Source organism: Taudactylus pleione, unplaced genomic scaffold (assembly GCF_031769625.1).
Source record: "Taudactylus pleione unplaced genomic scaffold, aTauple2 ptg001494l, whole genome shotgun sequence".
In the NCBI taxonomy this organism is placed as follows: Eukaryota; Metazoa; Chordata; class Amphibia; order Anura; family Myobatrachidae; genus Taudactylus; species Taudactylus pleione.
The window spans coordinates 1,444,852-1,698,044 of record NW_028285892.1 but is presented as its reverse complement, the minus strand read 5'-3'; the positions used below and the strand labels follow the sequence as shown (position 1 = coordinate 1,698,044).

The 253,193-nt window shown below is 48.5% G+C and overlaps 1 protein-coding gene across 1 annotated transcript; it reads right to left on the bottom strand.

Annotated features, from left to right (window-relative positions):
* Positions 1 to 25,858: 25,858 nt before the first annotated feature.
* LOC148442496 (scavenger receptor class A member 5-like) lies at positions 25,859 to 249,448 on the bottom strand (the record flags this gene model as incomplete). Its single annotated transcript, XM_088463890.1, has 6 exons — positions 249,106 to 249,448; positions 216,869 to 216,999; positions 161,817 to 161,945; positions 75,349 to 76,023; positions 44,150 to 44,230; positions 25,859 to 25,957 (listed from the first exon to the last, which is right to left on the bottom strand). Coding segments are annotated over exons 2-6 (1,096 nt in total), but the record flags the coding sequence as incomplete, so codon positions are not given.
* Between the last annotated feature and the right edge of the window lie 3,745 nt (positions 249,449 to 253,193).

Here is a 253,193-nt window from a genome sequence, read left to right as displayed (position 1 = left end):
TGTTATCTTACGCCCAGGGATGGCGTCTCAGCTAGTGTTATCTTACGCCCAGGGATGGCGTCTCAGCTAGTGTTATCATACGCCCAGGGATGGCGTCTCAGCTAGTGTTATCTTACGCCCAGGGATGGCGTCTCAGCTAGTGTTATCTTACGCTCAGGGATGGCGTCTCAGCTAGTGTTATCTTACGCCCAGGGATGGCGTCTCAGCTAGTGTTATCTTACGCCCAGGGATGGCGTCTCAGCTAGTGTTATCTTACGCCCAGGGATGGCGTCTCAGCTAGTGTTATCTTACGCCCAGGGATGGCGTCTCAGCTAGTGTTATCTTACGCCCAGGGATGGCGTCTCAGCTAGTGTTATCTTACGCCCAGGGATGGCGTCTCAGCTAGTGTTATCTTACGCCCAGGGATGGCGTCTCAGCTAGTGTTATCTTACGCCCAGGGATGGCGTCTCAGCTAGTGTTATCTTACGCCCAGGGATGGCGTCTCAGCTAGTGTTATCTTACGCCCAGGGATGGCGTCTCAGCTAGTGTTATCTTACGCCCAGGGATGGCGTCTCAGCTAGTGTTATCTTACGCCCAGGGATGGCGTCTCAGCTAGTGTTATCTTACGCCCAGGGATGGCGTCTCAGCTAGTGTTATCTTACGCCCAGGGATGGCGTCTCAGCTAGTGTTATCTTACGCCCAGGGATGGCGTCTCAGCTAGTGTTATCTTACGCCCAGGGATGGCGTCTCAGCTAGTGTTATCTTACGCCCAGGGATGGCGTCTCAGCTAGTGTTATCTTACGCCCAGGGATGGCGTCTCAGCTAGTGTTATCTTACGCCCAGGGATGGCGTCTCAGCTAGTGTTATCTTACGCCCAGGGATGGCGTCTCAGCTAGTGTTATCTTACGCCCAGGGATGGCGTCTCAGCTAGTGTTATCTTACGCCCAGGGATGGCGTCTCAGCTAGTGTTATCTTACGCCCAGGGATGGCGTCTCAGCTAGTGTTATCTTACGCCCAGGGATGGCGTCTCAGCTAGTGTTATCTTACGCCCAGGGATGGCGTCTCAGCTAGTGTTATCTTACGCCCAGGGATGGCGTCTCAGCTAGTGTTATCTTACGCCAGGGATGGCGTCTCAGCTAGTGTTATCTTACGCCCAGGGATGGCGTCTCAGCTAGTGTTATCTTACGCCCAGGGATGGCGTCTCAGCTAGTGTTATCTTACGCCCAGGGATGGCGTCTCAGCTAGTGTTATCTTACGCCCAGGGATGGCGTCTCAGCTAGTGTTATCTTACGCCCAGGGATGGCGTCTCAGCTAGTGTTATCTTACGCCCAGGGATGGCGTCTCAGCTAGTGTTATCTTACGCCCAGGGATGGCGTCTCAGCTAGTGTTATCTTACGCCCAGGGATGGCGTCTCAGCTAGTGTTATCTTACGCCCAGGGATGGCGTCTCAGCTAGTGTTATCTTACGCCCAGGGATGGCGTCTCAGCTAGTGTTATCTTACGCCCAGGGATGGCGTCTCAGCTAGTGTTATCTTACGCCCAGGGATGGCGTCTCAGCTAGTGTTATCTTACGCCCAGGGATGGCGTCTCAGCTAGTGTTATCTTACGCCCAGGGATGGCGTCTCAGCTAGTGTTATCTTACGCCCAGGGATGGCGTCTCAGCTAGTGTTATCTTACGCCCAGGGATGGCGTCTCAGCTAGTGTTATCTTACGCCCAGGGATGGCGTCTCAGCTAGTGTTATCTTACGCCCAGGGATGGCGTCTCAGCTAGTGTTATCTTACGCCCAGGGATGGCGTCTCAGCTAGTGTTATCTTACGCCCAGGGATGGCGTCTCAGCTAGTGTTATCTTACGCCCAGGGATGGCGTCTCAGCTAGTGTTATCTTACGCCCAGGGATGGCGTCTCAGCTAGTGTTATCTTACGCCCAGGGATGGCGTCTCAGCTAGTGTTATCTTACGCCCAGGGATGGCGTCTCAGCTAGTGTTATCTTACGCCCAGGGATGGCGTCTCAGCTAGTGTTATCTTACGCCCAGGGATGGCGTCTCAGCTAGTGTTATCTTACGCCCAGGGATGGCGTCTCAGCTAGTGTTATCTTACGCCCAGGGATGGCGTCTCAGCTAGTGTTATCTTACGCCCAGGGATGGCGTCTCAGCTAGTGTTATCTTACGCCCAGGGATGGCGTCTCAGCTAGTGTTATCTTACGCCCAGGGATGGCGTCTCAGCTAGTGTTATCTTACGCCCAGGGATGGCGTCTCAGCTAGTGTTATCTTACGCCCAGGGATGGCGTCTCAGCTAGTGTTATCTTACGCCCAGGGATGGCGTCTCAGCTAGTGTTATCTTACGCCCAGGGATGGCGTCTCAGCTAGTGTTATCTTACGCCCAGGGATCGGGGCGTCTCAGCTAGTGTTATCTTACGCCCAGGGATGGCGTCTCAGCTAGTGTTATCTTACGCCCAGGGATGGCGTCTCAGCTAGTGTTATCTTACGCCCAGGGATGGCGTCTCAGCTAGTGTTATCTTACGCCCAGGGATGGCGTCTCAGCTAGTGTTATCTTACGCCCAGGGATGGCGTCTCAGCTAGTGTTATCTTACGCCCAGGGATGGCGTCTCAGCTAGTGTTATCTTACGCCCAGGGATGGCGTCTCAGCTAGTGTTATCTTACGCCCAGGGATGGCGTCTCAGCTAGTGTTATCTTACGCCCAGGGATGGCGTCTCAGCTAGTGTTATCTTACGCCCAGGGATGGCGTCTCAGCTAGTGTTATCTTACGCCCAGGGATGGCGTCTCAGCTAGTGTTATCTTACGCCCAGGGATGGCGTCTCAGCTAGTGTTATCTTACGCCCAGGGATGGCGTCTCAGCTAGTGTTATCTTACGCCCAGGGATGGCGTCTCAGCTAGTGTTATCTTACTCCCAGGGATGGCGTCTCAGCTAGTGTTATCTTACGCCCAGGGATGGCGTCTCAGCTAGTGTTATCATACTCCCAGGGATGGCGTCTCAGCTAGTGTTATCTTACGCCCAGGGATGGCGTCTCAGCTAGTGTTATCTTACGCCCAGGGATGGCGTCTCAGCTAGTGTTATCTTACGCCCAGGGATGGCGTCTCAGCTAGTGTTATCTTACGCCCAGGGATGGCGTCTCAGCTAGTGTTATCTTACGCCCAGGGATGGCGTCTCAGCTAGTGTTATCTTACGCCCAGGGATGGCGTCTCAGCTAGTGTTATCTTACGCCCAGGGATGGCGTCTCAGCTAGTGTTATCTTACGCCCAGGGATGGCGTCTCAGCTAGTGTTATCTTACGCCCAGGGATGGCGTCTCAGCTAGTGTTATCTTACTCCCAGGGATGGCGTCTCAGCTAGTGTTATCTTACGCCCAGGGATGGCGTCTCAGCTAGTGTTATCATACGCCCAGGGATGGCGTCTCAGCTAGTGTTATCTTACGCCCAGGGATGGCGTCTCAGCTAGTGTTATCTTACGCCCAGGGATGGCGTCTCAGCTAGTGTTATCTTACGCCCAGGGATGGCGTCTCAGCTAGTGTTATCTTACGCCCAGGGATGGCGTCTCAGCTAGTGTTATCTTACGCCCAGGGATGGCGTCTCAGCTAGTGTTATCTTACGCCCAGGGATGGCGTCTCAGCTAGTGTTATCTTACGCCCAGGGATGGCGTCTCAGCTAGTGTTATCTTACGCCCAGGGATGGCGTCTCAGCTAGTGTTATCTTACGCCCAGGGATGGCGTCTTAGCTAGTGTTATCATACTCCCAGGGATGGCGTCTCAGCTAGTGTTATCTTACGCCCAGGGATGGCGTCTCAGCTAGTGTTATCTTACGCCCAGGGATGGCGTCTCAGCTAGTGTTATCTTACGCCCAGGGATGGCGTCTCAGCTAGTTTTATCATACTCCCAGGGATGGCGTCTCAGCTAGTGTTATCATACTCCCAGGGATGGCGTCTCAGCTAGTGTTATCTTACGCCCAGGGATGGCGTCTCAGCTAGTGTTATCTTACGCTCAGGGATGGCGTCTCAGCTAGTGTTATCTTACTCCCAGGGATGGCGTCTCAGCTAGTGTTATCTTACGCTCAGGGATGGCGTCTCAGCTAGTGTTATCTTACGCCCAGGGATGGCGTCTCAGCTAGTGTTATCTTACGCCCAGGGATGGCGTCTCAGCTAGTGTTATCTTACGCCCAGGGATGGCGTCTCAGCTAGTGTTATCTTACGCCCAGGGATGGCGTCTCAGCTAGTGTTATCTTACGCCCAGGGATGGCGTCTCAGCTAGTGTTATCTTACGCCCAGGGATGGCGTCTCAGCTAGTGTTATCTTACGCCCAGGGATGGCGTCTCAGCTAGTGTTATCTTACGCCCAGGGATGGCGTCTCAGCTAGTGTTATCTTACGCCCAGGGATGGCGTCTCAGCTAGTGTTATCTTACGCCCAGGGATGGCGTCTCAGCTAGTGTTATCTTACGCCCAGGGATGGCGTCTCAGCTAGTGTTATCTTACGCCCAGGGATGGCGTCTCAGCTAGTGTTATCTTACGCCCAGGGATGGCGTCTCAGCTAGTGTTATCTTACGCCCAGGGATGGCGTCTCAGCTAGTGTTATCTTACGCCCAGGGATGGCGTCTCAGCTAGTGTTATCTTACGCCCAGGGATGGCGTCTCAGCTAGTGTTATCTTACGCCCAGGGATGGCGTCTCAGCTAGTGTTATCTTACGCCCAGGGATGGCGTCTCAGCTAGTGTTATCTTACGCCCAGGGATGGCGTCTCAGCTAGTGTTATCTTACGCCCAGGGATGGCGTCTCAGCTAGTGTTATCTTACGCCCAGGGATGGCGTCTCAGCTAGTGTTATCTTACGCCCAGGGATGGCGTCTCAGCTAGTGTTATCATACGCCCAGGGATGGCGTCTCAGTTAGTGTTATCATACGCCCAGGGATGGCGTCTCAGTTAGTGTTATCATACGCCCAGGGATGGCGTCTCAGCTAGTGTTATCTTACGCCCAGGGATGGCGTCTCAGCTAGTGTTATCTTACGCCCAGGGATGGCGTCTCAGCTAGTGTTATCTTACGCCCAGGGATGGCGTCTCAGTTAGTGTTATCATACGCCCAGGGATGGCGTCTCAGCTAGTGTTATCTTACGCCCAGGGATGGCGTCTCAGCTAGTGTTATCTTACGCCCAGGGATGGCGTCTCAGTTAGTGTTATCATACGCCCAGGGATGGCGTCTCAGCTAGTGTTATCTTACGCCCAGGGATGGCGTCTCAGCTAGTGTTATCTTACGCCCAGGGATGGCGTCTCAGTTAGTGTTATCATACGCCCAGGGATGGCGTCTCAGCTAGTGTTATCTTACGCCCAGGGATGGCGTCTCAGCTAGTGTTATCTTACGCCCAGGGATGGCGTCTCAGCTAGTGTTATCTTACGCCCAGGGATGGCGTCTCAGTTAGTGTTATCTTACGCCCAGGGATGGCGTCTCAGTTAGTGTTATCTTACGCCCAGGGATGGCGTCTCAGCTAGTGTTATCATACGCCCAGGGATGGCGTCTCAGCTAGTGTTATCTTACGCCCAGGGATGGCGTCTCAGCTAGTGTTATCTTACGCCCAGGGATGGCGTCTCAGCTAGTGTTATCTTACTCCCAGGGATGGCGTCTCAGCTAGTGTTATCTTACGCCCAGGGATGGCGTCTCAGCTAGTGTTATCTTACGCCCAGGGATGGCGTCTCAGCTAGTGTTATCTTACGCCCAGGGATGGCGTCTCAGCTAGTGTTATCTTACGCCCAGGGATGGCGTCTCAGCTAGTGTTATCTTACGCCCAGGGATGGCGTCTCAGCTAGTGTTATCTTACGCCCAGGGATGGCGTCTCAGCTAGTGTTATCTTACGCCCAGGGATGGCGTCTCAGCTAGTGTTATCTTACGCCCAGGGATGGCGTCTCAGCTAGTGTTATCTTACGCCCAGGGATGGCGTCTCAGCTAGTGTTATCTTACGCCCAGGGATGGCGTCTCAGTTAGTGTTATCTTACGCCCAGGGATGGCGTCTCAGCTAGTGTTATCTTACGCCCAGGGATGGCGTCTCAGCTAGTGTTATCATACGCCCAGGGATGGCGTCTCAGCTAGTGTTATCTTACGCCCAGGGATGGCGTCTCAGCTAGTGTTATCTTACGCCCAGGGATGGCGTCTCAGCTAGTGTTATCTTACGCCCAGGGATGGCGTCTCAGCTAGTGTTATCTTACGCCCAGGGATGGCGTCTCAGCTAGTGTTATCATACGCCCAGGGATGGCGTCTCAGCTAGTGTTATCTTACGCCCAGGGATGGCGTCTCAGCTAGTGTTATCATACGCCCAGGGATGGCGTCTCAGCTAGTGTTATCTTACGCCCAGGGATGGCGTCTCAGCTAGTGTTATCTTACGCCCAGGGATGGCGTCTCAGCTAGTGTTATCTTACGCCCAGGGATGGCGTCTCAGCTAGTGTTATCTTACGCCCAGGGATGGCGTCTCAGCTAGTGTTATCTTACGCCCAGGGATGGCGTCTCAGCTAGTGTTATCTTACGCCCAGGGATGGCGTCTCAGCTAGTGTTATCTTACGCCCAGGGATGGCGTCTCAGCTAGTGTTATCTTACGCCCAGGGATGGCGTCTCAGCTAGTGTTATCTTACGCCCAGGGATGGCGTCTCAGCTAGTGTTATCATACGCCCAGGGATGGCGTCTCAGCTAGTGTTATCTTACGCCCAGGGATGGCGTCTCAGCTAGTGTTATCTTACGCCCAGGGATGGCGTCTCAGCTAGTGTTATCTTACGCCCAGGGATGGCGTCTCAGCTAGTGTTATCTTACGCCCAGGGATGGCGTCTCAGCTAGTGTTATCATACTCCCAGGGATGGCGTCTCAGCTAGTGTTATCATACTCCCAGGGATGGCGTCTCAGCTAGTGTTATCATACTCCCAGGGATGGCGTCTCAGCTAGTGTTATCATACTCCCAGGGATGGCGTCTCAGCTAGTGTTATCTTACGCCCAGGGATGGCGTCTCAGCTAGTGTTATCTTACGCCCAGGGATGGCGTCTCAGCTAGTGTTATCATACGCCCAGGGATGGCGTCTCAGCTAGTGTTATCTTACGCCCAGGGATGGCGTCTCAGCTAGTGTTATCTTACGCCCAGGGATGGCGTCTCAGCTAGTGTTATCTTACTCCCAGGGATGGCGTCTCAGCTAGTGTTATCTTACGCCCAGGGATGGCGTCTCAGCTAGTGTTATCTTACGCCCAGGGATGGCGTCTCAGCTAGTGTTATCATACTCCCAGGGATGGCGTCTCAGCTAGTGTTATCTTACGCCCAGGGATGGCGTCTCAGCTAGTGTTATCTTACGCCCAGGGATGGCGTCTCAGCTAGTGTTATCTTACGCCCAGGGATGGCGTCTCAGCTAGTGTTATCTTACGCCCAGGGATGGCGTCTCAGCTAGTGTTATCTTACGCCCAGGGATGGCGTCTCAGTTAGTGTTATCTTACTCCCAGGGATGGCGTCTCAGCTAGTGTTATCTTACGCCCAGGGATGGCGTCTCAGCTAGTGTTATCATACTCCCAGGGATGGCTTCTCAGCTAGTGTTATCATACTCCCAGGGATGGCGTCTCAGCTAGTGTTATCATACGCCCAGGGATGGCGTCTCAGCTAGTGTTATCTTACGCCCAGGGATGGCGTCTCAGCTAGTGTTATCTTACGCCCAGGGATGGCGTCTCAGCTAGTGTTATCTTACGCCCAGGGATGGCGTCTCAGCTAGTGTTATCATACGCCCAGGGATGGCGTCTCAGCTAGTGTTATCTTACGCCCAGGGATGGCGTCTCAGCTAGTGTTATCTTACGCTCAGGGATGGCGTCTCAGCTAGTGTTATCCTACGCCCAGGGATGGCGTCTCAGCTAGTGTTATCATACGCCCAGGGATGGCGTCTCAGCTAGTGTTATCATACGCCCAGGGATGGCGTCTCAGCTAGTGTTATCATACGCACCTTGCTCCACCCACTTCAGGGCAATTTTGATAAACCCACTTCTTCTTTTCATACCACCCTGAACATGTCTCTGGCAGAGAAGGGATGTAAACTCCGCCACTTCCCAAAATGGGAAAAAAAATTAAATCAATTGACGAGATTTATGTTCACAAAAACGCTGGTGATAATCCCGGTGTTACACAGATTCCACCGAAGACCATACTGTAAGCAGCGAGGTTTACAGCACAAATGACACCATGCTACACGTAAGCAGCGGCCTCATCCACTGAGAGATATACGGTCACATATAATAAAAGACTCCGTTTACGAGACAGAACTCCATTGATGAGACATAGGGGCCTATTCATCATCGAAGGCCGTATGGCCTCCGATGATGAAGTTTAGAACTCGCTGCAAGGGTTACTTTAGTATCCAACTCGCAGCGGGGGAAGCCTGACCCCGGAGCGATTCATCATTGCTCCGTGAGGGGACAACTGCTCCGAAAAGTAGTTGTCCCCGTAGAAAGTATCGCAGCTACAGAAGTTACTTACCTGCTCCCCGTCGTCCCGGCTATGCATGCGTGATCTCGGGTTACGCATGCGCACAACCACCGGGGAGCTGGTGAGGAGGCGGCGGAGGGATCCTCTCGGATCCCTCTTCGCATCCCCAGAACTCCTTCCCATAGGAAGGAGCGAGCATCCGAGAACAAGTGCCTTCTGAATATGGCGCTTGTTCTCGGCAGCAAACTCTGAAAACTTTCAGTTCTCGGAGTTTGCTGAATACCTGGGGGAGGGGTCCGACAGGACCCCTAATGATGATTGGCCCGGTAACTTAAAAATGCGTTTCCGCATGGATATCGGGCCATTTATCGTTTGATGAATAGGCCCCATAAGCTTACTGCTGTTTGTGACTGTACCGCTTACACCATCTATAAATGGCATTAGCAGTATGGTCCCTATATTCGGCAATGAGGACCCACCAAAAGCCTTTCCAGCCTCATCGAAGTCTTGCAGGCTTTGATTAATCCCATCGAATGAAAGTACAATGCGAATGCACAGTCGGACGTCGCACATGTCGATTAGTTAACTTCCCTGGACCTCGCCGGTGAGTCTTGTTAAATGCCGGTGGAATATTCATTAGTATCACTGTGATACTAAACTAAATATACTGTCTGCATTCATTACCGTTTATTAAATGGAGCCCAAAGACATTTACTGTTTACATATTGTGCAATCAATATTTGTTACTTATGAAGCCAATCTGGGTATATTAATTCCTCCTTATGTTAATAATTATGGACCCCAAAAACAGGTTATAGGACCCTGACCCCATAGGCTGCAAACTTCTACCCTATGACCTATATATACTCTACACCCAAGGAATGACCTTTCATACTGTTATATGGAGATTTTTGGCTTCATAACACCTTTGTAAAGGAGAAGCCACGCTTCTTACAGTCAGAGGCTCAGGAGTCGGAACAAAGAACAACTTGTTAGGGTCACCATGGACGGACATTACAACGCAAAGAACAACAACAGCTAAGAGAGGCCACACTTATTTCATAGTCATAAAACTATCGCACTTCTTTTGGCGGAGAAATAATAAACAATTTCCAGTCAAGATGACCTAAAATTCCTGGCTACCAAATAATCTGGGTTTGGCAAGTTCTATTCATGTCCATTTCACTCATTTCTATAAACACTATGGTTATTCTGAGAAATACACATCATAGAATATTCCCGAAATGGAAACACTAAAGGGCTTTAAACACAAGAAGAAAACACGTTGTAGTTTGGATGGTTTCGTCCATAGAGGTGGTTTTGTTCAGGAGAGGAAAACAGCATTGTTAGCCAATTAGGGTTAGGGTTGGTCAAAAATATGATTTAAATTAGTTTCCGTCACCCATGGTCTGACTGTTTCCATTGCAGAGTGCGCCCGTGCCGTGGGACATGGAGTTATAGGGTAGACGTGACTTTACTGACCACAACGGTCTGGCTGCTCACTGATTTATTACTGCAGTAATCGGATTTGGCAGTCATTCTGTCTATAGCAAATACAGGTGTTCTGCAATCTCCGATCCCGCAGGAAAAGTCTCCTTTCATGTCCTACCATAAACTTGATCCTATTCGTGTTCATATTTTTCTCCTGTGCTGCACCCCATCTATATAGTACTTTACATCAGCCTCTCTCCCGACCTCCAGACTCCCCATCCCTCACAGCACTTCCTGATTAAAGCCTACACTGAGAAACGCGTCAGTCACTCTGGGACCTTTTTATAATCATCTGGTTTTAGACCAGATCATTAACATTTCTTATCGCAGCGCTATATCTACATACCTATCAATGGGTCTCCTTTAGCATCGATAAGCAGTGATAACAATCAGTACTACAATATATCTTGGAGGGGTTTGGGTACGGGATGCTGGTGCTCAGGATCCCGGCGCGGACATCCTGACTGGGTTACAATGCCGACACCTACCGGTAAGTAGCCTAACCCTACGCCTAAATTATTATTATTATTATACTTTATATGGCGCCACAAGTGTTCTGCAGCACCTTACATAGTACATAGAACTAATAGGTGAACAAGAAACATTAACTTACAGTACATTACAGTGAAAGACAAGGACACGACTTATATACATTGCTGCAATAGCGATTAAAGCACTCACAATAAGCTGCCGGGAGTTGGCAGTCCGGTGTTAGGTGCCTTTATGGGGAGTAAGGAGTAGAAGAAAATGTAAAGAGAAGCACATGAGGGAAGAGGTCCCTGCTCATGAGAGCTTACATTCTAAGGGGAGGGGCAGACAGACAGGCATGACACAGAAGGGGAAGATAGGAAGGAAAGAGCATGAGGTGGGTTAGGATGAGTGCTGAAAGGCCTTGATGAAGTAGTGGGTCTTGAGAGCCCGTTTGAAGATTTGTAGAGAGATGGAGAGTCTGATAGGGAGAGGAAGAGCATTCCAAAGGTAGGGAGCAGCACGGGCAAAATCTCGGATGCGGGAGTGGGAGGAAGTAATCAGTTGGTAAGAGAGGCGGCATGCATTAGTTGAGCGAAGTGGGCGGGCGGGAGTGTGAAGGGAGAGAAGGTCAGAAATGTATGCAGGAGAGGATTTGGTGAGGGCTTTGTAGGTGAATGTAAGAACCTTGAATTGGCATCTAAAGGGGAAGGGGAGCCAGTGTAGGGCTTGAAGGAGAGGGGAAGCAGATGTAGAACGTCTGGAAAGGAAGATGAGCCGAGCAGCAGCATTGAGAACTGATTGTAGTGGAGAGAGGTGAGAGACTGGGAGGCCAGCTAGGAGAAGGTTACAGTAGTCCAATCTGGATATGACCAGTGAGTGGATGAGGGTTTTAGTGGCATCCTGGGTGAGGAAGGGTCTAGTCCTGGAGATATTTTTTAGGTGAAAACGGCAGGACTGCGAGAGGTGCTGAATGTGCGGTTTAAAGGAGAGGGAGGAGTCTAGGATAACTCCAAGACAGCGTACTTTGGGGCTAGAGGAGATAGTTGTGCCATCAATGGATAATGAAATTGTGGAAAGTGATGTAGTGGAAGAGGGTGGGAAGATGATCAGCTCAATCTTAGACATGTTAAGTCTAAGAAAGCGCTGTGACATCCAAGAAAAGACAGCAGAGAGACAATTGGAGATACGGGTAAGGAGCGAGGGGGAGAGCGAGGGGGTGGAAAGGTAAATTTGAGTATCATCAGCATAGAGATGATATTGGAGGTCAAAGGAGTTAATGAGTTCACCTAAAGAGGATGTATGTAAGGAGAAAAGGAGAAGTCCAAGAACAGAACCTTGGGGAACTCCTACTGTTAGTGGAAGTGGGGGGGAAGAGGAGTCATGAGAGGACACAGCAAAGGAACGATCAGAGAGGTAGGAGGAAAGCCAGGAGAGGGCAGTGCCATGTAAACCGAGAGAGTAAAGGATTTGCAGGAGGAGAGGGTGGTCTACAGTGTCAAATGCAGCAGAGAGGTCAAGGAGAATGAGCAGAGAGTAGTGGCCCTTGGATTTGGCAGCAAGGAGGTCGTTGCTGACTTTCGTGAGGGCAGTTTCAGTGGAGTGGAGAGATCGGAAGCCAGATTGAAATGAGTCAAGGAGGGAGTGAGAGGAAAGAAAGGTGGTAAGGCGGTTGTAGACAATACGCTCAAGGAGTTTGGAAGCAAAAGGGAGAAGAGAGATGGGTCGATAGTTGGAAAGTATGTTAGGATCAAGGGTAGGTTTTTTAAGAATGTGGGAGACAAGAGCATGTTTGAATGCAGAAGGGACAGTGCCAGATGATAGGGAGAGATTAAGGAGGTGAGCCAGATGGGAACAGGCAGAAGGAGACAGGTGGGAGAGGAGACGGGAAGGGATAGGGTCAAGAGGGGAGGTGGAAGGAGGGGAGGACTGGATAAGGGCCATGACTTCCTCTCCAGAAGCAGGGGAGAAGGATGTCAGAGTTGGTAAGACAGAAGGGGAGGGGTGGTAAGGGCAGGGAGGGGGAGGAGTGCTGAGGGTCTGATGGGATATGATGTCCTCACGTATGGAGTAAATGTTAGATGTAAAGTAGGTGGCAAAGTCGAGGGCAGAGAGCGAGGAGGGGAAGGGCAGAGGAGGGAGTTGAAAGTGGCAAAGAGACGCCGGGGGTTTGAGGACTGGGAGGAGATGAGGTTCTTGAAATATGTTTGTTTGGAGAGAGACAGGGCAGCACTGTAGGAAGAGAGAATAAATTTAAAATGGAGGAAGTCAGCCTTAGAGCATGACTTTCTCCACTGACGCTCTGCAATTCTTGAACACTTTTGTAGGTATCTGGTGCATTTGGAATGCCAGGGTTGTGGTGTGGATCTGCGAGGGTGAGTATTTATTGCCGGAGCAACAGAATCAAGAGCAGAAGTAAGGGAGGAATTGTACAGGGAAATAGCTTGTTCAGGACAGGAGAGAGAAATGATAGGGGAGAGAAGAGAGTCCAGCAGGGAGGAAAAAGCAACAGTGTGAATAGCCTCAATGTCACGCTTCTTACAGTCAGAGGCTCAGGAGTCGGAACAAAGAACAACTTGTTAGGGTCACCATGGACGGACATTACAACGCAAAGAACAACAACAGCTAAGAGAGGCCACACTTATTTCATAGTCATAAAACTATCGCACTTCTTTTGGCGGAGAAATAATAAACAATTTCCAGTCAAGATGACCTAAAATTCCTGGCTACCAAATAATCTGGGTTTGGCAAGTTCTATTCATGTCCATTTCACTCATTTCTATAAACACTATGGTTATTCTGAGAAATACACATCATAGAATATTCCCGAAATGGAAACACTAAAGGGCTTTAAACACAAGAAGAAAACACGTTGTAGTTTGGATGGTTTCGTCCATAGAGGTGGTTTTGTTCAGGAGAGGAAAACAGCATTGTTAGCCAATTAGGGTTAGGGTTGGTCAAAAATATGATTTAAATTAGTTTCCGTCACCCATGGTCTGACTGTTTCCATTGCAGAGTGCGCCCGTGCCGTGGGACATGGAGTTATAGGGTAGACGTGACTTTACTGACCACAACGGTCTGGCTGCTCACTGATTTATTACTGCAGTAATCGGATTTGGCAGTCATTCTGTCTATAGCAAATACAGGTGTTCTGCAATCTCCGATCCCGCAGGAAAAGTCTCCTTTCATGTCCTACCATAAACTTGTTCCTATTCGTGTTCATATTTTTCTCCTGTGCTGCACCCCATCTATATAGTACTTTACATCAGCCTCTCTCCCGACCTCCAGACTCCCCATCCCTCACAGCACTTCCTGATTAAAGCCTACACTGAGAAACGCGTCAGTCACTCTGGGACCTTTTTATAATCATCTGGTTTTAGACCAGATCATTAACATTTCTTATCGCAGCGCTATATCTACATACCTATCAATGGGTCTCCTTTAGCATCGATAAGCAGTGATAACAATCAGTACTACAATATATCTTGGAGGGGTTTGGGTACGGGATGCTGGTGCTCAGGATCCCGGCGCGGACATCCTGACTGGGTTACAATGCCGACACCTACCGGTAAGTAGCCTAACCCTACGCCTAAATTATTATTATTATTATACTTTATATGGCGCCACAAGTGTTCTGCAGCACCTTACATAGTACATAGAACTAATAGGTGAACAAGAAACATTAACTTACAGTACATTACAGTGAAAGACAAGGACACGACTTATATACATTGCTGCAATAGCGATTAAAGCACTCACAATAAGCTGCCGGGAGTTGGCAGTCCGGTGTTAGGTGCCTTTATGGGGAGTAAGGAGTAGAAGAAAATGTAAAGAGAAGCACATGAGGGAAGAGGTCCCTGCTCATGAGAGCTTACATTCTAAGGGGAGGGGCAGACAGACAGGCATGACACAGAAGGGGAAGATAGGAAGGAAAGAGCATGAGGTGGGTTAGGATGAGTGCTGAAAGGCCTTGATGAAGTAGTGGGTCTTGAGAGCCCGTTTGAAGATTTGTAGAGAGATGGAGAGTCTGATAGGGAGAGGGAGAGCATTCCAAAGGTAGGGAGCAGCACGGGCAAAATCTCGGATGCGGGAGTGGGAGGAAGTAATCAGTTGGTAAGAGAGGCGGCATGCATTAGTTGAGCGAAGTGGGCGGGCGGGAGTGTGAAGGGAGAGAAGGTCAGAAATGTATGCAGGAGAGGATTTGGTGAGGGCTTTGTAGGTGAATGTAAGAACCTTGAATTGGCATCTAAAGGGGAAGGGGAGCCAGTGTAGGGCTTGAAGGAGAGGGGAAGCAGATGTAGAACGTCTGGAAAGGAAGATGAGCCGAGCAGCAGCATTGAGAACTGATTGTAGTGGAGAGAGGTGAGAGACTGGGAGGCCAGCTAGGAGAAGGTTACAGTAGTCCAATCTGGATATGACCAGTGAGTGGATGAGGGTTTTAGTGGCATCCTGGGTGAGGAAGGGTCTAGTCCTGGAGATATTTTTTAGGTGAAAACGGCAGGACTGCGAGAGGTGCTGAATGTGCGGTTTAAAGGAGAGGGAGGAGTCTAGGATAACTCCAAGACAGCGTACTTTGGGGCTAGAGGAGATAGTTGTGCCATCAATGGATAATGAAATTGTGGAAAGTGATGTAGTGGAAGAGGGTGGGAAGATGATCAGCTCAATCTTAGACATGTTAAGTCTAAGAAAGCGCTGTGACATCCAAGAAAAGACAGCAGAGAGACAATTGGAGATACGGGTAAGGAGCGAGGGGGAGAGCGAGGGGGTGGAAAGGTAAATTTGAGTATCATCAGCATAGAGATGATATTGGAGGTCAAAGGAGTTAATGAGTTCACCTAAAGAGGATGTATGTAAGGAGAAAAGGAGAGGTCCAAGAACAGAACCTTGGGGAACTCCTACTGTTAGTGGAAGTGGGGGGGAAGAGGAGTCATGAGAGGACACAGCAAAGGAACGATCAGAGAGGTAGGAGGAAAGCCAGGAGAGGGCAGTGCCATGTAAACCGAGAGAGTAAAGGATTTGCAGGAGGAGAGGGTGGTCTACAGTGTCAAATGCAGCAGAGAGGTCAAGGAGAATGAGCAGAGAGTAGTGGCCCTTGGATTTGGCAGCAAGGAGGTCGTTGCTGACTTTCGTGAGGGCAGTTTCAGTGGAGTGGAGAGATCGGAAGCCAGATTGAAATGAGTCAAGGAGGGAGTGAGAGGAAAGAAAGGTGGTAAGGCGGTTGTAGACAATACGCTCAAGGAGTTTGGAAGCAAAAGGGAGAAGAGAGATGGGTCGATAGTTGGAAAGTATGTTAGGATCAAGGGTAGGTTTTTTAAGAATGTGGGAGACAAGAGCATGTTTGAATGCAGAAGGGACAGTGCCAGATGATAGGGAGAGATTAAGGAGGTGAGCCAGATGGGAACAGGCAGAAGGAGACAGGTGGGAGAGGAGACGGGAAGGGATAGGGTCAAGAGGGGAGGTGGAAGGAGGGGAGGACTGGATAAGGGCCATGACTTCCTCTCCAGAAGCAGGGGAGAAGGATGTCAGAGTTGGTAAGACAGAAGGGGAGGGGTGGTAAGGGCAGGGAGGGGGAGGAGTGCTGAGGGTCTGATGGGATATGATATCCTCACGTATGGAGTAAATGTTAGATGTAAAGTAGGTGGCAAAGTCGAGGGCAGAGAGCGAGGAGGGGAAGGGCAGAGGAGGGAGTTGAAAGTGGCAAAGAGACGCCGGGGGTTTGAGGACTGGGAGGAGATGAGGTTCTTGAAATATGTTTGTTTGGAGAGAGACAGGGCAGCACTGTAGGAAGAGAGAATAAATTTAAAATGGAGGAAGTCAGCCTTAGAGCATGACTTTCTCCACTGACGCTCTGCAATTCTTGAACACTTTTGTAGGTATCTGGTGCATTTGGAATGCCAGGGTTGTGGTGTGGATCTGCGAGGGTGAGTATTTATTGCCGGAGCAACAGAATCAAGAGCAGAAGTAAGGGAGGAATTGTACAGGGAAATAGCTTGTTCAGGACAGGAGAGAGAAATGATAGGGGAGAGAAGAGAGTCCAGCAGGGAGGAAAAAGCAACAGTGTGAATAGCCTCAATGTCACGCTTCTTACAGTCAGAGGCTCAGGAGTCGGAACAAAGAACAACTTGTTAGGGTCACCATGGACGGACATTACAACGCAAAGAACAACAACAGCTAAGAGAGGCCACACTTATTTCATAGTCATAAAACTATCGCACTTCTTTTGGCGGAGAAATAATAAACAATTTCCAGTCAAGATGACCTAAAATTCCTGGCTACCAAATAATCTGGGTTTGGCAAGTTCTATTCATGTCCATTTCACTCATTTCTATAAACACTATGGTTATTCTGAGAAATACACATCATAGAATATTCCCGAAATGGAAACACTAAAGGGCTTTAAACACAAGAAGAAAACACGTTGTAGTTTGGATGGTTTCGTCCATAGAGGTGGTTTTGTTCAGGAGAGGAAAACAGCATTGTTAGCCAATTAGGGTTAGGGTTGGTCAAAAATATGATTTAAATTAGTTTCCGTCACCCATGGTCTGACTGTTTCCATTGCAGAGTGCGCCCGTGCCGTGGGACATGGAGTTATAGGGTAGACGTGACTTTACTGACCACAACGGTCTGGCTGCTCACTGATTTATTACTGCAGTAATCGGATTTGGCAGTCATTCTGTCTATAGCAAATACAGGTGTTCTGCAATCTCCGATCCCGCAGGAAAAGTCTCCTTTCATGTCCTACCATAAACTTGTTCCTATTCGTGTTCATATTTTTCTCCTGTGCTGCACCCCATCTATATAGTACTTTACATCAGCCTCTCTCCCGACCTCCAGACTCCCCATCCCTCACAGCACTTCCTGATTAAAGCCTACACTGAGAAACGCGTCAGTCACTCTGGGACCTTTTTATAATCATCTGGTTTTAGACCAGATCATTAACATTTCTTATCGCAGCGCTATATCTACATACCTATCAATGGGTCTCCTTTAGCATCGATAAGCAGTGATAACAATCAGTACTACAATATATCTTGGAGGGGTTTGGGTACGGGATGCTGGTGCTCAGGATCCCGGCGCGGACATCCTGACTGGGTTACAATGCCGACACCTACCGGTAAGTAGCCTAACCCTACGCCTAAATTATTATTATTATTATACTTTATATGGCGCCACAAGTGTTCTGCAGCACCTTACATAGTACATAGAACTAATAGGTGAACAAGAAACATTAACTTACAGTACATTACAGTGAAAGACAAGGACACGACTTATATACATTGCTGCAATAGCGATTAAAGCACTCACAATAAGCTGCCGGGAGTTGGCAGTCCGGTGTTAGGTGCCTTTATGGGGAGTAAGGAGTAGAAGAAAATGTAAAGAGAAGCACATGAGGGAAGAGGTCCCTGCTCATGAGAGCTTACATTCTAAGGGGAGGGGCAGACAGACAGGCATGACACAGAAGGGGAAGATAGGAAGGAAAGAGCATGAGGTGGGTTAGGATGAGTGCTGAAAGGCCTTGATGAAGTAGTGGGTCTTGAGAGCCCGTTTGAAGATTTGTAGAGAGATGGAGAGTTTGATAGGGAGAGGGAGAGCATTCCAAAGGTAGGGAGCAGCACGGGCAAAATCTCGGATGCGGGAGTGGGAGGAAGTAATCAGTTGGTAAGAGAGGCGGCATGCATTAGTTGAGTGAAGTGGGCGGGCGGGAGTGTGAAGGGAGAGAAGGTCAGAAATGTATGCAGGAGAGGATTTGGTGAGGGCTTTGTAGGTGAATGTAAGAACCTTGAATTGGCATCTAAAGGGGAAGGGGAGCCAGTGTAGGGCTTGAAGGAGAGGGGAAGCAGATGTAGAACGTCTGGAAAGGAAGATGAGCCGAGCAGCAGCATTGAGAACTGATTGTAGTGGAGAGAGGTGAGAGACTGGGAGGCCAGCTAGGAGAAGGTTACAGTAGTCCAATCTGGATATGACCAGTGAGTGGATGAGGGTTTTAGTGGCATCCTGGGTGAGGAAGGGTCTAGTCCTGGAGATATTTTTTAGGTGAAAACGGCAGGACTGCGAGAGGTGCTGAATGTGCGGTTTAAAGGAGAGGGAGGAGTCTAGGATAACTCCAAGACAGCGTACTTTGGGGCTAGAGGAGATAGTTGTGCCATCAATGGATAATGAAATTGTGGAAAGTGATGTAGTGGAAGAGGGTGGGAAGATGATCAGCTCAATCTTAGACATGTTAAGTCTAAGAAAGCGCTGTGACATCCAAGAAAAGACAGCAGAGAGACAATTGGAGATACGGGTAAGGAGCGAGGGGGAGAGCGAGGGGGTGGAAAGGTAAATTTGAGTATCATCAGCATAGAGATGATATTGGAGGTCAAAGGAGTTAATGAGTTCACCTAAAGAGGATGTATGTAAGGAGAAAAGGAGAGGTCCAAGAACAGAACCTTGGGGAACTCCTACTGTTAGTGGAAGTGGGGGGGAAGAGGAGTCATGAGAGGACACAGCAAAGGAACGATCAGAGAGGTAGGAGGAAAGCCAGGAGAGGGCAGTGCCATGTAAACCGAGAGAGTAAAGGATTTGCAGGAGGAGAGGGTGGTCTACAGTGTCAAATGCAGCAGAGAGGTCAAGGAGAATGAGCAGAGAGTAGTGGCCCTTGGATTTGGCAGCAAGGAGGTCGTTGCTGACTTTCGTGAGGGCAGTTTCAGTGGAGTGGAGAGATCGGAAGCCAGATTGAAATGAGTCAAGGAGGGAGTGAGAGGAAAGAAAGGTGGTAAGGCGGTTGTAGACAATACGCTCAAGGAGTTTGGAAGCAAAAGGGAGAAGAGAGATGGGTCGATAGTTGGAAAGTATGTTAGGATCAAGGGTAGGTTTTTTAAGAATGTGGGAGACAAGAGCATGTTTGAATGCAGAAGGGACAGTGCCAGATGATAGGGAGAGATTAAGGAGGTGAGCCAGATGGGAACAGGCAGAAGGAGACAGGTGGGAGAGGAGACGGGAAGGGATAGGGTCAAGAGGGGAGGTGGAAGGAGGGGAGGACTGGATAAGGGCCATGACTTCCTCTCCAGAAGCAGGGGAGAAGGATGTCAGAGTTGGTAAGACAGAAGGGGAGGGGTGGTAAGGGCAGGGAGGGGGAGGAGTGCTGAGGGTCTGATGGGATATGATGTCCTCACGTATGGAGTAAATGTTAGATGTAAAGTAGGTGGCAAAGTCGAGGGCAGAGAGCGAGGAGGGGAAGGGCAGAGGAGGGAGTTGAAAGTGGCAAAGAGACGCCGGGGGTTTGAGGACTGGGAGGAGATGAGGTTCTTGAAATATGTTTGTTTGGAGAGAGACAGGGCAGCACTGTAGGAAGAGAGAATAAATTTAAAATGGAGGAAGTCAGCCTTAGAGCATGACTTTCTCCACTGACGCTCTGCAATTCTTGAACACTTTTGTAGGTATCTGGTGCATTTGGAATGCCAGGGTTGTGGTGTGGATCTGCGAGGGTGAGTATTTATTGCCGGAGCAACAGAATCAAGAGCAGAAGTAAGGGAGGAATTGTACAGGGAAATAGCTTGTTCAGGACAGGAGAGAGAAATGATAGGGGAGAGAAGAGAGTCCAGCAGGGAGGAAAAAGCAACAGTGTGAATAGCCTCAATGTTACGCTTAGTAATGGAAGCCTTAGGAGTTATAGGAGGGGAAGGAGAGAGGGATAAATTAAAAGAGAGAAGGTGATGGTCAAAGAGGGGGAATGGGCAATTGGAGTAATCAGAAATATCACAACGGTGAGTAAAGACCAGGTCAAGTGAGTGCCCACTCACATGGGAGGGTGATGAGGTCCATTGGGCGAGACCAAATGAAGAGGTGAGGGTAAGGAGTTTAGCTGCAGAGGATTCTGTGGGAATGTCTATAGGAATATTAAAATCACCTAGGATAATGGAGGGAAGATCTGAGGAGAGAAAGCCTAAAGTTAACCCTCCCTCCCAGCAGCGTAAACCTAACCCTACTCCGCAGCCTAACTGTAACCCCCCCACCGCAGCCTAACCCTATCTCCCCCCCGCACAGCCGGACCCTAACCACAACAATACTTTACCGTTGGGATGTCAGCGGTTGGGATGCTAGTGCCGAGATTCTGTCTGGTGTCAGGATTCCAACCACTGGGATCAGAACTACATCCCCTCTGAGGGAATTGAGCGAATTTGGCATGGAGTGGAAAGGATTAATTTACCGCTTGGCTGGGCCAGTCTTTGGGTATATATTCATGTGCAGGCCCGGCTACTCTGCTTGGGCAGTGGAAGTATTTCCAGGGTACCGCCGCTATACTTGTTCTATATACTTGCCCATGGAAAGGGCTGGGGAAGCCATTGTCAGCTATAAGCCTTTCATCTATAGTGCAATGAAAGAAAGAAAATGAATTACCACTGAGGAAAACACCCATTTTTCGATGACAATAGGGCTTTTTGCTCGTTAATAAATTGGCCAGGTAAGCCCTTCCATAAAGCTTTTAAAGTCACTGTCTCGATACTGTACCCATGCTGCGTTATTTTTCATCTCGCCCACGGGCGTACCAGACCAGGCAGCCATCTTGGGCGCACTACGAAGGTTGTTTGATATAAGCCATACAAGTACCAAAAGAGGGATTACTGCATATATAAGCCCCCCCCCCCCCAAGAGCAGAGGGCAGGACCGGAGTGGGGGGGTCAGAGATTGAGGTGACTTGGTGACCCAGATCCAATATATGTAAGGTTAGTACATAAGCCTTAAAGAGTCTGCCTCGTTATTGCATTGACAATCCAGCAGCGGGGATACTGCTATAACAACGGCAGCGTTACGTGTCTCCAGCAGAGGCCCCCCGTATGCTTATGTATGGTGGAGCCTGATGGCACTTACTGTATAATGCTGTAACACCTGATCAGGTAGGCTGGCACATGTTTGCTGACTTTTGGGTTAAAACCTCCAATGCTCACAGTGGGGTGCAGGACACAGTGGTCTGCTGAGAATAGAGTCATTGCCCCCCGCCCCCTATTTCACGAGGTAATGAGCAGGGGTTGGGTACGGGTTTCCGGCTGTCAAAATTCCAACGCCGGCAACTCGACATGGTTAGGATAACGACACCTATCAGTCAGTATCCTAACCCTCTCCCTACCCCTAACTCTACCTCTACCTCCCAAGTACTTAAACTTAACCTCCCCCCCTCTTAGTGCCTAAACATAAAAAAATAATTATCCCCACAAAGGAAAAAAACAGCCTGGTGATGAAATCACTGTGTCCTCTCACAACATCTCTAGATTTCTGGGTAATAATAATGCATTAAATAGTAAAATAATAGCATATTTCTGTGTGGTACTACTAATCCCAGCAAGCCCTGGCAGCCACATACTGTACGAGTAGAAAACATACTTACTGATATTAGGGGACTCATCTCCAAGAGGGAGAGAGCCCCAGCAACATTTTTGCTGCAAATTGTGGCATTACGTCGTGGGGGGTGGAGCTAATGTGACAGGATTAATTGCACATGGCGTCACCACAAGTTCTGCCCACCTTACTCAAGCAGATGGCAGCATGTGGGAGGGCTGCCACTCCCATGATTCGGGAACCCTCCCCCAATTTCGGGAGCCTCCTGAGAGAGTGGGCACGTATGCTATAGAACTATAAGGCATACTTGCCTACCCTCAGGGGCGTTTCTAGAGTGGAGGGGGTCCATGTGCAGTCTCCGACACGGGCCCCCTCCTCTCCGCTCGGCGGCCGGCAGCGCACTGAGCAGTGTGCGGCCAGCGCCGGAGTTATAGACTCTGGGCACTAGAGTGTGCCCAGAGTCTATAGTGTACGCACAGGTCACCAGACAAATGGCCGTGGCGGCCATTTTCCCTGTACTGCGCATGCGCAAACGACGGGAACATTTTCCTGTCGTTTTACAGCGCCGGACCCCCACGCCGGCCTGGGACTTCGGAAAGTTAAATAATATTATGGGTACACCTTGCACCCATTATAGATACGCCCCTGCCTACCCTCCCGGGACCCGAGGGAGGCTCCCCAGTACTTTCATGTAACCCCCCGCACACCCGGAAAGAGTAGACACTTCTCCCGCATTCTACCCACTTCCTAGTGACGTGGGCGTGGCCTAATGATGCAATTCTATGATAATCGTGACATTTAGCGGGTCTAAATGATGCGCATAGTCTGTCGCCGCCCACCTGCATCTCCTCTCCATGCAGGAAAATCTGAAAGACGGTAAGTATGCTATAAGACCAGCATAAAAATGGCTGCTAGGGCATGCTGACACTTGTAGCACTACAAGTCTCAGCATGCCCTGGCATTTAGGGCCTGTAGTGCCACAAAAAAAAAATATATATATATATTAACCAATCATAGCGACTTTCTCAAGCTGTGGTCAGTTACTGACTGGCCTCACATAGACGATGATAACTACCGAGGTGGCTGTAGTCTGCGGCTGAAGCGTGATGCGGGCGCAACTAACACGCTACGCAATTCAGAATGAACATGAAATAGCAATTTTTGTTTTTAGCTTCGCGCATTTTATATTTGCATTTTCAATGCGGAAGCATACAGCATACAAGCGCACCCTATATGTGTGTTTCTGTATGTTTATGTTCTTTGTAATACGCTTTCGCTAGCATTATATACATTTTCAGTGCATTCCACGCTTGTGACATCTACTGTAAAGCCGCCCATACACGGTGCGATGTAGCAGCCGATCCGACGGATTGGTACGATATCGCTGCTATATCGTACCGCGTGTGGGCATGATATCGGCCGGTGCGCCCGTGGCATCGTACATCGCGCCTCCAGATCTTACATGCTGCACATAGGATCTGAGGATGCGATGTATGATCTCATGCAGCGCTATGCGGGTGGGGGAGGGGGGTGCCGGTATATCGGCCACCCGATCGCACCGTGTGTGAGGACCGCCCGATATGTCGGCCATCGCATCCCAAGGTGCATATCGGGTGGTCCCCACACACGGTGCGATCGGGTGGCCTTAAATCTCCTTCATGTGGACAGTGACTAGATCCTGGCACCTTCCTTGTAAAGAGGTCACATATGATATAACATGGTTACTATAGGCTCTTGTCACGCTCAGATAACGGACGTTCACTGCGCAGTTCCCCTTATACACTGTGAGGCTGCCTCAGTCTGTGTAACGGAATCAGATCAGGACTGTGCTGGGGGGAAAGCATTGCTCCAATGCTCCAAGCCAGGAAACTCACTGTTTGTTTAATTCTCTCTCAAGACTGTCTGTATTAATTGTATTTGTTTTTCTATTGTCCCGGAACACTGTCAGACCCTCCAGCGTGCGCCTCTGACCCGACCTCTAATCTCATCGTGTCATCTGTGCTTAGTGATGTTTTACTGGGTCATAAACTTTATTGGGGAAAGTTAATTTAGGTGCAAGTTAAGGACACTGTTTTGCAACATAACCGTCTGGCAAGATTAGTAGAATTAAAAACCGGAGAGCATCACCGGCGCTGAGAAGGGCACTTTATATAGATCAGAACTTCATTGTGACAATTGCGCTATGTAAAACTACTGTAGTCTTTTACTGTCCACAAATGGGAGCCGGGTAATATAGGACTGTTACAGGTAGTAATCCGCACTTTAGACATAAACGGTCAAACACCCTCTTACCCAAACATGAAATAGGGGCTGCAATACGCAAATAAGGGATGACCTAACAAAAATTGATAATCAACAATCAAATTATTTATTAGTTAGATTATACCCCTTTCAGACATCTTGAGATTCCCGGAAATTTGGCCTTCCCGGGTAGCCGCCCCTGCAATCGACCAGGGTTTTTTTACCCCGCTTCTGTCTGAATGGTGCTACCCGGGAAGGCTTTTACATATAGTTCACAGCGCAGAGTGTCCAGCGCTGCTGCTTTGAGTGGCAGCGCAGAGCGTCCTATAGGACGCTCAGCACTGCTGCTCACCAGCGCCGGCCGGCTGTGCCACAGCGGGCCGCCCGCACTCCAGCTGGACCACCAGGGAATTAAAATAAATTTTAAAAATATGATAATAAAAAATAAAAATCTGCATTATGATTGGCCGGCTTCTGGCTGCTGAATGATGACATCATCATCATCAGCCAGAGAGGAGATAGGCTAGGAGGAGCAGACGGAAGAAGAGAGACAGGTAAGTAGAAAAACCCAGCTTAAGTCTGAAAGGGGTCTACCAGGGAATTTCCCGGGTAGACGATATAGTGTGAAAGGGGGGTCTCTACCAAATACCCAGGAATTTGCACAGGAGAAATTCCCGGGTCTGAGCAGGAAATTTCCCGAGTTGTATATCTGAAAGGGGTATTAATTGCATCATAATACAACTCACTATGGTCATGGATAAATGAAACTTTAAAATAACAAAATCGTTTTCACTATTGTAGACAACAATGGTTAGAGGAATAATTAAATATACAAATAATTTTAAAATAATTTAAAACATAGGCCGGGATGTACTAAATGGAAAATGTGGTAAAAACCCAGTTTTCGGGGTTTTACCGCATCCTCCATATGTATCATTGGCTGGCCACCGAGATTCCGATGCGGAGGGTAACGCCAGCCTTTGATGGAGTTACCTTATAGAAGCCTAAGGGCTTCTACCGCATCACGCTGGTATAAGGGATCCGATTGGATCCCTCCCAGCATGCCCTGTGGCCGCCGCGTCAATCTGCGCGTGTGCAGATGGACTTCAGGAGCATAAACGCGGAACTCCACATCGCAGCGCTGATCGCAAAGGACAGCTCTTATCGGAAGAGCTGTCCTTTGCGGTACTGATCGCATATGTTAGTGCATATGCGATCAGTAACAATTCGATATCTGGCGGGATGCACTCCGCAAGGTTAGTACATCCCGCTAACAGTATTACAAGTAAACAATTATGCATTAAAATAAAATATAAAAGAAAAATAAAATTCTGACTTAAAACGGCGACGCATTTCACAGCGCCTGGACGCTTTCTCAGGCAGCGATGAAGGAATGTAGTAATAGCAATGTCTCAATACTCTTATAGGGACTTAGGAGAGGGGATATGCAGATCACAAATCACATCTTTTAGGGGGGGGGGGGAGTTGCACCCAGAACCATTTGTTAATAGCAAAGATATAGCCAGAAATTAAGATTTAGGTACCGGGCACCTTTTTCCTTAAGAAAAAAGCACTGCCCATATATATTTAACCTAGTTCTGCCTTGCTGGAACTTATCAGTGCCAGAAATTGAACCACGGGGGAAATATTTTAAATTTCCAGCCAGGACAAATGGGGGTGTTGCCCCATAGCGACCAATCATATTCTGGCTATCATTTTATTGACCGCACTTGATAAATGCTAGCTAGAAGCTGGTTGGTTACTATGAGCACACACAAGGTATGAAGGGGAGGTTCCCGGGGAGAACTTCCATCGGCCAAATTAACCTTTATAATCAGAGAGATGTGTGATCAAATAAACCAAAAATCCTCTCAATTTTACACCAGTGGGCAAAAGTTTTTGTACAGAACAGGAAGTGTAAATAAATGGAACGTACCTTTAAATCCACGGAGACCCATTAAGCCTGTGGCTCCAATGTCCCCTTGGTCTCCTTTCTGACCGGGCAAACCAGGAAGACCCCTTTCACCAGGCGGTCCTGGAAGAGAATACAAATTATAAATACTAAAATGTTTTACAAGTGACATTTAAAAATAAAAACCCAGTGGCCATATACAGTATAACAGCACACTGCATGGGGGTGCAATGTCATAGTTTTAACAACTACATTTAAACATGGATATTTTGATATGTATGATGTACTAGATGCTGTCCCTGGCACTGCCTGGGTTTTACTTGTTGAAAGAGGAGTGAGCTACTGCGCAGTCTCCAGTCTTCCTGTCCCTCCAGGGACACTTCACGCCCTGTTCCAAGATGGCTGCCGGGCTCACTCCTGAGCATGTGCAGGGGCCATCTTGTCTTTACTCTGTAGAGTGACAGATCCTATAGAGAACCTGGTAATACCTGCTATAAAACTGTTCCAGCATCCCTGCACCGCTACCGGTTTGTAACATATACGCTCACCAGCTCTATAGAGCCCAGCTCCACTTCATCACCAGTGTGCATGTAACAGTGAGTACGGCTGTACCTATTATACTGGTTAAGTAACTGGGCTGTTCTTACAGTAGTTTAAGTCCTCCGCAGGTGTGTGCGTATATCACTCTGCAATATCACCACCTGCACACACATCATATCCAGCATTTCTCTCGCTTTCTCTGTTTCTTTCCTACTCTCTCTCACTAATCGATATGTCGTCCGATCCGGCGATCTGAGCGACATATCGGGGCACATCGGTCAGTGTGAACCCACTATGTCGCTGACGATGCGCGCTCCTGCGTGTTGTCAGCGACATCGCTCGTCGGACCTGCATGCAGGTCCCCCCGGTCATCGTGGTTAGTGAGGGCCATGTTGCTGAATGCAGCATGGCCCCCGCCGTCGCTTTGTCGCTGCCAGCATTGGCGAGTGTGTATGCACTTGGCGATGCTGGCACCCCACCAGCTCATCTAGTGTTTACCGGCCTTAGCTCTCTCCTCCCCTCCAAAGTCTGTTTCTCTAATTAGCATTTGAAGTTACTATATAGGTTACTGTATCTTAGCAGTACATTTATTCTTTTCATTGTTCTCATTGTAGTATTTGGGACATCCCCGCCTGTTCTCCCCTGCAGAGTGCTTTTTGTCTTCTCTGTATGTGACACGTGCACCCCAATGTGCCTTATCCCTTTCCTCTATACTGTTAGACATGTCTGGCTGTGGCTAATGCTGTGATGCTGTTATTGGGTGATTATCAGGAGCGTCTGTGTGCTCATCATGAGAGGGGTATGTGATGAGTAAGTTTGGGAAATAACAGGTGTGTGTGGAGACTGTAGATGCATGCTATGCCAGAACCCTCTGAGTGGTGACATCACTGGCGTGGGTGGGAGGGGTCGAAGTTCAGACAAACTCTCTTTACATTCCGTGATGATATAATTTTTAGCACTACTCAGTTACAATATATATATATATGTGTGTATATGTTGTTAATAAGACAGGATCTCCTTGGTGAGAAAAACAAACTTCTCTGACTGAGCTTCAAAGCTCCATTTGACCAACATTCGCTCGGTTCACCACTTGTTTCTGTCAGTGGCGAGTACTGTAACACCATAATACTGAAACTCCAACGAGGGGATCTTCCAGAGCGCTCTAATAACTTCCACCCAGTACTGTGCGCTAGAGGGGATCTTCCAGAGCACTCTAATGACTTCCACCCAGTACTGTGCACTAGAGGGGACCTTCCAGAGCGTGCTAATAACTTCCACGCAGTACTGTACACTAGAGGGGACCTTCCAGAGCGCGCTAATAACTTCCACCCAGTACTGTGCACTAGAGGGGACCTTCCATAGCGCTCTAATAACTTCCACCCATTACTGTGCACTAGAGGGGACCTTCCAGAGCGCGCTAATAACTTCCACGCAGTACTGTACACTAGAGGGGACCTTCCAGAGCGCGCTAATAACTTCCACCCAGTACTGTGCACTAGAGGGGACCTTCCAGAGCGCGCTAATAACTTCCACGCAGTACTGTGCACTAGAGGGGACCTTCCAGAGCGCTCTAATAACTTCCACCCAGTACTGTGCTCTAGAGGGGACCTTCCAGAGCGCTCTAATAACTTTCACCCAGTACTGTGCACTAGAGGGGACCTTCCAGAGCGCGCTAATAACTTCCACCCAGTACTGTGCACTAGAGGGGACCTTCCAGAGCGCGCTAATAACTTCCACCCAGTACTGTGCACTAGAGGGGACCTTCCATAGCGCTCTAATAACTTCCACCCATTACTGTGCACTAGAGGGGACCTTCCAGAGCGCGCTAATAACTTCCACGCAGTACTGTACACTAGAGGGGACCTTCCAGAGCGCGCTAATAACTTCCACCCAGTACTGTGCACTAGAGGGGACCTTCCAGAGCGCGCTAATAACTTCCATGCAGTACTGTGCACTAGAGGGGACCTTCCAGAGCGCGCTAATAACTTCCACCCAGTACTGTGCACTAGAGGGGACCTTCCAGAGCGCGCTAATAACTTCCACCCAGTACTGTGCACTAGAGGGGACCTTCCATAGCGCTCTAACAACTTCCACCCATTACTGTGCACTAGAGGGGACCTTCCAGAGCGCGCTAATAACTTCCACGCAGTACTGTACACTAGAGGGGACCTTCCAGAGTGCTCTAATAACTTCCACCCAGTACTGTGCACTAGAGGGGACCTTCCAGAGCGCTCTAATAACTTCCACCCAGTACTGTGCACTAGAGGGGACCTTCCAGAGCAATCTAATAACTTCCACTCAGTACTGTGCACTAGAGGGGACCTTCCAGAACAATCTAATAACTTCCACCCAGTACTGTGCACTAGAGGGGACCTTCCAGAGTGCTCTAATAACTTCCACCAAGTACTGTGCACTAGAGGGGACCTTCCAGTGCGCTCTAATAACTTCCACCCAGTACTGTGCACTAGAGGGGACCTTCCAGAGCACTCTAATAACTTCCACCCAGTACTGTGCACTAGAGGGGACCTTCCAGTGCGCTCTAATAACTTCCACCCAGTACTGTGCACTAGAGGGGACCTTCCAGAGCGCTCTAATAACTTCCACCCAGTACTGTGCACTAGGGGGGACCTTCGAGAGCACTCTAATAACTTCCACTCAGTACTGTGCACTAGAGGGGACCTTCCAGAGCGCTCTAATAACTTTGATACAGTACTGTGCACTAGAGGGGACCTTCCAGAGTGCTCTAATAACATCCACTCAGTACTGTACACTAGAGGGGACATTTCAGAGCGCTCTAATAACTTCCACCCAGTACTGTGCACTAGAGGGGACCTTCCAGATTCCAGAGCGCTCTAATAACTTCCACCCAGTACTGTACACTAGAGGGGACCTTCCAGAGCGCGCTAATAACTTCCACGCAGTACTGTACACTAGAGGGGACCTTCCAGAGCGCTCTAATAACTTCCACGCAGTACTGTGCACTAGAGGGGACCTTCCAGAGCGCTCCAATAACACAACATAGATCTGCACAGCATTCTTCCCTGAATACTTCATTCATATACAGTAGCTGCTCTGTGTCGTATCCAATGGAAGCAAATCTCTTCAATGTGTTAGATGACTAAGGTGAAGATGTATTAAGTGGAGAAGTGGACAAATGATGAAGTTGCCCATAGCAACCAATCATCTATTACCTATCATTTTACAGAATGTACCTGCCTACTGCGCTGAACCTTCCTTAAACAGTGAAAACATTTCTAAGTGATTATAAATAATTGTTTTCTTGAGAAGATTGAGCTGCTCTGATTGGGCGCCAGGACTGCCACAAGACGCAATGTTTGCGCAATCCACCACTGGTTTCCTCTCAGTTTCAAACTATGATACGATTATTATTATATACAACTGGAGCCATATTTTGCTCCTTTCTTACAGTCATTTTCCATTTAATTGGACCTTCTGTACTAAAATACCCCCTATTTTCTTATACAGCCCAGACTGAGAGGTCCGGTGCTTTCTATTGATTTGGGGGCCCCACTCAATTTTTTGTTAAATGTAACTCTTTCTTTTCAGTTTGCAGTAATGAAGCCTGCACACATCATGGTGATCTGTGCAGTGCTTCTTCCAAACTCGCCTGCCACAGACAGGCCTATTGTTTGGATGGGTTATATGTTATTTTTGGGTCGGGTTAAGGTCGGTTTACAAACCAACCATTAGTAAATCTGCATTTTCTCACCTTGTCTATGTAAAACTAAATCGATTGTGGGCCCAATCTTCAAAAGTGTTTTAAAGTCAGGTTTTTGGATGTTTTTCCATCTCTTTGATTTACTAAATAGTGAGTTGGCAAAGCCGATGAAAAAACGGCCAAAAACCCAAAACCTACCTTTATTAAATAAGCCCCTCAGGCTCAGTCGCACACATACTGTACAGTATATACAAATGTCGCACATCAAATTGATCAGTGTGCACTAGCAATGTAGTTTTTTCGCTCCTAGTTGATTTATTCCTGTGAATAAGTCGCACATTTTGGGGCGCGAAAGACGCTCGGCGCGGTTGAGTCGCCTGTGATCTGGAGCACCGTGATGGGGCTATTTGCCGCGGCTTGAGCAACAATATATAAGAATACGTCTGTATCTGATGAAATCTTATGCATGCCAAGTACTGTACAGTTACTGTTGGACAAGAGGGAGCTGTAAATATAATTAAGTTGGCATGTGGGGGTTTATTTAGGTTATTCCTTTCAAATTAAATTTAAAATACAAAAGAGGTGATTACGTTTCTCCTGGGCTGCTAACGCCTGTTGGAGAACTTGGAGCAGGACATTGGGGGTCATTCAGAGTCTGTCGCAAGCGCTGAGCGCTCGCAACTGACTCGATGTTACCCCACTGGGCATGCGCACGGCGGAGTCGGATCCGTCATGCGCATGCGCGAGCGATGGACGCTCTGTCGCTAGGGGTCTCGCAGCAGATGGGGTGAGCTGTCGATGGTGAGTGACAACGCGCCCCGTTTGGGAGGCGGGCAGGGGGCGTGCCTGCCCAAACGGAGGCGTTCCCGCCGGAACGCTTGCCGTTTGGGGGCGGCCCCACTGACATCATTGCTGATGTCAGTGGGGAGCTTCCTGCTCAATCAGAGCCGGAAGCTCCCTGGGGCTTACGGGTGCCCAGACCTAACCCTAGAGTCTGGTCGTAAGCCCCGATGGTCGCGACCATCGCGACCATCACCCATGTAGGTCGCTAGAGCTGTGGGTGTTAACCCACAGCTTAGCGATCGACAATGAGGCAGTCGTTCAGGATGCAAGCGGCCGCCCTGATTCAGTGCGACCGCTTGCAACTAACGACCGCCTCTGAATGAGGCCGTTTGTGTCTTTGGGGCAGTTTGTTAAAACAGTCCGGCCACAACAACAAGTATTTCATATATGAAGTAACAAAAAAGTGAAAGTGAGAAAAATCAGGGGCTCATTCTGAGCAAAGTTCCCCTGAAACCATATTAAAAATGTTTTGTTTTTTTTCTATGTAATTTATATTTAATTTCAATATTGTTTTATTAATACTGTATGTTCCTATTATGCTCCATTCGAGAAGGACCAGGAGAAAGGCTGCGCAGCAGGGACGGTGACTCCAATCTCTGTAACGCTGTACGCAAATCCGACGTGTTCACGCGAAGGCCGGATAACTCTTTCGTGTCTTCCATTTCCATCTGAGTGCCGCCGGGATATTGTGAAGTGTTCTCCTACAAAGCCAGCAGCCGCCGACATATTTACAACGTGTTAAATAAACACACTTGGAAATACAATAAATGTCTGAGAATTAGAGGGGCGGCTGGGGCTGATAGGATTTGTGTATTGGCAGAGATGGGGATAGAACCTTATGCTCTGGATTCAATCTGTCTCTGGTTTTGCTGCAGCAGCAAATCTTGTGTGTGCGAAACCAGCGTGGAACGGTTTGGTGATCTTAGTGCAGGTGCCAGCAAACAGGTGCCCACGCTGAGTGGGACTAGGAGCCAGGAGTATAGAGGCAGGGATGACCAGCTGCGCTCAGTGCCTCGGGCAATGGGATGTTTCTAGGCTTCAGTACTCTAGCTGCCTGCTTCTCATTTGATATATATCCAGTGTACCGCACATATTTAGTAAGTTGTCAGAGGTTAAAGCAGTCCAATTAATTTTTTTTCCCAGCTGGTGATTTACAGGCGCGTTCCTAACTAATAAACCGCCTGGGAACTTCCATTCTTGCTGACATCTTCACCAGACTCACCTATGTCTCCCATCATTCCATATCTGCTTCTCCTCGGTGCCCGCCCTTATACCATCCCGAGTCACGTGCTAAGTCATGTCTCTTAGCTACAATGGCAGCACGGACGGTGTAATGGATAGTATTACTGCCTCGCAGCACTGAGGTCTTGGGTACAAGGTCCATCACAACCCTAACTGTGTGGAGTTTGTATACTCTCCCTGTGCTTGCGTGGATTTCCTGCGGGTGCTCCTGTTTCTTCCTACAATCCAAAAATATACTGGTAGGTTAATTGGCTCCTAAGAAAAATTATCCCTAGTGTGTAAGTGCGAGAGCATGTGGCACTGCGGAATATGGGCCTGATTCTGTCCTGGTCGCAAGCACTGTGCGCTCGCAACCGGGTCGATGGTGGGCCAGTGCGCATGCGCGAGACCCGGATAGCGACGGGCACTCCGTCGCTCCGGGTCTCGCAACAAAGGGGGCGAGCTGTCGATGTTGAGTGACAGCTCGCCCCCTTTGGTGGGCGGGCCGGGGGAGTGGCTGCCCAAACGGAGGCGTTCCCATGTGAACACCTCCGTTTGGGGGCGGCCCCACTGACATCACAAGTGATGTCAGTGGGAAAGATTTCGGCTCTGTTAGAGACAAAATCTCTCTGGGGCTTGTGGCAACGAGACCCTACCACAAGGGTCTCGTCGCAAGCCCGATGGTCTTGACCATTGCGATCATCTTCCTGGCCGCTCGCTATAGCTGTGGGTGGTTACCCACAGCTATGCGAGTGGCCAGGAGGCCGTTCCAAAAAAAAATGAAAGCCCAGCCCTGATTCAGAGCGAGTGCTCTGTCAGAGCGTCTGGCTCTGAATCAGGGCCTATGTGTGCACTATATAAATAACTAGTGATGTCAGGAAGGGCGCGGCTAGGCCGCCAATACTAGGAAGAAGATGAGAGCCCAGTATCCTAATGACACTCTGCACATCTCTGTGGTGGCTCACCAGGCTGCAGGGCGCCGTTCCAGGCAACTGCAAAATATAGGTGCCACGGGGCAGGGATGGTGTCGCCCCCTATGCTCTGCGCTGTGGGAGGTGGCACGGCTCATCCAACTGTAGTTACAGCTCTGGGCCTATACAGCCATACACACTCCTGTCACAGCATGCCAATAATGACCTGTACGCCCACTCCTCTTATGCCCAGAGCTACTAGCAGGACCAGATTAACAATGCAGTACATGGAGCTACGGGTCCAGGCCTCCACATAAAAACAGGCCCACCACCATCATTTGAAAATTGTATTTCTAGTTTTCTCACAAACTTATGTCATTTTTCTAGTTTCATGTATTTGGTCAGACAGTGGGGCTGATGGTGTAGGGGGTGTATACACCAATGTGGTTCTGGACACTCCCGTACAGCACTGGTACCAGTTCCTCTCTTTCCCAGTGTAGGCCCCAGGCCCATGTGCTCATTCATCCGGGCCGGGCTTGGCCTCATAGGAAGCCTGGGAGAGAGAACCCATGTACAGTAATGGTCAGAGACATCAGGTGTGCAGAACACCAGCCATCAGAGAGCTAAACGTGTGCGAGCGTTGGGGCCGTTTATATAGTTGTAATGCACTAATCATCACAACCACGATACTGTACATTCTGCCACTTATTGGGTACATACCAGCGATATCGCCAGTAGGGATGCGGTCAGGATGCTGGCGGACGGAATCCCCACACCGACATCCCAAAGAGATCAAGATACCGATGTCGGCATCCCGATGGTAAGTATGCGGTTAGAGTTAGGCTGGGGATGCGGGGGGGGTTAGGTTTAGGGACCTCCCGGGCTGGGTTAGGGTTAGGCCCCGACTGGGGAGGGTTTAGGAGGGGAGGGTTAGATTACTTACCGGCCCCTGTCGGGATTCTGAACTAAGGGATGCCTCTGTCTGTCTTATGACAGCCGGCATCCCGACCGCTGGTAAATCGTATGTATTCCTTGCCAAAAAGTCGCAAAGAATAGCTCTCCCGGTAAGAGCTGTCCGTTGTGATAGAGGGACTTCTGGGTTCATGCGCACGTCGCGGGGGGTGCTAGGCATGATCCAATTGGATCCCTTTCAGGGGGAGTTCCGAATAGAAGCCTATAGGATTATATTGGGTAACACCATCTACAGATACTCTTGTCCAGAGCTTGGTAAACTTCACAGCCAATCGGCCCAATAACTAACGCCATCTTCAGAGGGTGCTAGCCGCTGTAGCTTACGGACTACATTACGCCAAATTTTGCAAGACTGATCGGAAGGATCTCTCCCTGGCAATGCCGTCTTACACACGCACAATCTGATGACGGCGCAGTGGCGAACGCAACACGTTTCATTGAGGGTGTGTAACCAAAGCTCTTATTTATTCTCTTATCATCTACTGCTGCGGCAGCTGCCACCTCACCCTATCTCCCACCCCCCTCACATGGCTTCAGTGAGATTTAGCAAAATGTCAGCAATTGTACTGATGACTACATTATGGCCCACATTCAGTGGCGGTCGCAAGAAGCGATCGCTCTCTCTGAATGAGGGCGGCCGCTTCATTTTTGAAGGGCGGCCTCCTGGTCGTTAGGTAAGCTGTGTGTTACCACCCACAGCTTAACAACCGACCAGGTTGATGGTCGCAATAGTGAACACCATCGCGACCATCGGGGCTTGCGACGAGACCCTAAGGTTGGGTCTCGACAGCCACAAGCCCCAGGGAGCTTCCTGCTCTGATTGAGCAGGAAGCTCCCCACTGACATCACTGATGATGTCAGTGCGGCCTCCACAAAACGGTTTAAGGAACGCCTCCGTTCTTTAAACCACCACCCCCGGCCCACCTACAAAACGGGGTGAGCTGTCGATCAACATCGACAGCCGCCCCTTTTTTAGAGAGCTCTCTCGCTCCGGGGCTTGTGCATGCGCAGGGCTAACCATCGACCCGGTTGCGAGCGCATCGGTGCTTGCGACCGGGTCTGAATGAGACCCTATGTCCACAGAGTACTCTATGTCATTCAGTATGTTGACAATATTTTCAACCCTGACTCCTACCCTAACATTAGTGTTGTCAGCATTAGGACAGTGTATTCAGTCATTGTCGTCCATCATTCTGTTCTAAGTGCAACAGCAAGAATGATCTTCCTCTTCCAGCTGTCAGCATCCGCAGAACCGCTCTGCAATCCCTAAACTGACTCCCATCCCTTCTGCAGAAACTCTCAATGAGAAAGAAAAGTAAAGGCCCCCATACATCAGCAATTGATAGCAGCAATCGTGCAATTTGCAATCGATTGTGTATAAAAATCTTTCCTTTATTCAATCGATTGTGGCAATTCTGCAATCGATTGAAAAAGGGAAAGATTTTTATACACAATTGATTGCAAATTGCACGATTGCTGCAATCAATTGCTGATGTATGGGGGCCTTCAGACTGCATACAGGGTCTCCTAACACTGCTTAGTAAATAGACCCCTAAGTGTGATATGGGGAACCTTTTTTCTGCCGAGGGCCATTTTGATATATATAAAATTATTCGCAGGCCCCAGTCCAGACCACGCCCCATCCATGTGATGTCACATGGGGCGGGGCCACAATCACCGATGACTACAGCAATACTCGGAGCATCCTGAGGATGCTTCAGGGAGCTGTAAGGGCAGAGGTGTGACCGTCTGAAGCATCCTAAGGATGCTCCAGGCGGCACTGCTGCATAGATTCTGGCTGCATTGTGCCATTCTAGGTACCCTGCTAGCCAAATGAGGCAAGCAGAAAAAAGTTCAGAGGGCCAGACCTAATGATTCCGGGGGCCTTATAGGTATGTTATTTCCATTTCCATCCTGCATGATTACTACTTTCAAATCTGCATTCACCCTCATGCAAAATAATCTATGTATTTAAATGTATGTGATTCCATAATGTGCTTGTAATAGGTATTACTTGCTCTGTGGATATTCTTGAGGGTTGTATAGTTTATTGAGTAGCGTTCCTGCTAAGCTGTTTCAGCTGGGCGCCGCGCCCTGCTCTATTTCTGAAGGGCAGGAAGCACCCTGCCCTCCAGCTCAGCTCCCCGCTGAAACAGCCTGCCGGTTCTGTCTCCACCCGCGGCCCACAGTGTCCCACGGGTGGTGAAAACGGCATTGCAGCGGCCACCACCGGTGATTGGGTGTTGGGCGCATGCGCCCGGCATCCATTCACAGTGACCGCAGTGCTTTGGGGCTGCCCGGCATGTTTGTAAGTGTTGAGCACGCCCCCAAGAGTGACGAAAAGGGGACGCGTCATAAAGACACGCCCCCTTTTCGGGCGCACGCATAAGCGCCCTTGTTCTAGGTCCGGCGCCCTGCCTGCCACCGGACCTAGAGTGAACACTATTGAGCATGTGGTTACTTAACACAGTGCAATTTATCTGCTGTGATCAGCTGACCAGTACCGGCTGTAGTTATCCATAATCAGACAAACTAATTCTTTACAATTGGAAGGATCAGCTGTGGCCCTCGGGACAGCTGCACGTGGGAAGTATTATGTGTGATACGCAAAGCAGTTAATCAAACAGCTGAATAAACATTGAACATTATTTGACACCAGATAATATCAACTAAATCTGTCATTGTTTTATGTGTTTGCTGTACATGGTTTGGACTACGAGATGCACTAAGAAAACTCTCAGAGCTATGTACAGTACGTAAATGCTAGGAGCTGTGCAGATAAACTTTTCAGAAATCGGCCCGTATTCAATTTGAGGCGAAAAGTCCAGACCCTGCTGGAACACTTGATGTGCCATATAAATGATGAAGAAGAAGAACCCTGAGCCAAGTTTCTGACAGGATCCGGCTCTCATCGCCGACTGTACCTACCAGGTGAGCAGTAACATCTGCGTGAAGTCGTCCCCTGGGTGTAGCCGCTAACCGCGGGATTGCCACGGTGACTATTAAGCTTGTTATCCCGCAAAACTCAGTGTGTGGAGGCATTAGAGACATTCTGGCTAACCTCGTGTAACCTTACACATACTCACATGGAACGTTTAATACGGAGCGACAGCTTATTAAGAACATAAAGTTATTGGCGTCCCAACAAGGATTAACCACGTTTGGATAAATTTGTTGATACAAATGATGCATGCGTATCCAATATTATCCATACAATTGTGCCATAGAGCGGCATGTTTGGCATACAATTGTACCATAGAGTGGCATGTTTGGCATACAATTGTGCCATAGAGCGGCATGTTTGGCATACAATTGTACCATAGAGCGGCGGCAGCTCTACGGCACAACTGTATGCCAAACACGTTCTATAAATGTTTGATATGATTATATAATATGTGATACCGGACTGAATGGTGAATTGTATGTATAGTGAGCATGAGTAACGTGCATCGCGTTGTCATTACAAAACGAAGTACCGCATGTGTAGCAGGGCTGAGTGAACCAGTGCGGTCACTCACCCTGCTACTAGATATCCTCACCTTCCACGCCTGGAGGGTGGGGATGCCTTGGGTCAGAGGGAGCCCCAGGCATCAGAGTGGGGCGGGATCCGGAGGGATCCCAGCCCCGTTCGAGGGTGCGGCGGGGCCCGGCAGCAGGCCGGGCGGCGGGCCAGGATCAGTCGTGATCCCACCCCCCATCCGGCGCAGCGGGCATGGAGGTAGCGGTGGATTGGCGCCGCTGCTCCACGTACATGATGGCAAGTCTGAATCCTGGTGGATTCAGACTCAGCCAATCAACACGCGCCCCTTTGGCGCCGACTGTGAACCAATAAGGGCTCACAGATCGGCAACCAGCAGGGGATGGCCACGGCAAGCCAATCACAGCTCGCTGCGTCATCGCCCCGCCCTGCCCCCTGGCGCCAGCTTGAATTAGCCGGAGCGAGGAAGAGCTCCCAAAGCAAGAAACACGAGGAAGACGCCAGAAGTCCCGCAGAGCGGCCGCCACTGCAAAAGAGCTCACACAGGCCGCCGCCCGCTGGACGAAGAGCTGCAGACCGGCGCCCACCAGGATTGAGGTTGGAGAAGGCACCGGGAGCCCTGGGACAGCAGTGTGTCACGCAAAAGAGCTACCACCAGCCACTGCTGCCCAGGTGAAGACTGCAGGAAACCTGGAGGTGGCTGGAGGCGTTCCACCTCCGGTGAAGACCACGCGGAGGTCCCAGTTAGGCCAGGCTCGACTGAGCCGAAGGCCCCAGGGGTGGTAAGTCTCCGCATCCCTCCCTAGACCATCAGGTAATTCGGCACTAGGCTGCAGGACATGTTAATTTGGCACTAGGCCGTGGGTCATTGTGATTCGGCGCTAGGCCGTGAGTCATGGTAAAGTCGGCGCTAGGCCGTGGGTCATTGTAATTCGGCGCTATGCCGTGTGTCATGGTAAAGTCGGTGCTAGGCCGTGGGTCATTGTAATTCGGCGCTATGCCGTGTGTCATGGTAAAGTCGGTGCTAGGCCGTGGGTCATTGTAATTCGGCGCTATGCCGTGTGTCATGGTAAAGTCGGTGCTAGGCCGTGGGTCATTGTAATTCGGCGCTATGCCGTGTGTCATGGTAAAGTCGGTGCTAGGCCGTGGGTCATTGTAATTCGGCGCTAGGCCGTATGTCATGGTAAATTCAGCGTTAGGCCGTGGTCACTGTAATTCGGCACTAGGCCATAGGAGTTGTTGCTGTCGACGTTAGGCCGTGATCTTTGTAGCTAGGCCTTGGAGGAGGGCAAGTCAAGCTAGGCCGTAGGAGTTGTTGCTGTCGGTGTTAGGCCGTGATCTTTGTAGCTAGGCCTTGGAGGAGGGCAAGTCAGGCTAGGCCGTAGAAGTTGTTGCTGTCGGCGTTAGGCCGTGATCCCTGTAGTTTGGCGCTAGGCCTTGGACGAGGGTAAGTCAGGCTAGGCCGCAGGTACGTAAGGGCAGAAGGCCCTCGAAGTATCGTGGAAGTTGGTCAGGCGGTCAGACCCTCATTAAAGGTAGACCGGGCTGGGACCAGGACGTAATCTTCCGCAGTCAGGCCCCCATCAAAAGTAGGCTGTGGTAAGGCATCTGTTATGGTGTCGGGCCCTGTGCTGGGCTCTTGCAGTTGTGTTCGTCTACAGGTGCTGAGATCAGGACTCGTCCAGCAAAGGGACAAGATTATTTTCGGTGAGCGTAAGCTGTGTATTGTGTGCTGTTTGTGTCGTGTGTCACCCATTTCCCTTTTCCCTGTCGGGCGTTTTCGTTCGGGGTACACCCTTGTGCTTGGCACATAGGTGTAGCTAGTCTGAGGCCTAAAGTGCCAATGATGACCATCCACTGATCCCAGTGGAGGTCACCCCGCCTTAGCACCTCGTTCTTTTCCAGGGCCAGGAGTGGAAAACCTCGCGACTGTCCGCGTCCGACCTGTGTTCCAGGACCGTCGGCGGGAGCACCCTCGGCGGCCTGAAGGTAAGAGGCTGGGAATCAGGAGGTAAGTGTCCGAGTACACCGGCACCGTAGCCGAGGAACCAGACCCATCCTCTTACACATGCACACGGGGATATTGTGGAGAGTGAAATTAACAATACATACTGTATATACCCACGAACCAACCCGACAGTATTTAGGGAATTCAGTAAATTGTCAACATTGCTAAATAAAGTACCGCATGCACACGGGGATATTGCAGTCAGTAAATTAACATTATATACTGTATATACCCACCAGCTGTAAAAACAACTGTTTGCAGGATATATGACACTGGAGAAAGCCCAAAAGCGTAACACATTTATAACACAGTCTGTTCTAATAATATTACAATTATAATACTGCAACAATAATTGCAGGAAAGATAATACAGGATTCTAGAATGGAATTTTATGTATAATTTTGTGAATACACTGAAGGGGTTGTGATAGACAACAAGAATTGAAAGGAGAATAAATACTCTCCTCTATACAGTACTTAAGGGCTATTAAGACACGGATCTTATTGACAGCACCCGATACCACACATCCCCATCTAATAACAACTACAAATGAATGTAGAAATCTATCATTTAAATATGATGTGAAAATATAAATATTCAGAAAGAAAACTACATTTAACAAATACCGAGTATCAGAATAAAATACGTGGAATAGATCGACGACAGGTGGCATTTTAAAAATCACTTTAATATATTTTCTACTTATGTAGACACTCTTTTCTTTCATTTTCTAATTTTAAACATATATTTCATCTTATTTTTGGACCTAACTAAAACCTTTTAATAATAACCTAATAAAAGTTATAATTTATACTGTAATAACTAATCCAGAGAAGCGATCGGATGTGAAGAAAGCATGACCCTATAAGTGCACCAGACATAAATCTGATCTTTTTCTTCTGTTGTTTTGATTCTCATAAACATGCCCCCCAATATTTTGTAGTTCCCCGAATAGGAGGGTCACTCATGCTGGGTACACACTGGGCGACATATCGGTCGTTTAATTGATCGGCCGATATATCGTGTGTGCGTCGGCCAATATTTACACACGATATGTCTGTGAGGGATGGGTACGGGATGCCGACACTCTGGATCCTTGCGGGTCAAAATGCAGACACCTGTCCCTTCCCCTCCCCCCCTAGTGCTTAAACCTAACCCTCCCCCTAGTACCTAACCCCTAACCCTCCCCCTACTGCCTAACCGGCTACTTACCTTTGGGATGCCGGCGGTCAATATGCCGACACTGGGATTCTGACAGGTGTCGCGATTCCGGAGCCAATATTCTAAGCATCGGCATTCCCTGCGTTGGGATACTGAATGTATCCCGTCTGTGAACAACGTTGTTCACCAACATATCACGGCGGCTGTGCGGCACGGCCGATGCCCAATATATCTGCAGATATATCTGCTCATCGTGTTGTCTGTACTGGTGACCCGCCGACCACTCGTACACTTGCTGCAGAGGCCGCTGGTGACTGACAGCTGGACTGGGCAGGCCCATGTACTGTAAATGCCCAGTTTGACGTCCAAAGGGCGGCCGGATCATCCTAGTTTGTACTGAGCTTTACACTATAATTTTGTTTGAATTATTCTCATTCATTCCTAACAAGAGATGAGTGAGGTTGCAACTAAATGTCGCGATGACCGCGTTGTGCAGTGGAACAGGCTGTTGCACCGAGGCGCAGAATTACGACAGTATGCAGCATTACAGACCAGTTTGGAAAGTCATCCTGACTGTGGCCCACAAGTAGAATGAAAGCTGTCTCCACAATGGGGAATGGGATGATGTATGAACGATGGGAAGACTCCCCCCCTCACATGTGGAAGCACTTTGTGAGTTACTGTAATTGTACAAAGTGCAGATGGACAGATTGTAAATTATAAACAAAGTGAAAAGTTTGTCATAGTGTTCTGAAATCCACGGACTGTAATGTGATCAACGATGGGCGTTAAGGGGGGAGAAGAAAAATCAGAGACTGGAATCGAAGTGAGTTGGGCCACAGTCATTACTGAAGACACGAGGGGAGATGTACCAAGTCTTGGAGGGAGATACAGTGGAGAAGTTGCCCAAACCAGACAATCAGCGTCTAACTGTCATTTATCTGGCATAATCTATAGACAGTTACTGTAGTCGCTACTTTGTTGCTATGGTCAAATGCTCCACTTTATCTCTTTCCAACATTTGATACATCTCCCCATAAGCAGTAAGTAACAGCACGGTGGCATCAGACATGACAGTGCCCCTGGGGCAACTTCTAGACATGGTACCCCTGTCTATCCCCACTTACTGTTACTATGTCCTCAGTCAGCAAACCCCTTTAAAGCACATTAAAACCGTGCTGAGAGGGACAGGAGAGTCCAGCAGGTGCTACAGTGCAGACATAGGCAAACACAGGGGGGATTCCTGTTGCCTGGAACCCTCCCTCCCCAGCCCACACCATGACCACAACAGAAATTAGAATATAATACAATTTTACTAGAGCTGCTTGTTCTCCTCAGTATAACAAATGAAATAATTAGTACCGCCTGTAGATCTTTTAACACATCAGCCAGTAATGAAACCTGTGCACCAACTAGGAGATCTGGAAAACATGCACTGTAAGGGTTGCACTGCTATAGACCATCTATGGGATGAATTATCATTACTGTTATCCAGTGCATAAGGAGACCAATATGTACATATACTGTATGTCCAGAGCAGTGCTAGGCTCTTCTGTTGCTCTCCCAGACTCCTGTTTTGCTTCCATGCTCTGGAATGGTGCCCACATGTGAAATAAAAACATTCAGCTCAGGAAGTATGGCCCTACTGCCGCATATAATGGGTTAGGAGCTGATTCAGAGCCACTCGCAAGCGCTGTGCGCTCGCAAGCGGCCCGATGGTATGCAAACGCGCATGTGCACGCTTCGTTCTGCGCGTGCGCAAACTTCTCTGTGCGATTGCAACCCGCTCGCTCGCCCAGCAAAGACAGCCCAGTGTAATGAGTGACAGGAGAAGCCGTTTGTGGGTGGTAACAGGGGCAGGACAGTGGAGGTGCGAACGCAGGCGTGCCTGGGTGTTTCCACGCCGTTTTGAAGGCGTGCATAATTAAGAGGCAGCGTCAAAGTACACGTCACATGCCGGGTTTTTGAACTGAAGTCCTGACTGTGCTTGCGGTAGGGTAAGGCAACCACAAGCACTGAGATCGCATCCGGTGGTGCTCCATGTACCAATGTTTTAATACACTTCCTGGAGATGACGTGCGCTAGTAGGCGTCTCTACATACGCTAATGGGTGTCTGCATACACAGAGCGATTGCTCGCACCGCCAAAGTGGGTGTGCTTATGAATTGGCGAGCAAGCGCTTCCCATGGCGTCACTTTGACATATTTGCATATGCTGGATGCGAGCGATCGCATATAGCGAGCGGCTCTGAATCAAGTCCTTAGTGTGATCACTGGTCCTGTTGGAATTGACTTAAGCTGCATACACACACAACGATTTTGTTACCAACGATTTTATGAACGATTTTCTGTCAGATTATCTGTCAGATTTTTTAAAGTGTAATGAACGATTTTTATGAACTACAAACGATTTTTGCATATTCCCTTAATGAAAATCATTGAGTTGACAAGTCTGACTGAACTACAAACGACAAACTACAAACGTGAACGCGCATGAACAATAATCGTTCATCGTTTGACTCAGAAAGTGAACGATTTTTTTCAAACGATTATCGTTAAACGATATCGTTTAACGATAATCGTTCAAAAAATCGTTGTGTGTGTATGCACCTATACACCACACTTCACTTTGTATGATGATGTATTTTAAAGCTGGATAAGTGCTAATTATGTACTCTTCATGGACTGGCCACACTGGCTCTAAACTCAAGCATCTAGAAATCCTGCATTTGCCCCTGGCCGCGTTCACGCAGGGTAAAATAGCTTGGAAGGAAAAGTGTGCCTGACGCACACCGCTAAACAAAAGTAATTGCACTACTGCATTTCGGAAGCCTGCCCAGCCGCCATCAAGGTGCACACCTACATCAGCTGTCTCTACAATGTAAAAGAGCGCTCTACCGAGCCAGAACAATCTGCCTGTGCACAACCTGTGTGTAAGGCTTATTTATGTCTTATACTTGCTAGAGGTGGACCAATTGATTCTGCGGACCCCCATCTGTGACCCCAGCATAGGTCCTGAACTCACCGGCCAGGTGCTGTGTACACTACATAAATTAATAGTTTCTAAATGATCAGATCTAACAGACAGGGGTCTATGACCTAAGCCTTGCAGAGAGAGAAAGTGGATGGAGTTAAAGCACCAACCAATCAGCTCCTAGCTGTCATTTTTCAAACACCGCCTGTAAAGTGACAGTTAGGAGCTGATTGGTTGGTACTTTCTCTCTCTCTCCACTTTGACTTAGGTCATAGACCCCATAGGTTTTGCTGAGTGGGGGGGGACAGAGGAATGGAAAATCTGTCTATTATATTGGTAACTGGAACACTAGTGCTTTTCTTAGTAAATGGCCTAAGCTGGAGTAAGGGATTGTCTGGGAGGGGACTGCCCACTGAAATTGAGGGGACAGGTTAGGGTCTATAGGTAAACAACCCCCTTAACCACTGTATATACAGAACTGAAAACTTTTTTTTCCATCCAGGTAAAACATAAAATAAATGTAAGTCACCTAGTAACCCAGGCAGTCCGGGCACGCCAGGTTCTCCTTCCATTCCTTCATGACCCTGCTCTCCCTTCAGCCCAGGTGGACCTAAAAACAGAAAATCATTGTTAAAAATAAACTGAACAATTGCAGGGAAATAGTATTATTATTATTATATAGAGCCATATGTCAGAATATCCAATCTCTGTTAGGCATTACCACACGCGTTTCACTTTTCTTCTCTGCACCCTTTATCAGTATGGCTCAAACTTTGTAACCCAGTTTTTTGTGTCCAGTACTAACGCGCTTCGTTACCTCTTTACACTTATCTCTGCAAAATATATGTATTATTGTTAAAAATAAAATGTTTTGGAAACCACCCCCTCGGCCCGCCTACCAAACGGGGGTAGCTGTCGATCAACATCGACAGCCGCCCCTTTGGTAACGAGCTCCGGAGTGACAGAGTTTCTCTGTCGCTCCGGGTCTTGCGCACGCGCAGTGTGGCCGCTGCGCACGTGCAGGCCAAACTGTCGAGTCGGTTAAGAGCGCATCGGCGCTCGCGACCGACTCTGAATGAGGTCCAGAGATCCATGTGCTAGACATGTAATGACACTCCTGCATCTTTGCTTATTCCCATGAGCACAGGCGCTGGAGCAGGGGGGGCAGGGGGTGGCTTGCCTCCCCCAAATATTTTAGAGGCGCCAGGGGAGCAGCAGCCGCAGACGGTCAGGGGAAGTGCATTAGAGCAATAGGCTGCACAGCCCCTGCACTGCATGGAGGAGGCGTAATGTGCAGTCTTTTAAGTTAAATACCGCTCATTACATCTCTTTCTCCATGCAATGCAGAGGCTGTGCAGCCCAATGCTATAATACACAGCCCCTGCCTCCTGCTCCAGTATGATACCGCTCTCTCCTCCCAGGTGGTCCCTGCCTTCCCTTCTACCATGGTGTCTGCCTCTCCCCGTGCTAGCGACCAGCCTCCACCCAGAAACAGGTAAGTTGGAAGGGGGGAGGGGACACCAAAATGAAATTAAATCTTGCTCTTCCAACATAAACTGTTCTGATGCCCCTGCCCATCAGTCATGTTGTGTCATGTGTTGTGTCATGTGTTCTGTCATGTGTTGTGTCATGTGTTGTGTCATGTGTTGTGTCATGTGTTCTGTCATGTGGTGTGTCATGTGTTCTGTCATGTGTTGTGTCATGTGAGCTCTGATATGAAGCAAATCTGGAGACCCGTTAGACTTTTCTTATTCTCCGCATTTTACCATATGATCCCTGAGCACTGCGGTAGCAACATACTTCCCTGCTCTCCCGGAAGTCGCAGGAGGCTCCCGATTTTTCGGGTAGAGTAGGCGGATCTCCTCTATCATGCCCACCTCCTAGTGAAGTAGGCAAGATGGGGAGGTTATACAGAGAATCTTAGGCCCATAGGGAGGGAGGCTGGGAAATATGAGGCGAAATGCGTCATATTGTCTCACCCCCTCCCAACGGACCTGCGCGTGACAGAGACAGGGAGAGGACCTAATGACATGGAGATCCCAGCCCCGCCCCACCCCCCAAAGCTGTCAGTTGCATCTCTCCGGGCTTCTCCCAGAAAGGAGATAACTAGAGTCGGCAAGTATGGGTAACAAATGTACTGCCAAGGAGAGTCATTTAGCATTGACATTATGGGCCTAATTCAGAGGTGGATGCAGACATGGCTGCGGCTGGGTGTTTTGTCGGTCACCTATCTGACACTTTATTCAAATGTCGCCGCAAGGCCCTTCCCGTGCGTCGATATGAGCAAGGACTGAGACGCCCACTATGAGTGTCCGTTGGCGCTGTAATACCGCCTGGTGAATCTTTATATGCCACCATCGGTCGAAACATGCACCAGCCCTATGACAGGTGCAGATTTTCCATCTGCATACGGCCTCCAATGTAAGCAATGAAGTGTCTGTGTACGCAACCCGTTCAGCGACACTCCAATAACACGCCCATAAGACGGGGCTACCCGCCATCGCTCAGGATCGCCCAGCACTTTTCCAAGACAATTCCAACACCGTGAATCTGAATCTCATCAGCGCCTTCAGGCGTACACTCCGTGTAACACAATGCGGGTTTTTTAGGGATTTTCATGCACTCGCTGTAGCTAACAAATCGTTCAATTCCATGAACAACACTATTGAGTGCAATTGTGAATCAGGCCCTATGGCAGGGGCGGTCTTCCCCCAGCGCGATAAGCTCCGGAACACTGCGCATTCTGCGTTTTATGGAAGCTGCTATTGCGACTAAAGAATTAGGGAATACACTAGATATCTCCGACACTTGCTGCAATCCCCTGTAATACATCCAGGTGGTATCAAAATTTGCGGGCACACCCATTTTTTGGGGAAATCTTATAAATATTTTTTTTATAAATAGGCCCATTAGGGGTCTATTCATGATGTTAACTATCGGGGTCAGAATGGACCCCAATAGTTAACATTCTAACTCACGGCGGAATCGGGAGCAATTCATCATTGCTCGGGCGTGGTGACAGCTAATGCGACATCAGCTGTCCCCGCGAGCGGCTTCACTGCTCCTTTTCGGAACAGTGAATCTTTTCACTGCTCCTTTCGGAGCAGTGACGGGACTGCGCATGTGCGACCTACAGGTCACACATGCACACAAGAGCCCCGACATCCGGAGGAAGGGGCCAAACAGGGGAGTTTCGGATCCCTCTTCGCAACTCGTACCTCTTTCATAGGGAAGGAGTGGGTTGCAATCCACAAGCGGAAGCAATCATCATCTGAAGAGTATATGGGGACATTGGGCCATTCCGGGAGAGGTAGGTAAGCAGGAGATATCTATTATACTAGTGAATGGGGACAGCGGCCATTCCGGGAGAGAAAGGTAAGCAGGAGATATCTATTATACTAGTGAATGGGGACAGCAGGCCATTCCGGGAGAGGAAGGTAAGCAGGAGATATCTGTGATACTAGTGTATGGGGACAGCGGGCCATTCCGGGAAAGGAAGGTAAGCAGGAGATATCTGTGATACTAGTGTATGGGGACAGCGGGCCAGTCCGGGAGAGGAAGGTAAGCAGGAGATATCTGTGATACTAGTGAATGGGGACAGCGGGTCATTCCGGGAGAGAAAGGTAAGCAGGAGATATCTGTGATACTAGTGTATGGGGACAGCGGGACATTCCGGGAGAGAAAGGTAAGCAGGAGATATCTGTGATACTAGTGTATGGGGACAGCGGGACATTCCGGGAGAGGAAGGTAAGCAGGAGATATCTGTGATACTAGTGTATGGGGACAGCGGGACATTCCGGGAGAGGAAGGTAAGCAGGAGATATCTGTGATACTAGTGTATCGGGACAGTGGGCCATTCCGGGAGAGGAAGGTAAGCAGGAGATATCTGTGATACTAGTGTATCGGGACAGCGGCCATTCCGGGAGAGGAAGGTAAGCAGGAGATATCTGTGATACTAGTGTATGGGAATAGCAGGCCATTCCGGGAGAGGAAGGTAAGCAGAAGATATCTGTGATACTAGTGTATGGGGACAGCGGGCCATTCCGGGAGAGGAAGGTAAGCAGGAGATATCTGTGATACTAGTGTATCGGGACAGCGGCCATTCCGGGAGAGGAAGGTAAGCAGAAGATATCTGTGATACTAGTGTATGGGGACAGCGGGCCATTCCGGGAGAGGAAGGTAAGTAGGAGATATCTGTGATACTAGTGTATGGGGACAGCGGGCCATTCCGGGAGAGGAAGGTAAGTAGGAGATATCTGTGATACTAGTGTATGGGGACAGCGGGCCATTCCGGGAGAGGAAGGTAAGCAGAAGATATCTGTGATACTAGTGTATGGGGACAGTGGGCCATTCCGGGAGAGGAAGGTAAGGCTAGTGTATGGGGTGTATATCTGTGATGTCTCCTGCTGTACCTTCGTGATGAATGGCCCGATAACTTAATTTTTACAAAAGCAGGTGAAGATCAATATTTTCACCTGCTTTTGTAAAAATTAAGCGATGATGAATTAGCCCCCTAGTATGAAACCTCTGGGGTGATGAGAATACCGCCTCTGCTGCTGTACGTTGCTCTAGTTGCTATATGTAAATGTAGGGACACAACTGCTTTATCAGTTTATTGTTCCAGATGGGGATCTGGGTTATGTTATCTTGCAGTACGTCTGCGTTCTCTCAGTGCAGAGCAGAGATGCTACACACTGGACTATGCTCTGTCTCGTATTATTCTCTATGTAAGCGGTGCTGCATCACTGTTTATGTCAGTGTGCTCCGCATGTAATATAACCTCTCTCACTTCATACCCGGAAAGAAGATCAGAAGATCTACGATGGCGGCACGTTTGGCACCATGAGATGGAAAATAAGACAAAATATATTTACTTTAACTAGTATCAGTTTTCCCTTTCTTTTATGGCCCATATGGCTTGTGAGAAGCAAACCGTGTGCGCTGGGTGAAGACAGGCCTGCCATAATGTCACTGCTAAACTAATCTCCTTGGCAGAACATTTGTTACCGCAGCGCACAGCGATCATATGGTAAAGTTGCGGAGCAAAAGAAATGTTCAACGTGTCTCTACACCGGCTTCACACCAGAGCTCACATGACACAACACGACTCACGGGAACACGCACAGGCGCAGGGATGTTATTACATGTCTATCACTAGGATCTCCGTCCATCAGGGCTGACTCCAGACAAGGGCTGGTTTGCGGGCCACACAGAGACAGGCCTTATGTAGCCTTTGGTGGACATCATAAACACAGCCTACAGTATTGTTGTGTTAACCTTTAGGTGCTGGTGATATAGGTGTCAGCGCTGTATGATGGCGATCAGTCCGCACGGTGAATAACTTAACCAGATAGAACACAGGATGCACAGGGTTAAAGCAGTACACGGCGCAGGAATACAGGTGCTACATCTCCAGCCAGGAATGTGTGGGGTTAATGCAGGTGGTCTGCTGTACAGTTGAGCACACACCTGAGCTCGTTCCTGCCATGTGTTCGGAGCGAAGTGACCGCTTTAGCGCATTAGCGGTTTCTCCATTCCTCTTTCAGGACTTCTGCGCATGTAATATTTGCAAAATGAAGCCAACAGCCTACACCGGGCTAACGCCATCCTCAGATGGATTTAGCTGCAGGGCCAAACTCCAGAACGTGTCATGGTAAATCGGACAGCTTAGCAGTCCCCTTAGAAACCTGCGGTTGTTATCAGAAATGGAGGGGGCCGTGGTAGATATGGGTATTTATGCTGCGGTCCTTCCATGGTACATTTGGGGGGATACTTAATATTTGTAGGTTTCTTTTGGGGGGGAATATCCCACAAATATTGGGCCTCATTCAGAGATGGACGGTAAATGCTATCGCAGCTGCGATTTCTCACGGAACGCAATTGTGAAAATATGCTAATGACTCACCTGCCGTCCAGTGACACCCACTGACAGCATCTCACATCCGCCACTCACACACAATATCGGAAACATGGAACGCAGATCAGGCGACCATCAGCCTTCTGCGTAAGTCTAAGCTGCCGCAGACACAGCCGGTCTCCAGACACACAGCAGAGGGCTCTGCTGCTGCTGCAAGTAAGAACGCAGGTGGCTGATTTATGTACGCCCAGAAAACAGCGTGTAAACGGTCTAACGTCTGCGTTTTTCTAACTACCCCCCGTTACCTCCCCAAACGCAGACTGCTGTCACTCAGGGACAGATTAACAATGGGGCGGATGGAGCTACAGCTCCAGGCCTCCACATAAAGATAGGCCCATCATCATGACAGTCACCATAACCCATAAGTATTATAATTGTATTTTTATTTTCCTCACAAAATGATGCAATTTTTACACTTTTATATATTTAGGAAGTTCTTCGAGCTGATAGTATAGGGGTGTACACGTCCACATGGCACTGGCCACACCCACATGGCGCTGGCCACACCCACACAGCACTGGTCACACCTCCTCTGCTTCTCACAATAGGCCCTTGATCATTTTCAGCCCCAGGCCCATGTGGCCCTTAATCTGGCCCCGCTGTCACTCACTTTGCAAATGAATCCTCTGTGAGCGTAGTCGCAGTTCAATCATTGCATGTGCGCAGTTTCAGTTTTCACGCATTGGGCAATGGCCAACAATTGTTCAATCTGGGTAGATATTGGCATTTGCTTCTATCTCTGAATGAGACTCATTGTATAATAAATTGGTTCCAGTGTCTCTCCTGTAATATACACAGTCTCCGTGCAGGAGACACTCCGGGATATGTCCTTAAATAAGTGTGCCCTTGCACAAGTGAATGAGGACCTCATTCAGAGTCGGTCGTAGCGGCCGCACGGTCCTAAGGGAAAAGGGGCCGGATATGCAAATGATGCACTCGCAAGTTGCGTCCTTAAGATCGGAACGTTAGCTGGCCGACCAAGGGGAGGATGCGGCCATAAGACAAAAAATACGCCCCCTTCTCGTACGCATTACACGTCATCTTCGGTCATATAAGGATTAATCGAGACCATCGGAACTGGTCGTAGAGCTTAAGGTTGACCATACCCTCTCTTAAACTCTACGATCATGTCAGTGTATAAACCACCCATGTCACATGTGCCATGACACTACTTTGATAATTATGCACTCCCATAAAACGCTGTTCGCATAATTGGGCACGCCTGCGTGCGGATCTCCACTCCCCGTTTTCAAGCACCTTCCCCTGTTAGCACCCACATACGCCTCATTCTGTCACTGAAACTACCGACCAGGCTGTGTTCAAGGAGAGAGAAATTTCTGATCGTAGCAGCTAGTTTGCGCACGCGCATTGCGAACTTTACGCATGCGCAGTTTAGCGAACATCGGTGGCGTACGACCGTGCGGCCGCAACGACCGACTCTGAATGAGGTCCTGAGTTTGTAGCGGTATTTCCATGAAAGAGTAAATTTACTAAAGTGAGAGTTTTTAGAAGTGGAGATTTTGCCCATAGCAACCAAACAGATTCTACTACAATTAACTAGCACCTTCTTGAAGATAATAGCGAGAATCTAATTGGTTGCTATGGGAAACATCTCCACTTCTAAAATCTCTCACTTTAGTAAATAATATACCCCTAAGCATCAGCCTTTAGCAGTGAGCGGTGCTGAAATCTGACATAATCGCCAGATAATACATGTTACACAAGTGGATGACATCCAAGTAGCCGACAGTCTTCTGCTTCGCCCTAAAGCTTTCTGCCTTCGGTTTGGACGCACTCAGCAGAAAATGAGACTTGATCCAAGAAAAGCTAAAATTCAATGAAAACCGGGAAGAAAAGGAAACCATCGCTGAGGGCCAAACGTGTCATTAATACGCTGCTCGGCCACAAATTTCAGCTTAATCATCTTCACAGAGATAAGAAAAAAAAAAAATAGTTCATAATCAGGTTAACACAACACATTTATGAAGCTGCGACATCTTATACATAGGAGGAGGATGTGTACGGCTATAATCAGAACACTAGAGCACCATCTCGTACATGGGGAGGAAGGGGGGGCTGCGTTCCCTACCCCAGCACATTAATGCGCATTATCAACGGTAACGACACATTTTAGAGCCTCATTCTGAGCCGTAAGCATCTGTGGCCGCTTATCCGTGTTATATCAGCTTCCTTACTTCTCTAATCTAATGCAAGAATCCGCCCGTGTATACAGAAAACCCATGCGACTGCTTGTGGAAGCCCATCCCGCCCACTGTTCTTACATCCGCAGTCGCCATCATTAGTATTGGGACCTACACTGGTCCCATGCTGGGTGCGAAAACTCCGTCTGAAACATATGTCCCGTCTCTGAAAACGAGCAGTGAAGTCAGCCATCACGGATCAGTTGCGTGCAATCGCCTAGCCAGCGCCCAGTTACCACAAAGGAACGCCCATTTCATGGAAAGTGTTGTGTGTCAACGGGTGGCACATCCCGCATGCACTAGCGTTCTCTGGGCCTGATTCAGAGCTGGACGCTCTGAACGAGCGCTCGCTCTGAATCAGGGCATTTTTTTTTTTTTTGTGGCCTCCTGGCCGCTCGCATAGCTTTGGGTGACCACCCACAGCTATAGCAAGCGGCCAGGAAGATGGTCGCGATGGTCAAGACCATCGCGACGATCGGGCTTGCGACGAGACACTTGTGGTAGGGTCTCGTGGCCACAAGCCCCAGAGTGCTTTCGGCTCTAACAGAGCCAAAAGCACTCCCACTGACATCACTTGTGATGTCAGTGGGGCCGGCCCCAGACGGTAGGCGTTCCCATGTGAACGCCTCCATCTGAGCAGGCACGCCCCCGGTCCGCCCACCAAAGAGGGCGTGCTGTCACTCAGCATCGACAGCACGCCCCCTTTGGTACGAGACCCGGAGCGACGGTTTGCCCGTCGCTATCCTGGTCTCGCGCATGCACACGACGGAGTTGGCTCTGTCGTGCACATTCGGACTCGGCCACCATCGACCCGCTTGCGAGCGCATAGCGCTCGCGAGCGGGTCTGAATCAGGCCCTGTGTGTGCACATGTCGGATCTGGGGCATATGTGCAGTTGCCCATTTCTTTCTTTGGCGTTAGCGCAGTATGCGGGAGTCTGCGCGATCTGTGCGTATCACGTATTGCGTGTGACTCAGAAACTTTAATAGAAACAAAACTGAATTCTAACTAAAAGAATCACTAAAAGAAACAGATTTAAGCTATTACGCCCCCTGTGTATCGCTCAGGCACTCTATTGCACTGCAATACAAACTGATTTAGATGATAGACACCAAGAGCCTGATTCAGAGGTGCACGCTAACTGCACGCAATGTCGGTATTCACGCAGTCGGCCGATGTTCGATGTACTGCGGGGAGCTCTGAACGAATTAAGGCGCTGGAGCCGTGGATTCCAGTAGGCATTCCTGGGAGGTAATAAGGGGGGGAGGGTTAACGAGACAGTGACGTTTCACAGGAATGACGCTAATAGTAGCGCAGGCACTCAAAAGGAGAAATCGCACCTGCCTAGGCCTGGTGCCAGCTTTGACGGTGCGAACGGTAGCGCAGCAGACGGATTAGCACCGCTGCTAGTGGGCATCTCAGTATGGACAGAATCAGTCGCGGCACGGCGTTAGCATAAAGAAGCCTACGAAGCTTGGGCAACGTGTCCGTGAATCAGGCCCACAGTGGGCGAGGTGAATTGGAGCTGGGATCCGTATAATAGGCCAGAACCAGGGATCCCAGGCAGTATTTATAGATAAAATCTTGTCAGCTCCCTTTCCTGGTGCTCAGAAATATTCAACCGAATCCCCAGGAATTTCTGTACACGGAATTTTAATCTGTTTATTAACATTTATTTTTATGGCGCCTACTTTTTATTGCTCAGCACTTTCCTGAGAATATTTATTAATTCATATTAGACCATGGGGTAAATGTATTGGGCTGCGGCTTTGAGACATCGGCGAGTCCCGTGCGAGACTGCCGAATGTTTCAAAGTAGCAGTAGTAGGAAGGTATGCAGACGGGAAGCCGGGGGACCTAATCCCGACAGCCGGCTTCCCGACTGCTTAATATCGGTGAGGGTTAAATGACAGGCGTCTAAATCTAAACTGACGCCGGGAGACCGGCGCCCGGCATCCCGATGGAAGTGATGCTGGGCGCCGAGAGCGGACAGCCGCGGAGGGGGGAGGAGGGTTAAGCTATACATACTGTACAGCATAAAGTGGCTCCTGGCTCTGTAGTGTATACATACTGCACAGCATTAAGTGGCTCCTGGCTCTGTAGTGTATGCATACTGTACAGCATAAAGCGGATCCTGGCTCTGTAGTGTATACATACTGTACAACATAAAGCGGCTCCTGGCTCTGTAGTGTATACATACTGTACAGCATAAAGCGGCTCCTGGCTCTGTAGTGTATACATACTGTACAGCATAAAGTGGCTTCTGGCTCTGTAGTGTATACATACTGTACAGCATAAAGTGGCTTCTGGCTCTGTAGTGTATACATACTGTACAGCATAAAGCGGCTCCTGGCTCTGTAGTGTATACATACTGTACAGCATAAAGTGGCTCCTGGCTCTGTAGTGTATACATACTTTACAGCATAAAGCGGCTCCTGGCTCTGTAGTGTATACATACTTTACAGCATAAAGCGTCTCCTGGCTCTGTAGTGTATACATACTGTACAGCATAAAGCTGATCCTGGCTCTGTAGTGTATGCATACTGTACAGCATAAAGCGGCTCCTGGCTCTGTAGTGTATACATACTGTACAGCATAAAGCGGATCCTGGCTCTGTAGTGCATGCATACTGTACAGCATAAAGCGGCTCCTGGCTCTGTAGTGTATGCATACTGTACAGCATAATGCGGCTCCTGGCTCTGTAGTGTATACATACTGTACAGCATAAAGTGGCTTCTGGCTCTGTAGTGTATACATACTGTACAGCATAAAGCGGCTCCTGGCTCTGTAGTGTATACATACTGTACAGCATAAAGTGGCTCCTGGCTCTGTAGTCTATGCATACTGTACAGCATAAAGCTGATCCTGGCTCTGTAGTGTATACATACTTTACAGCATAAAGCGGCTCCTGGCTCTGTAGTGTATACATACTGTACAGCATAAAGCGGCTCCTGGTTCTGTAGTGTATACATACTGTACAGCATAAAGCTGATCCTGGCTCTGTAGTGTATGCATACTGTACAGCATAAAGCGGCTCCTGGCTCTGTAGTGTATACATACTGTACAGCATAAAGCGGATCCTGGCTCTGTAGTGTATACATACTGTACAGCATAAAGCGGATCCTGGCTCTGTAGTGCATGCATACTGTACAGCATAAAGCGGCTCCTGGCTCTGTAGTGTATGCATACTGTACAGCATAATGCGGCTCCTGGCTCTGTAGTGTATACATACTGTACAGCATAAAGCGGCTCCTGGCTCTGTAGTGTATACATACTGTACAGCATAAAGTGGCTCCTGGCTCTGTAGTGTATGCATACTGTACAGCATAAAGCTGATCCTGGCTCTGTAGTGTATACATACTATGCAGCATAAAGCGGCTCCTGGCTCTGTAGTGTATACATACTGTACAGCATAAAGTGGCTTCTGGCTCTGTATAAAACAGATTCTCTTTAATTAATGGACAAAGGGGCATATTTATTAATTATCAGGTTTAAATGTGATCCTTTACTTTCTGCTGTGGGAACCCCCGGCACGATTCTGCTCAAGCGTGCATGTGCGAGTGGCCATTAATGTGCAATCTGCCGCCTATAGCCTACAATGGGTAACGTCATCTAAAGGTGGCTTTAGTTACCTGGGCCAAGTTCTATGGGTGCTGTGATTGCAATTGGTAACGGGGGGGAAACTGCAGCAGAAATCTCTGATATCTGATGCAAAGCCCCATCGTATATCCTGTGGATGCTTAAATATTGTGGGAATCCCCCAAAAATTGATATTTCAGGGGATTTTTCCATAAAATTAGTTGAATACTGTAAATATGCCCCAAAATGTATGAAAAGTGATTGGCGGCCATAAACATTTGCTATGGCAGAGAAGCAACATCTCCCTGTGCCCCTATTACTGGAGGACGTTCCTCAGCTGCCCTCACCAGCTACTGTGTATAATGAGTCGCTAACTCTGCTCTTAGGAGAGGGATTAGTGCAGGGGAAAACCCCCGGCTGGCGCGTTACGTCGTCCGGCTGGCAGCGCAGAGCTCACATGTGTATAACTTCCTGGCAATCATTCCATGTTATGAATATGAAAAGTATAACGTTAGGAAAACTCAGCCATGGAAAGAAAAACCTCTCCCCAGCTAGAAAACAAGGAACGTTCCGAGATCCTAAAGCTCAGCGGGAGAACTTAGATATTTCATGCTGGTGGAAATAAAGTGGAAGAGCTCCACGTGATTACAGCCGATGGAGAACGCCAGGAGTTGATCATATTACTCTCCCTGGTTTCCCATAAGCCGGCAGCATATGGTGCTTTATGGTGGGACTGTGTGCAGCTTTGGAAACAGTACATACGTCTTCCAGCCTAGTATCAGGGATCTGTTGTTAAATAAGTAGAACTGAGTGCCAGGGGCCGTTCCCTGCTTTATAACGTGCCTATTGATACACAATAGCAACACAGCGATTGCTTCCAGGATTGTTCACCTTGTGTGAGGCCGAATGGATCCGTACGTCGCCAGATGATGTTTCAGAACCGCGCGGAATGTGACAACTGGTTACGATACCACCATTGGTCTTATTGGGGTCTTCTTGCCCCAAACGGTATTCTGTTACATCTCCTGCTGTCTCCGCACTAGTACATATGTTGCATGTTTCTTCTAGACATGGCGGGCCTGATTCTGAGTCGCACGTAAAATCGCACGCAGCGGCGTCTATTGGCGCTCGCTCATCTGAGGCTTTATACAAATGCCGCTACAAACTCCTTCCCCTGTGTATATCCGTACGACTGAATGTGCGGAGACTGAGACGCCCACTTTTAGCGCCTGTGCACGCTGTAATACCGATTGGTGCGTCCTTATACTGTACGCCACCATCGCTCGCACCATATAATCTTGCACCAGCCATATGGCAGGTGCACATCTCCATCTGACCACGGCCTACTGTGCTTGCGGCTGTGCGTCTGGGACCGCAGCCGCTTACACTGACACGCCCCTCACCAACCCGGACAGTGGGAAGGTACGCAGCATTTGAGAAGACAGCTGGAGCCGGGCTATTACGGAGCGAGGAGCTGCTGGTGAGGGACAGTGAGAGAGGGCAGAACGACAGCAAGTGACGCAGTCAGAAAAACATAAAGAATGGAGAGCTGGAACGTAAGATCAAACAAAGGAGACAAAACATCAGTAAGGGCCCTACTGTATTTATCATTAAATATTCGATGGATGTTCCCAGAAAACAGTGAATACATAGGACCCCCCAGATGTACAGTACTATGGATGGTTCGCAGCAGATATCTCCAATATCAGCCCTGGTCCCTCCAATTCTTGTCTGCAAATGCAGCCCCACACAGGTTTCTATGGGGCTGCTGTGCTGCCGGATTTACCAAGCTCCGGGAATGCTTTGCATGACTCTCTACGGGTGTGGTATGAATGACTGCCGGAAACGTGAGCCCGGCGGTTCAAATCCCAACGCCGGCAGGCCGAAGAGCGCAGATCCCGACGGAGGTAAGTAACCTATCTAACCTTGCCCTCTTCCCCCCTAACCCTCCCTTAGGGGTGCCTAACCCTAATCTCCCCCCTAGTGCCTAAGCCTAACCTCCCCCAGGGGTGCCTAAACCTAACCCCCCTCCCCGCACCCTAACCCTCCCGGGGGGTGCCTAACCCTAACCACCCCCTTCCCCTTGCCTGACCCTAACCCTCTCGGGGGGGTGCCTAACCCGAAGTCCCCCCGGGAGCCCCTAAACTTAACCCTCCCGCCCCCTGCGGCTGTCTGCTCACGACGCCCGGCTTACCTTCATTCGGTATGCCGGGCGGCGGGATTTCGGCAGGTGGATAATGATAGGCATTGGAATTTCGACGCTTATCATTAGCCCCCTGCCGGGATTTCACAGTCAGGAAGCAGGCGGTCGGCATTTGGACCGTCGGCTTCATGATTACATCCCCTCTCGGGGTATAGGGTTTGGCATTGGTACTGTACGTGTACTGTAGTTTTGTTCAGCAATGAATAAAAACAAGATTTAATTTTGCAGAGCTAGAATTTTAAAAGGACGTTTTGGAGATGATGCATTTTTTAAGGGTACGCCTTGATTTGTTTCCCACATCCAGGGCTGGTCCTATCACTAGGCTAGGACCACAATAATCACCAGGCAATAATCACTAAAATAGGGCACTCCCTTCTTTCAAATGTGGTTACCCCCAAGGATCTAGGTGCCAGGATGGGGGTGAGAGAAAACTTTGAGAGGTCTCTACTCCAATTACCTGACTTTTTTACACTTTTCTTTTAGTATATTGGTTGGGAGGATGCCAGGCTTAATTATATCATTCTGCTTCCCTGTACCATGATGCCATCAAGTCCCAAGTCCCCTCTCAGTCTCCGTAGGCAATAACTGCTGGTAGGGTATGGTAAGTATGCTGCACCCACTATGAGAGACTTGCAGTGCTGAGGACAAGTCTCACTTTCCATTAATAAACGGAGTGAGTCCCACTCATTCTTAGCACTGAGGGGGCTAAAGTGGTAAGAGGGAGGATTGTAATGTGACACCTCTTCTGATCTTTTCACAATTCCCCAAAACCTTCCCCTCTTCAAAGACGTCTCGAAAACGCAGAATGGTGTGTGTACGGTGAGGAGCAAGGGATAGGCCCCTTATGGCCTTATTTATAGCAATCTGTACTTTTAATGTCGATGCCATAAATTATTTTCGCCTAAATTTTTCAAAGCATCTGCGACTTAGTAGCTCTTACAGGGGCATTGCAGGGGGAGGGGATGCCCATGTGCTGTCTCTGTGTGTGTGCCCGCTCCCTCCTCTCACCAGATCACCAGTAGACTCTGTAGTGTGCAAGCGCTAGTGACAGCCGGTGCGGTAAACAGCTCTGACGTGAAAAGGGGGGGTGGCCTTGCAGAGACGGGGGCGTGGTCTCATGGGAAGGCCATGTTTCCTTCAATCAGGGGGCGGAGTTTAACCTTTCCTGGAAATGCCGGACTGCCCTTAGAGACTGTGCTTGCACTACCGGATCCTCCCCAGCAGGGCCGTAACTAGGGTGGTGCGACCAGTGCCATGGCACAGGACACCGCTGGGCAGGGGGTGCTGTTTGGGCCTGTCAGTTTTCCTGTTTATTGTCATTCTTACTTGTAGCTTCCTCTTCTTTTGTCCCCAGCATCTCCTGGCCTCCCCTATCTTTTCCCTGGCCCCATCATCTCCTGGCCTCCCCTATCTCTTCCCTGGTCCCAGCATCTCCTGGCCTCCCCTATCTCTTCCCTGGCCCTTCCCCATGAGCACATGGCCCTCTCTCAGGTGCACTATATTATGTCCCTATTTATCCCCAGCATCTCCTGGCCTCTCCTATCTCTTCCCTGGCCCTTCCAGATGAGGCCATGGCCCTCTCTCAGGTGCACTATCTTATGTCCCTATTTAAAAAATGGGGGGGCGCCCATGCTCTCTCTGGCACAGGGCACCAAAAAGCCTAGTTACGGCTCTTCTCCCCAGTGACAGGAGCCGGGTGATGCACGATACTGTCACAGTGCGGCGCGCAGCTACCTGTCACTGCGGAGAAACCGGCATTTTGGCGTCATGGTCCGCACCCCCCTTGTGATGCCTTTGCGCAATCACAGATCGCAGATCTCCAGAAGTACAGCATCCATGCCGTGTTCCCCAAGTATTGTGAATTGGTTCAGCTTGCGCAGTGTGGGCCCCACCTGACCCAGGGGCCCGTGTGCACAGCACACCCTTTACACCCATTGTACACCCCACGTGAGTCCATGGGCTAATAACATTTCAGGTGTTTTCGGAGGATATATCTCTGCAAATATTCTTCGGTAAATAAATAATATATGCCCCTTCATCATATAACTATGGGCCTGATTCAGACCCGTTCACTATCTGCGTACGCTCGCTGGATGCGTATGCAAATTTGTCAAAGTGACGCCACGGGAAGCGAGAACGCTCGCCAAGGCATAAGCACGCCCACCATGTCTTAGCGAGCGGCCACTTTGTGTATGCGTATGCCCAATCGTGCAGGCAGTGCCGCCCACCAGCAACACGTCATCTCCAGGAAGTGTATTAAAACATTGGTACATCGAGCACCATCGGATGTGAACGCAGTGCTTGAGGGAGCTTTACCCTACCGCAAGCATTGCGAGGAAATCAGTCTAAAAAAAAAGGCAAGTGACTTGTACTATGACGCTGCGTGTTAATTATGCACGCCTCTAAAATGGCGTTAAAACACTCAGGCATGCCTGCGTTCGCATCTCCAACCCCCCGTTATTAGTGTCCTGCCCCTGGTACCACCCACAAACGGCCTCTCCTGTCACTCATTACCCTGGGCTGCCTTTGCTGGGCGAGCGAGAGGGTTGCGATCGCAGTGTTTAGTTCGCGCATGCGCAGAACGAAGCGTTCGCATGCGCGTACGCAGAACATCGGGCCGCTTGCGAACGCACAGCGCGAGCGAGCGGCTCTGAATCAGGCCCTATATACATTTGGTCATGTGTTTGTCCATTGCACCAAAACATTATTGTATAAAGCCTGCATGAAGGTGTTTTATTACACGGGTCATAAAATAAGCGATGCCTGACTGCGATTCCCCTCTAATGAGGCATAAGGAAGAGATCATTCGTCTGCGCTCACTGATATTTGCTTATGAATTATAGAAGTGACACCGAGTACTGAGGGGAACACAGACAACATGTGTGAGAGCCCGGGAGCATCTGCTGACCAGCTTGTAATTAAAGTCTTTCTTGTCTCTATCAGTGACCCAAATCTGCTGCTCGTCCTATTGTTGTCATCCACGTTTCCAACAACTTGTTCTTGTGCTTTTTTACCTTAAGTGACCCAACAACAAGTCTCACTGAGCCAGATTCCACCACGCTCCTAATATACATGCGTTTTCTGTCTGCCCCAGACCCTGGAGCATGAGAAGAGAGGGGCGGCTGATTCTGGGACCGGCTCCTGCAGGTGACTGGGCAGGTCGGTGCGGTGTACATGAGAAGAGAGAGGCGGCTGATTCTGGGACCGGCTCCCGCAGGTGACTGGGCAGGTCGGTGCGGTGTATATGAGAAGAGAGAGGCGGCTGATTCTGGGACCGGCTCCCGCAGGTGACTGGGCAGGTCGGTGCGGTGTACATGAGAGAGAGAGGCGGCTGATTCTGGGACCGGCTCCCGCAGGTGACTGGGCAGGTCGGTGCGGTGTACATGAGAAGAAAGGGGCGGCTGATTCTGGGACCAGCTCCCGCAGGTGACTGGGCAGGTCGGTGCGGTGTACATGAGAAGAAAGGGGCGGCTGATTCTGGGACCAGCTCCTGCAGGTGACTGGGCAGGTCGGTGCGGTGTACATGAGAAGAAAGGGGCGGCTGATTCTGGGACCGGCTCCCGCAGGTGACTGGGCAGGTCGGTGCGGTGTACATGAGAAGAAAGGGGCAGCTGATTCTGGGACCGGCTCCTGCAGGTGACTGCGCAGATCGGTGCGGTGTACATGAGAAGAGAGGGGCGGCTGATTCCGGGACCGGCTCCCGCAGGTGACTGCGCAGGTCGGTGCGGTGTACATGAGAAGAGAGGGTCGGCAGATTCTGGGACCGGCTCCCGCAGGTGACTGGGCAGGTCGGTGCGGTGTACATGAGAAGAGAGGGGCGGCTGATTCTGGGACTGGCTCCCGCAGGTGACTGCGCAGGTCGGTGCGGTGTATATGAGAAGAGAGGGGCGGCTGATTCCAGGACCGGCTCCCGCAGGTGACTGGGCAGGTCGGTGCGGTGTACATGAGAAGAGAGGGGCGGCTGATTCCAGGACCGGCTCCCGCAGGTGACTGCGCAGGTCGGTGCGGTGTACATGAGAAGAGAGGGGCGGCTGATTCTGGGACCGGCTCCCGCAGGCGACTGGGCAGGTCGATGCGGTGTATATGAGAAGAGAGGGGCGGCTGATTCTGGGACCGGCTCCCGCAGGCGACTGGGCAGGTCGATGCGGTGTACATGAGAAGAGAGGGTCGGCAGATTCTGGGACCGGCTCCCGCAGGTGACTGGGCAGGTCGGTGCGGTGTACATGAGAAGAGAGGGGCGGCTGATTCTGGGACTGGCTCCCGCAGGTGACTGCGCAGGTCGGTGCGGTGTATATGAGAAGAGAGGGGCGGCTGATTCCAGGACCGGCTCCCGCAGGTGACTGGGCAGGTCGGTGCGGTGTACATGAGAAGAGAGGGGCGGCTGATTCCAGGACCGGCTCCCGCAGGTGACTGGGCAGGTCTGTGCGGTGTACATGAGAAGAGAGGGGCGGCTGATTCTGGGACCGGCTCCCGCAGGTGACTGCGCAGGTCGATGCGGTGTACATGAGAAGAGAGGGTCGGCAGATTCTGGGACCGGCTCCCGCAGGTGACTGGGCAGGTCGGTGCGGTGTACATGAGAAGAGAGGGGCGGCTGATTCTGGGACTGGCTCCCGCAGGTGACTGCGCAGGTCGGTGCGGTGTATATGAGAAGAGAGGGGCGGCTGATTCCAGGACCGGCTCCCGCAGGTGACTGGGCAGGTCGGTGCGGTGTACATGAGAAGAGAGGGGCGGCTGATTCCAGGACCGGCTCCCGCAGGTGACTGGGCAGGTCTGTGCGGTGTACATGAGAAGAGAGGGGCGGCTGATTCTGGGACCGGCTCCCGCAGGTGACTGCGCAGGTCTGTGCGGTGTACATGAGAAGAGAGGGGCGGCTGATTCTGGGACTGGCTCCAGCAGGTGACTGGGCAGGTCGGTGCGGTGTACAAGAGAAGAGAGAGGCGGCTGATTCCGGGACCCGCTCCCGCAGTGGACTGCGCAGGTCGGTGCGGTGTACATGAGAAGAGAGGGGCGGCTGATTCATTTAGGGGGCGAAAAAGTCTAAAGTGGGGGTACAAGCATAAAAACTAGCAAAAAAGAATTTTTAGGGGCCTGCAAGGATGGGTCAGGGGTTTTATTGATTGCAGGTGCGTTTTTCACAATTTTTTTAACTTCACTTTAGAGACTTTAAAGTATGCTTGCACCCATTTTCAAGTACCCCAAATTTGCCAGGACTACATATTTTCACCAAAAAATACTGCTTAATGCCATTTTTCACCACTTGTGCAAAGACGCTAATTAGAAGCTATTGAAACAACTTAAGTACCCCAAATACATTTATTAGGGCTATTCGGGCAAATAAAAACGTTGATCCCCAATGTTACTGCATCTGAAGATGGCGAATGCTCCCGCTATCAAGCTCCGAAAAAACTATATTTTTAGCTGTCCCCATACACTAGTATCACAGATATAGGACAGCGGGTCATTCCGGGAGAGGAAGGTAAGCAGGAGATATCTGTGATACTAGTGTATGGGGACAGCGGGTCATTCCGGGAGAGAAAGGTAAACAGGAAATATCTGTGATACTAGTGTATGGGGACAGCGGGTCTTTCCGGGAGAGAAAGGTAAACAGGAAATATCTGTGATACTAGTGTATGGGGACAGCGGGCCATTCCGGGAGAGGAAGGTAAGTAGGAGATATATGTGATACTAGTGTATGGGGACAGAGGGCCATTCCGGGAGAGGAAGGTAAGTAGGAGATATATGTGATACTAGTGTATGGGGACAGCGGGCCATTCCGGGAGAGGAAGGTAAGTAGGAGATATATGTGATACTAGTGTATGGGGACAGCGGGCCATTCCGAGAGAGGAAGGTAAGCAGGAGATATCTGTGATACTAGTGTATGGGTACAGCGGGCAATTCCGGGAGAGGAAGGTAAGCAGGAGATATCTGTGATACTAGTGTATGGGATCAGCAGGCCATTCCGGGAGAGGAAGGTAAGTAGGAGATACCTGTGATACTAGTCTATGGGGACAGCGGGACATTCCGGGAGAGGAAGGTAAGTAGGAGATATCTGTGATACTAGTGTATGGGTACAGCGGGCCATTCCAGGAGAGGAAGGTAAGCAGGAGATATCTGTGATACTAGTCTATGGGGACAGCGGGCCATTCCGGGAGAGGAAGGTAAGCAGGAGATATCTGTGATACTAGTCTATGGGGACAGCGGGCCATTCCGGGAGAGGAAGGTAAGCAGGAGATATCTGTGATACTAGTCTATGGGGACAGCGGGCCATTCCGGGAGAGGAAGGTAAGCAGGAGATATCTGTGATACTAGTGTATGGGGACAGCGGGTCATTCCGGGAGAGGAAGGTAAGCAGGAGATATCTGTGATACTAGTCTATGGGGACAGCGGCCATTCCGGGAGAGGAAGGTGTCTGTGATACTAGTGTATGGGTACAGCGGGCCATTCCGGGAGAGGAAGGTAAGCAGGAGAAATCTGTGATACTAGTCTATGGGGACAGCGGGCCATTCCGGGAGAGGAAGGTAAGCAGGAGATATCTGTGATACTAGTCTATGGGGACAGCGGGCCATTCCGGGAGAGGAAGGTAAGCAGGAGATATCTGTGATACTAGTGTATGGGGATAGCGGCCATTCCGGGAGAGGAAGGTAAGCAGGAGATATCTGTGATACTAGTCTATGGGGACAGCGGGCCATTCCGGGAGAGGAAGGTAAGCAGGAGATACCTGTGATACTAGGGTATGGGATCAGCAGGCCATTCCGGGAGAGGAAGGTAAGCAGGAGATATCTGTGATACTAGTGTATGGGTACAGCGGGCCATTCCGGGAGAGGAAGGTAAGCAGGAGATATCTGTGATACTAGTGTATGGGGACAGCAGCCATTCCGGGAGAGGAAGGTAAGTAGGAGATATTTGTGATACTAGTCTATGGGGACAGCGGGTCATTCCGGGAGAGGAAGGTAAGCAGGAGATATCAGTAATACTAGTGTATGGGGACAGCGGGCCATTCCGGGAGAGGAAGGTAAGCAGGAGATATCTGTGATACTAGTGTATGGGATCAGCAGGCCATTCCGGGAGAGGAAGGTAAGCAGGAGATATCTGTGATACTAGTCTATGGGGACAGCGGGCCATTTCCGAGAGAGGAAGGTAAGCAGGAGATATCTGTGATACTAGTATATGGGGACAGCAGGCCATTCCGGGAGAGGAAGGTAAGCAGGAGATATCTGTGATACTAGTCTATGGGGACAGCGGGCCATTCCGGGAGAGGAAGGTAAGTCGGAGATATCTGTGATACTAGTGTATGGGTACAGCGGGACATTCCGGGAGAGGAAGGTAAGTAGGAGATATCTGTGATACTAGTGTATGGGATCAGCAGGCCATTCCGGGAGAGGAAGGTAAGCAGGAGATATCTATGATACTAGTCTATGGGGACAGCGGGCCATTCCGGGAGAGGAAGGTAAGCAGGAGATATCTGTGATACTAGTGTATGGGGACAGCGGGTCATTCCGGGAGAGGAAGGTAAGCAGGAGTTATCTGTGAAACTAGTCTATGGGGACAGCGGCCATTCCGGGAGAGGAAGGTGTCTGTGATACTAGTGTATGGGTACAGCGGGCCATTCCGGGAGAGGAAGGTAAGCAGGAGATATCTGTGATACTAGTCTATGGGGACAGCGGGCCATTCCGGGAGAGGAAGGTAAGCAGGAGATATCTGTGATACTAGTCTATGGGGACAGCGGGCCATTCCGGGAGAAGAAGGTAAGCAGGAGATACCTGTGATACTAGTGTATGGGGATAGCGGCCATTCCGGGAGAGGAAGGTAAGCAGGAGATATCTGTGATACTAGTCTATGGGGACAGCGGGCCATTCTGGGAGAGGAAGGTAAGCAGGAAATATCTGTGATACTAGTGTATGGGGACAGCGGGTCATTCCGGGAGAGGAAGGTAAGCAGGAGATATCTGTGATACTAGTCTATGGGGACAGCGGCCATTCCGGGAGAGGAAGGTGTCTGTGATACTAGTGTATGGGTACAGCGGGCCATTCCGGGAGAGGAAGGTAAGCAGGAGATATCTGTGATACTAGTCTATGGGGACAGCGGGCCATTCCGGGAGAGGAAGGTAAGCAGGAGATATCTGTGATACTAGTCTATGGGGACAGCGGGCCATTCCGGGAGAGGAAGGTAAGCAGGAGATAAATGTGATACTAGTGTATGAGGACAGCGGCCATTCAGGGAGAGGAAGGTAAGCAGGAGATATCTGTGATACTAGTGTATGGGGATAGCGGCCATTCCGGGAGAGGATGGTAAGCAGGAGATATCTGTGATACTAGTCTATGGGGACAGCGGGACTTTCCGGGAGAGGAAGGTAAGCAGGAGATATCTGTGATACTAGTGTATGGGGACAGCGGGTCATTCCGGGAGAGGAAGGTAAGCAGGAGATATCTGTGAAACTAGTCTATGGGGACAGCGGCCATTCCGGGAGAGGAAGGTGTCTGTGATACTAGTGTATGGGTACAGCAGGCCATTCCGGGAGAGGAAGGTAAGCAGGAGATATCTGTGATACTAGTGTATGGAATCAGCAGGCCATTCCGGGAGAGGAAGGTAAGCAGGAGATATCTGTGATACTAGTCTATGGGGACAGCGGGCCATTTCCGAGAGAGGAAGGTAAGCAGGAGATATCTGTGATACTAGTATATGGGGACAGCAGGCCATTCCGGGAGAGGAAGGTAAGCAGGAGATATCTGTGATACTAGTCTATGGGGACAGCGGGCCATTCCGAGAGAGGAAGGTAAGTCGGAGATATCTGTGATACTAGTGTATGGGTACAGCGGGACATTCCGGGAGAGGAAGGTAAGTAGGAGATATCTGTGATACTAGTGTATGGGATCAGCAGGCCATTCCGGGAGAGGAAGGTAAGCAGGAGATATCTATGATACTAGTCTATGGGGACAGCGGGCCATTCCGGGAGAGGAAGGTAAGCAGGAGATATCTGTGATACTAGTGTATGGGGACAGCGGGTCATTCCGGGAGAGGAAGGTAAGCAGGAGTTATCTGTGAAACTAGTCTATGGGGACAGCGGCCATTCCGGGAGAGGAAGGTGTCTGTGATACTAGTGTATGGGTACAGCGGGCCATTCCGGGAGAGGAAGGTAAGCAGGAGATATCTGTGATACTAGTCTATGGGGACAGCGGGCCATTCTGGGAGAGGAAGGTAAGCAGGAGATATCTGTGATACTAGTCTATGGGGACAGCGGGCCATTCCGGGAGAAGAAGGTAAGCAGGAGATACCTGTGATACTAGTGTATGGGGATAGCGGCCATTCCGGGAGAGGAAGGTAAGCAGGAGATATCTGTGATACTAGTCTATGGGGACAGCGGGCCATTCTGGGAGAGGAAGGTAAGCAGGAGATATCTGTGATACTAGTGTATGGGGACAGCGGGTCATTCCGGGAGAGGAAGGTAAGCAGGAGATATCTGTGATACTAGTCTATGGGGACAGCGGCCATTCCGGGAGAGGAAGGTGTCTGTGATACTAGTGTATGGGTACAGCGGGCCATTCCGGGAGAGGAAGGTAAGCAGGAGATATCTGTGATACTAGTCTATGGGGACAGCGGGCCATTCCGGGAGAGGAAGGTAAGCAGGAGATATCTGTGATACTAGTCTATGGGGACAGCGGGCCATTCCGGGAGAGGAAGGTAAGCAGGAGATATATGTGATACTAGTGTATGAGGACAACGGCCATTCAGGGAGTGGAAGGTAAGCAGGAGATATCTGTGATACTAGTGTATGGGGATAGCGGCCATTCCGGGAGAGGATGGTAAGCAGGAGATATCTGTGATACTAGTCTATGGGGACAGCGGGACATTCCGGGAGAGGAAGGTAAGCAGGAGATATCTGTGATACTAGTGTATGGGGACAGCGGGTCATTCCGGGAGAGGAAGGTAAGCAGGAGATATCTGTGAAACTAGTCTATGGGGACAGCGGCCATTCCGGGAGAGGAAGGTGTCTGTGATACTAGTGTATGGGTACAGCGGGCCATTCCGGGAGAGGAAGGTAAGCAGGAGATATCTGTGATACTAGTCTATGGGGACAGTGGGCCATTCCGGGAGAGGAAGGTAAGCAGGAGATATCTGTGATACTAGTCTATGGGGACAGCGGGCCATTCCGGGAGAGGAAGGTGTCTGTGATACTAGTGTATGGGTACAGCGGGCCATTCCGGGAGAGGAAGGTAAGCAGGAGATATCTGTGATACTAGTCTATGGGGACAGCGGGCCATTCCGGGAGAGGAAGGTAAGTCGGAGATATCTGTGATACTAGTGTATGGGTACAGCGGGACATTCCGGGAGAGGAAGGTAAGTAGGAGATATCTGTGATACTAGTGTATGGGATCAGCAGGCCATTCCGGGAGAGGAAGGTAAGCAGGAGATATCTATGATACTAGTCTATGGGGACAGCGGGCCATTCCGGGAGAGGAAGGTAAGCAGGAGATATCTGTGATACTAGTGTATGGGGACAGCGGGTCATTCCGGGAGAGGAAGGTAAGCAGGAGTTATCTGTGAAACTAGTCTATGGGGACAGCGGCCATTCCGGGAGAGGAAGGTGTCTGTGATACTAGTGTATGGGTACAGCGGGCCATTCCGGGAGAGGAAGGTAAGCAGGAGATATCTGTGATGCTAGTCTATGGGGACAGCGGGCCATTCCGGGAGAGGAAGGTAAGCAGGAGATATCTGTGATACTAGTCTATGGGGACAGCGGGCCATTCCGGGAGAAGAAGGTAAGCAGGAGATACCTGTGATACTAGTGTATGGGGATAGCGGCCATTCCGGGAGAGGAAGGTAAGCAGGAGATATCTGTGATACTAGTCTATGGGGACAGCGGGCCATTCTGGGAGAGGAAGGTAAGCAGGAAATATCTGTGATACTAGTGTATGGGGACAGCGGGTCATTCCGGGAGAGGAAGGTAAGCAGGAGATATCTGTGATACTAGTCTATGGGGACAGCGGCCATTCCGGGAGAGGAAGGTGTCTGTGATACTAGTGTATGGGTACAGCGGGCCATTCCGGGAGAGGAAGGTAAGCAGGAGATATCTGTGATACTAGTCTATGGGGACAGCGGGCCATTCCGGGAGAGGAAGGTAAGCAGGAGATATCTGTGATACTAGTCTATGGGGACAGCGGGCCATTCCGGGAGAGGAAGGTAAGCAGGAGATAAATGTGATACTAGTGTATGAGGACAGCGGCCATTCAGGGAGAGGAAGGTAAGCAGGAGATATCTGTGATACTAGTGTATGGGGATAGCGGCCATTCCGGGAGAGGATGGTAAGCAGGAGATATCTGTGATACTAGTCTATGGGGACAGCGGGACTTTCCGGGAGAGGAAGGTAAGCAGGAGATATCTGTGATACTAGTGTATGGGGACAGCGGGTCATTCCGGGAGAGGAAGGTAAGCAGGAGATATCTGTGAAACTAGTCTATGGGGACAGCGGCCATTCCGGGAGAGGAAGGTGTCTGTGATACTAGTGTATGGGTACAGCGGGCCATTCCGGGAGAGGAAGGTAAGCAGGAGATATCTGTGATACTAGTGTATGGAATCAGCAGGCCATTCCGGGAGAGGAAGGTAAGCAGGAGATATCTGTGATACTAGTCTATGGGGACAGCGGGCCATTTCCGAGAGAGGAAGGTAAGCAGGAGATATCTGTGATACTAGTATATGGGGACAGCAGGCCATTCCGGGAGAGGAAGGTAAGCAGGAGATATCTGTGATACTAGTCTATGGGGACAGCGGGCCATTCCGAGAGAGGAAGGTAAGTCGGAGATATCTGTGATACTAGTGTATGGGTACAGCGGGACATTCCGGGAGAGGAAGGTAAGTAGGAGATATCTGTGATACTAGTGTATGGGATCAGCAGGCCATTCCGGGAGAGGAAGGTAAGCAGGAGATATCTATGATACTAGTCTATGGGGACAGCGGGCCATTCCGGGAGAGGAAGGTAAGCAGGAGATATCTGTGATACTAGTGTATGGGGACAGCGGGTCATTCCGGGAGAGGAAGGTAAGCAGGAGTTATCTGTGAAACTAGTCTATGGGGACAGCGGCCATTCCGGGAGAGGAAGGTGTCTGTGATACTAGTGTATGGGTACAGCGGGCCATTCCGGGAGAGGAAGGTAAGCAGGAGATATCTGTGATACTAGTCTATGGGGACAGCGGGCCATTCTGGGAGAGGAAGGTAAGCAGGAGATATCTGTGATACTAGTCTATGGGGACAGCGGGCCATTCCGGGAGAAGAAGGTAAGCAGGAGATACCTGTGATACTAGTGTATGGGGATAGCGGCCATTCCGGGAGAGGAAGGTAAGCAGGAGATATCTGTGATACTAGTCTATGGGGACAGCGGGCCATTCTGGGAGAGGAAGGTAAGCAGGAGATATCTGTGATACTAGTGTATGGGGACAGCGGGTCATTCCGGGAGAGGAAGGTAAGCAGGAGATATCTGTGATACTAGTCTATGGGGACAGCGGCCATTCCGGGAGAGGAAGGTGTCTGTGATACTAGTGTATGGGTACAGCGGGCCATTCCGGGAGAGGAAGGTAAGCAGGAGATATCTGTGATACTAGTCTATGGGGACAGCGGGCCATTCCGGGAGAGGAAGGTAAGCAGGAGATATCTGTGATACTAGTCTATGGGGACAGCGGGCCATTCCGGGAGAGGAAGGTAAGCAGGAGATATATGTGATACTAGTGTATGAGGACAACGGCCATTCAGGGAGAGGAAGGTAAGCAGGAGATATCTGTGATACTAGTGTATGGGGATAGCGGCCATTCCGGGAGAGGATGGTAAGCAGGAGATATCTGTGATACTAGTCTATGGGGACAGCGGGACATTCCGGGAGAGGAAGGTAAGCAGGAGATATCTGTGATACTAGTGTATGGGGACAGCGGGTCATTCCGGGAGAGGAAGGTAAGCAGGAGATATCTGTGAAACTAGTCTATGGGGACAGCGGCCATTCCGGGAGAGGAAGGTGTCTGTGATACTAGTGTATGGGTACAGCGGGCCATTCCGGGAGAGGAAGGTAAGCAGGAGATATCTGTGATACTAGTCTATGGGGACAGCGGGCCATTCCGGGAGAGGAAGGTAAGCAGGAGATATCTGTGATACTAGTCTATGGGGACAGTGGGCCATTCCGGGAGAGGAAGGTGTCTGTGATACTAGTGTATGGGTACAGCGGGCCATTCCGGGAGAGGAAGGTAAGCAGGAGATATCTGTGATACTAGTCTATGGGGACAGCGGGCCATTCCGGGAGAGGAAGGTAAGCAGGAGATATCTGTGATACTAGTCTATGGGGACAGCGGGCCATTCCGGGAGAGGAAGGTAAGCAGGAGATATATGTGATACTAGTGTATGAGGACAGCGGCCATTCAGGGAGAGGAAGGTAAGCAGGAGATATCTGTGATACTAGTGTATGGGGATAGCGGCCATTCCGGGAGAGGAAGGTAAGCAGGAGATATCTGTGATACTAGTCTATGGGGACAGCGGGACATTCCGGGAGAGGAAGGTAAGCAGGAGATATCTGTGATACTAGTGTATGGGGACAGCGGGTCATTCCGGGAGAGGAAGGTAAGCAGGAGATATCTGTGATACTAGTCTATGGGGACAGCGGCCATTCCGGGAGAGGAAGGTGTCTGTGATACTAGTGTATGGGGTGTATATCTGTGATATCTCCTGCTTTACCTTCTCGATGAATGGCCCAATAAGTTAATTTTTTACAATTGCAGGTGAAAATGTGAATTTTCACCTGCTTTTGTGAAAAATTAAGTGCTGATGAATAGGCCCCCTAGAGAGAATGCCAGAGCCAACATACGGAATTAGAGCCCATCAGAACGCCTGTATAGAAATAACTGATACAGTATTGGAACCTGACATTACGATGCCAAGATACCCAGTCAGCATTTCAGCTGCCATCCCCTGCCATGTGCAACCAGAAGAGTTTTACAGCTAAACATTCCCATCTGGAATACTGAATCTGCTGTGATAAAATCTAGGTGGCTCACAGAGCGCTAGCTTAGGGCTATGAAATGCCGGCTGTATGCAGCTGGATCTTACGCTGTGCTACATGCACATGAAAGCAACGACAAGAGCTCAGGATATCACTAATGATAGTATCACTGAAACAGCAAAGCTGGGCACAGTTTTATTTGTTGCGGCCCAGCGGGGGGGTGGAGGATGAGGACATAAACGGCTAGGCGGCTGAGAGATTACATGTCCGTTCGACTCGATGGAACAGATAAAGTTTTCAAGTAACATTTAATGGGTCTAATTTAAAAGCTGTGCCTGAAAAGTCACTGAGACAAGTCCATGGCATTATCATACGGTGGCCGGCGATGGGTTTCGGCTTTGATTTCGAGACAGTGCTTGAGATGGTGTTTTCATCTTCTATTCCAGGGAGTTACAGCTAGTAACAGCAGCTACAGTATCATCTCTCCCCTTGTGATGTTATTGCCAAGTAAATCCAGTACCTACAGTAGAGGGCCACGGCAGTTCCACCATTGCATATGCCAACAGTCTCTATACAACAAACGCCAAGCTCTGGCCTCTCACTCAAACTAAGGGCCTCCCAAATATCGGGAGTCTGCGAGTGCGCAGGACCCATCCTGCGAGTGTGCATGCAGACCCATGAAAATGCCTTTGCGTGATTGACAGGCTGAGGCATTTAAGGGGCGGTGCAGGGGCGGGGTGGTCGGCGTTCCGGGAATGTGGCCAGCTCAGTGTCTGCGTTGATCAATGCAGTGTCCTGGGCTCGCAAGCCGGTCAGCCTGAGTAAGCCAAGGCTTAGGGCTATTTCACACGCTTCGATTTTCACAGGCCAGCAAAAAAACATCCAAACCTGGCAACGGCTTTAAGCTGTTTTTGATGTTGTGGTTTTTTTTTTTTAATGTAGTAGGCATGCGCAGAAGATGGCGTTGTTGGCGGGTACAAGCACAGAAAAGCTGGCGTGTGCAAAAGGCAAGATTGCAAACTGTGATTGACTGACTTGCATGGACGGCACGGACACGGCACGGCAGCCAACCTTGTCAGTGGAATTTCTCGGCTGTAACACAGCGAGCGTGCCGTGTGAAAGGACCCATCTGTTTTCATACTTTATTAAAATGACTACACGGCGAAAAAAAAACTGCATGTGTGACATGGCGCTGTCCACCATCGCGACGATCGACCACCGATGGTCGCGATGGTGATCCTAGCCTGCGACCTCCGTCTCAGTGCTGGGATCGCAAATGCCACAGGTGGTGTCATACAGGGGGTGTCATACATTTTCATTATTGCAAGGACAGAATTATACCCCTTTTACACCAGAGCTAAAACCCGGGTTATTGCAGGGTTAACCCGGGTAGCTCCTTGGTGTAAAAGGGGACAGGGTTGGATTGCCGGGTCGAGTTATCCGGCAATCCAACCCAGGTAACTTGCAGTGTTTAACACGGGAACAACCCGTGAAACCCTGCAGTGTAAACGGTACGATCTGGGTCACGATGACCTGGATTGTGCCGTATGCCTGCAGATTGGTCCGGGTTCAGTGGCACTTGGAGAAGACGTCATCTCCAAGTGTCCACTTCAACGCCGGAAAAGCCATGTCTATGCAGACCCGGCTCCGGTGTGAACGGCGCCAACTCAGGAATATCCTGGGTCGGGGCCGGGGAAATTCCGGGTCTGATCCAGATTGGAACCCTGTTCCAACCTCCTGGCCAGACACGGAATTTCAGTATAAAAGCGGTATTACAAAGCTCCCTGCATGCAGCATTGCAATCCTTGCTGGATCAGGCTCATTGTTTCAAGCAGAAGATCGTTATTTTAGTTTTATCCCTCAATGTTACATTTTTTTAATAACAATTTTTGTTTTATCTTCTAGACAGTTTTGTTCACCAGTTGAACTTGCAATCTATATTTGACTTGTCCAACAATTTTATGACTCTTATGTTGCCCATCCACTAGCAGACCATAGAAACGACAGCACGATTCCGACATTGTAATCATGCTGTCGTTTCTATGTCTGTGATGAGCCTGCACTGAACGAGCAGTCGTTCAGTGCAGGCTCTTCAATCATCTGACAACATGCTGAACCTGACGTTATCGTCAGGTTGACCAGCATGTTTGCCCGATGATTGATCTCGGAAACGACCAGCGGGCGCGCGCATCGCTGGTCGTTTCCGACTTTAAAGTGCCCGATTTGCGGACGGTTTGCAAGCGATTGCACGATAACGACATCGCCTGTCAAAATCTTCTAGTGGATGGGCAGCATTATCCTCAAAATAATTTCTCTTCACAATAAACCTAATTGTTTCCATTGGAAGTGACGGAACTGGTCAAGAAAAAAAATGCCCACATCCCAACAAGAAATACTGCTGGTAAATGTTTGAGACCTGGTGGAGATCGGTTCTCCTCCTACACTTTTGACGAGACACATTTGCAACTTCCAGTTGCGCTTCAGCTACAAGGCGCTGTTCAGCCCATATAAATCATATCATTAAACACGAGAGAACCACATGTACTGTAGTAGTAATAGCCCCTCACACACTCACGATTAATGTCGAAAACAAAGTAGGCTAGACCCATCGGTATTCCAGGAGATAGTTCTAAAGTGGTCAGAAGTTGGGCTTTTACTGTATGTGGCATTTAGGGACTGATCAGAGTAGGACACAATGTTAATGTTTGCGCACTTAAGCGATTATTTGCTACTGCACATACGCAAAACAAACACTGGAAACCACTATGGCGCTGTTGCATACGGGATCGCTGGCATTAGGAATGGTGGAGTGGCACTGTCCACAATGATCGAAAATGGGTATCCCAGGGCTTGCACGTTCCGGGGGAGGCTGAAACTACCATCTGCATATTATTATTATCACAGCCACGACTCTGCAAAAAGTAGCAATCACGACTGTAATAGTGTGCAAGGCCCTAAAGGCTTTTGTACAGTGCACCTCTTCTGTTTTTTTTTTTTTTTGCAACCCCACAATCTCGATGCATTTTTAGTCTGTTGACATGTTATTAAATACTGGAATCTATGCGTACACCTTAAAGTGCGCTGGGAGGAACTTATAGGCAAAACAAAAGGCGTAAAACCAAAGTGATCTGTAATGTGCATTCATGCTCTTTGTGATTGAGGCCCATTGTGTTTAAGTAAGAGGTGTTTTGTTATTATGCAAAAACATTATCGCGCCATCACTCACATGAGATATGGGAGCTTATTCAGAGGCGGCCGTACGGTCTACGACCGCACGGCCGCCTCGATGTTTTGCCAGTGCGCATGCGCACGAGGGAGCCGGCTCCCTCGTGCGGATGCGTGAGACCCGCTACGACCGCCAGCGCTGGTCGTAGCGGGTCTCTTTCCAAAGGGGGCGAGCTGTCGATGTTGATTGACAGCTCGCCCCGTTTGGAAGGCGGGCCGGGGGGGTGGCAGCCCAAACGGAGGCGTTCCTATGGGAACGCCTGCCGTTTGGGGGAGGCCCCACTGACATCACTAGTGATGTCAGTGGAGAGCTTCCGGCTCTGACAGAGCCAGAAGCTCTCCGTGGCTTACGACAAGTGAGACCCTACCCTAGAGTCTCGTCGTAAGCCCCGATGGTCGCGATTGTCTCTGACCATCACGACCATCACCCTAGCGGTTGTTAGAGCTGTGGGTGTAAACCCACAGCCTAACAACCGAAACAGAGGCGGGCGGTCAGGATGCAAGCGGCCGCCCAGTTTCTGAACGACCGCTTGCATCCTCTGACCACCTCTGAATGAGGCCCATAGTCCAGGCATAGGACACACCTTTACAGATTGTGTTGAAAATTCCCAATGATATCAGACAATGACCTACCTCTGAGTATTGAGATGTTCTTCAGGGCCACCGAGTGCTCCCAGTCCTTGAGGCGCAGATCTTCCGTGACATTATTTATAAGAGCCATCTCGTGCTTCAGCTGTTGTTCCATGACTATATGAAGGAGTCTCATATGCCTGGCATCAACTGTCACGTTAGTTATGAGAACCTGAAGCTCCTGTATCCTTGCATGGTGAATTCCAATGTCGTAGGAGAATGTCCCATTGATGGCATTCAGGGTTCCAAACATCTCACTTATTTGGTCATTAAGTCCCTCTACTTTTGTCCTGAGCTCCTTCAAGATGGTGTCATGATGGCCCCACATGTATCGGCTGCTGTTGACCTCCGTAGACAACCGATGGATTTCTAAGTTGTGTGAGTCACTTATCTTATTGAGGCTGCTGCCGAGATTTGACACAATGGTGTCAGTGTTGGTGGCCATGCTCTGGACACCATTAAGGTTCTGCTCGAGCTTCTGTAGGGACTCTGTCAGCTGAAACAGGGAATCTGAGTGGTTCTGGAAAAGGTCCTGCAGCTTCCAGACGTGCTCCATGAAATCTCCCTTGAACGTGAGCATCATGAGTTTGGATTGGAGGTCCCTGTAGCTCTCGTTCAAGCGATTGACATTGCTCGTTAGGACCTTCAAATCTTCCGGGGAACTTTGTGGTCTTGAGACTGGAATTCAAAGAGAGAAATATAAAGTAAATGAGGGAAGACAACTGAGAGTGACATATTCTTCTCATGGTTATATCATTTCCACATGCTGACATTCTGCAAGTCAGCATCATATCTGCACTCTTAGGGGTGTATTTACTAAAGTGAGAGTTTTTAGGAATGGAGATGTTCCCAACCAATCAGATACTAGCTATTATCTTCTAGAAGGTGCTAGTTGAATGTTAAGTAGAAACTGATTGGTTGCTTTGGGCAACATCTCCTCTTCTAAAAACTTTCACATTAGTAAATATATACAACTTAGGCCCGTATTCAGTTAGAAGCGAAAAGCTGAGATCTGCGAAAAAGTATGGCCGATTGCGACTTTTTTCCTGTCGGAAAAGTATCGCCGTATTCAATTCCATCCGCTTCTCACGTAAACGAGAAAACGCAATGCAGTGTAATAGGCGAAAAAGATTCGCCTGTGAATAGGTGGACAAAAGAAGTGCAAAATCGCTATTTTGGGGTGCAAAGGTGGGGAAACCACTCTGCACCCTTGGAACAGCCCCCCAAAGGATAACTGTGTAAAAAAAAATAAAAATAAAGTGAGGAACACTCCAAAAAAGCACTTTGAAAAAGGGGGGCGAAAAAGTGTAAAAGTGGGGGTACAAACACTAAAAGTAGCAAAATAGACTTTTGGGGTGTCTGCAAGTATGGGCGAGGTGTTTTTTGGTTTGCAGGTGTTTGCTTCAGGTGCGTTGTTTATGATTTTTAAAACTACTTTTTTCGACTTTAAACCATGCTAGCACCCATTTTCAAGTACCCCAAATTTGACAGGACTACTTTTTTTTAACAAAAACAAACTGCTCTATGCTATTCTTCACCACTTGTACAAAGACGCTAATTAGAAGAAATTTATACACCTTAAGAACCCCAAATAGTTTTATTAGGGCTATTCGGGGGCATGGACATTGATCCCCAATGTTAGTGCATCTTTTATGGGGTGTCAGGTGGTTTTCCCCAATTCTAGCAACACTTTTTGGCGGGTTTGCATTCGCCGGGTTGCGTTTTTCACGTGTTTTGGGATTGAATACAGCGAATAGCGAAAAATCCACTATGCGAAAAAGTATCACGGGTGCGAAACTAATTGCATATGGGCCTTTGTCTACTGTAGGCATGGAAAAAATAAGGCTACAGCTTCCATACATCACAGTTTTCAAGGCGTAGTCTTGTTTTTTGCAATTAGAAACCAGACTTGGATCTCTCACTTTTCTAGTACGCAGACTCTGGGGGCAGATGAATTTTTGCAATTGTAGGAATATGTTTCTGAAACAATACTACTTAATGTGGCACCTAAAGGTGTAGACAAAATACGGTGCTGTGCTACTAGACAGATCAGCCTTTGTAAAATGACAACTGGGTGTCAGCTGGGGTCATGGGATTGTGGTGGACTTGTATCTAGAGTTGCGTCATATTCTGAGCTGTGCGTATCTAGAGGAGGCGCCTTTTTCAGAGGGCTCTTTTCTGCCCAGTAAGGGGTAGGTGTAAGTGCTGACACTAGTGATAAGACCTGCGACTGTGGATGAAAAAGCAATGGGTGTCGCGATGCGTACACATAAAGATGTGCGTTTAGTAGCATTAGGATTCCGTTAGCAAACTATACGTATTCTGAAGGCCTGTGGCTCAGAATAACCAGCAGGGCCGCAACTAGGGGGGGCCTAGAGGTGCACGTGCACCGGGTGCCGGATTGCAAGGGGTGAAAAAAGCTGACTCAAGGTGGCTTGGGGGGCTGCAGATTCAAAAAACGGCCATCCAAAAATGGCCGCCGCCAAAGAGGAGACAAATGCTAGAGGTCCTTACTGGCCCTCCAGTGTCTGGTCCTTACTGTCTGTCTCCTGCTTGGCGGCGGCCATTTTTGGATGGCCGCTTTCAGCAGATTCCATGCGGACTAGACGTCGGCATGGACTCTGCTGAAAACGGCCATCCAAAAATGGCCGCCACCTAGGAGGAGACAGATGCTAGAGGTCCTACTGGACCTCTATTGTCTGTTAGGCCAGCGCAATGCACACAGTGTTCCCGGCACTGGGAACGCTGGCGCTGCCGGGAGAAGATGCTGAAAGCTGCATCTTCTCCCGTGACATCCCCTGGCAACGAGCATGAAACCCCATGGCAACGAGCATGAAACCCCTGGCAACGAGCATGTAACCCCTGGCAACGAGCATAAACCCCCTGGCAACGAGCATGTAACACCTAGCAACGAGCATAAACCCCTTCGCAACAAGCATGAAACCCCATGGCAACGAGCATGTAACCCCTGGCAACGAGCATGGAAATGGTAATGAGCATAAAACCCCTGACAAGGAGCAGGTAATTTTAAAGTAATTAGAAGCCTTACTGTGGGGTATAAAATGGTGTCGGGCAAATATGTAAGTGGCACTTTGGTAATAGGCATTACAGTGTGTGGCATAATGTGTAATGGGCATTATGGTGTGTGGAATAATGTAAGTCACTATACCAGGGACGTCTGAGTAGTGCACTGCCTTAAGGAGGAGCAAGGACAAACTCCAGGTACAGAAGGGAGGGGGCGCAAAATTACTGCCTTGCACCGTGTGGAACCAGGCACAATTTTTATTTTAAATGTATGAGAAACTCAATGTTGCGCCAATCTGTACAAGTTATTACATCTGGGGGTGTCCTATGACCCATAACTTTAAAGAATACAAAAACATATTCCATAAATAGTGTCTCATATACTCTAACAAAAGGCAGATACATTATCATTCATAAGCTGAGGCCGGGCACCTGCTGGAAGTCATATTGTCCTTCATTAATGTTCAGATGCCCAGGCCTAGGGTAAGGAACTCATTATTCTCTAAAGAACATTCAGGGTTGTGTTGGGGAGAACTTTGTTGTGTAGCCAAATGGATTAGGTTATTTAAATTGAGATATAAGAAAAACCCTATAGATCAGAAATAATCCTAAAATTCCTCAGGAGCGTTCCCTGTTATAACGCAGAACAGAAGTCAGAAGTGAGGAGAGCCTGGCCGGACGCCAGACGCAATTAATATATATGTATATGTCCTGTGAATATGGAATGTGGAGAAATGTGTTCTAGAGATGGTCCCAAAACTCGCCTATTGATTGGGAGACATCCGCGCTCTACTCTCCACGTGTGCCCAGGACGCAGCATATTTTATTTTTTTACGTATCACACATCGTATCCTCGTCCTATAATAAATTCCGTTTGCTCTCGTGTAATATAGCAGTTATTATTATTATTGCATTGAGGGATAAAAGCCCTCTGTTTCTCATCAATCTCGTATTTATTTATCTTATATTATGATCGTCTTATCTGAATGCGTTGTACAAAATATCAGGAAACCCGTTCTGGACCTGTCTTCATTTATTATCAGATAAATTTTTTTGCACTTATTTCTAAAATAAATCAGTAATTGATCACAGAGAAACGTAATAATGGTGGTAAATGGCTGATATCTCTGTCATGTTAAACTACAATGTAACACGTCCGTTTGTTGGCTGATCTAGTCTGTGCCAAAATGTATTTATGTTATGAAAATTGGCTCTGTAATATTTATGAAGGGAAAGGGGTTCTAAAGTCGGGTACACGCTGGAGCGATATGGGCCCAATATGTAGTTTCCAGCCAGATCGGAACGACATATCGGGGTGTACAGCCAATCTGTGTGCTCCAGGGGTCGTTGGCGATATCTTCCGGTCGGCCATGCTGCACGGCCAACCAGACGATATAGCATGCGGCGTCGCGCAAGGTAATGGAGGACAGAACGAGGGATCGTTCCATCCTTCATTACATCGTTCTGATGTGTACTGTGGATACGATATGTCAGCCCGTCGGGCGCCATATCTTCCGGGAACACATCGCTCTAGTGTGTACTCAGCTTTAGTTACCATCTTTATAAGTGCACCAAGGGCCTGATTCAGAGGCGCTCGCTGTTTGCGAGTGCTCGCTCTGAATCATGGCGTTCTTTTTTTTTTTTTCCGGCCTCTAGGCCGCTCGCACAGCTGTGAGTGACCACCCACAGCTTGTGCGAGTGGCCTGGCGATGGTCGCGATTATCGCGACCATCGGGCTTGCTGCGAGACCCTGCAGTAAGGTCTCAGCTCTCGCAAGTGATGTCAGTAGGGCCGCCCACAAAAGGCAGGCGTTCCTAAGGGAACGCCTGCGTTTGTGCAGCCACCCCCCCTCCCCGCCTACAAATCGGGGTGAGCTGTCAATCAACATCAACAGCCGCCCCGTCGCTTGCTGGGGCTCGCGCATGCTGAAGGCAGCGCATGCGCAGTGGGGGGGCATCGGCCCGCTTGTGAGCGCTGTGCGTTCGCGATCGGGTCTGAATCAGGCCCCAAACCCACAATGTGGTAAAGGTTTTCTTCTATCACCATAATTATAAGGATATCAGATAAACATGTCTTGGTGTAAGTGTAAATATCACAAAACCATACAAATTGCTTTTAGAATTCGTAATTCTTTTTCAAATTTGCCTTTTTATTTATCAAATTTTTTTTAAATATATTTTTAGAACAATAAGTAATATCTGTTCTAACAATAATAAGGTATTTTACAGTTTTAGTCATTCAAATTTAGTTTAGGATTTAATTTTGCAGTTTAAGATTAGAAAAAGTTAAAATGTAGCCCCCAACACAGGTTCGGTTGCATTCGGTATTGGATCCCGGCTGCGGCAGCCTGACAAAAGAGCAGAGCCCGGCAGCGCTGGAAATCCCGATCGTCCCTAAGGTAAGTATAAACTAACCTAACCAGCCCCCCTAACCCTTCTTAGGGGTGCCTAACCCTAACCTCCCCCCCAAGTGCCTAACCCTAATCCCCCCTATAAGTGCCTAACCCTAACCCCCCCCTTCCCCGCTGCCTAAACCTAAGTCCCTCCCGGGGGTGCCTAACCCTAAGTCCCCCCCAGGGGTGCCTAACCCTCCCTCCCCTTAGCCTAACCCTAACCCTCCTGGGGGGGTGCCTAACCCTAATTCCCCCCCAGGTGCCCTAAACCTAACCCTCCCCCCCCCCCCCCGCGGCTGTCCGCTCGCCGTGCCCAGCATCCCTGGCACCTGTCCCAGGGATGCCGGGCGCCTGTCTCCCAGCATCGGGAAAATGACAGGCGTCTAGATTTTAGACGCCTGTCATTTAACCCTAGGCGGGGTAGAGGATTCAGGAAGCCGGCGGTCGGGATTGCGGCCGCCGGCTTCTTAAACGTATCCCGGTTCAGTTTGCCCATGTGAAAGATGGATCACATAAATAAAGGAGTGAAACTTGCTCAAACTTTTTTTTTTTTTTTTAAACCAATCTAAAGCTGCATATACACGTAAAGATTTTCTGTCCAACCAGCCAACTAGTTGATTGGTTGGAATAAAAATCTGGTAACGTATGGGAGTAACGTATGGGAGTTTGCTCCTAAATGCCAGAAAACAGATGAAAATGGTCGGTCAGACAAGTTTGTTAAATGTTTGATGTAAACAACAGTTTTTGTTCATTTTCTGGCGTATGGGAGAAATTGCTGATTGTCATTTGCCCCCATACATTACCAGGTTTTCATTCCAACCAATCAGCTAGTTGTGTATGCAGCTTAAGAAACGTCAGCAGAATTTTAAATATTTTCTTACCGATTTGAGAAACATTTTGTGGCCAGTTTCTGTGTCTCTACTCTTAGGCAATGACCAATATTCATGAGACCTTTGTTCCTGTTGAATTGAAATACAACCTCATTGGTCATTAGTATTAATTTAGCCATCAAAGTGACTATCGCCACTGTATATACGTGAGGGGGCAGCGCTGACAAGCACACAGTGGGGTCGTGGGGCCTATTTATCAAACCTTTTGACCCCAATAATAATGCGAAAATAGTCAGTTCCACGTGATTATCACTAATTTAAGTAAAAAAATCAATTTATTAAGCCTATAATGCAGGAGACGTCGGAGATGCGTTACTGTCAATATCGGCGCAGACCCCAGCCCTCAATAGAATGGTTGGGAACTTTGCGATTGTTCTATTTATCAAGCTCTGGAACCCAAGTGCTTGTCTCAGAGGTGCACGCTAACTGCACGCAATGCTGATGCTCGCGTACTTCAGCGATTATTTTCTACTGCGCATGCGTGAACTATTCTTGAATCTCCTACGGCACATGCGCTACCCTGAGTCTATGCACAAATGTGCTGCAGCGCTGGCGAGCGAAAACCACGAGCGTTAGGACTGCGCAGTGGAGATGATGACCGGGGTCCTCATTCAGCACGGATCGTAAGGCTGCGATCGCACGCACCCGCTCGCTGCGAAAATATGCTAATGAATGCAATCGCAGCAGTATACCAAGACGCCCATCACTGTATAAAGCTGCCCACTTCCCAAGTCATGAATCCGCAAGTCAGTGAAAACATCGGTAACATCGGAACCATTCGCACAGTTGTGGGTGACCTGACCCTACCGCACAAACTGCCAAGCTTCCTGTCACCATCTAGACCTCTGCCAGCGTATACAATCGCAGGGGCTTAATTATGCACATCCCTGTAACTGCGTTCAAACGCACAGGCACGCCAGCGTTCCACCGACCACCCCCCCTCTCCACCCCCAAATGGTCACTTCATGTCAATCACTGTACGATGGCACTACGTGCTCACTGCGATCGCAGCGGCTGGTTCACTCATGCGCACTGCGATGCACAAACATCGGCCAGCTGTGTGCGAGCGCAGCCTTGCGATCCAACCTGAGTCATGCCCTAAGCTCACAATACACATGCGGTGCAGCCATACACGGGGCCTTATTCAGAGATGTGCGCGAACCCGATGGTTTACATACATCTCCGATGGTTTGAGATCTGCGCTTGTGCAGATCTTGTTCTGCTCGCAGTGCCCGCTAACCCGTAGCATGATTGACATGCTGCGGCCGTTTGGGGGTGTGGACTGGGCGGTGACAAACAGTGTTCTCGAAAACGGGGACATGTCAGCCCTGTTTTTGAGGCCAGTGTCTGTGTCTTCCGACGCAGCTTCATTGGCCCTGGCTGCATGAACACGCTGTCATTCCCGAGCAGCCCGAGAGTCACTCAGACGACCGATGTTCATGCAGAGTGATCTGATGCTGCGTCTTTGAATGCGGCCCTTGGCTCTGCGATATCGGCAGTAGGCTACTCCTGCAGCTTTGGCATTATTCTGCACAGCATACATCTATAAATCAGGCCCATGGTACAGGGGAACACCTACAGTCCCCCAAATGTATTTGTAAAACCTTTTTGCATAAATTTACCCCCCTCCCCCATTAAAACTGTGGAATCCGAACCGCTCCGAACATTGGGTGTTCCCCGCCTGACTCGGATCCCCGTTCGGGGCCGAACGGCGGCTGCCTGATGTCGGATTCTCACTAGAGAATCCGACATCATGGCTCCTATTGTGTAGGGCAGAGCGCAGTGATAGCACTCTGCCCTACACAGATACAAACACACAGCCGCCAGCGGCAGCTGTGTGTTTGTTACAGCAGCCAATGAGAGTCACACAGACTCTCATTGGCTGCTGCACAGAGGGAGCCGGCTGGAGCTCACACATGAGCTCCGTCTTCCGGCTCCCTCCTCAGCGTGTGACAGCAGAGTGGACGGCGCGGGAGCGGGGATACAGGTAAGTTTTTATTTTTTATTTGTGCAAGGGCCGGGGGCGCTACTGGGGGGGGTCTGCTACTGGGGGGGTCTGCTACTGGGGGTGCGGGGGGGCCATACTATTGGGGGGGTCTGCACTACTGGGGGGGTCTGCTACTGGGAGGGGCTATACTACTGGGGGGCCTGCTACTGGGGGAGGCTATACTACTGGGGGGGGCATACTACTGAGGGGCCTGCTACTGGGGGGGCATACTACTGGGGGGGCTTACTACTACTGGGGGGGCCTGCTACTGGGGCAGCCTACTACAGGGGGGCCATACTACAGGGGGGCCCATACTACAGGGGGGGCTACTACTGGGGCAGCCTACAACTGGGGGGGGCCTGCTACTGGGGCAGCCTACTACTGGGGGGGCCTGCTAATGGGAGGCATACTACTGGGGGGGCCTGCTAATGGGGGGCATACTACTTGGGGGCATTCTACTGGGGGCACTGCATAGTGGACCCTACTACTAAGGGGACTGCATAGGGGGCACCACTGCTGGGGGCATTGTGCAAGGGACACTGCTACTGTGGGCATTGTGTAAAAGGGGCACTACTGTGGGCATTGTGTAAAAGGGTCACTACTGTGGGCATTGTGTAAAAGGGGCACTACTGTGTGTCGTAACATAAATAAGAGACACTACTTTATGGTGTAATGTGAATCAGGGGCACTATGTGTGGTGTAATGTGAATAAGATTGTGCACTGGGACTCCTAGGGCCGTAGCCCACTGTGTAAACAAGTACTGTGATTCTGCTGGCCGTACCCCACTGGGTGGGTGCACTACTTTTCATTTCTGCCACTGCTGTGTGGCAATGTGTCATAGATGTGCTTTATACTGTGGTGTCTGTGTCGTTGTGCCGCTGCTTTGTCGCTTAGTAACCAGTCAGCTCACTGCAACCTTTGGCCAATAATGTTGAAAACAATATTATAAGCTGTGATATGGTCTAAATTGACTGGAAATTAATGTTATTGAGGTTAATAATACTCTAGGAAGAAAAAAAAAGACCAATTTATGTGATTTTAGCTTTTTTTGTCAATTTTTGTAAAAAAATCCAAATCCAAATCCAAAGCCAGTCACCGCAGTTTGGCAAATCCAAATCCAAATCCAAAGCCGGACGACGAATTAGAACCAAATCCAAATCCAAAGCCGGACGACGAATTAGAACCAAATCCAAATCCGCCAAAAATGGTCCGGCGCACATCCCTAATTAAAACCTGCCACCTCCAGTGAGCCCCCAGTCCCCTAGTATGTCATTCAGCAGTGGCCGCCCACTAGAAGCGCTATCTAATCGCCTGTCAGACAGCCAGTCCCAGGAGGAGGTCTGTGTCCCGTCCCCCCGGTACTGCCAGTCCAGACTGACATTATCAGAATGCGCTGCAATGGGAAGCCGCTTCTGTTTTTTATGATGGCAGCCGTATTCAGCTTCTGGGGGCTGCAGCAGACGCAGCCCCTAGCCGATGATGTTTTTTTGTGCAAGTTTTTCTTTGTGTTTTTTTCCCATCATTGGACTCAAAGCCGCCACCCCCCCTCGCCCCCACACACCCTCGATATAATAAGGTAGGAGTCGCCCCTGCCAGCCCCTACCATCTGTCACATAATACATTACTGTGAGGAAGCAGCAGGCACCATGACCCGGATCATTTAAAGAAATAAGTGCAATGAGGAAGTCTAAGCTAGCGTTAGTCCTGAGGTTAGGATAGGGCTAAATGCTATGGGTGCAGACAGCGCTGTACCGGGCAATTCTGCTGCCCCTAGTGCAGTGATTCCAGTAAGTGGCAGAAGAGGGCCTCGCTGCCTGAACCCCGTCATCATGCTTTTTACCGGGGGGGTGCAGACTGCCACAGTGTCAGGATCCGAGTGCTGCACTTAATGCTATGGTGTAGCACCCGGCTCTTGTCGCTGAGGGGGAGTCTGCACCTTGGTGTCACCCCTCGGCGGGTAACACCCGGGTGCGGCCCGCAACCCCCCTAGTGACGCCACTGACAAGACCTCTCAGGCGTGTAATGTTCTCTATTTCATTCTAATTTCCCGCCAGGCCAGAACATGTCTCTGGAACACTGCTTCCCCTCACAGCCATTAGACTGCTCCTCATATCAGTTATACTGTCCCCACATCAGGTGCAAGATGGAGGGGCTGGGGCAACCATGGTCACACATTGAGGTGCGTAGTGTGATCAGATTTCTGCGTCTAAAGGGCCCATCAGCAGCTGAAGGTCATCGCCAACTTGCTGAGGTGTCCGGTGGCAATGTCATCTCACGGAAACAGGTTTGGGTTTGGTGCGCTGCCTTTGATAACAGCAGGACAGACTTTCAAGATGAGCAGCGATCCGGCCGGCCAAGCACGTCCAGTACCACAGATGACAATTTGTGCCACATTGAAGGTCTGACTCAGGAGGATTGGAGTTAGTGATATCGCTGAGGAACTGAACATCTCAGTGGGTCCTGTGCACAACATCGTTCATGAGCAGCTGAGGTACAGGAAAAAGTGTCCACGCTGGTACCGAAGCAGCGCACAGAAGTTCACAAACCCAATAGGATGGATTTATCTCTTATTGACTAGGATCAATAAAATAATAATTTTTATAATGATTCAAATCAGTATCAGCAGTTTCCCATTCTCCACTGATGCTGTCTCCCGACGTCAGGGGTGCCTCCTGTATACAGTCCCTTCCCATTATAATGAAAGGGCTTTCTGCCAATTGTCTATTTTGTTAGGATTGATACTGTATGTAAAATGATCCGTAAACAGCTAAAGCAGGGGAACAAACTGCTTCATATATACATTGCTGCTAGCACAGAACATTATTATTAATAGTTATAGGTGCCTCTTAAGGGGGCATTCTCAACAGATTCCTTTTACGAAAAATATGCCAAAACTCTGTCCCTATAATTAAATCTTGTGATGAACTCACTTTTTAAGATAAATACATTTATATATATATATTTTTTTTTTTTGCCTGTTGCATCTTCATAAAGAAAACTGCTGCCAAACAAAAACTCTGGGGGAGAGGGGGTGTAAGTCTCTACTTATGATTTGAGGTATTTATGTTTTTATCTTTTTATCTATTTAAACTATATTATCTTTGTGCTTTTTCCACAGAAGCAAAGGCCCCCTCAATATTCCCAGGTGTGTTTATCAACCTGTGCAAGTTTAACGCCCGACGCATTTCGCTTTATGCATTGTAAAGTTTTAAAGTGCGTATATGTGGATATTACTGTAGCAACCAGTGTCTGTACCAGGCTTGGCCACCGCCGCTCGTGGACGTAGGCAGCAGTCACTACGAAGGTCAGGTAGTAGAGGAAGGAGGTGGTTACACGGATTAGCTGCCTCAACAAGGTAGCAGAGCCGGCGGCATGACATGGCACCGAAAACTATAAAGTCTAAGTGGGATCCAGGACACAGAAGAAAGTGCTAGGTTCTGGAGTTTGGGGGGTGCAGTGCGCTGTCATGAGAGAGCATTGCGCTACAATCCAGAAACAAGAGTATGAGATGCGGTCATGGTTCATGGTTCAATGGAAAATCCAAGAAACAAGAAGGGTAAATAAATCTTATTTCTATTTTCATCTTCTGCAATGATGACCCCACGGGGCCTCTCCACCAGTTATTATGTACTAAGGCCCTCATTCAGAGCCGTACGCTCTGAGCAGAGCGCACGCTCTGCATGAGGGCCGGGCTCCATTTTCATGGAGCGTCCTCCTGGACGCTCGTATAGCTGTGGGTCACCACCCACAGGCTATACGAGCGTGCATTTTGATGGCCGCGATGGTCGTGACCATCGCGACCATCGAAATTGCGAGCCGGAGCCTGCGGTTGAGGTTTTCAACCGCAAGCTCCGGAGTGATTTTGGCTCTACCAGAGCCAAAATCACTCCCACTGACATCACTAGTGATGTCAGTGGGCCGGCTTCTGACGGGAGGCGTTCCCGTGGGAACGCCCCCGTCAGGGAGGCACGCCCCCGGCACGCCCACCAAAGGGGGCGTGCTGTCAATCAACATTGACAGCACGCCCCCTTTGATCGGACACAACGAGCGAAGGAAAGTCCTTCGCTTGTCGTGTCTGGCGCATGCGCACGACGGTGCTCCCTCTGTCGTGCGCATGCTCAGTGCAGACCATCGACCCACTTGCGAGCGGACAGCCGCTCGCGAGTGGGTCTGAATCAGGCCCTAAGTCCCAGAGTATGTAGAGGCCCATCTGATCAAGGACACCGTTCCCATGCCATAACTAGGCGCAGAATAGCCAGGGAGTGTGCCACCTACATCCAGGGTCTATCCCAGCAACGTGGGGCTCACACAGGGAATGGGGCAACTTAGCACTATATGTAGTTATTTTTTATTTTTTTTTAAAGATGTCCAATAACTTACAGCATCACCGAAACAGGTATTTAATGTAATAAAAAAATTTTTTTTACTTATTAAAATTCTGGTCTAACCCATAATAACAGTTTTTCTCCAAACAGAAATCTTTGATGGTAATTAGAATAATATGAGCAGGACCAACATTGCTTTGAATGACGTCTGTATGTAGCTGAGATCCAAGTGTAAATCCAGATGAAACAGTCTCCGCCGCTGGTACAACCATTACCAAAAAAAAAGGGGATTTTTGGGCAAAACAACTTTTATTACAAATATTCTCATTGCGAGAGTCAGATAAAAGGTGTCTTCTTACCAGAGAGAAGAAAGGAAAACAAAGGATGGAATTCCAGCCATCTATGGCCTCGCTGGCAGGTTATACAATAAAACAGGAAAGCAGAGTATTTGCTTCCAATTAGCAGAGCGGAAATGCTGTGTAGAAGTGAGTATGTGCCTGTCTATGGCTTGGCAGTTGGGAAGTCCTCTCCTGCACACTAGGGGGCCCGTACACTCTCCTGGACCACATCCCAGCTTCTCTCCAGATCTTCTCTATCATCACAGACTGGGAGAGCGTGCTGGCTCCTCAGGTCTCTATACACGAATGCTTTCATGACAAAACCCATTAAAAGTGATTTTGTTTTGCCAAAGGCATCCATAAAACCGGTTACCATAACAGCGGGAGACCGGGCTGTGATTGTACCTCCTGCCGCCGTCTGCACTGGATGTTTAAAGCTTTTGTTATTTTAGTGGGCAGCCTATTTCTCTCTGGGGACCCCTGAAAGCACCAACTTCCCAGCTGGCTCAGGAGACAGATCCACGCTGGGTTTAGGGAAATGCTTTGCGTTCGGTCGCGCTTGTAAGTCCGGATTCATATATGTATGGTATTGCGGGAAGCGCCTGCAATACCATACACAAGGGCGTATCTATAATGGGTGCGGGGTGTGCGTTGCACACAGGCCCCTGGGTCCAGGGGGGGGGGCCCACACCACACACTATTCACCCATATTTTGTAATACTTACCTCTCCGTCCCGCATCGGATATCGCAGCCCTGCACAAAATGCATGGAAAATGTCCGCTGTGGCCATTTTCACGGCATTCTGCGCATGCGCAGTGGGGAAATCGCCAGGAAAAATGGCGGTTTGCGCCATTTTCTCAGTGACCTGTGCATGCGCAGTAGTCTCCGGGCACACACTACCTCTGCGCTCAGTCCGCTGCCGGCCTCCAGGGAGAGAGGAGGGGGCCCCGGACGGGGGGGAATGCACACGGGGGCCTCCTCCTCTCTTAATACGCCCCTGACCGTACAACTAATATGCTAATGCCTGTAGGAGGTATCTAAGGGGGAAAAGACGCCTCCAGTCGATATCGCAGATCCGAGAACCGGATCCGAAGACGCAACACCGGATCAACATCGCAACCATCGGTCTCAATGTTTGTAGCACCAGCCATCTCAGTAAGCTGAAGCTTACTCAGACTGGGCGTCTCCTGACGCTCGCGAGACCGGGAAATCTGCGTCCTCTGTCGCAGACCAAGGCTTCGGTACTCCTGGAAAACGGGGGAGGATCGCATATGCAGTCCCTATAGCTGTCTATGGAGACTGCCTAAAAGCTTTTCAGAGCTGTGCTCCGTTATCTTAGCCCCCTGAGGCCCATGAGCTATATTTTCACTACATGGGAAGCAGTGTTCCCCTGACCAACAGGATAACCCCAGCTGTGACTACATACGTACACCAATGTTCTCTCCAGTGCTGACCTGCAACAGGGGAACAATATTTCCCAGTCAGTGCAAAGTCAGACAATCTAAAAAGCCATCAATCGCTTTATATGTCCCATTTAACACTGACCGTGACCGTACTTATACTGCATAACAATGATTTCCAGATAAATCTGAGACTAGTACATCTAGAAATTCCTTTTATGGTTTATATAGACTGTATGAATACAAGCCAGTGAAATGGGTCCTGAATAGCAGAAATACATGTAAAATCAACATTATAAGTGTATGCACATGATAAAATACATTGACATACCCCTTTATACAGAAAATCTATCCTAGGCAACAATGATAAATCTCTGGAATTACAGTTACACTAATACCACGCATACTTTATGCTTTCACTGTTTTACATACACACCACATCGATGTAAGTTGGTGACCATGTGTGTTTTACTACCAGGCTGTAACTGTGTAATAATATTTGTATTGCTATGATGTCTTGTTATCGTTATAGTTTGACGGTTGTTGATGGAACGGTATAACAGGCGCGTCACGTGCTGCGGATTTCACTTGTTTATATACATTTTTTCTTGCCCCTTTTGTAATTTATCGCAGTGTTTACAGTGTTGTTTTACTTCCGTTAAGTCACAGTAATTTTCTTCCCGTCAGTGTCACGAGTAGGCAGCAATAATTATATATATATAAGTTATGTAAAAACTAAAAAAAAGAAAGAAAACAATGAGCTAACTGGGAAAAGTTTTGTGATATTTCTGTCTGGATTTTGGGTGGTCCAAAAAATGTTCTGCTCATAATTAGAGTTTAAATCTCATAAAGATACTGTATAACTTTACTACATCTCCCCGTCCCAGCTAACATAAAAATGTATATTATATTTTTCTCAGTTTACCTCCCATGTGCTTAGATGCTATTTCAAAATGAGGATGGTATTACAGTTACTACGCCAAGGGGAGGACTTCTAATACATTTCTCCCATCCTTCATGTGTCTCCAGCACCATCCCGTCTGTCTCCAGCACCATGCTCCGTCTCTCCAACACCATCCCCCATGTGTCTCCAGCACCATCCCATCTGTCTCCAGCACCATGCTCCGTCTCTCCAACACCATCCCCCCATGTGTCTCCAGCACCATCCCCCATGTGTCTACAGCACCATCCCCCATGTGTCTACAGCACCCTGCCCCCTGTCTCTCCAACACCATCTTCCATGTGTCTACAGCACCATCTTCCATGTGTCTCCAGTACCATCCCCCGTGTCCTCCAGCATCATCCCCCATGTGTTTCTAGCACTATCCCACCTGTGTCTCTAGCAGCATCCACCCTGTGTCACCAGCTCTATCTACCCTGTGTCACCAGCACCATCCTCCATGTATCTCCAACACCATCCTCCATGTATCTCCAGCACCATTACATCTGTGTCCTCCAGCACAATCCTCCATGTGTCTCCAGCACCATCCCACCTCTGTCACCAGCACTATCCCAACTGTGTCTCCAACAAAATCCTCCATGTGTCTCCAGCACTATCCCACCTGTGTCACCAACAAAATCCTCCATGTGTCTCCCGCACTATCCACCCTATGTCTCCAGCACCATACTCCATGTGTCTCCAGCACCATCCCACCTCTGTCCTCCAGCATCATCCCCCCATGTGTTTCTAGCACTATCCCACCTGTGTCACCAGCACCATCCACCCTGTGTCTCCAGCACCATCCTCCATGTGTCTCCAACAAAATCCTCTATGTGTCTCCAGCACCATCCTCCATGTGTCCTCCAGCACAATCCTCCATGTGTCCTCCAGCACAATCCTCCATGTGTCCTCCAGCACAATCCTCCATGTGTCCTCCAGCACAATCCTCCATGTGTCCTCCAGCACAATCCCCCTGTATTTCCAGCACTATCCCCCCTGTGTCCTCCAGCACTATCTCCCCTGTGTTTTTCTGAATCATCCCCCCGGTGTCTCCAGCACTATCCCACCTGTGTCCCCAGCATCATCCCTGTGTCCCCAGTACCATCCCCCCTGTGTCTCCAGCGCTGTTCCACCTGTGTTCCCAGCACCATGCCTCTTGGTCTCTCTTACACCACCCCCCTGTCTCTCCAGCACCATCCCCCCCTGTGTCTCCAGTACCTCCAGCACCATCCCCCCTGTGTCTCCAGCACCATCCCATCTGTGTCTCCAGAACCATCATCCCTGTGTCTCCAGCACCATCCCCCCCTATGTCTTCAGCACCCCCTTCCCCCCTGTGTCTCCAGCACCAACCCCTCTGTGGGAATTTCTGGGTGGTAACGGGGCTGCCTAGCCAGACGTGGGTGTGTCGCGGTCAGCGAGTGCATCAAAAGACACAGTTACACTGACTCTATGGCCAGGTTCAGATGGAGAAATTACACCTCCACAGGGCTGGTGTAATCACCGACGGTGCATCTTAATACACACAGATAGTGGCGGATTAGCGCCGTAGCCAGTGGCAGTCTCACTAGGAAGCCCATTGGCCATGGAATTTAAAGAAAAACACAGTCGCACTTTGTTCACCTCTGAATCAGGCTCTGAATGTGGAGTTAGCAGGCAGTTGAGTAGCACTTGAAGTACAGAACATCTGGAGGGTTCACAAGGTCAAGGAAGCAAAGTCCTAAAATAATCCAAAGGTCAGGGCTGGCGGAGAGCAGACTAGTCAGGTCACAACCCAAGTTCAGGGCAGGCAAAAGATAAAAAAATATCCAGAAAAGAAGCTGAGGTCCGAAGAACATGCATCAACAATATAAAAAAACAGTAATCAGGTAATCAAAAGCACAATAGAACGTGTAAAGCCCCCTTCTGTCGTTTTGCAACCCCCCCCCACCTCAAAGATCTAAGTGTATTGCTCAGCTGTGTGGATTATTTTATGATGTATTGTCCCATAATCTCACATTTTAATATCCAAACAAGTGTACAGTACCTTTGTCAAGGTAAATGGAATGCCACAGAATGCTCCAGCCATCAGAAAAGGTGCACCCACATGGGATCGAAACGTCGGACATAGCCTGAATATTTTGACACTGGTGGTATGTAACAAATAAAAATAACTATTTACCTTCTGAGATGGTGAGTGCCCTCTGAATTAGAATTTTTTTGTATACAAGTGAACCTAATTTTTTTGTGACGGTTACATTGAGCTTGTACCCCAAATGGATGAAAATGTCGCAGTGCGTGCTGGCTCCCTTGGACCCATCGGCAACTCAAAGAAAACATGGAAAATTAAAAGCCGGATCGTGCTCTGTCATTCTCAGTTCACTAAAGTAATGTTCTAGTTAAGAGGAGAAATCCACAGAGGATCAAATTAAAATAGTTAATTCAATGGGGCTGGGTGGAATTCATCCAAGTTAGAAGCAGGGGGCTTTCTAGCTGCATACATTACAGAAGTATTGCACTTAAAAGGCCTCTTGAGGATTATTCCAATTGCCTGGAGAGCTGCAGCGGAAACTCGGAATGGTGTCAAGTAAAAGGTTCTTAAGTCCACCAACCATTATTGTCGTCACATGGGACCAGCTTATTGCAGTACGTTTTAGTGGGTTATTTATTTATATAAAAGGATCATTTACACTTTCACAAATTCCATTTTAAAAATGCCTCTCCGGTATCAGTATAGTGGAGGCCCCTCTCCCGGTATCAGTATAGTAGAGGCCCCTCTCCCGGTATCAGTATAGTGGATGCCCCTCTCTCCGTATCCAGGGCCAGCGCTTCCATTAGGCAGCTGTATAAGGGCGCCGGGACCTGAGGGGGTGGCCCACTGAGGCTGCCTTGGAGAGAGAGCATGGTCATGCCTCTCCCCCTGAAGCCACTCGAAGAGACTGGGTGAAAGCTGCTTACCCCATCTTTGCCCGTCTACACCGGCCCCACAGAGAGGGCAAAAATAAATAAAAACTCACAGCGAGAGTCGAGAGCCGCGGGAGACAAGCTGCAGCACCTGGGTCCAGTGATGGTGACATCACTGTGTCACTGGCCAGCCCACTCTGCCTCTAGTCTGCATATACTCTCTGGCTGCCTGCACTCCCATCCTATGCTGACCCCTGAGCCAAAGACGTTCCAGCCTGATGGCCTCTCCACTGGGGGGCTCACGTGCAGTTCGTGGGACACAGGCTGTTCCTTCAGGACATCACTCAGAGGTAAGTAGGCTGGGGAATATACAAGTGAAGGGGGTGCCACCTGTAACTAGAAGCCTGTGTGTATATATTTTTTTGGGAGGGGATGTTTCTCTATTTGACAGTGGCAGCTCCGGTAATTAGGTAGAACGCCATGCCAGTTCTAAACCTAATTATCTCCAACGATATTTTAGCAATAATGAATAGGCCCCATAGTGACAATGAAATCTCCTATGTAGCTGCTGTTGTCATGACAGTAAATGAATCATGTAAAACAAGTTACTATATGGCGGAGGTCTTTTGCTATATGGAGCCTAAGGGGATTTTCCATGCCCTATATGAATAGAGGGCCCGATTCATTACTGATCGCTATTGCGATTGCAGCTGTGATTACGCACGCAGGTCTGCTGTGAAAATATGGTAATGTCTGCAATCGCAAAGCTATTATAGAGGCGCCCAAAGCCGCCATAGAGACGCCCACTGCCACTTTCCCACATCAGTAATACCTCGTAGTCCTGCGTATACATCGGGAACATCGAGTAACATCGGCCCCTCACGCACAATTACAGCAGCTCTGACCTTACTCAGAGCCCATGCAACGGTGTTTAAATGGACAGGCACGCCCGCCGCATTTTTCCGACCACTCCCCGCCTGAGTTTTTCCAACCACTCTCCCGTCACCACCCCCAAACGCTGACGTCCCGTCCCTCTGTCTGCGATGGTTTTGTATCTGCGTAGGCGAGCGCAGAGGCGATCACAATTCTGACTCACGCGCACTGCGATGCATGCGCAGTACGCACCATCGACCGATCTGCGTGCGCCATTCCAGTTGCGATCAGGCACAGAAGCTTTAGTTAGTCAAGTCCTTTACTTTGACAGGTCCCGTATATACAGTACATTTATTACAAAAACATAAAAACACTATACACTCTTACGTATATAACAAATGTATATTAATACATATTATTATTACTACTAACACTGTGAAGCGGCATGGCCACGCTATTGTTACACTATAAAGGGGCGGTTAGCATGCACACTTACATGCCTAATCTACATGTAACGAGAACATTACTGAGCCTGAGCTGAACACATCACATTGCAGCTACTGTGGGAAAATATGTGCCTATGCTCCAATGGTCAATTCCAGACAGTCACTCAGCATCGGGGCTCAAATTAATTAATAATCAGGAATTATAATTTCTTATCACTGCTTATCGCGGCAATAAGATATGATGGGTTCTATTTATTAACATTTTTTTACTAAAATAAAGTGATAAAGGCTGTTTTGTATTTTCACACCCTTTTCACATTATTTTAGTATCACCTATAGTTATTACAGGGCAATTGGAGTAGAATTCGTAAAATTCTACTCCAACCCCTAAGTATCACTTACTTTTAGTAATCAGATCACATTTCCCATAACTCTAACGGGGAGAGCAGAGCCGGGAGTCAGTCCCAGTAATCAGCTGTGTGGTCTAAACAGACCGCAAGCTGATTACTGTAAAAAAAAAAAAGAAAAAAAAATTGACAAAAATTTTTTTACTTACCTGATTCCAGGGACCGGTGATCGGGCCTCCGGTGATGTCTCCCCTCCGGTCAGCTGGTCTCCCATAGTGCACTACGGCCCGGTCATCAAGTGATCAGATCCCAGTGCAGTATGGGAGACCACCTGATCGGAGGCATCCAGAACATCACCGGAGGACCGGAGCATGCAGGTAAGTGTAATTAAGGGAGAGGGGGGGGAGGGGGGTCCGCAATCTTAGGGGGCTGGGCTTAGCCCCTGGGGGTGTAGCAGCGACGGTCGGTGCATGCGCAGGCACTTTGTCACGGTATTTTTTGTGATTGCGGGGGTGGGGCTTAATGACAGGGGCGGGGCTTAGCACCGGGGGGTAGCAGCGGCGGGGCACTAGTCACGGTGTTTTTTTGCGAAATACCGTGACTAGTGTGCGGAGGGGATTCGCAGGGACAGAACTTTATCGCAAGCTCTGTCCCTGCAAGGTGCGCATGCGCACTGGGCCACCATCTACCCGCTTGCGAGCGCATAGTGCTCACGAGCGGGTCTGAATCAGGCCCAGAGCCCTCTCCTTCTGCCAGCAAGGACGCAGCTCAGATCATTAATGCATGCAGTAAGTCTAAGCTGCCGCAGACACAGCGGTCTCCAGACACACAGAGGGCTCTCCTGCTGCCAGCAAGGACACAGCTCAGATCATTAATGCATGCAGTAAGTCTAAGCTGCCGCAGACGCAGCGATTCTCCAGACACATAGAGCGCTCTCCTGCTGCCAGCAAGGACACAGCTCAGATCATTAATGCATGCAGTAAGTCTAAGCTGCCGCAGACACAGCGGTCTCCAGACACACAGAGGCCTCTCCTGCTGCCAGCAAGGACACAGCTCAGATCAGTAATGCATGCATTAAGTCTAAGCTGCCGCAGACGCAGCGGGTCTCCAGACACACAGAGCGCTCTCCGGCTGCCAGCAAGGGCGCAGCTCAGATCATTAATGTATGCAGTAAGTCTAAGCTGCCGCAGACACAGCGATTCTCCAGACACACAGAGCCCTCTCCTGCCAGCAAGGACACAGCTCAGATCATTAATGCATGCAGTAAATCTAAGCTGCCGCAGACACAGTGGTCTCCAGACACACAGAGGCCTCTCCTGCTGCCAGCAAGGGCGCAGCTCAGATCATTAATGCATGCAGTAACTCTAGGCTGCCGCAGACACAGCGATTCTCCAGACACACAGAGCGCTCTCCTGCTGCCAGCAAGGGCGCAGCTCAGATCATTAATGCATGCAGTAAGTCTAGGCTGCCGCAGACACAGTGGTCTCCAGACACACATAGGGGTCTCCTGCTGCGAGCTAGGGCACAGCTCAGATCATTAATGCATACAGTTAGTCTAAGCAGCCGCAGACACCGCAGTTTCCAGACACACAGAGGGCTCTCCTGCTGCGAGGTAGGGCGCAGCTCAGATCATTAATGCCTGCAGTAAGTCTAAGCTGCTGCAGACACAGCGGGTCTCCAGACACACAGAGGCCTCTCCTGCTGCCAGCAAGGGCGCAGCTCAGATCGTTAATGCATGCAGTAAGTCTAAGCTGCTGCAGACACAGTGATTCTCCAGACACACAGAGCGCTCTCCTGCTGCCAGCAAGGGCACAGCTCAGATCATTAATGCATGCAGTAAGTCTAAGCTGCCGCAGACACCGCAGTTTCCAGACACACAGAGGCCTCTCCTGCTGCCAGCAATGGCGCAGCTCAGATCATTAATGCATGCAGAAAGTCTAAGCTGCCACAGACATAGCAATTCTCCAGACACACAGAGGCCTCTCCTGCTACCAGCAAGGGTGCAGCTCAGATCATTAATGCATGCAGTAAGTCTAAGCTGCCGCAGACACAGCGATTCTCCAGACACACAGAGCGTTCTCCTGCTGCCAGCAAGGACGCAGCTCAGATCATTAATGCATGCAGTAAGCCTAAGCTGCCGCAGACACAGCGATTCTCCAGACACACAGAGGCCTCTCCTGCTGCGAGCTAGTACATAGTGGCTAATTTATGCACCCCCAGAAAACAGTGTGTAAATGGTCAGACGCGCCTGCGTTTCTATAGCCACCCCCGTTACCTCCCCCAAACGCTGACTACCTGTCACTTTGTGAGTGGATCCTCTGTGTGAGTGTTAACACAAATCAATCGCTGCGCGAGTGCAGTGCAGCTTACACGCATGCCCAATGGCTAACAATCGCTCAATCTGGGTAAATATCGCCATTGTGTGCAGACCTGAATCTGGTCCCATGTCCACATTTCATTATTGTGGACACGCTGAATGTCGACATGCTCACTCTCAATCTACTGTATCCGAGCCCATCAGGCTCCCCTGGGGTTCAGCGCACAAATGGGTCTGTTTACAGTATACAAGGATGAAAATCACCTATTTATAGAATCTTGAAGCATTTCCATGTGAACAAAAAAAAAATATTTATTTAAACAATAATACCATTTTTTGATTCATTGTCATCTGTTATCATCACCAGACAGAGATGGCGATAACCGAAGACAGATCCTGGTTAAACAAGCTCCGAGGGAAGCTGTGACCGGCGAGTCTCTGCGAATCTTAGCACCGATGGAGGTTACTGCCAGAGACATCTTAATGTATAGGGCGTACCCCTATCATAGAGGAAGACACAGGACAGGAGACATGGGGGTACGCTGCCTACCCTCCTTCCCTCCCTCCCTCCCCGTCAATCAGAAAACTACCACAACTCCACCATACAGCTATACAGATCACCTCAACACCTTCCCAAGCCATGGCGCAGAGGGGAATCCTGTCACAGTGGGAATATATAGCATAACGTATAGGACTAAGTTATTGTGACCAGAGAATAGGCGGTATATTATTACACCCCTGACGTAGGGCTGGATTCTTATCTTCTATATGTCTTGTCTGCTCTTACAGCACATGGTTCCAATCACAGAGAATGAGGCTCTGTCTCTGGGAATAACAGCACGTGAGGAATGCCGAGGTATCACCAGATTGATGAGATCTTATATTATTCCCAATTCTGCTTCATTACTCTCTGAAAGATTCAAATCAATACAGTAATTATTATACAGCAATGACAAGCAGAAAACAGCTATAACTTGTGGCAGGCCTATATATTGAGACAGGGACGTCTTAAGAGAGGAGGGGGACCGTGTGAACTCCCCGTGCGGGGCCCCCTCCTCTCTCCCCGGTGGCCCGGCAACCGACTGGCGCGGCTGGCCAGCTACCGGTGCATTAGTAGACTCCGGGCACTAGAGTGTGCCCGGAGTCTACTGCGCATGTGCAGAACACTGGAAAAATGGCCGCGGCTGCCATTTTTCGGTGTTCTGAGCAGCGCCGACACCCGACGCGAGACCACGGACAGGTGAGTTTAAACTATTATGGGTGCAGCGTGTGCGGTGCGGGGCCCCCCTAGACCCCGGGGGCCCATTATAGATACGTCACTGTATAGAGAGAAAGCTAAAGTACAGAAACTATACATACAGATGTGTCCTCACCTAGCGTGTCTACGCCGTATAACGCAAGACGCACAGCGTGACTGAGGAGTAGCGTACCGTATTATGCTTTACATTTTGCATCTTATACGCATCTCAGAATCAGTGAAAAGCCGCTCGCAGTGTACTAGAGACGGAACTTGGCATGAGTAATACCCCCGGCCGCTGCGTAGGAGCCCTTTTATTACATATTCAGCCGCACACAGATGCAGAAATGTCGCACATCTAATTGATCAGAGAAATGTAGTTTTCTCGCTCCCAGTTGTATTTATGTGAATAAAGGGCACATTATTAGCGAGAAAGGCACTCGGCGCGGCCCAGACGCCCCGGGACTTGGCACACAGAGAGGGGCTATTTGGCGTGACTCAAGCCACAGTGTAAAAGGACACATCTGTAAGAATAATGAGACATGTGACTGGGATCAGTGCTGGCGTATGGGCGAGGAGGGGCCTGCAGCCACTGCCTATGATCTCTATGTGGTGGCAGTTTCACTACTACTTGCACCCATAGGGGGGAGGTGTGTAATATAGTGAACATTTTCGGCGACTTGTAAGTCCCCAAAAATCACTGCATGATGTAATAATAATAACCCATGATGTGGAGACTGTCGCCAACCAGCCAGTGATGTGCGCTGGGTTATAATAAAGGAACACATTGCGGGCATCTGGCATCTATCCAGCATGTTATTTAAAAATAAACTAATTGAAAAAAAAATGCAAAGGGTCCCCCAACAATCCGCCCCCACCCCCTCCAATTTTACCAGTAACAGCCTAGACACAAACTGGTAACATTATAGCAAAGTGGGACATAGGGTGTGGGGTGCCCCCCGCTAGAGCGCACACGATCCCTAGGCACAGCACCGTAACTGGGGTGTGTGCAAGCCGTTCCGTCACACAAAGCGCTGGGCTCTGTGGGTGCCGCCATCACTACCCAACGGTCCCTGCATCTGGCTAGCAGGGTGCCTGGAACGACATTCGGCAGCCAGTATCGCTGCTGCAGTGCCGTCCTTAGTGTCCTGAGGAAGTGCTGTGTGGTCTCGCCGTAACTTCATAACGTCATACATTCAGGGGGGGCGGGGCCTACAATGGCTACCGTCATCTGGAGACGCGCTAACTGCCGAGGCCAAGCTCCGGAATGCGATGACTCCCAAAAATCAAGAACAGTGTTCTCCCAAAAAATAATTCTAGTCAGGTGGCATCAAGAAGTAGCCGGGTGGGGGCCTTCGCAATAATAAAATGGTTTAAACCCTGACCTTATAATGATTTAAACTTGAAATAAAATTTTATATATTCATTCTCCTCTTATTAGAGGCCCAGTTGTCTGATTATGAAAAGCTGCAAAGTCTGTAGGATCTGGTCCTTTTTATACAGTTCCCAGATACTGTCCCTACTTGCAGGCTCCCAAAGTGCCGGGTGGTGCACTCACAAAAAACAGCCTGGGGAGAACACTGCCCTCCCTTACCATTCCAGCCCGACAGGTCTCAGGCTGCTCCCCCACTGGCTCTCAGTCAAAAGTGCCCATTATGCAGTGGCCCCTGCATTTGTGCCCTTTATACAGTGCCCCCTGTAGTTTTCCCCTTTATGCATTGCCCCCTGTAGTTTTGTTTTGCCCCTATGCAGTGCCTCCAGGCTGGTCCCTTATGCAGTGCCCCCAGACTGGCCCTTTGTGCAGTGCCCCCAGATTGGCCCCTTTTGCAGTGCCCCCAGGCTGGCCCCATATGCAGTGCCCCCAGGCTGGTCCCTTATGCAGTGCCCCCAGACTGGTCCCCTATGCAGTGCCCCCAGACTGGCCCCTTATGCAGTGCCTCCAGGCGGGTCCCTTATGCAGTGCCCCCAGGCAGGCCCCTTATGCAGTGCCTCCAGGCTGGTCTCTTATGCAGTGCCCCCAGGCTGGCCCCATATGCAGTGCCCCAGACTGGCCCCTTATGCAGTGCCCCCAGGCTGGCCCCATAAGCAGTGCCCCCAGACTGGCCCCTTATGCAGTGCCCCCAGGCTGTCCCTTATGCAGTGCCCCCAGACTGGCCCCTTATGCAGTGCCCCACACTGGCCCCTTATGCAGTGCCCCCAGGCTGGTCCCTTATGCAGTACCCCCAGGCTGGCCCCATATGCAGTGCCCCCAGGCTGGTCCCATATGCAGTGCCCCCAGACTGGCCCCTTATGCAGTGCCCCCAGGCTGGTCCCTTATGCAGTACCCCCAGGCTGGCCCCATATGCAGTGCCCCCAGGCTGGTCCCATATGCAGTGCCCCCAGGCTGGTCCCTTATGCAGTGCCCCCAGGCTGGTCCATTATGCAGTGCCCCCAGACTGGCCCCATATGCAGTACCCCCAGGCTGGCCCCATATGCAGTGCCCCAGACTGGCCCCTTATGCAGTGCCCCCAGGCTGGCCCCATATGCAGTGCCCCCAGGCTGCTCCCTTATGCAGTGCCCCCAGGTTGGCCCCATATGCAGTGCCCCCAGGCTGCTCCCTTATGCAGTGCCCCCAGGCTGGTCCCTTATGCAGTGCCCCCAGGCTGGTCCCTTATGCAGTGCCCCCAGGCTGGTCCCTTATGCAGTGCCCCCAGGCTGGTCCCTTATGCAGTGCTCCCAGGCTGCTCCCTTATGCAGTGCCCCCAGGCTGGTCCCTTATGCAGTGCCCCCAGACTGGCCCCAGCCCAGAACTTACCTGAACATGCTCGGCGCTCCCACTCCCGCTGCCTCGCTCTGACTGGATCTAGCAGGTGCGTAGGGAAGGCTCCTCACGTCACGGGTGATGTCATGACATCACCCGCGCAGTGCATCACTGGGAACGCTTGCCTCTGAAGCGATCGGAGACTTTTCTAGCATCCGGAGGCTTCAGAGGCCAGCGTTCCACACCAGGGGATGAAGGTGGAGGGTGACCGGGAATGCGGCGGGGGAAAGTGCCGGCCGGTGGGCTGTTTCTGCCGGGCGATGTGCCCACAGAAAACAGCCAGGGGAGAACACTGAAGAAGCCTCAGATGTAATCAGGGGAGACAGTATGTACGCTGTACATAGGATAGGAGGAATACATTATTGCATTTCTTCGCTTAGACCCTAACATTCACAAATATATATTAACATTTCAAGTGTGTCGAGACAGCAGACTATCAAAGCCACCACCCAGCATTAAATGTGTTTCCACATACGGACCCCAATCAGACCGCACAGGTCTCAGTGTTCTCTATCAGCCGATAATCACAATCACAGCCCAAAGCTGCCATCTGCCAACAGGAGTTTCCAGCAAAATCACAATATAAAATTCTGTCCCATTCAACCTACGTTCTGGGCCAACTTGGCAGAAGATGACCATGTTGGACAATGAGACAGGCCTCACACGGAACCTCCGGCCACCCAAGTGCGTGATTACAATTGGAAAGTGAATGCCTTGCTTAGTACTCAGGACACGGTGCGAGAGTAGCTCAGTAACCCTCATATAGGTCACCACGGGGAACCTCAGGGATACCAGCATTTCTGATGACAGAAGATAATAGCATAAGGTCATATAAAACGGAGGCCTGATTCAGCCTATACACACGCAATCGGTCGATTGTTACGTACTGCGCATTCGTATGCATCGCAGTGTGTGAACTAGCCACTGCGCTCGGGACTGCAATTGCAGAGGATACGCAGACCCATGGCAGAGTGATTGACAGGAAGCGCCGTTTGTGGGTGGTGATGGGGAGCGCGGGAGGGGAGGGTTGGGCGAACGCAGGCGTGCCAGTGCGTTTTAATGGAGTCTGAGGACTCGTAGCGTGCGCTGAAGTAAGCAATTCCTGAGTGAGATCTGGGCTTCATTAACTGTGCGTATGGGTCCGATGTTACCGCTTGCTTCTCTACAGTATGTTGGCCAAGTATACGGATGTGAGTTAGAAGAAGCGGGCGTCCTTACGTCAGGCTGCGATCGCAATCCGAATGCAAACATTTAAACTTCCTGCAGTAAGCGCTACCAATGACATGTAAGCCCCTGGAGCCGGCAGCCGTCGCAGCAGGGACAGTGCTGTCCCCGCTGTGGCGATAGGGCAATGACAGCTGCAGCTGTCGATATCAATATCTGCAGCTGTCGGAATGGTCAGTGCCACTGACCATTCATACATTGGCCAGCTTATCGGCGCTGCTATCTTGTAGATAATGACAGGGGCAATATCATTTACCTACAGGCCCCAGAATAATACATGGGGAAAAAGCGATATCAGCGCACATAGGGCCTGATTTCAGATCTGCTCGAAAGCGGGTCGATGGTGGCCCAGTGCGCTCGCTCCAGGACTCACTACAAAAGGGGCGGCTGTCGATGTTGACCGACAGCTCACACAGTTTTGTAGGCGTGGCCGGGGGGTGGCTTCACAAACGGAGGCGTTCCCAAGCGAACGTCTGCCATTTGTGCCAGAAGCTCTCTGGGGATTGCGGCCACGAGAGCCTACCACAAGGGTCTCATCGCAAGCCCGTTGGTCGCGATGGTCTTGACCATCGCGACCATCATAATGGCCGCTCGCTATAGCTGTGGGTGGTCACCCACAGCTATGCGAGCGGCCAGGAGGCCGCTCCTAAAAAAAACCAGTACCCGCCCTGATTCAGAGCGAGCGCTCGCTTTTTGCGAGCACCTCTGAATCAGGCCCATAACTCCTCCCTCATATCGGCGATAAATACATCTACCCCTCTGTCCGCAGATGCCGGGTCCCTCTGGTACTCCTTATCCTGGGGACAGGGGTACATCACAGACGTGACCTATGAGCCTGACCGACGTGCGCTATCATGTATATGTGGTTCTCAGGGCATCTTCTCTCCTCCGTCCTCCATTACAGAGGACGTGCCCCTGAGCGTCTCCTACGAGGAGGACTATATTACACAATGATGCCAGTATACGCTATACCACCACAGCTGGGTATATTCTATACACTGCTGGCTGTATACACAGGTGTGTGCTACACCGCACGCGCAAACCACCTGCATTAACCCCATATGCTCCTGGCTGGATCTGCTGGACATACTGCATCCCTTCTGATATGTTATATACCTGCAGCACACCAATTACCTTGTGTTACCCGCCCTGCACCTGTTTTCTACAGGCTAATAAACCACTCTGGATCAGTTATCTACCGTCTGGACTGACCTCCATTGCACACTGCTGACATCTATTAACATCATAGGTTCTGTCAGTATTCCGTTTCTGCCAATATACCTTCGGCCAGATTGGAAACAAAGCACAAATAGCAGGTAACTTTGCACCTGAGCAATCAATGCTGCAATACAAGAGGTGCAAATAAATTTATTGTCCTTGGTGCAGGGTAACTACTGGCGGCTTTTACATGCAGCCCACAAACACTGGACCGCTTTATTCTTACAGTGAAATTTCCATCGGCGCTACATAGAACACGCACCCTTTCTTTCCCGACCTAAACCTCTCTGCAGCACATCACAGCTCCCCCACCTGCAGAGCATTTATTGCTTTGCTCCCAATCAGGCCCCTTTTGAGTTCACAAATGGCTCTGTACAGGGCACAGGGCAGTAACAGGGCTTAACAGCTCCCTCTGCCATCCCTGCCCCCTTTGCGCATGACGTCATGATTTTCTTGCTGGCCCCTCAGCTGACTCGCGCGACATTTACATAGATGGGTGGTGCAGGGGAAGGGCGGCACGATGGCGTCATTGTGACCCCGCCCCCTGCTACAATGGCGATATTACAGCACTGTAAAGCAGGGAACAGGACTATGATGAATCGTGTCATCGCCCAGAGGATGTTTGGCTGTTTGCGTTATTGGCTGCAGGGTGTCGTTCCAGGCAGTAAGGGCCGCGGGGCAGCGATGGTGGCACACCCCTAGTTACGTCTCTGACAGGGGACACAACATTACATTTACTTGGGGAACTAGGAAGATAAATGTTGTTCTGTGTATATTATTCTGCCTCCAGTGCAGTTAATTATAGCTTGTCCACTTGTCATGAACACAGCTATACATTAGCTACACATTAGTCTCAGGATAACTCACTATCTAGATATAAAATATTGCTATGATTGGACATCTATAATAATAATTGCCCAGATGTTAATGTATCACATAAATAAGAGAGCAGAAGGGCGGGATAACGAGAAATCAGCACAGACGTTGCCAGAGATGTGTTTTATATCAGAGACAGAACATTCACGTTTTCCCTTACACATGGGCCTGGATAAGTCATGTGTGCCATCTGCTGACTCACCACCTGGGCCCGGATAAGTCATGTGTGCCATCTGCTGACTCACCACCTGGGCCCGGATAAGTCATGTGTGCCATCTGCTGACTCACCACCTGGGATATGTCATGTGTGCCATCTGCTGACTCACCACATGGGCCCGGATAGGTCATGTGTGCCATCTGCTGACTCACCACATGGGCCCGGATATGTCATGTGTGCCATCTGCTGACTCACCACATGGGCCCGGATATGTCATGTGTGCCATCTGCTGACTCACCACATGGGCCCGGACATGTCATGTGTGCCATCTGCTGACTCACCACATGGGTCCGGATATGTCATGTGTGCCATCTGCTGACTCACCACATGGGCCCGGATATGTCATGTGTGCCATCTGCTGACTCACCACATGGGCCCGGATATGTCATGTGTGCCATCTGCTGACTCACCACATGGGCCCGGATATGTCATGTGTGCCATCTGCTGACTCACCACATGGGCCCGGATATGTCATGTGTGCCATCTGCTGACTCACCACATGGGCCCGGATGTGTCATGTGTGCCATCTGCTGACTCACCACATGGGCCCGGATATGTCATGTGTGCCATCTGCTGACTCACCACATGGGCCCGGATATGTCATGTGTGCCATCTGCTGACTCACCACATGGGCCCGGATGTGTCATGTGTGCCATCTGCTGACTCACCACATGGGCCCGGATCTGTCATGTGTGCCATCTGCTGACTCACCACATGGGCCCGGATATGTCATGTGTGCCATCTGCTGACTCACCACATGGGCCTGGATATGTCATGTGTGCCATCTGCTGACTCACCACATGGGCCCGGATGTGTCATGTGTGCCATCTGCTGACTCACCACATGGGCCTGGATATGTCATGTGTTCCATCTGCTGACTCACCACATGGGCCTGGATGTGTCATGTGTGCCATCTGCTGACTCACCACATGGGCCCGGATGTGTCATGTGTGCCATCTGCTGACTCACCACATGGGCCCGGATGTGTCATGTGTTCCATCTGCTGACTCACCACATGGGCCTGGATAGGTCATGTGTGCCATCTGCTGACTCACCACATGGGCCTGGATAGGTCATGTGTGCCATCTGCTGACTGACCACATGGGCCTGGATAGGTCATGTGTGCCATCTGCTGACTCACCACATGGGCCTGGATATGTCATGTGTGCCATCTGCTGACTCACCACATGGGCCTGGATATGTCATGTGTGCCATCTGCTGACTCACCACCTGGGCCTGGATATGTCATGTGTGCCATCTGCTGACTCACCACATGGGGAGCACTGCACAAGTGTAACCGGAGGAGGGGGGTAGATTAGGGTGAGTGGGGACAGAGGAGACAGAGAAGGGTCAGGGAGGGAGGAATTATTAGGGTGAACAGGGACAGGGAAGAGAGAGGAGGGGTAGAGAGGGAGAAATGATCAGGGTAAGGGAGGACAGGGGAGACAGAGGAGGGGTAGAGAGGGAGAAATTATGAGGGTAAGGGAGGACAGGGGAGACAAAGGAGGGGTAGAGAGGGAGAAATGATCAGGGTAAGGGAGGACAGGGGAGACAGAGGAGGGGTAGAGAGGGAGAAATGATGAGGGTAAGGGAGGACAGGGGAGACAGAGGAGGGGTAGAGAGGGAGAAATGATCAGGGTAAGGGAGGACAGGGGAGACAGAGGAGGGGTAGAGGGCGAGAAATTATCAGGGTAAGGAAGGACAGGGGAGGGGTAGAGAGGGAGAAATGATCAGGGTAAGGGAGGACAGGGGAGACAGAGGAGGGGTAGAGAGGGAGAAATGATCAGGGTAAGGGAGGACAGGGGAGACAGAGGAGGGGTAGAGAGGGAGAAATGATCAGGGTAAGGGAGGACAGGGGAGACAGAGGAGGGGTAGAGAAGGAGAAATGATCAGGGTAAGGGAGGACAGGTGAGACAGAGGAGGGGTAGAAAGGGAGAAAAGATCAGGGTAAGGGAGGACAGGAGAGACAGAGGAGGGGCAGAGAGGGAGAAATGATCAGGGTAAGGGAGGACAGGGGAGACAGAGGAGGGGTAGAGGAGAAATGATCAGGGTAAGGGAGGACAGGGGAGACAGAGGAGGGGTAGAGAGGGAGAAATGATCAGGGTAAGGGAGGACAGGGGAGACAGAGGAGGGGTAGAGAAGGAGAAATGATCAGGGTAAGGGAGGACAGGGGAGACAGAGGAGGGGTAGAGAGGGAGAAATGATCAGGATAAGGGAGGACAGGGGAGACAGAGGAGGGGTAGAGAGGGAGAAATAATCAGGGTAAAGGAGGACAGGGGAGACAGAGGAGAGGCAGAGAGGGAGAAATGAGGGAGAAATGATCAGGGTAAGGGAGGACAGGGGAGACAGAGGAGGGGTAGAGGGGGAGAAATGATCAGGGTAAGGTAGGACAGGGGAGACAGAGGAGGTGTAGATGGGGAGAAATGATCAGGGTAAGGGAGGACAGGGGAGACAGAGGAGGGGTAGAGAGGGAGAAATGATCAGGGTAAGGGAGGACAGGGGAGACAGAGGAGGGGTAGAAGGGGAGAAATGATCAGGGTAAGGGAGGACAGGGGAGACAGAGGAGGGGTAGATGGGGAGAAATGATCAGGGTAAGGTAGGACAGGCAGGGCTGTCTTAGCAGTGTGGGCCCTGGGCAAAGCAATGCACTGGGGCCCCTACCCACCCATTCATGGGAAAAAAATGTAAAAAGTAAATAAAATTAAACCCCCTGCATGCCCATCAGACCTCCCACACATGCAGAGAGACTGGTTTGAACCCGGCGGATGAAGTGAAACTGGGACTGAGGTGAGTACTCGTCACGGGTGGGGAGGTTAGATCAGAATACAGTGCACCGGTGGCCGGCATATAAAAATGTCACAAATTTACCATCTGGCCGCAGTTGCATGGGTTGAGGGGCCCCTACAAGCTTCGGACCCTTGGGCAACTGCCGAACAAGCCCAATGGAAGAGATGGCCCTGAGGACAGGGGAGACAGAGGAGGTGTAGATGGGGAGAAATGATCAGGGTAAGGGAGGACAGGGGAGACAGAGGAGGGGTAGATGGGGAGAAATTATCAGGGTAAGGGAGGACAGGGGAGACAGAGGAGGGGTAGACAGGGAGAAATGATCAGGGTAAGGGAGGACAGGGGAGACAGAGGAGGGGTAGACATGGAGAAATGATCAGGGTAAGGGAGGACAGGGGAGACAGAGGAGGGGTAGAGGGGGAGAAATGATCAGGGTAAGGAAGGACAGGGGAGACAGAGGAGGGGTAGAAATGATCAGGGTAAGGGAGGACAGGGGAGACAGAGGAGGGGTAGAGAGGGAGAAATGATCAGGGTAAGGGAGGACAGGGGAGACAAAGGAGGGGTAGATGGGGAGAAATGATCAGGGTAAGGGAGGACAGGGGAGACAGAGGAGGGGTAGATGGGGAGAAATGATCAGGGTAAGGGAGGACAGGGGCGACAGAGGAGGGGTAGAGAGGGAGAAATGATCAGGGTAAGGGAGGACAGGAGACAGAGGAGGGGTAGAGAGGGAGAAATGATCAGGGTAAGGGAGGACAGGGGAGACAGAGGAGGGGTAGAGAGGGAGAAATGATCAGGGTAAGGGAGGACAGGGGAGACAGAGGAGGGGTAGAAATGATCAGGGTAAGGGAGGACGGGAGACAGAGAAGGGGTAGAGAGGGAGAAATGATCAGGGTAAGGGAGGACGGGAGACAGAGCAGGGTAGAGAGGGAGAAATGATCAGGGTAAGGGAGGACAGGGGAGACAGAGGAGGGTAGAGGGGGAGCTGATGCAGCATATAAGAAGAGCCCAGTATTTATAGCAGGGTGTGGCCACACCCCCAAACACTGGTACCTGGAAGATCAGGCGACGCTGGTTATATTGCTTTTCACATCATTCTGAGTGTGTCCCCAGTTTTGGTGCATTGCTACTTACTATATTCACTGTCTATGTTTAGCACCTTATGACATTTAGCGCCAGGGTTGGACTGGCCCACAGGGGTACAGGGGAAAACCCCGGTGGGCCCCACATGCCTACCCCCTCTTCAAGGTGTCAGGATCCAGACCTCAAATTATACATTGTTACTCTATTAGATGGTCAGTTACCTGGTGGAGCAGTACCACTGATCAATATATGGGTGGGTGCTTGGTTCTCTTCTATATAATCTACACCTATTGGTTAGCCTAGCACTTCATGTGACTGGCCACCTCCCCTCTGATGGATAACCACATCCCTTAAGCATGGGCCCCTACCACTGCATTCCCCGGTGGGCCCCTCATGCCTCAGTCCGACACTGTTTAGCACTATATGCTAATGCAATGGTCCATGTGGCTGCAAGCAGAAACCCGCGCCACCTTCGGATTTTGTGCCAGCCGCCGCAACCGCCATCATCAGTGTCGGCACCATGCTAGGTCTAAGAGATCCATCAGAAGCAGGCTTCCCTTTCCCATACGCGCAACTCGGAGCGTTAGATACACGCTAAAGCTCACTATAAGCGTCCGTGCAAAGATCTGTCCAACCCAGCCCCTAAATATATCTGTACGCGCTTTCTCCTTATACTGTATATAAATCTGGGTGCTTGTTTCTTCGTGACAAAGCGCTCGTGCAGCAGTGAAGATGATTTGAGATGGACGTCATGACTTAAACTTTCAAAATAGCCAAAAAACATTAAAGTCTCTCAGCAACATGAAAAGGGCGATGTCCCAGTGCCTGCCAGCAACTACAAATGCCACATTTCTACCCTCTGCTATACACTGCATTATATAAGCCTGTGATGGACCTTCATGTACACAATGTGTGTGTGACAGAGTGCAAGCTCCGCAGGCCGCAGCAGGATACAGATCACATCTGTCATTGTGAGAATACCGATCGCAGGACGCTTGCAGAGAGCTGGTAAAGGCGACACGCGCACAAACTTGGAAGGAGAAGGATTATGACTGCAGGCAACGCGCAATAAAGCAGCTTGTGTTTTCTATCAAATTTTAATGAAAAAAGGACTCTCCTAATTATCTGTGATCGGTAAATAATTCTTACAAGCAAGACGTCATGTTGGAATATGGTAATAATCAGGAGTAAATTAGTATTTAGTAATTGGTGCTAAATATCAAAGACATATAAAGCAAAATTCATCCATGACGCAGACACTTAATACTTTCTGCTAAAACAGGAATTTTACATCAAAGTCATTTTATTAGTAACGTTTGAATGGCAAATGAGCCATGTGCCATATAAATAAAGGATAATAATAATAATAATGTGTGCAGAGGAAATCGCTCCCACTGCTCAACCTTTGTTCATTCTGGATCACATCCTAAGAGTCACAATTGTCCTATATCCACTCCAGGCTGCTGAAATTCTCAATGGATCAAACAGCAATCCCCTCACCCCAAGTGTATTACTATACATGGCAAGTGCAGTACACTACCCAAAATGGCAGCTCTTCAAGTGGGACAGGATGCACGGGAGGATCACTAGGGGGTGTGGCCAAGTCACAATGGGGGCATGACCACATCACGATGGGGGCGTGACCATATCTTGATGGAGGTGTGACCCTGCTACTATGGAGGTGTAGTCACCTCATGATGGGGGTACGTCCACGACGTAACGAGGGCGTGACAAAATTATGTTGTCGGTGTGTACACATCATGAGGTGTGGCCATGTTGGAGGTGTGGCCACGTAAATATGGGAGTGTGACCCTTTGCTCTCTTCCCCTCAAACAACCCATTCCCTGGACACACGGGCAGAGCAGCAGTGGCCGGGCCTGCCTACCTGTCATGATGGAAGGACAATGGCCCTGATTCAGAGCTGGATGCTCTGACAGAGCGCTTGCTCTGAATCAGGGCCTGCCTTCTGGTTTTTTAGAACGGCCTCCTGGCCGCTCGCATAGCTGTGGGTGTCAACACCATCGCGACCATCGGGCTTGCGACGAGACCCTTGTGGTAGGGTCTTGTTGCCGCAAGCCCCAGAGAGATTTCTGCTCTAACAGAGCCGAAATCTCTCCCACTGACAGCACTCGTGATGTCACTCGTGATGTCAGTGGGGCCGCCCCCAAACGGAGGCATTCACATGGGAACTCCTCCGTTTGGGCAGCCACTTCCCCAGCCAGCCCACCAAAGGGGGCGAGCTGTCACTCAACATCGACAGTTCGCCCCCTTTGTGTGCGAGACCCGGAGCGACAGAGTGCCCGTCACTATCCGGGTCTTGCGCATGCGCACTAGCCCACCATCGACCCAGTTGCGAGCGCACAGTGCTTGCGACCGGGTCTGAATCAGGCCCAGAATCCTCAAATCAGAACTGTCCCAGTGTGCACAGCAGCGATGTGAAAATATGCTAATGTCGCAAGAGGCATCTGAGGATGAAAGACGCCCACTGCAGGCATCGCAGATCCGAGGGCTGCATCCGAATATGCAGCGTCGGATCACCATTCCGACCATTGGTTGCGGCGGCAGCTATTTTGGTGAGCCTAAGACTGTGCCATGACTACCCCACCAAGTCCCCGGACATCACGTCCAACCATGGAATTCTCCCCCCCCCCCAAGTTCAAAGCCACCGAAGACTGTCTGCCTCATCACACATGCCGCAGTATAACCTCCACCACATGACGCAGCAAAAAGGCCACATACTGTAGCCACAAACATCTCTAAATCTCTAGAAATGGAAGCCTTCAAATCCAATTATGTCAGAGACACGAAATCATTGCACCCCCCCCAATGAATAACCAATTTCAACAGGAACCCAAACTAACAGACTGAGGAAAAAATAAAATAAATAAAAGAGAATGCCACCACATACCCCTGTCGAAACCGGATAATTGGGTAAGACAGAATCTGTTTGCAATCAGGAAAACCTGCACGACGCCATCTTGTGAATGGCAGCAAGACTCCATTTTGAAAGTAAGAAAAGAAAGCTTACACAAGCGCCATTTTGTCAAAAATACATAGTACACAAACCACAGTGCAAAGTTGCTAAAAGTAGCACGAACAGCTTTTTAACAATCTTCCCCAAACACATACCGACAGTGTTCAGAATACATAAAATAACTTTCCAACACATTAAAATCACCACAGACTTATATTTGAGCAATAGCAAAGCAGTGGTGTTTTCCCCGCATACATACATTTAAAAGCAATGGTCCCGTAACGCAAAAAGGATAATTATTACTTGGTTTAAACGCAATGTCAGTATATAAAGAAATGAATGTTTTCTGTAACTATGGCTTAGTAAATGACAATTGGACTGTGTTTGGAACCGTACCACAGCGTTCCGGTGACATCAATATGAAGATCAGAACATGCGGCTATGAAATATGAATGTTAGAGAGAATAACTATTTGAAATGTTGTAAGCCATAGCAGCTTAGATTTGCATGTGGGGGATGCAAAGGGAGGTTGGAGACCTTTTGTATCCATTTGAAATTGTCCAATAAATGCCCTGTAACAGATTTCTAACCCCTACCAAAGGACAATGACATTGTGTAGGCTTGTTTACATTTTTGTCCAAAGGACTGGTTATTCCAGTCTAATCAATAGAGATAGCTAACTGGGACTAGGATTTAATTAGCAGTATTTCAGGTAACCAAAAGGATACTCCCTTTCTGATGACCTCACAGGTGAAAGGGGGTGGGAACATGGCATGCACATTCTGAGAACACACAGGCCAGCAGACACACTTGCAGAAGGGATTTTTGGAAGAGAGAGGTTCCCTCTCTCACAAGACAACGGAAAATGGGTCTCAGTTCCCCTGGGATATAGCTAAGTATAAATTGTGCAATATTTAGCCTATTTGGGTGTCTGTAGCTATTTTTGGTGTTAATCTGTTATTAGCTTAGCATGGTTTGTGGTTTGTAGTTTGCTAATGATATTCATGAGTCTGTGTTAGCATACAGTGGATGAAATAATGTTTTCTAATCTGTACTTTTCATCTACATTGTAGGGTACAATAGTCTGTTATCAGCATGCAGGAAAGGGATTGATTATGGAGTTTTTGTAATATTTGTAAATGATTGATGCTGGTTGATTGAGATCCTCTGGTGAGCTGTGTTAGGGCCTTCCCATGTGCTTGAACAATATCTCTGCTTGGGAGAGATAGGCTTGGTATGTGTTGTATACTCATGAATCTAATCATAGGGTGGTATCAGTGTTATATTATGGAAGTTGAATTAATAACAGCTTTGAATGGTCATAAGTAATTGCCGTATGGGTCAGATAGGTATATTGTCTGCAATTTATTAGAGATGGCTACCTCCATGTGGGGTGAACAAAGGAAATTATAATTCTACCCAGTTATGGTGTTGTATGGGTCAGATAGGTATATTGTTTTTATTATAATTGTGATCATTGATGGATGTATGATTTACAGAGTTACAACTCAATGTGGGTTTTCTTCATAATGGAGTTTGTTTGTAGACCATGCGGTTTGGACAATAGGGCAGGTAGCTTCATAATGGAGTTTGTCTGTAGACCATGCGGTTTGGACAATAGGGCAGGAAGCATTCCCAACCCCCCCCCCCACACACACACACACACACACACACACCATCACCAGCCATCTTGAACATGTGCTCTCAGCAGACATTGATATCTCTCTCATTGTATTTTGATGTGTCTCTCTTTCTCTCTCTCTCTCTGTTCTCACTGTCCTCTGTCTCTCTGTCTCATATTGCTCATTGTATTTTGATCTTTAATAACCGTTTCATGTATATTAACTGTACCTTATGACCTAATGTTTGTACAATTTATTTGCGCTCATTATTAGATCATAGCATTGTAACATCTGTACTTTTACCTGAATAATAATCTTTAGCGCGTTGGACCGCTATTCAACTGTCTCAGTATTTCATTAATGGTATAATCAAACACAGCGCTAATTAGCGACATCTTGTGGTTTTAGAAGGTATAGGCAGGTTTTGTCTTAGAGGTTCTAGGCAGGTGAATCTTAGAGGTTTATAGGCAGGAATGTATTAAAAGGTTTATTTACAATTCAACACCCCTAATGCCAGATCACCTGAACAGGCGCAAAACCGGAAACAAATCCCAACATTTAGCAAAACATGACAGACTAGCCCAAGAGACAATTAATGACCCACAACCTAAACTGGACAACAATCCCAACGAGCACCTGTAGGAGAACATACAAATAAGTGAGAACCAAATAAGAATAAAAGAGAGAAAACAGGAGAAGCAAGAAATAAAAGGGGGGTGGGGGTGAGGGTGAGGACTGTCATACAACGACCTGAGGCAAAACAATAAAGTCCTTCCGGGGGAGGCCTGAAGCCATAAGGTAAGTAGACCCTAGAAGGCAAAAACAAAATTCCTAGATGACGAGTGGCTAGCCCTCAAGTTACTGTAGGACACAAAACATTAAACTGACAAAATCTAATATACTGCTTGTAAGCATTATATTTCCAGTGTCCGAGGACTTTAATTTGGGAAATTGAAAAACCCGACCCAGCGGCCGACATAGATCCCCCGATAGGAAAGAAATGGGTTTCAAATTCCGCCAGAGGCAAACTGATGACCTGAACACAACATGTCAACACCCAACCAAATTGGTAATGGGCGAGACATCCAAGTGAATCAACCAAGCCCCTTTTACAGAAGGCCAGTGCATGAGATAAAGATTGACAAGGGACACCGGCCAGATGCTGGCATCGGTACAGACTGGCAAGGACACCCAATGACCCCTCCCCAACTGCTCAGCCTTAGACCATTGGATTCTGCACAGCACCGCTGCGTCGTCTACAAGAACCCGGAAAACCAATAAAGAAGGTGATGCCTCCTTAGAAAGGGACACTAACTCCGAAAACACAAAGGCTCCGTGAAAAGCCATAACATAGGCCAAACTAGACAGCAACACCTCGTGTTCTGAGCTACAAACTGAAGGGAAGGCCTGAACCACACGGGGGAGAAGACACAAATAATTTGGACGATGAAAGTCAGGAGGAGCAGGGACCAACCTGGCCCAATTCTTCAAAGCCTTCTGGACTAGAAAGCCTTTCATAAGGTCCTCCTTACCCATTTTAGAATTGGTACTAGTCACTCATTAGCTTTGATACCAGACATGGCTCTGCATTTTAGTATTGGTACTAGGTGTCATTCTGCTCTTTGGCTTGCTGAGTCTTGGAATTTCACAAATGTACTTAAAGTTTTTTAATACTATAAATCATTCGCCTGCCACCTACCGTCTAAGGAATGCTAGTATGAGCCCCAGTGCCAATCAGACCAACTGGTTTACCTGTAGGACCACACACTTTCACGAAGGCCCCATTCCCTTAGAAAATTCTGCCCTCTGCTGTCCAGTCCAGAGATATCAACTTGTTATGATAGAGGGGCCTGGCCTGGCGTGTACAGTACAGTAAAACAAATCGGATATTTGTGGGCCGCAGTTGGACTTGTCTGAATCAGGCCTGTAGCCATCGAGACCTCTGACCGTGGTGCTGAAAAACCTGTTATATATCTGCTGTAAATGATTTAAGATATGGGGGGCCATGATTTGTGCGAAAATAATTGTATACAGTATGTGTGGTAAATTGGAAAGGCAAATATTAATCTCCCGCCAGGGACGGTGCTACCATTAGGCAGCATTACGCAGCCCCCTAAGGGCGCCGGCTACCGGAGGCTGGCGCTGAGTCCACAAAAAAAAAGAAAACAACGAATGGCATAATTTATGGCTGAGTGGCATATAATGAATTTGTGGCACAGCTGTGTGGCATATAATGAATTTCTGGCAGTGTTATGAGGTACATTATGATTTTGGCACTCTGCTGTATGCAATATTCTATATAGTATATTATGAATTTGGCACTCCGCTGTGTGGCATATTATTTAATTGGGGAGACTGATGCCTGGCATATTATGATTTGGAGGGAGCAGAGGCGGTTGGTGAATTATTGCCTAGTGCGCCCGGAAACCTTGCCTTGTATCCCCACATATCCTGTAACGTCTTATACAACGAAGTCTTCCGTTGATCAATAGATGAGCATTAATGGCGAGAGGGTACAACTATGGATATATAGTTACTGATTCTAAATCTTCTGTATACTACGCAATTCTTTCCGACCAATATTATCACCACTGCCAATATTTACAATATTACAGTCATCCTTCAAGGCTTTGTGATACAATTACAACTTATGCACAAACCAGGGGTTAGGTATGATATGTCGGCATGTTCAGAATGTTGACGGTGCTATTTTAACGTAAAACTAACCCTAATTGCTGACTAACCCTAATTGCATGGGTCTGCATTGTGATGGTCAACATTCACAGTGTCAACATTTTGAACATGACCATTATGCCGACATTGTGGATGTCGGCATGTTATATGTTCCTGAATCAGGTATCAACAATTTTATTGTCGACATCCTTAATGTTTGTATGTTGACTGGAACCCTAAGTGGTCTATTCATCATCACTTCATCTTGAAAATTAAGTATTGGGGCCATTCATCAAGAAGGTAAAGCAGGAGATAATCGGATCCCAGCGGCCCTATCCGGCTCCTTCCGCCAGACTTCGGGGCTCTTGTGCGCATGCGTGACTTGTAGGTTGCGCAAGCGCATTCCTGTCACTGCAAGATTCACTGCTCCGAAAAAGGAGCAGTAAAGCCCTGCGCAGGACAGCTGATTTTCACATCAATTGTCACCGCGCTGGAGCAATGATGAATTGCTCCGGTATCCGCGGCGAGTTAGAACGGACCCCGTCATGAACAGGCCCATAAACCAGAGCGGAGCTGGGTCTGCCCACAGGACAGGGAAAATTAAACATGACAGATGACAAAACCGCACAAGTTAGCATCACGCAGCAGTGTGCCTAGTAACCGATAAATAAAAGTTGTATTTATATGGCTGTTTAGGTTGAACAAGACATATGTCCATCAAATAGTATTTCATCCAGAAAAAACCCCACTTGATCCATAACAGTGTAATACAACTCCTTGTCCAATTTGTCCTAATTTAGGGAAAATACTTCCTGAATCAGACATTTGGCCTGGATGAACGCGCTGTATTGTGTTGCTAATGCCGGTAGCCCCGTATATATTCTGTTTAGGTTGGAAGATGTCCAATGTCCTCCTCAATGTATCTACAGTGTCAGCCAGTATCGGCTCTTGTGGGAGAGCGTTCCGTGGCTTCACTGCTCTTACAGTAAATAATCCTCTTCACAGCTGGAGAGTAATCTCCTGTATTCCAGCTGCAAGGGGTGACCTTGTGCCTTCTGTAGTTTCCTAAACCTGAACAGGGTGTCACAGAATTTCTGGTATGTACAATTAATACATTTATGCAATGATACATATCCCCCCCCCTCCCCTTCTTATCTCCTCTAACATAAATAAATCTATCTCCGTCTTTCCTCATAACATTGTTCTTGGGAATTGTTGTTCAGACCTGAACTTTATATTCAAGCGAGGCCTCACCTCTGCCTTACAGAAATGTAATATCATAATTCTCTCTCGTGGGTCCATGGATCTAATTCTGAGTTGCACGCCAGCCCATCACATACAGTATAGTACTAATATTATCAGATTAATTTTTAGATTTATTAACAACAAATTATAAAATCATAACACTATAACGGAGCATTAAAACCTTTTACAGCACATGTATTTGAAGAAGGGAACATGAGCAATTAGATTTTACTGCCTAAAGGTACTCATACAAAAGGTGCCTATACACTAGACGATGTGTTCACTAAGTGATATCGTGAGCAATTTCCCTCACCCCGGCAGCTCCCCGGCACACCAGGGCACAATGTGTCACAAGAGCTATCGTGCCGATCTTTAGATCATGCAGGATAGGAGACAGATGCTGGGACGGACAGGGCTGGCAACAGAAATCACGGGGCCCGACCGTCTTTGGGTCGTGATCTGGGAATCGAGATTTTTGAACATGTTATATAGTCCCGATTCCCCAACCCCGCCGTTGAGGGAACCGGAAATTGCTGCTATAGTGACTAGATGAATGAGCCCCATAAGGGTAGCTCTGTAGGTGTCCCAAGAGTCTCAAAAGTGACAGCTTTCTCCTAACTTTTGGGGATTGTTATCAGTGGTGTAACTAAGGGGGGGTCCAGCAGGGCGCGGGCCCTGGGCGCCATCGTACCAGCGTTGCGGGGAGGATGCCGCCGGCTGCGGTCCAGGACACTAAGGTCGGTGTAGTGCTTAGTTTGGTCAGCACTACACACCGTAACATCCGCCGGCTGTGTGTTTGTTTTAATTAGCAGCAGGACCGGTGCCAGGCTTCCATGCGACCAACGCCGTCCGGTGCTGAATGGCCGCGCCCCTTCCTCCCCCTGTGCGCTTACCCAATAGTGCTAGCGGGAGGGTAGAGGGCAGGCACAGACAGGGAGCAGGGCTGCGCTCCGGGCGACGGACCTCCTAGTCTGTGCTTAGAGCTGGTGCCCGCCACTGATTAACAGTCAATGAGAGTCAGACAGACTCTCATTGGCTGCTGCGCACACTGCCGGAACGGGCTGGAGCTCACTCATGAACTCCATCTTCCGGCTCCTGCAGTGGGTAATGGGAGAGACGTCATGACGTCAAAAATGCTAAAGTACGAAACTAGCTACAGTACTCTGACAGTGAAAGTTGTATTAGTAGAATTAGTATATCCAATTATCTATATATCCCATTCATACTTACCGACTTTGTGTAAATCCTCTCCGGGAGCAGCTGGTGCAGGGCGGTTCGGGGGGTGGTGCTGGACTGTTGGTGTAATTAGGCCCCGCCCCTTTCTTGGAAAGGATAGCGATTCACAGGACTGCAATGAGGGGGCGGGGCCAAAAGACATGATTTGCGTCATTTAGTCCCGCCCCCTCTCTACGGACCCGCAAATTCCCCATCCTGCCCGTTTCACTAGGAATTGGGTAGGATGCTGGAGATCTGCCTACACTTCCAGGGGTGCGGGGGGCTACCAGAAAAATCAGGAGTCTCCTGCAACTTCCGTGTGTGTAGGCAATTATCATCCCACTGTAACGCAATAATTACACTTATTGTCAAACAACATATCTACATATGAGAGAATAGAAATAAAAATAATGATAAATTACTCACAGTTTCCCTTAAAATGTAGTATATACACACACACACATACACATACACACATACTACACACACATACACACACTTACTACACACACATACTACACATACACACATACATACTACACACATACATACTACACACACATACTACACATACTATATACACACACATACATACTACACACACATACTACAAATACACACATACTACACACACACAAGCTAAACACACATACTACATACACACATACTATACACACATACATACTACACATACACACATACATACTACACATACTACACAAACACACATACTACATAACATACACACATACTATACACACATACATACTACACATACATACTATACACACACATACTACACACATACATACTAAACACATACATACTACACACACACATATTACACATACAAACACATACTACACTCACACACATACTATACACACATATACCATACATACACACATACTTACATACTGCACACACACATACTATACACACACACACACACTTACATACTACACACACACATACTACACATACATATATACTTACATACTACACACACACATACTACACATACATACATACTACACATGCACACGTACTACACACACATACATACATACATACATACACCATACTTGCCTACTTTTTTTCTCTCTTCCCTGGAGAAGCCCGGATAATAGAAGCAGGAGAGTGGTGATGGGGGGCGGGGCCTGACTATTTGCGTCATCAAGCCCCGCCCTCTTGTGGTAAATTGCCACAATACTAAACACACACATACATGCTACACATACATACATACTACACACACATACTATACACACACATACATGCTACATATACATACATACTACACACACATACTACACATACATACATACATACATACTACACACACACACATACTACACACACATACATACTACACACACTACACCTACATACATACATACTACACACACATACATACTACACATACACACATACTACACATACATACATACTACACATACACACATACTACACACACATGCATAACATACACATACATACATACTTACACCATACTTGCCTCCTTTTTTTTCTCTTCCCGGGAGAAGCCCGAGGAAGAGAAGCAGGAGGGTGGTGATGGGAGGTGGGGCCTGACTATTCGCATCATCAAGCCCCACCCTCTTGTGGTAAATTGGCGCAATTGGCTCAAATGTAAACAGGAGGTGGGGCCAACTGACGTTTCATGAAGAATCGCATCATTAAGCTCTACCCCCGACACGGAATCTACAGAATCTCATAACAAACGCTTTAGGATAATGTAAATACTCTTCTTCAAGGTTGTCATTTGAAGGATTGGATTTTACCCCACTATATAATCTCAAAAATGCCACAAAAGTACTGCACCCCGTGCATGTTACTACTGCTGCTTAGTGCCAGGATCTCCTGCGCTTGTGTATGTCTCTGGGAAAATGGCGCCCATGTCTTATTCTTGGGGACATATCAACTGTGTATGTGCAAGTCACCGTGAAAATGGCAGCACTCTAGAGACTACACAGAGGCAAGTATAACTACATATGAGTGCAGGGTGTCTAGGGCCAGCGTGCACCGCGCACCCTGCACTCATTATAGATACGCCATTGCAGCAATCCTCGCAAAATACTGGTAATAACAAGGCCCCTAACTGCGTTCATGTGTAATAGATCAATTGTCACATCTTCCCTTCCCATCTGCCGCTGCAGGCACCCCGCCATCCCGTTACCTGCTGTCTGACCTCACACCCAATGTAAACACTCCCCCAGCTTTTATTACATGAAAACCATTATATATGCATTGTATGCAGGAGTTCTACAAATTACTTTTTATGCTGCTTTAACTTTTATTTTAAGTTTAATGGCCACTTAACACAAGAGAAAAAAACAACACACAAGAGGAATAAATGAACCTTACTGTATAACGTTTCAATAATTTCCCTTCCTTTCCAGCGGCAAAACAATATTTACTTTTAGCAATAACCACAAGAGGCTAAATTATAATTACACACTGCAGTCAGTGCAATATGTGTTATACCACAACACCTCATTACATGAATCACAATCTACTCTCCGATATTGCTCAATAATAGCACATTGTACTTACTGCTAAAAGGTCTGTAGAACCCCCCAATAATGTAGGCGGCTGATATGAGTCATATTTCAGTTCTTAAAAGATTAAAACGACTGCAGGGGTGAGCAGAAGTGATTCCGCACCCTGCATCTTGTACAAAATATGTGTGTGTATATCTGGAATACGTTTAATGAACACTTCATAAAGTGCCCAATAACAGGATATAGTAATATAATAATCACTTATAAGACTTGGCGCAGTTTGCACGGCTGTAGGCGGGATGTGCATGCTGAGTATGTGTATACAGTGAGCATATAGTTTACGGACTGATATATGATGTTACATATAATACATGGAATTGGTATGTAATGCCAGCGGCTGTTTATCGAAATCCTGACTGCAGCAGGTAAGTACCCTAACCCTCTCCTCTCCCTACCCTAACCCTCCCTTAGTGGTGCCTAACCCTAACCTCCCCCCCTAGTGCCTAACCCTAACCCCCCCGCCCCGTTAGTGCCTAAACTTAACCCCCCCTCTCCGCACCCTAAACCTAATCCCCCCAGGGGGGTGCCTAACCTTAACCCCCCCCTAACCACCCTTTCCCTACCCTAACCCTCCTGGGGGGTGCCTAACCCTAAGTCCCCCCAGGAGTCCCTAAACCCAACCCAACCGCCCCCCTTCCCGTGCAGCTAAATACTAAAACACCTGCCTTACCTTTTTCGGTATGCCGCGGTGTCAGGATTTTGTAGTGGGGCTACTGATAGGCGTCAGGATTTCAACGCCTATCTTTAGTCTTATGTCGGGATGTCAGGGTCGAGATATCGTCAGGCGGGATAGCGCCCGCCGGTATCCCAACTACATCCCATAATACATTACTGTTATTCTCTTGCTATGTGCAATCAGATAACACAGATGTCTGGGTGTACCTGCTAATGGGGGGTTTTACAGGCATTTTTTTTTCACCCAGATATTGAGGTACTGTAGTGCCCACACCAAATTCTGTATAACAGACTTTAGTGCCCACACCAAATTCTGAATAGCAGACTGTAGTGCCCACACCAGATCCTGTATAACACCCTGATTATATCTTCACTTCTGTTAGATTAAGCTGCAATCTTTAGATTACTCCAATTGTGAATAAGAAACATCTCACTCCTGCAAACATTTCATATACTGAATATAAACAAAAAGATTAAGTTACATCTACAGTATAGTACTTAATCATATACTTAACTAGCGGATCTCTAAACAAAATAGATACACTCTAAACACATCTTAATATAGTCCACACAACACCATAAACCACATAGCAATAACATATGGCAGTGGATACGCTGTATAGTTACAGTGTGCAAGAAATAGGAAGACGAAATCATGTTTCTATTAGCCAGAGAATTATATGATAAGGGCATGGTCGGGCCCTTATATTATTTTCCATAGACAAAAAACCTTACGGTTTCACATGTCCCATTAAGGCTTCTTAGACATGATCTGAAATTTCACAAAACCTACTGAATTTCTGCCACTCAAACCAAAAAAATCAATGAAATTCCGATCATTATGGCTGACGCCGTAATAGACGTGTTCCTTACGCAATAGAGATATGGTATGCCATCACGCCCTGTGGTTAACTGCAGACAGCACTCTCACAGTGTGAGATTGCTGTCACTCGCAAAATGGTGGAGCTGCTAATTCACAGATTTATGTGCGTGTGTTGTTCAGGTTCAGGCATTGTGTTGTACAAAAAAATAACAACGATCATTAGGTGCCAGTGTGCCACCAGTAATAGAAGCTCTGGGCATAAGACCAGAAAAGCCACGTCTTGGTTGTGGAATTATTTTAACCCAAATCCTGACAACAGTTGTGAAGGCATCTGTACCATTTGGGAAGCCAAAGTTAGCAGAGGAAGGGACGTTAACCATCTAGGCACCTCCTCCCTGTTATGTCATTTGCAGCGAGTTCATGCAATTTATTTAACAAAATTATAATAATTTGTAAAATAATAACAAGCAGTCCAGTATCAGCTACCAGCAGTTTGGACCAGTACATGCAATATCCCCCACCAACACTCTCATCATCAACCTCCTCCTTAATGAATGGAGGTAGTCCTTCCAAAAAATTGCTTTGTGGGGGCCCAAACAATGCAAGGACTTCAGCCACAAAAGTGTCAGTCCCTGTCGCTATTTTTAGGAAAAATGGTAGGGAATTGTTCTGGGACCACTGCGGCACCCCTACCCGACCCCCCCCCCCAATTACTAATTAAGCAATTGGAAGTTTCAATTAGATTAATTAGACAGTAGTTACTCAACTTCCATAAGCAGTGTCTTTTTCCTCCAGCATCGGGATCCAGTCTACTGCAGCAGCCGTGTGTGTAAGTAGGTGTGTGACCCTGGGCATGTGTAACCCCCCCCGGAGGCAGCAGCAGGGAGAACATCCCAGCAGCCCCCTCCCCTCCCGGCAGTCCCCTTGCCTCCCTGCAGCCCTTTTCAGTGCAAAGATGGAGGGTAGACGACCGGGAGCCGCGGAGTCCACCGGGCTGGTAGGTATCTTTTTTATTTTCTTCTTGCCCCGTGGGGTTTTCTAAGCAGAAAACCCAGTCTGCATTTTTTTTCTAAATTGGATACTGCAGGTATCGGAAGTGTGCATACCCGCAGTAATCCAAAATTGTGTGCGAGGTCCACAAGGTTTTTTGCAGTGAAAGCCCCGCGTTCAATTGAATACTACCCCAAGCTGTGCTGCTGGAGGTAGAGGAGTGGCCTGCACCCGCTGTAACAAGCTTCTAATGTGTCGCTTGTGTAGGAAGTCCGGGCGAGGGCCCCTTTTCCCCCGAATGCACCAGCGCCACCGGGGAACAGACCCCGCTTCGCCAGGCGTGCCAATGTGGTGTGGCGTGTCATCACTGGGCGTCGTGGCGGACCAATTATTTAAGCCGCCGCGTGCAGCCCATCTGGGTTAGGGTTCAGGCACCGCCGGAAGAGGAGGTCAGGACGCAGACGGATACCGAGGACAGCGGAGGCATCGCGGGGAAGAATGCAGGCGCAACCGGCTGACAAGGTAAGCCCTCAGTGAGGCCCTTTTTGGTGTGGTTTCTCTTTGCCTATTGTGCTCCCATCCACTGTACCACAACCATGCGGTTTTAGGCCGAGGCCCGCAGTGTCACTTGACCCCCATTGTTAGTTAGGCCACAGGGCCTGAGCACACAGGGCACTAGGCCACCACTGTTACTTGACCCCCATTGTTAGGCAGGCCACTGGGCCTGAGTGTATCGGGCACTAGACCCCATTGTTCTGTGTACAGGTCAGCGTTAGGCCGTGGGCATTGTTATTGCTCGGTGCTAGGCCGTAGGCTGTGTATAGGTCGGCGCTAGGCCGTGGGCAATGATATTGCGCTAGACCGTAGGTTAGTGGTAAGTCAGCGCTAGGCTGTGTGCCTGATTCCTCCAGCTAGGTTGGCGTCAGGTCGGAGCGGGGAAGTCCCGGGGGTAGCTTGTCCGACCCGGGTAAGCAGACAGTAGCGGACAGTAGGCCACGTCCAGCCCTGTCCATGGCCCCAGGATCCGGCTAGAACCCCATCCCCCACAGTCAGACACCCATTAAAGGTAGGCTGTGGTGAGGTACCCGTTTAGTGTTAGGTTCTGCAATTGTATTTTGGGTTGTCTAACACTGTTACTGCATTGTTGGAGAATCTGGGTATAACAGGATAAGGGAGTGCGCTACATTCAGACTGCGTTGTCATTCACCGGGTCAGCTAGAGTTGGGGGCCCAGGTGTGCATGGTTAGTCAGGTTATTGCGAGCGGCACACGCTAGGGAAAGAGGTCAGGTTATCGCAGCTGTGGGGTTGGGGTTGTCGTGTGCTCCTTTGCCGAGATCAGGACCATTCGCCCACCAAGAAGACAAGAGTACACTCGGTGAGCGCAATCTGTATTTTGTATTTGTGTTGTGTGTCGTCCCTTCTTCCCTCTTTCGGCGCTTTCGCTCGCGTCGCACCCCTGTCCCTGGCACGTGGGTGTAACCAGTCTGAGGCCAAAAGTGCCATTGAAGGTCTGCTATTATTGCAGCGTCCGGGTCCCTCCCAGAGGCTCAGCATGTCCGCCTTCTCTTGCAGGGTAGACCGTCACCGGCCGCGTCCCGCCCACGGACGCCCCGGCACCCACCTTTCACACTAGCCTGAGAGAATTTGGCTCAATCTGTAAAAATAAGCTCTAATAGTATAAAACACACACGCTCACCAAAATGAATAATTTAAAAACAATATTCTGATCACACAAAACCTTAATGACCTATAAATAAATACTAATAGCGCACTGACCTGGTGCATTTTTCCCATTCCAATTCCTATGTACTTAATGAATATATCACGTCTTCTAATGGTGGGGGAGCTTCGCACGTGGGGGACTAATAAGGTGTCACATAGGGGCAAGCTCATACACTCAGCAAGCTTAAAGTGCAATTTAGGAGCATTTAATTGTGACTTTCATGCCCCGTGGTTTTAAATATATCTTTCTCATCTGGTTCCAGGAGCACTGAGCTCTTAAACCTGTCATCGGCATCGGATAGCGCTATCCAGCTGCAGCTATTTACAGGAACATCTGCTTCGTGTACAAAGCTGACGTCAGACTTCACTTCCAAGCTGATCATACGGCCCTGCCAAAATGCAGAGTCACAGCAGGCTCCACCCTGAGACCTTTTGTATCATCGCGTCCCTCCAAATGATGGATTAACTCTTACCGTCAGGCCTCTTCAATTGAGCACCGCAAAATTTATGGGAATAAAGAGAAGACTTGACCCCAATCCCATTATTGCCGAGGGGAAGGAAGTCAAAGCCAAACCTGCTCAGAACAGCGTCCACCTCTGTTAGTTAGGAATCGGTATGAAATACCGCCGGCCGCAAGGCGGCAGCGGCAGCCCGACAGCGCTGGAAATCCCGATCGTCCCTAGGTAAGTACTAACTAACCTAACCTACCCCCTAACCCTCCCTTAGGGATGTCTAACCCTAACCTCCCCCCCAAGTTCCTAACCCTAATCCCCCCTCTAAGTGCCTAAACCTAACCCCCCCCTTCCCTGCTGCCTAAACCTAAGTCCCCCGGGGGGGTGATTAACCCTAACCCTCCCTCCCCCTAGCCTAACCCTAACCCTCCCGGGGGGGTGCCTAACCCTAAGTCCCCCCCCGGGAACCCTAAACCTAACCCTCCCCCCCGCGGCTGCCCGCTCCCGGCGCCCGGCATCCCTTCAATCGGGATGCCGGGCAAAATGAGCGGCGTCTACATCTAGACGCTGGGCATGTCACCCTCGCCGGGATATGACAGTCGGGAAGCCGGCTGTCGGTAAAATGTCAGCCGGCTTCCCGATTGCATCTCGCTAGTTATTAGGCCCCGTGGAATAAAAACTTGCTTAGTCACCAGTGTTTTCATGGACAGTAATACAGGACCTCATTCAGAGTCGGTCGTTGCGACCGCACGGTCGTACGCCACCAATGTTCGCTAAACTGCGCATGCGTAAAGTTCGCAATGTGCGTGCGCAAACTAGCTCTTATGATCAGAAATTTCTCTCTCCTTGAACACAGCCAGGTCGGTAGTTTGAGTGACAGGATGAGGCGTTTGTGGGTGGTAACAGGGGAAGGTGCTTGAAAACGGGGGGTGTGGAGATCCGAACGCAGGCGTGCCTAATCATGCGAACGGCGTTTAATGGGAGTGCATAATTAACAAAGTAGCGTCATGGCACACGTGACATGGGAGGTTTTTACACTGACATGATCGTTATGCTTAAGAGAGGGTATGGTCAACCTTAAGCTCTACGACCAGCTCCGATGGTTCCCGATGCTCGCGATTAATCCTTATATCCCAGGAGAGTGTTGTGATCGAGAAGGGGGCGTTATTTAGTCTTACGGCCGCTTCTTACCCTCAGTTGTTCAGTTAACGATCTCATCTTAGGACCGCAACTTGAGATCGCTTAATTTGCATATCCGGCCCCTTTCCCCTACGACTGTGCGGCCGCAACGACCGACTCTGAATGAGGTCCTCAGTCCCCAATCGGACAAGGGAATGCTAGAAGATTTTCAAATCTGCAAACTGTTTGCCAGGTTCGGGAATATGAAAATGTTGGCACATTCCCCGCTATAACCTGGTGTCACCCCATCTCTCTCTATAGAGAGACTGTAAATTCAGCAACATTTCCAAACACGATGCTTGATGGCATCCCATGGAGAGGCAAGCTCAAAGACCATACATCCGGGAACATTGCACCTATATGATTCCAACTGCCAGGCCATAGCCGGGGCTTGGCGTGCGCAAGATTCTGCTGATATGGTCATCGCTATGCCAGGCTATTTACTGCTTACACCTGATCAAAGGGACATTAACACAGTCTATGATTTGGCCACCTACTTTACAGATAAAATTGATGCCACTCATAGAGTTACCACCTCACACCAGATCCCGCACGCCTGGCCAACTTCTCCTACATTCTCCAATCGGTCCTCTGCTCTGTCTCCCCAGTGACCAAGGACAAAGTCTGCCATCAGCTCACCCTGCAACCTTTGCTCCCCACCCTATCACCCCACCCGACTTCTCCGCTCCCTCTTCCCAACTGTATTCCTGCCCCTAACTCACCTCTTCAGTGGGTCATTCTCCACTGTCACATTCCCACCCTCCATTAAAGGTTCAACACACGCTTACCTCCCCAATCCTAAAGAAACTATCTCTCGGCCCAGCCTTGCTCCCCAGCTGTCACCCCATTTATATGTTCAAGCGAATTGTGTACAACAGCCTATCGTACAAGGGGGATATTCATCAGATCTTGGAGAGATATCAAGTTGAGAGAGATAAAGTACCAACCACAGCCTGTAACATGGCAGTTAGGAGCTGACTGGCTGGTACTTTCTCTCTCCCCTAGGCTTTATTCGATCTCCCCCACAATTCTTTACAGGATCACTTATGACCTATTGAACCTATCCTTCAGTATATCACCTTTGGCACCCCCTCCACTCACACTATATATTGGGGTCCCACAATACCCTGTCTTTGGTCCTCTGCTTATTCCTCGCATCCAGTCACGTTACTTATCCACCTGTCACATATGTCTAGTAAACACCCTGTCACGCTCAGGCTATGCTTACCCTCTGCTGAGGGATTGGAAGACGTGGACACAAGTTGGGAAAGGAACCGGAGGCGAGGGGTTTGGATAAATTACTTCCTCATCCACTAGTACCGGATGTTGGCTAGACCTGACCAAAGGCGCGGAGTCAAAATTACTGGGAGGTGTTCACCAGTGACCACTCCAAGCAGGATTTGGGTTTAAGCTGTACCCAGCAAGCAGGTCGCGGCCCATTGGTCAGGTATCCAGCACAAGTGGGAAATGGAAGAACACTATCACAGGGAAAGTACAGAAGAATGATACTGGAAGTTTGTACTGGGGTGAGGTATTGAGTACACAGTCTGTTGATCCAGACGCAAGGCTGACACAGGAGAATGGCACTAGGAGATGGTACTTGGATGACGTACTAAGTACATACGCTGTGGCTTCAGACACAGAACTGGCACAGGAGAATGCAATGATTAGATGGTACTTGGATGATGTACTAAGTGCACACACTGTGGCTTCAGATGCAGAACTGGCACAGGAGAATGGCACTAGGAGATGGTACTTGGATGACGTACTAAGTACACACACTGTGGCTTCAGATGCAGAACTGGAACAGGAGAATGGTATGATAAGATGGTACTTGGATGATGTACTAAGTACACACACTGTGGCTTCAGACGCAGAACTGGCACAGGAGAATGCAATGATGAGATGGTATTTGGATGACGTACTAAGTACACACACAGTGGCTTCAGACGCCGAACTGGCACAGGAGAATGGTATGATGAGATGGTACTTGGATGACGTACTAAGAACACACACTGTCACTTCAGACGCAGAACTGGCACAGGAGAATGGTATGATGAGATGGTACTTGGATGATGTACTAAGTACACACACTGTGGCTTCAGACGCAGAACTGGCACAGGAGAATGGCACTAGGAGATGGTACTTGGATGACGTACTAAGTACACACACTGTGGCTTCAGATGCAGAACTGGCACAGGAGAATGGTATGATAAGATGGTACTTGGATGATGTACCAAGTACACACACTGTGGCTTCAGACGCAGAACTGGCACAGGAGAATGCAATGATGAGATGGCATTTGGATGATGTACTAAGTGCACACACTGTGGCTTCAGACGCAGAACTGGCACAGGAGAATGGTATGATGAGATGGTACTTGGATGACGTACTAAGTTCACACACTGTGGCTTCAGATGCAGAACTGGCACAGGAGAATGGTATGATGAGATGGTACTTGTATGACGTACTAAGTACACACACTGTGGCTTCAGACGCAGAACTGGCACAGGAGAATGGTATGATGAGATGGTACTTGTATGACGTACTAAGTACACACACTGTGGCTTCAGACGCAGAACTGGCACAGGAGAATGGTATGATGAGATGGTACTTGGATGACATACTAAGTACACACACTGTGGCTTCAGACGCAGAACTGGCACAGGAGAATGGTATGATGAGATGTACTTGTATGACATACTAAGCACACACACAGTGCTTCAGATGCAGAACTGGCACAGGAGAATGGTATGATGAGATGGTACTTGTATGACGTACTAAGTACACACACTGTGGCTTCAGACGCAGAACTGGCACAGGAGATTACTCTGAGATTGTACTCAGAAGACGTACTGAGCACGCACACTGTGGATAAACACTAGTAGCAATGGACCTGGAACCCTGCAACAGCAAGTATTCACAGGAAGTAACAACGTTGTACAGGCAATATTCTGTTGTCCAGAGCCCGGCTAAATACCCTAAGGTAGCAGTCCATTGGAGGATAGTGTCAGCTGACAGCAAGCAATGCTACCATTGGGTAAAGGGCTAATCAGGATATAGACTGTCATGGCTTCGTCCATGACGGTAATCGCAGAAGCCCATCATCTCCCACCTTGCCTACTGTAACTTCCTCCTATCTGGTAATACCAGTACCCATTTATCCCCATGGCAGTATGCACTAAACGCTGCAGCAAGACTGATCTCCCTCTCTCGCTGCTATACATCCGCACCATGCTGCAAACACTTACAATGGATCCTCAAATATTATTTTCTTAGATCTACCTCTGATTTCTACCTCAGCTTGTCTCTAATAACCACCTCTAGTCCCAGCCTAAAAGACTTCTCCCGTGCTGCACCTTCATGCTGCCAGGCTCCAGTTCCTACACATCCCAGTGTTGCTGTATTGTACAGAGTTCTGGCGAATGTGGAGGGCATTGGGTTACCCAGAGCTTATGGTCATGTATGTGAAACCAGCCTGAGATGACGTGTGCTGTGTGGCGTGGGACGTTATCCTGCTGGACGCCTCAGTGTCTAAGGGGTCTATTTACTAAGCAGTGTTAAGAGACAGAGTGAAAAGTGATAAGGTGCCAGCCAATCAGCTCTCAACTGTCATCTCACAGGCTGTGTTTGAAAAATGACAGTTGGGAGCTGATTGGCTGGCACCTTATCACTTTTCAATCTGTCTTCTAACACTGCTTAGTAAACAGACACCCTCAAGCTGATAAGCGCTGTAAACTGAGATGCCGGCTGGGAGTTGCACAGCATCAGCTGACTGGGGTCACAGGGGCCAGGCGCCGATCCCTGGCTCCAGCAGCGTGCAGGTAAGTTTTAGCTTATTATTTTCTTTTTAACTTATTCTTATTCTCTTCAGTGATCAGTCTGTGGTCCATTTAGACACACATGGCTGATTACAGATCTGAGCTCTGTTCTGGCTGCCTTAGCAGAGCTGGAGTGGGGGATACGGAAGGGAAGCCATAATAACTCCATATGAAGATAGCTTTATTATCATAGGGCTCCTTCCGCTATTTTTTTTTACAATTTTTTGATAAATTTGGACAGACCACATTTTACATTACAAGTATCAGAAATGCGATCTGCTTATTAAAAAAAAAACATATATGCGAATTTAAGGGTTTGGAGGAGAATTATGCAATTTATCTTCAAAAAGCCGTTTCATATATTTAGGTGATACTAAAATAATGTGAAAAGGGTGTGAATGTGAAAAATAATGTCTTCAGAGTCTCCAACTGCGGCAGGTTGCTCTCTCTGTCCGCGCCGGCTCCTGCATAGTGTTAGTGCAGGCGGGTCCGGCGTTCCACGTGCTAAGTCTTTGCAGCCATGTTCTTCCACATCAGCTGACTGCAGTTTAACCAATTGGAATCTTGTTCCTGGTCTTTCTGTGCCCTCAGCCAATCAGCAGCAACCAGCCTCTATGATGGGACTTCCAGTGGAGTTGGCAGATTGCCAGGGCAACAAGTTTCACAGCCCTTAGCGTGAGCTCTGTCTCTGTGCTTCTCAGGGTGACCATACTGCGACTTTGTTGCCCGTATTAGTATCCAGACTCAAATAGCTGTACCAGCCCGGTGTCCATCCAAAGTCTTATCGGGTGTAGGCTATTTTTTTTTTTAAGCCTGCACCCCAAAACCCCAATTCTGCACTTTTTTTTGCCAGCAAAACACTGGAGAATAGTTATACCCGTTTCTTTACAAAGACTTTTCGCACCGGCGAAAAGTCTTTGAAGTTGAATACAGGGATAATGCAAACAGGCAAATATGACGTCATATCGCCGATAATGAGTTTTCGCTTCCAATTGAATACTGCCCTTAGTTCCCTTTGAGTGGCAGTCGCTTCTACAGCCAATAGCTTGTTAGCTAGGGGGAGGGTTACGGTATCTTACTTAAGTGGCTGGATCTACTTCCTCTTCGATTGCAGATTTCCCCGTCCTCCCTTCCCTGTATTTGTTCCCGATACTATTGTGCGCGGTTGGCGTGTTTTGTGTTTGTCGTGTGTTTAAGTTCTAACTTCTGCTTTTCCGATGAGGCACAGCTTAGGTTATTACATAAATAAAAGTTGTGACCTTTTAACTCCATCCTTATTGTCCATGACGTTACTTTATTAGGGATATATTTATTGTTAATTAGCATGATAGGGGTTTATTATTAAAGCTAATATTATTCTCGAGTCTCTCAGATATTAGAAGACTGCTAGATAACTCAAAATAGGGGAACACCCCATAGGGGGTGCGCGTTGTGTCCAGACGCCCATTCTGTGCTGCATTTGCACATTAATGCCCCCAATGTGGCCCCCAAAACACCATCCTGGACACACAAATGACTCTTGCTTCCAATTTACTCCTTGATGCGATATTTTATTCAGTAGGGATCATACATAATAAAACATGTTACAGACCCTCCAACATGACCCGTTCCATTAGGTACACAGTGCTCTGCTCCTGGACTTTCTTATTAATGTATGATAGCAGTCACCTGTGATGAAACACCTGTCTCATCAATTACCTAGTTCAACACAGGTGACTGCAATCATAACATAGGTGGGAAGCCCAGGAGCAGAGCGTTTTGTATCTCATGGAACGGGTCATGTTAGAGGGTAGGATGTTATATAGCTTACATGATATTCCCATGCAATACGACACAAATCTTAATGATTTCATGCCTTTATGTTAGTGGATAAAGTTTCTGTACTGTATTTATCTTAGAGAACATTTGCGTTGAGCTGAGCTGAATGTACAGATAAATTCCCGGGAAAAGCTTTGTACGGCGACGTATAGGAATGTTAGCTTTATGCTAAGCGATATTTTATGAAGCCATAGCTGGAAACATAACATAATGTATTTACTCGGGACCCTCAGGGACGTCTAGTGATGTCTTATCTCTACATGTGGTTTGAGTTATGAGGCCGATGTGACATCTCCTATGATCCATGTGGAAGAGATGGAGAACAAAATGCCTGTTACATGTGATAGATTATTGTAGATCACCACATGAAAATAATATATGTGATATGTCTTTCACAGAAGCATGCTTACGGAGCTTGTTACATACAGTACAGAGGCAATTAGCCATCATCAACATGTAATAGTAAATTCAAGAAAGCTGATGCGCACTGAGGTAATTTCTGTTGTAAATATTTAATACCGGGGGCGGGATGCACTAAATGGAAAATGCGAGATAAACCCCGTTTCCGGGGTTTTACCGCATTTTCCATACGCACTATTGGCTGGCCGCCGTGGCTCTGATGCAGAGGGTAACGCCCTATAGACGCCTATGGGCTTCAACCACATCGTGCTGGTATGATGGATCCAATCGGATCCCTCCCAGCATGTCCCGCGGGCACCGCGTTACTCTGTGCATGCACAGAAGGACTACCGGATCAGAAACCCAGAAGACCAGGGCACATCTCTGATCGCCAAGGACAGCTCTTATCGGAAGAGCTGTCCTTAGCGGCACTGATCACATGTATTAGTACATATTTCCAAGCGCGCAATGTCGCCACATTTTGAGAAAGTCTGAATCAGCTCCTTTGTATTTATTTGCAAATTATGCCCGAAATACTGCAATCAATTAAAAATGAACTTTTATCCATTTAGGGAAAGTTGGACAATGAAAGGAGATGTCTGATTGGCTGCTGTGGTCTAGTGCACATTTTGCATTTTAGAGCCGTATTCAATTAGAGCGGATCCGCGATACTTTTCCGCCTCCCAGACTTTTCGACTACATCATGTATTTTGTAGGCTTAAAAGTATTGCGGCCGTGCCCGCTTTACCCCGTATTCAATATGGAAGTACGCGAAAACGAGACCCGGCGAAACTTGAACAGACGGAAAGTCATGTCAGATTTGGGGAAATCAGCCTGACACCCCCCAAAAGATGCTCTGACATGGGGATTCCCTATGGTACCCCCCGATTTGGCATGCTGAAGGTATTTGGTGTTTTTAACGGGCTCAATAGCTGCTAAATAGCGTTTTTCTATACCTGATGCAGAATAGTATTCAGGAGTATTTTTTCCTGAAAATAACTTATCCCAGCAAATTTGGGGTACTTGAAAATGGGGGTCAGCATATTTTAAAGTTGCAAAAGTTACGTTGAAAAAATCGTGAAAAATCCACCTGCCGCAAGCACCTGCAAAGTAAGAAACACTTGGGGCATACTTGGAGACCCCCTTAGAGTCTAGTGCGCTAGTTTTTATGTTTGTCCCCCAACTTTTTTTTTTTTTTGCCCCCAAATCAAAGTGATTTTTTGGGGTGTCCTTAAGTGTTTTTTTTTATTTCTTAACACAGTTTACCTTTGGGGGACTGTCTGAAGGCTGCACGGGGGTTCCCGCAACGTTGCACCCCAAAACCCCAATTCTGCACTTTTTTCCATCTGCCATTCATAGGCGAAACGTCTTTCAAATTGAATACGGAGTAAAACCAAAACAGGCGAAAGTGATGTCATCGGCGAAAAGTTTTCGCCAAATACATGCGAAAACGGCTTTTCGCTTCCAATTGAATACGGCCCTTAGATGCAATCTTAGTGAATGAGCCCTTGTTGGAACGTTTTATAACGTGTTTTTTTTCTACTTCCGTGCACCTGCCTCATCTTGCAGCACTCTTGCGCTAGGGAACAGATGTCTTCCTCACAGTTTTGGAAACATTAACCCAAGTATCTGGATATCAGACACGGTCAGACCCCTCCTTTACCTCCCACCTGCAACAAGACTGGCATGTACTATGCCACTAATGTGGCACCGGCACAGATTGATTTGTGACTTGACCCCATCAGAAGCTCCTAGATGATGATCAGTTCCCACCACTTATAGGACCTCATTCAGAGGCGGTCGTTAGTTGCAAGCGGTCGCACAGAATCAGGGCGGCCGCTTGCATCCTGAACATCAACATCGACAGCCGCCCCTTTGGTAACGAGCTCCGGAGCGACAGAGTTCCTCTGTCGCTCCGGGGCTTGCGCTCACGCGCAGTGCGGCCGCTGCGCGTGCACAGGCCAAACCATCGAGTCGGTTACGAGCGCATCAGCGCTCGCGACCGACTCTGAATGAGGTCCATAGTCCTAACCGCACATGAGTATAATCCAATACTGCCAAGCATCGAAGCCCTATGTTAGGATCACAGAATCACTCCTGTAGGGGGCGCTGTAATCACCTATCTGTGGGACAGAGCAGACACAGACAGACCCCTAAAGGCGTTCATTGGGTTAATTAAAGCACTGTTACTGCTAGGTCAATACCTGGAACTTCTTATATTTATAAGATAATATATTTACAGTATGATCACTCAGACCCACAACTTCATGGTATATTATAATGGTGCATGTTATTCTTGCCGTCTTTCTACAGCAAAATGTAACATAAATATACAGTAGTATGTAGTTCAGATATTTTATTTTAAAGGACCATCGATTTGCTGGTGAAACACAGATATTCGCACAAACTCCAAAATTCCCAAAACACTTCTCTCGTCTCTAGTATCACGTAACACAGAGGGGGAGAGTGGACCGACAAAGTTTTTGCCATAATTATTTTATTCTATTAATACAGTTAGTATATAGCGGTTTTGTATTTTTGTCTGCCTCAGTGTAATATGTATAAAACGTTTCGTCATATGTGGTAGAGGTCGGTAGGGTTTGTGGGGTGTGATACAAAGGGCAAACTAATAATAACATAAGCCAAGAACGTCCTGTACTGTCATGATTAGTAAAAGAAACAAGCAGGACACGATATTTATGCTATAGATTTACAAAATGTGCTTTCCATCCCCTGTCTGCTGGCCGCCTCGCGCCGAGGATGTGATTTTGTGTTTTTTTTACTTCAGTCGTCGGCCGACTCATTGGACGTTTTACATTGACAGCACTATCGACTTAATATGTTAACACTTTGGGCCCAGTGTTGTGATTGAATCCGTTTGCTTAAAAAGTTCGGAGAACACAATGTGTAATTAGCTGCCCCTCTGTTGGGACTTTATTTAGCTACGCTGGAACAAATTATCGCATTTTGCTGCCTAAAACAAAAAACAATTATATTTTCTGCAAGGGAGACTTTCTGGTGGACTTGGAGCATGTTCCCCCAGTTGTAAATAAGAGCCGCTAACATTGTTATTCGTATTCTTCTGCCGCGGTGAAAAGGCTGCATTAACGCGGCATCCGCTCCGCAGAACTAAGGGCTAAAGGTTAATTTTCAGTTTGGGGTGGGATTCTGTAAGTTCTATATACTGTAGCCACATAATATTACTTAGCTGCGGCTGAGTGTTTTACCTGTCCTGGAGGGGCCCTCAGATGTTGGAAATGAGACAGGGGAGTAAGGAGGACCTTGCTGGACACTCACTGATTTGGTCGATGCTTTGGGTACTCAGGTAAGTAATATTGGGTCTGTTTCCGAGTCGATGCGGAAGTGCATGCAGTAACGTCTATTGTCGGGTGCCCGTCTACGGCAAATGCCACTACAAACTCCTTCCCTTGTGCACATCCGTGCAGCCTAATACGTAAGGACTGAGGGCCTGATTCAGACCCGCTCGCAAGCGGGTCGATGGTTGTGCATTGCGCACGCCACATGTGCACAAGCCCCGGAGCGAGTGAGAACTTCACTCACTCCAGGGCTCGCTACAAACGGGGCGGTTGTCGATGTTGATTGACAGCTCGCCCCCGTTTTGTAGGCGGGTAGGGGGGGTGGCTGGCCAAACGGAGGCGTCCCCAAAGGAATGCCTGCCGTTTGAGGGCGGTCCTACTGACATCACCTGATTCAAAACGAGCGCTCGCTTTTTATGAGCGGCTCTGAATAAGGGCCTGAGACTCTGGGCCTGATTCAGAGCCGCTCACAAAAAGCGAGCGCACGCTCTGAATCAGGGAGGCCACTTTTTCGAAAAAAAATCGGCCTCCTGGCTGCTCGCTAAGCTGTGGGTGACCCGCACTTACCCGCCCGCTGCAGTGCCTCTGGCTCCGGTGTCTGCTGGGACCTGTGTTCTCCCAGCAGACCACAGTACAGTTTAGAAAAAAAATTAAAAAAATTTCTAAACTTTATTGTGTTCTGCTGGGAGAACACAGTGGGCCTGATTCAGAGCCGCTCACAAAAAGCGAGCGCTCGCTCTGAATCAGGGCGGCCGCTTTGTTTTAACAAACCCGGCCTCCTGGCTGCTCGCTAAGCTGTGGGTGACCTCCCACAGCTTTAGTGAGCGGCCAGGTGATGGTCGCGATGGTCGGGCTTGCAACCATCGGGCTTGCGACGAGACCCTTGTGGTAGGGTCTCATCTGCTGCAAGCCCCAGTGAGCTTCCGGCTCTAATAGAGCCGGAAGCTCACTACTGACATCACTTGACAGCTGCCCCATTTGTAGCGAGCCCCGTGGCGAGTGACTTTCTCACTCGCTACGGGGCTTGCGCATGCACGCTGCGCACGCCCATTGCGCATGCTGCTGAATCAGGCCCTCTGACTCTTAGCATCCATGCACGCTTTAATACAGATTTGTGCTTCTTATACATCATTATCGGTCAATGCCGATACCCACACCAATGGTTTTAACTGCGCATGTGTCTAGGATGCTAAAAAGTCACACAACACATATGTCCCACGGTATTTGCGTACAGAGGAGACTGAAATGTATTTGGAAATATATACGGTGACTGGGAGGTGGATAATCAGACGCACGGAGATGCACCGTTATCTGGGCGTGCCGCGGTAGTGTCGCTGAAGTGGTTACGGACTGAGGTGCTTAATCGCTTACATTGGAAGCCATACACAGAAGGAAAGTCTGCACCTAGCGCGGTGCATGTATCGATGTGGCGTCTGGTGGTGCACAGCTGCCGTATAATCCCACTCTCCCTAACACAACCAGGGGTCTCTCTTTGCCCAGGACGGTTGCTTAGTGGCAGAAGCACCTACTGGAGGCACAGTGGAGTCCGGAGCCTGGCTCGTAGGAGATGTCATACCCTTTGGTATCATATCATTGTATATTCTGTACTTGTATTATTATCCCTACAATGTACAGGACGCGTCATATGTTGGCGCTGAATAATGTGTAATAATAATACTATTAGTAATACTGCAACAGTGAGGTTATTCCTCCATCACCCCAAACACTCTAGAAGGACAAGTTGCCCCTCTGCATTACACCTAGGAGTGGAGACTGGTCTCTGTATGTAATTCTCTGGGTTCAGATGAGCAAAGTGGGGAGATGAGGGGGTTATGTCATAGCTACAGGATACATTAATCAGCCTGGAAAATAAACTTCAATGACAGACACTGAGGACCCGATTCAGAGCCGCTCGCTAGATGCGAGCGCTCGCCCCCAGCGCATGCAAATTTGGCAAAAGTGATTGCATGGCAGGCGCTTGCTCGAAAAGGCATAAGCACGCCCACTTTGCCTGGACGAGTGATCACTTTGTGTGTGCAGACGCCCATTAGTGTATGTAGAGACGCCCAGTAGCGCACGTCATCTCCAGGAAGTGTATTAAAACATTGGTACATCGAGGACCATCGGAAGGGGCTCGCAGCGCTTGTGGTTGCCTTACCCTACCGCAAGCACTGCGAGGTCTGCTGTGTAGAAAACAGGCATGTGACGTGTTCTATGACGCTGTCTGATAATTATGCACGCCTTAGAAACGGCGTTGCTACACTCAGGCACGCCTGCGTTCGCACCTCCACTCCCCCATTATTAGTGTCCTGCCACTGTTACCACCCACAAACGGCCTCTCCTGCCACTCATTCCACTAGGCTGTCTTTGCTGGGCGAGCCAGCGGATTGCAATTGCTCCGAGTAGTTCGCGCACGCAATTTGCACTGAATTGCGTCATTGTAGCCACGCACCCCGCTTTACAATGCCGGTAATGTCGGCATTGTAAAGCGGGGGGCGGTGATGATACGATCGCGCCGGCATGCCCCACACCGCCCACTTAAGCCGCTCCCTAGCGTGGCTACGCCTCTTTGAAAAAAATTTAAATACAAAAACCCCTATTTGCAGCGCTGCCTCACGCTGGGGAAGGGGGCGCTGTGAGTCCAGCGTAAAACCAAGGGTGCGCTGGACTGCTAACAGGTAAGTGGGAGGAGGGGCAACATTGGACTCTGGCTCCCGCCGGGCCACTCCAACAAGCCCGGGCCCGGGTTATTAGTACCCTCTCCCCCCCCCCCTCTCGGCACCCATGGCCCAGGACAGCAGATATATGCGTGCAGCAACACACTACTAAGGATAAGCCACCCAGGTGGTTTAGGAGGTGAGTGTCCGCCCGGCACTGAGTAATGCACGGCAGGGGAGGCCAGTAATATTTGTAGTAATGCCCGTTATTATTATTATCATCATAATTATAATAACATCCACTCAGTAATATCCATAAGGCAGGATCAACAAGTTTAAACAATATCCAATTTGTTTATCCAGAGTTACATAATCCCGGCTAACACAGAGTTTCTGGACTGAAGGGAAAGTTTTGAGTGACAGCACAATCCGTACATTATACAGTATATAACAGTAATTAGGAATAACACACTGGGTAGCCAGGGCCTGATTCAGAGCCGGACGCTATTTGCGAACAGTCGTTCCAAAAAAGGGGCCGGCTACTTAAATTGAGCGCTCGCTCATTGCGGTTTGTTGACGCCTCTATGTCTGAGCGAGCGAACGAAAAATGCACTCGCTATTTTGTAAAGACGCCCCTTTGCCGTTTGAAACACACGTCATCTCCGGTATTTATTTGATTAATCGGGTACATCGAAAGGCGCCTGAACTGCTCGCCGTGCTTGTGGTAGGTTTTTCCTACCGCAATCACTGCGAGCAGTTCAGGCTAAAAGACAACCAAGTGACGTGGTCGATGACGCTCCATTACTAATTATGCACTCCCACTAAACGCCCTTTTGACCGTTTGGCACCTTCCCGTTACCACCCACAAACGGTACATCCTGTCAATCAAATTAGCAGCCCCTCGCTGTTTTGCGAGCGCACGATTTCTGACCGCAATGACTGTTTTGCGCATGCGCACTATGACCCATATGCATGCGCAGTTGTGCGAACTTCGCTCACAGCATACGAGCGGCGCTTACGAGCGGCTCTGAATCAGGCCCCCAGTCTGAAAAAACATCATGACTGAGAGGAGGGATAATTACTAGGGCTGCTAATTACATCTTATTCTGAAATCCAATATATTCATGTAAACCTTAGGAAGCCCGTGCTGATGTCATTACGGGAGTGAACAATCCTGTGATATCGGTAGGGACATTACATACAGTAGATCCTGGCGGCTCATGTTCTGGGTATAGCAGAGTAACATGATGACAATCTCGGTATCTCGCTGTAGCTACAGTAAGGCCCGTATCTAATTAGCGGAGATAATATTGCCCGATTATGGCAATTTTTTTTGTGACATTATCGCACCCGTGATAATCAGATGGTGTGAAATAGGCAAAAAGTTTGTCACCCTCTCAGACCAGGTGAAAAAAAAATCCCTATTTGTGCCTAAAAATGTGGGGATTTCTTTTCAGAACCGTTTGGACACCCCCTAATGATAAATAAAATGACCCCAAAAGTTGGTTGTAATGTGCCCAAAAATTACCTGTCAAGTTTTGGGTGCAAAAAAAAATGCGTTTAACGTATTTCGGGGGGCTTTATGGATGCGACAGGTGTTTAAAACATTGCACGTGGCTGCAGCAGGTGTTATTTAACGGTTTTTAAAAGTGCGCTTTTACGACAAAATAAATATACTTTGCACCAATATTTAACGTGCAGCAGTAATTTCCTGGATTAAAAAATAGCTTTCTATCATTTTTCAAAAATGTTTCATATACGAAAATTACAGCCAACCGATGCAATTTAAGTACCCTAAATTCTTTTAATACTGCCAATAATACACTTCTTAGTTGATTTCCTATGTAAGTTAGTCTTTTTTGGGGGGGGGGGTACAGACTCATTTTCCTTAATGTCCTGACGTTTTCGCCTGTTTTGCCATAATAAATTATTGCACCTACCCGTTTGACTTTTTTTTGTGATAATATAATGAAAAAAAAAAACGTCAATAATCAGGCGATATTATCGCCGCTAATTGGATACGGCCCTAAGTGGTAGAAGGTACGAGGACGACCTATGCTGCTGGGTGAGAGGCGACCCGAGAATGGGGTTCCCAAATTTCTAAAACAGTGAAAGGCAGAAAAAATAAACAGCTGCTGAACAGTGAAATAATAACGATGGCATACTGGGAGATGGTAAGCTTTGGGGACGGGCCGCAGTCAGACTGGAATGGTATATTTCCCATGCTGCGTGATAGCTGCTTGATGGAGATATTTGTCCCAAAGAAGTGTCCCTCTGCATGGGGGGCGATGTAGGAAACAACTGCAGGGGGATTATTTACTACAGGGGCTCCGTTATTACCCGGCTCGCAGAAAGGATTCCATGCTTCGGAAACATGATGCTTGTGGGACGCGGTTCCTTGGCTGCCTGCAGTGTGACACCAGTGTGATCTCAGGGGAGTATGGGAACACTCAGGTGAATAGTAATATTTGCTCTGCTTGTGTTACAGTAGGTTTTCCTGATGGGAGGGGTGATCTCCAGGATGAGAATGCCCCCAATCCATAGAGCATGGGTGGTCGGCTATTGGTTGGATGAACAAGACACTGATGCTATCAATATACCGTAATCTTCTCCTATATGTACCTAATCATGCATGGGATATCCTGGAACGAGCCTGCGCTTGCCACCACAATCAACTTGGTGTTACGTGAAGAGTGGCGCTGTGTCTCATCTGCAATCCCAAACATTCCTTAGACTCATTGGTAGACTCAACGCCACATCGCACACACAACGCCATACTGTCCGCCCTTTTAGGTGACCTTATAATCGGTGTTCTCTGTCTCACAGATACAGTTCAAGAATTCAAACGCGTACAGCATTAAATCACAGCTCTCACCACTGACCAATCACAACTTTTACCACTGACCAATCACAGCTCTCACCACTGACCAATCACAGCTCTTACCACTGACCAATCACAGCTCTCACCACTGACCAATCACAGCTCTCACCACTGACCAATCACAGCTTTCACCACTGACCAATCACAGCTCTCACCACTGACCAATCACAGGTCTTACCACTGACTAATCACAACTCTTACCACTGACCAATCACAGCTCTCACCACTGACCAATCACAGCTCTCACCACTGACCAATCACAGCTCTCACCACTGACCAATCACAGCTCTTACCACTGACCAATCACAGCTCTTACCACTGACCAATCACAGGTCTTACCATTGACCAATCACAGCTCTTACCACTGACCAATCACAGCTCTTACCATTGACCAATCACAGCTCTTATCACTGACCAATCACAGCTCTTACCACTGACCAATCACAGCTCTCACCACTGACCAATCACAGCTCTCACCACTGACCAATCACAGCTGTCACCACTGACCAATCACAGGTCTTACCATTGACCAATCACATCTCTTACCACTGACCAATCACAGCTCTTACCACTGACCAATCACAACTCTAACCACTGACCAATCACAGCTCTCACCACTGACCAATCACAGCTCTTACCACTGACCAATCACAGCTCTTACCACTGACCAATCACAGCATGCTTCTTTAAGAGCAAGGATCGTCACATCAGAGCAGGTTCAAGTATCAATGTTTGAGATTAGAAATGTGTCGAAATTGCAGCAATTTACAGGACCATATTCAATTTGAGGCGAAAAATCAGAGGTCGGACATTTCGCCATGATCGCCGTTTTTTGGCAGGGATAAAGTATCGGGCGTGTGCCCGCTTATCCCTGTCTTCCATTAGGATCTGGCGAAAACATGACCCGGCGGAAAGGTAAGTATCAAAAAATTGCTGTCAGTTTTGGGGAAATCATCCTGTCATCCCCCAAAAGATGTGGAGATCACTTTGGGTACCCCCGATTTGGCCTGCTGAAGATAGTCGGGGTTATTCAATAGCTGCGGCAGGTGCATAAATGCAGCTTTAGAAGAAGTGGTGAAGAATAACTAGTCACATGAAATTTGGGGTACATGAAAATGGGTGCAAGCTCATTTTTAAGTCCCTAAAGTAATTTTTTATAATTCTTCAAAAATCCACCAGCCGCTACCACCCACATTCTAGAACACACCTGCCGCATACTTGGGGAACCCCCCCCTGAATCAATTTCGCTGCTTTAGCAGTTTGTCCCCCATTTGTTTTTTATCACCCCCAAAATAAAAGTAAGTTTTTTTGGTGTGACCAGAGGACATTTTTTTAAAAATTTTGACATAGAAAACCTTTGGGGGACATTACATAGGGTGCAGGTTACTTTTTTCTTAAAGTCTGCACCCCAAAACCACAACTTATCCCCGGTTTTTAACAAAGACTTTTCGTATCTGCGAAAAGTCTTTGGAATTGAATATGGGGATAATTGAAACGGGTGAAAAATGACGTAATAACGGACTTTTCACCCCATATCAAATATGGCCCTTAGTGTAGATCAGGTCTCCTGGCAGAAGAGGTCGTTTCAAAGATGCTCAAAATTCCATAGACAACCTTCACACTCACCATAGTAAGCTCTCCACATTCCAGTAATGTTGTGCCAGTTTAGATTGTATCTATGTACTCTTATTGTTCTCAAAAGACATTATTGTTACCATAAAGATTTCATATACAACATATCACAGGGGGAAATTTATCAAATGATGGAGATATAGGGTTCTATCAGGGCCGGCTCCAGCCCGTTACTCTGCGCCCTGCCGAAATTGGGGGCATGGCCTCATTACCATAGGTCTCGCCCCTGTGTGACATTATTTGGAGGCGTGGCTGTCTGGGCTTCCCCCAGCCCTCTCCCGTCTGTGAATGGATGCCGCGCGCAGGTATGAAGGTCGACAGACAGTAGGTCGACACTCATATAGTCAAATGGTTGACACATTTTTTTTTTCTTTTAGGGTTAGTGTCAGGGTTAGACACTTACTCCGACGGGTCGACAGGTATGAAGGTCGACACTTATATAGTGAAGTGGTCGACACTTTTTTTTTTTTTAGGGTCAGTGTCAGGGTTAGGCACTTACCCCAACGGTTAGGGTTAGCCACTTATCCCGACGGCTAGGGTTAGGCACTTATCCCGACGGCTAGGGTTAGGCACTTATCCCGACGGCTAGGGTTAGGCACTTATCCCGACGGCTAGGGTTAGGCACTTACCCCGACGGTTAGGGTTAGGCACTTACCCCGACGGTTAGGGTTAGGCACTTACCCCGACGGTTAGGGTTAGGCACTTACCCCGACGGTTAGGGTTAGGCACTTACCCCGACGGTTAGGGTTAGGCACTTACCCCGACGGTTAGGGATAGGCACTTTGGGTTAGGCACCAAGAGGAGGGTTAAAAATAAAGGTTAGGGCAAAAAAAAAAAAAAAACATGTCGACCATTTCTATATGAGTGTTGACCTGCGCCGGACATTTGTATGTCGATTATATTAGTGTCTACATGTGTCGAATATTCGCATGTCGGCTATATGAGTGTAGACCATTCATATGTCGACTATATGTGTGTCAACCAAATGACCATGTCGATCTTATGCCTGTCGACCTTCATACTTGTCGACCTTGTTACCAGTCGACCTTTAGTGTGTCGACCTTCTGACCGTCGACCTATTGCCTGTCGACCTATTGCCTGTCGACCTCCAGTCCCTGTTGACCTATTGCCTGTCGACCTTCAGTCCCTGTTGACCTTGTTACCAGTCTACCTTTAGTGTGTCGACCTTCAGACCCTGTCGACCTTCAGTCCCTGTCGACCTATTGCCTGTCTATCTTCCATTGTCTACCTAAACACTGTCTATCTAGACAATGTAGACCTAAAGACCGGATACCAGCAGAAGTGTCCCTGGGAACCATTTTAAAGTCTTGGCAAATACAGTATGCCCATGTACAGTATGTACTGCTCTACGTGTATATTTATATTATATAGGACATTACAAACCCTTCTCTTTCATTTTTTTGGCTGCTTATGGTATTAGTGCAGATTCATTCCCTCTCCTGAAAAAGGTTTATCCAGCTCTGAGGACACGAAACCACAGAGAACAACACGGTGTGTCCCAGCGAGACGTCCAGACGTGGAGAAATGGGGTGTTTCTTCGTCTATAAAAATATGACCTGCATTAAAGCGTACTGACAGCAATGAGTGGAAAAGACTCTAAATGTCAGTTCAGGCCTGTTTTATAGCTATGTACTAAGGGCTAGTTTTCCTCAGCTCCTCAGAGACAGGCAAGGGGAGTGTAATAAAATCTTTATTAGGTTTACAAAGCAAACCAACCAGGCATATTATATGAGACAGATTGTTCATTTAGGCCTAGATCATTGAATTCCCCGGTGGAGGGTCTGTTGTTCCCCTGGATAAGATGATGAAAACAGTGATCATTAAATAACACTAAAATATATTCTATTATTATTAGGCCTGAGTTAGAGTTGTACTCTTTGCCAGAGGTTCCCAAACGCGCTCCTCAATAGTTCATGTTTTAAGGGGGGCATCCACTACACGATTTTAGCAGGCGATTGAACAATAACAACGTTGTTATCGTTCAATCGTTTAAAAATCATTTATAAATCGTGCAGTGTTTGGTCGTTAACGATCAACGCTGTGCGCTCCCGCTGGTCGTTTGATCGTCTCGTCAGTCGACTGAACATGCAGGTCAGTTTCACTTGAACTATTAAAGATAGTTTGCAAATCGTTCAGACTGAAAGATAAAATTTCAAAGGGAAAAAATCAAGGGAAAATCGTTTAGAGATTGGACAGGGAGTAGATCGTCTAGTGGATGTGCCCCATTAGAGATATCCATGGTTGAACACAGGCGACTTAATTAGTACCTCAGTCAATTTGATGTAACCCCCTGTGCTCAGCCCTGGGTATCTCTAATACCTGAACTCTTGGGGTGCCTTGAGGACGGTGTTTGGGAACCTCTGCTCTATACTGAAAGCAGATGACATAGAGATTCAGCTGCTATTAAAAAGCGATAAGCGCACTTTTGAGGCTTATCGTTTCTTTACACAAATCGGCAGGATTACCTAGCGGGATGTGCGCTAACCTGCGTTGGCTGGGGGGCTTCTATCCCCCACAGACATGAGAACCTTTGATGTTTGCGAGATCTTGTGCATGCGTGGTGGTGCCGGCCAGAAGGTAAGACATAGCAGGGCCGGCTTTTGGGGTGTTCGAACAGGGGCGTCATCCCATAAAGGGCGTCCCTCTCCCCAACATCCCGATTTCAGAGGGACAGTACTGTCCCGGGTACTTCCGTATCTTTGCAGCCCCCGCTGGAGGCGCTGGTTACGCTACTTACGTATCTTCACTAGTCAGTGAAGATATGTAAATAGTGTAAAGATCAGCCAGTGTCCAACGTCATTCCCTACCATCCAAGTGGGCATGGAGGGGGAATATATCCTTGTGGCGAGCGAAGCGAGCCACCGTGCCCGCAGTGTGACGAGCGAAGCGAGCCCGCAAGGGGCCGAATGGTATTTCCTCATGTTTACGCTACTTACTTATCTTCACTAGTCAGTGATGATACATAAGTAGCGTAACCAGCGCTTTCAGCAGGGGGCCGCAAAGATACGGAAGTACCCTGTCCCGCTGTTCCACCCGTGGGCTGAAGTGGCCAGTGGGTGGTCAAATCGGGAGGTTGGGGACCCCCACCGCCGCAGCTGTGCGGCAGTGCCGGATTCCACAGTAACTGAATGGATGCTGCGCGCATGCCGGGAGAGGGCTGGGGGAAGCCCAGCTAGTGACGGAGTGCTGTCTCACCCCCAGCCAGACATTAATTAGAGGTGTGCAAGGCACGCCTCCAAATAATGACACTTAGGGGCGTGACCTATGGTAATTAGACCATGCCCCCATTTACGGTCACACGTCGCCGCTATTAACAGTATCGGCATAGGGTGATCCGACCCTTGGAGCCAGCCCTGAGACACTTGGCTGATGCCCTGTGAGTCTTGTATAGATCGCCGGAAGGGGGAGGTTTCTCTCCCCCATTCTGGCGGCTGAGATGTTAATATACCTCAGCATTATTGCTTCCTGCTCTGCCTCCATAAGAGGCAATGCAGGAAGAGCTATTACGGAATGATATGTGCTGCTATCCCCCATAATCATTCATCGGGGGCTGTTGAGGAGAATGTGCATGTGAGTTAGGGTGGGATGTACTAAAGGGGAAAATGGGGTAATAAAACCCCTGAAAATGCCGTTTTCGGGAGTGTTACCCAAACTTACCTACATTTTTGTAATGTTTTCCGGGAGCAGCCAGAGAGAACCGGCTGCTCCCAGCTTTGGGGGGCGTAGCCAGACTAAAGTCACCATTAGGCCCTGCCCCTTTTACAGGAAAACTCCGCGATTCATGGGACTGTGCGGAGGGGGCTGGGTTAAATGACACGCCCCCTTCCTACAAAAACGCAGATTTCTCGGAGAATCCCCACATTTTGCCCACTTTACTAGGAAGTGGGCGGGATGTGGGAGATCTGCACACTATTCCGGGAGAGTGCGGGGGGTTCCCCAAAAAATTGGAAAAGCCTCCCGCGACTCCCAGGAGAGTCGGCATGTATGGTCTTACTGCATTTTCCATATGTATCAAGCACCGGAATGCGAGGCAGTACTGGCTTCTAGAGATAATGTTCGGCAGATTAAAGCTGGGTATGCACTGGAACGATGTGTACCCGGGATGATATGGCGGCTGACGGGCCGATATGATATCCGAGGTACACATCAAAACGATGTAATGAAGGACATAACAATCCCTCATTTCGTCCTTCATTACCTTCCACGGCGCCACATGCAATATCATCCGGTTGGTCGTGCAGCACGACCAACCGGAAGATAACGCTGATGACTGCGGGAGGGCGCAGTTTGTCCGTACACACTGAGCGATCCAGCCGTAATGTTGTTCCGATTCGTCCGTAAACGCCATATCAGGCCGATATTGCTCCTGCGTGTACACCATAGATTTATTGATGAACTGCCTTTTGGGGTAAATAAAACGGGGGGACCACAGCAGATATCTACAATATCTGCTACAGTTTCTTGTAGATACGATACTTATACAGATGCACCCAGTTACATTGTGGCTGATCGCGCCACAAACATGCGCATGCATTGCGCCATGCGATTCCCCGCAACCGGAATGCGCTACAGTACGCTATGGCGCACACAGCGATCGCACCATGCATTCCTAAGGAGGTGTGCACGCAGTGTGAGTATCTGCTTGCGAGCGGGTGCAATTTTGCGTGGCGCAATTTGCCACGCCAGCGGCAAGGATATATATCTGGCCATATCTGTAAATAGGCCCCTGAAGCAGGAGTTTTCAATGTCTGCAACAAGGCATCTCTTCCCTCTCGAGCCTCCTGTCTATAGACAGTATAATAGGCAGACAGCAGAGAGATCTGGCTGGCAGTGTAGGTCCTATCCTGGGACCTGGAGAGGAGGAACTATCCACTCTAAAGCTGGGTAATACACACTTACCAATCAGCCGCTCCATATGCCTGGCCAGACATCGCAACTGGGTGGGCATTTTAATTTCCCCGCCCAGTTGTGATGTCAGTGTCGGCGGTCCCTACAGCCAGTGTACGGGAGGTTGGTGGGTCGCCCGTACACACATGCAGATTATATCGGCATCAGCTATGTAGGGCTGGCCTGATAGGTCGGTGAATGACGTCATTCACCAACCTATCGGGAATGCACATCTGCTGATCCGCTACCGATATATCGTTTGTTGCTGGATCGGATATTATACAGCTGCGGGCTGAGCATTGCTAGAGAAGCTCTACTTGAGGGACAGAAGGTGGCGCTGTGTCTGACGCGGTCACTCTAGCTGTGTCTCTCTATTATGCCAGTGTCATCTTCCATGTTCCGTTGTGAATTTTGCATATATTGTTCGCAGTAAATTGCAGCCCACAACATACTTGCCGACTTTCTGGCTGCCAGGAGCCGGGGGTGGCCAGGTCGATGCTGCAGGGGGCGTGGCGGCGGCAAAGGTGGGCGGTATTGGTGCGTGGTGAAACGATCACATAATCGCTGCCCTGCCCCCGCTATACAATGCCCAGATTACCGTTCCTGTAAAGCAGGAACGGGCCTACGATGACGCGATTCAGCGCAAATCGGGGCATTGCCACCCCTGGACTGTCCACTTTCACTCAGTAAGTGGGCGGTTACGGAGGGGAGATTTTACTCGGATGGCGGCCGGTCCGGGAGAGTTTCCCTCTCTTGCAGGCGGCCAGGAGCGCCACATGATTTTCGGGAGCTTCCCAGCCATTCTGGTGGAGGAGGGAAGTATAACCACAATCTTCCCCTGCATGCTGGTGCTCTCACAAAGATGCATATTCTGCATGTTTGTCTGGGAACTATTCTGTCTCTAATGGGGCTTTTCTCAGGTATGAATGATCTCTGAGCAAATGAATGCCAAGTTAGTGGACGGCAGACAATAGAGTTGCAATTGTTCCAGATGGTACTCGGGAGTCCTATAGTTAAGGGACATCTGTACTCTCGGCAATGGCATCCAAGGCATTCAGCTGTGGATTATTTGCTGGGGAGAATGAATCTCTTTAGGGGGGCTCATAGCCGGTGCGCTGCACTGACACATGGAATTACACGTGATGTAAGACTGGCGCATTTCCCTTCATGTAGAGAGAAATCAGTATGCAGAAAATGCCTTCCTGCAGACCTCTAATAGAGTGCAGAGAATGACTGACATGTTCTGTAACCCATCGTTCATAAACAGCGCTGACGCCAGGCCGCTGGGGCGTCCGTATCAGTTTCTGGTTGTTGTATACTAAACACTTTCCGCAAATACAATAACAGCAGTGCTGTCCCCACCCTCCTATAATCCCTGTTTTCACCACTGCGTGAGAATAACCTTTAATTATGACTACATTTTAAATGTTGAATTAGTCATTAAAAAAAAAAAAAAAATACATTATTACACAACATATAACCCACATACTGTAATAATAAACCCAAATAAAACATCTCACCGCTAGAGGAAAAACAGACTGCTGACAAAGACAGGGAGAAAGTCATTAGCCTTTGCCACAGATAAAGTACATTTCACTGTCTAATCCACGTCCCAGCATTTACCGGAAACCCAGGGCCAGATTAACAATGGGGCGGATGGAGCTACAGCTCCAGGCCTCCACCTAAAAATAGGCCCATCATCATGACAACATGATGATGATTGGCCATCTGCTCTCCACACAGTCGGCCATAAATCATAAGTAGTAAAATTGTATTTCTATTTACCTCACAAAATGAAGCATTTTTTTTCTTTTACATATTTAGGGAGTCATTGGGACTGAGAGTATAGGGGGTGTACACGCCCACATGGCACTGGCCACACCCACATGGCACTGGCCACACCCCTATGGCACTGGTCACACCCACATGGCACTGGTCACACCCACATGGGACTGGCCACACCCACATGGCACTGGTCACACCTCCTCTCTTTTGATTATAGGCCCTTGGTCATTTCAGCTCCAGGCCCATGTAGCCCTCAATCCGGCCCTGCAGAAACCTCATAAGATTAATTATCCTTTTTAAGTAACGTAAGATAACCTCTTGTGAGCAGGGCCCTCTACCCTCTTGTGCTTCAACCTACTTTAGTTTCATCTACTTCTTACTCCGCACTAGGGCACCTAACACTTGGCTGCTTATGTTCTGCTGCTTATGTGGGTGTTATGGTCGCTAATGTAGCAATGTATATTATTCATGTCCTGGTCCTGTATTGTATTGTACTGTAAGGCACTTATTTGTTTATGTACTTTGTCCTTTGGCGCTGAGGAACACTTGTGGTGCCATATAAATAAACGATAATCTCTGTATGCACATGCGCAGTCCGATAACCACGCATGCGCAGTAGCACGGGCGGGGTCTGAACCCGAAAGTAAAGTGATCGCAATAGGGATCACACATCACAAAGATGTGGGACTTTGGGCTCTATTTATTAACATTATTTTTACTAAAATAAAGTGATAAAGGCGTTTTTGTGTTTTCACACCCTTTTCACTTATTTTAGTATCACCTATAGTTATTACAGGGCAATTGGAGTAGAATTCGTAAAATTCTACTCCAACCCCTAAGTATCACTTATTTTTAGTAAAGCAGATCGCATTTCCCATAACTGTAATGGGAAATGTGATCCGACCAGAGTTACTAAAAATAAAATGTGAAAAAATACCGGGGGAAGCCCTGTAATAATAACGCCACCTGGAGGTGGCGTTATCCAGGGTCTCCCCCGGTTACCGGCCTCCTGCCCTGCTCTAACGGGGAGAGCAGAGCCGGGAGTCGGTCCCAGTAATCAGCTGTGTGGTCTAAACAGACCGCAAGCTGATTACTGTAAAAAAAAGAAAAAAATAATAGTAAAAAAAAAATATTTACTTACCTGACTCCAGGGACCGGTGATCGGGCCTCCGGTGATGACTCCCCTCCGGTCAGCTGGTCTCCCAATAGTGCACTGCTGCCCGGTCATCAGGTGATCGGGCAGCAGTGCAGTATGGGAGATCACCTGACCGGAGGAATGGAGAACATCACCGGAGGCCCGGAGCATGCAGGTAAGTGCTATTAAGGGAGGGGGGGTCGTGGGGGGGGGGGGGAGTCCGTGATCGCGGGGGCGGGGCTTAGCGCCGGGAGGGGGGTAGCAGCAGCGACTGGTCGGGGCATGCGCGGGCACTTAATCACGGTATTTTTTGCAAAAATACCGTGATAAGGCTCCGAAGGGGATTAGCAGGGACAGAGCTTTATCACAAGCTCTGTCCCTGTAAGGGATTTGTAGTAAATCCCTGTGATATTGCCTGAATTCGCAATGCGAACTCACTCGGTAATATCACACTACAATCTGCATTCAATATGCGGATTGTAGTAAATAGAGTCCTAAATCAGAACCTAACCTGAGTCTGGTCTGACCCTGAGCCAGGCACAATGACTGCAGCTGCAAACTGAGCCTCTCGGAGGTGAGAGGTTTATTGGCTGAGCAGTGACGGCTCTCACTGCTGCCTCATGTACAGATGAATGAATGGACAAGATAAAGAAGTGTCCTGCCCATGGGAGTTCCATCATTTACACATCCATTCCTATTGCTTCATTTGCTGACAGTAAGGGAACTATTTACTAAGTCCTGGGGGTATATTTACTAAAGTGCGGGTATTTAGAAGTGGAGTCTAGCTATTATCTTCTAGAAGGTGCTAGGTAAATGTTAAGTAGAATCTGATTGGTTGCTATTAGCAAAATCTCAATATACCCCTTGGAGAGCGATTAAACGAACACAGATAAAGACCCCTAAGTGCTCTATTGTTTTCAAAGGAATTACTTAACCCCCCTAGACAGTACTGGATAGCACCTGGGGCCTGATTCAGACCCGGGCCCAAGGACAATTCCATCTTGCACCTCTTTTTTTTCTTTGCATTACGTACTGTTTGGGGCCTAGTTTTTCAAACTGCCATCCTGTCTACCACTGCAGTGTCACTCCTAGATGGGCCACGTGTTTGTGCCGCCCACACGTGTCGCTTAGCATAGTCATACAGCTACCTCGGTGCAACCTTTTGGCCTAAAAACACTATTGTGAGGTGTGAGGTGTTCAGAACAGACTGGAAATTAGTGGAATTTAATTTTATTGACGTTAACAATAGCATAGGAGCAGAAAAACCCACAAATTCTGTGATTTTAGCTGTTTTTATGCTTTTTTTAAAAAAAAAATACAGATCCAAAACCCAGAACCCAAAACACGGAAGGGTGGTTTTGGCAAAACCAATCCAGATCCAAAACACAAAGAAAGATCCAGATCCAAAACCAAAACACGAAAAGTGGCCGGTGCACACCCTTAATAAATCGATGAGAGTCACTAACATTGCTTTTCTTAGTGCAATGGTGGAATATATCGCACTTTACACCTCACAACATTAATGATTTGAAAATATGACATTGCAGGTCACGTCCTCAATCCACCCTAACTAACCTCCCCCTGAATCACGAGGCTCCGCCTCTTACCCATGCTGCCTCACTCCTTTAAGCCATCTGTCACCTAAATAGGGATTGTTGGTGCATTCTAGAAATAGCGACTACAGTATGTTAAAGCTGAAGATTTGTAGCTTTATATGACAGTCTGAGTAATACATTTCACAGAGCATTGATATAACCAATAATTTGGGGACTAAAAGCAGCAATCTAACATAAAAGGTTTTTTTTTTTTTTAGTTTTTATATATCTGTAAATAGCAAGTTAAGTACCTTTTAAGCATTCACCTGATTTCATTATTCTTAGATATTCTTGTACAGATCATTATCTCCTTTTCACACACCCTCTTGAAGGAAAACAAATATGGCTGCCAGTCACAAACATGGTCAGTCGGCTACGGAGACACACTTTTTATGATTCAAAAGGGAGGGGAGAATGTCACAGTGAAATAGGGACAGACCAAAGTCTCTCTGCTCAATTAATGATGTGTCATGGCACTAGATTGCCGTTGTAGTCCAAAACACTGTGGAAAAGCTCAATCAATATTAGCAGTCTGAAGAAACAAACCAACAAAATAAAGGTAATAATAACTAAGATGCTTCTGATAGCCCGTTAAAGTGTTATTCATTACTGTATGCTTTTGAGGATTTCTGCTTTAGCAGGGTTACACGGACTCCAAAACTTCCAGCCAACTTCGCCAATATTCCACTTGGAGTCAGTATTGGATACCAGGTTACAAATCCCACTTATTTAAAATTTTTCAAACTACCACTTTCCCCCTGATAACAGAGAACATCAACTACAGTTCATCAAAAATATATTGGTGCAAATTATTTATAACCCCAGTGCTAATCTTACTAATACCCCTTTCAGACATAAGCCAAAAACCTGTTAACTGCTGTGCACGTGCATCGATCCGGGTCTTGCTTGTGTCTGAAAGGAGTGATCCGGGTTGACAGTCCCTGGTCCGCAACCCTGCAACTGATCAGGGTTTTTCCCGGTCCTTGCAACCTGGGTCAGTGCCCCGGCTCATGTCTGAAAGGGATGCCCCGAGTCATGCCTAAACAGACTTGATTGGAGGACACCGTGGGCGCTTGAAGATTACATAATCTCCAAGCGCCTACTGAGCGACTGAAGATCCAGGTCACTGGAAGAACCGTGTCCGGTTTGAAGGGTGGCTACCTGGGAATAACCCGGATCTTCACCCAGACGTGGTGGTAAGTACTAAAACCCCGGCGTGTTCTGTGACCCAGGGCAGAGACGGGTTAAAGCCAGGGTTTAGATCTGAAAGGGGTATCAGAATTGTATTTGGCTGAGATTGTATTCCCGCGCGAGTTTCCCCTGGTTTTACAACTTAGATATGTACTAAAAGGCAAACACGAGTGCAAAAACACTGTAATAGATGGTAAAACACTCAACAGAAGTCAATAGATCATCGAACCAACACCCAAGAATTTTCCATAGACCGGAATGCAACTCACGGATTTACTAAGAATCGTGTTTTAAAACATGACAGAACACGTAGCAGAATAGAAGGCGGACACACGATTCCTGGTATGAACTGCATGATCTGCCAAAGCTTTAGTGCTGGAAACCTCGTGGGGAGCTGTAAGTCTGGGGAAGCACTGTAATGGACAGTATGTACTTACAGGCGTCTGTGGCCGTGACGATCACCAATTCCATTTTTTTTGTTTTAAGAAGACCTTGGACATTACTTGGAGACCAGCCACCTTCAGGGAGAAGGTAAGTATGTAGTGTGAGTGCGCGTGAATGTTTAATAAAGGTATAAATTATTCGCTGTGTACTGTAATTTTTATTTATTTTTTTCTTCACAGTGGGGGTACAGGTGCAAGGGGGCATAGTGACACTTCTCAAATTGCCGTCATGCCGGGGCCAGCTTCCTGGGATCTGTAGTCCCACTGTCGAGAACAATTTTAATTATTATTGACCAACCATAACCTTGCACACACCCACACCAGGGGTGCAAGGAATAACTCCAGGCTTCACCTCAGCCCAGTAGTATCCTTGGAAGGAGGGACCCCTTTTTTGGGGGGGATCCCCAATTTCCCTGGAATCTCGGGTCAGTGGTGACCAGTTTGGGACTGGCTAATGCTGTGGCAGGGGGACCTGGTAATGTGTGTCCCATGCTTATGGCATTAACTCCCCAGCTGATTGAGCCTGGTGCTGGGTTACTGGAAATACGGAGGAACAACAAGCCGGTTTTTCCACAGATTTCCAGCACCATAACGGGCTCAAAGGTTTGGGGCTGGTTATGCTTTTGGGGGGGGACCCCTCATCTAGTTTTTTATTTTTAACCCTTTGTCTACTCTACACACAAGCACTGCATAGATACAACAAATTCTTAGTAAATCTGTGATTTTGGTCGAATAAATAATCATATGAGGCCCGCGATGCCCAAGCGTGTTTACACTCAGCCAGACACGATTTTTAGTAAATTTACCCCCCTGACCATCAAGAGTAAGTAATGTTGAGTATATGCTGTAGGGGAAATGAGGTACCGTTTGTTAAGAAATCCATACAAGCCCCTGGTATGACGAGAAAAGATTCTGAGTTCTCTGCCGGTGTACCAGCTAACCGGGAATTGGCAGGACTCCCTGCACTTCCATGACCTATCGGCGTTGCAGGGAGCGTGAGGAGGGAGCATAGTTTTGCCACAGCTGAGGGTTATACTTGTATTGTCGCAATATTTGTTACATAGGATTCCTCATGTAAACCAACATCAGGGGCTATCATCCCCACTTATATGCATAGGACAATCATATAGTTGGCTCCACTGTCTGCAAATACACCACAAAGGGGCCTCTCAGTGTGTTACATATGAAGTTAATACTTCAATAACATTTTTGTAGTGAGATTTATGTACGTTATTTCAGATAACATGGAATTATGTTATGGGGGAGATTTCTCAATGTTTGATTACTTCCCTGTAGAATAAGGCAGCATTATTGTAATGTTAGCTCATGTAAGATGAAATAACACAGCCTGATAAACCCAGGATTACAGCTCTCAGGCAAATACAGAGAATATCCCCGGCTGCCTCTCTGCCTGAGCTGTGACTGTGATAAATCACAGGACATGTCTCTGATTCACGCTCTGGAGCTAGTTATGGACCAGACTGCGTATCACTCAGCCATGTGCAGAGCCCCCTGAGTGCCCACGCTCTGCACCCCACAGGCCGGCGCTGCGGCTTTCAGCAAATCATCAGAGATAACAAGGCGAACATAAAAAAACTATTTCTAGAATACACTCACTGGGCCGATCTGACCACAGGTAGGCCCTGTGCTGAAGGCTGGTGCGGAGATTGCCGGTGTGGTACTCAGTCCTGGTGGAGTCATACTAACTGTAGGTTGGTGCAGAGATTGTCTGTGTGGTACTCCGGCCTGGTGACATGGGTGTATCTATAATGGGTGCAGGGGGTGCACTGCACACGGGCCCCTGGGTACTGGGAGGCCCCCACCGCACACCCTCCACCTATATATAGTTATACTTACCTCTCTGCAATCTCAATAAATAGGTCTTATAGTGCTTTACCTTTATGTGTGTATAATATCGTTTATTCTACTAAAAGGGGCACCAAAATCTATATTATGTTACCAAAAACATGAGGCTCGGGCTGGCCCTTGGTGGTGTTATACTAACTGTAGGCTGGTGCAGAATTTCTTTTTATACTCTCATTTAAAACAAACGAAACATGAGTACAAGTGGATGTGTTGCCTACAGCAACCAAACAGATTATAGTTATCACTGTATATGATGTATTACATGGTAGGTAGAATCTCTCCAGGGGTTTCTCCCGATGAGAAGTCTGTAGTCAGGGCTGGCGCTAGGGTGTTCGGTGCCCCCCAGCAAACTATACTTTTGTGTCCTCCCATACTCTTTAAAGGGACACGGGAGAGAGGCTCTGCAGGCTGGCTGCGGGGAGCGAGTGGCCGGGACCCGGGAGGGAGGCTCTGCGGGATGGCTGCGGGGAGAGAGTGGCCGGGACCCGGGAGGGAGGCCCGGTGGGCTGGCTGCGGGGAGAGAGTGGCCGGGACACGGGAGGGAGGCTCTGTGGGCTGGCTGCGGGGAGAGAGTGGCCGGGACACGGGAGAGAGGCTCTGTGGGCTGGCTGCGTGGAGCGAGTGGCCAGGACACAGGAGAGAGGCTCTGTGGGCTGGCTGCGGGGAGAGAGTGGCCGGGACCCGGGAGGGAGGCTCTGTGGGCTGGCTGCGGGGAGAGAGTGGCCGGGACCCGGGAGGGAGGCTCTGTGGGCTGGCTGCGGGGAACGAGTGGCCGGGACACGGGAGAGAGGCTCTGTGGGCTGGCTGCGGCGAGAGAGTGGCCGGGAACCAGGAGGGAGGCTCTGTGGGCTGGCTGCGGGGAGAGAGTGGCCGGGACACGGGAGAGAGGCTCTGTGGGCTGGCTGCATGGAGCGAGTGGCCAGGACACGGGAGAGAGGCTCTGTGGGCTGGCTGCGGGGAGAGAGTGGCCGGGACCCGGGAGAGAGGCTCTGTGGGCTGGCTGCGGGGAGAGAGTGGTCGGGACATGGGAGAGAGGCTCTGTGGGTTGGCTGCGGGGAGAGAGTGGCCAGGACACGGGAGAGAGGCTCTGTGGGCTGGCTGCGGGGAGAGAGTGGCCGGGACATGAGAGAGAGGCTCTGTGGGCTGGCTGCGGGGAGAGAGTGGCCGGGACACGGGAGAGAGGCTCTGTGGGCTGGCTGCGGGGAGAGAGAGGCCGGGACACGGGAGAGAGGCTCTGTGGGCTGGCTGCGGGGAGCGAGTGGCCGGGACACGGGAGAGAGGCTCTGTGGGCTGGCTGCGGGGAGCGAATGGCCGGGACACGGGAGAGAGGCTCTGTGGGCTGGCTGCGTGGAGCGAGTTGCCGGGACACGGGAGAGAGGCTCTGTGGGCTGGCTGCGGGGAGAGAGTGGCCGGGACCCGGGAGGGAGGCCCTGTGGGCTGGCTGCGGGGAGAGAGTGGCCGGGACACGGGAGGGAGGCTCTGTGGGCTGGCTGCGGGGAGAGAGTGGCCGGGACACGGGAGAGAGGCTCTGTGGGCTGGCTGCGTGGAGCGAGTGGCCAGGACACAGGAGAGAGGCTCTGTGGGCTGGCTGCGGGGAGAGAGTGGCCGGGACCCGGGAGGGAGGCTCTGTGGGCTGGCTGCGGGGAGAGAGTGGCCGGGACCCGGGAGGGAGGCTCTGTGGGCTGGCTGCGGGAACGAGTGGCCGGGACACGGGAGAGAGGCTCTGTGGGCTGGCTGCGGCGAGAGAGTGGCCGGGACCCAGGAGGGAGGCTCTGTGGGCTGGCTGCGGGGAGAGAGTGGCCGGGACACGGGAGAGAGGCTCTGTGGGCTGGCTGCATGGAGCGAGTGGCCAGGACACGGGAGAGTGGCTCTGTGGGCTGGCTGCGGGGAGAGAGTGGCCGGGACCCGGGAGAGAGGCTCTGTGGGCTGGCTGCGGGGAGAGAGTGGTCGGGACATGGGAGAGAGGCTCTGTGAGCTGGCTGCGGGGAGAGAGTGGCCGGGACACAGGAGAGAGGCTCTGTGGGCTGGCTGCGGGGAGAGAGTGGCCGGGACATGGGAGAGAGGCTCTGTGGGCTGGCTGCGGGGAGAGAGTGGCCGGGACATGGGAGAGAGGCTCTGTTGGCTGGCTGCGGGGAGAGAGAGGCCGGGACACGGGAGAGAGGCTCTGTGGGCTGGCTGCGGGGAGCGAGTGGCCGGGACACGGGAGAGAGGCTCTGTGGGCTGGCTGCGGGGAGCGAGTGGCCGGGACACGGGAGAGAGGCTCTGTGGGCTGGCTGCGTGGAGCGAGTTGCCGGGACACGGGAGAGAGGCTCTGTGGGCTGGCTGCGGGGAGAGAGTGGCCGGGACCCGGGAGGGAGGCCCTGTGGGCTGGCTGCGGGGAGAGAGTGGCCGAGACATGGGAGAGAGGCTCTGTGGGCTGGCTGCGGGGAGAGAGTGGCCGGGACACGGGAGGGAGGCTCTGTGGGCTGGCTGCGGGGAGAGAGTGGCCGGGACCCGGGAGGGAGGCCCTGTGGACTGGCTGCGGGGAGAGAGTGGCCGGGACCCAGGAGGGAGGCTCTGTGGGCTGGCTGCGGGGAGAGAGTGGCCGGGACCCGGAAGGGAGGCCCTGTGGGCTGGCTGCGGGGAGAGAGTGGCCGGGACCCGGGAGGGAGGCTCTGTGGGCTGGCTGCGAGGAGAGAGTGGCCGGGACCCGGGAGGGAGGCTCTGTGGGCTGGCTGCGGGGAGAGAGTGGCCGGGACACGGGAGAGAGGCTCTGTGGGCTGGCTGCGTGGAGCGAGTGGCCAGGACATGGGAGAGAGGCTCTGTGGGCTGGCTGCGGGGAGAGAGTGGCCGGGACCCGGGAGGGAGGCTCTGTGGGCTGGCTGCGGGGAGAGAGTGGCCGGGACCCGGGAGGGAGGCTCTGTGAACTGGCTGCTGGGAGAGAGTGGCCGGGACCCGGGAGGGAGGCTCTGTGGGCTGGCTGCGGGGAGAGAGTGGCCGGGACCAGGGAGGGAGGCTCTGTGGGCTGGCTGCGGGGAGAGAGTGGCCAGGACACGGGAGAGAGGCTCTGTGGGCTGGCTGCGTGGAGTGAGTGGCCAGAACACGGGAGAGAGGCTCTGTGGGCTGGCTGCGTGGAGTGAGTGGCCAGGACACGGGAGGGAGGCTCTGTGGGCTGGCTGTGGCACTGCATTATTACAGTAAGTCTGTCTCAGTGCCTGTCAGTCAAGTTCAAGCCCTATGAGGTTGGGGTGACAATGAGTAAAGTTGATTGTGCTGTACTTTTGGTGTCTTGGCACAAAGGACATTGGGTAATAAAAAGACATATTTTATGATTATATTATTTAATTGTTATTCCGAAAAGTGCAGGTAATTATGAAACATTGGACAAGTCACAAGAGGTTCCACTTTATGCTTTTGTGAGGACACTATAGGCCCCATTTAGATCTGAACAAACGTCTATTAGCTGAGTGTACTTAGAGTGTGTTCGCGCTACGTATGCTCTGGAACTGAGCGTGGAGACTTTAAGTAGGGGCGATGCAGAAATGTACAATTTTTATTAAGCACTTCTACACAGGGGCAGAACTATGGGAGACAATGGAGGCGCCTGCATGCGAATTGTGACAGTAGAGGGTCATCGGCTTTGAGTGTGTGTGTGGGGGGGGGGGGGCACCAAATTATAACTTGCCTCCGGGCATCTGGGATGAACTTACACCACTGACGCTATGCATTATGGGTAACTGTGATGTCCATATTCTACAGGCAAAGAAGCTTTGTAATAGAGTTTATCTCCAGACATACTAGGATACGTCATTACTGTATTTCTTTGTCTAAGTATATCTTAGTGCTTACAGAGCATGTGGAAAAGATAAGTTTGGCCAATGCTACGTTCTACCAACTAGTGCTTGCTACCCAGTATGTAACTAATATGGGTTTAATATCGGGAAAACCAGCACCCATATTCTGGTATATAAATCTAGACCTAGACAAAGGCTTTTGGCTCGTGCATGGATCTGAGACTGCAGTAGGGTGTCTGCAATGTATATTGGACTAGCTGGGCGTTATTGAAACGAGGGCTCCCCAGATGAAGATGAAGTACATCTTATGTTGAAGATGATGAATTACCGGTGTCATCTGAATACCTAGACAGAAGTTGAGTATACTGTATACTTTGTATGTTAATTGTTTGTTTGTTACTTGTACTTAAAGTGTGTTTATTTGTACTCACTCAAATGGTCACATGTGTGTACTATTAACGAAACCCACCACTAGGCAAACAAAAACTTGAAGAATGTGGTGGTGGGACCTGGAGAGATAAACTCGGCGGGAGTATGGGGAACAACAATAGGAGACTTCACCTAATCAATGTTCTTTAACGTATTCAAATAGCAACTTCCAAATAAAACATAGCTGATCTCTGTCTCTGTGGAAGAGCTCGTCTAGTGAGGACACCACAAGCTAAGAAGGGAATTTAGGGCCTGATTCAGAGCCGGACGCTATTTGCGCTCGCTCGTTCAGAAAAAGGGGCCGGATATTTAAATTGAGCGCTCGCTCTTTGCGGTCTGTTGACGCCTCTATGTCTGAGCGAGCGAACGAAACATGCGCTCGCTATTTTGTAAAGACACCCCCTGGCCGCTCGCATCCTACGTCATCTCCGCTATTTATTTGATTAATCGAGTACATCGAAAGGCATCTGAACTGCTCGCAGTGCTTGTGGTAGCATTTTCCTACCGCAATCATGCGAACAGTTCAGGCTAAGAAACAACCAAGTGACGTGGTCGATGACGCTGCTTTGTTAATTATGCACACCCTTAAAACGCCCATTTTGACCTTTTGGTACGCCTGCGTTCGGATCTCCACTCCCCGTTTTCAAGCACCTTCCCCTGTTACTACCCACAAATGCCTCATCCTGTCACTCAAATTAGCAGCCCCTCGCTATTTTGCGAGCGCTCGATTTCCGACCGCAATGACTGGTTGGCGCATGCGCATTACGACCCATACGCATGCACAGATGTGCGAACATCGCTCGGAGCGAACGAGCGTCCGCTTACGAGCGGCTCTGAATCAGGCCCTTACTTTCCTCAGAAGGAAACCTCTCTTTTACCCGAATTTCCAACCCTCAAAGATATATTTCTTGATCATTTTCTGACAGCTAGAACCATGACGGGAACTGGTAATAGACATGTTGGGTCAGTAAAAAAACTGATCATTATTATTTATTTTTTTTCAGAGTATTAAATGTAACCTGTATCTTACTGACTGTCACAACATTTTTTTCCCATTTTACTGGAACTTACCAGCCAAGATGAAGACGCCAACAAGGATAAGGAAGACCAGTAAATAGAGGCCGAACACCGCGTATTTCAGAGCTGCTATGGAGCCCAGCTGCCCGCAGCGCCGTGACGATCTCCGGCCCTTCGTAGGACCTGTACAGTGGGGGAAACGGTTTCTTTAATAAAAATTGAAAAAATAAACATTTACCCATTGGGTAAGACATAGAGTAATGGTGCATACACACGATCAGATTTTTCCTTCAGATATGAACGATAACGATTTAAAAATCGTTCAGTCGTTCATATCTGAAGGAAAATCGTTCATATCTGACATGCCTGAACGATGGACGATCAACGATGCGCGTTCCCGTTTGTCAGATAACGATATCTGACATCTGATGGGTTTGCAGTCAGACTTGGACGATTCCATTCATTTTAATGCAGTCAAAAATCGTTCAATCGTTCAAATCGTTCAAATCGTTCAAAACTTTGGTAAAATCGTTCAAATCGTTCAATCGTTCATCTGACAAATCTGACAAGTCTGACAAATCTGACCGTGTGTACGCTCCATAAGCTGCATACACACACAACGATTTTGTAAATGAACGATTTTAGTAAACGATATTCGTTCATTTTTTTCAAGGGAAAAATGAACGAAAATCGTTTACTAAAATCGTTCATTAACTAAATGTAATGAACGATTTTTTTGAACTACAAACAATTTTTGCATATTCCCTTACTGAAAATCGTTGAGTTGGTCAGTCTGACTGAACTACAAACTACAAACGTGAACGCGCATGAACGATAGTCGTTCATCATTTTAACTTCGATAGTCAACGATTGAACGATAAACGATATCGTTAACGATAATCATTCAAAAAATTGTTGTGTGTGTGTAACTGTGTATGCACCTTTAGGAGGAGATTTATCAAACATTCTAAATGAGACAAGTGGCGATTCCTATAGCAACCAATGACATTCCAGCTCTCACAATCTACTGTACTGTAGACTGGGAAACACAACAACAAAAATAAGGTGCAAAGGTCCTAGTGCCTGTAGTCTGACCGATTACTGCTTCCAAAATTAGGGATTACTGTACGCCCTCAGCAAAATATATACAATAATAAAAAGTGCTATCCGTCAGAAAATTAATGTTTCATTAATATAAATATAATAATCTTTACAATATTAAAGCACTCGGCCGGTGAATGTTAGATTAACATCTAAAATATTAATGGGCAGCACAGATGATGTAATGGTTAGTATTACCGCCTCACAGCACTGAGGTCCTGGGTTTGATTCCCAACACGGCTCTGTGTGTAGTTTGTATGTTCTCCCTGTGCTTGCGTTGGTTTCCTCCGGGTTCTCCGGTTTACTCCCAAAATATACTGGTAGGTTAGCTGGCTCTCAACAAAAATTAACCCTAGTGTGTATGTGTGTGTACATGTGGTAAGGAATATAGGGCCTGATTCAGTGCCGCTCGTAAGCGGCCGCTCGTTCGTTCCAACCGATGTTCGCACAACTGCGCATGCGTACGGATTTTAATACGCATGCGCAAGCCAGTCAGTGCAGCCGAAAATCGTGTGCTCACTAAATAGCGAATGCCTGCTAATTTGAGTGACAGGAGGAGGCGTTTGTGGGTGGTAACAGGGGAAGGTGCTTGAAAACGGGGAGAGGAGATCAGAACGCAGGCGTGCCAAACGGTCAAAACGGGCGTTTAATGGGAGTGCATAATTACTAAAGCAGCGTCATCGACCACGTCACTTGGTTGTTTTATAGTTAGAACTGCTCGCATGATTGTGGTAGGAAAACAACCACAAGAATAGCGAGCAGTTCATACGCCGTCCGATGTACTCGATTAATCTAATAAATAGCGGACATGACGTATGATGCGAGCGGCCAGGGGGCGTTTTTTTCAAAATTACGTTCGCATGTTTTGTTCGCTCGTTCAGACAAAGAGGCGTGAACAGACCGCAAAGAGCGAACGGTTCATTTAAATAGCCAGCCCCTTTTTCTGGACGAGCGAGCGCAAATAGCGTCCGGCTCTGAATCAGGCCCATAGAGTAGAGTGTAAGCTCCACTGGGACAGTGACTCATGGAATGACCAAATATTCTCTGTAAAGCGCTGGGGAATATGTGCGCGCTATATAAATAACTGGTAATAACAATAATAATATATAATATTAACAACAATGACACTATTTCTGTAGTAATGCATTTTCATGCAGCTACAGTGATGTTAGTGTACTTCTTATAGCTTCAAACAGGTGTAATCTCAACAGAGCTACAGTACTTACTGCTAATACTCCACTTTAGATCAGCTGTAGATAGTAGTTAGGGCGCAGAAGGCTATAAATAAATTATGAATATGTATAAAGCTATTACAGTCTTTATAACCAATTTGATAGATCCAAGCAGCCAGTACAATACAGTATATTACAGTAGTTTGTGGTTAGTTATAATAGTTGAATTAGTAATCTCCAGCAATGCATAAATAAACCAACATTATCTTATTGCCAGTTGCAGTATATTGCACAGTATTTATATAGCATTAGTATGCAAGTCTGTTTTACCAGGCTAAAGCCAAGTCACCCATGTAAGCAAACGCCAACAGGGCTTGTGGTGTAAGGTACCCAGGCAGAGTCCCCCTTACCTCCTGCCTGCTGGGGCTTGTGGTGTAAGGTAACCAGGCAGAGTCCCCCTTACCTCCTGGCTGCTGGGGCTTGTGGTGTAAGGTAACCAGGCAGAGTCCCCCTTACCTCCTGGCTGCTGGGGCTTGTGGTGTAAGGTAACCAGGCAGAGTCCCCCTTACCTCCTGGCTGCTGGGGCTTGTGGTGTAAGGTATCCAGGCAGAGTCCCATTACCTCCTGGCTGCTGGGACTTGTGATGTAAGGTATCCAGGCAGAGTCCCCCTTACCTCCTGGCTGCTGGGGCTCGTGGTGTAATGTATCCAGGCAGAGTCCCCCTTACCTCCTGGCTGCTGGGACTTGTGGTGTAAGGTAACCAGGCAGAGTCCCCCTTACCTCCTGGCTGCTGGGACTTGTGGTGTAAGGTAACCAGGCAGAGTCCCCCTTACCTCCTGGCTGCTGGGACTTGTGGTGTAAGGTACCCAGGCAGAGTCCCCCTTACCTCCTGGCTGCTGGGGCTTGTGGTGTAAGGTATCCAGGCAGAGTCCCCCTTACCTCCTGGCTGCTGGGGCTTGTGGTGTAAGGTACCCAGGCAGAGTCCCCCTCACCTCCTGGCTGCTGGGGCTTGTGGTGTAAGGTACCCAGGCAGAGTCCCCCTCACCTCCTGCCTGCTGGGGCTTGTGGTGTAAGGTATCCAGGCAGAGTCCCCCTTACCTCCTGGCTGCTGGGACTTGTGGTGTAAGGTACCCGGGCAGAGTCACCCTTACCTCCTGGCTGTTGGGGCTTGTGGTGTAAGGTACCCTGGCAGAGTCCCCCTTACCTCCTGCCTGCTGGGGCTTGTGGTATAAGGTAACCAGGCAGAATCCCCCTTACCTCCTGGCTGCTGGGGCTTGTGGTATAAGGTAACCAGGCAGAGTCCCCCTTACCTCCTGGCTGCTGGGGCTTGTGGTGTAAGGTATCCAGACAGAGTCCCCCTTACCTCCTGCCTGCTGGGGCTTGTGGTATTAGGTACCCAGGCAGAGTCCCCCTTACCTCCTGCCTGCTGGGGCTTGTGGTATTAGGTACCCAGGCAGAGTCCCCCTTTCCTCCTGGCTGCTGGGGCTTGTGGTGTAAGGTATCCAGGCAGAGTCCCCCTTACCTCCTGGCTGCTGGGACTTGTGGTATTAGGTACCCAGGCAGAGTCCCCCTTACCTCCTGGCTGCTGGGGCTCGTGGTGTAATGTATCCAGGCAGAGTCCTCCTTACCTCCTGGCTGCTGGGGCTCGTGGTGTAATGTATCCAGGCAGAGTCCTCCTTACCTCCTGGCTGCTGGGGCTCGTGGTGTAAGGTATCCAGGCAGAGTCCCCCTTGCCTCCTGGCTGCTGGGGCTCGTGGTGTAAGGTATCCAGGCAGAGTCCCCCTTACCTCCTGGCTGCTGGGGCTTGTGGTGTAAGGTATCCAGGCAGAGTCCCCCTTACCTCCTGGCTGCTGGGGCTTGTGGTGTAAGGTATCCAGGCAGAGTCCCCCTTACCTCCTGGCTGCTGGGGCTTGTGGTATTAGGTAACCAGGCAGAGTCCACCTTACCTCCTGCCTGCTGGGGCTTGTGGTATTAGGTACCCAGGCAGAGTCCCCCTTACCTCCTGGCTGCTGGGGCTTGTGGTGTAAGGTACCCAGGCAGAGTCCCCCTTACCTCCTGGCTGCTGGGGCTCGTGGTATAAGGTATCCAGGCAGAGTCCCCCTCACCTCCTGGCTGCTGGGGCTCGTGGTATAAGGTATCTAGGCAGAGTCCCCCTTACCTCCTGGCTGCTGGGGCTTGTGGTGTAAGGTATCCAGGCAGAGTCCCCCTTACCTCCTGGCTGCTGGGACTTGTGGTATAAGGTACCCAGGCAGAGTCCCCCTTACCTCCTGGCTGTTGGGGCTTGTGGTGTAAGGTACCCGGGCAGAGTCCCCCTTACCTCCTGGCTGCTGGGGCTTGTGGTGTAAGGTACCCGGGCAGAGTCCCCCTTACCTCCTGGCTGCTGGGGCTTGTGGTGTAAGGTACCCAGGCAGAGTCCCCCTTACCTCCTGGCTGCTGGGGCTTGTGGTATAAGGTATCCAGGCAGAGTCTCCCTTACCTCCTGCCTGCTGGGGCTTGTGGTATTAGGTACCCAGGCAGAGTCCCCCTTACCTCCTGGCTGCTGGGGCTTGTGGTGTAAGGTATCCAGGCAGAGTCCCCCTTACCTCCTGGCTGCTGGGGCTTGTGGTATTAGGTACCCAGGCAGAGTCCCCCTTACCTCCTGGCTGCTGGGGCTCGTGGTGTAATGTATCCAGGCAGAGTCCCCCTTACCTCCTGGCTGCTGGGGCTTGTGGTGTAAGGTATCCAGGCAGAGTCCCCCTTACCTCCTGGCTGCTGGGGCTTGTGGTGTAAGGTATCCAGGCAGAGTCCCCCTTACCTCCTGGCTGCTGGGGCTTGTGGTATTAGGTAACCAGGCAGAGTCCCCCTTACCTCCTGGCTGCTGGGGCTTGTGGTGTAAGGTACCCAGGCAGAGTCCCCCTTACCTCCTGGCTGCTGGGGCTTGTGGTGTAAGGTATCCAGGCAGAGTCCCCCTTACCTCCTGGCTGCTGGGACTTGTGGTATTAGGTACCCAGGCAGAGTCCCCCTTACCTCCTGGCTGCTGGGGCTCGTGGTGTAATGTATCCAGGCAGAGTCCTCCTTACCTCCTGGCTGCTGGGGCTCGTGGTGTAATGTATCCAGGCAGAGTCCCCCTTACCTCCTGGCTGCTGGGGCTTGTGGTGTAAGGTATCCAGGCAGAGTCCCCCTTACCTCCTGACTGCTGGGGCTTGTGGTGTACGGTATCCAGGCAGAGTCCCCCTTACCTCCTGGCTGCTGGGGCTTGTGGTGTAAGGTATCCAGGCAGAGTCCCCCTTACCTCCTGGCTGCTGGGGCTTGTGGTATTAGGTAACCAGGCAGAGTCCACCTTACTTCCTGCCTGCTGGGGCTTGTGGTATTAGGTACCCAGGCAGAGTCCCCCTTACCTCCTGGCTGCTGGGGCTTGTGGTGTAAGGTACCCAGGCAGAGTCCCCCTTACCTCCTGGCTGCTGGGGCTTGTGGTGTAAGGTATCCAGGCAGAGTCCCCCTTACCTCCTGGCTGCTGGGGCTTGTGGTGTAAGGTAACCAGGCAGAGTCCCCCTTACCTCCTGGCTGCTGGGGCTTGTGGTGTAAGGTACCCAGGCAGAGTCCCCCTTACCTCCTGGCTGCTGGGGCTTGTGGTATAAGTTATCCAGGCAGAGTCCCCCTTACCTCCTGGCTGCTGGGGCTTGTGGTATTAGGTATCCAGGCAGAGTCCCCCTTACCTCCTGCCTGCTGGGGCTTGTGGTATTAGGTACCCAGGCAGAGTCCCCCTTACCTCCTGGCTGCTGGGGCTTGTGGTGTAAGGTAACCAGACAGAGTCCCCCTTACCTCCTGGCTGCTGGGGCTTGTGGTATAAGGTATCCAGGCAGAGTCCCCCTTACCTCCTGCCTGCTGGGGCTTGTGGTATAAGGTAACCAGGCAGAATCCCCCTTACCTCCTGGCTGCTGGGGCTTGTGGTATAAGGTAACCAGGCAGAGTCCCCCTTACCTCCTGGCTGTTGGGGCTTGTGGTGTAAGGTATCCAGACAGAGTCCCCCTTACCTCCTGGCTGCTGGGGCTTGTGGTGTAAGGTATCCAGGCAGAGTCCCCCTTACCTCCTGGCTGCTGGGACTTGTGGTATAAGGTACCCAGGCAGAGTCCCCCTCACCTCCTGGCTGCTGGGACTTGTGGTATAAGGTACCCAGGCAGAGTCCCCCTTACCTCCTGGCTGCTGGGGCTTGTGGTGTAAGGTATCCAGGCAGAGTCCCCCTTACCTCCTGGCTGCTGGGGCTTGCTGTAGTGCAGCCTATTAGGAGGATGCCTTGTGCCCAGCCTTTCTCAAAGTGCCGCATTAGTGCCACCCTGGGGTCATTGGTAAATGATCTCACTGGAGTCCAATGACTGGCTGGTCGCAGCACACACATTACGCATTTCTCCATCTACCCATGTTATCAGCGGCTTCCTCAGAAGTGATTTAATTGTATTTATTATTATTTATTACCAGTTATTTATATAACGGACACAGGGCCTCATTGAGACCCGGTCTCAAGCGTGCGTGCGCACTGCGCATGCGCGAGACCCGGAACGAGCGCAAAAAGCACTCGCTTCAGGACTCACTACAAAAGGGCCGGCTGTTGATGTTGATCGACAGCTCGACCCCTTTTGTAGGCGTGGCCGGGGGGTGTCTTCACAAACGGAGGCGTTCCCAAGCGAACGCCTGCCGTTTGTGGGCGGCCTCACTGACCTCACCAGTGATGTCAGTGAGAGAACTTCCAGCTGTGTTAGAGCTGAAAGCTCTCTGGGACTTGCAGCCCTGAGACCCTACCACAAGGGTCTCGTCGCAAACCCGATAGTCGCGATGGTCTTGACCATCGCGACCATCATCATGACCGCTCGCATAAGCTGTGGGTGGTAACCCACATTTATGCGAGCGGCCAAGAGGCCGCAACTTAAAAACCAAGCGCCCGCACCCTGATTCAGAGCGAGCTCTCGCTTTTTGCGAGTGCCTTTGAATCAGGACCACATTTTGCAGCACTTTACAAAGAATATTTATCCGTTCATATCAGTGGAGCTTACAATCTACAGTATATTCCCTACCACATGCTCACACACATACAGATTAGGGTTAATTTTTGTTGAGAGACAATTAACCTACCAGTATATTTTTGGAGTGTGGGAGGAAACCCACGCAAGCACAGGGAGAACATACAAACTCCACACAGTTAGGGCTGTAGTGGGAATCAAATCCACAACCTCAATGCTGCTTCATGGGTGGTGTAATATTGTTAAGATTATTATCTTTTATTAATAAAACATTACGTCAGAGGGATACAGTAGCGCATCCAGTTTTGCTTTTTACTATCTAGAGTGATGGTATTATAAAGATGGTAACTAGATTTTGTTTGGTTGCTAGGGGCACCACAAGCCCTTGCCCTCTTTAGAAGGTTTGATAAATCATCCCCGTAACGTGCATCCCCCACATATATATATATATATATATATATATATATATATTGCATATTACAGGTTAAGGTTCCCATATCCGTTATTCTATTAACTGAAATATTCCAAAAACCGAAGTTTTTTTGGCAGCCTTGACATCATGACGTGACCTGGCGTCATGACGTCACAGATCAATGACCAATCACTAGCGGCGTGGGCTATATCCCGCGCTCCCTCTACTGCAGCGCACGCCAGGCACTTTGTGACAGCCGCCGGACTCCCCCCGCAACACCTGATGGACCCTATTGCAGGACCCACCCCCGCCGCACATGCCGGGCCTCACATGACACCTGCCGGACTTCACCCAACACCCGCCGGATCACTTGCGACATCCATGGACACCCCCGCAGCACACGCCAGGCCTCCTGTGACACCTGTCGGACCCCCTGCAGCACACGCCAGGCCTCCTGTAACACCTGCAAGGTATTCTGAAAACCGAAATTATCCAAAATCCGAAATGCTCCTGGTCCCGAGCATTTCGGATATGGGAGACTCAACCTGGAGCATGCTTTGGTTACACGCCAGTTAACCAAAGAAAGTGATGATATACATTAGCAAGGGCATTGAAACAGAACAAAATACAATGCATACAAATACTTACACTAAGATGCTGCATTAGATGCAAACACACAGGGGCCTATTCATCAACACTAAAATAACGTTTTTTAAGGACATTTTCCTTAATTACCGTTATTTTAGTATTCATGAACACACTTAACACAGGAGATATCACTGATATATCCTGGCTAAGGCCCTCATTCAGAGCCGCTCGTTCGTTCTGACCGATGTTCGCACATCTGCGCATGCGTACGGATTTTAATACGCATGCGCGAACCTGTCAGTGCGGCCGAAAATCGTTTTTTCGCTATATAGCGAATGCCTGCTATTTTGAGTGACAGAAGGAGGCGTATGTGGGTGGTAACGGGAAGGTGCTTGAAAACGGGGGTGTGGAATTTGAACGCAGGCGTGCTTAAATGTCAAAACGGGCGTTTTAAGGGAGTGCATAATTAATACAGCAGCGTCATTGACAACGTCACTTGTTTTTTTTTACTCAGAACTGCTCGCAAAATAGCGGTTGAAAAAACCAGCCACAAGAATAGCGAGCAGTTCATACGCTGTTCGATGTACTCGATTAATCTAATAAATAGCGGACATGACGTATGGTGCGAGCGGCAAGGGGGCATATTTTTCAAAATTACAAGCGCAAGTTTTGCTCGCTCGTTCAAACTTAGAGGCGTGAACAGACCGCAATTAGCGAACGGTTCATTTGAATAGCCACCCTTTGTTTTAGAACGAACGACCGCAAATAGCGAGCGGCTCTGAATGAGGGCCTAAGTCCCCCTGCGTTAATTTCCACACTCCCCATACATTAGTACACAGGTTCTCAAACTCGGTCCTCAGGACCCCAAACAGTGCACGTTTTCCAGGTCTCCTTACAGATTCGCAGGTTAAATAATTAGCTCCACCTGTGGATATTTTAAAATGTGTCAGTGAGTAATGAATACACCTGTGCACCTGCTGGGTAACCTGCAAAATATGACCTGTGTGGGGTCCTGAGGACCGAGTTTGAGAACCACTGCATTAGTACATTAGTATGGGGATATGGAAATTATAGTATTCATCAAATTCCGAAAATTATGTACTTTTGGAATTTGATGGAGTTACTATCCGCCACTGTGAGTAGGTGACACTTACCTGTGTCAGCGTGTGCAGGTCCCCCGGCGTATCCCTCCGGCGCTCTGGCTCCGGTGGCTGCTCGGACACTGTGTTCCCCCAGCAGAACACAATAAAGTTTAGAAAAAAAAAAAGTTTTTTTTTTTCTAAACTGTACTGTGGTCTGCCAGGAGAACACAGTGTCCGAGCAGCCACCGAAGCCGGAGGCTCTGCAGCGGGCAGGTAAGTGCGGGACAGGGGGGAGGGATACGGAGGGGGAGTTGGGACACACACACACAAAATTACCGCAGCTGTAGGCAGCACAGATTACAGCTGCGGTAAATTAGAGTAGGCAGGGAAAACTATCTATTTCCTGAAAAGCTGTCATCGCAAAAATGACAGCTTTTCGGAATAGATAGTTATAGGGAGGAGGATTTATGAATCCTCCTGTAATTAGGTAGAACTCCATGCCAGTTCTAAACCTAATTACCTCCAGAGAATTTTAAGTTGTGATGAATAGGCCCCACTGTCCTGTTGAAGTGTTAAACTACGTATATATACAGTTGTTTTAACTATTGGGGGTCTATGTACTAAGCAGTAATAAGAGACAGAGTGAAAAGTGATAAGTAAGTGATAAGGTTCCAGGCAATCAGCTCCCAACTGTCATCTCACAGCCTGTGTTTGAAAAATGACAGTTGGGAGCTGACTGACTTATCACTTTTCACTCTGGCCCTGATTCAGAGCCGGACGCTCTGACAGAGCGCTCGCTCCGAATCAGGGCCGGGCTATTTTTTTTTAAGAACGGCCTCCTGGCCGCTCACATAGCTGTGGGTGACCACCCACAGCTATAGCGAGCGGCCAGGATGATGGTCGCGATGGTCAAGACCATCGCGACCATCGGGCTTGCGACGAGACCCTTGTGGTAGGGTCTCATTGCCGCAAGCCCCAGAGAGATTTCAGCTCTAACAGAGCCGAAATCTCTCCCACTGACATCACTCGTGATGTCAGCGGGGCCGCCCCCAGACGGAGGCGTTCACATGGGAACGCCTCCGTTTGGGCAGCCACTCCCCCGGCCCGCCCAAAGGGGGCCTGCTGTCACTCAACATCGACAGCACGTCCCCTTTGGTACGAGACCCGGAGTGACGGATTGCCCGTCGCTATCCGGGTCTCACGCATGTACACTGGCCCATCATCGACCCGGTTTCGAGCGAACAGCGCTTGCGACCGGATCAGAATCAGGCCCTATGTCTCTTATCACTGCTTAGTACATAGACCCCTTGCTCAGATCCCTTTGTTTTCTGTTTCCTAACTATGGTGACCAAACTGTAAGTGGTAAATTTACTAAAGTGAAAGTTTTTAGAAGTGAGTTTTTAAAAGTGATGTTGCCCATAGCAACCAATCAGATTCTACTTAACATTTAACTAACACCTTCTAGAAGATAACAGCTAGAATCCGATTGGTTGCTATGGGCAACATCACTTTTAAAACTCACTTCTAAAAACTCTCACTTTAGTAAATTTACCCCCAAGTATCAATAGCAGCAAGTTTTCCTGGGCGCACGCCATGCTCACATAAATAGTGAATGAGAGAGGGTAAAACGCATAAAAGAATCGCATCACCCAACACGTGTACGCCATATGTATAATTCATAACAGTGAACAACATCTGAGGACAAACAGAAACTTCTCAGCCCGCTGCGCTGGACAATGTAACTTGCTGAATCATGCGACCTATTCACTAAAGCCTTGGAGAGAGATAAAATGGAAAAAGATAAATCCCAGCCAATCAGCTCCTAAATGTCATTTCCCAAACACAGCCTGTAACATGACAGGAGCTGATTGGTTTCTCCATTTTCTCTCTCTCCAAGGCTTAATGAATAGGCCCCCACATATATATATACCTAACTTCCCTTTTGTTTATTTGCCCAAGTCTCTGGCCCAGAATTCTCAAAGCCCGAAATACCAAGCCGTTTTTCTTACGATCTATCCAAAGTGTAAAGCCGCGAATCCACTACACGATATAACGATTGAGCGATAATGATACGGTTATCATTCAATCGTTCATTAAATTGTGCAGTGGATATTGAGCCCACACGATCTTCAAAAGCACTGGCACGCACTGGCACCGCCCGTCACCACCCCCAAACGGTGCTTCCTGTCACTCACTCTGCGATGGGTCTGACTGGGATCTCAGGGCCTGATTCAGAGCCGGACGCTCTGACCAGAGCTCTCGCTCTGAATCAGGGCCGTCGTATTTAAATTTGGAGCGGCCTTTTGGACGCTCGCATAGCTGTGGGTTACCACCCACAGCTTATGCGAGCGTCCATGATGATGGTCGCGATGGTCAAGACCATCGGGCTTGCGACGAGACCCTGCGGTAGGGTCTCGGTGACCGCAAGCCCTGGAGTGATTTTGGCTCTATCAGAGCCAAAATCACTCCCACTGAGATCACTAGTGATGTCAGTGGGGCCGACCCCAGACGGTAGGCGTTCCCATGGGAACACCTCCGTCTGGCAGCCACACCCCCGGCACGTCCACCAAAGGGGGCGTGCTGTCAATCACCATCGACAGCACGCCCCCTTTGGTGCGAGACCCGGAGCGACAGCTTGGCTGTCGCTATCCGGGTCTCACGCATGTGCACGACGGAGCTCCCTCCGTCGTGCGTATGCGCATTTGGGTACCATCGACCCGCTTGCGAGCGTCCTGTGCTCGCGAGCGGGTCTGAATGAGACCCTCAGTCCTGATCGCAGTGGAGTGTTCGCGCACGCGCACCGTGATGCTTATGCTTGCGCAGATGGCAACCATCGGCCGATTGCGTGCGTAATCGCAGTTGCGATCCTTGCTGAATGAGGTCCATAGTGCATACACACTGAGCAATCTAACACATGACCAAACGATATATCTTGCATCGTTCGGTGTTTAGATCGCTAACTATATAATGTGACCATATCGCCTGGTCGTTTGGTAGAGCGTACACACTGCACGATCTGCGGAGAATCGTTAATGAGATTGACGGATCTTCCTACAAAAGATCTGAAGATGCGAAAAACGACACCGCAGGAGCGCGCATAGTGCGCACACAGTTGACGATTTAACGATCCGATGCATCGGAATCGGACAAATCGTTCAAAATATCATCTAGTATGTAGGGGCCTTTAGCGCACTCTCTGATATGGTCCGTGTTATGGGCGTGTTGTTGGTAAAACTGGTTACGTACACAGACGCGCACACAGGAGGCCATACTCAGAGGTACTGCTCCTGCCGTAGGCTTGCTGCAAGAGTCGTTGGTGCGTTTAGGGACAATTAGCGCAATCAGTATTACAGCGTGTACGGATGCTGCCCTTGCACATTCGGACGCACACAAGGGAAGGACTTTGCAGCGCCATTTGCATAAATTCACAGATGGGTGACCTCCAATAGATGCCGCTGTGTGCGCTTCTCCATGCACCCCAAAATCAGGGCCTTAGAGTTTTTATGTATCCAGTAATAGCAGATGCCTATTAAATTGCAATGTGGCAATAAAGGGCCTGATTCAGCTGATCGCGTGTGCAGGGCCCATTCTGCAAGAGTGCAGAATGGGTCCTGTGTAGTCGCACGCAGACCCTTGAATGCCGCTGCCTGATTTACAGGCAGAGGCATTTAAGGGGTGGTGCGGGACTGGAGTCGGCAGGCGTTCCCGGAAACGGGGGCGTGTCTGCCCAGTTTTCTGGGAGTGGCCAACCCAGGATGTACTGTACATTTATCAACGCAGTGTCCTGGGCTCGCAAGCCGGTCAGTATGAGTAAGCTGAGGCTTACTCAGCAGGCCAGGGGCCCAGCGCCGTCCGCCATCACTACCATCGGCACATCGGTCGCAGTGCCATGATCTCAAATGCAGCAGGGGGTGTCATACAGGGGGTGTCATACACCTCTTGCTGAATTTGCATAATAGCAAGGACGGAATGGCGAAGCTGCCTGGGGCATACATCATATCTATAGCCTGCGTGTATACATCATATCTATAGCCTGCATGCATACATCATATATCTATAACCTGCGTGTATACATCATATATCTATAGCCTGCGTGCATACATCATATATCTATAGCCTGCATGCATACATCATATCTATAGCCTGCGTGCATACATCATATATCTATAGCCTGCGTGTATACATCATATATCTATAGCCTGCGTGCATACATCATATATCTATAGCCTGCGCGTATACATCATATATCTATAGCCTGCTCGTATACATCATATATCTATAGCCTGCTCGTATACATCATATATCTATAGCCTGCGTGCATACATCATATATCTATAGCCTGCGTGTATACATCATATATCTATAGCCTGCGTGCATACATCATATATCTATAGCCTGCGTGCATACATCATATATCTATAGCCTGCGTGTATACATCATATATCTATAGCCTGTGTGCATACATCATATATATATAGCCTGCGTGTATACATCATATACCTATAGCTTGCGTGCATACATCATATCTATAGCCTGCGTGCATACATCATATATCTATAGCCTGCGTGCATACATCATATCTATAGCCTGCGCGTATACATCATATATCTATAGCCTGCTTGTATACATCATATATCTATAGCCTGTGTGCATACATCATATATCTATAGCCTGCGTGTATACATCATATATCTATAGCCTGCGTGCATACATCATATCTATAGCCTGCGTGTATACATCATATATCTATAGCCTGTGTGCATACATATATATCTATAGCATGCGTGTATACATTATATATCTATAGCCTGCATGCATACATCATATATCTATAGCCTGCGTGTATACATCATATACCTATAGCTTGCGTGCATACATCATATCTATAGCCTGCGTGTATACATCATATATCTATAGCCTGTGTGCATACATATATATCTATAGCATGCGTGTATACATTATATATCTATAGCCTGCATGCATACATCATATATCTATAGCCTGCGTGTATACATCATATACCTATAGCTTGCGTGCATACATCATATACCTATAGCCTGCGTGCATACATCATATATCTATAGCCTGCGTGTATACATCATATATCTATAGCCTGCGTGCATACATCATATCTATAGCCTGCGTGTATACATTATATATCTATAGCCTGTGTGTATACATCATATATCTATAGCCTGTGTGTATACATCATATATCTATAGCCTGCGTGCAGCTTTTCGGTTGCGATCCTTGCTGAATCAGGCCCAAGGTTCTCTAACCCAGGTAGCAATATAATCCACTTAAGTGGCTAACAATTCCATCCATGTGAATTTAATTAACATGGAATGAGAATTTTGCTCAGTAATGTATACAATGCAGAGTTTTAATGTATCATTAGGATTATTGCTCTAAGCTATATATAATGAAATAACGGTGCTGAAATATTTGATGCCGGAAACAAAACATCACTAGCAATTCACATATATTTCTCCTTCCTTCCACGGTATCAGCTCTTAAACACATTTATTGCTAAATACTGTACAGTAGGTTGGGAAACCAACCAAACACCTCTGGTCAAGACCGAAGCAGCCACAAAGGGGAACAGATGGAGCACACTCCAAAATCTCAGTAAATCGTGGCTTGGAGATGGACTTTGAACTTTAATCTATAAAATATGCCCAGGATTCCTATACGGAGACACCTTCTATGCAATTACCGTATAGAGCAGTATGTGATGAGAGAAGGCAAAACATCATTCATATCTAGACATCGGATCATATGCGCTGAAAATCTGCTGATAAAGGGCCTGATTCAGAGCCACTCGTAAGCGGCCGCTCGTTCGCTCCGAGCGATGTTTGCCCAACTGCGCATGCGTACGGATCGTTATACGCATGCGCGAAAGAGTCAGTGCCGTCGAAAATCGTGTGCTCGCAAAATAACGAATGCCTGCTAATTTGAGTGACAGGATGAGGCGTATGTGGGTGGTAACAGGGGAAGGTGCTTGAAAACGGGGAGTGGAGATCCGATCGCAGGCGTGCTTAAAGGTCAAAACGGGCGTTTTATGGGTGTGCATAATTAAAACAGCAGCGTCAATGACCACGTCACTGGGTTATTTTTTAGCCAGAACTGCTCGCAAAATTGTGGTAGCAAAAACCAACCCCAAGAATAGCGAGCAGCTCATACCCTGTTCGATGTACTCGATTAATCTAATAAATAGCGGACATGACGTAGGATGCGAGCGGTCAGGGGGCGTAGTTTCCCAAAAAACTACCGCAAGTTTTGTTCGCTCGCTCAGACCTAGAGGCGTGAACAGACCGCAAACAGCGAACGGTTGATTTGAATAGCCAGCCCTATTTTCAGGACGAGCGAGCGCTAATTGCGTCCGGCTCTGAATCAGGCCCAAAGTCACCTAATCACCCCATTACCCAAACTAACACACCCTGAATGATTCATATGGCAATACCCTATCAATCAAAGCTTGGTAGGCGGAGGGTCTATCTATGGCCAGTAATCAAGTCACAGTTGTAGCTCCTAGGGGGCCTGTTTGGTAACCGATTTCCCCAAAGACTTAAAAAGTTAAGTAAATTGTCTATTTAACAAAACCTGACTGCAGGAGAAAACAGAGATACTGGAGTCTATGTACTAATCCTTGGAGAGAGAGAGATAAAGTGGATGTATATAAAGTACCAACCAATCAGCTCCTAACTATCATTTTTCAAACACTGTGTCAGGAGCTGATTAGTTGGTACTTTCACTTTATCTCTTTCCAAGGATTAGTACATTGGACCTCATTCAGAGTCTCTCGTTAGGACACGCTCCCTCGCTGGGAGCGATAATCGCACATCTGCGCATGCGTATAATTCGCAGTGCGCGTGCGCAAGTCATTCATTGCGATCTGATTTTGCTAGCTCGCAAGCCACCTTCAGGTCGCTGCTTTGAGTGACAGCGCCGTTTGTGGGTGGTAACAGGGGAAGGTGCCTGTGAACGGGGGAGTGGTTGTGCGAATGCAGGCGTGTCTGACCATCAGAATGGCGTTTAATGGGTGTGCATAATTAGCAAAGTAGCATCATCGCACACGTGATTTGGTTGTTTTTTAGCCTGCACTGCACTGCTTGGGGTAGGTTAGGTCAACCCTAAGCGCTGCGAGCAGCTCCGATGGCCCTCAATGTTCACGATTAATCAGACTCTTCGCGGAGATGACGTGTGCTGCGAGTGACAGGTGGGAGGTTTTATAGTCCAGCGTACGCTAACTGCCGTCGCTCGCTATGACATAGAGGGCGTCCTTACAGCGCAAAGAGCGATCGCTTAATTAGCATACCCGGCCCCTTTTTGCAAGCGACCGATCGCATCTTGCGAGAGACTCCACTGTACATTATAGACAAGCTAAAGCTATAGACCACTTCTTTTTCAATGGACACTGCAGAAATGCTTATTTATCAATGAATATTTGCAGGATATCCCACTAAAAACACCTGTTTGGGGGGGGGGGGGTACTTGCGAATATTAAGTATCTATGTGCAGCGGACCACAGAAGTTATCGCAGATCTACGCCGCAGTCTTCCATTTTTGACCACTAGAGTTTTATTGGCAAAATAATTAATGATTATGCGCCGATGTATCATATCTTACTCGGAGCTTGACCCCCGACTGCTCACGCCATCTACAGATAGAGTTAGCCACTGTATCCCATCAGTAACAGTATTGCTGGGGAGGGACTGGAACCCTCTCTGGTAACATCTCGTTGTCTCAGAAACAAGCATTGCTAAATAGCGTAGATAATTCCTAACTAAACAATGCAAAATTGATTCTTTTTTTATCAAGGAAAAACCCCCTATGGACAATAAATAGGCCCCTAAACTCGTAAAAAGGATCGCAGGTTATTTATTGACATTCCCAATACAGATCTTCTTAGTAAATGATGTAGCAGTGCTCCTCACAGAGGAGATCTTTTTCCAAAAGTTCCATGATGGGTATATTTTACTGTGAATGCAGACTAGGGGGGTTTATTTACTAAGCTGCGTTTTTTTTCGCCCGCAGCTGCCGGTCATCAGCGTTTTTGCCTGCAGAATTTATAACAATATAAAAACACTAAGGGGCTCCATTTATCAACCAACCATAACCCCTTTAGCAACAAAAAAGGAGAAAATAACCTATGGCGCTACTGACACAATGATGAGGTTTAAATAACAAATATAGGGACAGATACACCTACCGGCTGTGATAAAGGTTACCAACATAAGACCCAAATCAGGATCCAAAAATAACACAACGCTGGGGAATATCTCTTAGGACCTCATTCAGAGTCGGTCGTTGCGGCCGCACGGTCGTAAGGGAAAAGGGGCCGGATATGCAAATGATGCACTCGCAAGTTGCGTCCTTAAGATTGGATCGTTAGCTGGCCGACCAAGGGGAGGATGCGGCCGTAAGACAAAAAATACGCCCCCTTCTCGTACGCATTACACGTCATCTCCGGCCATATAAGGATTAATCGAGACCATTGGTAACCATCGGAACTGGTCGTAGAGCTTAAGGTTGACCATACCCTCTCTTAAGCTCTACGATCAAGTAAGTGTACAAACATCCCATGTCACATGTGCCATGACGCTACTTTGTTAATTATGCACTCCCATAAAACGCCGTTCGCATAATTAGGCACGCCTGCGTTCGGATCTCCACTCCCCGTTTTCAAGCACCTTCCCCTGTTACCACCCACAAACGCCTCATCCTGTCACTCAAACTACCGACCTGGCTGTGTTCAAGGAGAGAGAAATTTCTGATCGTAGCAGCTAGTTTGCGCACGCGCATTGCGAACTTTACGCATGCGCAGTTTAGCGAACATCGGTGGCATACGACCGTGCGGCTGCAACTACAGACTCTGAATGAGGTCCTTAATCCCTTATTGGTGAGTGTGACACTATTCAAATGTACACGTCACTACAATAAATTAATAAATCAGTAAAAATAAACATAAAAATGCAAATGTGCCATGTGAAATTGAGGCCGCTTACACCGTGCTTGTCCCGCGGCAGTTGAAGCACCCGCTTTAGAAGCCTGCGGGATTTCGTGTCAGCGGCCTCAGGGACTGATTCAGAAGCGCTGGCTATTTGCGAGCGCTCGCTCTCAATCATGGCAGATTTTTTATTTTAAAAATCCTCCTCCAGGCCGCTCGCATAACTGTGGGTGACCACCCACAGCTTTTGCGAGCAGCCTGGCGATGGTCGCGACTATCGCGACCAACGGGCTTGCGACGAGACCCTTGTGTTAGGGTCTAGGTTCCCGCAAGCCCGAGTGAACTTCCTGCTCTAATAGAGCAAGAAGTTCACTACTGACATCACAAATGATGTCAGTAGGTCCGCCCACAAACGGCAGGCGTTCCTTTAGGGAACGACTCCGTTTGTCCAGCCACCCCCCCTCCCCGCCTACAAAACGGGGCGAGCTGTCGATCAACAATCGACAGCCGCCCCGTTTTGTAGCGAGCCCCGGAGCGAGTGAAGTTCTCACTCGCTCCGGGCTCGCGCGCGTGCATTGCGCAATGGCCGACCATCGACCCGCTTGTGAGCGCTATGCGCTTGTGAGCGGGTCTGAATCAGGCCCTCAATTTCAGCTGAAGGCAACACCTCACATCCATAGCGGGGGAGCAGCGTGGCACTTTGGAGCGGTTGAGATCCAGTATCGGTAGCGGTGAGCGCTGATATCGTATCACTTGTAAGCAGCCGCTACTAATGAATTTATCGGGGAACCTGTTTGAACAACAAATAAGGAATATTCTCCTCCTACACATTATACTGGAGTAGAGATCATTTCTGCTTAGCCGGACGCGGCTGCAGTTATACAGTATACATTATGGGGGTCATTCAGACCCGCTCGCGAGCGGCAGGACGCTCGCAAGCGGGTCGATGTTCCCCACTGCGCATGCGCACGACGGAGGGAGCTCCATCGTGCTCATTTGCGAGACCCGGCGAGCGACGGGCTCACCATCGCTCCGGGTCTCGCACCAATCGACAGCATGCCCCCTTTGGTGGGCGTGCCGGGGGCGTGCCTGCCAGACGGAGGCATTCCCATGGGAACGCCTACCGTCTCAAGCCGGCCCCACTGACATCACTAGTGATGTCAGTGGGAGTGATTTTGGCTCTGATAGAGCCAAAATCACTCCAGGGCTTGCGGCAGCGAGACCTTACCGCAGGGTCTCCGTCGCAAGCCCGATGGTCGCGATGGTCAAGACCATCGCGACCATCATCATGGATGCTCGCTATAGCTGTGGGTGGTAACCCACAGCTATGCGAGCATCCATGAGGACGCTCCAAAAAAAGGTAGGAGGGCCCTGATTCAGATCGAGCGCTTTGAATCAGACCCTATGCTCCATACAATAACCACTCTCTCTCATCGGAGCGTGCTTAGTGCATAACAAGTGCCACATCCAACATATTTATATATTTATTTCATTTTTCTCTCATTGTCCCGGAAGACTTATTCTATTTCAATATGGACAAATGTTGACATGAATTACTAACTGAAACATAATTGCGGTGCAACCAAGGATACATTGAAGAACTGCCAGTTGTAACTTTTCTGTTTTGCAATCATCGTCACACAGCCAGATTGATTTAGTGTTTGGGTTCACAGCTTCTGAAATGTATTCTTCACACACTGGGCCCGATTCAGATCCGCTCGCTAGGCTGCGTTCGCACGCAGGCGCCAGCAGCCAAAGTATGCCAATCCTACCATGTCCTGCCGTGTGATCGCGCTATGTATTTAGACACCCACCAGCCTGACACAAGATGCCCACGTTCCCTTAGTAACACACGTCATCTCCAGGAAGCGTATGCAACAATCGGTAACATCGGACCCATACGCAGCACTTGTGGCTGACCACACCCTACCGCAAGCACTGCGAGTTCTGCAGTGTGTATTTCAGCCATGTGACGTGTATGCTGACGCTGCGTCTTAATTTTGCACGCCCCTGAAATGCCGGTCAGATGCACAGACACGACCTGCGTTTGCACCACCACACCCCCGTTACCATCGACCACCCCCTGTCACCACCCACAAACGGCACGCCCTGTCACTCATTCTAGAGGAGCGTCTGTGTACAGGGAGCGAACGCTTCCCGATTGCATGGACTAGTTCGCGCACTGCATCTTGTATGCGTGCGCAGATGGCAAACATCGGCAGGCTACGTGCGAACGCAGCCTGGCGAGCGGGTCTGAATCAGGCCCACTGTGCAATGTGTATTGGTCCCACACTATACATGATTATGTCTAAATCTTTTTTAACTCTATTATCTTTATATACCGTTATTCATTATTTTGTTTTGACTTTTTAAAATTATTAATGGCACATTTGCATTTTTATGTTTATTTTTTACTGATTTATTCATTTATTGTAGTGATGTGTACATTGGAATAGTTTCACACTCGCCAATAAGGGATTAAGAGATTTTCCATAGCGTTGTGGTTTTTTTTTTGGATAACCCCCTTTGGCGCTCACTCGCTAAAGGGGTTATGGCTTCCTTTCTGGATTTACCAAACAGCGGTAATCTAAGATTACCGCTGCTTGTCACAGCATCGCTCTCGCCGATGCGGTGGGGACCCGGCACTGCATTTCCGGCTTCAGCGAAGCCTTCCGGGCACTGCCGGGTCGCTGTGCCATGCACGTGCGCAGGTGGACCATCGCGCATGCACATTTCACAAGACCGCCGTCGCTGGCAGTGTTAAGCTGCCAGTAGCCCAGCGGAGGACCTCACAGGCGCGGAGGACTTCCCTGGAGCTTGCCGGAAGGGTAAGTATTGGTAATTATTACCAGTGCACTTCTCATGTGTATTACAGTGATACTAAACTAAGAATTCTGCTGGTGTTTACCCTCGTTGATAAATGGGGGCCTAAACCTCTGAGTATGTTTAAGTTTTACCCCTTGGTATGCACCCGCAGACTTTTATTATATTCACAGGTTAATAGTGTTCACTCTAGCTCCGGCGGCAGGCAGGGCGCCGGAGCTAGAGAGGGCACTTCCGTGCGCGCGCCTGAAAAGGGGGCATGGCCATTGAAAAGGGGGCATGTCTATAAGATGCATCCCTTTTTCGTAACTCTTGGGGGCGTGCCCGGCACTTACTCTATTCTCCGGCGGTGACCGGGTCACCGCACATTTCCCCACCCGTGGGACACTGACTCGCGGGTGAAGACGGCACCCGTAGGCTGTGAGGACAGGGCGCTTTTTGCCCTCCTTCTGGAGGGCAGGGTGCTTTTTGCCCTCCAGAAGGAGGGCAGGGCGCCGCGCCCCGCTAAAACAGCCTAGTGGGAACGCTAGGTTAATACTATTTCAATGAGATTCAAACAGCAGAGAAAATGCATTTTGGGATGACTTTGTAGAACAGTTTGTCTTCCCTAAAAAAGGACCTTAAAACTCTACGAAGGTAGGGAACTGAACATCGGGTCTTAGCCTACACTTTCAAGCGGACTTTTATTATACAGGAAAGGCCATTCCTTCTAGTGTGCGAGGCGCACAGACAGGCACAGCTGGACGAATCAGCAATTCATATATCGTAGCGCATCTGCTACCTAGGAGGTAAAAAACCAGCCCGGAGATCTGACTTTAATGAACAGCTGCAGTTTTAAAATTTCATTTGAATTAACTTCTTTAACCTAAACTCTGCCAATCCCCAAGTTCTTCCACCGAGAACATCATGATTGTTATACCCAATATGCACCTGCACCTGCCCCGTCCTAATGTTATAGAGATGGTTAATCTGAATGCTGCGGACTCTGAGAACATTGGCGAGATAGAAAATAATAATTAGTGCACTGGGATCTCCGCTGTAACTTTAGACAGGAGGAACTGGGGCTGATAATTAGGAGCTGCAGGCTTTTCATGCCAGAAACTCTCTGCACTGGACAGAATGTAACGCGAGCCTGCTCCCCGGAGACCGCCCGAGACCAGCAAACGAAACGCTGCAGCGTGCTCGGGCCAGTAATAAAGCTACGCACGTGTCTTGTTTCCTTGTTTATTCACTCATCTGTGATAAACACAAAGCTCCATCCCCGTTACCCACTATATCCATCTCCTCCTCCAACTCCTGTGACACCTAAAGACAAACGATCAACAGCTCTGTTCTTAGGGATACAAAACATTTACACAGCTGGTGATTTGGCATCTGGGCCCACAATCGCTGCGGCGGAGAGATGCGATCGCTGGCAAAGGAATCAGGACTCGGGAGATGAGGTGGTTTCCCTGTATTTATCGCTGCAGTGAAATCATGATAGGAAGATTCTCTAAAGGCCCCCATACATCAGAGATTGATTGCAGCAATCGTGCAATTTGCAATCGATTGTGTATAAAAATCTTTCCCTTTTTCAATCGATTGTGACATCTCTGCAATCAGCAATCGATTAAAAAAGGGAAAGATTTTTATACACAATCGATTGCAAATTGCACGATTGCTGCAATCAATCTCTGATGTATGGGGGCCTTTAGACAACGGGTGAACTGAAATGACAATTAGCAGCCTAGAGGGCCCCAGGAGTGTCTCAGCCAAACGAGGACCGAAACCTCTGCCATGGATCAATAAAGAGTTTATATATATATATATCTGTACTAGGTTACCAATGTATCACAGACTGTCACCACCTTCAGATGTCTTCCAGATATCTATCCCCACCCACAATGCAGTTATTATGTACATGGAAGTCAGGCTGTCTGCTCGCCATTGAGAACTGCGTTGTGTGTGCAGGTGTTCCGTCCACTTTGGCAAAAGCTTCCAGGCAGGGTCAGATATAATGGGATTCTGAACGCTGCCCGTAACCACAATCCCACATTGGTTTGTTATACATGAGTAATCCCTTCCCCACAATGCTTATTTTATATGTAACATGTGAGACTGTCAGCCCTGCTGGGTGTGGACGCTGTAACCGTTGGCATGAGGTTTTATCAAGGCTAACGCATAAAGTTTCTAAGACGTCTTGTTCTGATCATCGCCCACCAACATGTTCAGAATTATTGAGCAAGACCCACTGGGACCTGGCCACCCACTTTTAAAGTAGTATATATATATATATATATATATATATACACACACAGTATATATATATATATACACACACACACAACACACATATACATACAGTCAGGTCCATAAATATTGGGACATTGACAGAATTTTCAGATTTTGGCCTCTATTCACCACCACAATGGTTTTGAAATGAAACAAACAAGATGTGCTTTAACTGCAGACTTTCAGATTTAATTTGAGGGTAATTACATCCAAATCAGGTGAACGGTGTAGGAATTACAACGGTTTCTATATGTGCCTCCCACTTTTTAAGGGACCAAAAGTAATGGGACTATCAACTAAAAAGCTATTTCATGGACAGGTGTGGGCTATTCCCTCGTTATTTCATTATCAATTAAGCAGGTAAAAGGTCTGGAGTTGATTCTAGGTGTGACATTTGCATTTGGAATCAGTTGCTATCGACTCTCAATATGAGATCCAAAGAGCTGTCACTATCAGTGAAGCAAGCCATCATTAGGCTGAAAAATCAAAACAAACCCATCAGAGAGATAGCAAAAACATTAGGTGTGGCCAAATCAACTGTTTGGAACATTCTTAAAAAGAAAGAACGCACCGGAGAGCTCAGCAACACCAAAAGACCCGGAAGACCACGGAAAACAACTGTGGTGGATGACAAAAGAATTATTTCCTTGGTGAAGAAAAACCCCTTCACAACAGTTGGCCAAATCAAGAACACTCTCCAGGAGGTAGGTGTATATGTGTCAAAGTCAACAATCAAGAGAAGACTTCACAAGAGTGAATATAGAGGGTTCACCACAAGATGCAAACCATTGGTGAGCCACAAAAACAGGAAGACCAGATTAGAGTTTGCCAAAAAACATGTTAAAAAGCCATTACAGCTCTGGAACAACATCCTATGGACAGATAAGACAAAGATCAACTTGTACCAGAGTGATGGGAAGAGAAGAGAAGGAAAGGAACTGCTCATGATCCTCATCAGTGAAGCATTTTGGTGGTAGTGTCATGGCGTGGGCATGTATGGCTGCCAATGGAACTGGTTCCCTTGTATTTATTGGTGATGTGACTGCTGTCAAAAGCAGCAGAATGAATTCTGAAGTGTTTCGGGCAATATTATATGCTCATATTCAGTCAAATACTTCAGAACTCATTGGACGGCGCTTCACAGTGCAGATGGACAATGACCTGACGCATACTGCATAAGCAACCAAGGAGTTTTTTAAGGCTAAAAAGTGGAATGTTATGCAATGGCCAAGTCAATCCCCTGACCGGAATCCGATTGAGCATGCATTTCACTTGATGAAGACAAAACTGAAGGGAAAATGCCCCAAGAACAAGCAGGAACTGAAGACATTTGCAGTAGAGGCCTGGCAGAGCATCACCAGGTATGAAACCCAGCGTCTGGTGATGTCTATGCGTTCCAGACTTCAGGCTGTAATTGCCTGCAAAGGATTTGCAACAAAGTATTAAAAAGTGAAAGTTAGATTTAGGATTGTTTTGTTTGTCCCATTACTTTTGGCCCCTTAAAAAGTGATTCCTACACCGTTCACCTGATTTGGATATAATTACCCTCAAATTAAATCTGAAAGTCTGCAGTTAAATCACATCTTGTTTGTTTAATTTCAAAGCCATTGTGGTGGTGAATAGAGGCCAAAATATGAAAATTCTGTCAAAGTCCCAATATTTATGGACCTGACTGTATATATATATATATTATATAGGGGTGTGCACCGGCCACTTTTCGTGTTTTGGATCTGGATCTTTCTTCGTGTTTTGGATCTGGATTGGTTTTGCCAAAACCACCCTTCCGTGTTTTGGGTTCTGGGTTTTGTGTTTTGGATCTGTATTTTTTTTAAAAAAAGCATAAAAACAGCTAAAATCACAGAATGCGTTGGCTTTTCTGCTCCTATGCTATTATTAACCTCAATAACCTTAATTTCCACTAATTTCCAGTCTATTCTGAACACTTCACACCTTACAATAGTGTTTTTATGTCCAAAAGGTTGCACCGAGGTAGCTGGATGACTATGCTAAGCGACACGAGTGGGCGGCACAAACACGTGACCCATCTAGGAGTGATACTGCAGTGGCAGACAGGATGGCAGTTTGAAAAACTGGGCCCCAAACTGTACATAATGCAAAGAAAAAAAAAGAGGTGCAAGATGGAATTGTCCTTTTGTCCTCCCACCCACCCTTATGTTGTATAAACAGGACATGCACACTTTAACAAAGCAATCATTTCAGCGCCAGGGTCTGCCACACAACTGTGGCTGAAATGATTGGTTCGTTTGGGCCCCCACAAAACAAGCAGGCAATTAATCTGTCCCTGCACAAACTGGCTCTACGGAGGCAAGATGTCGTCCTCATCCTCCTCATCCACCGATTCCTCACCCTCTTCAGGTTGTGTACATCCACATCCTCACAGAGTATTAACTCGTCCCCACTGGAATCCACCACCACAGGTCCCTCTGTACGTTCTGGAGGCTGATCTCCCTGGAAGAGTTGATAATTCATTTTTATGAACATCATCTTCTCCACATTTTGTGGAAGCAACCTCCTACGCCTTTTGCTGACAAGGTTCCCGGCTGCACTAAACACTCTTTCGGAGTACACACTGGAGGGGGGGCAACTCAGGTAAAATAGAGCCAGTTTGTACAGGGGCCTCCAAATTTTCTCTTTTTCCTGCCAGTACAGGTATGGACTGTCTGACATGCCTACTTGGATGCTGCCACCGATGTAATCCTCCACCATTCTGTCAATGGTGACAGTATCATATGTAGTGACAGTAGACATGTCAGAAATTGTTGCCAGGTCCTTCACTCCGGACCAGATGTCCAAACTTGGTCCTGCCTGCCCTGCATCACTGCCAGCGGGTTGCTTAGGATACCTAAGTTTTTTCCTGGCAGCCCCAGTTGCGGGAGAAAATGAAGAAGGAGCTGTTGACGTGTCACGTTCCGCTTCAGCTGACAGTGTGTTCACCAGCAGGTCTTTGCACCTCTGCAGGCTTGTGTCGGCCGGAAAGATAGACACCACATAGGCTTTAAACCTACGATCGAGCACGGTGGCCAAAATGTAGTGGTCTGATTTCAACAGATTGACCACCCTGGAATCCTGGCAAAGCGAATGAAGGGCTTCATCCACAAGTCCCACATGCCGAGCGGAATCGCTCCGTCTTAGCTCCTCCTCCACTTTCTCCAGCTGCTTCTGCAAAAGCCTGATGAGGGGAATGACCTGACTCAAGCTGGCAGTGTCTGAACTGACTTCACGTGTGGCAAGTTCGAAGGGCTGGAGAACCTTGCACAACACGGAAATCATTCTCCACTGCGCTTGAGTCAGGTGCATACCCCCTCCTTTGCCTATGTCATAGGTGGATGTATAGGCTTGAATGGCCTTTTGCTGCTCCTCCATCCTCTGAAGCATATAGAGGGTTGAGTTCCACCGCTTCACAACCTCTTGCTTCAGGTGATGGCGGGGCAGGTTCAAGAGTGTTTGCTGGCGCTCCAGTCTTTGGCACGCAGTCGCTGAATGGCGAAAGTGGCCAGAAATTTTTCGGGCCACCCAAAGCGTCTCCTGCACGCCCCTGTCGCTTTTCAGAAAATTCTGCACCACCAAGTTTATTGTGTGAGCAAAACATGGGACGTGCTGGAATTTGCCCAGATGTAATGCCCGCACAATATTGGTGGCGTTGTCAGATATCACAAATCCCCAGGAGAGTCTAAGTGGGGTAAGCCACTGGGCGATGATTTCCCTCAGTTTGTCTAAGAGGTTGTCGGCGGTGTGCCTCTTACTGAAACCGGTGAGACACAGCGTAGCCTGCCTTGGAACGAGCTGGCGTTTCTGAGATGCTGCTACTGGTGACGCTGCTGCTGTTGCTGCGTAAGGTGATACATCTACCCAGTGGGCTGTCACAGTCATATAGTCCTTAGTCTGCCCTGTTCCACCTGTCCACATGTCCGTGGTTAAGTGGACATTGGGTACAACGGCATTTTTCAGGATACTGAGGACACTTTTTCTGACGTTTCTGTACAGTCTCGGTATCGCCTGCCTAGTGAAGTGGAACCTAGACGGGATTTGGAACCGGGGACACACTACCTCCATCAATTGTCTAAATCCCACTGCACTAATGGCGGATACCGGACGCACGTCTAACACCAACATAGCAGTCAAGGCCTCAGTTATACATTTTGCTTCAGGATGACTGCTGTCGTACTTCATCCTCCTCGCTAAGGACTGTTAGAGGGTCAATTGTTTAGTAAAAGTAGTGGTGTTCCTACTTCCTCTCTGGGATGATGAACGACTCTCAGCAGCAACAGCAGCAGCGGCAGCAGGAGGCGTAGCAATGCAGGATCCTCCGGAGGAATCCTGGATAGGAGAGTCAGTCATGCCAGTGACATGGCCTGCAGGACTACTACTGATACTGACTAAGGAGGAAATTGACGAGGAGGGAGTTGACGGTGTGGTTTGCAGGCACTTGGATACAACAGGACAACGGGATTTAGGTGTCCCTGGACTGCTTACGGTCTTAGCCAAAGTTTCTGAACTTGACAGTAACTTTTTATGAACACGCTGCAGGTGCCGTATAAGGGAGGATGTTCCTAGGTGGTTAACGTCCCTACCCCTACTTATTTCACCTTTACATATGGTACATATGGCAAGACAGTTGTTGTCCGGATTTGGATAGAAATATTGCCAGACCAAAGAGGTGGAATGTTTGGTCTTCTGCCCAGGCATGACCGTGATGGGCTTTTTCATCCCACGGACAACAATTGTCTCCCCCGGAGCCTGATTTAAACAAACCACATCACCATCAGAATCCTCCTCGCCAAACTTCCTCCAAAGCGCCAGCTACACCAGTATCCTCATCCTGTTGTACTTCAACAGTGACATCTTCAATTTGCATATCAGCAAGTGGACTGTGGGTAGTCCTTTCAGCACTTGCAGAGGGCATGCAAATGGTGGAAAGAGACACCTCTTCCCGTCCAGTGCTGGGAAGGTCAGGCATCGCAACCACCACCACACTTGGACTCTCCTTGGGGATTTGTGATATCTTCTTAGAACGCACAGTTCTTTGCTGTGCTTTTGCCAGCTTAACTCGTTTGATTTTTTTTAGCGGGAGGAGGGCTTCCATCATCATGTGAAGCTGAACCACTAGTCATGAACATACTAGTCATACTAATATGACACACACTAGTCATAGGGAAAGACCTTAGCCGTTCCTTGCAACTCCATGTCATAAATGGCATATTGGCAAGTTTACGTTTCTCTTCAGATGATTTAAATGTTTTTTTTAAGGTCATTTTCCTGAACTTTGTCATTTGGGATTGTATGTGGCCTCTACTATGACATTGGGCATCGGCCTTGGCAGACGACGTTGATGGCATGTTATCGTCTATGTCATGACTAGTGGCAGCAGCTTCAGCACTAGGAGGAAGTGGTTCTTGATCTTTCTCTATTTTATTTTTATCGGAGAAAGTTTGGTCCTCCATTTATGTTATATCGATTTGATATATACGTGCGGCTAAGGCGCACACAAACACAGAAAATATTTTTTTATTTTTGCTGGAGAGTAGTGCACTTTGTGGGTTACACCACCCTTTAAGAAAGGAGCCAGCCGGCTCTTTACTTATGGGACACAGGCGCACGCTTGGCGCTGCTCCTTTGTTGATACAGTGCACACAATTCACAAACACAGAAAATATTTTTTTATTTGGTTTGGAGTGTACTTTGGGGGTTACAGCACCCTTTAACGGTCAAGCCAGCTGCCCCTTTACTTATGACACAGGCGCACGCTCGGCACTGCTCCTTTGTTGATGCACGTGCGGCTACTGCGCACACAATTCATAAACACATAAAATATTTTTTTATTTTGTGTGGAGTGTACTTTGGGGGTTACAGCACCCTTTAACGGTCAAGCCAGCCGGCCCTTTACTTATGACACAGGCGCACGCTTGGCACTACTTTGTTGATGCACGTGTGGCTACTACGCACACAATTCACAAACACAAAAAAATATGTTTTTTTATTTTGTTTGGAGTGCCCTTTGAGGGTTACAGCACCCTTTAACGGACAAGCCAGCCGGCCTTTTACTTATGGGACACAGGCGCATGCTTGGCGCTGCTCCTTTGTTGATGCACGTGCAGCCACAGTGCACACAATTCACAAACACAGAAAAAATATTTATTTTTTTTAGCACTTGGGGGGGAGCACCCCTGACGGACAGAGCACCCCCTGGACAACACTACAGCACCCCTTTAGGACTGGGACACTGCACAGGACTTTGGAGTGGACACAGCCCCTATGGACAACTGACTGCACAACACAGTCCAGCCAGCCCCTATGGACTTTGAAGTAGTGGACACAGCCCCTATTAACAACAGCAGCACAGCACAACACAGCCAGCCCCTATGGACAACAGCAGCACAGCACAGCACAGCACAACACTACTCTGCACTACACTATACAACACTACACAGCCCAGCCAGCCCTAACTCCCACCCTCCCTCTTTACTGTCCACAGCCGAGTGAGAAAATGGCGCTGACGCGGGTACCTTATATAGGATCCAAAACCCGCGAGACCCAGAAGGCGGGATGATGACGTTTTGCCTCGATTTCAGATCCGAGTCAGGCGGGAAAAGTCGAGCCTGACTCGGATCGGCCTCGGATCGGGGGGGTTCGGATTTCAGAAATCCGAACCCGCTCACCCCTAATATATATATATATATATATACACACACATATACATATATATATATATATATATTAGGGATGTGCAGGCTCGGATAGGTTCGAGTTTGCACGTGGAGTTCGGATTTTTCCCTCCAAAAAAACGGAACTCAGATCGAGGCAAAACGTCATCTTACATGGACGAACATCATCATTCCTGGTCTTTTGTCCAGGAATGATGATGTTCGTCCATGCAAGATGACGTTTTGCCTCGTTCTGAGTTCCGTTTTTTTGGAGGGAAAAATCCGAACTCCACGTGCAAACTCGAACCTATCCGAGCCTGCACATCCCTAATATATATATATATATATATATATATATACACACACACATATACATATATATATATACACACACACATTATATATATATTCTTAATAACATAGGGGCATATTTATTATTATTTGCTGTATGCCCCTGAAAATCAAGATATATAAAGTCTGAGTCGTCGGGACAGGGGATCTGATTGCTGGTGCAAGTGTCGATGGTGGAGTGTTTGGTACCATCTGCGGATTTGCAGTCCACGGGCATTGAAGTGGGCATCTCAGGGCAAGAAGTGTCCGGCGCACGCTAGTGCACAAGGGGAAGGCTAAACTTAGTATTTGCATATTACCGCAGTTGCAAAAGAAAACGCAACCGTGATGGAGTTAACGTCCACTTCTGCATCAAGCCCTAGTTTTGCATTTGCAGCCCTACACACGCGCCTAAGTCATTGCTGCGATGCTTGTCGGCGTATTGTTATATAATCAGGAAGGTGCCAGATTTATATATTTTTTTTACTGACATCTACTTTTGTTCTTACTGACGCATGGAGATTGACATATTTTGGGGTCCTATGAGACCTTGGTCCTGATTCAGAGGGGGACTCGGTGTAGATGCCGAATGCAAGTGGGCGATGTTTTAAATCTGCATATGCGTCCGAGTGGCACTGCGCATGTGTCTTGATGGGTAACGCCGAAGCGCAGAAAGAATTTGGATGCAGATAGAGGTGATTTCGGTGGAAGGTAACCAGGAAGTGGCTAGCCAGACGCCGGCGTGTATTTACCGTAGTTGCACTGGCACTGATGGCCATGCTCAGACGGTCATTCTGCACCTCCATAGGTCAGGTGCGATGTTTGATGGTGCCTCATTGTACGCACAGCTGCAGATTCGCGCCGGAGATGGAGAGCGTCTCAGTAGAGTCCATCGACTGTGGCGTTAGCATAAAGACGCGGTCACGCTGTGTGAAAAGATGGATGCAACTGCGTCGGCTTCTGTATCAGGCCCTTTATCTCTCCACATGCCAAACAAATGCCCCTTTTATGCCATAAGTCAATTCAAGATGCCCCATATGTGCCAACTGTCCCCTCTAGATGCCCCTCATGTGTCATCAGACCCCTCCAGATGCCTCTTATGTTCCATCAAAACTCCTCACATGCCTCTTATACAGTCCCGTCCAGATGCCCATCATGTGTCATCAGGCCCCTCCAGATGCCCATCATGTGTCAGACCCCTCCAGATGCCCCTTATGTTCCATCAAAACTCCCCACATGCTCTGTATGTTCCAGTAGTACCTTCCAGATGCCCCTTATGTGCCATTAGACCGCTGATGTTCTCTTGCCCAGGGCACTAAAATGTCTAGTTCTGGCTCTGCTCCATTGTAGAGGTGTGAGTCATAACAACCTTCCCAAAAACTAGCCACCGAGGGACTGAGGGCCTGATTCAGACGTGCTCGCAAGCGGGTCGATGTTTGGCCCCTGCGCGTGCACCGCCTCCGGCGTACGCATGCGCGATCCTCAGCGAGCGACGGCAGCTCTGATGCTCTGGAGCTCACTACAAGACGGGGCGGCTGTCGATGGTGATTGCCAGCTCACCCCGTTTTGTAGGCGGGAACGGGGGATGGCTGCAGCATTTAGCCTCTGTGGGTGATAGAAAATCACAAATCACCTTCCAGAGTGTGTGCACTGCAGGGAGATTCTTTTTATAACTTTCCATTTCATAGTATAAAGTGAAAGATACAGTAAAATAATAAAATCACGAGAATGGCAATATGCCGTGTTATATACCAATTCTTACGGAAACTGTTGGGGCTGTTTCAGAGGAATCGGTATGACATACTGTACCACCGGACCTAAGCCTGGTGGATGTAATACTGACGCCGGAAGGCAGAAGACTGAAGATCTCGACAGGGTAAGTATTTTAACTATCCCTAACCCTCCCCCCCTAACCCTCCCTTAGGGGTGCCTAACCCTGACCTCCCCCCTAGTGCCTAACCCTAACCTCCCCCCAGGGGTGCTTAATCTTAATCCTAACCCCCCTCCCCGTACCCTAAACCTAGCCCTTCTGGGGGGTGCCTAACCCTAACCCCCCCCTTCCCCTAGCCTAACCCTCCCGGGAGGGGTGCCTAAACTTAAGTCCCCCCCGGGAGCCCCTAAACCTAACCCACCCCCGCGCGGCTGTCCGCTCCCGACGCCCAGCTTACCTTCATTCGGTATGCCGGGCGTCGGGATTTCGGCGGGTGGTTAATGATAGGCGTCAAGATTTCGACACTTATCATTAGTCCCATGCCGGTATTTGACAGTCGGGAAGCCGGACCGTTTCAGAGGTGGACGCAGTAGTGTTGTGGCTGCTACACTTTTGCCACAGCCGCTACTGCACCTGTATGGTAATGCCACGGCCCATAGGCGCCTCCGGTCTCAGCGTGAATCTGTTGATATGTGTACAAAGGCATACTATTAGGTGAACCATTGGCCGCACTATAGAACATTGCGCCTGCCTATGGCAGACACAGAACGTCCGTGAGTATATGGCCATCGGTTAGTGGAACCGCCACCATTAGCCAACCCCCTCACCAATGACCTCCCGGAAACGCCATTCGAAATTGCATGCAATTTTCGATATGCGTCCCCCGGTGGTAACCGCACAACAGTAAAACATGATTGCGTCCGATGTTTTACTAGAAACTCTCAATCAGGCCTTAAGGCTGCAAAGTTTGCCTGTAGTTTGAGCCTAAGTGGTTAATATTTCTATCCATCTGCATTTATTTCATATGAAAAAGGATTCTGCTAAGTAAATCATAAAATGCGTTGTGTAAGTTATATGATTATTGCCTTGACTAGAGTTAATTAAATAATAGAGCTGAATATTCGACGCAGGAAAGATAATAGCATTAGCAAATTAAATATTATTTTCTCCCCCTTCGCCGCTCTCAGTTCTCAAACATTTATTGCTAAATTGGTCGGTGAACCAATGAAACGCGTCTGGTCAAGGCCTGAAACCTAAAAGCCACAAAAGAGAAACAGATGTACCACACTCAGAAAACTCAATAAATTGTGGCTTGGATGGATCTTTTGAATCCTAATCTATAAAACATGTTCAAAATTCCAACACAAAATATATGAAGACACCTTCCATGAAATAACCATATATAACACAAGTGCAACGAGAGAAGCCAAAACATCTAATATCTAGACAGAGATTTGTTCGGATGTGCTGCACAACTATTCATACCATCATGTAATAACCCAATTATGTGAATAGGGCCTTTATTCTAGATGACTTCTCTTACAACATATACTGTAGCAATTACCTATAAACCAGAGGTCATTACCTTAAGTGCAAGTAGCATCTGCGATTTATTTAACAGCAGCTGTAGATCCTAAACTTGTGAAAATGATCACATAAATTTAATTCATATTTATAATATGAATCTGCTAAAAAAAAATAATAGTAATTCAATAAAATAAAATATTGGGAGAAATATGTGCACAGTGAGATTTGTGATTTAGACACATCAGGCCAAAAACGGGAGATGCGTTCATTTTCACAGATGCACCTGACAGTATCAGGACCATATGCACTAAGGTTAATATATTGTCAAAAGCCAATTTCCCTGCTGGCTCGACTTGTCTCCCTCTAGCAGTTTCCCCTTCTCCTGACGCTGTTTTCCTGTTCCGTCAGTTGCTAGGTGATCTGCACGTCACAGGAGGTTACGTGTTTTCCACATCACGACGCGATTGGTTCCTTCCCTATTTGTTCATGCTGGCCTTTTGCCGCCTTGCATTCCTTTTGGTTCTCTCGGCTCTGCTGCCTGGTCAGCATTCTGTGCTTTCTTACTATATTGTGTCCTGGTTCTCCAGCGGTATTGCCTAGTCACCAGTTATCGGCTTCCCAGCCGCACCAGCAGCTTCCGTGCTGCCACCGGCTCACCGATCAACGCATCGGCTTCCCAGCCGCACCAGCAGCTTCCGTGGTGCCACCGACTCAGCAGTCACTGCATCGGCTTCCCAGCCACACCAGCAGTTTCCCTGCTGCCACCGGCTCACCAACCACTGCATCTCAAGTACACCAACTTGTGTATCGGCTCCCAAGCCGCACCATCGGCTCACAAAGCTGCATCTCAAATACACCAACTTGTGTACCGGCTCCCTAGCCACACCATCGGCTCTCTCAAAGCCGCATCTCAAAGTACACCAACTTGTGTACCGCTCCCAAGCTGCACCATCGGCTCCCAAAGCCACAACATCTCATCCTTTAGTCCTACTACCGGCTCAAAGCCACACCATCGGCACCTTTGCCGCACTATTGTCTCTCAAAGCCGCACCATCAATTCAGTCATTTCTGCTACCGGCTCAAAGCCGCACCATCGGCTTCTAAGCTGCATCGTCGTCTCTCAAAGCCAAACCTACCTGATCATCGGCACTCAAGCCGCATCACCGGCTCTCCAGCCACACTATCGGTTCTCTAGTTGCCTCTTTGACATTTCCTGTTCCAAACTCCTCACATCACTACTGGATCCCATCAGACGCCAAGCGTAAGCCGCTACTACCCCGAGTATTAAGTCCCGGCGGCCAGCTAAGTACCGGTGAACGTCTATAGTTCTAAGGGAACAACAGGTGGCTGTTAGTGGTGGAAGAACCTTGTTAGGCCGGGTTCTAGGGGGCTTACTCTGAGAAGTCTTTGGGATTCGTAACACAGTATGTTTTTTAATTGGGTTCCAGGATAATAGGTTGACATCAGATATTCGACAGTCAATGGGTTGACGGGGACAAAATGTTGGCACACACTAAATGTCGACATGGGTTTAGGTCAACAGGTACAAAAGGTCAACATGGGAATGATAGATACAAAAATGGTTGACATTATTTTTTGTTTTTTTAAGGCTAGGCACTTACTGGAGGGTTAGCATTAGGCATTAGAAGGGGCAGTTAGTTTGAGCAATAAGAGTGACTGTTAGGGCTAGGCACTTACCATGATGGTTAGGGTTAGGCCCCAGGAGGGATGGTTAGGGTTAGGCACTTACCACGACCGTTTACGGTTATACACTTACCACAAAGGTTAGGGTTAGGCATTTACCACAAAGGTTAGGTTTAGGCACTAGAAGGGACGGTTAGGGTTAGGCACAAAACAGGTGTGGACCATTTTTGTGTCGGCTATACCAATGATGACCTTTTGACCCTGTCAACATTTTGTTCATGTCAACCTATATCCACGTCGACTTTTTTGTGTGTCAACCTTTTGTACCTGTCGCATAGGCAAACGCAGGGGGGATTCTTTCTGCCTGGAAACCCCCGTCCCGAGCACACATCATGACCTCAATAGAAATAGTAATATAATACAATGTTACTAGTGCTGCATGTTCTTCTCAGTATCACAAATGAAATGATTAGCAACACCCGGGGATCTTTTAAAATGTGTCAGCCAGTAATAAATATACCTGTGCACCAACTAGGAGATGTGGAAAACATGCTCTGTTAGGGGTGCACTGCTATAGACCATCAATAGGGTTAATTATTATTACTGTATAATAATAAACTATCCAGTACACAAGGAGACCAATATGTACATATATGTCCAGGGCAGTGCCAGGTTCTTCTGCTGCTACCCCAGACTCACGGACTTGCTCCCACGCTCTTGAATAATGCCCACATCTGAAAAAAAACATTCTGCTCACACAGGATGGACCTACTGCTGTATCTAATGGCTAACTGTGATCGCTGGTCCTGTATATGCTGGAATTATGCAACACAATATACTTTATATGATGCATATTAAAGCTGGATAAGTGGTAATTATACCCTCTTCATGGACAGGCCACACTCACTCTAAAATCAAGCATTTGGAAACCCCCCTCTAGAAATCCTGCGTTTGCCACTGTGTCGATCTTTTGTTGACAGGTACAGGTGGCTGTCCCTGTAGCGTATTCCTCTCTAACAAGAAGGACCGCAGAGATGAGGTAGGGAGCTTTGCCCTGTAGCAATAGATTGCAAGAACACTGCCTAGAAGATCTTACAAGGTAAGAGATTAAGCCAACACCTGATTTAAGCCCCTCAATCAGGTGACTCTATGAGGCCACTGACCTGCTGGGAAAAGTACCGCAAGAGTCTATGGCCAAACTAACCCGGCCTCTACTGTCTACAGGTATAAACTGCACTATTAAGCAAGCCGGAAAGTTGTACAATTTGTTACTCTCTGTTTAATGTAATTCATAGTATTTGAATTTAATAAGACATTCATACAGCTACATACTGTATATCTATTTCTGTGACATAATATATTCCATACGCATACATCATAATTATATATTTTTCATAAAACCTGATTCACAATATTATTACCAGCAAGAAACCCCAAAAACTATTGAAATTAGAAAAACATGAAAAACTAGACATGATGGTTATGATTACAGAGTATTTCATTTAACAGATAATTCTCCAGCAAATCCCAGATTAGATTATTGTGACATTCGGCTTCCAAGCATGACGTTGGGGAGGGAGGTTCTCAGATAACCGGGCAGATATCTGCATTACAGCATTGTATGGCTTGGCTGCAGTCTAACACCATGATCCACTGTCAGTGACCTCACCCCAGATAAAGCCGAGCTGGACAGAATATTCAGCTTTGCAGCCCTGGAACTATGGGCGGACAACATGGCGAGAGTTACAACACATTCCACCAGGCCGGCCTCCAAATATGACAATTTATGTAACTTGTATCCGCAGTAATTGGACTCTCACAGATAAGAGACGTGTATACGGAACTCACTGAAGGGGATTTTGTCAAACTAAAACTCAAAGAAAGTGAAAAGTTATGATAGAAGTATGTTAAGTGCATATGTGAGTGCAGTACAGCAAACACCAATGTGTCACTGATTGTCTGACAAATAACAGTGTCTTGTACTGAACTGATGTGAAGACTGAACTTGTAATAAACTCAAGGTAACCCGGAAAGGGGAGCCTATTATCTGCCAGAGATATCTACAGCGTCCAGGAGGCCGATCGACTAAACTTGTCTAAAGGAATAAAATATAGGAAAAAAGGACACATCCAGATTAGGAGAAAGACAGCGAAGGGCAATAACCGCTGGGGTTTGTAATTACAGCACAAATGGCCACTCACGGTATTCATACACGGGTGCGCCGAGAGGGGGTATGGGTACAAAATACCCTGGCATGGGGCTCTCTGGAGGCCTGGAAATGCAGTGGGCAGGCCCCTATTACCACTTTCTACGCAGGACTAATAGTGGGAGTGTTGCCACACCCCCCGATTTCCAGGGCCTGGGTGAAATCATGAGGGCCCCCTGCCAATACACACTTGGCTAGTCAGATGGGCAACATTAAGCGGATCGTACATGGCGGTTATCGTTCAGCGCACGTACAGGAACGATAATCGTGCAAAATGGCAGAAAAACGGATGGGATAGTTTGATTTCATTATCAATCCTGTTTGATCGCTCCGACAGTCGTTCTGCCGATTCCATGCAGTGAACTGTACGTCATGCCCAAACATCGTTCGGCGTATGGAGGCACGGCTATTATCGGACCATCACTCAGCCCCTCTACAGCTTGGTCGCATCGTCCTCAATATCTCTCAGCCTATGGCCAGAATTAGACCTAACTGACTGTAAATTGTACAATTATTCCCATCTCATGAGGAGCCTTCAGATGCTGAAAAGTGGATATGGTCGGCTTGCGCATATAAACTTGTCATCGTCCAACCGGGAGGCAGTCGGGAAGCCTGAGGGGGAGGATTAGGTTAGGGGCTCCCGGGGGGGGGACTTAAAATTAGGCACCCCCCTGTGAGGGTTAGGTTTAGGCTAGGGGAAGGGGGGGGTTAGGGTTAGGTACCCCCCCGGGAGACTTAGGTTTAGGCAGCGGGGAATGGGGGGTTAGGTTTAGGTACTTAGAGGAGGGTTAGGGTTAGGCACTTGGGTGGGGGGGTTAGCGTTAGGCACCCCTAAGGGAGGGTTTTTGGGTTAGGGGGGGCTAGGTTAGTTTATACTTACCTTTAGTGCAGTCGGGATCTTCACCTCTGCCGGGCTTCCGTTTTCGGGATTTGAACCACCTGCCATGCGGCCGGCGGTAAATCTAAATCATACCGATCCTGTCCAACCACCCTACTATAACATCATGAGTTCTGCATGCACACTTTGCCCGGCTCTCTCAGATATCTATGGGTTGGCCCTTGTTTGGTGAGCTTTATCCTCCGCATGTCAGGAGCTAAATAATAGGATGGATTTAAGATAATTACTAGAACTCTACAAAGTTTCAGTATCAATATAATAAACTATTCTGCAAAACAAAAAAATACTTCACGGTACAAATATGAAGGACAAAATCAGAAAGGATCTTCGTTTACGCTGGACACTGACGTATGTAGTGTTTCTATAACATTTCTGGCTATTCTGTAGGTGCTTTTTCACATCTAAAATTATCTATATGACATTTTCACTGTGGTCAAATGTCTCGTCGGAATTGGTATGAACTGGATCAAATACCGACAGCGGCAGCCCGGCGGGTCGAAATCCCGAGAGCTGTAGGTAAGTACCCTAACCCTCCCCTCTCCCCCCCCCCTAACCCTCCCTTAGGGGTGCCTAACCCTAACCTCCCCCCATTAGTGCCTAAACCTAACCCTCCTCCCCGCACCCTAAACCTAACCCTCCTGGGGGGGTGCCTAGCCCTAACCCACCCTAGTGATGCCTAAGCGTAGGTCTCCCCCCCCTTCCCGTGGCTAGACGCTAAGACACCCGGGATACCTTTGTTCGGTATACCGGGTGTCGGGATTTTGTAGTGGGGCTACTGATAGGCGTCGGGAGTTCGACGCCTATCTTTAGTCCTATGTCAGGATCTAAGTGTCCGGATATTGGCGGACGGGATAGCGCCCGCCGGTATCCTGACTGCATCCTGTCTCGTTCTGCCCGCTGTCTCATTAGCAACCCCTCTGTGGGATATGTCGTTATATTTTTATAAACATGCAAATATTCTGATAAGCAAATGTATATTTTATATTTATATATAAGTGTAAAAGCTCGCTAGTAGATATTTTGGCAATAAATTTAATATAGTATGAGTTATTTTTTTACAACAGAACGCAGCATTATCCTAGTGACCTGTATGCAATCCAAACAGCATCCTACTGCCTGCCATACAATACTGGGAATATCCTACTGACCTCCATACAGCACAGAGAGCGTCCTAGTGACCATCATCCAACGCAGACAGCATTACAGTGACTGTCAAACAATACCTAGTGATTGGTGTACAGTGCAGAGAGCATTAGCAACCGCAATACAGTACAGAGGGAATCCTAGAGCCCATTAAACAATACACAGAGCATCCTGATGACTACTATAATAGAGTATGCTCATGACTGCCACACTCTATCCTCCTTCCCAAATCACTAATTCCTTCAGCAGCATCATAACAACTCAATTCTTCATTATTTTCCAATTAATAATTATTAACTCTCTCATTCCCATTATTAATTATACCCCACATCATCAATTACATCTATTGATATTCATTAACTTCCTAATTACCTCCTCTCAAAATAACCCATTAATATGAATTAACCCCATTAAGATAATTAACCCCTTCATCCTCTTAATCTAACTCAATAATTACAATAATACTAACTAGCACCCTATACTATACCCATTACTCCCTCCAGCCAAGCTAACCTGTTGCTTACTGAATTGTCTTCCGGTCTGTTCTATTCTCGCACAGCACAGCTATGGTATCAGAGGAAGTGGGTCCTGTTGCAATTGTGAGTGATTACTTAACAGGAAAAGTCCCGGTATGGCCGATGGACACTGTACCCTAATGGTAGCCCAAGACTAGGCACCCTAGGCTGCAGCCTGATCAGCCTATTAGTTGATCAGGTGCTGCCTGAGTCCCTAGGTAATAAGCAAAGTTATGACACCTTTTCTCATTCAATTGTCAAAAAAGCCAAAACAGATAAGTGCAGTCCAGGTCCCCAGGTGCCCACTGGCCCTAGACCGGGGCCTAGGTTGCCTAGTGGGTGATCCTGATGTGACTTAAGGCGTTTTACAGCTTCAGAAGATTGAAGTAGCAAACATCTCTCGTTTTATCAGTTAATATCCTATAAATAATAATTTCCTGCAAAAAAAACAAAACATAAATAAAATAAAGAATTCATAAATCACTTTTTCCTTTAAGATTCATTTTAAAGAAATGATTTCCTAACCAACCAAAATGAAGACGTAAGATTAAATAGCGAATAAAATCCTGTTCTCCATATCCCAGAAGCCTCAGAACCTGAGAGAACGGAGTGTTTGGCACACGCGGGGTCAGTGCTGTGAATCTGGAATTTTGTAATATTCACTAGAAAAATATTTCCTTTCCTCTGGTTACAGATGGGACTGAACATACATGGATCATGCTAAGAAACTTTCTCTGCTTGCACAGCTGCAGGAACCAGCATTTTGCTAAGTTTTGGGAGTGGGCGGGTTATGGTGATCCAAGCCAAATCTTCTTTGTTCTCCAAGGACCCGATATAAGTGCTAATGTCAGTAAAATATTGCTGTTACCCCTGTAGCCGGTTCCATCTGTTTCTCAACAACAAAATTACCTGAGCAATAAAAGGGGCTAGAAAAAAAATCTGATAATCGTAACCAGACAGACGACACCATAACGCAAGCGCTGCAATCTTGAGGGAATCACGTGCCCATAAAAGCACCTTTCCACTCAAAGTAAGTTTATTTAGGGACACAGGCGATAGATTGTATACAAAGCAGAAAATCTTTATTATCTCGCCAGGAGAGTTGGTTCTAAAGCCGTTAGACCATTACTCAAGGAATATCGTAGCCAAACCACAATAGACCTACAGTATGATATGTAAGGCCAATAATTCTCGCTCATATGTAACAATTTGTAAACAAGATGTAACAACATTTCATATATCATGCATCATTGCTTTTCCTAATCCCATGTAGGATAAAAGATTGGCAATAACATGTTTACATATCGCACCGTGTTTATTTCAAGTAAAATCAGATACACTGCGCACATGTGTGAAAACTACAGTTGTTGTATCTCGTACCGAGGTGAGAAGATTAAACATTCAGTCGGACATTTGCCACAGCGACAAGACAGTCAGAATTCGGAATCAGACACGAGAGAAAAACATTTTGTGCCGGAGTTGGTCTGTGCACAACCCAAACTCAGCCAGGATAATGCCAACTGCGTGGGCTCGACATAATTACCATTACTTATTTACATTACTGTACATAGGGGCCTACTTGTCAAAATGATTAACCCTCTAAATGAAGGGGACACATTTCCACATTATTTAGGTTTTCCTGCAATTTACCAAAAGCTAAACACAGGAGACATCAGAGATACTGTACCTCTTATGTTTAGCTAAATAAAGGCCCCCATACATCAGAGATTGATTTCAGCAATCGTGCAATTTGCAATCGATTGTGTAAAAAAATCTTTCCCTTTTTCAATCGATTGTGACAATTCAGCAATCTGCAATCGATTGAAAAAGGGAAAGATTTTTATACACAATCGATTGCAAATTGCACGATTGCTGCAATCAATATCTGATGTATGGGGGCCTTAATACAGGTTACTGCCGCTCCCATTGCCTTAGACAAGTTAGCAATAAAAAATATATATAAATATGCCCTATTACATTTTATGTTGATTTCAAGTTCATTATTTCTCCAATTTACAATTTTTTTTTTTACAAATAACGTAAAAGCTTATGCGCAAGTACAGATAAGATTTCAGTCCCCAGAGGCCTGCACGCCTTTATAGAAGAAGTGGCTTATTTGTGCATTGTTTCAAGGGAAGTGCTTCCTTATCCAACTTATGTCGACATCAGAATGTCGACAGTTATGCCCTAACCGCAGCTTACCCCTAACTGCAACCTCAGCCTAACCCTAATATGAGCTGACATTGCACCTGTCACTGTTCACATTGTCGACATTATGACAATGTCGTCACTTTGACTGTTAACACAACAAAATTCTTGTGTCGATATTCTATATGTCAACATTTTATAAGGCAGATCCTGAGCTTGGACCTGTGTCAAGCTGTAATTACCCTGTGGGTAAATTATTCATAAAAGAAGTAAATTATATTTCCCAGAAGTCTTTTCTCTATTGAATACGAGGGGCTTATTTGCCTAGTGTCTCCAGTAAATAGGTACTGTACTATTGTCACATACATAAGCTGAGTTAAGTCATTTTCATGGACTGAGGTAATATTATTCATGAGCTAATTCGTCATTAAATCGTAACCCTAATGAGGAACTCTAATAGGGCCAGCTAATTGGGTCTCTGACAAAATGGCCGTCCCAACTGACTGCAGGTGACAAATACACTTTATAGATTCTCCTAATCCTCAGATATATGTTTCAGTGAGGCTGTCACTATAGAGCTTTATAGGCTGAGTGAAAAAGATATATATATACTGTATATATCCTGCACTGATGAGCCTCAGTGAGGGGGAAGGCGGTTGTCTTCTGTCTGAAATTCTGTCTCAGTACTTGCCTGTGTCATGTATATACTGTTTTGCCCAGTGGGTAAAGCTCTGACTGTTTTGGAAATTGAATTTTTTCAAGGGATTGTCGCCTGGTCAGGTGTCGCAATCGCATTACCCGCCAGAGCAAAATGTATAATGCAACGGACACTGTACTGATTGTACTTTGCTTTGCAGTAATACAGAACACTAACCCTGTGTATCCTGTGCTGTAGTGCTCTGCGCACTGACAAGATTGTGACTTATTTTCTGTAACTCAGACATGATAACATTATTTGTCTTTTTCACCGACAGCTGCTTGGCGGCTCCGACCAGGGCTTGTGGTCTGTGGTTATCTGGTGAGATAAATATTTTGCATGGATTCTGAATTTCCATTTAATTATGGGCTGTGGGATTGAAGCGTTTTCATATTTTATTAATCTGCGTCTAGGGAGTGAGGTCCCGAGTTTCTCAGGAGGCTTAGCCAGGAATATTCTTCAGCATTTCCTCCTCGTTCCTGGCTTCTTGTATCAGTAACAAGAGCGAGAGCTTCATGTTCTAAGATGATTAGTATATTTTATTCACAGGGAAATAACCACAATGGTGCCAGTGACGTGCGGTGAGGTAAATGGCTGGGGAGGCACTGGCTAGTTTCAGAGCCAGATATACAGATACATACTGTATATGAACCAGAGGGTTCATGTGGGCATCATACAAAAGTGCAGCAGTATATAGGGGATCGGTATGAAATACCGGCGGACGCATGTTTTTGAACGATAACGACGTCGTTAACGACAAATCGTTACAAAAATCGTTACGTGTGTATGCACCTTTAGACAGACAATAGGTCGACAGGGTCAAAGGTCGACAAGGACAAAAGGTTGACACACTAAAGGTCTACATGGAAGAATGTTGACAGGTACAAATGGTCGACAGGGTCAAAAGGTCGTCGTGAAAATTGTCGACGCACAAATGGTCAACACATCTTCTTTTTAACATTTTTTTAGGGTTAGGGTTAGGCACTTACCCCGATAGTTAGAGCTAGGCACGAGGTGGAAGGGTTAGGCACTTACTGGAGGGTTAGAGACAGGTACTTACCCTGACGGTTAGGCACTTACCCTGATGGTTAGGGTTAGGCACCAGCTGGGAGGGTTAGGGTTAGGCACCAGGTGGGAGGGTTAGGCACCAGGTGGGAGGGTTAGGGTTAGGCACCAGGTGGGAGGGTTAGGCACTTACCCTGATGGTTAGGGTTAGGCACCAGCTGGGAGGGTTAGGCACCAGCTGGGATGGTTAGGGTTAGGCACCAGGTGGAGGGTTAGGCACTTACTGGAGGGTTAGAGACAGGTACTTACCCTGACGGTTAGGCACTTACCCTGATGGTTAGGGTTAGGCACCAGCTGGGAGGGTTAGGCACCAGGTGGGAGGGTTAGGGTTAGGCACCAGGTGGGAGGGTTAGGCACTTACCTGGGGATTTGGGTTAGGCACTAGAAGGAACAGTTAGGGTGAGGTACCTACCCCAACGGTTAGGGTTAGGCACCAGGTGGGACAGTTAGGGATAGGCACCAAGGGGAGGGTTAGGGATATGGTAAAGATTAGGGTTAGCAAAAAAAATTTGTCAACCATTTGTGTGTCGACCTTTGATTATGCAGACTATTTATACCTGCCTACCTTCTTACATGTTGACCTTTTATCCATGTCAATCTTTTGTCCCTGTCGACCTATGGTCTGTCTAACATCAGGGGCCAAATGTAATAGGGTGAGAGTTTAGAAAAGAGAGAGTTTCTGACACTTTTTAAACTTTGCCAATGTAATAGAGTCCAAAAACAAAAAAAACAAACAAAAGTAAAAGAAGAAACGTGCATGTTTTTTTAGACTTAAAAAACTCTCACAATTTAAAATCTCATTCAGATGTTTTCCCATTTTGAAGATAAAACTCAACCAATGTGAGAGTTTACTGCTAAACTCTCACATTTTCTAAACTCACACCCTATTACATTTGGCCCCTGGTGTCTATCTAGACCAGAGGTTCCCAAACTCGGTCCACAAGGAACTCTAACAGTCCATGTTTTAAGGAAATCCATGTTTGAGCGCAGGTGACTCAATTAGTACCTCAATTTGATTTAACCACTTGTGCTCAACCATGGATATCTCAAAAACCTGGGCTGTTGGTGTGTCTTGAGGACCGCGTTTGGGAACCCTGATCTAGACATTGTCGACCATTTAATGGCCTGCCTCAGTGTTTCCCAACCTCCGTCCTCAAGGCACACTAACAGTCCAGGTTTTAATTATATCCATGCTTGAGCACAGATGGTTAAATCCAGGGCCGTAGCTAGGGTAGTGCAGCCGGTGCCATCGCACAGGGCACCACAGGTCAGGGGGCGCTGTTTGAGCCCGTCAAATGTCTGTTTATTATCATTCTCACTTGTAGCTTCCTCTTATTTCATCCCCAGCATCTTCTGGCCTCCCCTATCTCTTCCCTGGCCCTTCCCCATGAGGCCATTCCCCTTTTTTGGGTGCATTATGTCACTTTGAAAAATGAGGGGGGCGCCAATGCTCTTTCTGGCACAGGGCACTAAAAAGTGTAGTTACGGCTCTGGTTAAATCTAAATAACTGAGGCACTCATTAAGACACCTGTGCTCAAGTATGGCTATCCTTAAAACCTTGACTGTTAGTGTGCCTTGAGGATTGTGGTTGGGAACCCCTGGTCTATCTATTATACCACACCCGCTGTAATAAGACCACACTTGTTAGGGCTTTTTGCCACAGATATGGAGATCTGGTCCCCGGGCCGGCCATCACACTATTGGTGATTATGCTACATGCTGAATCGGCTTCATACAATAAGATTGTTATGCTGGAACTAGCCTCCTGACACTCAGAAATCACAGACAATGGTCAGCTCTCCTATTTTGTTCCCGCTGAATGCTAAAACATCTCTGTTTACAATAAAATAGGGGTTGCTTGATACATGCTGACAAAATTCTTTGAAGATCCATCACGCATACCCATAAAAGCTGTCCTCACCACGATCAATGACCTCATCACTGCCAACTCTTGTTAGAGAAGCTCTCTGTGCTGCCTTCATTTCTAGCTCAAGAGCCGATGGGCACTAGGACCCGGCGCGGTCCTCTCCGAAGGTCTGACCTGACATGCGAATGCACGGCTCCACCACACATCTTTCTCCAATGGCGTCCTGCATGTTAGGACGCACCTTGAGACTCAACAGCGTCACATACAGGTTCCCTGTTACACTGTACCAAAATCTCTTACACAGAGGAGCATAACGCTACCGAACTGATGGGTGTATGTGTCATTACTACCTGACGCACTACAACACCCAGCATACAAAAATCATTCCAGGCTGCATCTAGCATCCAGTTAACCTGTACCTGCTTAATCCAGTGTCTACAGCCACCCGATCATGAATAGCCCGATATCCTATATATGCGGAAACTGGTTACCGGACCATTTATCGTATGATGAATAGGCCCCTATATCTGCCTCCACTTCCCCTCTGCTGCCTCTTCTTGTTGGTGTTCCGGAAGGATCTATCCTTTTTCCCTTCTGTAGCCCTTCCCTCAGAGTGCTCATCAGACAGGGCTGTAGCTAGGAGTGTGCGACCTGTGCCCTGGGGTTAGAACCGTCGCTGCCCCACGGCACCTGTATGTGGCTTGCAGGGTACCTAGAACGGCAGCTAGTAGTGCTAATGCAGAGCCGAACTGGAGCGTCCAAATGACACACCAGGCAGGCACCCTGCATTCTGTAGGGGCGTCCTTAGTACCCCCAGAGCCGGCAGCCCCACCCAAAGATATGACATTGTGACACCATGGGTTTAGGGGGCAGGGCCGGCACAGTGCGCACTGCCGCCCTGTGACAGCACTGTATACAGATGACACTCAACTTTCTGACCTCTCTCTCCCGAATCGAAAACTGTCTGTCGGTCATCTGATCTTGGTTGGCCTAATGCTTCCTGAAACTTAAAATCTCTAAAACTGAACTTATTGTTTTCCCTTTTCCCTGTGTCTAGTTGTCATCCTTGTTCTATGCCTATGTCCTCTGTCTCCTGTGTCTAGGTGACATCCTTGTTCTATCCCTAAGTCCTCCGTCTCCTGTGTCTAGTTGTCATCCTTGTTCTATACCTATGTCCTCTGTCTCCTGTATCTAGGTACCATCCTTGCTCTATCCCTAATCCTCCGTCTCCTGTGTCTAGGTGCCATCCTTGTTCTATGCCTATGTCCTCTGTCTCCTGTGTCTAGGTATCATCCTTGTTCTATCCCTATGTCCTCTGTCTCCTGTGTCTAGGTACCATCCTTGTTCTATACCTATGTCCTCCCTCTCCTTTGTCTATGTGCCATCCTTACGACATTTCCAGTAGATTTGTTTCTTACATGTCATATTTCACAAATGATCAGCGCAAAGCATTTCCAATATAGAACATTTTTGTCCTTTGAATTACATCTCAGCCTCCACCCACACCAAGACATGTCACTATGGCAGAGAGATTGTAGAACGGATGTACGTCAGCCTTACCGTACGCACTTTCATGTGTAGCAATAGATTCAAAGTCTTAAAATACAGTAAGTGTCTCCAATTTTCGCCTTTAGTAGTTCCACTTGGATGCCAAACATTGGGGAGAAGTGAGAAAAGCAGAAACACAATTGTGTATCTTAAATTGTAGGTTAGGCCGGTATGTTTAACACAGGAGCCCTGGGTATAAAAAACACATTTATTTACTAGTGCAGAGATGTGCCCTTGCTGTGTATTGTATATCCCATCTACAGTCGGTGCCAGGTTTCCTGGTGGTAAGGCGCGCCTCTTGCCAGGATATTATTAGTGGAGATGAAGTGATAGAGCTGTGTAAGGATTTAACTGCACACTCACTTACTTCTATCCAATGAGAGTGCATGTGCCTAACGTTCCTTCCAAGACACATCGATTTACTAGCACTTATCCTGGGCTCTACCCAACCAGGCAGCGTCCTGTTCCTATGTACAGTAATATATCTTACATTGCCAAATATTCTTCACAACCTTAAATTTTGCTAAAATATAATATATAGTCAAAATGTAGACTTAGCTGAAAATGATACTGTCGACATTGTGACCATAACAACGTTTCATCAGTCACCACATGCTAAATGTCGACATGGCGAACATTGGCGTAATATACTGAGCCCCATAATGGAAACATCACTAATTATGTCCTGCTACCGACAGCACGGGGCCACCTTACTGTATACAGATAACACGGCAGCCGCACAGAGAAGTGGCTGGTGTATGAGGACACAAAGACAGCCCGGATCGAGAGTGCGAAAACGCGTGCAGATGGCCGATGTTTGAGTTCTGCACACGTGTATACATTGCATTGCACGTGTGTAAACTTTTCAATGCAATCTAGAAAGCGATCGCAGGGAGTACGTTGTCCCATAGCAGAGTGATTGACAGGAAGTACCATTTGGGGGGGGTGACGCAGGCGTGTCAGTGCGTTTGAACGCTGTTACAGGGGCGTGCATAAATTAGCCACTGCGATGGCATACATAGCTTGAGGGTTCACTGCGTACAGGAAGTTTAGCAATTACTAAGTAAGGTCTGACCTTGTGTAATTGTGCGTGAGGCTTCGATGTTCCCTATTTTTTTCGCTGTCTTGAAAGATTATGAATGTGAGAGAGGGGAAGCGGGCGTCCTTATGTTGGCCTGCGATCGTGTGCGAATGCACTTATTAGCGTATTTTCGCAGCAGAACTGCCGATCCATGCTGAACCAGTCCCCAAGTTCCCACATTTGTAGCCAAAAATAAGGATTTTGCACATTATTAAGTTACCTGCTCTGAGATGGTGAAAACAGTTTGCCCGTTCTGGTCTATGGAGTTTTCGCACATGCAATAGGATAGCACGATACGCAGTTTTGTGGGAAAAGTTTGCACCTGCAAACGCTTTTCGCCAAAACGCGGCTTTTCGCGGCTGATTGAATCCACCTCCCTTTATGTCTTGACATGTTTCACCGATGTCCCTGTTTCATCAGAGGAATCAAGTCCACAATTTCTAGAGTGCTTTAAATACCCTCACTGCACCTGACCTATATTGTTATTACTAATCATCTTTCAGGTGTTCACTGCAGCAAGTTAACTATTTAAGACAAGGCTCAGGTTGTACAAAATAATCCCTTTTCTAATAAGAGAAAAAGGCCCGTATTCAATTTGAGCGGACCCGCGATACTTTTCCGCCTCCCGGGCTTTTCGCCTACATCGCGTGTTTTGCAGGCGGAAAAGTATCGCACTCGTGCCCGCGTATCGCCGTATTCAATTTGAAAGTAGGCGAAAACGGGACCCGGCGAAACTTAAACAAGCGGAAAGTACTGTCAGATTTGGGGAAATCAGCCTGACACCCCCCAAAAGATGCTCTGACACGAGGGTTAGCTATGGTACCCCCCGATTTGGCTTGCTGAAGGTACTTGGTGTTTTTTAAACGGGCTCAATAGCTGCTAAATAGCGTTTTTGTATAAGTGGTGCAGAATAGTAATCAGGAGGATTTTTTGCACAAAATAACTTATCCCAGCAAATTTGGGGTACTTGAAAATGGGGGTCAGCATATTTTAAAGTTGCTAAAGTCAAGTTTAAAAAACGTCAAAAATCCACCAGCCGCAAGCCCCTGCAATGAAAAAAACACCTGGGGCATACTTGGGGACCCCCCCAGAGTCAAGTTCGCTAGTTTTTAACTTTGTCCCAACATTTTTTTTTTTCGCCCCCAAAATCAAAGTGATTTTTTTGAGTGTTCTTAAGTGTTTTTCAAAAAAATGTTGCCACAGTTTACCTTTGGGGGACTGTCTGAAGGCTACACGGGGGTTCCCGCAACGTTGCACCCCAAAATCCCAATTCTGCACTTTTTTCCGCCTGCTATTCATAGGCGAAACTTTTCCCCCTATTACATTGCATTGACTTTCGGGCTAGGCGAAAAGTCTTCCAAACTGAATACGGAGTGAAATCAAAACAGGCAAAAACGACATCATCGGCGAAAAGTTTCCGCCCAAAACACGCGAAAATGGCTTTTCGCTTCAAATTGATTACGGGCCAAAGACTTTTGTAGACTCTGATTGTAGAATCAGAATTTAAAACAATGGCCCTCATTCAGAGCCACTCGCTAGCGGCAGTACGCTCGTTCCGAGCGATGTTCGCACATCTGCGCATGCGTACGGTTTTTAGTACGCATGCGCGAACCAGTCAGTGCGCCCGAAAATCGTTGGTACGCAATATAGCGAGGGCCTGCTATTTTGAGTGACAGAATGAGGCATATGTGGGTGGTAACAGGGGAAGGTGCTTGAAAACGGGGAGTGGAGATCCGAACGCAGGCGTGCTTAAAGGTCAAAACGGGCGTTTTATGGGTGTGCATAATTAATACAGCAGCGTCATTGACCACATCACTTGGTTTTTTTTAACTCAGAACTGCTCGCAAAATAGCGGTTGAAAACACCAACCACAAGAATAGCGAGCAGTTCATACGCTGTACGATGTACTCGATTAATCTAATAAATAGCGGACATGACGTATGGTGCGTGCGGCCAGGGGGCGTTTTTATCAAAAAAACGAGCGTATGTTTTGCTCGCTCGTTCAGACTTAGAGGTGGGAACAGACTGCAATTTGCGAACGGATCATTTGAATAGCCACCCCTTGTTTTTGAACGAACGACCACAAATAGCGAACGGCTCTGAATCAGGCCCAATGTTATTAATCCCTGTAATAGTTCACATTCTACTAGTATATTCCACTAAAAAAAACTTTGCACCTATAATATTCCCTCTCATATCCTGCAATAGTTCCTGTCCTACAAGTTCTTTACTTTGGTAGTTACTTTGATCTGTTTGCTTTGTATAGAAGCAGTTTCTAGTTGTGGGATAACAGGGAATATAACATCCCCAGATACTAACCACAGAATTCTGTGCATAGCATACCTCTCTCCCTGCAGTGATTGAGTTATATAAATAAATTATAATAATAATAATAATCTGTCTGCAGTCCCGGCCGCTTGTGTTCTCTCGCTACGTAAATGCTCTCTCCTCGCAAACCTTTCCGCTTTTATTATCCCTATGTGAATAGCCCCTGTCACACAAAATGTCTTTACCTTGCTTTGCGCTAACATTACATCTATGATCCTTTTTCGTTATTACAAGTAGTTTTTCTGGAACGCCTTCCTTAAATACACACATCAGCTGACATGGGTTAGCAGTACTGTATGTGACACTGCCTCACGGTTGCCAAAATTATATTGGATTCACATCAAAAACTTCTGCCAGCCTGAATTTGGCAGCAGATTTTTCTGGTTGCTTTTTCTCTTTCTGTATATTTTATTGTAGACATAAGAAACACATTTGTCAGAGAAGCTAATGTAAAATAAATTACGCTATTAAATTATCTATATGTCTCTGTAGTGGGGTTACATATTCTGTAGCGTGATCTGTTCTTGGTTACGCTGCATGTCACAGGGGGTGTGGGCCCTTGGCCGGGTCGCAATTATTTATTACAGTTGGCCCGGGGACTCGGCATTGGTGGGGTGCATCGTGCCGGAGAGGGCGCCCCAGGGTAAGATGTGAGCTGATCAGATGCCGGGAACCCCAGATAACTGCCATAAACAATGAAACGCAGCTGGAAATTCTGTCATATTGCAAAATAATGGCATAAATTAAGACGGCATACATTTATTTGTACATTAGGCAGACCTAGTAAGAGTTCAGTACTCTCATGTATATATATATATATATATATATATATATATACACATACATATAACGTATATATAAAACATGGTTATGGGCAGGGAGGTATTGTGATGGGCCAGGTACTGTGGTGGGGGTGGTTATGACTTTCCAGCATTCCCTGGCACCATCAGAGGTGCAGGCACAAAGCAGCCCTCAGCATACCTGATTTGGGGTGCCGTTTTCAGAGGGGACTATAATAGGGGTAGATGAGCCGAAAGCCAAGGTTCCCAATGGAAGCCAATGGTCCTGTCCCTATGCAAGCCCTATTAAAGGCAGGAACAAAGTCGAGGCAGGTGACTGCATGGACCAATAGCTTTCTGCTAGTCTTTGTGTGTTCACGCCCCTATGCTGGGCAGGCTCTGTGGAGGTGGGGTTATAGACAGCAGTTTGTTCCAGCCCCAGAGTTTCCTTTTGGCATCATGGATTATCTGTTTATGATGCAGAATTAAAAGAATGAGAGCCGGATCTAGGTGGGATATAATATTGCTCACTTACCATGTGTCGAGCACAGGCGATTTACCAATGCGCAAAGTTTTAGGGAGTGACAAAAACACTAGATGGGTAACATAATGGGCACCTCCCCAGCACAGAGAAGAAAGAATATACAAGATGATTTAAATGTAGTATCCCCTCCCCCCCAGAGACTCTGTCGAATGTCAACAATTGGAACGCGCATGCCAGTCTGTGTCACCTCCTTAATGGGTCATTGCCTCACAGAGCTGGCATGTCATTTCCATTAGTCAGAAGTCCCTTCCAGTTTTGGAGGGGATTGCTTGCAATAAACAATAAATGGCAGAAGCGTTTTATTATTTTTTAATTTTTAATTTTGTGCCATTTATGTAATCACTGATGGATCCATTGATGGCCATCCCTAGTGGGCACTAATGGTATAACTGTGGGGGATGGGAGTGTACATTGTGTGTGTGTGAGTGGGGTGGAGTGTGGCCATGCCATGTTGTGTGTTTTGGACCCCTTTGTGGCCATGGCTGTAGAGAGCCGGGCCGGGCCCAGGTAAAGGGGGGGAGTGGCCTAATCGCTGGAGGTGTGGCCACGCCCCCTTGACAAAAAAATAATAAATCACTATTGCAGCGGGGGTCTCGCACTGCAGCCCACCACAAGCTGTGTGATAAGCTGCTGTGAGGGAGGGGGGGGGCAACGCCGGACCCGGGCCCCGCTAGGCCCCTCTAGCAAGCCCGGGACCGGGTAAACTGTACCCACTCCCCCCCCTCTCGGCGCCCATGTTTGTGGCACTGCATTGCTGAAAGGGGCATGGATGCACTTTGTAAACCACCTCCCTCTCTACACCTACTGGCACAGCTGGTATGATACAGTATAAATGGCAGTCACTGGTCATGTGATGTCCAGTGAAGCGGATACTGTATCATCAATCTGTTTGGAATGTTTCACAGCACAGGCTGGAACATTTTGCTCATCTCCACTCCCAGCTATTGTGATGGAATTATCACGTCTCGGTTAGATAGACAGACGAGATAAAGGGATTCTGGGGAAGAGAAAGCAAACAACAGAACTGTGATCTCTGCAATGACACTAAACTAGCGCACCACAGAAATTAGCTTCTGTCCTATAAGAAGTACATTTCATGGTTTAATATCTGCATTAGAAAAATACAAAGGGACACTAGAAAAATAGAGAGTTAACTTCCCATTAGGGTTAAAGTCCCATTAATTCTCAGTTGCGCTGTCAGTGTTAGTGTAACCTGCGAATGCCCATACTGTAGCTCAGTGGCCTCAGAAATGTCCTTTAAAAAAGAGAAAAAATAAAGAAATCAAGGGGAAAAAATAACTTGGATATGAGGTCACCAATAAAAGTAAAAATAGCCGGCATGTGAGACAATCTTGGCAGGTGTCATGTTTACACCGAGCGGGCTCGCCGTGTTCCCAAAAGGCAGACGCAGTGGGTGCTGGGCCCGATACATTCTCCGAGACCAACGTAGCCCCTTCCTGCTGGCTGCTTTGCAGCCAACTCATACCGTGTTCCTTCCAGAGGATGCAATCCTCCAAGTCTGCATTTGGCTGCAGCTGCGATCTTCACACTTTTGGTAACCCCCAAATATCTAATTGAGTGAGAGTATATTGTACACTGTAAATGAATCATTGTGTAACTCTAACCACACCCTCTAAGCATCAAGATTATATTTATTCTAAACTTCCTAAGGAGAAGCATGTGGCGGCAGGGGCGGTTTAGGAGAGGAGGGAGCCCGTGTGCAGACCACATGTGGGCCCCCTTCCTGTTTTGGGGCAGTAAACTGTAATGCACATGCTCAGACCTGTAACATGGCGCCCACAGCATGGTCCGGAAACTTCTCCACAGCGCTTACACAAATCTCCAGGAAAATGGCCGCCGCACCATTTTCCCAGTGATCTAAACTGCTGCTTCATCACCGCCGCAGGACTCCAGGGAAATAAGTATTAAACATGGGTGCATACTGGCCAGTAGCCCATGTACATAACACTCCCTGCAGCTGTCATAAATACGGCAATGTGCGGAGAAAGGATTTCTGGGACCTAGAGGAAAAACATGGAGGAGGTCTAGCAAAACTCGCAATGCGCATCTCATAACATCCTGTAGCCGTGCGCCTCAGTGATCAAGGCCAGCGTCTGCGTCCTGCAGTCCGGAGCAACCTTTTGGCAAGGTGATCGTGGTTTGGCGTAGAGGTTGGGAAATCTGTAGAGGTACACTGTAATAAATTCTGACCACATAGGTCAACCGACCATAAAGCCCAAATGGGGCGTCACTGCGCATGGGCTGGACTCGATCACAGGGACGCGGGTATCAGCATCGCCAGGATCCCCTCGCCCCTGGGCCTCATTGCCACCACACAACCTGCAATGGTGGCAAATCCACTGCTAGACCGGACATTGCAGAGGGGAATAGATATAAAGGGGATGATCCTGAGGTAGACGGACCTCGTCGCACGGACGCAAACAGCGCAGGTTAGCATACAGCACATCCGCAGATGCCAATTTACACATTTTTATGTATCTCTGTCCTATTCTGAGGCGGATTTTTTTTTTTGCCAGATCTGTCTTTCCAGGAAATGGGCGCTTTGGGGCAGGAAATGGGCAGCAACAATGCGATTGCCCAGAATTGTTCTGTCTTGGCAGGTGCCCTCTAGAGACCAAACTAAAAGCAGTGGTACAAAATGATGGCTTGAAAAAGTATTCACATCTGTAAAAAGTCAACAGATTCGCCTGTATTGCAGGTGACATTATTTTCATTGCAAACCATTCAACATTTGGAAAGCACATGTAATCTAGCATGCAGTAATAAGCCTCTGAGGTCTGCTCGCCATTGCCTGGTAAAACACTGCGTACATAACGTACTGTACATGACAGACGGAAGTATTAGACTGTACTGCAGGAGAGTCTGTCACATGCAGCCATTATGTGGAAATTACCCGTCCTAAGGGTTAGAGGTCAATGCTCTCATGACTTTCCCATTACACTTGTCACAATATAAATATTTCCCGCCAGCGATGGACGATAAAAAAGTGAATACCTACATCCATCACACAGATTCATCTTAGACAGGTTCTTCCCGTCAAAGGGTTCCTCGAAAACTGATCCATTTTCTTTCTCATCAAAACTATGTAGGTACATGGCCTTATTGTCCATCGCGTTTCGCCACCTCTATCTGCAAATAAAAAAAAATGGAGAAACATATTACTTTATTCCACTATTCTATGTGGGCGTAACTTCTATAGGGAAATATGAATGAGCTCATGAATGACCAGAATCATTTTAACATACAGTATTTGCAATTTGCAACAATTATTTTACGAACATGCAATGCAGCCAGGCCTAACTGTGCAAAATACACCCTGATGGTCTATAGTCCAAATGTTACCCCTATTATATATAGGGGTAACATCTGCAGCCGCGAGCAGTCTCCCAGTGCAGCCCAGCACACAGCAGCGTGTGCTGGGCTGCTGTGGTGTAAGAGGGAAATATTTTGTGCTAGGGGGATAATCTGTGCTAGTTAGCGATATGTGTGAGGGGGATCTGTGCTACGGGGAATCTGTGTGTGGGGAGGGGAGATCTGTGTGATGGGGGGGATCTGTGCAAGTGGGGCAGGTACATATATATGTGTGTAAATCTGGCTCTGATAATAGCCAGTGCCTCCCCATCTATTGACCTCACCGCACCCTGCCTTAGAGAGGTTGAGTTTAAGAGAGCGGTGGGACAATCGAGGGGAGAAAGCACAGGAGGGGAGGTGCCAGGGGAAGAGAGACAGAGGTGAGTGTCATCAGCGTACAGGTGATATTTAGTGCTGACGCTGGTTATGAGCTCGCCAAGGGAAGAGGTATAGAGGGAGAAGATAAAGGAACTAAGGACAGTGACTTGGGGTATGCCTACAGGAAGGGGGAAGGCGGCGAGGTGGAGGTGGGAATGGAGACAGAGAAGTGAGAAAATTGTGAGAGAGATTTGTATTTGTGATAAAGTAAATTTATGAAAATTGGAGCAAAATGTTTTGTAGCCCATAGCAACCAATCAGATGTTTCTAAATGCTGCTAGAAAAATGACAGCTAAAACCTGATTGGCTGCTATGCGCAACTCCCATTTTTTTAAATTCACAAATGTCCCCCAATATCAATCTCTACACAATAGCTCCCCGAGATGCACACGAAAGCCAGCAGATATAACATGGGGGGTGGGCAATACCTACTGTACGTAACTGATTCTTATTTTACAGACACACAATCTCTCTTACACACACACACACATACCAACAATGTTAGCTAGAAGTAAAATGAGACAGGTTGTATTAGGCAAAAGTCAAATGAAATGAAAATGAATTTAATAAGACTTCCTAGTAATGCCGGATACCAGGAATAATTGTTTATACTGAGCGTGCTTTTACAGCTGAGAACGGCCCACCAGAGAATGCTAATGGGTAGCACTTTCATTATTTGTAATATTACTTTGTTTGTGCAGCTGACCTGGACCCGGCACAGACTGTATTAGTAATGAGGAAATTAATGAAAGTAATATGGAGGGAAGAGACCTGGTGGAGGCCGTTAGTGCACGCGGTATCCGGAACTGCCGGTACGGGCAGAATGACAATAAACCTGAGGGGTCAACAGAAAACTGTCCTGGAGTTAAGGTGCGTACACACTGGGCGATATTACTGAGCGATTGCACGATTACGACATCGTAATCGTGCAATCGCTCAGTAATCGTGCACAAACCGTGCACTTTTATGTCAGAAACGACCGGCGATGCGCGTTCCCCCTGGTCGTTTCCGACATTGTCCATCGCCTGAACATGCAGCCCAATCTGCCGATAACGACAGATTGGCATGTTCAGGAATGATGGAGGGTGCCTGCACTGAGCGACTGATCGTTCAGTGCAGACACTACAGGGGATCAGGAACGACGGTACAATTACGATGTCGTAATCGTACTGTCTTTCCTGATCGCCCAGTGTGTACGCACCATTAGACATGAGATGGCCATAGATAAAACCAGTCAATAGGCTGCCGCTATTATCAGCAGGTGCAGACCAGCTAACAAACAAGTCATGGAAACCGAAACATTAATGGGGATATGAACCTTCAGATGACTTTCATTTATTTATTTGTTACATGTCTCCCTGCAACTTGCACTAAGGGTCTGATTCAGACACGCTAATGAGCGCACAGCGCTCGCAAGCGGGGCGATGGTCCCCCACTGCGCATGCGCCGCCTCCGGCGTGCGCATGCGCGAGTCCCAGGGAGCAACGGCAGCTCCATCGCTCCGTGGCTCACTACAAGACGGGGCGGCTGTCATTGTTGACTGACAGCTCGCCCCGCTTATGTAGGCGGGGAGGGGGGGTGGCTGCACAAATGCAGGCATTCCCTTAGGAACGCCTGCCGTTTGTGGGCGACCCTACTGACATCACTCGTGTTGTCAGTAGTGGACTTCCTGCTCTATTAGAGCAGGAAGCCCACTTGGGCATGCGGGAGCAGAGACCCTCCCGCAGGGCCTCGACGCAAGCCTGATGGTCGCGAAAATCACAACCATCGCCAGGCCGCTCACACTAGCTGTGGGTGGTCACCCACAGCTTTGCGAGCGGCCTGGAGGCCAAAACAAACAAACAAAAATTCCCTGATTCAGAGCGAGCACTCGCAAACAGCGAGCGCCTCTGAATCAGGCCCAAAATCCATTGCCTTTCTGCATTGTTTATGTGCCTCCTATACAGATGAGCGGCCCATTTTTGCTGAAAACCGAACACGCCCGAACTTTGGGATTCCAAGAAGAATCGAATCCTAACTCAAGTCTTCTTCTCGCCAAAGTTCAGAGTTCGGATCTAAAAACCGCATCTTGAGTGTTTTGGATTGCATTTATGTCTCTCCCTCGTGATTTCAGGTGCTGTGAGGTGGTCACAATTTTGCCAAAACCAAAACTTGACGATGATTTAGGACCAAAATGAAAACACAGGGTTCTGTGCACATCTCTCAGCCATGCATTTATATTATCAGGTTGTATTATTGGTGCCCTACTACAAGTGGCGTAACTAGGGTGAGCAGGGCACGTGCCCTGGGTGCCGTGGCAGGACCAGCAGAGGGGGGACGCTGCCTGCCAGGACATCGTACCCAACCGCCTGCCACCATTGCTTTGCAAAGCAAAGCCCATGGTGCTCAGCGGCGTTACTGCAGCAGCAGCTCCCACTTTGTTAGGGCTGGTGCCGAGAGCGTGACTGCGACGCCATCATCACACTCCTTGAGCTTCAGCCTGCTGCCTGACATCACCAACCCCACCGGCTCCCTGCTGAAGGTTGGGGGTAGGAGAGACAAACAGGGAGACATGGAATGAAGGGGGAGAGGAAGCGACACACAGGCTTAGAATGAAGGAGGAGGGAGGTGTGCTGAGATCCAATGCAGGGGGAAGGTGATGGTGTGCTGAAAGACGATGCAGAGGGGAGATAATGATGTGCTGAGAGACGACATGGTAGGGAGGTGATGGTGTGCTGAGAGATGATGCAAGGTGAGATGATGGTGTGAGAGACGCAGGGAGAAAGTGATAGTGTGCTGAGAGATGCAGGGAGAAAGTGATAGTGTGCTGAGAGATACAGGGAGAAGTGATAGTGTGCTGAGAGATACAGGGAGAAGTGATAGTGTGCTGAGAAACGACATAGGGAAGGTGATGGTGTGGCTGAGAGATGACACAGGGAAGGTGATGGTGTGGCTGAGAGACAAACACAGGAGAGGTGATGGTGTGCTGAGAAATGATGCAGGGGGGGAGATAGTGGTGTGCTCAAAGATGACGTGGTGGGGAGGTGCTGGTGTGCTGAGAGACGACGCAAGTTGAGATGATGGTGTGGCTGAGAGACGCAAGGAGAAAGTGATAGTGTGCTAAGAGATGACACAGGGGAGGTGATGTTGTGGCTGAGAGATGCAGGGAGGAAGTGATAGTGTGCTGAGAGATGACATGGGAGGTGATGGTGTGGCTGAGAGACGACACATGGGGGAGATTATGGTGTGGCTGAGAGATGACACAAGGGGGAGATGATGGTGTGGCTGAGAGATGACACAGGGTGGAGATGATGGTGTGGCTGAGAGACGCAGGGGAGGTGATGGTGTGCTGAGAGATGCAAGGAGGAAGTGATAGTGTGCTGAGAGACGACATAAAGGAGGTGATGGTGTGGCTGAGAAACAATACAGGGAAGGTGATGGTGTGGCTGAGAAAAAACAGGGGCAGTGATGATGTGGATGAGAGATGCAGGAGGATGTGATGGTGTGCTGACAGACAATGTGGTGGTTAGGTGATGGTGTGCTGAGAGACGATACAGGGGAGGTGATGGTGTGGCTGAGAGACAACGGGGGGAGGTGATGGTGTGGCTGAGAGATGCAGGAGGAGGCTATGGTGTGCTGAGAGACAACGTGGTGGGGAGGTGATGGTGTGCTGAGAGACGACACATGGGAGGTGATGGTGTGACTGAGAGACGCAGGGGGAGATGATGGTGTGGCTGAGAGACGCAGGGTTGAAGGAAGTTAAACAGGGGGCACGAGTCTAGTAGAACCACTGTTGTATGATGATGACCTTGTTAGTTTAGTTTTTGTGTCTGTGTGTGGGGGGGCGGGCGCCGTTCTTCATCTTGCCCTGGGCGCCGAAGACTCTAGTTACGCCTCTGCCTATCACAGCACTGTGCTCACTGCATTGGTTACAATTGTACCTATTGAGCAGCTGTGTGACTTATCACAAATACGTGACTGAAAAGCACAGATGGAAGCCAGGAAGGAAATGCATTGTGTTCAATGAAAGGTGCCGGAAGGGCCAGTAAGCTCCTGTAAAATTGTGTGGTGCTCCCGGCTGCACGGAAAGGTGGGCAAGTCTCATGGAGGCTGGGGCCTTCTGCCCGGGTGAAGTGGAGGGCACTGACGGCCGGTGATGCAATTCAAGTCGAAAAACACGCCATCATGGCTCTGCCCTCGCTTCACAATGCCAGTGATCTCGGCATTGCAAAGTGGGGGGCAAGGCTACGATAACTTGATTGCGTTGACATGTCCCCAGACCCGCCCACCCTTTGCGCACCCCGCCCCACATCCACCGTGTTCCGTCCCCACGCAGTGTAGCAGCTGCAGTATTGTATCAGCAGCAATTGTGTATACACTGTAATATCCTATGAAAAATTTTATTTTTAGAAACCCCTAATAGTTTATTTTAATAATTCATCAACATTTATTTGTGACCAGTAGAGGGTGCTATCAGAGACAACAAATACGACAATTAGCATTAATGAAAGATGTTTTCTAGTCCCCTTGTGCTAATATACACTGCAATAGTGTGGAGGCTGCATGGTGTAGAGGAGGCAGTAGTGTAGAGGCTGTGGTCTGTGGACACTGCAGTGGTAGATGCAATAGTGTAGAGGCTGCATGGTGTAGAGGAGGCAGTAGTTTAGAGGCCGTGGTCTGTGGACATTGCAGTGGTAGCTGTAATAGTGTAGAGGCTGCAGGCTGGAGAGGAGGCAGTAGTGTAGTAGAGGCAGTGGTCTGTGGACACTGCAGTGGTAGCTGTAATAGTGTAGAGGCTGCAGACTGGAGAGGAGGCAGTAGTGTAGTAGAGGCTGTGGTCTGTGGACACTGCAGTGGTAGCTGTAATAGTGTAGAGGCTGCAGGCTGGAGAGGAGGCAGTAGTGTAGAGGCCATGGCCTGTGGACATTGCAGTAGTAGCTGTAATAGTGTAGAGGCTGCAGACTGGAGAGGAGGCAGTAGTGTAGTAGAGGCAGTGGTCTGTGGACATTGCATGGGTAGCTGTAATAGTGTAGAGGCTGCAGGCTGGAGAGGAGGTAGTAGTGTAGAGGCCATGGTCTGTGGACACTGCAGTGGTAGCTGTAATAGTGTAGAGGCTGCAGACTGGAGAGGAGGCAATAGTGTAGAGGCAGTGGTCTGTGGACACTGCAGTGGTAGCTGTAATAGTGTAGAGGCTGCAGACTGCAGAGGAGGCAGTAATGTAGTAGAGGCCGTGGTCTGTGGACATTGCAGTGGTAGCTGTAATAGTGTAGAGGCTGCAGGCTGGAGAGGAGGCAGTAGTGTAGTAGAGGCTGTGGTCTGTGGACACTGCAGTGGTAGCTGTAATAGTGTAGAGGCTGCAGGCTGGAGAGGAGGCAGTAGTGTAGAGGCCATGGCCTGTGGACATTGCAGTGGTAGCTGTAATAGTGTAGAGGCTGCAGACTGGAGAGGAGGCAGTAGTGTAGTAGAGGCAGTGGTCTGTGGACACTGCATGGGTAGCTGTAATAGTGTAGAGGCTGCAGGCTGGAGAGGAGGCAGTAATGTAGTAGAGGCCGTGGTCTGTGGACATTGCAGTGGTAGCTGTAATAGTGTAGAGGCTGCAGGCTGGAGAGGAGGCAGTAGTGTAGTAGAGGCTGTGGTCTGTGGACACTGCAGTGGTAGCTGTAATAGTGTAGAAGCTGCAGGCTGGAGAGGAGGCAGTAGTGTAGAGGCCATGGCCTGTGGACATTGCAGTGGTAGCTGTAATAGTGTAGAGGCTGCAGACTGGAGAGGAGGCAGTAGTGTAGTAGAGGCAGTGGTCTGTGGACATTGCATGGGTAGCTGTAATAGTGTAGAGGCTGCAGGCTGGAGAGGAGGCAGTAGTGTAGAGGCCATGGTCTGTGGACACTGCGGTGGTAGCTGTAATAGTGTAGAGGCTGCAGACTGGAGAGGAGGCAATAGTGTAGAGGCAGTGGTCTGTGGACACTGCAGTGGTAGCTGTAATAGTGTAGAGGCTGCAGACTGCAGAGGAGGCAGTAATGTAGTAGAGGCCGTGGTCTGTGGACATTGCAGTGGTAGCTGTAATAGTGTAGAGGCTGCAGGCTGGAGAGGAGGCAGTAGTGTAGTAGAGGCTGTGGTCTGTGGACACTGCAGTGGTAGCTGTAATAGTGTAGAGGCTGCAGACTGGAGAGGAGGCAGTAGTGTAGTAGAGGCTGTGGTCTGTGGACACTGCAGTGGTAGCTGTAATAGTGTAGAGGCTGCAGGCTGGAGAGGAGGCAGTAGTGTAGAGGCCATGGCCTGTGGACATTGCAGTGGTAGCTGTAATAGTGTAGAGGCTGCAGACTGGAGAGGAGGCAGTAGTGTAGTAGAGGCAGTGGTCTGTGGACACTGCATGGGTAGCTGTAATAGTGTAGAGGCTGCAGGCTGGAGAGGAGGCAGTAATGTAGTAGAGGCCGTGGTCTGTGGACATTGCAGTGGTAGCTGTAATAGTGTAGAGGCTGCAGGCTGGAGAGGAGGCAGTAGTGTAGTAGAGGCTGTGGTCTGTGGACACTGCAGTGGTAGCTGTAATAGTGTAGAGGCTGCAGACTGGAGAGGAGGCAGTAGTGTAGTAGAGGCTGTGGTCTGTGGACACTGCAGTGGTAGCTGTAATAGTGTAGAGGCTGCAGGCTGGAGAGGAGGCAGTAGTGTAGAGGCCATGGCCTGTGGACATTGCAGTGGTAGCTGTAATAGTGTAGAGGCTGCAGGCTGGAGAGGAGGCAGTAGTGTAGTAGAGGCAGTGGTCTGTGGACACTGCATGGGTAGCTGTAATAGTGTAGAGGCTGCAGGCTGGAGCGGAGGCAGTAGTGTAGAGGCCATGGTCTGTGGACACTGCAGTGGTAGCTGTAATAGTGTAGAGGCTGCAGGCTGGAGAGGAGGCAGTAGTGTAGAGGCTGTAAATGTGCTGAGAATCAGCTGACAGCTGACAATGATCAGTATGTAAGAGTCGCTATACACATCGCTAAATAAAGTATTACAGTGCGTTACCTCTCGCTCCCTCCACTCCAATATGTCGCAGAATATGCTAGTTGGGGGCACAAGCACTCGGTACACGGTACAGCAAGAGATAACAGTAAGGAAATAAGGAAAAGCCAAAATGTATCAGACATGTAAACTGGTGACGGGATTGTGAGCTGAGCGAGTGTAACATGAGCGGAGGTCCCTGCACATCTATTTATTTTCGTTTGTGCAGGAATAGCAAGCACGCCATTGTGCTCCGAGGTCCAGGCTACGCAACATTAGCTAACCCTTTCCACATGGGGACTGGGTCATTATGCTGCATTATATGTGCTCATTTACAGCATTTACATATCAATCATATTACACAGCGCTGCGCAGAGAACGCTAATGCCGCCGCCGCAGCTGTGACTTTACCCAAATGCAGACCACCAATAATCGCGCAATTGTGTCAACATGGGCATTGTATTCATCTCCGAATCAGCCCCACAGCACATAAGCGTTCACATCGGTCCCTGCGCCGTTAGAGCTTACAATCCAGACTCCACACACAATCTTTGGCTCCGTTATTTTCTTATTGTCAGCACCTAATTGATCTATCAGTAGGTTTTCTCAGACTGTGAGAGGAAATCAGAAAACCTGGCGAAAATCCACAGAAACCTGGGGAGTACATACAAACTCCGCACAGGTAAGGCCCTTGTCGCGAATGAACTCACGCCGCCATGGTTGCGATTTTTCCGGCAGCAATAAGCAAATGCTAGTTTCAGCCTCCACCTTGCGCCGGATAGTGCGAACGCTGAGAGGCCCACTTTCATTGCCAGTGGATGGTGCATCTCCGCCGGCGGTCCCATACACGCCACCATCGGCACACCATCGCATCCACTAGCGATACTTGCACCAGCCTATGGCTGCCGCAGTGTCTTCTTCCCAACTCCAGATCAATATGGCTCCTGTGGAGGCGGCTCAAAGTTTGGGAATACAGCCGCGTTTACTGACACGCCCCCGACAATCCCATAACATGCCCATTAGATGGCCTTATTTATTTGCGTTCACTTCAGGCCACCTCCCATGACAGCCCATGGCGTTGCCTCGCCAGTCCTAATGCCAGCACCTTCGTACCCAACAGCGGACTCCGCGTACACTCAGTGGAACGCATGCACAATACGGGCTCTCAGTAGTTTTCATGCATGCGCAGTAGCAACTATTTGCCTAACGGCGCAAACATCGGCGCTGCGTCCACCTGAGGCCCTGTACAGTACCTTGCCAATAACCCTTCCTCCTCCCCACAGTATATCAGCAAAGGGTCCAAAGCAGACCATGTAGCTGACATGAATGAGGACTATGGGCATCATTCAGCTTGGATCGCAAGTCTGCAATCGCACACACCCGCACATTGCGAAATTATGTGTGGCGCCCGGTGCCACTGGTGATTCTCAATTGAACCCTGGGTGCATCATGGGAATACATTAGGAGCACTAGGAGTGTTTCTGTGGATGCAAAGGAGTTAATTCCTGGACTGACCTCATCTAATATATCAAGTGCGGCTCCACGGATTGGACAGCAGACAGAACCTAGTAGGAGGGGTTGATGGGAGGTTGGAGGACTGCTGGCACGGGGAGGAGAGAGTGCGTGCGGCCAGTGGGGCCGGAAGAGGAAGGAGAGAGGAGTCCGCGTGAGTGCGCAAAGGGAGCACCGCGTGTGTGTGGGAGAGAAGAGCAGAGTGCGCGGCTGCTGATCAAGCGGGCTGGCGGTGTCGGAGGCCAGTGCTACCACACCTATGGTTGACAGTCTAGGAAGTCTCGGGGGGTGGGGGGATTTGCAAAGTGGATTGGAACACCTGTGCGGCGTCCCGCGTGTTGGTGTGAGTCTTGGCAGTACTTGCCTACCGGTAAGTCTTTTGTTATGGTGATGTAGGTCATCGTTGCGGCCGTTGCAGATAGGTTGGAAGCTGCAGGTTTGTTGATGAGCTGGATCAGCGTGTTGCTGGTGTGCTGCAGGTGCACGGCTGTTCTGATTGGTCTGCGGAGGTCAGTGACCGGAGTGTGCAGCTGAGGTTGGCTCTTGGTCGTGCCGCTGGTGGTGCGGAGCCAGAGGTGTGGATGGATGAGCCGCTGGGAGGTTGGGTTGCAGCGTGTGTGCTGGGACCACCCCTGGGGGGTGGTCTGCCCGGGATACTGATTCGAAAAAAGCCAGGGAGGAGGGGGTTATGTGGAAGGTGTGATCGGGATGGAGCTGGACACTGGCGATGTTGGCTGTGCGGACTTGCGGCTGGATGTGCGGGGTGCTCTTATCACTGACGGTCCCTTGTGGAAATGGGGATCGACGGTGGAGACAACCCTGGCCAGGAGTCAGTTGCTGAGCATGCCTGGGAGGGGGGGGGGGAGAGAGAGGCTGGTCCGGGGTGGAGCCGGCCACTGGAGGTGTGAGTGGTGCGGACCAGCAGGCGGGTGGGCTGAGAGCTTTCTGCACTGGTGGTCCCTTGGTGGGGATGGGGATCTTTAGTGGAAGTCAGCCTGGATCAGTGTCAGGTTTGATGTGAGGGTCTCAAACGCGTTTCGGCACAGGTGCCTTCTTCAAGGAGGTGTGAGAGGATCAGTGCTTCTGAGGTTCTTATGTAGTGCACTTCCGGGGGTGTGGTCAGGTGACTCATGGGGCCAATGGTGTGTTTGAAAGGTAATGCGGTGCAGGTGTGTGCAGGGACTTGCCAATTGGTGATGCGGTGCAGGTGTGTGCAGGGACTAGCTGATTGGTGATGCGGTGCAGGTGTGTGCAGGGACTAGCTGATTGGTGATGCGGTGCAGGTGTATGCAGGGACTTGCCAATTGGTGATGCGGTGCAGGTGTGTGCAGGGACTAGCTGATTGGTGATGCGGTGCAGGTGTATGCAGGGACTTGCTGGAGTGGTAAGTGTAATCATATTGGGCCAATGGTGTGTTTGAAAGGTAATGCGGTGCAGCTGTGTGTTTTAAACACACAATTGGCCTAATATGATTACACTTATCACTACAGTAAGTCCCTACACACACCTGCATGAGTCACCTGACCACACCCCCACCCCCGGAAGTGCCCTACATAAGAACCTCAGAAGCATCGATCCTCTCACACCTCCTTGAAGAAGGCACCTGTGCCGAAACGCGTTGGAGACCCTCACATCAAACCTCACACCGATCCAGGCTGACCTCCACTAAAGATCCCCATCCCTACCAGGGAACACCAGTGCAGAAAGCTCTCAGCCCACCCGCCTGCTGGTCCACACCGCTCACACCTCCAGTGACCGGCTCCACCCTGGACCAGCCTTTCTCCCCCCCTCCCAGGCGTGCTCAGCAACTGACTCCTGACCAGGGTTGTCTCCACCGTCGATCCCCATTTCCACGAGGGACCGTCAGTGATAAGAGCACCCCACACATCCAGCCGCAAGTCCGCACAGCCAACATCGCCAGTGACCAGCTCCATCCCGGTCACACCTTCCACATCCCCCCCTCCTCCCTGGCTTTTTTCGAATCAGTATCCCAGGCAGACCACCCCCCCAGGGGTGGTCCCAGCACACATGCTGCAACCCAACCTCCCAGCGGCTCACCCATCCACACCTCTGGCTCCGCACCACCAGCGGCACGACCAAGAGCCAACCTCAGCTGCACACTCCGGTCGCTGACCTACGCAGACCAATCAGAACAGCCGTGCACCTGCAACACACCAGCAACACGCTGATCCAGCTCAACAACAAACCTGCAGCTTCCAACCTATCTGCAATGGTTGCAACGACGACCTACATCACCATAACAAAAAACCTACCGGTAGGTAAGTACTGCCAAGAATCACACCAACACGCGGGATGCCGCACAGGTGTTCCAACCCACTTTGCAAATCCCCCCACCCCCCGAGACTTCCTAGACTGTCGACCATAGGTCCAGCAGGGGTGACGTGCAAGGTCACTGAACCGCACGGGAAGGAGCCCCCTGAAAGGGTCCACCTACCTCCCCAGTCTCATCACCACTCATCACTGAACCCCACCCACCTGCCCGGGATCTCAACAGAGCAGCATTGTGTCTACTCAATAAAAGATTTTGCCCCAAATTACTGTGGGCTTCATTCAGAGCCGCTCGTAAGCAGCCGCTTGTTCGTTCCGAGCGATGTTCGCACATCTGCGCATGCGTATTGGTTGTAATACGCATGCGCAAACCAGTCAGTGCGGCCGAAAATCGTGTGTTCGCTAAATAGCGAATGCCTGCTAATTTGAGTGACAGGATGAGGCGTATGTGGGTGGTAACAGGGGAAGGTGCTTGAAAACGGGGAGTGGAAATCAGAACGCAGGCGTGCTTAAAGGTCAAAACGGGCGTTTTATGGGTGTGCGTAATTAACAAAGCAGCGTCATCGACCACGTCAGTGGGGTGTCTTTTAGCCAGAACTGCTCGCATGATTGCGGTAGGAAAAACCAACCACAAGCACTGCGAGCAGTTCATACGCTGTTCGATGTACTCAATTAATCAAATATATAGCGGACATGACGTATGATGCGAGCGGCCAGGGGGCGTATTTTTCAAAATTACGACCGCGTGTTTTGTTCGCTCGTTCAGACATAGAGGCGTGAACAGACCGCAAAGAGCAAACGGTTAATTTAAATAGCCACCCCCTTTTTCTGAACGAGCGAGCGCAAATAGCGTCCGGCTCTGAATAAGACTCTGTGTCACGCTGGCCTCATTTTGATCCTATTTTATTCCCCTTTTCACATTACTCCAAACTACACTCCATACCCAATCACACCCTCCTTCTCACTCCCAAAACACCACCACCACCAGAAGAAACATTCCAATTAACACCACTCACAAACACACACAAGTCATCACCATCACCACCACTAGCAGGGAGAGCGCACCTTACCCCCCCTACCCCCATACTTGTTCAGTGCGGGAAAGGTACTCCCACACAAAGGTGCAGCACCCCGAAACCACAACACACCACCCCCTGGTCAACAAGAGCGCAGTTCTACCGCCCATCTTCATTTGAGAGAGGAAGAATAGGGCTTGTCAATGAACATGATAATGTGCTCCCCTGTGTCACGAAGGGCCGCATAGTGTAGTACGGCTTGCCCAGTTCCAGGAGACAGATTTCAGGCTATCATATTTGCCTCTCATAGATAACCGGCTCCAGATATCGTGATGGCTTGGTGAGAACCACGCTTTTCTGGCGGCTGATACCCAGTCAAGGTATCTGCAGTCACTTGTTGAACGCACACCACGTTCACTGCTATTCAACAGACAGATCAACTCAGGAATCCTTTTAATTTCATGCTCCATTATCAGGGGACAGCTTCCTATATCCTGTATCTAATACTCTGCATAGCCCCAACCTCCAGAACTCTCCCAACGTTAGCTGAATTGGAACATCTGTTGCCATCTCCGCCAGGAGTAACACACACATATATAAAGACTCAGTACTTCATTAAAGCCTTCCAGCTCTCATCCTAACTTGCTGCTACATCTTCCTTCCACCCCACCCACCCCATTCTGTGTCACTCCGGTTCGTCTGCCCCTCCCTTAAAGAATGTAAGCTCTTTCGAGCAAGGCCCTCTACCCTCTTGTGCTTCTCCCTACTGTAATTTAATTTATCTCTTACTCCCCACTAGGGCAACTAACACTCGGCTGCTTATGTGGGCGTAAAGGTCGCTAATATAGCAATGTTTATTATACATGTCCATGTCCTGCTTTGTATTGTACTGTAAGACGCTGGTTACTTATTTGTTCATGTACTTTGTAAGGCGCTGCGGAACACTTGTGGCGCCATATAAATTAATAATAATAATAATATATGTAAATGAAACTTGAGTAGACTACTTTAGTGGTGGAATGACGGTAAAGTACAGCAGAGATGATTATACCCAGTACTAGTAACCTCTTCTAAGCGTACTTGAGTTAGAGTAATAGTGTCTCCTAATTGAAGTCTACAGCTTGTTGACAATAATTATTGCAATATAGTATGGTAAATCCTAATGTGTTGTGATAGTGTTGTTTTGCTGCTCGCGTGTGTTTGTGCTTGACAGAAATGTTTATGTAATGTCCTCTAGGGAAATAGATCAGTTTACTGAAGTATATACTGTTAATGTATATTGTTTCCTGTTTTGGTCACCCACTGAGCCCGGTGATCTATTTAAAGTTTTAAACAGTGATATAATAAATACAGTGGGAAAGAGAAGATGTCAGTTTAAAGGTGCATAGACACGTAACGATTTTTTTGAACGATTAGTTGATAACGACGTTGTTATCGTTAAATCGTTAAAAAAAAAATCATTCAGTTTATGAGTTATAACGATGAACGATCCCGTTTGTAGTTATCGTTCATCGTCCATTTCAGACTGTCCAACATGACGATTTTCATTAAGGGAAGGAACATTGGGCCTGATTCAGAGCCGCTCGTAAGCGGCCGCTTGTTCGCTCCGAGCGATGTTCGCACAACTGCGCATGCCTATGGGTCGTAATGCGCATGCGCCAACCAGTCATTGCGGTCAGAAATCGTACGCTCGTAAAACAGCGAGGGGCTACTAATTTGAGTGACAGAATGAGGCGTTTGTGGGCTTGAAAACGGGGGAGTGGAGATCCGAACGCAGGCGTGCCTAACGGTCAAAACTGGCGTTTTAAGGGTGTGCATAATTAACAAAGCTGCGTCATCGACCACGTCACTTGGTTGTCTTTTAGCCTGAACTGCTCGCAGTGATAGCGGCAAGTAAATCCTACCACAAGCACTGCGAGCAGTTCGGATGCCTTTCGATGTTCCCGATTAATCTAATAAATAGCGGAGATGACGTATGATGCGAACGGAAAAGGGGCGTCTTTAGAAAATAGAGAGCGCATTTTTCAGACGCTCGCTCAGACATAGAGGCGTCCACAGACCGCAAAGAGCGAGCGCTTAACTTAAATAGCCGGCCCCTTTTTCAGAACGACCGTCCGCAAATAGCGTCCGGCTCTGAATCAGGCCCATTATTCGTTCATCGTTCAAAAAATCGTTCATTACAATTCAAAAAATCGTTCACCTCTGTGTGTACGCATGCACAGAAAGCAAGCATTGACCCAGTGCATGCGAACGCAGACTTGTGAACCAAGCTGTATGTGGCCCTATAATCGCCCATGGCAAATGATCGTTGTCTTAAGGCTGATTAGGCAAAGTCATATCTCCCAACATAGGAAATCCTTACATTAGGATACAACTGAGGCTCTTCTGAATGAGTATTTACTGCATCATACCATTGGCGTGTCCGTGTCACAATGTGGCCATGCCCCAGGCAGGACTGGATTAAAGGTCCCATGGGCCTGGGGATGAAAAAGACCAAGAGCCTATTGTGAAAATAAGAGCAGCTGTGACCAGCGCTGTGTGGGTGTGGCCAGTTCTATGTGGGTGTGGCCAGTGTTGTGTGGGTGTGGCCAGTGCTGTGTGGGTGTGACCAGTGTTGTGTGGGTGTGGCCAGTGCCGTGTGGGCATGTACTAAGCTTTGGAGAGAGATTAAGTACTAACCAATCAGCACATTTTTAATAGTAACCTCTGCGCTATTATATATAATAAAGGAGAAGGTAGGTATTGACGATATCACACATTAATCAAACATTTATCTATAAACATATTTAATATTATAAATTCGTTGTTTCAAAACATCACATCATTCTCCATATTCAATGCTTTAAATAAAAAAAACATATAATAAAAGAAAAACAGATGTTTTGAACAATTAATAGTTAATAAGGCTCCACTCATAAACGTTGTTAAAGGTGGTGGATCTTTGGGCCTCATTCAGACCCACTCGCGAGCGGCTGTCCGCTTGCAAGTGGGTCGATGGTGCGCATGTGCGAGACGCGACGAGCGAAGGACTTTCCTTCGCTCGTTGTGTCTGATCAAAGGGGCCGTGCTGTCGATGTTGATTGACAGCACGCCCCCTTTGGTGGGCGTGCCAGGGGCGTGCCTGCCAGACGGAGGCGTTCCCAAGGGAACGCCTACCGTCAGAAGCCGGCCCCACTGACATCACTAGTGATGTCAGTGGGAGTGATTTTGGCTCTGATAGAGCCAAAATCACTCCTGGCCTTGCGGTTGAGAAACTCAACCGCAGGCTTCTGGTCGCACTGGCGATGGTCGCGATGGTCAAGACCATCGCGACCATCATCCTGCACGCTCGTATAGGCTGTGGGTGGTGACCCACAGCTATACGAGCGTCCAGGAGGACGCTCCACCTGATTCAGAGCGAGCTCTGAATCAGGGCCTTTGTTCTTTAAAAAGTCCAATATATATATATATATATATATATATATATATATATATATATATATATATAAAAAAAAGAAGGATAATTAATATGTCCACATCAGACTCGTGTCAGTCGTAGTTGTAACAGAAATCCTCCAAGTATCAAACGGATCGCAGTCATAAGACTTTAACTGTTTTCAATTACATACAGTGCCTCTTTAGATTAGGAATGGTACAGGACGCACAAATGTTAAAGTTTCTTCGCTGCAGGAGATCCAAACGCCCCACTGTGCTAAAGCCCCCAATTGAGGTGCGAAACGCGTCAGTGCCTTGGATCCCGTGGGATTAATTTGTGTCCTGGACTTGTTTGCCGGTATTATATATACTTTTGGAGAGACGGATACGCACTAAGAAGCTTGGACTCTGTGGGAATAATTTCTGGCCAGGACTCATTTGCCGGTATTGTGAACCTCTGGGGAGGCGGATACACGATACGTTGCTGGATGCTCAGTAACAGCGAGGTTGAGGCTAAGAACGTGTTGCGGCTGACGGAGGACTCAGGAGAATCTGACAGGTGTCAGCGGCACTAGGTCTCCGGCTGCAGATCAAGCCCCCCTCCCCCATTCCCATGAATATATACACAGTACGGCCTGGCTTCATCTTCAGCACCTTGGGAAATACAGCCCTAATCCTTACTGATGAGGTGCGCCAGCCGCCCATGTACACATTCCTCTTCCCACGTTAAACTAACTGCAGTTTACATTTTTGGGAGGTTGACAGGTCTACATAACAGCCGGCAGGATCGATATCATATTTTCTTTTATTCATGTATAATAAAGAAATTGAGACACCTGGGTATGACAGGGAAAGACCAGAGCTATAGGGCTCTATTTATTAACATTACTTTTACTAAAATAAAGTGATAAAGGCTGTTTTGTGTGTTTACACATTATTTTAGTATCACCTATAGTTATTACAGGGCAATTGGAGTAGAATTCGTAAAATTCTACTCCAACCCCTAAGTATCACTTATTTTTAGTAAGCAGATCGCATTTCCCATAACTGTAATGGGAAATGTGATCCGACCAGAGGGTCTGATTCAGAGCCGGACGCTATTTGCGCTCGCTCGTTCAGAAAAAGGGGGTGGCTATTCAAATTAACCGTTCGCTCTTTGCGGTCTGTTCACGCCTCTAGGTCTGAACGAGCGAACAAAACTTGCGGTCGTAATTTTGAAAAAAATGCCCCCTGGCCGCTCGCATCCTACGTCATGTCCGCTATTTATTAGATTAATCGAGTACATCGAACAGCGTATGAACTGCTCGCTATTCTTGTGGTTGGTTTTTCCTACCGCTATCTTGCGAGCAGTTCTGACTATAAAATAACCAAGTGACGTGGTCAATGACGCTGCTGTTTTAAATATGCACACCCTTAAAACGCCCGTTTTGACCTTTAAGCACGCCTGCGTTCTGATCTCCACTCCCCGTTTTCAAACACCTTCCCCTGTTACCACCCACATACGCCTCCTCCTGTCACTCAAAATAGCAGGCATTCGCTATTTAACGAACAAACGATTCAATATGCGGATTGTAGTAAATCGAGCCCTTAGGGCTCTATTTACTACAATCCGCATTTGTAATGCAGATTGTAGTGTGATATTACCGAGTGAATTCGCATTGCGAATTCAGGCAATATCACGGGGATTTACACAAATCCCTTGCAGGGACAAATCCCTTGCGATAAAGCTCTGTCCCTGCGAATCCCCTTTGGAGCCTTATCACGGTATTTTTGCAAAAAATACCGTGATTAAGTGCCCGCGCATGCGCCGACTAGTCACCGCTGCTACCCCCCCTCCGGCGCGAAGCCCCGTCCCCCAGCGCTAAGCCCCGCTCCCCATGATCGCGGACCCCCCGCGTCCCCCCTCCCCACCCCGCGACCCCCCTCTCCCTTACTTACACTTACCTGCATGCTCCAGGCCTCCGGTGATGTTCTCCATTCCTCGGTCAGGTGATCTCCCATACTGCACTGGGACCCGATCACCTGATGACCGGGCAGCAGTGCACTATGGGAGACCAGCTGACCGGAGGGGAGTCATCACCGGTCCCTGGAGTCAGGTAAGTAAAAACATTTTTTGACAATTTTTTTTTCTTTTTTTTACAGTAATCAGCTTGCGGTCTGTTTAGACCACACAGCTGATTACTGGGACCGACTCCCGGCTCTGCTCTCCCCGTTAGAGCAGGGCAGGAGGCCGGTAACCGGGGAGACCCTGGATAACGCCACCTCCAGGTGGCGTTATTATCACAGGGCTTTCCCCGGTATTTGTGTCACATTTATTTTTAGTAACTATGGTAGGATCACATTTCCCATTATAGTTATGGGAAATGCGATCTGCTTTACTAAAAATAAGTGATACTTAGGGGTTGGAGTAGAATTTTACGAATTCTACTCCAATTGCCCTGTAATAACTATAGGTGATACTAAAATAATGTGAAAAGGGTGTGAAAACACTCTTTTTCACTTTATTTTAGTAAAAATAATGTTAATAAATAGAGTCCTCAGTGAGAAAACATTTAGCTGCTGTACAAATAACACCCTGCACCAACCCCCCCCCTCCCCCCTTTGGCTGGGTCCATCCTGGTCAAAAAGCTGGGGTCAGTTAATAAATAAGATTATTATTTTTTATTTCTGCAATAAGTAGCTCATCGCTACCATAATTTCTCCATAAATAGGCTCCTAGGTGTGTAGACGCTAGCTGATCTCTTGCGCTGTTACGGGCAGTGCGTCATTGTCATCGTCATTACAACTGGCAAAGCAGCAATGAGATGATGAATGCACACCATACACCTAAACGCCATCGGCAGGTTATGGTTGTATAGAGATATTGCCTGGTTACTGTCCTTTCAGCCTGTGTATTCTGGCAGCCAGCGACTAATCTGAGGGAGTAAGAACGGGCTGGGAAATGAGAGACTGAGGCGTCTCGGTGCTGGACATCTGCCAGTATTTACAGCTTAATCATTTCAGCTTTTGCTAAGTGGAATCCTGCACCAGCACAGGTCACTGCTAACCGGGCAGCGCCTTTATTTCTCCAAGTCACTGACTTGCAATGAGTTAGAAACATTATCAGGACCATAGAAGTGATGGATCATCTCATCAGTGCCCGACACTCAGATGGAGAAAATAATACGGAGAGTGTACGACCATTAGTATGTTGCTGGTGTCACAGAAACACACAGGTAGGCCTGATATTTGTACAGCAGCGTCACTAATGCTGGGTACAGACTACACCAGGGGTGGCCAACCAGGCGGAGGCTAAGAGCCAAAAAAGATATGTAGTTAATCGAAAGAGCCGATAGCATGCGCGCGGCCAAAAAAAGGGGCATGGCTTGTCACATGGCCACGCCCCATTTTTGTGCGCACGCCTTTGGTATGACATTTGCAGGAGCATGACCTTGTGTCACACCCCCGTTTTTAGTCACCCTGGGGGCGAGCCCAGGACATTGAAAATAAACATTTTACATCATCTTCCCAATATACATTTTTCACTGTTGAAGTGAAACAAAAAGCCAGAGCAATATAGAAACCATTGACATAGCCACGTTCACATAACATACATTGAGAATGCCAGTGCCCATTATGCTGTGCCCCCCTGTAGTTGTGCCCATTATGCTGTGCCCCCTGTAGTTGTGCCCCATATGCAGTGCCCTGCTGTAGTTGTGCCAATTAAACAATGCCCCCAGTAGCTGCGCCCCTTCTGCACTGTCCCCTTTAGCTGTGCCCAATAAGCAATGCCCCCTGTAGCTGTTCCCCTCCTGCAATGCTCCCTGTAGTCGTACCCCCAGCACTAGCTCCCCCCCTGTGAAGAAACTTCCCTTCGAGCTGGCACCGCTCCATGATGTCAGAGCTCCCGAGTTCCGCCACCTGCTGGATCTAACTGGATCCAGTAGACGCGCGGGCTCCTCACATCGCGGGTAACGTCACCCTCACACTGCATTACTGGGAACGCTGGCCTCTGAAGCAATCATAGGCTTCTTTAACCTCTGATGGCTTTAGAGACCAGCGTTCTCAGTAACAATGGGGGTCTGCCGAGCCACGAGCCACATTAGAAGCTCAGAAAAGCCTCAAGCGTCTCAAGAGCCGCGATTTGGCAACCCCTGGACTACACTATGGGCCGTATTCAATTAGTTTCACCTACATTTTAACTTGCAGAAACTTATCGCCGTATTCAATTCCAAAGAAAGCGAAAACGCAACCCGGCGAATGCAAAACAGACATAAAGTGCTGTCAGAATTGGGGTAATCAGCCTGACACCCCCTAAAAGATGCACTAACATTGGGGATCAATATACATGCCCCCGAATAGCCCTGATAAAGCTATTTTGGGTGCTTAAGTTGTGTCAATTTCTTCTAATTTTTCGTCTTTGCACAAGTGGTGAAGAATAGCATTAAGCAGTTTTTTTTGGAGATAATAAGTATTCCTGTCAAATTTGGGGTACATGAAAATGGGGGCTAGCATGGTTTAAAGTCGCTAAAATAAAGTTTAAAAAATGATAAAAATGCACCTTAAACAAGCACCAGCAATCAAAAAAACACCTCCCCCATACTTGCAGACCCCCAAAAGTCTATTTCACTACTTTTATTAGTTTGTACCCCCACTTTGCACTTTTTCACCCCCATTTTCAAAGTTTTTTTTTTGGGGTGTTCCTCACTTTTTTTTAGTTTTTTGTTAAGCAGTTATCCTTTGGGGGGCTGTCCCATGGGTGCTGAGTGGTTTTCCCACATTTGCACCCCAAAATAGCGATTTTGCACTTTTTTTTCTCCACCTATTCAGAGGCGAATCTTTTTCACCTTTTACATAGCATTGCGTTTTCGCGTACGCGAAAAGTGTTTGCAATTGAATACGGAGAAAAGTTTCCGCCTGGCGAAAAGTCGTAATTGGTGATACTTTTTCGCGGATTCTAACTTTTCGCGACTAATTGATAACGAGCCTATGTGTGTACCCAGCGATGGCACAATACATGCAGTGGATGACGGCGTAATGCGATGTCTAGCTCCATGCTGTCGAGCGTACACACTGTGCGGTTCGCACGATATATATAGTTCCGATCCGCATCAGAATGATATATCGAGCAAAGGATCGCGTAGTGTGTACCCAGCTTAAGCACTGTTTCCAATAGCGGATAATAGGCAATTTCCGGACGTATTTATTTGCTTTATTATATATTAAGTTACTTATAAATTACACAGCACTTTACAGAGAATAGTTAGAATATTTAGTCATTCACATCAGTCCCTGTCCCAGAGGAGCTTACGATCTATATTACCTGCCACAATGTACACACACAGACACACTAGGGCAGTGGTTCTCGGGAACTCCCAACAGGACATGTATTGAGGATTTCTGTCTGCGGAAGCAGGTAGCACAATTACTGACCCAGCAACATAGATGAACTCACCTGTGCAAGAAATCCACAAAACATGGCCTGTTGTTGGTAATTGAGGCAGCAGGTGGGTTGCGAAGTTGGCGGGGCGTGATGAATCGCATAACGAAGCCCCGCCCCTTCACTGTAAATTATCTCAATTGGTGCAAATACAAATAGGGGGCGGGGCTAAATGTCGCGATTTAGGAAGTGGGCAGAATGCGGGAGAAATGCCTACTCTACCAAGGGTGCGGGGGGTTACCCGAAAAATCGTGAGCCTCTCGCGACTTCCTGGAGAGTAGGCATATATGAATTGAGGGCTGGAGTTGAGACCCCATGTACAGAGGAAAACGCAGGGTTCCTAGAGGGGGGGTTTCTAAATGCCTGTTTTCAAAGCGCCTGTGGGCAGCCCATGCATATAATTAGCACACAACGAGCTATATTTTCCACATACAAAGTGCAGTGTGTGTAATACATAAGATATATACAGGGCAGTAGGGCCAGCCTGCCTAGGCTGAACGTTTTTTTCCCCCGGATGTGAGCACCATTTCCACAATCCGAGTCCTCTGCAGCAGAAGAATCTAGTACCGGCCGTGAGCGTATGTGTACACATGGGTCACCTTATACATGGGATAGCGTCAGGGGCACCACAGTGTTTTCAGGTTGGGGTGGGCCAAGATATCATTTCATTTTGGTGCCCCTACATCGTTGAATGTCACCACCTCAAGGACAGGTGGAGTAACCCACCACTCCACCTACCTGGTGACATAGATCAGTAAGCCTGAGGGGTCTTTGCTGATTGGCATCTGTATGCGGATATCACTGCTCTCTCCCAGGGGTCTAATTATCATGATAAAAAATTTCGTGTGATATTTTAGTTTTGAGCTCGCCGCGAGTTCTTTGTTAAACTGAGGGCCGGATTCAATTAGAGGCGAAAAGCGCGGGTTTTCGCCTGTTTCAAAAGTGTCTCCGTATTCAATCCCATTCCGTTGTCATCTAGGCAAAAACTCCATAGACAAAAACAGACGAAAAAATGTCTCCACCAAAAGGCAGGAAAAATGAAGTGCAAAATCCATATTTTGGGGTACAAATGTTAGGACTTGATCCTGAACCCTTTGGACATTGGACACCCCCCTTCCCCAAATGACCAATAAGGCAAAAAATTAAATAAAATAAAAACTTAAAAGACCCTAAAAACATCATGTCATTTTTGGGGTGAAAAATAAAAAGAAGTGATGAAAAATGGGTAAAACAGTAGGGGGGCTGTAAGGTTGGGGGAGGTGTTTTTAAGATTGCAGAAGGCTGCAGCAGGTGTATGTTCAAGTTTTTTTAAAATCTACACTTTAGGCACACCAAAATATACAAATACCCATTTACATGTACCCCAAATTAACTACGGTAGTTATTTATCAGAGAAAAACACTGCTTTCTATCATTTGTCCACACTTTCGCTAATATGCCTATAACAACCTTTTTACTCAAAATAACTACACTAAATACTTCTATTAGGGCTATTAATACTCTTCTGTAATGATCCCCAGGCTCAGTTGGGCTTTTTATGGGGTACAGACTGATTTCCCCCCAAAAAACAGCACTTTCCGCTAGTTTTGCTTTGCACTACATTCGCCTATCCACGTTTTCAAAAACATCGCGTCAAAACAGGTGAATGAGGCGAAAACATCCCGCGTATCGCCGGCCACAGCTTTTCGCCTTTAATTGAATCCGGCCCTAAGTCCTATTCATCATGAATGACAAAAGTATCACTTCCGAAAATATGCTATTTCTGTGAAGGCCTTTTTTCGGAAAACGTGATACTTTTCCCCTTTGACTGCACTGTGTCCCCGCTCAGCACGGTCCTCTCTGAGGTGTCCCGGCCACCCCCCTCCCAAAGCTGCCTGGTTCTGTCCACCCACCGCTGTCGGGTCATATTTGCTACATCCACCCCCCCCCCCTTCTTGCTGCCCGGTGCTCTATGCTGGCTCCCGTCCACCCCCTGCTGCCAGATCATACCTGTGCTGTCCACCCCCCCCCCCCATGCCATCCCGGTGCCGGCTGCTCCATGCTCCACGCTGCCGGGTCCTGTCTCTGAGGTGCCGCTGGCTCCACTGTTCGGCTGCCACCTGGTGGGTCCTGTCTCTGATGCCCGCCGGCTCCGCTGTCCGGCTGCCTGCAGGAGTTGCGCTGGTGAGCAGTCACTGACAGGCAGCCGAAGTTCTCTGCTGCTTCTCCCCGGCTCCTCTCTTCTTCCAGCCCAAGGACCCAGCCAGCAGTTGAGCCCTGGACTGACCGGAGAAATCCAGCCCCCTCCCCTGTCCGCTCCGGCGCACCTCCCAGCTGACCCCGCTGATGGTGTCCTCCGAAACCCGCAGACCTGCAGCGGGAGTCTGTGACTCCCGCTGAGACACTGCAGCCAAGCAGCACCAGTCTCCTGCCGCCGCTGTGCCCTCTCCCGCCCCAGCTCACTGGAGGAGAGCTTGGGGAGCCAGGAGGCAGCATGAGGCAGCTAACACACAGCAGGGAGGGATCTTTTTCAGATCCCTCTGCTGTATCAGATGCTGTACGCCATCTCAGAGTGGCGTACAGTATCACTGTCAAGTTTAGAAAACAATTAATTTCATAATTTCCTCGTCCCCATACTAAAGTATTGGAAGTGTGGAAATTATCGGAGGACAATTGTAACATGGAGATATCTGTGATATCTTCTGCGTTACCTACTTTTGCAGAAATGAAGTGATGATGAATAGACCCCCCCAGTCTCCTCCCTCATAGACACAACACTGACGCAATGCTACCGAGCAGCCTCGGGAGCACATGCAGCCAAAAGCGCGTCCCTGGTCTGTACAGACAATTTATCCAACCAGCGTCGGGAGGGGAGGAGGACGGTTACCCGGGTGCTGCCAGGAGATGTAGTTTGGCGCAGGCTTATGAGCTTATCGCTATGGTGCACTGAGACTCGCTCCAGGACTACAGAGACCATCATGCAATGCGAGTTCGCCCTGAGAACAGCTCACAGGACCCTACTTGCATCTAATAGGATCGCGCTCAGTGTATGCGCCCTGCTATCCCCTGTACTACACACACTTCACTGCAAATATTCTGTAGGTATAAAACAAGAAATAAATTCAAGGAAAAAATATACAAATCAAATGCCGCAAACTTTGCTCCATCTGGCCGCCCTATGTACAGAGAGAAACACCCACATATAATGACTACAATGTCAGACTCCACCCAAATACAGAAATTGGGATCCCCAATCCCTCCAATCCAGCAATCCATGCAACAAGTATTATGCAGTAAGATTAACACAAAGGTGCAGTACACATTGCAGAATGTCACATATGGGAATTACTATCAGACACCACTACACACACTATGCTGGGCTGGTTACACGCAGAGGAGAAAAACCGGCTCAGGCTTCACCTTATAGTGACCACAAACCTACAACAAAAACATTCTTACAAAAAAATACAGATCTAAGTAGGATATAAATAGCTGAACATTTACTGTAAGTAGGAAATGTTTAGTCCTAATACTATAAGAAGTGCCAATAGTATGTATTATAAATTGGCAATTATAGTAAAAAATAAACAAATTTGCAAACTAATTTTCCCTAAACTTTATCCTCTAATAAGTCAGACATGTCACATACAGGTGTATATGTGTATCCAACATAGTAACTGCAAACATTACACAGGCCCAGCAGGCACTGCCTCACTCTGATGGATCCCTCCCATGAGGCTGCTCAGCATTCAGCAAATGTTACACAGGCCCAGCAGGCCCTGCCTCACTCTGATGGATCCCTCCCAGGAGGCTGCTCAGCATTCAGCAAATGTTACACAGGCCCAGCAGGCACTGCCTCGCTCTGATGAGTCCCTCCCATGAGGCTGCTCAGCATTCAGCAAATGTTACACAGGCCCAGCAGGCACTACCTCACTCTGATGAGTCCCTCCCATGAGGCTGCTCAGCATTCAGCAAATGTTACACAGGCCCAGCAGACACTGCCTCGCTCTGATGAGTCCCTCCCATGAGGATGCTCAGCATTCAGCAAATGTTACACAGGCCCAGCAGGCACTGCCTCACTCTGATGGATCCCTCCCAAGAGGCTGCTCAGCATTCAGCAAATGTTACAGAGGCCCTGCCTCGCTCTGATGAGTCCCTCCCAACAGGCTGCTCAGCATTCAGCAAATGTTACACAGGCCCAGCAGACACTGCCTCGCTCTGATGGATCCCTCCCATGAGGCTGCTCAGCATTCAGCAAATGTTACACAGGCCCAGCAGGCACTGCCTCACTCTGATGGATCCCTCCCATGAGGCTGCTCAGCATTCAGCAAATGTTACACAGGCCCAGCAGACACTGCCTCACTCTGATGAGTCCCTCCCATGAGGCTGCTCAGCATTCAGCAAATGTTACAAATGCCCAGCAGGCACTGCCTCGCTCTGATGAGTCCCTCCCATGAGGCTGCTCAGCACTCAGCAAATGTTCCACAGGCCCAGCAGGCACTGCCTTACTCTGATGAGTCCCTCCCATGAGGCTGCTCAGCTTTCAGCAAATGTTACACAGGCCCAGCAGGCACTGCCTCGCTCTGATGAGTCCCTCCCATGAGGCTGCTCAGCATTCAGCAAATGTTACACAGGCCCAGCAGGCACTGCCTCGCTCTGATGAGTCCCTCCCATGAGGCTGCTCAGCATTCAGCAAATGTTACACAGGCCCAGCAGGCACTGCCTCGCTCTGATGAGTCCCTCCCATGAGGCTGCTCAGCATTCAGCAAATGTTACACAGGCCCAGCAGGCACTACCTCGCTCTGATGGATCCCTCCCAGGAGGCTGCTCAGCATTCAGCAAATGTTACAGAGGCCCTGCCTCGCTCTGATGAGTCCCTCTCATGAGGCTGCTCAGCATTCAGCAAATGTTCCACAGGCCCAGCAGGCACTGCCTCGCTCTGATAAATCCCTCCCATGAGGCTGCTCAGCATTCAGCAAATGTTACACAGGCCCAGCAGGCACTGCCTCGCTCTGATGAGTCCCTCCCAACAGGCTGCTCAGCATTCAGCAAATGTTACACAAGCCCAGCAGGCACTGCCTTACTCTGATGGATCCCTCCCATGAGGCTGCTCAGCATTCAGCAAATGTTACACAGGCCCAGCAGACACTGCCTCACTCTGATGAGTCCCTCCCATGAGGCTGCTCAGCATTCAGCAAATGTTACACAGGCCCAGCAGACACTGCCTCACTCTGATGAGTCCCTCCCATGAGGCTGCTCAGCATTCAGCAAATGTTACAAATGCCCAGCAGGCACTGCCTCACTCTGATGGATCCCTCCCATGAGGCTGCTCAGCATTCAGCAAATGTTACACAGGCCCAGCAGGCACTGCCTCACTCTGATGAGTCCCTCCCATGAGGATGCTCAGCATTCAGCAAATGTTACACAGGCCCAGCAGGCACTGCCTCGCTCTGATGAGTCACTCCCATGAGGCTGCTCAGCATTCAGCAAATGTTCCACAGGCCCAGCAGGCACTGCCTCGCTCTGATGAGTCCCTCCCATGAGGCTGCTCAGCACTCAGCAAATGTTACACAGGCCCAGCAGGCACTGCCTCACTCTGATGAGTCCCTCCCATGAGGCTGCTCAGCATTCAGCAAATGTTACACAGGCCCAGCAGGCACTGCCTCGCTCTGATGAGTCCCTCCCATGAGGCTGCTCAGCATTCAGCAAATGTTACAAATGCCCAGCAGGCACTGCCTCGCTCTGATGAGTCACTCCCATGAGGCTGCTCAGCATTCAGCAAATGTTCCACAGGCCCAGCAGGCACTGCCTCGCTCTGATGAGTCCCTCCCATGAGGCTGCTCAGCACTCAGCAAATGTTACACAGGCCCAGCAGGCACTGCCTCACTCTGATGAGTCCCTCCCATGAGGCTGCTCAGCATTCAGCAAATGTTACACAGGCCCAGCAGGCACTGCCTCGCTCTGATGAGTCCCTCCCATGAGGCTGCTGAGGCTGCACTTATGCAGTGCACTCAATGTGCCACGATGCATTTACTGGCTCCTCTGTCAAATGTGTGTGTGTGTGTAGTGCCCCACCACACCCAAACTCGTTCCAGCACCTATGGATAGCATATGTAATACAATATAAATAATTAACAGTACAGTATAGGCTTTCGGAAGAGATCCTACGACAATGTGTCAAATATGTTTATCTTTATAAATGATATAAGTGGTCAGGAAACGGTTAAACAGCCCATGTTAAATATAATATACATAATATACTGTAACCAGTAGGAGGCAGAACTGAAATTTCATAGCACACATTCTCCCACCTCATGTTAGGATGCCTGTCTCTACTTGCTGGCAGCTGCTCTCTGCTCCTGTGTGCTGATTGAGTGCTCAGATCTATATACACACACATCAGACTTGGTAGGAGAAGCTGCTGCCATTGGTAAAATCATATTATATACTATTACTATTGTGCTCATGATTTGAGACCCTGGGAAAAGGAGGGTTTCTTGGCAACTGGAAACCCCTCCCTGCATTTGCTTATGATGTACTACTGTAAGTTTAATTTTCATTAGAAGCCAATTAGCCTACCAGTACAGTATTTGTTTGGCGTATGGGAGGTATCCGGAGTACCAGTGGGAAAACCACACAAACACGGGAGGCAGGGGGGGATAGGTCCCTGGTGGAAATCAAACCCAGGACCTCAGTGCTGTGAGGCGGCAGGCTAATTGCTGCGTCACTGTGCTGCCAAAGAAAACACTTTTGTTGTTAATTTGGGCAAATGATCTCACGTGATAATAACAGTGAATTTAATGGGACAGTGTTTTCTTAGGAGATTGATCTCATGAGCTTAATTCATGCAGCTAAAAAATAATCTCCTGCGCAGACCCAGCCCAATCTCTCTATCAGAGATCACTCCGCTGGGACATTTACATCCTACTCTAATCATCATAACATTTAATCCTGTCCAAGTCTATAAAGTAAAGACCCCCCCTACCCTCCTCCACCAGCTCTCACATTATCTCCCCCTTTCCTTCTCTTTCATGTGTAATATTCTACACAGAGATGTCTCCTTATCTCTCCTCTTGTTCCCGTTGCATCCACTACATCCTGCTTCTCACTCTCAGGGGCCTATTTACTAAGCAGTGTTAGGAGACAGAGTGAAAAGTGATACGGTACCAGCCAATCAGCTCCCAACTGTCATCTCACAGGCTGTGTTTGAAAAATGACAGTTAGGAGCTGATTGGCTGGCACCTTATCACTTTTCACTCTGTCTCCTAACACTGCTTAGTACCTAGACCCCATCAGTATTATACACAGGCAGCACTATCTGGGCTCTGTGTGTCACTGGTGACCAGCAGCTTCTCAGCCACTGTCATCACTTGGCCTCCAGGACACTCAGGTATCTGTGGTATCTTCTGATCTTCCTACCTGCAGTCATTCACAGAGTGCGCAATGGCCGAGGCGCGGTGCCAAATCTGTGGTGGTGCACTGCGCAAGGGGTTTGCAGAGCAAGGCGATGGCCCCTGCAGAGGAGCAGAAGGTAGCGCAGGCTGAGACAGGGCGTTGGGCGGAGAGACGGCGTTATTAGCACAATACAGAAAGGTCACCACACGTCTAATGTAGCAGACAGTGCAGACTGGGACTATAAATCTAAGAAATAATGGTGAGGATGGTGCATTTTTTAAGGCCGCTTCTTGCTGTGTGTGAGGCGCATGGTCGTACTCAATCGTGGATGGGGGCATCAGCCCAGGTGGTCTTTGGGTCTCGCCCTGAACTTTCATAAGACCCATTCTGAACCTTCATGTTGCACTTTGGTGCAGAAGTGAATTTCCAGGTGCACTCCGTGTAATGGAATAAGCCGCCTCATACACGCAGGAAAGGGACGACGCATGTGGTTACTGTCACTCCGTGTAATGGAATAAGGCGCCTCATACACGCAGGAAAGGGACGACGCATGTGGTTACTGTCACTCCGTGTAATGGAATAAGGCGCCTCATACACGCAGGAAAGGGACGACGCATGTGGTTACTGTCACTCCGTGTAATGGAATAAGGCCTCATACACACAGGAAAGGGACGACGCATGTGGTTACTGTCACTCCGTGTAACGGAATAAGACGCCTCATACACGCAGGAAAGGGACGACGCATGTGGTTACTGTCACTCCGTGTAACGGAATAAGGCGCCTCATACACGCAGGAAAGGGACGACGCATGTGGTTACTGTCACTCCGTGTAATGGAATAAGGCGCCTCATACACGCAGGAAAGGGACGACGCATGTGGTTACTGTCACTCCGTGTAATGGAATAAGGCGCCTCATACACGCAGGAAAGGGACGACGCATGTGGTTACTGTCACTCCGTGTAATGGAATAAGGCGCCTCATACACGCAGGAAAGGGACGACGCATGTGGTTACTGTCACTCCGTGTAATGGAATAAGGCGCCTCATACACGCAGGAAAGGGACGACGCATGTGGTTACTGTCACTTCGTGTAATGGAATAAGGCGCCTCATACACGCAGGAAAGGGACGACGCATGTAGTTACTGTCACTTCGTGTAATGGAATAAGGCGCCTCATACACGCAGGAAAGGGACGACGCATGTGGTTACTGTCACTCCGTGTAATGGAATAAGGCGCCTCATACACGCAGGAAAGGGACGACGCATGTGGTTACTGTCACTTCGTGTAATGGAATAAGGCGCCTCATACACGCAGGAAAGGGACGACGCACGTGGTTACTGTCACTCCGTGTAATGGAATAAGGCGCCTCATACACGCAGGAAAGGGACGACGCACGTGGTTACTGTCACTCCGTGGAATGGAATAAGGCGCCTCATACACGCAGGAATGGGACGACGCATGTGGTTACTGTCACTCCGTGTAATGGAATAAGGCGCCTCATACACGCAGGAAAGGGACGACGCATGTGGTTACTGTCACTCCGTGTAATGGAATAAGGCGCCTCATACACGCAGGAAAGGGACGCCGCATGTGGTTACTGTCACTCCGTGTAATGGAATAAGGCGCCTCATACACGCAGGAAAGGGACGACGCATGTGGTTACTGTCACTCCGTGTAATGGAATAAGGCGCCTCATACACGCAGGAAAGGGACGACGCATGTGGTTACTGTCACTCCGTGTAATGGAATAAGGCGCCTCATACACGCAGGAAAGGGACGACGCATGTGGTTACTGTCACTCCGTGGAATGGAATAAGGCGCCTCATACACGCAGGAAAGGGACGACGCACGTGGTTACTGTCACTCCGTGGAATGGAATAAGGCGCCTCATACACGCAGGAAAGGGACGCCGCATGTGGTTACTGTCACTTCGTGTAATGGAATAAGGCGCCTCATACACACAGGAAAGGGACGACGCATGTGGTTACTGTCACTCCGTGTAATGGAATAAGGCGCTTCATACACACAGGAAAGAATATCTGCTGGCTTATTATTAGACACAAACATTGGGCGGCAAGGTTTGCGTGGTTGTCAGCATTGCTGCCTCACAGCACTAAGGTCTTTGATTCCCACAAAGACCATATCTGTGTGGGGTTTGTATGTCCTCCCTGTGTTTGCGTGAGTTTCCTCTGGGCGTTCCATTTTCCTGCCCACTAATGCGCTGGTAGGGTAATTGGTTTCAGAAAAAAATTACCCTAAGTATATATGTGTCCGTACATGTGGCCCGGAATATAGAGTGTAAGCTCTATAATGGGTCAGGGACTTATACTAATGACCAGTTATTCTCTGTAAAGCGCTGCGTAATATGTGTGCGTTACATACAGAGCAGACAATAAATACATAATGAATCTCTATGAAAAGTTTCTGTATGTCAGCGAGTACTGTAGGTTATTGTTAGGTTTCTTTATCTACATTAATTAGTAAGTGTCATGCACCAATTGGTAGGATATAAACATACTCCAACTGTTCCGAATGTAATATACGTAGGTGTCCTATCTACGGGATACATTTCCCTAAGGACACATGTAATATAATAATATATAACTAATCTCTCCTGTTTAAAGAAAAAAAACAAAAGCACTTACATGTTTCTCATATGGTGGAGAAAGATAATGGAAACATGTTCAGAGAGTGACTATCCGACACTGTACAAGCTGTATCATGCTCTGTCAGACTGGGGGTACAACCCAAACTTTTACATATGATTTAAATGCTCTTCTAGGTGCCAAACTGTACTGTACAGTGCTAATATTAGCATACAGTATGGAGTCGGGGGGCACTGTATGATGACACAGATAACACACAAGTGATGTGCATTTTATTTTCCACTTAAATCAGTAATTCTCAACTCCAGTCCTCAAGTACCCCCAACAGGTCATGTTTTCTGGATTTCTTTAATCATGCACAGGTGAGTTCATCTATCCTGCTTGGTCAGTCATTATCTCACCTGCTCCCACAGACAGAAATCATGAAAACATGAGCCTTTAGGAGCTGCTGACAGGCAAAGGCAATGTGTCCCCTTAATACACCTTAATCATAAGGAAGCACCTGCCACAAGTGAGGAGAGGTTGTATCACAGAAATAGGCTTTGTACGTCCCCCTTGCAGCTCAGCATGTGACTATGACAGGTGTGTGTGATGTGATAACTGCACTTATATCATGGATAAAGTTTACATCGAAAGTAAAAAAAAAAAAAGCATCATATTTAATGGCAAGGAGAATATACTTTACATTTATCAATCTACATTCCATGACCTCTCTCACGCATAAAGTATGTGATGCAATCAGCAGATATGTCAATGCAAATCCCGTTATTTGAACAACGACAAGGCGGCCTTCCTAATCCTGTTACAGTAACGCACCTTATAAATCCAAAAATATCATCTCAGTACATACAACAGAAATGTGTCAGGGTTTGTAATGGACATGGAAATAACCTTTTTAAATGTATGTTTAAAATCTACTCACCTGTAACTGCTCCCAGAATCTCTTGTGCTGTAACGCTGTTAAAGTTCATAAAATATCAAATGTATTATTATTCCATATACTGTATGTTGCTTTTAATCTCCTGTATGGAGCATTGCTCTTCCCAAAATACCACTCCAAGTACCGGTGCTGTTTCTGTGATTACTACAAAATATTTGTTCTCCTCCCCGTCCCAACTTCTCAAAGTTTCTCAGTGCTGAAATTTGAGTTTAGCAGTCACCTTGTTTTGGGGGGAAAAAAAAAATGGGTTTATTTCTTATTTGACAAACCACACAATGCAACCTCCCCCTTTTCTTTTTTTTTGGTAAAGAAAAAAAAAATCTAAGTTGTATTGATGAGCCCTTAAAATGTGCAGCTCCAAATTTCATATGCTCAGTTACTGATGTGTGTTTCTTGCAGATATGTAGCATATTGTGGAGACACTGCCATCTTGTGGCCTTTCTGCAAAACTGCAAATAAATGAATTCTGTGAATTTTCCCTAAATGCTCAATTTGTTTCCTAAGGGCCCCTAAATCAACAAATGTTAATACCAGTGGCATATATCGCTTAGTATCACAGTGTTAGTTAAGAATATGCTACTGGTATTCAATATTACTTTCCTTGCCGGGAAAGTCCAGCGATATCCCCCTTATCGTTGGCATCCTCCTCTCTGCCAGCGCCGGCCTTCTGTGTCCTGTGCATGCGCGATGGTCAGTCACCACATATGTATGACAGTTTCATCCGGCGGGGACCCAGCAGTGCCTGGAAGGCTTCACTGAAATCGGAATGATTGTGCTGGGTCCCCATTGCTGGCAATGGGGACCGTATCGCTCTCACCATTTATAGATGGTATAAGCGATACAGGGGTCTATTTACTAAGCAGTGTTAGGACTAGAGACAGAGTGAAAAGTGATAAGGTGCCAGCCAATCAGCTCCCAACTGCCATCTCACAGGCTGTGTTTGAAAAATGACAGTTGGGAGCTGATTGGCTGGCACCTTATCACTTTTCACTCTGACTCCTAACACTGCTTAGTAAATAGACCCCACAGTGACAAACAGCGCTAATCTTAGATTACTGATGTTTGTTAACTATTGAAATGATGACACAACCCCTTTAGCGAGTGCTAAGGGGTTATGTATCGTTAATAAATGGGGCCCTTAATTACGGATACATTAGTCAAATACCCTATACCAGCGGTTCCCAGTGGTTTTACACTGGTGACCTCTCTCTTCCCATACACAAGCTACAATCCCCAGGTCTTCAGGACACAGAGCCTGATTCAGCAAGTATCGCTAATGCAATCACAATTGCAATCACATAGGCAAGTCTGCTGCGAGAGTACGCTAATGTTTGCAATTGCAAAGCACTCGCACGGACAACATGCAGATGTCTGTGATGTTATTGCATTAGATATGCCTAATGTTAGTACTGTAGACACTCCCTAACTTATATGTGAAAGCCTGAATCTTCAGTGACGGTCCCTAGGACCATGGGGAATGCTAGGCAGTGGGTGTAGTCTGGTGTTCAGTATGTGTATAGTTTGCAAATGGCTGAATAAAGAGCTTAGCAATTGAAACCCATGCATCAGTGTCCATATGAATGCATATACAAGCATGCAAACAAAACATGGTATCAGAAGAAGTGTAATGGACTCTGCTAGTGCTTAGAGTGTGAGATGATCCTGCAAAAGTCTGCAAAGCTGTGATACCCAGTGTGTGATACTCTGCCTTGTGCTCTTGTCACATCAAACTGTGAGTAGCAATGGATAAGCTGTCTCCTCCAACAGGCATGCAAATGTCTGGTAACTTGTCTGAAAACTGGAAAAGATTTAAACAAAGGTTTAATATTTACCTTACTGCATGTGGAGCAGATAATGAGGAAGATAAAACCAAGGCATCTATTTTCCTCCATGTGATAGGAGAGGCTGTGCTGGACAGTTTGCTGAAGGGCAGAATATGGTTTTAAACTCTATAATGCAAAAGTTTGAAGACTATTTTGTACTAAGAAAAAATGTGACATATGAAAGATCTAAGTTTTTCACTTGTGATCAGAAGAATGGAGATGGATTTGATCAGTATTATACAGAGCTGCAATTACTCAGCAAAACCTGTGAGTTTGGTGATTTAAAGGATTCACTGATTAGAGATCGTATTGTATATGGAATACCTGATAATGGACTCAGAGAGACATTGCTAAGAGAGCCAGATTTAACACTAGATAAGGCAGTGACTATGTAGATCTGCAGAACTGACAAAGCTTCAAGCTAAAACCCTACACAAGGTAACTGATGGTGCTGTACATGTTGTGAAGAGAACAGAGCCAAACAGAACACCATTCTCTAAAATGAAGCAGTATAAGTCACAAACTAACAGAAATGTGTAATAGAGGTGGCAATAATCACAATCCTAAAATGTGCCCAGCTTATGGTAAAACCTGCATGAAATGTGGTAGAATGAATCACTTTGCCAAATGCTGTAAAACCAAAAGTGAAGCAAACACAGTGCACACTGTTACACACTATTACACACAGTGCACACTGTTACACACTATTACACACAGTGCACACTGTTACACACTATTACACACAGTGCACACTGTTACACACTATTACACACAGTGCACACTGTTACACACTATTACACACAGTGCACACTGTTACACACAGTGCACACTGTTACACACTATTACACACAGTGCACACTGTTACACACTATTACACACAGTGCACACTGTTACACACTATTACACACAGTGCACACTGTTACACACTATTACACACAGTGCACACTGTTACACACTATTACACACAGTGCACACACTATTACACACAGTGCACACTGTTACACACTATTACACACAGTGCACACTGTTACACACTATTACACACAGTGCACACTGTTACACACTATTACACACAGTGCACACTGTTACACACTATTACACACAGTGCACACTGTTACACACAGTGCACACTGTTACACACTATTACACACAGTGCACACTGTTACACACTATTACACACAGTGCACACTGTTACACACTATTACACACAGTGCACACTGTTACACACTATTACACACAGTGCACACTGTTACACACTATTACACACAGTGCACACACTATTACACACAGTGCACACTGTTACACACTATTACACACAGTGCACACTGTTACACACTATTACACACAGTGCACACTGTTACACAAGCTGAGACTGAAGAGTTTTTTGTGGATACCATTGAACTGTGCAGAGCAGATAAGAAGGAATGGATTGTTCCTGACACAGTGAACGAGATTGTCATTCCCTTTAAACTTGATACAGGCGCACAGGTTAATCTAATATCTTTTCAAGACTATAAGACTTGTAGATTTAAACCTAAAATTCATCCAGCCAATGTAAAAGTTGCAGGCTATACTGGTGAGAAAATTCCTGTAAAAGGTACATGTCTAGTGACACTGACATACAGAGGACAAAAGTTTAAAACCTCTCTACTGATTGTGGATAGAGATGTGCAACCGATTTTAGGACTAAAGCTGCATACACACATAACGATTTTGTTACCAACGATTTTATGAACGATTTTCTGTCAGATTATCTGTCAGATTTTTTAAAGTGTAATGAACGATTTTTTTGAACTACAAACGATTTTTGCATATTCCCTTAATGAAAATCGTTCAGTTGACAAGTCTGACTGAACTACAAACGTGAACGCGCATGAACGATCATCATTCGACTCAGAAAGTGAACGATTTTTTCAACGATTATCGTTAAATGATATCGTTTAATGATAATCGTTCAAAAAATCGTTGTGTGTGTATGCATCTTAAGTTCCTGTGAGAAACTTAACTTGATAAAGAAAGTTTTATGGTGACATCACAAGTAGAAGATAAGTGCAAATTAGTGTTTACAGAATACAGTGACGTATTTGAAGGCTTAGGTTGTCTGCCTGGTGAGCATAAGATAAATATAAATATGCAAGTTCCTCCAGTGATACACCCCTGTAGAAAAGTGCCATTTGCACTGAGAGAAAACCTACAAAAAGAGTTAAACCGCATGGAAGCTTTGGGTGTGATAGAAAAAGTTGATGA